Source organism: Trachinotus anak, unplaced genomic scaffold (assembly GCF_046630095.1).
Source record: "Trachinotus anak isolate AG129_WGS33_773 ecotype Australia unplaced genomic scaffold, CSIRO_AGI_Tana_v1 ptg000032l, whole genome shotgun sequence".
NCBI lineage: Eukaryota > Metazoa > Chordata > Actinopteri > Carangiformes > Carangidae > Trachinotus > Trachinotus anak.
Genome location: NW_027273883.1, coordinates 10,501,888 through 10,784,556, shown reverse-complemented (window position 1 = coordinate 10,784,556; position 282,669 = coordinate 10,501,888). Strand labels below are relative to the sequence as shown.

The 282,669-nt window shown below is 42.3% G+C and overlaps 18 protein-coding genes and 1 long non-coding RNA gene across 40 annotated transcripts in view; 13 read left to right on the top strand and 6 right to left on the bottom strand.

The window, feature by feature from the left end:
* cldc1 (C-type lectin domain containing 1) overlaps positions 1–2,442 on the top strand; it is a 6,557-nt gene extending 4,115 nt beyond the window's left edge. Inside the window, exons 5-6 of the mRNA XM_071470581.1 lie at positions 1,010–1,131; positions 1,523–2,442. Of these exons, the coding sequence (XP_071326682.1) occupies positions 1,010–1,131; positions 1,523–1,685 (285 nt within the window). The 3' untranslated portion in view covers positions 1,686–2,442. The remainder of the gene's footprint in view (positions 1–1,009; positions 1,132–1,522) is intronic.
* A 678-nt stretch (positions 2,443–3,120) lies between these two features.
* On the top strand, positions 3,121–14,371 carry cops7a (COP9 constitutive photomorphogenic homolog subunit 7A). 2 transcript variants are annotated; one of them, XM_071470579.1, is made up of 8 exons: positions 3,121–3,260; positions 7,322–7,444; positions 9,263–9,338; positions 10,091–10,179; positions 11,027–11,229; positions 11,415–11,520; positions 12,190–12,359; positions 13,800–14,371. In XM_071470579.1, exons 2-8 carry the CDS (start codon positions 7,322–7,324, stop codon positions 13,837–13,839), a joined length of 807 nt encoding a protein of 268 aa, XP_071326680.1. In that variant the 5' UTR covers positions 3,121–3,260; the 3' UTR covers positions 13,840–14,371. The 2 variants fall into 2 exon arrangements, with proteins under 2 accessions (XP_071326680.1, XP_071326681.1); XM_071470580.1 differs by having other exon boundaries at positions 12,190–12,368; positions 13,800–13,940.
* A 1,379-nt stretch (positions 14,372–15,750) lies between these two features.
* pianp (PILR alpha associated neural protein) lies at positions 15,751–23,361 on the bottom strand. The gene is made up of 6 exons (XM_071470582.1): positions 23,227–23,361; positions 22,644–22,700; positions 22,034–22,443; positions 21,550–21,628; positions 18,054–18,200; positions 15,751–17,316 (listed from the first exon to the last, which is right to left on the bottom strand). Exons 2-6 carry the CDS (start codon positions 22,652–22,654, stop codon positions 17,295–17,297), a joined length of 669 nt encoding a protein of 222 aa, XP_071326683.1. The 5' UTR covers positions 22,655–22,700; positions 23,227–23,361; the 3' UTR covers positions 15,751–17,294.
* Positions 23,362–23,834: 473 nt separating this feature from the next.
* LOC139613735 (F-box/WD repeat-containing protein 7) lies at positions 23,835–31,440 on the bottom strand. The gene is made up of 13 exons (XM_071470578.1): positions 31,159–31,440; positions 29,059–29,177; positions 28,362–28,603; positions 27,901–28,024; positions 27,507–27,628; positions 26,882–26,968; positions 26,614–26,703; positions 26,162–26,250; positions 25,266–25,488; positions 24,966–25,088; positions 24,645–24,810; positions 24,353–24,441; positions 23,835–24,191 (listed from the first exon to the last, which is right to left on the bottom strand). The coding sequence occupies exons 1-13, from the start codon at positions 31,246–31,248 to the stop codon at positions 24,094–24,096; spliced, it is 1,662 nt and encodes a 553-aa protein (XP_071326679.1). The 5' UTR covers positions 31,249–31,440; the 3' UTR covers positions 23,835–24,093.
* Positions 31,353–31,920, top strand: LOC139613740 (uncharacterized). The gene is made up of 3 exons (XR_011686817.1): positions 31,353–31,492; positions 31,629–31,699; positions 31,808–31,920. It is a non-coding gene; the product is annotated as an uncharacterized lncRNA (long non-coding RNA).
* A 186-nt stretch (positions 31,921–32,106) lies between these two features.
* znf384b (zinc finger protein 384 b) lies at positions 32,107–41,315 on the top strand. Of its 6 annotated transcripts, none has more exons than XM_071470574.1 (11): positions 32,116–32,328; positions 34,354–34,421; positions 34,688–34,916; positions 35,468–35,581; positions 36,747–36,901; positions 36,982–37,058; positions 37,817–38,041; positions 39,203–39,370; positions 39,499–39,577; positions 39,695–39,853; positions 39,998–41,315. In XM_071470574.1, exons 2-11 carry the CDS (start codon positions 34,356–34,358, stop codon positions 40,385–40,387), a joined length of 1,662 nt encoding a protein of 553 aa, XP_071326675.1. In that variant the 5' UTR covers positions 32,116–32,328; positions 34,354–34,355; the 3' UTR covers positions 40,388–41,315. The 6 variants fall into 6 exon arrangements, with proteins under 6 accessions (XP_071326678.1, XP_071326675.1, XP_071326677.1 ...); XM_071470571.1 differs by having other exon boundaries at positions 32,189–32,328; positions 34,354–34,445; XM_071470575.1 differs by lacking the exon at positions 32,116–32,328 and adding an exon at positions 32,517–32,835.
* Positions 41,316–42,373: 1,058 nt separating this feature from the next.
* Positions 42,374–52,829, top strand: gnl1 (guanine nucleotide binding protein-like 1). Its single transcript, XM_071469774.1, has 12 exons — positions 42,374–42,595; positions 44,205–44,352; positions 44,836–44,972; positions 45,095–45,246; positions 46,454–46,525; positions 47,482–47,674; positions 47,900–47,998; positions 48,119–48,301; positions 48,703–48,881; positions 49,246–49,432; positions 50,462–50,602; positions 50,713–52,829. The coding sequence occupies exons 1-12, from the start codon at positions 42,523–42,525 to the stop codon at positions 50,976–50,978; spliced, it is 1,830 nt and encodes a 609-aa protein (XP_071325875.1). The 5' UTR covers positions 42,374–42,522; the 3' UTR covers positions 50,979–52,829.
* Positions 52,830–63,069: 10,240 nt separating this feature from the next.
* Positions 63,070–101,584, top strand: ddr1 (discoidin domain receptor tyrosine kinase 1). 6 transcript variants are annotated; one of them, XM_071469516.1, is made up of 20 exons: positions 63,070–63,450; positions 75,865–76,022; positions 78,787–78,889; positions 81,767–81,842; positions 82,033–82,185; positions 82,891–83,038; positions 84,220–84,322; positions 85,243–85,429; positions 88,181–88,430; positions 89,815–89,967; positions 90,668–90,724; positions 91,830–91,996; positions 92,544–92,751; positions 93,728–93,847; positions 95,804–96,105; positions 96,194–96,321; positions 97,125–97,322; positions 97,425–97,692; positions 97,997–98,146; positions 99,143–101,584. In XM_071469516.1, the coding sequence occupies exons 2-20, from the start codon at positions 75,923–75,925 to the stop codon at positions 99,281–99,283; spliced, it is 3,012 nt and encodes a 1,003-aa protein (XP_071325617.1). In that variant the 5' UTR covers positions 63,070–63,450; positions 75,865–75,922; the 3' UTR covers positions 99,284–101,584. The 6 variants fall into 6 exon arrangements, with proteins under 6 accessions (XP_071325617.1, XP_071325619.1, XP_071325614.1 ...); XM_071469513.1 differs by lacking the exon at positions 63,070–63,450 and adding an exon at positions 65,054–65,218 and having other exon boundaries at positions 93,770–93,847; XM_071469512.1 differs by lacking the exon at positions 63,070–63,450 and adding an exon at positions 65,055–65,218.
* A 2,261-nt stretch (positions 101,585–103,845) lies between these two features.
* flot1b (flotillin 1b) lies at positions 103,846–112,892 on the bottom strand. The gene is made up of 13 exons (XM_071469578.1): positions 112,655–112,892; positions 111,755–111,805; positions 111,199–111,274; positions 110,904–110,994; positions 110,069–110,212; positions 108,395–108,514; positions 107,467–107,562; positions 107,168–107,320; positions 106,745–106,926; positions 106,581–106,626; positions 106,249–106,386; positions 105,546–105,710; positions 103,846–105,460 (listed from the first exon to the last, which is right to left on the bottom strand). The coding sequence occupies exons 1-13, from the start codon at positions 112,878–112,880 to the stop codon at positions 105,431–105,433; spliced, it is 1,518 nt and encodes a 505-aa protein (XP_071325679.1). The 5' UTR covers positions 112,881–112,892; the 3' UTR covers positions 103,846–105,430.
* A 4,073-nt stretch (positions 112,893–116,965) lies between these two features.
* Positions 116,966–121,623, top strand: tubb5 (tubulin, beta 5). Of its 2 annotated transcripts, none has more exons than XM_071469223.1 (5): positions 116,966–117,124; positions 119,742–119,850; positions 120,088–120,195; positions 120,296–120,540; positions 120,652–121,623. In XM_071469223.1, the coding sequence occupies exons 1-5, from the start codon at positions 117,068–117,070 to the stop codon at positions 121,462–121,464; spliced, it is 1,332 nt and encodes a 443-aa protein (XP_071325324.1). In that variant the 5' UTR covers positions 116,966–117,067; the 3' UTR covers positions 121,465–121,623. The 2 variants fall into 2 exon arrangements, with proteins under 2 accessions (XP_071325324.1, XP_071325323.1); XM_071469222.1 differs by having other exon boundaries at positions 120,085–120,195.
* Positions 121,624–123,067: 1,444 nt separating this feature from the next.
* mdc1 (mediator of DNA damage checkpoint 1) lies at positions 123,068–134,367 on the top strand. Of its 3 annotated transcripts, none has more exons than XM_071469221.1 (12): positions 123,068–123,180; positions 123,858–124,017; positions 124,103–124,690; positions 124,782–124,860; positions 124,990–126,251; positions 126,574–126,636; positions 126,749–130,359; positions 130,861–130,998; positions 131,723–131,905; positions 132,057–132,182; positions 132,682–132,792; positions 132,942–134,367. In XM_071469221.1, the coding sequence occupies exons 2-12, from the start codon at positions 123,882–123,884 to the stop codon at positions 133,143–133,145; spliced, it is 6,501 nt and encodes a 2,166-aa protein (XP_071325322.1). In that variant the 5' UTR covers positions 123,068–123,180; positions 123,858–123,881; the 3' UTR covers positions 133,146–134,367. The 3 variants fall into 3 exon arrangements, with proteins under 3 accessions (XP_071325322.1, XP_071325320.1, XP_071325321.1); XM_071469219.1 differs by having other exon boundaries at positions 126,746–130,359; XM_071469220.1 differs by having other exon boundaries at positions 123,108–123,180; positions 123,861–124,017; positions 126,746–130,359.
* Positions 134,368–135,128: 761 nt separating this feature from the next.
* LOC139613384 (uncharacterized) lies at positions 135,129–150,028 on the top strand. Of its 2 annotated transcripts, none has more exons than XM_071469991.1 (11): positions 135,129–135,431; positions 140,251–140,316; positions 140,532–140,552; positions 140,681–140,956; positions 142,611–142,731; positions 142,883–143,058; positions 143,321–143,463; positions 144,007–144,154; positions 144,402–144,583; positions 144,702–144,794; positions 145,603–150,028. In XM_071469991.1, the coding sequence occupies exons 2-11, from the start codon at positions 140,271–140,273 to the stop codon at positions 146,278–146,280; spliced, it is 1,884 nt and encodes a 627-aa protein (XP_071326092.1). In that variant the 5' UTR covers positions 135,129–135,431; positions 140,251–140,270; the 3' UTR covers positions 146,281–150,028. The 2 variants fall into 2 exon arrangements, with proteins under 2 accessions (XP_071326092.1, XP_071326091.1); XM_071469990.1 differs by lacking the exon at positions 135,129–135,431 and adding an exon at positions 135,473–135,715.
* A 336-nt stretch (positions 150,029–150,364) lies between these two features.
* Positions 150,365–153,625, bottom strand: LOC139613385 (zinc-binding protein A33). The gene is made up of 6 exons (XM_071469992.1): positions 153,182–153,625; positions 152,809–152,904; positions 152,370–152,603; positions 151,665–151,687; positions 151,329–151,444; positions 150,365–151,242 (listed from the first exon to the last, which is right to left on the bottom strand). Exons 1-6 carry the CDS (start codon positions 153,245–153,247, stop codon positions 150,689–150,691), a joined length of 1,089 nt encoding a protein of 362 aa, XP_071326093.1. The 5' UTR covers positions 153,248–153,625; the 3' UTR covers positions 150,365–150,688.
* Positions 153,626–154,684: 1,059 nt separating this feature from the next.
* On the top strand, positions 154,685–158,470 carry ino80e (INO80 complex subunit E). Of its 2 annotated transcripts, XM_071469932.1 has the most exons (8): positions 154,693–154,792; positions 155,126–155,208; positions 155,303–155,373; positions 155,459–155,511; positions 155,639–155,720; positions 156,287–156,404; positions 156,751–156,849; positions 157,292–158,470. In XM_071469932.1, exons 1-8 carry the CDS (start codon positions 154,765–154,767, stop codon positions 157,496–157,498), a joined length of 741 nt encoding a protein of 246 aa, XP_071326033.1. In that variant the 5' UTR covers positions 154,693–154,764; the 3' UTR covers positions 157,499–158,470. The 2 variants fall into 2 exon arrangements, with proteins under 2 accessions (XP_071326035.1, XP_071326033.1); XM_071469934.1 differs by lacking the exon at positions 156,751–156,849 and having other exon boundaries at positions 154,685–154,792.
* An 820-nt stretch (positions 158,471–159,290) lies between these two features.
* On the top strand, positions 159,291–163,133 carry LOC139613356 (uncharacterized). Its single transcript, XM_071469931.1, has 3 exons — positions 159,291–159,874; positions 161,137–161,973; positions 162,247–163,133. The coding sequence occupies exons 1-3, from the start codon at positions 159,563–159,565 to the stop codon at positions 162,760–162,762; spliced, it is 1,665 nt and encodes a 554-aa protein (XP_071326032.1). The 5' UTR covers positions 159,291–159,562; the 3' UTR covers positions 162,763–163,133.
* Positions 163,134–169,792: 6,659 nt separating this feature from the next.
* vars1 (valyl-tRNA synthetase 1) lies at positions 169,793–182,132 on the top strand. Its single transcript, XM_071469370.1, has 29 exons — positions 169,793–169,926; positions 170,451–170,806; positions 170,904–171,047; positions 171,174–171,381; positions 171,467–171,582; positions 171,697–171,772; positions 172,327–172,427; positions 172,520–172,647; positions 172,745–172,909; positions 172,999–173,080; positions 173,170–173,289; positions 175,718–175,826; positions 175,942–176,121; positions 176,285–176,409; positions 176,555–176,658; positions 176,765–176,923; positions 177,266–177,356; positions 177,503–177,608; positions 177,767–177,837; positions 178,062–178,187; positions 178,297–178,401; positions 178,851–178,998; positions 179,211–179,338; positions 179,610–179,765; positions 179,910–180,134; positions 180,310–180,421; positions 181,128–181,303; positions 181,692–181,841; positions 181,929–182,132. Exons 2-29 carry the CDS (start codon positions 170,453–170,455, stop codon positions 181,995–181,997), a joined length of 3,834 nt encoding a protein of 1,277 aa, XP_071325471.1. The 5' UTR covers positions 169,793–169,926; positions 170,451–170,452; the 3' UTR covers positions 181,998–182,132.
* Positions 182,133–182,225: 93 nt separating this feature from the next.
* abhd16a (abhydrolase domain containing 16A, phospholipase) lies at positions 182,226–190,377 on the bottom strand. The gene is made up of 20 exons (XM_071469371.1): positions 190,244–190,377; positions 189,119–189,175; positions 188,974–189,040; positions 187,701–187,787; positions 187,298–187,383; positions 187,034–187,107; positions 186,735–186,842; positions 186,382–186,496; positions 186,167–186,268; positions 185,984–186,047; positions 185,795–185,844; positions 185,419–185,542; positions 185,188–185,292; positions 185,011–185,074; positions 184,800–184,856; positions 184,130–184,192; positions 183,945–184,021; positions 183,669–183,767; positions 183,500–183,546; positions 182,226–182,859 (listed from the first exon to the last, which is right to left on the bottom strand). The coding sequence occupies exons 1-20, from the start codon at positions 190,343–190,345 to the stop codon at positions 182,776–182,778; spliced, it is 1,632 nt and encodes a 543-aa protein (XP_071325472.1). The 5' UTR covers positions 190,346–190,377; the 3' UTR covers positions 182,226–182,775.
* Positions 190,378–190,445: 68 nt separating this feature from the next.
* Positions 190,446–200,644, bottom strand: g6fl (g6f-like). Of its 4 annotated transcripts, XM_071470445.1 has the most exons (12): positions 200,476–200,641; positions 200,279–200,334; positions 199,424–199,756; positions 198,928–199,194; positions 198,575–198,610; positions 197,882–198,217; positions 195,401–195,661; positions 192,333–192,458; positions 192,043–192,116; positions 191,730–191,756; positions 191,322–191,368; positions 190,446–191,001 (listed from the first exon to the last, which is right to left on the bottom strand). In XM_071470445.1, exons 3-12 carry the CDS (start codon positions 199,722–199,724, stop codon positions 190,905–190,907), a joined length of 1,572 nt encoding a protein of 523 aa, XP_071326546.1. In that variant the 5' UTR covers positions 199,725–199,756; positions 200,279–200,334; positions 200,476–200,641; the 3' UTR covers positions 190,446–190,904. The 4 variants fall into 4 exon arrangements, with proteins under 4 accessions (XP_071326546.1, XP_071326543.1, XP_071326544.1 ...); XM_071470442.1 differs by lacking the exon at positions 200,279–200,334 and having other exon boundaries at positions 200,476–200,644; XM_071470443.1 differs by lacking the exon at positions 200,279–200,334 and having other exon boundaries at positions 195,413–195,661; positions 200,476–200,644.
* A 2,610-nt stretch (positions 200,645–203,254) lies between these two features.
* Positions 203,255–280,083, top strand: LOC139612718 (nectin-2-like). 3 transcript variants are annotated; one of them, XM_071468587.1, is made up of 10 exons: positions 203,255–203,685; positions 233,546–233,655; positions 234,540–234,789; positions 235,650–235,943; positions 236,149–236,266; positions 236,925–237,073; positions 277,233–277,368; positions 277,544–277,601; positions 277,748–277,840; positions 278,807–280,083. In XM_071468587.1, exons 1-10 carry the CDS (start codon positions 203,598–203,600, stop codon positions 278,996–278,998), a joined length of 1,488 nt encoding a protein of 495 aa, XP_071324688.1. In that variant the 5' UTR covers positions 203,255–203,597; the 3' UTR covers positions 278,999–280,083. The 3 variants fall into 3 exon arrangements, with proteins under 3 accessions (XP_071324688.1, XP_071324689.1, XP_071324687.1); XM_071468588.1 differs by having other exon boundaries at positions 203,259–203,685; positions 277,751–277,840; XM_071468586.1 differs by lacking the exons at positions 277,233–277,368; positions 277,544–277,601; positions 277,748–277,840; positions 278,807–280,083 and adding an exon at positions 244,733–246,508 and having other exon boundaries at positions 203,261–203,685.
* The last annotated feature ends 2,586 nt before the right edge of the window (positions 280,084–282,669 follow it).

The window sequence follows — 282,669 nt, the reverse complement described above, 5'->3', positions numbered from 1 at the left end:
CGTGTGTGTGTGTGTGTGCGAAGAGGGGAAGGGAACACAAAAACACCTTTGCAAGGCAAGGTCACTCTATCTGTTCTTCTTCTGCAAAGGCATTGTTTAAGATCAGAAGCTAGATTTAAGTTAGGCACAGGCCTTTCAAGTGTCCTAGTAATTCATGACAGTGTGACAATGAGCCAGCGTGCACGACACCAGGACCCTGACACTGAAGCAGCTAAATGGAATTCAGCCGTCATTCATTTTTATTGCTTGCAAACAATCAAGTCAATAATCAAAGCACAAAATTCTACGTAGTATGTAATCTGATCTTCTTAGAGATATGATCTTGTCATTTATGTCTGGAAACACCAGAATAACACAGTGGTCCACCCACACTTTATTCCCTCCACTCAGGACCGTGCTTGACCTATATACACTCTATGTGCTTGACTGACATCTGAGTGACTCCCCTTTTAGCTTTGTTGCGCTTTGTTAAACAAATAACACCTTTATCAGACTTTGTATAGATTGCGTTCACTCATGCAGCGGGCCTGTCTTCGCAGAAAACATCTTGACACGTCACAGAAGGAAAAGCACCAGGATAGATGATAAAATGGATGATGACTCAATTCCATTTAGCAGCTTCAGTTTCAGGGTCCTGGTATTGTGCGTGTTGGCTTACTGTCACACTGTCATGGCTTACTGAGACACTTGAACTGAGTCATCATTAATGTTGTTGGTAACACCTGCACGTTACCTACTACAAGAAGTCAAATGTTTGTAGTGAAAAAGACCTATAGAGCATGTAAATATACCTTCAATGTGTATTCTCATTTTTAATTTTGAGTCACACATTGAGTTTTTCGAGTGTGAAAGATGTGGGTGTAGTTTACCAATGCAGCTGAAGCTCCTTTGCGGTATAATAATAAATTACAATAACAAGAAAGTATGCGTTTTATGTGGTTTAGGATTAGAGGCTAAGGAATGCATTAAGATAATTTTGTACAGACATAAATGTGTGAGTGATTTCCAGGACGCTCTGGAGAAAGAAGCCAGGAGAATCGGTGGATTTGATTACCACTTCTGGATTGGCCTGTCTGATATAGAGAGCGAAGGAGACTGGAGATGGGTCGACAACACGACACTGCAACACAAGTAAACTATCTAAATTTAATATCTAATGCATAAAGTCATACCTTGCTATCCTTTATTCGCTTTGAATTTTTATGATACTGAGTAAACTGTCCAAGGAGAGCCTGAGAAATCCAAAGCATACCAACCAACCAGGCTTAAAGGTATGAAAATTACAAATATGATATATTTTATATATTCACAACATCAAAATGAGTGTATTCTTAATGCAGAAGGCACACACTGTCCATTGTTGTATCAAGACCTCAGATAAATCAGACATTTCAAATATTTCATCGTCAACAAATCCAGGAGTTGGGTGAGCTAGTTTTTCCCATTTGTTAGAGATGTTCACATCTGTTATTTATAGCTTATCCTATCTATCCCACTTTCCCGCCTTCTCCCTCTGTCACAGATATTGGGATCAGTTGAGCTCAGAGCCAGATAACCACCAGTCAGGAGGGGAACATGGAGAGGACTGTGCCACCTTGGATAGCCACTCAAAGACATGGTTTGATGTTCCTTGTGATCACATTTATAAACGAATCTGCCAGATGGTTGCCATTCAACTCAGCTGAGTCTTCACACCACTGACAGTACTACACAACCAGAAACTCTGAAGACTACACGGGGTTGTGAAAGAAAAAAGTAATAGTTACATATTTGGGATTACAGAAAATAAAACCCATTTTTACAAACCAAAAAACTACTTTTTGTCACATTCAACAGTCACACAGGAGATATTGTTCTTTTTTTCCTTTTTTTTCATGAAGTTGTAGTTGCTTAAAATCTGCAGATTGTGTTGAGATATACCATGAGGAGGAAATAAGCAGGGAGTCTCACAATGGTACTATTACATTCCTGCTTTAAAGTAAATTCAAAAGGAAAAAACATGACATAAAAGGAGAATGCACAGGCATTGCACAGATTTTAGACAAGGATGCCAATAATTGGCTTTGACTGACAGTGATATTAGGTGTCTCTTTACAATTCATTTGCGATTATAAATTGTAAATATTGCAAATGTAATTGTAATTATTACTGAATTTAATTGAGAGATTTCATTCAAATGACCATTGTCTAGATATTTGGGCATCGAAATCTGACATTAGAAAAAGAGTTTTTCAAGTTTTTCATATCTGCTTTTCTAGTTGAACTTGTGCAAATTAACAACTTAAACTGAGCTGCAAATGATTTAAGAAACTGTTTCCACTGTGGATTTTATTGTGGTTTGGTTGTTTTCCCTTTACGATGAACTGTGTTGCTTCTCTGCTGTACTCTAGACTTCTGTGACTAAATGTGTGTACTAAATGTCAATAAAATTGTCTTTTTATAGTCTGCCTTTTTGAATTCTACAGTATATGACATTCACACTTCCATACAGCCTGCTGACACGTTGACCAGCTGAAGTGTTGTCACTGATGTAAATATAGCCTACAATACTACTAAAAAATGGTTCATCAAGGATTTATAAGCTCTGGGCTTTTGTAACGGTTTATAAATCATTTACTTACGTTTAAAGATCAGTCATAAGCTAAAAAGACAAACTTTTGGGTTGGCTGTCTGAGGAAAATCCCTCTCCAGTACAACTCTATGCATGTCTTTTAAGAGCTCTCACACTCTTCATTGGGGAGACCTCTGGTCCATGTCTTGCAGTCCTTTTCCACTAGTCCATTGCAGGGATCAAAGTGCTGTGCAGGAGGAGGATTTCCGTCAATTTGCCAAGCCAAAAGTAGCTCTTACTGTCTATAACTGGTCTGTAAAGCGTTAGTAAAATATTTATTAACCATTAATGAATATAATGGTCCCATCCTTTTTGGCTTGTGATGACTTTAAATGACGTGGTGTCCACTTGTGACCACATGTTTTGGCTTGAGTGTGGTCATGAGTTGTGTACATTCAGCCAAAGAGTGATTTTGACCATCACAGGGTAAAGATCTCCCATCGTGATCTCGGTGGAGTATACCGGATCACCGCTAGATGACGCTGTTCTCTCTGATCGCAGGATACAGATGCTGATTGACGGCTACACTTGTCCCGCCCTCTTCCCTTTACTATCCAATCAGAGATTACGCTGCTTTGTTGTCGTACGTGTGCTGACGTGAGCTGAACAATCGGGAAGGAGGCTACCTGCTAGAAACCAACACAACAAGGTAAATTTGAATATACACCGCCTTATTTTAACACTTGTGCAAACATTTATGCTCATATCACATTCTCAGGTCATTTATTCAGTGTGTTGGTGTGATTAAAATCACCAGATCGTCTTAAAATAAACTGAGGCCCAGCATCAACGGTTATGTGAAGCCTTGCGGCTAGTTAGCGGTTAGCGACTGAGCTAGCATGACACATGGAGCTTCAATCCTAAATAACAAACACTTACATGAGAAGTGTCAGTGTAAAAGCAATCTCCCATCTGAAATCATAGGTATGTTTTGTATGTTTAGTACTTTATATGTCACTTGCATCAATGCCTCCTGTCAACTGAGGTCCATAGCTTTAATATTAGCCGGGTAATTTAGCGATGCAGATAACGTTAATACAGGATCAGGAGGTTTGGCTGAGTGAGCCTTTATTAAACTTATTTTTCATGAAATATTAAGTGAAATCCACTTTGAACTTATTTAATCTACATACATATTTTAATGGTGAACTCTCCCAGTAAATGGTGTCTTATCTGTCAGTGTCATTTACTACACACATATCCCAGTTTTTTACTCATAGAGACTAGTCTCATAACATGCACTGTTTAAACTGCGTGCACGCAAGAGTGGAAGTGGAGTAACAACATGGAAATTCATGTTATGTCTTTATGTTGCTGAATGTCTGTGCACCTGTAGTTTTGTTTTTGTTTTGTTTTTTTGTGTGCATTTTGTACGTTAACATTTCTCAAGCAGTATTTTCTGATGTGTGATTCCCTACATTTCCAGTCCCGGCCATTACAAAGTAGAAATGTTGTGCATCAGAAATCTGACAGTATCAGAGCCTTTGCTTCGTTTGCGGACCTCACTGTGTAGCATCTATTAATGCTGAAATAAAGGAAGTTGAACTAAATATGCAGTGGAGAAGTAAATCAGCAACAGTTCTGGTCATGAATTTATAGTGTAAATCATTTGTAATGCAAAGCTGGCTAATATTCTCTGGTCCCCTGAGCGAATGCCACTTTTTTCAGCTTTATAGCATTTTGATATGATTGTATTTTGGGTTGTACTCTGTTCATTGGACAAAACCAGCAATTTATTAACTTGGAAATTGATATGAGAATTTTCACCCTTTGCTGACTGACTATTTATGGAATTATCAAAAAAACAAAAAACAAAAAACAGATTCATAATAATGAATATAATTGTCCTAATGTTGATCAATTTTTTAAAATTTAATTTGAATTCAGAGCTTTTTGTGTTGTAATAAACATGTCATTCTGCCATGTTTTCTTTTCTCCAAAAAAAAGTTATGGTGATCTACACTCTTAGAACATTAACTTAATCCTTGCTCCAATACTTTACTTTAAGCTTCTGTATCTTTAAAATAACAATCAAGCTACTGGAACAAATGCAATAATCTCATCACTAATACCTGCATGCATTTAAAACCCCTTGAATTACAGTTCTCATTTTGTTCCCCTAAACAGCTGTACGGTTAATACATTCATATTATCCCAGACTGTTTGACATAAACATATATATCCTTTTTTTATTGAAGCCACAATATGTATTCCTTATATAGAGTGAAATATTCAAACTCAAGATTCAATGTATTTGTGGCTTCATCATTTCTTCCACTGGAAATATTTAGATATGTTGTGTATCATTTTCTACTCATTTTCTCAAGTTCAGTCTGACATATTTGTTATTTCTTGACATCTTGAGAACTTCACAAGAATTGTAATCATTTTTGTGAGTTTAAACAATGTTTGGTTGCACAGCACGAGTTTGTAGTGGCTGACTGCAGACTGCTGGTTGTATCAGTCTTTAGTCGACATCAGCAAGACTGCACATACAGATATTTGTCTGCAAACACTGCATAATTTAGCATTAAACATAGTCGGCATGCTGCACATTTCAGTAAAATCTCAAATCTTAGAAGTAGTTTGAAGAGATCTTCAGAGCCATTTAAAGTCCCCTTTGGCTGAAGAGGATTATGGCAAAAATGGATCATCCACTTCTTAATAGAGCTGAGAGTCTATGGAAGTGAGTGCTTTTTAGTGAGTTTAGAGTATGATATACAGCAGTGGAAGCTTACAGCTGCCAACTCCAATTTCACATTGTTTTTCTTCTAGTAGCTTTTTTTCTTTTTTTATTATTTTTATGACATTTTACTCTGTTAGAAAATCTAACTCCATTTTGAATCTAAAGCTGCTTGTAAAAATACAAAAAACAATAAAGTCATGATAGTAGAAAAACAAATGTAACATGTTTTTAATAGAGTTTGTGTTGCCTGTTGTACAATACAACAGAGAACAGGACGTACTGGGACAAGGGAATGGTTTTAATTCAAATTATTTTCCTTGACATTATGCTGACATGATACACGATTAAACATAATAGGCTACTTGAATTGAGAGGAGGGTAGTGGAAAAACCATGGTGTCATTATCTATGGTCATTACTGCATAGCAAAACAGTTTATCACAATGAGTTACTATGCAACCCTTTGTGCTTTGGGATCCCCTCGATAATTATTTGCTAATTTCAGTATTATTTTTATTAATGTTTGTATTTTTTTTAATATTTTGTGTTTATTTCTGTATCCCAGTGGTCACTAAGGCACACTGTATCTGAACAGCTGCATACTGCATATTGACTGAGTCCACATATTCCTCTAGCCATCTGTCACTGATGTGCAGCCAGTTTTGTCCTTCTTTTAGATTCAGTAGAAAAACACAGATGGATCCCATCCAGCCTCAGATTCAGAGCCTAATTTGACTTTTAAAAATACCTGAAATTAAACGAGGCACTGTTTCTGAAACAGAGTGTAGGTTAATTTGTTTGGCTTCAACACATGCCTGTTCATCTGTTTGGCTTACCTGGGAATATGCCCTGTGGACCTCCTTGAGGGTGGTCCAGTGGGACAAAATATACAAGATGTGTATGTGTGCTTCTAAATTAATCAGATTTAGGATGATACAATACATCAGCACTGGCTGAGATGAGTAAGAAACAGTTAGACTGCTCTTAGCACAGCAGTCGGTATCCAGACTGTGTTGCATTAATTTTAGGAAATGGCTTCAGGTAATGAAACTGATCTGATGCAACTGCAATAATTTTCATGCATCTGTAAGACTCAACTTCCCTTGTGTCCTAGAATGTATCTACTGGGATTAAGATCTTATAATATCCCATCAAAGTCAACAGGACATCTTGCATCGGGTTGTCAGTTAGGACTCTTTTGTATAGGAAGGAACACACAAGTAGAATCAAACTGACACCCAGCTACTGTTTTTTATATTGTGATTTTTACTATGACACTATAAAGCAGCTTGTTACAGAGCATTGACATGAGGTTTTACATCAAGGACCTGTGTGTGTGTGTGTGTGTGTGTGTGTGTGTGTGTGTGTGTGTGTGTGTGTGTGTGTGTGTGTGTGTGTGTGTGTGTGTGTGTGTTTTGGCATACACCATGTCAAGTGTAAACACAAAGTCAAAGTCACAGCTTAGGTAATTATTCTGCTGTTGTGCTCAGCCCAAAGTCAATTTGCATGTCTCCATACAGGAAATGGTTTTTGATGAATACACATGGTCTGCTTCACATTCACTACACTTGTTGACGGCACTGGTGCTGTCCGCTACTTGAGTAGCTCTCCAGGTAATCTGAGGGTGTTGTCAAGTGCTTTGGTCAAGAGTACTTGACTGTTAGAGGTTAAATGAGGATGGAGTGTTGTTCAGTCATATTGATGTCTTTTCAACAGGCAACAAGTGGTCGGACTGTGTTTTAAAGGGCATGACACGATCTCTAGATGCTGTGTCCTTGTGTGGAGTGTTGTGATTGTCACCAGAGCATTTATGGAAGATTATGACATGGTGTCCACCGACAGCATTTTTTTTTTACAACACCATAATAAAGTGAGAGCCAAGGCGATAACTGAGATTTTATTGCCTTGATTTTATTTGTAGCACACTTGTATTTTCTAGCGCTGCTCTCACAGTATTTGTGTCTCTGTAGTACCTTAGTCCCTCCTGCTAACCATGTCTTTATTACCTGTGTGTCCTGGCATCAGATGGAGGTGGAGCAGCTCCTGTCTCTGTCCGGCTCAGCACTGGCCCAGGCTGTCAGCTCTCTGCTGGAAACCCCGGGCCTCTACGTCTTCTCTGACATCCTGGAGCTGCCTAATGTCAGAGAGGTAAACGCTCTGTCACACTTTATCTTCCTCTCACTTGCTGTCTTTTCAGAACTTTTCAAACCTGGCACAAAAAGCCATCTCAATCACAGACAGTTAATCCCGCAAGTGTTAATGTGTCCAAGGCACATGGAGATTCTGATCAGCCAAACCACAAGCAGAAGGCTGGTTGATGCATGTGGCCATATTGTTAGAGTAGCATCAACACAAGCGTATTTCCTCACCACACCGTACCATGTTTATCATCAACACAAGTGGAAATGTGCATACATTTGTGCAACAATGATGCAATCAAAGTCACAACTTGCCCCCCAATTAACACATCTATACATAGAATTCCTGGATGTGACGCTGCTGTCAACTTCAAAACGCACATTACTGACAGATTGTGTATGATGTACGTTAAACATGCTTGAGAATATGCAGTTAACACCCTATTTTGGGAGTGAAATGCTCCTGGTACAGTAGAGAATGATTGTGCAGCACCATTGTTTTCCTTCGTTAAGAGAAGTCCCAGAAAGAATGTAGAAGAATCCAGACCAGTGGGAATATTTACTAGAGATTTGTGGCTCCTTCGGGGGCCCTAAAGAGTCAAATTGCATATGTCATTATTTACAAGGACCACACCAGGGCAGCAGCGGACATTGCATCTGACAAAGACAGGTGTAAAAATTTGCAGCGCTATTTTCTTGAATAAAGAGAGAGAGAGAGAGAGGTTGAGAAAATGTTTTAATGGTTCAAAGAAGTAAAATACTTCAGAAACTAAAGTCAATAATATTGCACCAAATTATAAAGATGCATTACAAAGCTACCACAGAAGAAGGAACAACAATGTAACAGTCTGCTATTATAACACAAAGCTTTACCCATCAGTTTCCCTCAGTGGTTGTCTGCCTGAATATGTATTTTTTCAACTTTTAATGACCCATAGCAGGTCAGTGCAGTGAAATATGATTGAAGCAGCCAGTTATTCTTATTAAGTACCTGTGTTATTTATTTATCCGTTCACAACAATAAATCTACTTAAAGGTTTAAAGTTTAAAAGCTTTATCAAAAATCTCCCACATTCATTTTCATAACTCATTCTGTTACTGATCTTGAGCTGATAACATTGGCTATTTATAATATTTCCTCACACACAGCCTTCCCCTTGCAGGATGAATAATCGCTTGCATTTCCAAAAGCGTCTTCTTTTCAAACATATGTGGTTCAGCAGCAGAGAACATTATCTTTTGCCAATCAGTGTTTTCCAGACATGCGCGGCACTCATCGTGGCATGCATAGAAATCAGATGAACTGCTCCTGGGCTCATTTACGTCTTTATTCTTAGTAAATACCCGGCTGAACTGACAAATTGCAGTGACTTATCCTAGTAGATTTCCCCCCAGGTGTTTATTGTAACAGGTGAAACAGTCGAATACAGAAAAGCCACCCTTACAGTAGAAGAGCTACATTACAATCTGAAGTCTTGGCCAATTTTGCAGCAAAGACAGACACCAGCCAATAGGGTTGAGTCAGCTATAGAATAATGAACAGGCATCTGAGGTCCAATGAGAAAGAATCACTGCGGACACATTTGGATGCTAGGTGTGAATGTAAACCTTCGATGAATCCAAAATATGTGTTAATATAGGCAGCCGGGTCTTCATGTGGCCTCTCTCTCCTTCACTCTCAGCGACTCTCAGCAGGACCGCTGCTCAGACCTGTTCAGTGTGCATGAATAAAATGCAGTTGCACAGTTCTTCTGTAGAGTCTCATTGCTCGTGTTTGTGTTCTGCCACATAATTTTCTCCTTCCCCTCATCTTTCCACTAAACCACAGCTGGAGAATGGCCCTCATGCACCAGTGTACCAGCTCCTGAACCTCTTTGCCTATGGAACCTACTGCGACTACAAAGGTATTGCAGTGACAGCACAATGTAAATAAGTAATAGGGCAGCCGGCGACTCTTTTATTATGAGCTGTATTTCTTTGCCACAAGGCAGGCACCTTGACACAGAGGCTTTAAACACCCTCACCTGAGACACTGCAGGCAGGTTATACGCAGGCAAAATGACTGGAGTACTTTTATCTGCAAGGACAACTTTTTGTCAAGCGTAATGATTGGCCAATGATTGTCTGTGTAGCAGCAGCGCTGGCACAAATGGACAACAAACTCATCTTCTCTGACTTCATTTGCTGTCTGTGTAATGTGTCGAGAAGCTTCAAGAAGAAGTGGAATGTTAATTATGTCTAATTTTATGCTGAATATCAACCAATAGCCTGGAAAAAGATTGTAGCCTACTTTATTGTTCGCTTCCCTTTCGAGTCACACCAACAGAGAGCACATTTGCTTTCACAGAGCTGTGTATTGGAGCCCTTAGAGGAGCTGTCAGAGCTGCAGTCTTAGGGGGTGTGAATCCTGTCATCAAGGGAGCAAGGCAGCAGGAGACACAGTCGCTGGAGACCAGCTTCCTCTCGACTTTGTTCTCAGACTGCTTAAACAGCTCCGCACTCACCTGCACGTCTCTGTGTGAAGTAATAAGTAGTGCCTCCATTACGTGTGACCGTTTGACCCAGAGCAAAGTGACACTCACACACCCCTCGCCCTGGTATACTTTTCCCCATTGTGCGCCTCTGTTTTATTATCTGTTCTTGTCTGCCGCTGTAGAGAGAGAAGCCTCTCTTCCCGAGCTGACCCCCGCACAGAGAAACAAACTCCGCCATCTGTCGATCATCAGCTTGGCTTCCAACCTCAAGGTCCGTTCTTCTCTCTTCCACTTTTTTTTTTTTTTTTTTTTACAGAAAAGTGCAAATGAACCATCGTGTTGTATTCGTCTCAAAAATGGAAAGTAAATTTAATTTCTGCTGCTGTCACATTGCTGTAGGCGTCATGCAGCAAGATACACAATGCTGCTTTTAAATATGGCTATGCTATTTTATTCAGACACATAATCCTTTTTTTTTTTTTCAAGTTCATGTGAGGTTGGCTGTAATTTTAAGCTTATTGCCGTAATAATGTCTGCCTAATTAGAACTAAAGCAACAGACAAGCCATAAGTTTGTCAAGAAAAAAGTTGCCAGCACAACTACCTCTGATCATGCCATTTCAGGTACCTTCCCCCTCTCTCCATCTGTGTGATAATGTATTAAATGTTCTTTTTTAAGGCATCTTTCATTTGCACCTTCCAACCATGCTGCACCTCCTCTAATGCCCTTTTCCTTCTCTGCTCCTGATAAATAATTGATTCATTATTCTCACCAGCACTGTCCTTTCTTTTTCTTTTAACATACCCTCAGTCTCCATTAGCATTACTTCTTTCACTCCTGCCCCTTGTTTTTCTCTGCAGTATGTCACTGCTTTCCCTACATGTAGACTTGAACTCTCTAATTGCCCAGTGAGGGATTGTTAAAGTCCAAACTTTCCCCTCATCCTCCTCTGGCAGTGACATTTAGACAAATAAGCAATTTCACGGTAACATTTTTTTTTTGTCATTTTCCGTCAAATCATTTAAGTGGAATGAAATTCCCTGCCTTATGCCCTCGGTTTAAAAAAGAGGAGAAAATGAGGATTAAAGTCACTTCATGTCTTCATTCCCCCCCCTCAGTGCCTGCCGTACTCGCTCCTCCTGCAGCAGCTGGAGCTGAAGAATGTGCGGGAGCTGGAGGACCTGCTGATCGAGGCCGTTTACTGTGACATCATCCAGGGTAAGCTGGACCAGAGGAACCAACAGGTGGAGGTAGACTGCAGCGTGGGTCGTGACCTTGGCCCCAACGAGCTCCCAAACATAATCAACACGCTGCAGGAGTGGTCAGTATGCTCGCCGCGTGTCTGTGCACACACACACTTCAGATTTATGTCTCAATTATCTGTTTTCCTAACTCACAATCCACCTCCCTTCATGCCTGTCGTCTTTCTCTCTCTTTCTCTCTCTTTCTCTCTCTCTCTCTCTCTCTCTCTCTCTCTCTCTTTCTCTTTCTCTTTCTCTCTCTCAGGTGTACAGGGTGTGAAGCGGTGCTGTGTGGTATTGAGGAGCAGGTCTCAAGGGCCAACCAATATAGAGAGAGCCAGCTTAAGGTCAAAGTCCAAGTGGAAACAGAGGTCAGTCCATCCCTCATCCCATCCAGCTACAGTTCTCTCACTCTTCCCCTCCCCAGATAATCCAGTTAATGTGACTCTCTGCATCTCTGTCTTTACGCTTCCAGCTACTGCTGGTATTTGAGTTTCCTCCCGACTGCATATTTCCTTTTTTTCATCTTGCTTAAGAGTAAACTCGTACAGCAATATGTTCATAGCTCTAATTTTAAAGGACAGGCTCACAGTTTTTTTTTAATTCAGTCTTAAAACAATAGCTGGGCATTTATATGAACATTAAGGACAGGCCTTTGCTTGCTGTAATAATTCTTCCTGTTCATTATTTCCTTAGAAGAGGACAAATTAAGCGGGTATCTCGCAAGGTTACAGTCGTCTTACTACATAATACCCTCTTTGTGTGACTGTCCTTCAGCTGCAGCTAAGTAAGGAAACACTGAAAACTCAAAGATTTTATACTAAAAGAACTTAGGAGATGCCCACTTTATTTCAATCACTCAGACTGCTAAAGCTCATAAACTTTTTTTCACACATACTGTGGATATTGTTCCTGTTTTACAGCTGGAAAAACTGTTTCGTTGTTCATAGGGCACCTGACTATTGTCTTAAGTGAATCTATCTTTTAACTCATTCCTCTTGCTTAACCTTGAATTCATAATCTCGTCCCTTTTCCCTCAGGTTTCAAATCTACAGAAAACGTTAAAGGCCAGCGCTGCCTCTCCATCGTCAGGCCCCGCCCCAGCCGGAGCGGCCTCCAATCAGGACGCAGACCAGCCTGCCGAGCCACGAGACCCTGCCTCCTCTCAGGAACCTCGACAACCGGGCAAAAAAAGTTCAAAGGTGAAAGGGTGAGTACTGTGAGTACTGCGTACTTTTGCATTTACAGCCGTTATGTAGAGCATGATGCATACAGCATACATACATAGAGGGCAGCCAAAAGCATCACTGACAGCATTTGGCTGTCAGTCATGCAGCCAGTATTTGTCTGCATGACTGACAGCATCTTTGACGTTATGGTGTTTGTATATAAAAGGAAACACCAAAAGAGTTTGCATAGAAATTGCATTTTTTTTTTTTTTCTAAAGAAAGACACGGGCACATAAAATATGTTTGGCCATGTAGAATAATTTTCTGAAATGATGTTTTATTCAGACTTGTTGGTTTACTCTTAAATCAGGTTTGTGTTGAGGTTTTTTCAAGCAAGAAATGCTATTTGTTCCTACAAGACATAAAATTGGAACAAAAAGCTGCTTGTGGAGGTTCTTTCCATTAAGTTTCTTTTATTGCTGCTGCTTTTGTTCTGTAAAGCACTTTGTAACTGTGGTTTTTGAGAGGTGCTTTATAAATACAAATTTACCTAGTTATAACCACAGTGCTATAAAGACTGTACTTCAAACACTAAATTAAAGCCATTAGTCCAATGTTCTTGTAGAGAGCAAAGTTAATTCAGCAGAGAACCACTGCTATGTTTCCATTTTTTCAATAAACATTAAAAAGCCAGCTGCCGGTGTAAGTGGTTGGTTCGTGTGTGTGTGTGTCTGCATGAAGTAGCTTTATTATCAGATGTACATCAGTATTTTGCAGCAGTACTCTAACCCTGCTATCAGGGACTCTCTTTCTGTTCTGCTTCCATCCGGCCCAATTACCGATGGCTAATTTCACATCTGTCCTGGATTGTAAAATGTCACTGGATATACAAACGCCCCGCGTGCTCGCCTCCTGAAAGAACCATTTCCCCCTCCAGTGATCAGATGAGATGCTTCGCTCGTCTGCTGTTTATGTTGTTGCTGCTGAACAGAAAGCAGTGATTATTTTCTGGCTGCCTGTCACATTTTGATGAAGCATAGAGCCCTATAATTTTCATCACTCAGCACTGCACTTCATTCAAATGAAGATCCACTTAATGTTTTGAAATCCAAATTAATGATAGCTTAACCTCAATCCTCGAATTAAAATGAGTTTTGACACCATTTCTTTGTAAAGCTATTTAAAGGATGGTACTGATAGTGCAGCAGTTATTATTAGTAATTCGTTCTTTTCAAAAAAAAAAAAAATCTTTTTAATTTGAAGAAATAGAAAATCCACTGAGATCAATTTTAATGCAGAAGTGCTAGTCATTAGATATTTTAACACAAAGGCACTTCTGCACCCAGGTTAAGATTAATGTGCTGGTTCAGTAGAGCCTCTGTATTTGAAGTTAGAAAGTAAACGTGAAAACCATTCATTCGTTTGATAAACAAGGCACAAATTCAGTGTTGGTTTTTTTTTTTTTGATTGTTTCCACTCAGGCTGCGCGGCAGTGGGAAAATCTGGTCCAAGTCCAACTGAAGACCAGAGACGGACAACTGCGCTGATGGACACTCTCACTGATGAATGGACACATGGACTTGTTAACAGACAAATGGATACATCAGACAATGTGACCGATGCTCACGGACACCACTTAAAAACCTGGACGCTTCATGGGAATTTTTCTTGACACCTAATCTCACCTTGACGGATTCAGAAACACACACTGGCTGATGGAAATGACAGGTGTGACATCCACTCTTGCAGTTGTTAATAGCCTATCAGGCGGACTTTAAGTGTATACACACACACACACACACACACACACACACACAGCACTTGTAACACAAAAATACAAAACAGTCTGCAGCAGGTGTCAGTTGCCTTTGACCAGAAACAGGATCAGTGTATTTTGACGCGTATGTGTGTGTATCTCTATTGGTTTGAAGAAATGTTCTTTTGGTTTAGATTAATTCTATGTTGCTTTGTATTTTCTTCTCTCTGCTGAGTTGAGACATGTATAAAAATCAGAATTTAAATTGTTGGGAAATAAAACAAAGCCCTGTACTTATCCTGACTGTCTCATTAATGTCACTGTCACTCCTTTTAATAAATGCACTTCAAAGTGCATCTCTGGAGGGTGCACTGCTAAATGTTAACTCACAGAAAGGGGGCTACCCGTTAGGAGGTCAAGACATTAATTAGGGCATGTCCCCAAAGAGACTAATGTATTATAGAGCTGAGGCTTCCCCTGTGCGCAACCAGCATGGCTACACACACATCCGCACGCACACACACCAAGTGCATTCATATTTCATATGAGTATGTTTTGCCCAGAGCTTCTATTTCAGTGTCAAAATTGCCTGTTGAAATTGCTTGCCGTCCTCCCTTGTACCTCCATCACGCAGTCAAAATTGCCTTCATCATGCCCGCCCTGTTTCTCACTCTTTTGATTCTGTTTTCTCTAAACTCTCCGCTTTTCATCCGACATGACATTAATGGCGGCAATTAGCTGACCAGCAGCCATAGTGAGCGGGAAATAGACAGGGAAATTATGATCCTGTTTCATTTACACCCTGCATCTTCCTCTGTCGCCCCCCCCTCTTTCAAACTCCTTCCCCACCTCTATAAATAGTGGTGTTAATTTCAGTCAGTGTGATAGAGCTGCATTAGTTCACAGTTTTTTACCCGACTGGAGCTGTGAATCCTAACAGCTGTACGCCTCTCAAAGTGCTTGTGAGGGACAGGGGTAGCTGTTGTGTGTGTAATTGGGAGAGAGCTGCGTGTGGTTATTCCACGTGTGAGCGTGCCAGTGATGACTCCACACCTAACTTCTGCGTCGGTGTTTGCCGTTTACAGATTGCTGCGCCGTCTGCTGTACGTGTCTCATAACTAGACGGTCATTAAAACTTCCGAGTGGAACCAAGCCAATCAATTACTCTGATTGATCAGTAAAATGCCCAGAGGAGATGGAAACACTGGCTGTGCAGCAGACTGGTGGAGAATCTCAATACATTCGAGTGGCATTTCTCCTCATGTGCCTGTCTTGATTTTATTGACATCTGTTTGAAAAACTGTACACAGAGGAAATTCTTCCTTAGCATCCGGTTAATCTCTCTCAAGCGAGAGAATCCATATGAGGTAAAGAGATAAGGGAAAATTTCACACACGCAAGCAGCCGCCTTCTTTTTCCATCCTTTTACAGCTGCTCCTAGCTGGTAAAAACATGATCGGCACATGCAGGACGCTTTAATGCCAAACCCATGGTTATAAAATCAATGCAAAGCAGTGGACTAAATGTTCACTTCATGGAGAAAAAGATTAGGATACAAAGGTAGCTATTAAAATGCACAGTGTAAGCTTTATCCTCCCCATAAAGCACCGCAGATCGCACAGCTTCCCCAGGGAATCCATTCAACATGTGCAGAAATAAACAGACAGACACAAAGCTAAAACGCCAGTGTTGAGTCTTTATTGAACTTCCATGGTACAGAAAAACCACATCTCTACAGGAATGCTACTAAAAATCACAAGACTGGATATCTGGAGGATTGCACGAACCACGCATGATGCCACCAGCACTATGTGTGTAGTGGAAATGTGTGTGAAGTCACGGGAGGGGAGGTGGGTTCATGTCTCAAAGCTGCTTAGAAAAGTTGCCAAACACAAACTGACATTTGGCTTTGAAAGGTTCTATAAGACATCTCTCACTGATAGATAAAATAGACATTTATAAATAATAGATGTGAAGCAACTCTCACATGTTTTCTTACTGTATACATGCAGATTCATTGGAGAGACAGAAATGACGCCCCTTGATGTACTACTTTCCTTTGGTGCACCCAAGACAGCTGATACGGAGGGACTCGAAAATGATATGAAGCGAAATGATGGTGGTTTTGTTTTCCAGATTTTGTGATACTTGGCTGTCAGGTGAAAAAAAAAAAAAATTCCTTGTGGTTGTAACATCAGTCCTTTTGATCACTTTGTACAGTTCTCATTTCCATGAAGACATAAATCTGTCTTTGTTGTGCATCATCGAAAAAACCTTTGGGAATCATTGATTTTCAACAGGAATGCCTCTTCTATCCATTCCCATTCTGAATATTTTATCTCCACCGGTGGAAGTACTCGATGCTTAAAACACCTCTACACAGTCCAGCAGGAACAAAGGGTGCTTCGCAAGGGCTCGACAAAGAGGTGAACCTCAGCCAGATAATTAAGAGAACAAATCATGAGGAAAAACGGAAACAAAACAGACTCTTCTACACACTGCAGAGGAAAAAGCCACACTATTTGCATTCCAGGCGCCCAAAGCGGGGAATAAACAGCAGTTTTTGGAGCGTGACATGTTAAACACATTGCCTGTTGGCTACAGCCGTGCCAAACAGCTTTGTGAAATACCCCATTCGGTGTTTGGAGATGCTGAGAATGGCTTTTTTTTAACCATTTACAAGCCACACACAAGCCTTCTAAACTGAGCTGAATTTGAGTGTCATCTCGTGAAAGAACGGTCTGCTGGATTAGAATTAATACTGAACAGCTGCAGATGTGCCGCTGAATCACTGGAAACAGTTGTGGAAGCACAGGTAGGGCTAATAGGATGTTGCATGGCTGTTGTGAATTAGTCATGGCAGGTCGAAGCGCAGCGTGTTTGGGTAGCTTTGCAGAGCTCAGGGCCATACAGAGGAAAGAAAACAGGGAGCTGGTTACAGTGACGCAGAGACACATTAAAGAAATTTACACCCGGCACAGAGGAAGGAAGGAAGAAGAGGAAGGAAGGAAGGAAGGAAGAAGGGAGCATCGGGGAGATGAGTTGGGGATTTTTAGACCTCAGGGAAGCCAAGGAGTTTTATGATGGCTGGATACCTGGGATCCCTGAATTCATTTCACAGTTTCAGAGAAGATAAAACAGCACTGCAGGCACATCCTCTGGTCATGTTGTTCCTCCTCAGGCCCCGTAGAAATGTTTACCATATGGAAAAACAGTCACCTCAGAGGTTCACAACTGGGATCCTGACACAGCAAGAGACACAGACACAGAAGAGTGAGAAAGTAAGAAAGAAGAGAAAAGGGGAGGGGGGGGGGGTTATGGGAAGCTTGGGAGCCCTGGTGATGGGAGGAAAGACAAGAAGAAGGGAGGAGAAGTGGAGCAGAGAGGCCTGAAGCTGGAAAAGTGGTGCACAAGCAAACGGAAAGCTGCATCACAGGGGACTGAGCGGGTGGCAGGGGGAAGAGATGGAAGAGAAGGAGGAAGAGGAGGAAGGTGGAGGAAAAGCTAATGGGGGGGGGAGGAGGAGGAGGAGGAGGAGGAGTGGAGGGGTGGGGGGGGTGGGGGGGGTGGGGGGGGGGGGGTGAAGGAGCACTGGAGTACAGCTCTATAATTATCCTGATTGAGATTAACTTTAAATACCCTCGAATAAAAGCATCATTTCACGGACGGGGGCTGGGCGCCTTTTCAGAGGCCCAAGATGACTCATCTAAAGAGAGAGTTTAAAACACTGATACATCTTTAGGCAGAAGCAACACTCCACAGAGAATAGCACTGCTGTCCAGTTACACCCCATGTACACCCTTACAATGCACGCAAAAGGGGTGATAAGGCTGCAACACACACACACACACACACACAGAGAGAGAGAGAAGGAAACTTGAATCCAGAGGTGCACAGCGACTCACACATGCACATCGGACTCATAGACTTAAACACACACACACTCAGACTGTGCAGAGCTGGTGAGGCGACTCATTACCTCTCCCTGTCGGTGAAGGAGGAGGAGGTGCTGTGCAACGTCTGCCGGCTGTCCTCCGAAGCGAGGGACCGGGGGAGTGCGAGGGAGAGGGGGGGTGCCACGCCACGGGAGAGCGGGGGCGGGTGCTGGGAACAGCTGCGATCGTAACTGGGAGTCAGACGGATAGATGGAGGAAGATAGAGAGAGAGAGAGAGAGAGAGAGAGAGAGCCAGAGGAGGGGGAGGAGGAGAGGGGATGGAAGGAGGCAAGAAATTGGGAAAAGAGAGGAAGAAAGAAATTATATAAAAGAAAAAAAAATGTAGGGGATAGAGAGAGGGATGGAGAGTGGAGAAAGGGGGGATTGGTGGAGGAGGAGACAGACAACAGGAAAAAGAAAGGGAGGAGAGAAGAAATGGGTGGGAATTAAGGGGGAAAAAAGGCAAAGAAGAAGAGGGACGGGAATAGAAATTGAGATCAGAGGACATAAAAAGAAAGTTTTGAGTGAGACAGATTACAGTAAAAGAAGGTTAGAGAGGGAGAGACAGGTAGTAGGAAATGATAGAGGGAGGGGTAGAAATGAAGGGAGACATACAGAGAAACAGATATGGGAAAAAAAAAACAAAAGAAGAAAAGACAAAAGACAGAGAGAGAGGGAGGGAGGGAGGGGGGGGGGCGACAGAGAAACATCAAGAACAGCAGAGCCATTTAGCATCAGCGAACACATTACACTGCCAGTGTGAGAGAGAATTAGTGCGCTCATCGGACTCATTAAAACGCTGTCAGGGGGGAGAGAGAGGCAGAGCGAGAAATGGGGAGGGAGACAGCCCCTGTGGGGTGGGGTCAGAAGGGGTGAGGTGCAGAGGATGCAACAAGGCGAAGAAATGGACAGAGGGGGTGACGCATCACTGAGGTGGCGTGACATGACTTCAGTTGAGGAGGGTGAGTTATGGGGAGGACGCGGTCGGGAGTCACAGTTTCGGGCTCTTAAGAACACTTGAGACGCGCAACAAAGCTGTCCTCACTGCCATAAAAGCCACCCTGCACCCTCATCTTCCCTCAGTAACACCTGTCCTCCTCTGGCTTCTGACGTCCTCTCGCCATATGCACACACACACTTGCACACACACACTTGCACACACTCGCACACACACACACTTGCACACGCAAACACAGTCACGCTTGACAACATTAGCCACAGTGACAATTTTAGGGCTGGGAAAATCACTGAGCACATATGCCGCTCTCCTATACTCATAATGAACTGGACGGTGGCCAATTTCCACTATAGGCTATAATTTCAGTCCATCTGTACCCCCCCCCCCCCCTCCCCAGTTCATTCCGCGGCGCCTTCTCCATCTAACACATGGCGTTATTTACACATTTATGACACTGAGGCATGAGCCAGTCTATAGAGAGGGGCCGCTGCCATGTCTCCAGTCTGAATCCCTGCAATTCTCACTTTTAAAAGGCCACTTTGGATCCACCAGCAGCGTGGGTTTTTTCCTCCACGGCTGGGGGGAGGGGGGGCGGTGAAGTAAGTTATCGAAAACAACAGCGAAGGCCAGTCTCAGGAACAGAGAGAAAGCGGGGCTTATCGTGTATCAGCTCACGGCAAGCTGGAGGATTATCTGTGGATCTGCAGCCGGACTGGCGGTGCTGGGGGAGATAGGAGACTGGTGACGGAGATAAGAGGAGTACAGGCTGTGCAAAGACAGGCTGCATTAGAGCAAAGCAATAATGATAACTGGAAGTAAGTGAAGAACCTGGAGGAAGAGAGGGAACACGGGCATTCAGAGAAAGAAAAGAAAGAAAAAATCCCTGTGAGGCAAAGGGGATGGAGGCCCAAGTGGGAGGAGGGAGTTTTAGAGAGAGAGAGAGAGTGAGGGAGGATAATGTAGGAGTGTGGGAGCAAAATTAAGATGAAGAGAGAGAATGAAAGAAGGATATGAAGTAGAACAAATTATACAGATTCGGGCAATGAAATGAAAAATTATGATACAATAGAGATGTGGGTAAGATGAGCAGATAAGAGAATTACAGTAGGGAGGAGGGGAGTAAAAGTATAAATGGGTGAGAAAGACAAGGAGATTGACCAAAAAAAAAAGGACGAGGAAGCCGAGTGTGAGATACGGGAGGAGAGGAGTCCCAGTGGTCAGATAAACTAGGTGTTATTGGTTTGATCAGCAAAGCGTGGAAGTGCTCCACTACATCACAGAGATGACTCCCCATTTCCTGCTAATGGCCATGTGTGCGGCAGGCACTTCCTACCAGACCTGAAAAAGTAACATATACAGAACCCCCCCGTCCCACCCCGCCTCTGTTTACATGCTCTGAGAGGTTTAATGGCCGGTGGGCTGTTAAAGCACATTGACACCAGTGAAGCCATGTTAATGCTCAAGCCTTTGAGTCAACAGATCTGTTTTTGCTTCCCCTCCCATCCTAATGGTTGAAGTGAATGTTTAATCATTGCAACTCTAATGGCACTAAATGACACATCTGTGCCAACTGTGACTTTCAGGAACACAAGTGTTGTTAATAAAGTCATTAGTAAGCAATTACTCAGCTCTCGCTGTGGGGGCGTGGGGGTGTACTGTGGACCCCTTGCGTAACCATGAATAACAGGTAATGACACAGACAGACACACAGACCAACATGCAAACACATCTGCAACTATACATTTTCATCTTGACCCATCACTGGGTAAAAAGAGGCAAGTCTCCACTTTTCAGTACAAAATAGCAAATTCTGAGTTGCGCTCCAAACTCTCAACACTAATGGACAGCCCTGATTAATCTCTGTGTCAGTGGTTTTTGACCAGTTAAAACTAATCTGTGTCTGTGTGCAAACCATCTTCACTGTTTTCATATGCCTACGAATAATAAGCAGGCCAACCAAAGGATGATTCATCCTTCTCATTTAGTCAAGCCAAGATAAAAACTAAATAAAACATAATTTTGTGTAGCAGAAATATATATATATATATTGCTTTCCAATCACTAATCACCTCATGATTCCTCAGGTTTACCTTGTGCTCCCCAAGTTGGGAACCCCTCCACTAAGTTCCTCTACAGATGACCTCAACACATCCCCTGCTTCTTTAATTAAAATTTCCATTATTATAAAAGCAATGGAACTAATGCAATTCATGAGGTATACAAAATGTTCTCAGATCAAGCACCTAATGCAACCCCGTAAGTCTTAAAGTGCCAGTTTAGAAACACAAAATGCCGTCGTATTAAGGCAAGCGTCTCTTACTGAAGCTCACGCTGATCTGCACCTTGCAGTGTGTGCATTTTCAAATTTAGAAATTGTTCTGTCCATAACTTTTACCATACCAAAACCCTGAGGTATTTTAATCAGAAGAATTAACATTGTCCTGCTGCTGTGGGACAAGTTTCCAGCTCATACAGGGAAAGTTTGCTGATCATTCACTCTTACTCAGTAATGCCCACTTTATGTTTTTGTGGCCATACACACAAACACACAAAAGAGTTTGGAGGAGAGATTTGGTTCCTACCAGAGTTTGGCTATGATGACGACTGCCATCAAGATGAGCAGCGAGGAGATGGTCACGGTGACGTAGAACTGAGGGTCCACTGTAAACACACACATACACACACACACACACACACACTCATGCTGTTACTAATCTCAGAGTGTGACTATTTATAATTGTATCCAGACAAAAGAGGAAATCAATGCAGCCAGCTGAAACATGAAATTGAATGTGCAAGACTCTGGCCTCCAACTATAACACCAATCCGATGACGTCTTCTCTGTATCTCGGAGTTTGACGGCCAATTCCTCCCTGTGAGTGATGAGAACTTTATTAGGCATTCCCCGCCACAGACTCAGCCGGCTGCACACAGCAGGGTGTCAGCCTTCACCCCGGTGACAGCTAATTCCCTGGAGGACTCCTGGCATGTGTGTGTGTTCACATGAACTGCAGCTCATGGCCACCTTTATTTAGAAATCCTTCATGTGCATCTCCTGATGCCCACCTTCCTCGGGCTCTGTCTCCTCCGCCTCCGTCCCTCCATCCTCCACTCCCTCCTGCTCCCTGGACTCCAGCGGCGTCTCCTCTCGGGGCTGCATGCTTGCATCAGGATAAGGCCAGTCCTCGGACGTGGCAGTGCTGGCCTCCTGCTGGTTCCCATGCTTGTGCAGGGGGTCAGTTTCCTGGCTGGAGAGGAAGTGGTAGGTCTCATCCTCCAGAGGCTGCGTGGGACCCCAGACCACCGCCCACAGAGGGGTGGGTGTGACCTGGGCTGTGACAGACAGCTGGACCGACAGGGCGTCCACCTGCTCCTCGCCCTCGGTGTCGTCACGGTTACAGGTGGAGGGCTGTGTCACCAGAGCAACCAGGAGGAGGGAGACAAGGGCAGTCGGTCGTGTGACAGGAGAGATGGAGCTGGAGGAGAGGTGGAGGAGAAAGAATGAGAGGTGGTGGAGTGACAGAGAAGTTATCTGAGAAGATTTACTGTCCGCAGGCGCCCCGCACGACCTCAACAGCTCGGACATTTATCCCTGTGCCAGCCATCAGTCAGAATGACATTTCATGCATCTGCACCCCATACATCCCTCCTTCACCTCAGAAACTATCCATCTTACCATCTCTCCATCGCTTCGCTCTGTTCACTGAGACTCCGCTCCTCCGATCATCTCTCTCTGTAAGATAAGACAGAGGAGCAAGAGAGGGATAGAGAGAGCGAGAAAAAGGGGGAGGGTCCTGTTTTTTTTTCCCTTCTTTTATGTTCTCAGATAAAAAAGCATGTAAACATAGAAACCTGCTATAGTATTGGCAGAAAGCCAACTCAGTCACATTTTCCAAAAAAAAAAAAAAACCTACACAGACTCCCATGGGCTTTTGAATTTAACGCACAATTATGCACCACATGTTTATACAATCCACATCTGCATGCAAAAACACCCAGAAGTGCACACTCATTGTCTGTTCTGCTCTCTCACACACACACTTACAGTGCACACACCTGAGCGCAGCACATTAATCATCATTAGCAGCGTCATGCACGGAGCCAATACTCTATATGGCACTTTGAGCAGAGAGAGGTAACTTCCTATCTTCAACTGCTGCCTAAATGCCACAGAAATGTCACTTAGAGACACAAAAGCGAGATCGGGAGACGGACACAGACACACACGCACTCCGACACATATCAGTTATCATGCCTACCTCTGGCAGTGGAGAGAGGGAATGAGAGAAGGAGACAGAGAGAAAGGGGGAGATACAGAGAGCAAGTGAGAAAAAAAAAAAGCATCGGTTGCCTTAGCGACTGAGACATGTCGAGTCTGCTAGAGTAAGAGAGGGGAGAGAGAGCGATGTGGGGAGGGCAAGAGACTGTAGGAAAGAGATTTAAATGCTAATTATGTGTGTGTTTTTTTCAAAATGGGTTCAATTAAATGGACGCAGAGGAAAAGAAATGAATTTGACGAGGCAAACAGAAATGATACTGAGGACAACATTAATAAGCTCATTTTGGAGGCGGGAGGTTAAAAAAAAAAAAACAAAAACAAAAAAAAAACAAAAGCAAGGAAAAAACAAAACTCTTCAATTATGTTTACAAAAACAGCAAGGGCACCCCAGAGAGAAAGAGACAGAAAAACAGACAGCAAGGAGGAGGAGGAGGCGGAAGGAAGGAACGAGGGGAATAAAGATGGAATAAAATTTAATTTACATTCATTTACACAGGTTGCAGCAGCAGAGCGGGGCGCTGAACTGGTGTTTCAAGAGGAGGCAGGGTCAGATTGAAAAAGAAAAAAAAAGACAACAAGAGATGCAAATTTGGAGGTGAGAGTCACAGTGTGACAGCTTTATTGTGTGGAAATAATATTTACATAGAAAACAATCTGCCTATCACTCACACATACCCACACACACACACACACACTTTCTCCATCCATATGCTCCCCCTCCGACACCGACACTCAGTCTGTCACACTTCCCTCCCCTCCACCCTCCTTCGCTGTCACTACACTCCCTCCCTCTCATTTCCTCTTCATGGCTGCAGGCCGTGGTGTCCTCAGCGTGAGAAACCAGCACTCACTGGAGAACGCAGCGCAGCCACGAGCCGGACCCTCCGTCCTCTGTACCGTCAGACGGGCTGTCTCCTCCTTCATCGTTGTCATCATCATCATCATCTTTGCAATATAAATTTCAAAAGGAGGTCAGAGGGATTCGTCCCAACATGCATCGTGTTAAATTAACACGTCAGTGTAATCTGCAATTCCACGGTTAGTCACTGAGCGTGTGAGTCAATAAATGAAGACATGAACGTGTGTGAAATTGTGCGCGTCTGTACCATCGGTCTCCTCGTCATCTTCTGTGTCCTCCTCTGATTCCAGAAAGCAGGCGTCCAATCGGCTGTCTCTCTTCACGGTGACGTCACCCCTGTAACATTTACACCCACAATTAATTAAACACCTGTTATCAATAGAAGTGTGTGTCACACTCAGGTAAATCTCGGTAAACCTCCAGGAGTAGTAATGCCATTGAGCTCAGAAGAAATTAGGAATATTTAAATCTGGGATATAATTGAGCAGTTTAGACTAAAGTCTCTTTTAGTGAGTTGTGCTGACAGGTGTTGCGCCCACCTCTGCTTTCCGGAGCTGGGGAGCTGCTCCCATACAATGAGACTGTGACCTCCGGTAACCCACCGGTGGTCTCCGCTCCCCGTGGTCCAAGCTGCAAAGCAGAGGATTCTGGGAGCTTCAGGCCAGGTCAGAGAGGCCAGGTACCGACACTGAGGCAGAGAGAATACTGGAGGCAGGAGAGGGAGCGGGAGATGAAGGCAATGGAGGTCAACAGAGGAAAACAAAGTGGTTTCGATTTCGTCTTAAGTCTTTATCGCGCTGTCACGCTCTCAGAGTGGAGTGAGTAACTTCTGGTTGCACATGGTTTACTCTGTGACTCACAATTTAGCGTGCTGTCTCCATTCGCCAGATCATAGCAGGAGCCAATTAGGAGGCCTCCTGTCTGGTGGACACAATCTGTTACCCCAGTGATGCTACTGTGATTGGTCAGTCTGGATGTCGTTCCTGTGATAATTGGACAGATGTTAGGTGGTAGGATTATGCAAATGTTCACACATTTACTTTCCCTTTTCCCTTTTTTTTCTCCCTATCAAACACACACACACACACACACACACACACACAAATACACACACACACACACACACAAATACACTTTACCCATCCCATTCCAGAGCTCACCGGTCCTCCAGTGCAGGATCTTGAGCCAGGCTTGACCGTAAGCCAGGAACACTCTGTCTCCCCGCGGGCTGAGGGTCAGACGCCCACCTGTCCCCCCACTGCAACCCGTCACCTGGCTGCTCCAGTGGTGCAGTAGCCTCAGGGGGTCTTGACTCGAACACCGATTCTCCCACACAGACACCCCTCCCTCGGCCGAGCCGCTGAACACCAGCGGACCCTGAGACTGTGGAGGGCACCAGAGACACGGTTGTCATGGTGATGTGAGTCTTTACCCAGAGTGTGTGTGTTTTTTGTGTGTGTGTGTGAGAGAGAGAGAGAGAGGAAAGGAGAGAGAGAACATGTATGTTTGTGTGAATGGAAACTAAGTGTACTAACACTTTCAAAATGTACGTTTCTGTGCCGCTGTCGGTTATAAATGGATTGTGTGCTTTGCATGACAAACAACAAAGAGGATGACAATGATGTGCTACGCTTTAATGCTTCAGGCATATTTTGATGACTGCAAATTGAAAAAAAAATGTGCATATGCAGCTGTGGATTTCAATATTCATAAAAAGCCTTTTCGCTCAAAATATGTACAGTATGCTCTCTAAATTTGGCCGAGCTTACCTCCCAACAAATATCTTTGATTTCCATTTGAAAGCAATAAACAAGGAAAGCTTGTGTGAGGAAAGGAGTGTAGAAATATAGCCGTTTGATTTCCTGAGAGGAGGCTTTTTCACAAATTAGTAATCAGGACTTCTAAAGCGACTTTGGACAGCTTTTACAGAGCGAGAAACATTAGCCCATTTTTGTGTCAGCCAATGCGTTCTTAAAAATAGGCTGGACATGAAAACAGCTTGAGCATCCTCAGGGTGGACAGAGTGTAATGGCCAGCAGGTGAGTGACCCACCCACCTGGATGGAGGTGACTGCTTCCTGGTGAGCATTGATTGACTGGCAGTTTTCGAAAGTGTGCCAGCTCCAGGCTTGAACTTTCCCTCCATCTGCGGGATGACGGAGTGTGAGGTTAACATGTGCTGACAGGCGGCTGGCAGTCATTATTGTTGGTCACGGTCGACCCACCTGAGCCTGACTGCCTAAACTGTTTGCCTCCGTCTCTCCGATTCACCCTGATAGCCCTCTGCTACACTCACTAACTCACTGGCAGATGATGCCACTGTGGCAGACTCTGCCTGCATTATTAGTAGGATACACACACACGCACTGGTATAAAATAATGCATTCATACAAGTTTGCAGCTACATGTCTGCTCTAAAGCACATACATGTACAGAAATAGATACAAGTGCAATGTGATACTCCATCTTAGTTTTTCCACATGCTCCTACTGCTCACACAAAAACACACCTGATCCAGTGATGATGTAGCCGTCTTCCTCTGGCACAAAGCAGAGAGCAGTCACAGCATTGAAGGTGTAGATAGACTTAACACATTGCCCTGAAGGTAACGGGAAAACACTAATTTAATTGACAAGACACAGACCACCCGTCAACCAGGCACACATTGATTACGATTCACTCGCACACACCTTTCTCAAATAGGGCCCTCAGGCGCCATCTACCTTAACATATATGTTTATATATCTGTGCGAGCACGTTTGTGTGGTTAAGCATACCAATGCTCAGGGCCCAGATCTTCACATAGCAGTCCGCCGAGCCACTCAAAATAAACCTCTCCTTGTTGGACAACGACAGGGACCAGGCTGACGAGGGGGAAAACACAGACAAAAGAGCCGGAGTGGACAGAGGAGGAGGAGGTGGGGGAAGGAGCAGGGATCAAAAAGAGAGAGAGAGAGGTGAGGACAAAAAAGATGAAGCTGAGAGGGAGCGGTAAATAGGTGATAATGCACAAAAAAGAAGCAGCTTGCAAGAAAGACACAAAGAGAGAACAGACAGGATTTTTAAAAAAAGGAGCGAATAATTAGTCAGTGAGCACAGTGTGGCTATAGTTCGACTGAGGTGCATCATTTCTGCACGGCCCTTCTAGACTTGGTATTTTAAGTTGGGAATCAGGTGTGGAGGGTGTAGGAGGAGAGCCAGAGAGGCTGTCAGAGTTCAAGTGATGGAAGGCTGCCTGCTTCAGACAGACAGTGAACTCTCTAAAGTGTCTAGTGAGGTTATCTCTCGCTGGGGTTGATCTGATGAACTGCTCCTATAATTACCAGACCGCAGGACACAGGCATTACTCAGCTGCACTCAGCTGTGGCTGCAGTGTGTGTGTGTGTGTGTGTGTGTCCTCACCCAGTCTCTTGCAATACTCAGGGGGAGGTGCAGACAGACAGGTAACCCCACCAGTGTGACCCCCCAGGTTCTTGTGCTCTGTTGCCGTGGGAACGTGCCACACCTTCACCGTCGTATCTCGGCTGGGAGGATGAAGTTGGACAGAGTGAGAAAGAGAGGATTCGGGAAGATGGAAGAGGGGTCAGAACAAGTGAAAGAAGGCGGCTGAAACACGCAAAGTTAAAAGGCGTTTGACGTGAACCGCGAGAGAATTGAGCTGAGCGTTCGGGGCGGGTGAAGAAAAACAAATACATGTCAGACAGCGAGGGAAAGAGCGGAAGCATATTAAGTGATAAATTAGGTGAAATGTTCACTTTATACATCCATTATGCAAATCAGAGCTTTGCTGCTTTACCTTCCAGAAACCACCAGGTTGTCAATGGCAACCACACAGGTGACTATGTCATTGTGACCCTCTAACAGCCTCAAGCGAAACTTTTGCTTCTCCCAAGACGCTTTGAGGGATGAAAATTCAGCTTCTGTGAAAGAAATGATTTGTGCAATTAGCAATGTTGACTCATCAGCACCCTGGCTTGTTAATCTACACAGTTCTTCAATATGGATTAGTCTGCCGCTGCGATGTGTGGGGCTAATTTAGCTCCAAGGATGCAAAACGTGGGCCCTGTCTTCAGGGAAGCAAATGCAGCCTGTTGGTTTTGTTAGGACTCCCCATGGGCTTGTTAGGATTCCTCAGGGCAAACATGTATAATCTGATTTTCAATGTTGTTAGCAAATTAAGGCATTGCATTGTGCTTTTACCAGCCCATGATTAGCTGTAATAACAACCTCTTTGGCCACTTTTCTTAATCATCGCACCTTCCTGTCGCAGTTGCTGCTCCTTGTCAAAGTCTGAACAGCCGCCTGACTCGTCTCGGCTGTGATCTGACACCTTGGCTGGCTCTGTCCTTCCCTGCTGTCTGCCCATCTCTGCCTCCCCTCCTGTCCCCCTCTGCCTGGCAGCCAGCGCTGGCGTTGCTTGAGCTTTGGACTCCTCTTCTCCCTTAAGGATCTTGGAGGCTGGAGGCGTTTGTGATGGAGGGGCCCCAGGAGCATCCTCCCTGTGCCAATGGAGAAAGCAAGAGCTGAATGAATAATCAAGATGCAAACTGCACACAGCATCCACTGTGACAGCGAGCGTACCTGTAGAGGATCTCCAAGTCCCATACAAACAAAAACAGTACTTCTTAATGAGCTCCTGGTCTGCGTGTTAGAAAGAATAAGTGTTTCATTCAGTTTGATGTTGATCTCCTCACTTGCTGATTTCAGTAATGTGCTCAAATGTCTTCAGGAGCTTTAACAGGGAGGATGACATCCCTGAGTGAAGTTTACATGACAGATTATGAACAGTAGAAAGTTCCCATTTTCTTAAAGCGTGACAGAATTTGACCCCCAGTGTGTTTGGATAGACATACAAAAAGATCAAAGGCTTCAAAGTGAATGTTGTTGCTTTTGAAGAATTATGTTTCCCTCCATCTGCCCCCCCTTTGCTGGTACCTCTCCCATACTTCCTTACACTTGTCTTTTCATCTTCTCCTTTTTTCCGTCTCCCACAATCCCCAGAGTTTGCTGCGGGCCAGAAAGCTGCAGCTGAAGCTCAGCCAATCTGGAACGCAGCTCCGCCTTCCTGGAGATCTGAGAGGGAAGAAGGCACGAGATTGGTTGTAAACCAAGCTACTAAATCCACAAGTTGTTTATATGCACAACCAACATGCTCAGTCTGTCTTGATTTATTAGGCTGCAACTGGCAACATACGCCGTACTCCTGACTGAGTTATGAAATATGCATGAACGAGTGAATTAAGCATATCAACTCCATATCAAGTGGTTGTTTCCTGTGTTAAAGGAACATTCCACCAATTAATCAATTGTTTTTTACTCACTTTACTTGTCCACAACCACTGTATATGTAATGTCTCTTTCTGGCAGAGCTTTCTGAAGTCTGAGAAAACAACTTGTGTGCTTGTGTTATCAGGTTTAACTCAGCTTGGGTTTAGAGAGTGAAACCTGGGTTGTGGAATTTGACAAGATGTGGACATTTACTAGGTAAGGAGTGTCTAAACAAAGAGTAACATTGTTTAAGGGGATTTATTCATACTGAACGCAAAAAGTTGGGGTATCAGTGGCTTTGTTTTTTAAGGTGGAGGTGATAGTATTTAGATATTTTACTTAAGTTAAAGTAGCAATACCTCAAATGGAAAATACTCCTTTGATAGTTTAAGCTCTGGAGTAAAAGTACAAAAGTATTTTGTAGAAGTATTGTAAGGAAATGTGTTTTAAAGTAATACTATGATAAGTAAAACTACTCTGTTAACCCCTGCCCATGTCTTATTATATTCTTGAATTATCATTATTGATGCATAACCGTGTCAACACCATTTTAATTTGGGCTGAGCTAATTATAGCTACTTCCTATACTGCTGGCTCAGTTATTTCATTTAATCCAAATTAACGCACCTTCATTTCATATTAAAGCAACAATATTTATGAAGTCATCATGTTTTGTATTTAAAATCTTACACTATGACACTATCTAACTATAGCTATCAAGTAAATGTAGTAAAAATGAGCGCAGAAAAAAAGTGCAGTGGTTCCCTCTAAAAAAGTATCATGATGGAAATACTCAAATTAAGTATAAGTACCACAAAACTGTACTAACGAACATAACTTGATGGTGAATGTATATATATATATATATATATATATATATATATATATATATATATATATAGTATGTTCCCCCACAATTTGTGAGTCTCCCAACTTTATGGAAGTACAAATATCTAAAGTCTAAATCCGTGAAATTTCTCCTAACATGTGAAATCCTATTTTACTTTAATAAAGGGATATTAAAGTGCATTCGTGACTTTATGGTGAAATTGTTATGTTTTAAACCATTTTCTGGTTAGATGTGGGCTACTACATGAGATACTGTAATTTCAGACAAAGCAACTTAACATTCCCAGTAACTCTAAGCACAACACCAGCAACCCTCATCACCACCGCCAAGTGATCTTCAGTTGTAAAAGTGTGGGACACTGTGCATTTATTTTTGTGTTTCCAATCAGGGATGTAAGGTTAGCTGAGTAAAGAAGTAGGGCATGGCCACAACCTAAAACATTCATATGCTGCCCTTTAACAAACTGAGGGTTTCCTGAAGTTTTTGATGATGCTTATGCACTTTTTTGGAAAGTATGAGCTTCTGAGCATCTGAATTCCTGGGGCAAAACTTTCAAGTCATTCACTCAATCGTTATTATTATTAAGTCTGGTTAATTGTTTTCTTATTCATTCTATCAACACTGTTATAGCAAGTTTTAAGAAGCTGTGTTTTATAGCTTATGTTAGTATCATTAAAACATCATCTTTATTTAACCATGTGTAAACCAATATGTAATACTTTCTGAAATGCTTGGTGTGTGAATATGAAACTATACAAACATGCCGAAGATGGATATCTAATCTTTTTTATTATTACTTAGACTACTATGCTGTAGTGAAGTCTGAGGTGCAGTCATTCATAACCTGTTGTTACACCTGAGGGAAATCTATTCAGGATTCGCCAAATTCACACAGATCACACGGGGAAAAAAAAGGCAGATGAAGTGTTTCTGTACCTTGAATCTCTCCTCAGGGGTAAGACTGATTTTTATTTCCAGATTCTCAATCTGCCTCAACTTCTTCTGCAGCTTCCTCACCTCCCCCATTTGCAACACTGGGCTCGCTTAAAGCTCCGCGGCTTAATTTCGCTTCAAACTGCCTGAATGACTCTCAAATGGTCGGAGAGAGTCAAACATACGGCATCGCCTCTTTAATGACAGGTCTGGAGAGGTTTCAAAGAATAAAGATGTTTCTCACAGCTCGGCGGTGCGCTGGGAAGACGTGTCGCCGGATGTTGACGATACTTTAGACATGTCGTATCCTTACAGCGTCACCACGTGAAGAGTCAAGGTATTGCCTCGAAAATGATTAAAAATAATTATAACCGTACACATTGTGGCGCAAATGCACCTTTTACCAACCATCTGTTTACAAGGGCATGATAGTGTTTTTGGAGGGTTAAATGTTTGATTGGGTTTTTTCACAGAGCCCAAAAGTGACCACTGGAGGACAGAACTAGTGAAGCCGTGCTGCCTTCAAATGCTGTTGTTTCGGCTGGTAATTTTGAGGTTCCAAGTGGTGATGAGATTAAATAATAATCATAATCATACTCATAATAACTAACGACTCTATATTTCCATTACACTTTGTGTTTTCACATTTTAGGGTACAATTAATAAGAAGTTTCCAACCCCTGACCCCGACACCAACTGCGCTCAGTTATACCGACAGCAAGTGAAGGCATCATTACTGGCCTTCTCCTCCTCCTCACAACTTGAAGCTTTAAGGTAAACACAAACACGCAATCATATACGTGCAAATTCACGTTTTCGCCACTGTTGTAAGGACAGCAACCAAGCAGCCGGCGGAGGGCATGTAACATTTCATAGGCCTGCATTTAAATATGATCTGTGTCTGTCCCTCAGTTAGAGGAAGTGACATCAAAACACAGACTCCTTTTGTCTGACGACCTTATCCGGAGGAAGTGAAGCTCAGACGAGGCAGCTGCTTAACCGGAGGGGGAAAAAAAAAAAATCTAAAAAAAAAAAAAAAAAAAAAAAAAAAAAAAAAAAAAACAGGGGAAAAAACTTAAGTGGTTTACAGGAATTTGGACAGATTTGGAAACTGTGTCCAAACCGTCCCGGCCCACGGGAGTTCCGGGGAGGGAGACCGAGTCGTCGGAACCGGTAAACGCCACTGTTCTCCATGCAGTCTGTAGTGTTTGTGGTAGATTTTGCATGACTCTGCTGCCGCCTCTCCACCCGTCTCCACAGCCGGAAGTCTGTGAGGATGGTCTATTGGTTTTTTTTTTCCTCTTCGCTTCAGTTTTTTCTATCCTTTTTTTTTTTTTTTTTTTTTTTTTTCTTCTTCTTTGCTTGTTATTTTCCCAAGCAGGAGGGCAAGCACAGGCACACTGTGCTGTCAGCTAACTGTGTGTTAATCAGCACGTCGGGCCTGATTAACCACAACATGCAAGGAGCCGAAATGGATTCCTGCTGTTGAGCTGTGTCTTGGTGTAAACATTACATATGTCTAATTTGTGGCGTTTCATTGAAGTTAGCGACATTAGCTGCTTTGTGTTGCCTCTGCTGAGCCAACTTATTGCTACGTAGCTGGATCTGCTGTGAATAGCACAAAATCCCAGGCAGCTACTGTATGTTCGCGCTCAAAACGGTGAACACTATACCTTACAGGTAAAGTCCAGTCAAGGAAGTTGACCATTACGTCACATAATCGATGTAATAAATAATCTAGCAGCACGATGTCTGATACTCATTTGCGAATTCGCGACTTGAGCCAAAGGGAACCTCAGCCTCAGAGACCAACATGTCATTCCTGTGTTGCAAACCCTACGGATGGTCCTTCTCTTTCTTTCCGCCATGACTCCTCCTATTAGTCAGTTACTTAATCTTTATAATTCGTCTTATAAAACAGTCTGCCTCTCTCAATGGCTTTATTTATTTATTTATTTATTTATTTATTTATTTACTGTGTTGTTACCAGTAGGATCGTGTAGGGCTGTTTGGGGCCCAAGGCTGCAATAACAATCAGGGCAAAGGGAGCAACTGCCTCAGGAGCCCCGCACCTTCAGGGGCCCTCAAAAACTTCAGCTGACTGTGGGGCATTTAGTTTGCGGTAGTTTGATCGACAGGACTCTTCACAGACATGTCACAATAGTAGGATCACAGATGTTAATGGCTGCTTCACTTTCAGTGTCCTGGTTCTGTCACACTGTCATGTCTTACTGGGACATTTGAGTAGTACAGAGCCATTGTTAATGTTATTGTGCCTTTCCTTCGGTGACAAGTCAAAATATCTGGTATAAAAGGTCTGTGATTGTGTCAAGGAATATGCACAAACAAAGCCCAATATCAGCTGAGGGTGACGAGGACCTGGAGGTGGGTCCAGCTTCAGTACCTGATCTTGAATCTATAAAGAATGGACTTGTGTTAAAATACAACTTTCATTATCAGCTGATATTTTGCTCACAAGGTGCCTATTGCTAAATTAATTAGTTTTTAATGCAGTTACCTCTCAGCAAACTTAGGGCCATGTCATATTTTAGGAATAAGCCTTTAAAAATAAGACATTGTTCCAATATTTATGAGACCGACTTCATCGATCTCCAGGAGGGAAATTTAATGTATTGTTGTAGGTGCAGGAAATCACTGATGTCATTCAGGTCTTATCCCGTTAGACTGCAAATTAATAGGCCACTTAAATATTTATTACTTATTTTTTAAATCATTCCAATAGTGATGTGATGCTCTGTTTTGTTGTGTTAATGTAGACCACATGTGCTCAGTTGCCAGTTCATCAGGAAGGCCTCGCCACAACTATTGCAGTCTAATACAGAAGCTGTGCAATAAAGCCAACCTTCATGAAGGTTGTAATGCTCGGTTTTTGTTGAAACTGTTTTAGAGACGTGCTGATTCAACTTTATGGGCATTTTGGCAGCTGTGGTTTGTGGTGCAGTTGATGTATATCGCCTTATACTAAAAGGTTTTTCTAATGTATTGTCCATGGCATCAGCACCATAAACTACACCATCTATAATGACCATAAAGTTAGACTCCAAGTCATATTACTCTTTTGGTAACAGTTGTAATGTGCCTTTAACCGCTCTGTCCTGTGTCCTGTTGGTTATGTATTTGTAGTATTGGCATTTCTGTCGAAAGTGTTTAATTCCTGCTGTTATTATGTCATTGCAGAAATGATGGAAGATTCTCATTTTAATTCATCATATTTCTGGTCTCCCGTCCCTACTGTGCCAGGACAGGTAAGACTGGACAACACATGGACAGTATGTATTTTCATTAAATTATAAAGTTTGTTTTAAAGCATGAATCCTTGTTCTTAGAATGTTTTTACCCCAGTACCTGTTCCTCTTGTTATGCACCAAAAATTGTCTGAAACAGTATTGCCAGATCTCACACTTCAGAGCTATATCACTTTGTGCGACCAGAGGAATTGGATTGGGGGGAGTCCAGTCTGGTCAAATCAATGTCTAATCAAAAAGTACCAAACTCCCCTCTCTCCCAACAGATTGAGAATGCCATGTTCCTGAACAAGATGAAAGAGCAACAGGAAAAGAGTGCTTCCTTCTCTTCTTCCTCTGCATCGCACTACCAAACAGCTCTTCTCACCATCCCCACTCCTGGGGCCAAGACAGATGGAGGAGGCCAGGCCGGGAGTGCGGCACACCTCCACCCTCCTCACAGCACCCAGAACATCACGGTGCTGCCTGTCCCCTCCACCGGCATCATGACAGCAGGTGAGTCTGTTCCTGCACGAGGGAAGCCACTGGGTCTTTCTCAGTTTGAGACTGTTTTTGTTTACTTCGGTATACATTTTACACGGCATCAAAGATTGAAGTATGATTTCAAAACAGAAAGAGACCAAAGGTTTAGACTGGACCCCATAAGTTTAGTTCTGAACAGTGAAATATCAGCGGTACATTAACTGATTTAGTTGATGAAGACAAATTGAAGTTGCAGAGAGCAAACTTTGCCCCTGTCTGTCTTAAACTTATGCTACAACCTCAAGGTTTTCCTCAAATAATGTAGCAGTAGTGCTGTACTTTCACACTCTTTGTAGCACCATCTTAACACTTGACATGCACATAACATGTTAGTAATACAAAACTGAATACCATCAAATTCTGAACTCCAAAGACGCTGTTCATCTCATACTGTAAACTTGTCCACAGTTATCACCTTTGAATTCTTGGATTTTGCACTTTCTGCAGCCTCTTCAGTGAAGTGTGATTATGTCTCTCTGTCTGCCTCTTACTGTTTCTGTCTCTGTTGGTCTCCTTCGGTGCAGCGGGTCTGGTCATCACGACTCCTCAGGGAACGCTAGTCTCTCCCACCTCCTCCCAGTCGTTTGTCTCTGGTCATCCAGCAACAACCATGATTGTCTCAGCACTCCATTCTCAAGGTGAAATACACATCATGACACATCTTAATGTATGTTTTCTAAAATATAAACAATCAATCACCCACATGCTGACTTCACAATTTATAATTTCAGTACATACTTATAGCTTTAAACAGGGCACCAGAAAAACAGAGCTGATAAAATCAACTTTGGATCATTTAATTCTGTTTTAGAGATTTTGAACATGATCAGACCTGCTGGCTTTTCTGAGCGTTGTTTTTCTGGGTGTCCTTTTCATTAGGCCCAGTCTGTGAGAGAGAAAATAAAATCAGATTTTCTTTAGCTTGCGCTCAGAGTTCAAAGCACATATTGATCTCAGGAGGTACAAAGCAAAAGATCCAGAGAACGAGGAGCAAATAATCTGATTTCTTATCCAAGCTGTGTTAGTAACTTACAATTGTACCCCTTAAATATAAACCAGAAACATCCTCCTCATGCAAGAAGTGCTGTCACAGCTTGCCCATAAAATATTGGTATGTTTTTTATTTTTAAACTTTTTCTAAGAAGCCACATTCACCGTTTTAAGATACTCTTTCACAGATTGTCACCTAGAAATAGGCTGATTTTTTTTTTTTTTTTCTAATTCACTTTTTATTGCTTTTCAAGAAACGGTAACATCCAAAGAAGAAAGAAAATAAAAATGAAAATGACAAAAATGAACATCACTCACATACCACCATAACCTTCGTAAAAGTGGTTAATATAATTATCACTCCTACATAAAAATGGCACTAACAGATAGTAACCAGCAAGTATAGCTAAGCACATGGCTGCTACTCCCATCTCCAATACTAACAACATATAGGGGAAAACATCACATTCACAATTTTATTCTGTTGAGAGAAGCTCTTTTGCCTGCCCACAGAAAGGAATCTTATTGTACCTCATTGTATCTTGTTAGTGGTGGTGAGGGGAAACTCAGGTAAGAGATATCTAATATAGTTAATCTGTGGAATCGTTATCATTTTGAGGATATTTATTTTACGCAATAAGGACAAGCCCAGTTTAATCCAGTTCTGTAAGTTTTTTTAAAAGGAGCGGATCAGGTGTAACTTTTCATCCAGATTTTCTGTTCTTACTCATTCAAAAGTCAAGAAGCACAATTAAAAAATGAGACTTCCTGCACCACATAACAGTATTTTCTCATCTTTTGATCTTGTTGTAGACAAAAAGGAAGGGGATGGGACATCCCACGTTGTCGTGATGCCAGCGCCCTCGAAACGAGGCAGAAAGAAGAAGACAGCACTTCCCAGGGTTGGCCCTGTGGGTGGACCAGGAAATGAAACTCTAATACTGGCTCATCTGACATCTGGCGGCCAGGTAGGAAAATAAATAAATCTGATATAAAAAGATGATCAGATAAGTTAGAATTTTATTTTTGATCGATGACATCTTTGCAGCATCACAGTGGAGACCCATATGACCTGTCAAATGAAGAGGAAGACCGTGGTCCAAAAGATAGCACTAAGACATACAGGTACAGTGCCAAAAAAAAAAAAAAGAAAACAACACCTGCTGTGTGTCCCCATTTCTCCTTGCTCTAGCTGTGGAATGCAAGCACACCTCTTCTTCTGTGTCCTGTCAAAATCAGCATAGAGATGTCGAGCTTTTATAGATGAACTAGCCGCTGCTGGATATAAGCATCTGACACACACTCAGACACCTCTTCTGCACACACTTCACTGCATGTTGAGGCAGAACATGCCTGCTTCGTAGTGGACAGTTGATTCCTTCTCTTTAATGTATTTGACATACAAATACATCAGCGCTTCATAGACGCTCTCTGCACACACTGGACATGAACCTGCCCTCTACTTTCCTCTTTGTCTTTATATAGCATGCTCTCAAGCTCTCAAGCACTCTTGTGTCCTGCTCTTTCACTTTTTATAGTATCTATGTATCTTTCCCCTTCAATTTTCATATCTGATATCTCCCTTGACATCTTTCCCTGTGTTTATGTCCCTTACATTTGACTGAACCAACTTCTGTCTTCACCGACCCCTCTTTCATTATTTAATTTTTCTTTTCTTTTTTTTGTCACATCTTATTTTTCTCTGTGCGTCATTGCTTCATTTTCTTTCCCTCCTTCCATCACCCTCTCCTAATTTCCCCCTATCTCATCTTCTCTGGTTTTCTTGTATCTCCTTTTCTGTACATGTATCCTTCTTCTTCCCTCGTGTTCTTCCATCCTGCCCCACCCCTCCCCCTCCCATTTCTGTGTCTCTCCGCCTGTAGGTGCCGGATGTGTGCGGCGACCTTCTTCAGTAAGTCTGATATGCAGATCCACTCCAAGTCGCACACAGAGGCCAAACCTCACAAGTGTCCTCACTGCGCCAAGTCATTCGCCAACTCCAGCTACCTGGCCCAGCACATCCGCATCCACAGTGGGGCCAAGCCTTACACCTGCTCCTACTGCCAGAAATCTTTCAGGCAGCTCAGTCATTTACAGCAGCACACACGGTACTGCAGACCCCCCCACCCCCATTCCCTGTTACCAACCCCCGTACCATATTCATATTCCCTGTCCTCTTAACTTGTCATGCCAAATTCCTACTTGAAGCCCAGACTCCTGTCTTCTCCTTCCTCCTGGGGAAGAGAGTGGAGTGGTGTGCAGATGCATATTACACTGCCATGTAAACGTTGGCTTGCATGCTACCAGTTCCATCCAGAAGTGACCTTTACAAAAAAATTTAAATTCAAATCGCACCTTTTAAGTTGGGCTTCGTCCATGAAAATATTTTCCATAATTTATACTCTAATCAAAATGGCCATTTAAAATGCATGGAGCTCTTGTTATACGAATTGACACAATGAGAATATTTGACCCTTTCTTTCCTTTTTTTCATTTGCCTGTGTGCACAATTCTTGCCTCCCTGTGTACTGTTTGCACTGCATCATATTTTTTTTTTCCTGCTTTACACCCCTTTACATGTTTCTTTTGTCTGCATGTTCTGTCATCTCCTTTGCCAGTGGTTCCTCTACAGAAACACACAAGTACACATTTAGGAAAACATGTTGAAATGAAAACTTAGGCAGGCTTTGTTCCATTGAGCTTCCCCATGTAACCCACTGTGTTATTGTCTCTTATTGATGCTTTGAATGGTGATGCTCAATGGAAATCCCTCCCTGTCATGCTCTGCTTTCATGCTGTTGCTGTTTTTTTTTTCTTTTCTTTCTGCCCTCAAATCAGTTTACAGTCATTTCTGGAGGCATGTTGATTTGCACTGATCAATTCCAATTATTTTTTATTCAATTCATATTTTATTAATTGTTAATATATTTTAATGGAACATCTTGTGTTTAAATCTCAAACATTGAATTCTTAAAACTGGTTCAGATGGATAGGAGCAAGATTTTCTCTAATGTTGGATGTTCATGTTATATGCAAATTATTTTGTTTGTTCAAAGTTTATATTTATAGTTTTATTTATTTATAAGTTATATTTTATTGCTCAATTTTCTTCACTTGTTTTAGATGTCCTCCTTCAAAGGATTTGATATGTTTAAGGATGCAGGATGTGTTAGCATACGCATAGTATCATCTACTCTTACAGTCCCATGTTCCTTTCTCATAAAATCCCATGTTCCTTTCTCTGTCACCCTCCTGTCTGCCCCCATCAGGAATCACACAGAGTCAAAGCCTCACAAGTGTCCCCATTGTACCAAGTCATTTGCCAACTCGAGCTACTTGGCCCAACATGTCCGCATCCACACCGGAGTGAAACCCTACACCTGCTCCTACTGCCAAAAGTGCTTCAGACAGCTCAGTCACCTTCAGCAACACAACAGGTAAGGGAGTCACCGGTGTTGGGTTTCTCATCTGCCTCTGTGTCTTTCTGCAGTCGGGTTAGATCACCATGAAAGTGATAGGAGTGCATGCATGTACATGTATATGTTTTTGTTGTGTTTTGATACAGGATTCACACCGGAGATCGGCCATACAAGTGCTCCCACCCAGGCTGTGAGAAATCCTTCACACAACTGTCAAATTTACAGGTGTGAAAAAATTTTGATCTCCTCCCAAATGGTGCATGTCACGTCTATGTTATTTCCTGTACTAAAGAACACTACACTGTACTGTGACCCTTTTTTTCACTAACCATTTTTTCTCAGTCCCACCGGCGTCAGCACAACAAGGACAAGCCCTACAAGTGCACCAACTGCAATAAAGGATACATAGATGCAGCGAGCCTGGAGGTGCACATGTCCACACACACAGTCAAACATGCCAGGATCTACTCCTGTGGTCTCTGCAACCGCACTTATACCTCAGTAAGACAAATGTCCATTTCTGAAGAGCATTTCTACATGAAACACTATGAATCGCCTCACTGGCAACAGACACCTGGCAGCTACTTTACACCGTGTAGTCATGTGTCCACTGTTTCCCCTCTGCCTATCCTCCCCTCATCTCAGGAGACGTATCTGGTGAAACACATGGAGAAACACAACCCAGACCAGTTGACTGCACCAGCAGTGGTGGCAGCACAGCCGACACACCAGAACCAAAGCCAGGCCCAGGGCCAGGCTGGAGCTCAGAGCCGGGTAGAGAGTGCAGATGGAGGATCGAGCCGCCCTGGGGGAACTGGAAGCGGACGCGCGGGCGGAGGCCAGCAGGGACAGAGCCAGAGCAACTACCCCCAGACAGAAAACATCCCCTGTCCATTTGACCTGCACCAGTATAAGACGGTGTCTGCCAGTGACATCCAGTACAAACCAGTCAGTGTGGCTGACATCACTTCCCACAAGGACCTCTGTCTCACTGTGTCAGCATCCACCATTCAAGTGGAACACCTTAACCCTTAGAGGTGATGAAAGGAGGGTGTGTGGGTGGGGAAATTAGAATTAATTCAAGAATACAAGAAATGGAGGATGGAGAGTCAAAGGATTAAAGCAATACTAAGATGAAACAAGAACTTTGAACATCTGACTGCCTAAACGATGGTTTGAGGCAGACAGGACAAATGATATGGTGACACAATATACTGAAGGCTATAATTTTGTTTTATTTTTTTATTTGTCTCTTATTTTCTTTCTGCCTTGCTTGATTTGTTTTCCCTTTGCTTAGCTGTCCTGTCGTAGTAGAAAGTGCATGTAAAGGCTGCAATAAAATATGTATCAGTCCATCACAGTGATGGTTTTAAAATGGGAAGAGAGTCAAAGAAACAGTGCTTCTGTTGTTTTATCACCTCCTGCTCTTTCCTACTAATTCAGCTTTGGCCATAGCAATTTATGGTCTCTCTGTTGACAAAATTGGTGGGTAACTGAAGGTAAATTTTTATACTTTATTACAGAGACTTTCAGTTTTTACTCAGTGTTATTACCTTTACTATGTTGTAAAATACATGACTGCAGTTAATTCTTTTTGACCTTAAAAGGGATGTAGAGGTTATTTCTTTTTCAGGAAAGAAAAAATATCAATCAAGTATATATAGATATATACTACCAGTTTATAAATAATGATTGTGTGTTTAAAGGATGTGGTAAACCATATAACCTATTTAGACCCATTTGCAGGCCTTGTCATGACCTTCGGGGGAGTGATGTGCCACTTCATGTTTCATGTAATCCTATTGTACTGCTTTGTGTGTATGTCCTTAAAGTAACGTTATCCAAATGTGTACTTGCTATGATACTTCCACAATAACATATACAATACTTCTTTATAGACATACTCACACATCTGAAATTTGTGTTTTTTCTGCTTATAATACAATAAATCCTGTGAAATTTTCTCATTGGCATTTTCTTTCTGTTTCAGTTTAATACCAAATTATTTTCTTAGTGCCATGCATAAACACATGTACACATTTGGCTTTATCTGTCCTCATGTTTTTATCCAGATTCTGATTCATCAACTTTTTTGTTCAGCTGTTTTATCTGAGATTTAAAAGCCTAACCAGGGATGGGGGCAACAAATTAGATGCAGCTATATACATCTGCCCTATATACATCACATCTGTTGCATTGTTTATCTGTATGTAACAATGTCTGTATGGTCCCTGTTAAATAAAGAAATCAATATAATTTCCTTATGTGCCATAGTGGCTTTATGAGGGGACATTAATTTAGAGCTGTGACTAACATTTGAATCTGCTAATTATTTGCTCAATTAATTGATTAATCAGTCTATAAAATATCAGAAAATAGTGACAATGCCCATAACAATTTCCCATAACTCAAGTTAACATATTAATATATAACAAGTGCTTGTTTTGTCTGTCAGTTCAAATCCAAAAACATTAAATAGCAAATATTCACATTTGAGAATCATTTTGACTTACGAAAATGCTTAAACATTTAATAAGTTATCAAAATAGTTGATTAACTTTCAGTCTATTAATGTATTTATCAATTAATATTTTTTTCAGCTGTATATTCATTACCTTTTATTTTTGTTAAAAACTATTAAGATGTTTGAGACATGTTAAACCTGAAAAACGAGAGGAGAACACAATGCTGATTGAATTATGCTTAAAGGTCTTAATGATGCTGGTCTGCGCTTTAGCATCAAGGCTTATTTATTGTTTCAAGCATGTCTGCTCTGCAGGAATGTGCAAATGTGTGAGGTGTTTACAAAAGTGGACAGTACCATTAAAGGGGGGGGGGGGTCATTGTCAGATAAACCACATTTTTCACACTCGATGTGTGTAATGATACTCGGACTGAGACTGCTTACTCCTCGGAAAGTTAAATCTAAATAGGACAATGTAATTCAAGCCGAACTGATATAAACTCAGGCGGTTTGTGAACACCTCAGCTTGGTTTCGCCCATCATTCTCTGCAGTCTGCAGTGGATATGGCGTCACTTAAAAGTGTAGGAGTCGAGAAACTTCATCCATGTAAATAACGTCAACAAGAAAGCTGTGTGATACGCTTTAGGTAGCAGTACACAGTTCACACACACACACATATATATATTAACAAGCTTGTTTTTAAGTATGCCCCGAAAAAAGCCATTTAGCAACAAACAGAAGAAGAAACAGCTGCAAGTCAAACGGGAGAGAAAGAGAGGTAACTATACTTGCCGTTAGCGTTACCATGCTAGCATTAGCAGTTAGCTAACGGTTCTTGCTCCACAGCTAACTAACCGTACTCCAGCAGCAAACTGTTTGCTTATCTTTGGGTCTGTATGTAGTGTTAAGTAAAATTTCAGGTAAAGCTCAAAGACAATTACTTAGCCTGTAAAATAAACCTCCATGTTTTGTGTAAGCTAGCTTTAATAGCAAGCAGTGTGACACAACTTGCCCTCGAACTTGACCAGTGTAAATTGCACTAAACAACAGCACAGACTTTATTTGTTATAGAAGCGACTAAAATGACAGTCGTTTGAATTTTGGTCCTTAACAAAGCCAAATACAGCGACAAATGATCAAAGGCTGGACTGTAGTGTACTGTCACCTATAGGTTAATGTCAGACAGCACTTAACAGTGATAATATGATGGTTAAATGACTTCATTGTGCTTGATGTGTGCATGTGTTTGTGCGATAGTTAAAGTAGTTCGGTTGAGTTTTGCATTGTAATGTACTTACGCTGTTGCTGCTTTTTGCTGCTCTTTCTTTTTAATATCTTTAAAGCAGTATGTAAAGCACTTTGAATTGCCCTTGTTTATGCAGTGTGCAATAATAATAATCCTCTCTTGCCTCAATTGCCACCAAATTTAGATAATTCATTTGAATATTCTTACTATGTTAAAACTGTAGACTGGGTAGACTGTAGACCTCACTAAGGAGTCACAAATATTTTGCAAAAATGTATTTTGGTCTTTCTGAGTCCAATTATACCATGACTTGAAAGACAATTATCCATTTTTAAACCAAGGCCTGTAATTTTGTTCAGACTCGGAAGAGAATACATCAAACGCTCAAACAAGCATCAAGCAAGTTACTCTCACACATTTTTAAGGCTTAAGTCTTAAGATACATGTATTTAAGATTATTTAGAATTATATTTAAATAAGTATAGAATTCTTACAGACTGTGGATTAAGTAAGTCAATTAATTGTTATAAGCAAGGTCAAATCATTTGCACATGGTGGTTAATTAATTTATCAGTGCAGGGGGCCACTGTAGAGTCGGTGTCTACTTGACATCAAGTCAGTAAGATGTCAGAATAATTTGAAACAAGTACCTCTTAGTTTGTTTATTAAAATCATTTTGCTGTTTATTTGATTTTTTGGCATTTATCCTTGTAAAGGTGCCACACTTACTCGATGGGGACGTGGTTGAGCACACCTGATTATAAACATTATATCACAAATCACAGCTGCAACTAACGATTATTTTTATTATAGATTAATCAATGAAATGTCAATGAAATAGAGGGAAATGCCTGTTAGAATCATCCAGAATTCAAATGTCTTGAATATTGTCTGTCCAAAACCTGTAGATATTCACATTACTATCCTGTGTAACAAAGAACACACTCACATCTGAGAGGCTGGAACCAGCAAATGTTGGCATTTTTGCTTAGAAAATGACTGAAACAATTCTTTGATGATCGAAGTAGTTGCAGATTAATCCAATCAATTAATTCACTACACAGCCAATGTGAGTGTAAAAGTAGCATTTATGTGTGGTGTATGCCTGTATTTGGCCCTGACTTTTGCCCCCGACTTCCAGGTGACACAGGTTCTGGGCCTAGTAGCCGCAATGCCAGTGTGGAGCGAGGAGGAGAGCGACAGTCAGATACCTCAGACAGTGAGACCACTGATATTAGAAGAATAAACCAGCAACCCTTCAGCAGAGAAGGTAGATATGACCCCAACAGGTGAGTTGTCAGTATCATTGCTAATGCTCACTTTGATTGACTTTACCTAAAAGAATGATATTGTCAATGATTTAAGATAAATGCAGATTTTATACTGTGTGTCTGTCATTTGTCAATTATAGAAACCTAAAATGCATTGCCTGGAGCACTAGCAGGGCTCCTTATGATACCTTATGATAATTAATTGGAGCAATATGTCAGAGCATGATAATAAAAGAAAATGAGGCCTGGTTTTCAACGCTGTATTTTAGTGACTTTATTTTGTTAGAAATGGCCTACATCTTGAATTTAATTTAAACTACATCTTAAATTTGGCTGTAGCAAAGTCCATACCATGTAATGTTGTAATCTTATAAGTATTTAGTTTTATCTAAATAAAAATAAATAAGTGAAGTTTATATTAAATAATCACTTTTAAGATATAGCGATGCACAGTCTGACAAAGTAACCTTATTAAGATCCCCTTCTTACTCCTCTCTTCAGATTCCGACTGCACTTTGAGAAAGAAAGTAAAGAGGAGGTGGAAAAGAGGAAGAAGCTGGCCAGAGAGAAGGTTTTGCAGGCAGTCTCAGACAAAGAACTCGAAGTTGACATCAACGACATCTATCCTACAGAGAAAGGTCCGGCTGTTTCTTTAAAGCTTTCCACATGACAGTCTCAAAATAAGCCAAACAGATGAGCAGGGTAAATTAATGGAGTGGGTCACTGCATGACATACTGAAACTTGATTATCAACTGCCAGGTCTTGGTTTCCCACGACGGCCGTCCTGGAATTATGAAATGACACGAGAGAACCTGCTGAGGAAAGAGGAGAAGTCGTACAGAGAGTACCTGGATGATCTGCACTCCAGAAATCCGCCTGGCTCCCTCAGCCACTTTGAACACAATCTAGAGGTAAGTGATTTGATACACCGTGATATATGCTCAAGGACTTTTTGACTATCAAAGTGCCAGTGCTGAGCTGGGAAACTACTTTTGAAAATGGAACAATTAGATGACCAGATGTGGGTCTTCTACTTTCTACAAATTTCACCCTTTCACAGCTTAATGTTTGTATTACAAGTTCCCACATTGTCTCAGCAACCTAAAATATTTAAAGTTGCTGGGACATTTAGGTTTACTACATTTTCATTCCTATTTGAGCCAATAAACACATCTGTTTTTTTTTTTAATATATTTTTTTCTTTCTGAAGATGAAGTTGCATATCCCCTTTTAACATGGTGATATATTACTGTCACCATAAACAGCATACCTTAACATACATTTTTGGATCATTTGCCGATCTTCAGTGTACACACTAGATTTTGGTGTTTTGATGTTCTCTGTTCTTAATAATAATTTATGTTTTTTGTTGTAATTTATGCTTCTATGTAGTCATAGAAGCATGTTTGTTATATAAGAACCAGATTTTTGGTGGCAAAAAATCTCACGCTGACTCAAAAGTTTAGTGCAGCAAACCACTTATTTGCAGGCACCTTTCCTGTGCATAATGGGTTGCCTGTAAACTGATAATTACCCTGCAAACTTGATGTGCCACTTTAATCTAAAATATATTACTGTGTAGGCTGTTATCCAGTGTATAATTCCAGGATGTATAACAAACTGAATATTTCATGCTGGTAAAGTTACATCATGTAGGGATCTGTACGAATTGTATGACCTGCATATTGTCTTGCATTTTCCACTGGCAACAAAGTAACATCACATATTACCTACAAGCTGTGTTATTGCTCAGGCTGTGAAAATGATAACACTGTTTTTCAAAATTAAAAACCCAGCAGATCATTTAATTTCAAAGCGTGGGCTTAGCTCAGGAGGCACATCACAGTGACTCTCATTAATCTAGAGATGATGTCTATTTAAGTTGTGCCGAGGATTAAAGCAGTAGAAAAAAATAACATATGAATAAGCTGCTTGTTTGAACAGGTTGTTTTGCCTCTGTGACTGGATATTAATTTTATAGCATCAAAACAGGGACTTGCATTAAATAGAATAATAAATATTAGCTTAAAGTAGTTTTGAAAAATCATAGACATAACTCTGTTTTGTTTACAACATGGAACATAATTATACTTTCCACTCTTTTTTCCTTTGTTTTAGACATGGAGGCAGTTATGGAGAGTATTGGAGATGTCCGATGTCATTCTGCTCATTGTGGACATCAGGCACCCGGTAGGTGATCTTGTAAGCAGATGCCTGCAGAATGGATCAAGCCACTAGATGGAGACACTTTCAAGATTCATCTCAATACCTGATGTTGCATTTAATATTCATCACATCATTTACCTGACACATTTTTAATTGTCATGTACTTTTGGTGACAGTTTGGTCATCAAAAACAATTGCTCACATTATAAGAGACTTTATTCTTATACTGAAAGGACACATGTATAACGCTGTATCCTGGAATGTGTCAAGACAACATAAAAGTAAAATTGACTTGAATAAAAAAGTTTAAGGACAATTAACTGGACATTGAAGTAGACTTGAGGGCAATGAAAATAAAAAAGGAGAATGTTATCCCATCAACTTCAAAGCCAAATGTTACCAGGTCTGAGCTTATAGAAGTAAAATTTAATTTTATGAGCAGTTGTCTGTATTTACAGGAAAATCTGGTCCTGAATGTTTGACAACAAATTGAAAGGGTTATTTTATATATTTTTATATTGTTATTTTTTTATATTTTTATCCCTAACACATTTTTGCATTGTCTCAAAGTATTTCAAACTGACCATTTGTTTCCCTTAATAAGGTTAATAAGTTAAAATCTTATGTATATTGTTGTGATTTTGCTGATGAACTCAGGGAAATTTGCTGTATTTAACTTACTACTCTGTTTATTGTGTCCCAGTGTGATTAACTGCTCATGATTTCAAGTTAAAATGAAACCCACTTCTTAGGATCTAAATATAAGATGTCTGCTTCTTTTTAACTTTCATTCCAGACATACTTAATGTGAATTCACTTCACTTTATTTAGGGTTTCTATTTTCAATGCTAAGTTAAAAACAGCACAACTTTTCTTGGGGCTTTTTAATAATGCTTTGATTTAGTGGTTTATTTGATGAATAGGCCATTATTATTATTATTATTTTGACAAGGTTTTTCTTCATTTAAACCACCTGCTAGGTGCTGCAGTTCCCTCCAGCCCTGTACCACTACATTACAGGAGAGCTACAGAAGCAGGCTATCCTGGTGTTGAACAAAGCTGACCTGTGTCCTCCTCCACTGGTGATTGCCTGGAAACACTACATGACCTCTCAGTTCCCCCACCTGCAAATAGTCTGCTTCACCTCCCACCCTGGACAGCCCTACAGCACAGGTGAGGAGAGGGAGAGTGGGGGAAGGGAAAAACCTGTGGATTGTGGTGGATAGTGACGCATAAAAAAATATGATATCAGGATGACAGGGAAATTGAAATAAACCTCACACTCATCAAACTTATTTCAGTATTTCATTTATTTTATCACCAGAATACCCTGCTTTGTGTCTGTCTGCAGCTCTTGTGGCAATAAGAATGACTGTCTCTCCCTCTGCTGGCTTATAGTGCTCCAGAAGAAGAGGATGAGAAAGAAGACTGGCTGGAGTCATGCTGGAGGTCCTATAGATATCTTGAAGGCCTGTCAGGAGATCACAACTGGAAGAGGTACGTGTCTGCTCTTCATGTAGCATACTTATAATAAAACTATTGTAATAGCACAGCCATGAAGTGTTCCACGTTACTATTTCCACCTGCACATTTGTGTTACCTCTTGTTTCTTCACAGTTGACTTATCTAGCTGGGAGCAGAAGATTCAGAGAGATGCTGTTGCAGAGAGATTCGATGGGGAACGTGCAGATGATGGAGCAGAGTCTGTGCTGATGGAGCATCAAAGTGATAGTGCGATGGAGATGAGCAGCCTATCACAGGAGCTCTACAAAGATGGGGTTCTCACATTGGGCTGTATAGGTATGATTCAGAGAACTGAAGCTGTGTAGCCAGATTGAAAAAGCTTCTCTGTTTGATTTCATTTAATGTGATGGAAAAACGACAGGGTCCACTCTGTCTCTTATTAGACTTGTTGGATGTCTAAAATCCACAGTGCTTCAATGGGATATTCTAAAAGTAAAAACTATTTTTGCTCGACTATTACAACCTAATGTTTTTGACAAATGTAAAACGTGTCTATATAATGAAAATAATACTACATCTTCTTGTCTAAAATACACTGGGGTTAAGGGCATCAGACTTAAAGTAAAATTCCTAAGGACAGGCACTAAATTTTACCAATTGATGACTTTAGCAAACTGAACTAATATCATAATTTGTAGATCCAAAAGACTGGTCATAAACGCATCCTGTTTTTCCAGGCTTTCCAAATGTTGGTAAGTCATCTGTTATAAACAGCCTGGTTGGGAGGAAGGTGGTGAGCGTGTCTAGAACCCCAGGCCACACCAAATACTTCCAGACCTACTACCTCACCCCAACAGTCAAACTCTGCGACTGCCCTGGATTGGTCTTTCCCTCGCGTGTCAACAAACAGTTACAGGTACAAACCCACTTTTGTGTACTACAAAGCAGATATGACTTTCAGTTTACTCGCTTGTTTAGGCTTAGTGGAAACTTAACTATGTTGAACAGTACATTCACACAGCTCTTGGAAAATGTATTATTGATTTTATACATTCCCACTTGATGACTTTCAAAGGCTCTTGATGGATTCCAGGGTCGTTTTGTGTGATGGCTGCTCAACTTTTCAAGCAGTTTTTTAATGCTATCTTGCCATTTTCGATCATGATTCTGGACTTCCCTTTGGTTTTTTTTTTGTTTGTTTTGTTTGTTTTTTTCATTGAGCTTCTTTACTTTCACATACTTGTTTTTTTAACCTTTGCCTTTGTGTTTATGTTCAATAGATTCTGGCAGGCATCTACCCAGTGTCTCAGCTGCAGGAGCCTTACAGCTCAGTTGGTTATCTGTGTGAGAGGACCCCGTTCCTCTCTGTGCTGAAGCTCAAACATCCCATTTTGCTGGAGAATGAACCCCATCATAGAAACCAGGGGTCTGACGAGCTTAGCTGGACTGCGTGGGATGTGTGCGAGGGTAAGACAATTCAAAGTGAAATCAAGCTGTTTTTGTTTTGTGAATTTTTTAAGGGTATGGGAATCATATGTGCACAGTAGCTGGCCCACTTTACTGCTACTTACCAGCCCATCGTCAATCGTAATACAGTATATCAACATCTAAGCCATTCACAATTAAAAGGCAGTCCCCACTTTGATCCAGTGAAGTACAAAGCTGTCTTTTTTTCTTTTTGTTAACTAATCCCATGGAAAAACGTCAATGGTTTCTGACATCCTTAGCCTTTCTGTAGCATTTAGCTTCAAGCTCATTCATTCCTACTAAGAGTGTAAATTTTCAGCAGTGAGTTACAAATATACTGTGCAAAAATATAATTGCAACACTTGTGTTATGAGTTGAAATAAAAGAGCTAAGTTTTTTTTCTACACATACAGGGGGTTTATTTGTCTTCTGTTTTCTTCTCAAATGTGTTTAAATCCATGTGAGCATTTCTCCTTTGCCAAGATAATCCATCCACCTGTAAGGTGTGGTATATCCAGATTGTGATTATTCTGATTACAGTGATTATTGCACAGATGGGCCTTGGGCTTGACACAATAAAAGGCCAGTCTAAAATCTTAGATCTTTTATTTCAACTCATGAAAAATGGGAGTGAAAACAGAAGTGTTACATTTATATTTTTGTTCAGTATTTATACTTTCATTATTTAATTCATAAAAGGGATAAATCACTTCCTAAAACAGCTGAGTAGTTGTTATAAAATGTTACTCAAACAGGAGTAAATACTGTATTTTTTGGGTGTGTTCACTTGGTGTGTTCATTTATGGCAGCAGGGTTGTGTAAGTGACTCAAAATACCCATGTTCATTTTTATGAAGAACATGTTATTGATGAGTTTTTCGAGAAGAGTGGATGTCCATGTCACAAAGGAACAAGCCAGACAATACATGTCTGTAGAATAGCCAGACTTTTCTTTTATTTATGGCTAATACCATGATATGTTATACTGTCATCAAAACCTCTCTCTTCCTTACCTCTTTGTGTTCTTTAGCTTGGGCAGAGAGGAGAGGATATAAGACTGCAAAAGCAGCTCGCAACGATGTTTATCGTGCTGCTAATAGTCTCCTGCGGTTGGCAATTGATGGCAGATTGTGCCTTTGCCTCAGACCACCTGGCTACAGCTGCCTGAGAGGTAAAAGAGGTTCCTCCACTACTAATAATTTTAGCTGCAAGTGTATTTAAAAAAATGAAACGGCAAGTGGTTAGAATTATTTCATTTTGCAAATTATTTATGGTCTACAGAGCATTGGGAAAATCACCCAGACTTGCCAGAGATTATGGCTCTACAAGGACGGACAACAGAGGAGGAAGGCACCGGAGAGAGGGACGATGAGGAGGATGGAGAGTCCAGCACTGAGCCAGAGGAAGAGAGAGACAGGGATGCAGATGATGATGAGGATGGGGATGATGAAGATGAGGGGTTTGGACATCCAAGACGGAAGGACGATAAGCCATCTGGCTTCACCGTTAACATGTACAATGTCCTGCGGGAAAATGAGTGTGAGTGATAACAGAGGGACAGACGAGCAGGAATAAGTTGTTTCTCTTCCCTGACTTTTCCCCAGTGCACTTTCATTCCTTTTATTTGCCAAAACCTGCATTCCTTCTCATTTCTTGCATATCCACTCCTCATATTACTTCCTACTCTGTACCTGAACATGATCTATTCTAATGAATTCACCCTGTCTCCTTCTCCCTATTATATACAGAGCATATTCATGTATTCCATGTTGTGCCTCTGCTCCGCTTGTTCATCCATCAAACTTGTTCTTTAATATTGTTTCTAGGAATGGGTTTGGTTTGGGTTGGTTTGGATTGATTTAATCTTTCTTTTTGCATGTAGTTCTTAAAGACAACTGAACAAGTAACTTCCCTAAGCCTGGAATAATCAATCAACTGGTTTTCAATCTCTTTATTGATAAGTGACCTCACAGCTGAGATGCCAAAGTTCAGGAAAGGTTGAAAAAACAAATCAGATGCACTGTTGATATGATGTCATTCACTGGAGCAGCCGTTTGGCTCTCAGAGCAGCTTGAGATTTAAGACCACAACTCTAAATCTTCCCCATAGACCATACTATGTCTCAACTTTGGTTAAAGGGTATGGGATGAGATATGAGAGATAAAACCAATATTTCTCAGACAGTTTTTCAGTTACCAGTATTACAATTCTTTTAGAGATTCATTTATCTGAACTTGGTTTTCATTTAGATTATACTGTATCCGAGAGTGGTATTTTATTAGGTGTGATTCTACACAGGCAATAGGACATTTCTGAACATTTCTTGGATAGGGGAGGGAAAAGGGGTGTTTAATCCTGTATTGCTGGATGAGGCTATTTCAAGAATTTAACCTGTAGTGTTTTAACTACTACAAAAATTATCCATAGATGCTGATAGAGATCTACAGTGTGTAGTGCAGGATTTGGCTACACTCATTCAAGTTTTACAGCAGCACAGTGGAATGATCCATTTGAGACTGCTTAAAAATCAGTTAAAGGTATAGTTTGACATATTTGGGCATATGTTTATCTTTCTTCCCAAGAATTAGATGAGAAGATTGATGCCACTGCATCTGTATGGCAAATATGAAGTTGGAGATGGAAGACAGTTAGTTTAGCTTAGCACAAAGATTGGAAAACAAGAGGAAACAGCTAGCCTGGCTCTACCAGCACCTCCAAAGATAATCACCATATTATATTTTGTTTGTTTAAGCTGTGCAAGTGTAAAAATTACACATTGTGGTTTTACAGATTATGTGTTGGACTACTTCTTTGTGCTAGGCTATCAGTGAAGAGCCTAGGTAGTTACTTGATGTAACTGAATTTTAGAGGTTCTGGTCGTCTGAGTTTGTTACCTTTGGACATAGCCAGGCCTGTTTCCAGTCTCTGTGCTAAGCTAAGCTAACCAGCTGCTGGCTGTGGCTTCATATTTGCGGTATCAATCTCCTCATCTAACTCTCGTCAAGAAGTTGAACAAGTATCTCTACCAAAATGACAAACTGTTTCTTTAACCACACAGAAAGAGAGACTGGTCTCTACAGCTCCCATCTGTCCTTCATTATAAATAACATTACACACTCCATCCTGCAATGTTGGTTTTATGAAATATAACTATGACAGTGTTCAAATTCAAGACCTGCTGCAGATGTTCCTCATTCTTTGTCCACCCGTTTTTTTTTTTTTAATTTAACTTTCTCTTAAAACTAGAAAACTGACAATTTTGCTGTTTGACCAGTCTCTCTCTCTCTCTCTCTCTCTCTCTCTCTCTCTCTCTCTCTCTCTCTCTCTCTCTCTCTCTCTCTCTCTCTCTCTCTCTCTCTCTCTCTCTCTCTCTCTCTCTCTCTCTCTCTCTCTCTCTCCATCTCTTTCTCTGTGTGATGGCCCCGCTACAATCCTGAGTGCTGTATTATTATTGTGTGCTGCTTCATGTTTTCACTGTGGAAACTCTACAGCACAGTGCTGTGTTACCATGTAATACATCACACTGCAGCCAAATGCAGTCATTTCTACCATTGGTACAATGTGAAGCAGTTACTCAACACTACCATGGTGTTAGAAACACAGCAGACTTTTGGCTGTGTTCATGTGGATTTTTGGTTTTTGGAAATATTCAAACTGTATTTGGAGAGTGTGGTGTGAAGGCTTGAGGTGTGTTCAGGCTATTTGCTGCATTCCCCATTTCATTCCTAGTATGCCTAATGACGAACTGGACTGCTTTCTGCAATAAAAAAATACTCCTCTAAACAATCTTGGTGTCTGTTAGTGTATTCTTATTTTTGGTTTATGTTATGACCTGTGAACAAGTTAGCACTTTTTGCAATCAACTCAGTTGAGCAGCATTTTTCGCAGGCATGTCACGTCTTTGTACCATATTTTGTTAGATTTTTGTATCACATGTATATTGTCAATTTCATCTTTTTACAAAGTACTTTGAACTACTTTTTCTAAGTAGCTTTAGTTAAATAGATTTCTTCCTATGGTAGCTTTACTGCAGTTCAACATCTTTCAATGTAAGGTAATTGGAAGCTTGCAAAGCAATGCTTTCAAAGTAGCTTCCCCATCATTGAATTCAAAGCAGAAAAGTTCTGAGAGCTCCAGAGGAACTAGTGTAAGAAGGAAGAGGACAGAGGTGCCATCAGAGCTGAAGTGGACCAAAAAGAGATCTGAGCCTCCTTTCAAATTAACTTAGTGCAATTAACTTTTTTTTTTGGTCCACTTTAACAGGAATTACTTTGGTTCATTTAAGAAGAACAGCACAGCTGCTCTTTTTACTTCTGTGAATACTGATTTTTTTCAGACATCGTGGGTTTAAAGTCAGGATTTTATCAGTGCAGAGCAGCAGCTTAAGCATCTTAATGCGCCATGTTTCAGTCATAATTTCTCATGTTCAGTTGTCTGACAAACATGTAAATGAGAACAGCTTTATTGGGAATTCGGCTGTATTATAATACTATATACATGAGCGCAGAGAGTAGGAGAGAAGCAAACAGATCAAGGGCTGAAACCAGCTGACACGGCTTTGCAGAATGCAAATAGCCTTCGACGTGGTGCAACCATGTGCTAGGTTTTGAACTAATCTTGTTTAAAAAAAAAAAAGTCACCCACACACCACTCAAGTCTCCCTAATTCCAAATATACATAATTAAACCAAGAACAGATGATGTGTAAACTCTTCTTTTAATTGATTTGACAAAACTTGATGGGAGTTTTGTGATCAAATGGACAGCTTGTGTCAGACTAATTACACTTGGAATACTGCCTGAATGCCGACTAGACACAGGCAGAAATGTATTCTCATGGAGATGTTAGAGCTGTATGGCTAAAGTTGTCTTGTAATTAGTTAGGGGACTTCCTTTTATTAGTACCAAAGACAGATAATTACAACGATGAGATTTACTGATTGCAACAATCAGCTACACTCTACACACATCTAATTAAAAGTCCTCCCAAACTACTTAATTGGTAAATTTACAGATGGGCGATATTTAAAGCAGATAGCATGAAATGAAGTAAAATGTACCCAACCACAAAATCATTAAGGAATAATTCAACTTATTAGCAAGCTTGAGCTTTCATGGTGTAATTATTTGTAAACAGGGCTCCTTAACATGACTTCTTTCAACTGAAACTAATTATTCTAAATATTTGTGCATATGGAGACAATACTATTAGCTCTGTAATAACCAAGTGATATGGTTAATGTATTATGGGATAGATTCCAACCTGTGTATGAGGTGTGGAAGATGAATAAATAAATAGTCCAGTTTTGAAAGCTATTGGCTTCTGCAATGCCACAAATCAGGCTGAGAGAAAATATTTGAAGAATCCCATATCTCATTTTAAGAAATACTTGGAACTTGTGCTGTGTGTGATTTATTTGTCCTCTTGTCCTCTGATCCCTTGAAGAGCGAAGATGAGAATCAACAGTCTTGAAAAGGTGCTGCAGAGGGATATGTTGTGAATCTGCTTCTGTTGTAATGGTGTTTGTTTATCAAAGCACCTCCAGTTTTCAATTTCATTCCACTGAGTGTCTTACACGGCTACATTTAATAAAACAGGATATGCTTGGGAGGAAGAGCGTGAGTCAAACAATAAAAGAATAACTCAGAGTATTGTCCGTTGCGTCGCTGCTTTTATTAACCGTGAAGCATATGGAATAAATTATCACCTGAACCAGCGTCTAATAAAATGATTTCCATAGTCATCTGTTAAACATTTGAAACACATCCCTGAGATTTATGTCCCATGTGAGTGCTCCATGTCAGTGTTAACGTGGGATGACGGTATTGACAGTGTTTGTCGAATTATTCACACTCGACGCCTATCCAATCCCCTCGCCAGAGTAAATCTGGCTGCTGCTATTATCTCATTATCTTTATTGTGACCCAGTGGGCACCATCCTTGAGTGAGCTGAGATGGTATGATAATCACTGAGGGCTGCCATAATCGTTATTTACAGGGTGGAAGTGGGTGGAAATCCCCTCATTTCGCATGATTTGGATGCAGTGCCAACTTGTATGGTACTCAGAGATGCTATTTGCTGACTAGATAAACTCAGAGGAGGGAAGAGTGGAATCATCTGGAACTGTTTCCGATTCACAGCCGGAGCCATGAGCTGCTTTATTTCCCCAGCTAGAGCTCTAACTATGTTGTGGCCCTCAAACCTGTGTGGTGATAATTACAGCCAGACAAAGACCCCAGATTTACTGGAGCATGAGACCATAAATTTCAAGACTGTTAATTAAATTCTGCTGTGTTATGCCCATGTGGTTTGAATTTGATCTTTTCTTTTTTTTCTCTTTCTTATTGAAAAGCTTTCTCATGACGCAATCAGGTTGTTGTGGGGACTCTTACCACCCTCCCACCCCCCTCTGCTGTTTGCCCCAGTCTTACTCCCTGTGTGACCCCCTGCTAACATGTGTGTGAGGCCAGGCAGTAATTAATTGGTTTCATATGAGAACCGGAGTATAAGCAGAGCTGAAAAATTCATTAGTCTGGTTTTATATGCTCCCCTGGGCTCTGTAGGCACACACACACACACACACACATACACACATGCACACACATACAGGTGAGACAGAGAGTGAGCGTGAAGTTGTAAAAAGCTTTCAGGATGAGGGAGAACAACAATAGGTGCGAGTGTGTTTGGGTTCCCTTTAATGACAAAAACTAAAATGAAATGTCCCAGCTGGCTTTATAGAAACAACTAAACTGGAATAAGTCTCATTAAAGTGAATTATAGTTCTGTATCTCAGCTGGCAGGTAAACCTCTGTGGTCACTAGAGGGCTATCAAAGCCAGCATTAGTATAAGTCTTAGCTGCAGTTGGTAGTCAGGTGCACTGAGCTGATTGTGCACAGGCTTCTCATTTGTGGTGTTTATAGTTTGTATGTGCAGTATGTGTTACACGATATCACAACCATGTTCAGCTTTATCACCTTTAGAAAAGTGTGTCACAAACTACTCTGCAGGCGCATGCAGTCACTTACAAACAGCTCTCCTATCTATGTATGTTATCAGAGTGTGAAGAGGTCAACAATCGCCGGCTTCACAATAAAGTAGTTGCTCATTTTACATGTATTGAGCTTTGACCTGTTCTTCTCCATGTTGTAGGTGAAGTTGTTCCAGAAATCCCTTCTGTGCTGCTCCTATGTTAGCAGAGTCGCACATTTTTCACTCATATACAGAGACCACACACACACACACACACACACACACACACACACACACACACACACACACACACTGATTTATAGCTCGGGCAGTTGCCCCCCCCCAGTTCCTTCCAGCAGCACTGTGGGGGGTGGCAAAGGCCTCGGCCCTGAAGACTGGATGTCCTCCTCAGCTTCTTCTCTGGTCTATTTCCACTCCCATAATCTGTTGTGATGGAAAGTAACAGAGTACATTAAGTGAAGCACTGTACTCTACTGTGCAGTTTTGTACTTGACTTGTGTATTTGTATTGTATTGTGTATTTTACTTTATTCTTCTTGTTCACTCAATTTCAGAGTAATATATTGTACTTTTTACTTCACTACATTTATCTGTTTATATTAAGAATTACATAGAACAACATACACGATAATATAGTTAAAAAAAAAATATATATATATATATAATTTTAAGTTTATTATTATTATTATTATTATTATTATAAAAGAGTGAAACCTCGAGAGGTGGTAAGTCAGCAACACTGCAGGTTGTAAATGCCCCCTAACCAACTCATTTTGAAAGAGCAACATCCAGTGGAAAACTCCAATTCAGTCACATGGCACTCAGCAGACCAATTGTGGAAATATGATCACTCAGTCAATCAGTCAGCAACATTCACAGAGCTGGCCCTGCTGTTGCAGTCCAGCCAAAAATGGGAGACAGGTCCCTTCAGGTCAAATCTTTCTGTCAGTTCAGATGTGTAGACAGTTGAGATAGACTCATTTCTGCAGGGTGGCAAACCCATCATTGCTACAGAATAACTCACCCAGGTGATCATACTCCCCACATATTTTGTAATGACTCTGAACACAAGGAAAAAAAAAACAGACTTTTAACATTGCCTTTCTTCAGGTGATCAACACTTGGCAAACTGTCCCAGCAGTATGTCAGTGTGGGGCAAACTCAGAAACAATATTTGCCACAGCGAGCATTCAACACGATGTGTACAGAGCAGCTTTCCCATATTCCTCCTGCAGAGGGTCACAATATGGCAGCTGGGTTTGTTTGCTCAGAGGACTTGTGCTTGAGTGTGGAAAGTGCCTGCTCTCTGTTTGACATAGCTCTTCAAAATACAAAGCAATGCCAATACAAACTCTAGGGGATTCAATATTTTATACTTCAGTTATACTGTAAATAGTAGTGGCTTTATGTATTTTAATTGATATATTTCAGTGTGTGTGTGTGTGTGTGTGTGTGTGTGTGCTTCTCTGCCTGGTGGCACATGAATGAGACCTCGTTGGTTCCCTGGCTTGTGTGTTTGTGTCTGACCCTGTTTGTGAGTTGGGGCCCATGTGTCAATAGGTATTTTTAGCACCACCTCTCACTGCATTGCAATGGCACTCATTTGCACCCCTCTGAGTCCTCCCCACACACCCTCCTCCTCACCCTTCCTCCCCCACCCACCCACCCCTGTCCCCAGCACCTTCCAGTCCACCACAACAATCACTTTCACTGGATGGAGCCAGCAAAAAGTCTGCTTGAAAGTTTTAAAGACGAGGATGGGGGGGGGGGGGGGGGGGGTGGAGACGGGAAGTAGATCAGACTTAGTTACCATGGTAATAAAGTCTTCAGGCAAGGCATCCAAAATGACTCCAGTAAATTAGCTCAGTTTTGTTTTTCCCTTGGGTCTTGGCCAATTTGAATATCAATTAAAATAATTAAAGTATAGCTATAATTATATGTCTCATGCACAGAGAGAGAGAGAGAGACCCTGGGAACATGACATGACTGTCTGAGGCAACTAGCCAAGTTTAACCACCGTTAAAGCCAAAGACCAGGGGTGTGGAAAGGCTAAACATGTAATTGATAAACACAGTAGGGTGGAGGGCCAGAGAAAGAAGATCAGAGCACATCCGCCGGTGGTTATGGTGAATAATTCTCAAAGCGCTATTGTTAGCAGAGCAGAGAGATGGGAGAAGAAAGGAAGGCCATTCATTCAGCAGCTGGCTCGGACAGGTGAGGAGAGGAGGGAGGGAAGGGGTGAGGAAAAGGGAAGTAAAATCCTGGAGCGGCTGGAGTGACAGTTTGAACAGAGGGTGACAGTTGTATAGGAGCCTCCCAAATGCCATACCAGGGGCAGTAGTCCACCACACTGTTAAGATTTCTGTGTGTGTGCCTGTGTGTGTGTGTGTGTGTGTGTGTGTGTACAGATGAATAGCAGGGGATTTCTGAGGGGGGTTAGAAACCTGACACCCAAAAAGAGTCTGAATCTCCCTCTCCCTCCCTCCTCCTTCAGCCATGAGGAAGAGGAGGCACAAGTGCGCTGCTACAGCTGACAGGGGTCTCCAGGGACTCCTGACTGTGTGAGGGGTCATGTGGAACGCTCTCCCCCACCAATGCCGGACGATCCCGCCTCACCCTCAACCTCAGCCTCCCGCCCGCCTCACCCTCTCTCCCCGCATTCCCCTGACAACACTGAGCTCATCATATACTTCACACACATCCAGCTGCATGATCACAAGGACACTCCAGGCAGGATAGGATTTGTCCAGCAGACACTTGAATGTCTTTGAGAGAAGCTGCATGGTGTGAGCCGGCAAAATTAATCTTTTCTGTGTATGTGAGAAATGTTTTGGTTTCAAAATGAGAGTCTAATGCTTGAAAAGGGTGATGTTTCCGCTTATAGAAGGACAAAATTTAAACATTAGAGGAAGGATTATAAGCAATGGGTCCTTATATGACATAATGATAAGACTTCAAAAGTCTCAGTCATCATTTTAAATTAAGTCAGATCATGGCTCTGGGGACAGCAGCGTTAATCATTCCACTGATTTGATCCAGACTGAAATATCTCAACAACTAAGGGGTGCATTACAGATATTCATGGTCCTGAGATGATGAGTCATAATGACTTATGATCAGCTGACTTCCCTCTAGCACCACCAGCAGGTCACAGTTTTTACTCATCCTGTGGAACATATGTGATGGTTTGACCCCAGACTTCACATCCTGATCCCCTGACTTGTATTCTCTCACACCCAAAGGTTAACAGTTAATGTTTTAAGTGACATCTCATCTAGTGCCGCCATCAGGTCAACATTTTGGTTTATACTACCTGCAAACTAAGACAAACTAAGAAATTCCCTTGAGCCTCAGCTCGGTTTGTGTTTAGTGCTAATGAGTAAATGTTAGTGTGCTCGATGTGTTATTATTATTTATGTCCAAACAACACTGCGCCTAAGTACAACCCTATAGAAGCTGTAGACTCTTTGACTCTTTGTTGAAAATACAACAATCTTGAATCCAAAAATAGAAAGACAACAGGAAACCAGTAGAGACAACAGAGAAGTCAGAGATCTCAGCTGAAAGTGAGAGGAGCTGACACAACCATTTTCCTCACCTAAAAAGAGAGCTTCAGGGGCTGTGATGCCCACCCTGCCCCCCTCCCCAAAACCACCCACCCACCCACCCAGGAACCTCTCCCTGGAGCAGGCGCTGACCCTGTGACCTCTGACACCTCCACCGATTCCAGATCCTCTCCACGGGCCAATCAAATACAACCTGCCTTGGGCCTGTGACACTGATATTGACAGAGCACAGACAAGTCACAGTAAACAGACATTAGGGGAGGAACACGGGGGTGCATGTGGGGTCTACACAGACATACATGTGCACACTCTCACACATGCGTACATGTGTGTTTACACCAAACATGGACTTGAAGTCACACATGCGTGCAAAGAATGAGAGTATTTTCTGGTAAATGGAGCTTCTGGGGAACTCCGGGGTTTTCCATTCACCATTGTAAATCAGAGCCATTTATTGGTTTTCGATATTCCCAGTAAAAAAGGCACTGGCAGAGATGTTTCAGTAGAATGTAGAATGCTTGGTATGTGGTTTTACGCCAGTTCCCAACATACTGCAAGTTTTGCATTCTGCAACTGATCTGTGTTGTCTGAATCCCACAGCCCTGCACAGCTGTCAGAGCATGACAGGGGGTGGACAGGCTGCCTGTGTGTGTGTGTGTATGAGTGTTTGTGTTGTCTAATGAAATGCCTTTGAGTCGAACACTTCCATTTTTTTAATTCAGATGTTTGTGCTTTTAGACTAAACTGATGTCTGAGAGGTGATAAATTCAAGCTGTGTATTCACAATGACAGGCAATAGATCATCTGTCATCCCTCCTGAAAAGAAGCTTTCGATGAAAATGGTAATTTTCTGCTGAATGCAATAACCTTTTTAAAAAGTAAAGCAATTCTTTAACTTTTCTCTTAACTTTTAACATACTTTTCCCTTGTTGAAAACCCCCTTTCTTTGCCTTGACAGACCATTGATGTTTCAGGCTACTCATTCTTTTCCCTTCTATTTATCTATCCTTACCTATTGCACCAAGTGCTTGCTTGCCCTTGCTGACTCATAAGTGCAATACAACTTTCTTTCTCTCTGTGTCTGTATCTCACCAAGTGAATTCCTCACAGGATCAGACCTGCTTTTTAGGCTTCACTGGTTTTCACTCAAAGCGAGAATGAGTGGGGAGAGAGAGGGGAGGGAGAAGGGGATGGGGGGGTGGGGGTGGGGATGGGTGTGGGGGGGGGGGGTTAGGGGGGTTGGTGACAACAAACCAAAACTCTGCAGGAACTCACCAGATTTTGTAAAAAACGGACAAGAAAAAAAATATATGAAAGAGGAATAGGGCAGAGAGGGAGTGAGACACAAAAAGAATACGAGAGAAGAGGTATGGGGAAGAAAGGAAATAATGCTGAAAAAGGTCATAATTTCATGCCAGGGGATTTGCAGTTGCCCAGACAACGAACAAACCAGAGCCAGCTGGACTATGTGCACAACAGAAAGGGCTGAAAAGAGACGGGAAAGGCTCTGGGGAGCGAGAGAACAAGAGCTGAGAATTAGTGTGCTCGTCAGCAGCATAATTTCTGAGAACCAGTTAACATTTTGTCGGTGTATGTAATGGATAATAACTGTCAAATATCCACAGCAATTTCTTTATTATCCTTTCAACTTGAAGTTACCTTTATCACTATCTTTCATTTCTTTAGTGTTTGTATTAGAAAGCAATGTTTTGAGAGAAAACAATATAAAACAGACTCCACAGAGGCAGAAAACATTCATAAATTGTTGCTAAAGAGTAAGCAGACTCACACAAATCACAAGGTTATGTTTTATGTAACGGAGAGAGGGAGGGAAGTTTAACCATTAGACATGGAGAGAGCGAGAGAGAGAGAGGAGTGTTTCGATTTGGTTTTAGCTCTGAATTGAAAAGTGGTGAGAGTGTTAATGATATGCAGAGCAAATGAGGCCAGTCCAGTTGAAAGTCCAGCAAAAGTCCTTATAAACACAAAGTAATGTGGAGGGAGTGAGAAGGATGAGGACGGGGGAGTGTGGTGGGTGGGTTGGGGTGAAGTTGGCCTGAGTGGAGCAGAAACAGAGGGAAAGCTCAAGATCAAGAGTAGAAATCCATAGAATCTCCAACATTATTTCAGCCAAAAACATTTGACTCGCTGGATTCATGAGGTGATATGTGCATAGGCAAGCTTAAACACTCACACAAGCACTCAGACACAAACAGACACACAAAAAGTGAACCGTAGGCAGCAGAGTGTATCAGCGTCCTCTTCCCTGTTTACCCAAGGTGGAGCTCAGTATGTGTTAAATGACCTTTATTGTCCCTCACTGCTGAATGAGCACCAGCTAAAGTTTCCCCCCTCTCAGCAGTCACACAGGCAAGAACCAACACATACAGTAACCGCTGCTCAGCCTGTTTGTTTCGGTCTGTGTCTGTCTGACTTGTTCAACTTCTGATGTAATTCAGCATAAACACAGGCACATGTGGGTCTTTTGAAACACGAATTCCCATCTCACTCCTGCCTTTCCTCGCAGGCCCATATCAACAACTCTCTTGTTTTACTGCAAACCTTTCAATCTGAGTCATTATAGCCCCGGGCCAGTAATGGTATACAGTTACACCACCACCACTCTGTAATAAAGTTTCCTTTAGAGGTAAATACCAAGGCACAGTGCTGTGGCTCTACATTAAATGGCCCAATCTAGGTGCTGAGAGGCAGGGCGGATAATTCAAGACGTTTACAAGTTTATATTATAAAGGAATGAGGTTTAAAACAACTTTAAAACAATTTCTTACATGCAAAGGGTTAAGAAGGTGAAACCACCTCTCTGCATGCTGCTGTATCATATGTCATATTTCCCAAATCTCAGCTTTGCTGTAACAAAGAAACTGCCCTCTCCCCCCTTCACATTGGATATCATTCTACAGTGTTGTTAAGGTCACAGGTCCCGCCCACAGCAGACTCTGATTGGATGTTGTCCCTGTTGGGATACTCAATCAGACACCTTGCTCGGAGCTGTGATTGGACACAGCCGGTGCAGTTATGCAAATGAGCACCTGGTGGCGCCTGCTGGCCGGGCTGCAGAGCCTGGACTGAGGTTGGAGCAGCGCAGCCAAGGTTTAGATTCAGTAGGGGGGCTGAGGCGCAGGGACCCTGGACGGTGCCTTAGCTGCTATTTTATATTTACCCTCTTTGTCGACAAGTTTTGAAAAACTATTCATTCCAAGAGTGTCAAGTGGAAGACTGGCTGCGGGTGTAATATCGACCAGCGAGTGCGGAGTATTTTGTTGTTTTCTGAGTTTTGACAGGAGTCGTCCCCAGAGCGCAACAGCAGCGCTCCGGGGCGCAGTTTGGACTATTCAGTGGACGCGTGTTGTTCAGGGCGAGAAGGCAGCTTTACCTTGTTTCACACAGACTTCCCCTGAAAGTCTGGGCTGCTGTCAAAGAGCTCTTCTCCGTGTCTGTTAGGTAAGTACTGACAAACTCCTTTAAATCCTCCGCGCGTCTCTTCCCCGGCGCACTTTACTCCATAATAAGCGACTGTAATAATACTGCAGCGGATATTTCCAGCTGTCTGTCTGTCTGTGTGTGTGTGTGTGTGTGTGTGTGTGTGTGTGTCTGCCTCTCACTCTGTGGTTTGGCGTCTGTAAGTCTCGGTGTGAGGCTGGCACGGCAGCCCTGGACGCTGGCCACGGGTTGTTGGGAAGCACATATGAGGTGTACCGTTGCGCCCCGGGGCTCTGCACGTTTGTGTCGCGGATACATTGCGGCGTTTACGTCGCTGAAATACTCCGACAGTGGACATCATGGTCGAGGCTTATTGCAAACTGTGCTGCTCAACATCTTGCTTAATGTGTGTCCTTGGCAGCAGAGAAAACATTATTCAGAGCACTTACTTGTGCCATGACTGTTGCTTTCAGAATGTTTATATTCACTCAGTATTTTCTAAAAGGACTTTTCTTTCTTCCATCCTGGCCTTCATCATTTCAAATCTTCACCCAGGCACATGGCGACTAACTCTCAGGCTGTGACATGGGTTTGGGTGAAGTTGTCACCAGTCACTCCCTCCTCCACAACCTGATAAAGTCATTCTTCAGCTGCTTTACATCGCACCTCATTCACAAAACCTCCCAAGTTAAACAAAAGTGACTCTTCTCGGCCTGTCCCAGGCTTTAAAACTGCAGCAGCCCTGATGAATGGCTCAGTAAAATGTGTAATGTTTAGGATGACCTCAGCACATCCAGGTGGTGGTCATCACACCGATCATTAACCCTGAGACCTCGCAGCACCACAGGTGACCTCCAGTGAGACCATGGGCTCCGGTTTCATTCACCTCTGGCCTTAACATGAGGTGATGGTTCTTTGGGGAGTGAGTCAGTCACCAGAACCAAACCTGAAATCAGCGCAGGGCGACCTGGCACCGTGGAGGAGAACATTTCCCTCTCTAGGGATGAGCTTGCCAGAGGGTTTGGACTTTGAACAGGATATAGATGTTTTGTTTTCGTGAGCCAGAAGAAAGAGGAGGAGAGAGCGACTCAATCACGTGGTAATTATAATAATTGGTTCCTCATCTTTTCCAGGAGCAGGAAAGTTATGCTCGAAGTCTGTTTATTTGACCTTCCTGCCTGTTTATTTGTGCGTGGCAGAAAGAGACAGCAGGAGAAAGGTGACAGTGTGGGTGTGATTTGCAGGTGTTTCTGTCGCCAGCTTGTACCTTTGTGTTTTTGCGTGCTTCCGTGCTTGCAGGGAGGTTGAGGTGGCCTGATGTAGGTATTAACAACGGCTTTCAGTGGGTGGGCAGTGCAGCGGGCAGTCACCTTTCCCACCACATGAAAATGGTACGTGTGGGTAGTTCGTTTGCCTGGGGACTGAGCAGGCACTCAAGAGGAGGTGTAGCAGAGTTAGAGCGCTGTGAGCAGGAGGTGGAGGGGTTGGTGAGGCTCAGTGTGCTATTTGCCAAAAGATAGAGAGGCAACAAAAGGCAATTTTTTTTCCCTTGCTGTCCCTCCCTCTTAGCTTTTGTAGCCAAGGTATAAAGGAAGGAGGAGCAGTGAGTGCTGGTATACAGTCCCTCGCGGCAAGCACTGGTCTGCTGGATCCCTGTCTAATGGGCATCTGGCTAATTCTCCCGGAGCATCCCTCGAGAGCCATTGGCCTTGCATAGCTGCTTTTTATCAGCTGTACAGTCCAGCAGTGGAGACGCAGAATATATTAAATGGTTGGATAGACCAGTTATGTGAGTATAATAGTGAATGCACACACTTGGTGAACAGTTTTTTTTTTTTTTTTGTGATTTGTCTTTATCACGACAGGTTTAGAAGAAAATGACACTGATTGCATAATATAATTTGTGGAGAAATATGCACAGAGCAAAGTAATTTGTCCGATAGCGTCAGTGAAATGGCTGCTATTTGTTTTGTTTCTGTCTTAAGAGATTTTAAGCATCAGCAACAAGACCTTTGGAAAGCTGTTTTTTGATGTACAAAACAAGATAAAAAATTAACTGAGGTTTTGTGGTATTGCTGTTGTTTTGTGATCGAAAACACACGGATGCCTGCCTGTGTGCAAACTTGCGCACACACAGACACACACAGACACACACACACACACACACACACACACACACACACACAGCAGCAGGATTTGGGAACAGTGGGAACACTGATTTGTGAAGTCTGGTTGATCATTGACCTCACTCTGTTGTCCTTTCTCTGGCTCATTGTTTTGGTGGCAGCCAGAGCTTTTTGACTTTGTCTCTGTGTTTCTGGTTGTTGACCATTCTGAAAAGACTTTTAGCAGGTGGATATGAATTCAATACCCGAAGGCAAATCCTGCACAATGCCTGAATTGCGTGTTTTGCACAGTTGCCTGGTCTTTATAGCAATGAGGCTAATATGGCCAGTCAACCACATGAAAGGGTACAATGATGATACTGGGGGTTTTCAATCCAAAGGAACTGTCTTTTCTGTGACCTCTCTCACAGCGATCGCGCAAGGCAGCAACTCCTCTAAATTCTGTGTTTGGTTGTAATTGGCTCCCGACAGACTGAGCGGGAACCTCAAGGCCAGTGGAAGAATTCATTTAAGTCCAAAGACATGGCACAGTTACTTGCCTCCCTTCTCTGCGGTTCCCTTCTAATCGGAAATGAAACCAATTGAAGTCAGGACTCCACTGTCCACCCTGTTTTCCTAAACCAATTTCTCCTCAAGTCTAGACAGCTGGACTTTTCAATTGCATTTGCTGTATGTGTGGTCACGTGCAGAGCGAGCCTGACGTGACTGTGGGAGAAACAAATTCATCGCGTAATGGGCAGTGACACTTCAAAGCAGGATCCAGGGTGTTCTTGGGCTTTAGTTGTCAGTGAGTTCTTGAATCTCTATTTGATTTCCTCTCTAAATCTCCAAAGTCCCACCTTCTTTCAGATCAGCCCTCCCCACCCCTCCAGCCGGCCTTCATCCCCTGTCTCTCCCTCCCACCCTGACATCCAGCGTACCTTTTGATCCCCTAATTGATCATTCTGGCAATCTGTCTCTCTCTCTCTACATCTAACATGGAGCGCAGATTCTCCTTCTTCATCTTCTATCTTCCCATTCCCTTTGAAGCGGCACTAGATATTCCACTTATTCTGCTCCCTCCTTCCTCTGCTCATCCATCTCAACCTCGGCCTCCCTTCTCCTATCGTCCCTGTGAGCGTCCTCATTTATCTGTTTGCTCTTCCCAGTCGTGGTCGCCCAGCTTAGATAGCAGTGTTGCTGTGTAGATGTAAGCAAACTGGGGTGCCTCAAAGAATTTGCCACAGTCTCTTATCAAGGTATCTCAGACCTTGGCTTCATGCTTTATTTTACCACAGGAACTGGCATAAATGCTTCTGCATATGTCCCAAAATTAAAGGCGGCCTATTTTTGAGGTGCTAATACATATATGATATAATTCATCAACTATCAGTATGTGGCAAAGGAGGTTTTTTTTTCTTTTTTTAAACAAGACAAAAGTACAAAAAATGTAGAAGTTGGCAAGTAATACCTCCCTGATCTTTAATTTTTCAACTGTAAGTAATGTTTTATGACTCAGAAATACTAACATATTTTAATTAAAAGGTGACTACTCTCATTTGTCATTGCGTTCCTACAGCACTGTCAGACTTTGAGTTATCACATTCAAGCAGCAGAACCTCAGATATCGTCTTTCTTTATTCCATGCATTCTTAATCCTTGTCAAAACCTGGTGCCTGCATTACCCACAATGCAACTCGGCCGCCAAGGGTTTTGTTGGAGATTATGGATGTTACGCCAGTAGTGGCAAATACAGCCTGGAGCGACTTGTGTCAGACAAAGGTGAGGAGCGGGCTAGAGAGGTCTAGTAAACTCACTTTTTTGTAAATCCACAACCCCCCGAGATTTTTTTCATTTTCAAACTCGTAGTCTTCAACCAAGACTGCCTCCAGTGACATCACTCAAGGCAATTTATCAGACTTTCTGCAGCTCCCCCTGGAGCCACAAAAGGCTTAACTTCTTCCACATATGCAGTCGAGCTCCCCAAGACCAGTAAACAGATTTTACTTTAAAATCTGTGAAATTCCCCTTTTAAATCTTGTGATTCTGAGTTATGGTAATGATATAATTAGAAAAAGACAATGCTTCAGTGCTAATACTGACGCCTGAGAACTGAAACCAACCGTGAATCATGTCACGTTCCTTCAAATGTCTCGCCAACGACTGGCAGTCAAAGTTATCACTTCTGGAAAAGAAGACAACCCCTATAAAAGATGGAAACTCACAAACCAAAAAGCCAGTGTGCGCTCTGTTCCCTCCCTCTTTCTTTCTTTTCTGTTTTTTTTTTCATCTCTGTTCAAGTCCTGACACTGTGGTGGTGTTTTGGCCCAAGTTTCCAGCACACACCGTGCCTCTGGTGGCTCAGTATACCCACTAATAATTACTAATAGCTTCTGGCAAAGTAAGTGCTTTTGAAACCTGGGAACATGGAGGAGAACTGTGCTCAACATCAAAGGTTACCTTCTTCTTCATTACGTGTTCTCTTCGTATGATGAATTTGAGTTGTAACGACATCCACACTGAATGGGGCGGATCTGTCTGTCTTTTCCTCAAAGGGGTTTAGAGGGGCACATTAGCATCAGGAAACAGTTGTGTGATGTGTAATTTAGCTCTTTTCAGGAGGCTCTTTTCTGCTGAGAGGGAGGAGGAGGACTGCAAATGTGATAGAGGTATCAGCCTCTGCCCGAGGCTTTTAGCAGGGATGAATTGTGTGTGTGTGTTTATGTGTGTGACTGGGGTTTTAGCAAAGCCCAGACTTTATATTCGTCAGGTTGCCACAAATTTTGGATCCTAATTTGCTTTTTTTGTGAAAGTTTTGTGAGTATATATATATATTTTTTTTGTTTGCCTGCTGCAGTAGCTAAACCTCAAACAGCTCAAAGACGTCTGAAAAGATTTTCTCTGTGCTCAGCTGTCATTCATTAGAAATGAGAAAAAGACATCTGTTGGAGGGTTGTGTTTGGCCAGACTTTTTTTCTCACTTTGACTCAAAATGCTGAGTCTTGCTGAACTCATTCCCGTTTGACCTGATCTCTCTGGTTTTTCTTTCTGCTGTGTTCTGTTTCTCTCCAGGCCATCCCTCCTTCCCTCCATCCCTCTCCTTTCCCCTTCTCTCTGTTTCAATAGCCGCTCACTGGATGAATAATTCTCACCCTCCTGCGGGCAAAGAGTTGCCTTTGTCCCACGCTTGCTCTGTCACTCTGCGTTGAAATACCGGAGGGAATTTTCCTCCACCATGGCATTCTCCTGTCTGTCGGTCTGTCTGTCCCTGTCTGCGGCCGTTTTCTCTCTGCCCATTGTGAGAGTAGCACCGCGCTGTCACATGCCTCTCCTTTCTCCTTTCACCTCATCCTCCCCTCGGCCTCTCACTTGTTCTCTGACAGGTGGCGAGTGAGACTGTGCAAATTGAATTTGGGGAATCGGCTGCCATCACACTGCCGCCCTAAAACAGCCTTGGTGTCAAACTAGGACCAGAGATCCACATAGTACACTCTGCTGCCATGCTGTCATATTAACATGCTAATGCTACCACATACCCACTAGATTCTCATTATGATTTTTACACCCACGCTTCAACTAAGGTCAAACTCAGAATTAATCTTCACTCACTGCAGCGGTGAAGCAGATAACTTGGCTTCACTTTTAGTAAAGGAGAGAAAGGTCTTTCAGAACTTGTTTTCGCTGGAAAGTGAAATGACACTCCTCTCATTCCTACCGAATTGTATCCAGAGGAGAGAAGAAAAACGCAGAGGACAGTCTCAAGACATGTGCTGACATGTATGAAGCTTCAAGCCCTGAGAACCAAAAAAGTGTTCCAGTTGCTGTCAGTCAAAACCAGTTTTGCCGAAAGAAATTATAACACAGTGTGTTTGTAGTGTTTTTCCTTTGCGTGCACAGAGAGAGGATTCAGTTGGTTCACGTGGCAGCCGACTCTGTTTAGATCATGTTGATTGGCAGAGGTGCCAACAAGGCCTTCACTTTTTGGTGTTCTTGTCATGCTCTCTGTTCTTTGTCACATTTCAGCTTTCACAGAACGTCTTCTTTTGTTTTATTTTAGTTCACTCTTCAGCTGTTGTGCTTACACATATGGGAAAGGCATGGGTGGTGTGTTGCTGTAGTTGTTATGTGTCTCTTCAGGCTTATTTCCCTTTGATTGCTTTTGCAGATGCCATAATATTGCAGCACAATGATGCAGCGGTAATTAAAAAAACAGTCCAGACTAAATGTTGTGTTTGTACTACAGGCCTGTAGCTACATAAACAAAATCTGGCTCTGTCTGGTTGCAGCTTTGTGTTTTTAATTTGTAGCTCACTAATTCTTGTGATGATTGACAGAAGACAAACCTGCAAACACCACCTTCTTGCAAACAATTCACAAGCTTTTAATTGGAACAAAGGTTGGACAAACCAGCTGTCAAACATTCACATTATCAGGAAGAATAACAACAACATTGCTCTCAGAGGACAGAGACATCGTGATGCTGTATTCTCCAGAAAACCAATTAGACAACTAGACCTAGTTTGTGAGGGTAAGACCAGGATGTATGCATTTATGATTGTGTATCATTTGTAACATCCACCTTGTTAAAAGCTGTTCATGAGGATGGACCAGGAAATTTGAAGGAGTTTGAATATATACTTAAATATATGCATTAATGATTTGTGACCACGATGCGTACAAAGCTGATCAATTTACGGTTGAAAAATAAACTTTGTCCGTGCTTGCTGCTGATCTACATATTGGAGACATTTATTTATTTTGTAAGTTGCCAGAACCCTCTTTTGCCTTAATGCACTGCAATTTCTTGTCAGAATTGGCCAGCACACAGTATATGCTGACGCTGATATGCCTGTGATAAGCTAATATCAGCTGATATTTTGTGCTGGCTTATTCTAAACTCTACTGGGAACCGCTGAGTAAACATGTACAATATGACCATTGTGTATAATACACAGATAAAATGGCTGTAAATGTTTACCACATCTACAAATCAAGCTCCTACCGCAAGAGTAAAATTCTTTGAATTGTGGCAGTGTTTCTCGACCACCCCACCACTCCAACACCCAACAAAAAAGTAAGAAAGCTAAAGAAATCGTGTGTCTGGCCACAAGCGTAAATCTTTGTCCCCACACTTACAAATAGGCTTGTGTGGCTGCTGTTGATGAGGGCATTCTTCACTTGCCAGACCAACCTGTGGTAATCAGTCACCATTTGTCTCTGTCCGCCATGCGGATATGCTGAGCAATGCTGCAACTGGTATGAACTGAGGGGCCGAGTGGACCTGCTTCCAAGTGGAAAGTAGGCAGCGCAAAGGGGAAAAGATGGAACTTTCACTCTTTAGTTATGATTGATTTCAGTCCTGTATAGCTGCATACTAATGAACCCACCTTTGTTACGTTACACTGATTTGTGCACTGCTCTGATGTGTCTGTGCCACCAGGAAATTGTGTTCTGAATTGGGTATTTTTGTGGAAGCTGAGCTGTCGTAATGAGTCATTCGATGTTAAGCGCAAGCAAAGTATTCCTGGAAACATGTTTTCATTTTACAATCCCCTTACCATGCTTTCTTTATCATGATTCACCACCTCCTATGGTCATCCTTCAGTCAGATGCTGCACTTTCTCTTGTTGCTGCTGTTTAATTTGTTTTTCTGACTTGGCCACTGTCGCTGTCTTCTGCGTCAACTCTCATTACCTTGTTTAAGTGACTCATCCATCCTTCCCTCCTGCTTCCTCAACCTGTGGTAAGAGTCAGCAGAATCAGATTCCACAGTCGTGACTAGCACTTCCTCGTATAGATGAATATTGTGACACACGGCTGTACAATTTGATGACCAGTGTATGACCAACACTGACCAACAGAGGGGCGCAATGCCAAACTTCACTCACTGTTACTGTAGGTATTATTAGAAGAGCTGTATGTTTTCAGTTTCAAGAGCAAATGTCTCTAGTCTGTCCCAAACCTCTTAGTTTACATCCTCACTAGCTGAGGGGGTGTTGTTTTGTTTCCTTGCTTAGAGTGAAGAAAATATTACACTGAGTGATATTTTAATATTTAACCAAAGCAAGCTGAGGGCAATTCTTTCAAGATGAGAAAAAAAGGAACCCTCTCAACAGATTTGTTCAGGCAGGAAACTTATGCCTTGCCCTTGGAGTAGGTCTTCAGTAAAAACAAGGAAACAGTGGCCTGCAGGGATGAGCACTTCACTCACACCATCTCTGAGTCACACACAAACAAGATTGTTTGTACAAAAGCCATCTTAGGACCTTGTTTCTCACCCTTCAAAGTGTTGTGAAGATTGAAGATTAATTCGCACTTCCTTCTCTCCAGGACACATAGGGTAGCAGTGTGTGCGACCTCACCAACTTCCTCACACTCTAATGGAAATCCAAAACAAAGAGCTCGCTACTCCCCATCTCCCCAGTGGCCATTAGTCACGTCTAACTGAGGCAGCGTGTTACTCTATCCGACCATGACTGGAGACTTCACACGTGGTCCATGCATGGAACAAGAACAATATTAAAGAACCAAGGCTCAGAGGTGTTGCATGCTGTAAATCATGTATGTTATTACATTATTGATGACCTTTTCTGAAAGCAAACTACACATGTTTAGATAAGTTACCAACATGTGGTAATGCAGATGAGAGCATGGGCTAAAAGTGGCGTAGCTCAATGTCCAGACTGAAATATCTCAACAACTACTGGATGGATTGCCATGAAATTTTATACAGATAATCCTTCTCCCCAGAGGATGAAGTGTAATGACTTTGGTGAGTCCCTGACTTTTCCTACAGTGCCACCATGAGGTTGACATTGATGGTTTTTCTAATGCCAATCATCAGGTCAAAATCTTAATTTGTGCAGTATTTCAGTTTTTGACAAAACTTTTGAGATTCCAACAGCCTACTTTGTGTTTTTTCCTAATTAGCAAATGTTAGCATGCTAACTAGGTTGGTGAACATGCTAAACATCAGCTAAACATCAGCATGTAATCGCTGTGAGCAAGTTAGCATGCATTTAGCTCAAAGCACAGCTGCACCTAAATGCCTCATAAAGTGGCTAATATGGCTGTAAACTCAGTTAATTTACTTTTAGCTAACAGTTGTTTTCCATACATAGTCTAGCAATACAGTTGAAATATGAAATTGCAGGTATATAAAACATGCTCATGACAGCTATCCATCACATAAACATGATAGAAGATAATCAGTGCACAAGAAGATGAGAGAAGGGGCTGTTTTCTCCCCCACCAAATCTCATTTAACAAGAATTCATTTGTAAATCGGCTGCTGAGAATCGCAGCACGGTTTGTTTTGCAAAGGTAAAACTGGCATAATAAGTAAATGTGGCCACTGTAAAATGCATTTATGTAATTTGCAATGGATGCTGCTCAGCAGCTCTGTTAAGTCTCGGATGTTGATAATGTAACTGTGACAGGAAAAGAAATGGCCTACGTATTGACTATGATTGATTGCCACTCTTAAGTCCTGAGACTCTGCAAGCTGATTTTAATACTGCACTGACACATTGAAACTAATGTCTGTCTGGAATGGAGGAAATCCCAAAAAAGCCTTTAAGTTGATATGCTTTGGAAAATAGTCAGCAGTGATGTAAAGCATACACAGTTTTCAGTGAAACACCTGAGCAATCCTTTAGGGCACTGTACTGACATTTGGACTAGCTTTATTATACAGCTGGAAAGAACCCCGAATGCTAACATTTGGTTCCAGCACGGACCTCTCTAGAAAAGATGTAACCAGCGCCAAGGCAGGCTTGCCATTTTTTTATTTTTTTTTTACTGAAGCAATCTAATTATAGAGACCCTGGCAAGCTATCTTTAATGATGCAATAGCTGCTAACTAAAAAAGTTCTCCTGTGAGTCTCTCTGCTCTCGACTCCGTCTCTCTTGTCGGTTGTGTTTCGTTCTGTGCAACAGAAACAGCAGCTGCTCATAAGTATTCATTAGTCCTGCTCATGGATTAGCTGAGACAAAATGTGAGAGAGAAGATTGAGCTCCACACTGTGCTGCCTCCTCCAGAACACAGCAGGCCCTTCTCCTTCTCTATGAGCACTAACCACAGCTGTTCAACCACACTTGACTTTTCCAACAACAACGTTCTCGGATGGCGGTGGGTTAGGGTTCGGGTTTGTTCCTGCTCGCCGAAACATTCGTCTGGTTTTCCTCCTGTGTTTATAATGTCTTTCTGTGGTGTGTTAGATTAAAGTTTGCTCCCCTTTTCCCCCCTCATTGAAAAACAGTGATGACACACTGTCGAGGTTAATGTTTGTTGACATCGTGGTGGTTGTTATGGTGATTGCCTTGGAATTGTTGCCCCAGTCATCAGATTCCCAGCTCTGATTTAGCACACGCAGCTCAGTCCAGTGTGCCCCATATTTCACCATTTTGTCATCTGGCATATGCGCACACATACTTACTCATTTGGAAGACTTGGGTTTAGTTTTTTTTTGCAAAGAAAATAAAAAGATGTCAGCCTGCCTTTCTCTCTCTGTTTCTCTCCCCTCCTGGAACACATGCACCATGGATCGGTTGCGTCTCCCACTCAGGACAGCTGCACTGGCTGGCTAGTCCTAAGATCTCCTCTATGCCCACATGCACCCATGCAAACACACACTGTGAGGCCATAAGTCACCCTCTCTACACCGCCTCCCTCCTCCCAAATACACACACCCATGTACCCATGTCATCGCTGCTCCTGTTCCACTGTCTCCACCATGTTGTGCCTGAACTAACTCTCTATTCACTCGGTTTCCATACAGTCTCCCTCCCCACCTCCCTGGTTGACCCCCCCCCCTTCCTCCGATCTTCTGTCACTACAGCTGTGTGTCAGCTGTCGGCCTGTCGCAGTCTAGTCAGAGATGAATCTGAAACACAGAGGGTCTACAGGGAAGACAGCCTGGCCCCTCTGTCTCTCCCAGCTGTCACTCCCACTTCAGACTTCCAGTTATCATGAGGTTTCTGTCCTTCGTCTTGCTCCACCACTGGAAGTCTTCCTCAGACATGTTCAAAAGTAAAATATGCACAAGGGACAGAGCTATGAAATTCTTTTATAATTCACATATTCATTTGGTGAAATTAAGCTGGTGTTGTCAGACAAAAAGCACAAACGATTTTTAGGAGGAAAGCACTGAGTACTATGCCACTTTGAAGATACTGCAGACTCTGTTGTCAGTTTATTATGTACAAGCTAAAACTAATGAGGTCTGTTGCAGACTTGCTGCAAATTCTATCTTCATTAAGGTTGTAATGTTCAGGTTTTGGTTGCTGTTTCACCTGTATGCTCAATTTAGAAGCTGTTATGGGTCAGAGACAGGTCTTGAAATATTTGATCCACCCCTTTTGTATTGATGAGGGTAAAGTAAATATTAGCAACACCTCTCTGTGTATCACAACACAATTCAACCACACCACAAACCACAGCCTCCAAAATTATCATAAATTTGTATGGATACCTCTCTAAAACAGCTTGAGTAATAGACTGCATTCGTTTTAGCTTGGTGTACAGAATAAACTGAATGTAGGTGTTCTGGCAAGCTTCAAGGATCCAAAGTCACTCAACAACACATACAAAACGTCTGTTGTGTCGTGTTAGAAGCAAGTCGTTGACTTTGTGCTACAGTAGCACAAACCATGTTTCCGTCCCCATTAACTCAAAATACTTTGACATCTGTCCTTCTGTTCTCTGGCACTGATTGGTTTTCATTTCTCCAATCTTACTGCTTCATCTGTTTGTTATTTATTCCAAAGAAGCATCTCCAACTGGGTGCTCCAAATATGCTTCACCCTATTAAGAGAAAGTAGGTTTGAAATCAGTAATTTGGAGAAATGATTGGTATTTCAAATACAGAAGGAATAAAATTATCTGGGAGTAAATGGCGGCGGCTAATTATACCATCTTCAATTACCAAGCTGTTTGTAGCCTTTCTGAAGGCAGCAAACTATTATTGTATCACGGCATTCGGCTGCCAGAGACAAAAACAAATTAGCTTGTGAACGTGGTCTTTGTTATGTGGCTTTGTGTTCGCTCCTCTGGGGTCCGGCCTGAGCTGGGTGTGCAAAACATTGAGAAACAAATGACTGAGACACGCTACGTGCCTTGGACTAAGAGGATTTGGTTGAGAGAGTTGAGTTATTGATGGAGATGTGGAGTGTGTGAGCTCTGCGGGCTCAGGCTACAGCTGCATGAGTAAATGTTTCATGTATATGTATGCGTGAAAATGAAATAATTTCTCTTTTGATAGTGATTGGTTCAATTTCAACAGACACACAGGCAAGAATCCTAAAGTAAATATCCCCCTTTCTGCGACAGGTATGCCTGTGGTCATCGGTGTGTCTCCGGACAGGTAACCAGGTGTGTTGCTGCCGTCATGGCCTCGCCTTCCCTGCGGCTGTTTCCTGTCACTGTGCTCACAATCCTGGTGGCACTGGTGTCGTCTTCAGAGGAACATGAGTGGCACTTTAACCCAGGTAAGACGTCTGTCAAGAGAACATCTAAATTGTGATCGTTAAATTGTGTTTAAAAAAACAAACAAAAAAAAAAACTGTCACATCTGAAACAGACATTTCCAAGTCGTTTTTTACTGTCACAAACTCAGACATGATTGCATTTTCAAACCTCTTACCTCCTTCCTCCTGTCCACGGGCGCAGCAATCGTGCGTCCCGTTGCTCCAACATTCTCCTCACATTCTCAGATCAGTAAGGCTCATTCTCCGTCTGCTATCAACAGGCTATCCTGTGTCCTCTCCCTGTCTGCCAGCCAGTCAGTCGTGTGTAATAGGAGAACGAGATAGCCCCCCCCCCCCCCCACGTCAACCCACCGGCTCGTCAAGATTGCTAATGCACAGGCAGCTCATGAAAGTGTCAGTCAAAATGTCGGGGAAAGGGAAAGCATGAGGGGTTAGTTAATGTGAGCCGACCAGGTATAACCAGAGGAGACTGTTTGCAGCGCAGTCAACCTCCTGACTGCAGCAGCTAGGCTGTGAAAGAGAGTAAGGCTGCTGTTTTTTTTTATTATATGCTGATTCTGTAGTGTATAAATGGCTCCTGTTGTCCATTAAACATCTCAAAAACCAAATATATTCCATTTTTGATGTTATAAAATTGAGCAAAAAAACAAATCCTCACATTTGATGAGCTGGAGCCAGTCAATGTTAAGTGTTTTTGGTTAACAAGTGTTTTGTTAAATTAGAGCAGGAACAACAGCTGATCAACTAATTGATTCGTTGAATGACAAAAAAAATGTATAGCAACTGTTGCGCTATCGTTCTATCTGCATCTGCATCTCCAGTGTCGGTCTGTTGGTGCACCACTTTGGTCCAGACTGAAATATCTCAATAAGCATTGGATGGATAGCTGTGAAATTTGGAGTTAGAACGAATTGTAATATCACTTTATCTAGAGCCGACATCAGGTCAACATTTCAGTTTGTCCAGTTGTGACAAATGTCTGTGAAAGTAACCACATGCTCATCCAGCTCAGCTGTACATTGTTATTGTGAGCTTGTTACCATGCTGAGATTAGCGTTTAGCTCAAAGTGCTGCTGTACGCAGCCTCACAGAGCCACTAGCACCGTTACAGACTCTGTGTTTAAGCAAAAGTGCCAAAAACTTTCAAGCAAAACAAAAACAGGTGATTTGAAGATGTCATCTTGGGTTCAAGGAAGTTAAGACTGTGAGAATTTTATTACCAAGTGTTCAAGTGCTTAATCAAAAAAAAACCAACAACAACAAAAAAAAAAACCTGTCAGATTATAATATAATAGACACAGTTGTTAGCTGCAGTCCTAATGCAAACTGTTGTGGAGTAATTGTCTGCTGGATGATCAGTTGATTTATGGACCGTTCGTACCTGCACTAAATGAAACTTGGATTAGCTGGATCGATGGAAAAAAAACAGCTGGAGATAGATGGACAGACTTTAGCACAACACACAGACAAACGCAGACACCCACACATTTTGTCTTGTCGAAAGAACTGAATCAAGTTTGATAGTGTGAGCAGAAATGTTTTAATACGTGGGCTAAAGTTTCATGAAAAATGACAAAAACAGAAGGTGAAAGCAGAGGACACTGAGAGGGAGGGAGCCAGAGAGAGATGCACAGATTGCAGGTGGCAGGGTGTTGACTGGCAATGTGTGTTGATGATGATGGTGTAATGAAATGGGCACCTGTCCGCGGTATGGATGAACTGTGTGTGTGTATGTGTGAAGTGAGTGTGTATGTGTGAACTTTGTGTGTATGTGTGTGTGTCTGTGTGTGCGTGTGTGTCTGCTGCACCCGCTGGGGTTTTTAGGGTTTGTCATCCAGCCCAACATTCCTGTCCGCTGACTCAATGACAGAAACTGAGTTAGACGCCCACCCCACCCCCGCCTCTTTCTGTCACCCTCAGCCTCCCGTCCATATCACTGTCAGTACCCCTTTCCACTTTATCACTACCCATTCCCTCCCTCAGCCTCTCACCTCCCCCTCCACCACCTCCCCCTCATGACTGACTCCAGAGTGGATAGCTGGGTCGTTGGGTAATCCCTGCCTGGGACCATGCTATCTGGATCATTTGATAATGCGGCCGCTGGAGCACAGTCAGCACAGATATTTGAGACCTGTCCGTGTTCTTGAGTTTGCCCTTCGTTTCTTTCTTTCTTTCTTTCTTTCTTTTGTTCTCTTCCTGCAAATCCCCAAGCAGAGGTAACTGGAGCAGGGGCTGCACAGGGTCACCGGAGTCCAGAGGAGGTGGTTTTGTGTGGGATGGAGAGCTAGAAGGAAAGACAAATAGACAAAAGGAACAGGGCTGGTGTAACCTCAGAGGAGGCAGGTCATAGTGTCTCACGGGGCCATTTTATAGAATATGAACATGTGATTAATGACTGTCTTTGATGTTGTCACTTTTGAGAGGTAAATTGGCACTTACTGGAATAAGTGATGCAAAACACTGCTATTTAGTTTCACGTGACAGACGCACCCTGAGAGATTGTGTCCCAGATAACAGCAAAGTGGAACAAATGATTGCAGAGTTTGGTATTTTTCTCCCTCTTCTCAGTGTCTCTGTGGTTTATGAAGCATGAAGTCCGGAAGTTTTCACAGAGATGACATAACAACATTATGCTCCGTGACCAATGATGGCTGCTGACACTCTAATGGAAATATTAAATTTCTCCTGGACATGTGCTCCATACAAATGAGAATGTTACTCATGTCTTTATCCCGCTCTCTTTCCCTCAATCCTTCCCCTACAGCTCAGTGTCGTTACGCCCTGGGCATGGAGGATGGCACCATCCCAGACTCTGACATCACTGCCTCCAGCGCCTGGTCAGACTCCACTGAGGCCAAACATGGAAGGTAGGAAAGTGTGTGTTTGTGTGTGTGTGTGTGTGTGTGTGTATGTGGGCTTGCATTACTTTCATACTGTAATGAAGTATTTTTTTCTGTATTCATACTCTGTGTGGTTACAGTCTAAAAACTGTATTACTACACTAAGGAGTAACTTATCACAAGGCTGTAGAACTGTTTACACTCAGCATCATTGATCACTCAGTTTCACCTGTAACCACACCCACTAGTGATGTCATAGTGCACTGACATACCCTGGAGTACAAGATTTTCAGCTGGTGATAAATTGCTGGATTTTTGTTAAAGTTTTGTTGTGTTACTTTGCAAAGTTAAGAATTGCAGAACCTACAGTTTTGCTACAATTAAGAAGATATTTAATTTAATGGACAGTAGCAGCGTTGTGTACTTTCTTGCTGACCATTTTTGGATGTGTGCCTTAAAGATAGATCGATTTTAGATATTATTTTCTCTTTAACATTATATTTTATCCTGGCAGTCATTGGTCTCTTGTTGTGAGACTGCACACATGACCATGTAATGACATTTTTCATATTTCTAAAACAGCAAAATGATTGTGATTGTGAATGATGATAGCTACAATGCAAAGTGTATATTATTGGTTGTAAATTTGTTAAAACCATAAGTGTAGCCCTTTCAATGTGGTCTGCCTTCTCTTTTCAAATCAATCTCACAAAGAAAACATAATCACCACTTTGAGCAGCTGCACTGAATGAGATGATTGGTTGCTGCTTGATAGGGCATATTTAATTACCTGTTCCCAGACCTCTGAATCACCGCCTGCATGTCCGATTTGTTGAGCAGTTCATGTAATGAATAAGGTATAATTTGGTCGGATTAATTTGGCTGTGTTATCAGTGTTTGCATAAAAATGGTGAGGGTCAGGATGTCACCTTGGCAATTTCACTTGTCTGGTAATTTAGTAACAGTTAGTCAGAGTGACCTTTGAAAGAGCTACTGTTGTACGTCAGCTTACTGTACTTCAGTGCGAGGGATTGAATCAAGTCACAGTACTTTTCCAGGAGTAAGATATTCTCGTGCTCATCCACATGTCACTGCCGACTGATGTGTTCGTCTGCATGCCTTTTTTTCCCCCAGCGTGTTGGCACCGCGCTAAAGTAATTTGTCAGAAGTCTATTAGATTATGATAGAAGATGATAGTGTGTGTCTTTCTAAAACCCACTGCGTAATTATATTACCACCTTGTCTGTCTAGCAGCGAGGTCAGAGTCACGAGAGGCAAAACATGCTACAGCCATGTGTACGGGCCTTTGCGGGATCACTTGTGTGTATGTGTGTGTGTTTGTGTTCATTTGTCTCCATTTGTCTGTTTGGCTGGGTCTCTTGGCTGAGTGTCTATCCATGTGGAAATGATTATTAGCCCTAGCTCTTTTTAAGATACACCGGGGAGATACTGAGAGAGAAAGAGAGAAAACAGAGAAAGCAGCAGACAGCGAGAGGTGAATCACGGTTATAGTGTGCTGACAGCTGGAGAGGAATTAATTTGAAAACAGGATTTGAGGGAGGGTGTTGTGTTAAGGGAGGGATACAGATCTGGTAGGTATTTTTTTTTATTTTTTTTATAGCTGTTATTACTCAGTGGACAGTGATATATCAGCATGTTGGTGTGAGGGAGTGGCAAAAAGATGGAGGGAATGAGAGAACAAGGAGAGAGGAATTAATTGTTGGCTGGTATTTATTTAGGAAGCAAAAGACAGACAGAGAGAGATAGGAGAAAAATGAGGTACTTGGCAGAGCGGTTTGCTGTAATGTTAATCCCGCTGGCTGGTGCACGTTGGACTGAACTGTGCCCAGCCACATTCCTCCTTTCTTCTTCCCTCATCCTCTTCTCCCACTGCCTCCCTCCATCACAGGACACCCTCTGCAGCTCTGATGTGTTGATATCATCTCGTGGTTTCCGGCTGCATGATCTCACCCATCAAGTGGAGAACAGGATGGATTGAAATATTAGCTCCACTGTCAGCGTGACCGAGTTGATATAGTGATTTGTTTTGGCGGTCTGAGCAGCAGCTTTCATTTTGAGAGAAGCGCCGCAGCGGTCAGAGCATGGTTGTGGCCTGGCGTCTGTTCCAAAGCTCCTCGAACGAGTCGATCCAGTGTCACACACACACACACACACACATACACTTAAGACAAACACACACACAGCCAAGGTTGCGGTCTTCATGTGGCCAATATGCGGTGGTAGTATGTACTTTTCTTCTCAGACCGGATTGGAGAAGGTCACACTGAGTGAAAATCTTTTTAGTTGTGCATGTGTGTGGTCGCAGCAGGTCTGAGGAGCTGCGAGTAAAGAGCCTGATGTTCTGCTTCAGACCTTGTTTGTGAGGTTTGAAGAATGTGAAAGAGCTAGTAATTCTCTCTCTGCTCCTTTCTTCTCTTTTTCTCTCTTCATGAGCCTAATGCGTTCTCTGCATTCTCCATCTGTCTGCAGTCTCTCTCTCTCTCTCTCTCTCTCTCTCTCTCTCTCTCTCTCTCTCTCTCTCTCTCTCTCTCTCTCTCTCTCTGCTACCTACAGCGTGTCTTTAGCCATAGCCAGGTTTTTGTGCCTCTGCATTTCTCTGTTTCAGACAACATTGCCTCATTTATGTGAATGTTTGGCCGCTGTGGAATCCAATATGTATGGTGGTAGAGGAGAGTTGGACTGTTTGTATTGAGTTCTCGCTTGTACCCCTGCATGCTGCCAGCCCTGTGGGTTTTGATGTAGTCAGTGTTGTTGTGGGTGTGTTTATGAAAGCTTGGGCGTGGGGCTGGGATTTTTCAGCGGGGTTTTTATTTGTAAAAAATATTTTTTCTCAATTTGTTATCTGACATCATGATCCTTCCTCCCTCTCTTTGTTTCTCTCAGGTTGAGTACTGGAGAGGGGGATGGAGCATGGTGCCCTGCAGGAGCTGTTTTCCCCAGTGGATCAGAATACCTTCAGGTGACATACTCAGTTTACTCTGCTCTGATTTATTGTTATAATTAGTGCTCAGTCCACCTGTGATAATTGTGTACCAACAACCGTAACTACTGTTTCCCAACTAACGTGTATTATCTCGTGTGTTTAATCTGTGCAAAAAGTGTAAAGAGGTCTTGTGCTGTTTGGATAATGTATTATCTTTCTCCCGTAGATTGACCTGCACAAACTCCACTTCCTGGCTCTGGTAGGCACCCAGGGTCGTCATGCTGACGGGCACGGCCAGGAGTTTGCTCGCAGTTATCGGCTCCGCTACTCTCGAGACGGAGTGAAATGGATCACCTGGAGGGACCGCTGGGGCCAGGAAGTAAGCAAGATTTTTTCACTTAGTTATTTATGGCACAGCTGGAGCCTGCTGTCTCTTCACACATGCACACAGATGAAGGAGAGAGACAGTTTGAATGTTATTCAGTGAGCCTTGAGGGAACTGACCCAAGGAAAATGCAGTCCCCATTACTGATAGGAAACAGCTCATTATCCTGTGGCTGAGTATAAATGTAGTGTTATTATTCATCTGCATTTGATTTATTATTTATTTCAAAGTGGAGCAATTTCTGTTCAATCAACAGAAGCAGGCTTCACTGCCGGATATTTCAACACCATGCAATGAAAAGCCTTAACCTTGTGCAATAGAAGCACCTGCTGTTGTGCTTCAGTTCTGCACTGTATTTTGTGCCACTACTGCATGATAGAAAGGGAATTCAGACCTCCATCAACCTGTGTTGGATTTATTAATTTAGAACATTGTCACGCAACAAATATTCAGAAATTGCAAGTCCCATGGAAAACTGCTCCTAAAGCTCTCACTCTAAGATCTGTCCATCTTGACACCTTTGTGTATTAAAGAAAAAGTTCAGTCAGTTAATTTGTGCTGTTCTTAGATTAACAGATTTTTGAAGACGCACTCTGAATAAAAAGTCAGAGCCTTCAGGCGAGATTGTTCAACCCTGCAGGTAACGAGAGAGACGAGCGGTGTACTATGTGATTGAATATTTGTATTTCTCTCCCCGAGGTGGTGTCAGGTAATGAGAACACCTATGATATCGTGCTGAAAGACCTGGGCCCTCCCATCGTGGCCCGCATGGTGCGTTTCTACCCCCTGGCTGACCGGGTAATGAGTGTTTGCCTTCGGGTGGAGCTCTATGGCTGCATATGGGACGGTAAGTGTCTGTTGCTGTTGCTGCTTTTGTGCCTACTTAGGTATTCATTTTGTTTGTGTATTCTGAGGCATGCCCTCCAGTTCTTGATAAATCAGAGAACATTTCCTATGGTGAAGGTAAATGAGTTCGCTATCATCCTAGATTTACTCCTCTATCAGGTGGGAAACGGGGGGATTTGTTCGACGGCAATGATTATGAGCCTGTGTGTGTGTGTTTTCACCATACATCTTATGCATCGATTTGAGGTATTGCATCACATTTACATCCTCACTGGGGGATAAAAAAAAAGCCACACAGTGATAAATGGCATTGGTCCGCATGTTTCCTGAAGCACAACACTGACTAACTGAGTATTTATGAGTGGCTCAACTTCTCTATTGCCCCATCCACCTCCCTCAGACAGCGACAGGCTGCCTATAAATCAGAGGTGTCACCAAGGCTAAAAGCCCCTGTTCCCTGGTCTGTGTCTTCAGTGAAGACCACCTGTAAAATATGCTCTCATTTGGATTCAGAGGGAGTGCAGCTCTGCAAGCCAGACATTATACGGAATCTACAAAATGTCAAGTCTGACATACATTCAGTCTCTCATCTCGCCTCGTATCAGATCATATGGCGGCACGGTGTCTTCCTCATGTTTATTGCTTTGCATTTGATATGGACCTGCATGACCCTCACATACCCCCACGCAGGTACACGAGATACACATCTGAGTGTATAACCACATCCAAAGACACTTATTGGTGTGCAAACAGAGCATACTGCACACATACTGTAAATCCTATGTCAAGTATTGTTTATTATGGGTAGCAGAGCGGCGGGGCTGTAGTCTGTGTTGCTGACGTCACCTCTGTTCTCAGGGACTGGGCTGATTAGCTGTATGTTGGCAGGTAAAGGCTTAAGTTTCACTGCCTAATGGTGGCTTGGACTGCACAGGCCTGAGCAGCGGACCTCTACGTTTGTTTTACTACTTAGAAAGCAGCTGGAGCCGTTTCCCCAGTGATTACTGTTAAATTTTGGCTCAGTCAACGTGTAGCTGCTCAAAATTAAAACAAAAAAGCTTTACAAATGGAAGAAGTCTCACATGCAGCTGATGCATGTGTGTCTCTTAAAGAGAAAACTACAAAAAGCATGTTTTACTTCAACAATCACATGACTAATATTGAATATTTTCTGTCACTCAGATGGGTTGAAGGCTTACACAGCTCCAGTGGGTCACGTCATGCAGCTGCCTGGCATGTCTGTCTACCTGAACGACTCCACCTACGATGGGAGCACTGAGCAAGGGTAAGATATTCAGCCGCTCAAGGCTTCTTTACTATTTTCATTTTTATGTATGAGTAAGCATCTCATTTCCATAGATTCCCATAAACTGCTCTTTTTTTGGATTTCGTTTTCACTGAAATGTACGTCCACCACAGCCTTGGCTGCAAATTGCAACACAGCTTTGGCAAATATGTTTGCGATGAAGAATCACAAGTGTGGAGTGAAATGTGCCGCGATCAATGGAATTCCAAAAGCATCTCCACGGCGCTCATCACGTTAGCACAGAAGAGGGGCCTCAGCCAAACCCTGTCTTGACAAAGTTTATTCTGGGGTCCGCCTAATCGAAAGGGAATGACATTCATTTTTTTCTTGTAGTTGCTCAGGGAATTGAGGCGTGTTTCCTGGCTGTAATGTTTTGGCAGCGAGCAAAGGAGAGTGAACTAGGAATTTGTGGGGAGGGCAGGGGGGTTTATGGGGGCTGTGGTTAATGGGGCTGAAATGTTTTGCTAGCAGGTGAGCTAACAATTTTGATGTAATCCAGATGTATTTGTAGCAGATGTGTGTGTGTGTGTGTGTGTGTGTGTGTGTGTGTGTGTGTGTGTGTGTGTGTGTGTGTATCTGAGGGAGAGACTCACAGGGCTGGGACCGAGGGGATCTATTAGGTGATCCTGTTGTGTTTCTTTGCTTGTACTGAGGTCTGTATTTGTATGCAGTGTAGTTAGTGTTTGTGTTTGTGTGTTTGTGTGTGTGTGGGTGTGTGTGTGTGCGCTTTTTTGAATGTGCATCTATGTATATATGCTTATTTATGCATCTTTGCATGCTGGCTCATGAATGTCTTTAGAAATAGAAAGTGACAGACAGTCTGCAGCGTCCAGCATTATTTCTGCCCAGAGCCTCGTGTTAATCCGTGCAGTGCTGTGTGTGTGTGTGTGTGTGTGCAGGATGCAGTTTGGAGGCCTTGGTCAGCTGTGTGACGGTGTCCTGGGAGGAGACGACTTCATACAAACTAAGGAGCTGAGGGTGTGGCCTGGGTACGACTACCTGGGCTGGAGCCGGGAAGCCCTTGGGCAAGGCAGCGTGGACATCGAGTTCCACTTTGAGAAACCACGTATCTTCCACAACATGCAGGTAGGCGGCGAGCGTTGGTGTTTGTGTGTGATGGTGCATGTGTTACTGAATGTGAGAAGGCTATGCAGGACGTTGTGATCCCTCTGGCATTGGGCTGCCTGTAAATCAGAGATGTCATCGTGCCTAAAAGCTCCGGTTCCTGGCCTGTGTCTTCAGTGAGACCATGTTTTGAAAATTTGGTATTTAGGCAGGAGATTATACTGGAGTTTTATGCTCATCCTATATCAGATCTTTTGCAGCGGCACAGTGTCTTCCCTGTGTTACTGTGTGTAAATGAATGTGAGAGAGTTATGCGGAACATCCTCATCCCACTGGACTCTCTTTTTTCACCACAGTAATTCAAGAACCGTACAAAGGGCCTCCCCGCAGTTTAGGATTTAAGACACTTACTGCACATTATAACTCAAGGTTCCACATTCAGTTTCAGCTGGGGGCCTCAGCTGCATGTCATACACTGTATCCTAAATCATCATGTTTCCTGTCTGTATCTTTACAGTCAAATATTTAGTAAAGACAAAAGGGCCAAAAACTGAAAAAGTACACAATGCAAACTTTCTTCACTTGTTCCCCCTTTAGCGTAAATGTTCTGATTAGATTTTGGAGCACCTTGATAATAACTATGTGTATTAAAACTGATTTCATTTACCTTTTTATAACTATTTTAAAATGAGGAGATCACATAACCTTGTGTTATGAAAAGACAATTAAGATGACAAAGAACTATTTATTAATACATTGATTTGGGTAATTAATTATCTCATTAGCACAAGACAAGCTTGTCATTGAGATTATAGCAGGACATTAGGCTGATTCGTTTCTTTTTGCATGCTGTAGCTCCAACCAGTGTAACTTATGTTTGTTTATTTCTTTTTGCTCTTATCTACAATGACTTTCTTAATCTGCCATTTCATCAGAAAGCAGCGTTTCAACTGGAATAGCTTTGCAGACATGTAATTAGTTTTAATGTGCCATTGTTTATCATGGGACAGCGCGTCTGCGCTCGGATCTCTGGGTGCCACCAAGTTGCATCACAGTCTGTTTGTACGTCCGTGTGGCTTTTGGGGTTAGCTTGTGGAACAGCGGAAGGAATGATGATATGAAGCAACTCAGTTTGAGTTATAACTGTGTTGTCTCGTTGGACGTCATTAGGAATGTTGGTTTGGGTGTGATTCACTTTATACATGAGTATACTGAACAGCACGAATCCCCAGTTAGTGTTATAAAATGACATCTTTTAGAGGTCTGGTTTTGACTGAGGTCCAAAATTTCTGTGTTCGCTTTCTGTTTTTTTTTTTTTTTTTTTTTCTTCCACATGTTCGTTATTATTATTTCAGTGTTTCTCAGTTACCTTTTTAAAATCTTTCCCAGCGGTATTCCAAGTGCTTTTCCTAGGCTTATCCTGTTGTTTTTCTTGCCTTTTCCCCAGTGGTTTTCCCACACTAACCTCAGCTGACATGCATTGTTATTCTGGCTTGGCACAGCGGATGTGTCAGACACACAGGTCAAATAAATAAAGAATGGGAACCTGAACCTCATTCTAGCTCGACTTGTCTCTGCGGGTCAGAGTTCCTTAACCTGCGTCTAATCACTTCCAAGGGGAAATCTGCTCTTTGACCCTTTTCAGTCTTAACCTGCACTTCCTACAGGGCTTTTAACAGACACTCTTGGGGAACACTATGATCTGCCTTCGTAAAGATCCAGTTCTGTCCTTTGGGAATTTATGCAGAACTTGACTTCGTAAGTGCATCTGCAAGACAAGGAAACTGAACAAAAAGATCAGAGGGAATTCATAATGTAGGTTAGATTTATGATGAAACAAGCGAAACATAATGAATGCAGTGTTATGCTCCCAAATTAAGCTTAGTGCGGGTCATTGAAGCTGTATTCCCTGAAGGAGGAGAGAATTACCTTGGTTCTGTTGACTTATTAGACCCCCACCACCAACAACAACACACTGGATTTTGTCCCTTTCCAGAATCAGTTACACATGAACTCAGCATCTGGGGCAGCTGTTCTTCCTGCATCTCGTGTGTGTGAGTGTGTGTGTGTGTGTGTGTGTGTGTGTGTGTGTGTGTGCGTGCATTAACATGTGGATTAGGTTAGAGTGGCTGTCCCTGCAATAAGTGTTAGGTTAAGTTAAACCTGTCAGAGCACCCTTTGCACCACCTCTTCTCTCTGAGGGGCAAAAAGTTCTCTCACCTTCTTCATTTTCTATCTCTCAGATCTATAGATTTGACCTTTCAGTTGCTCTTTTAAACACCCTCCATCTTCCTCCACCTCCTCTCCTCAAGCTCCTCTTCCTCCCTCCAGCCACAATGACGCCTCATATATTAGATCAGCTTTTATGGATTCCCTATTCTTTCCCTGCCTGTAAAAACAGGAGCGATGTATCCTCTGCTCTTCTCCTTTTCTCTTCTGTCAGACACTTTCAGTTTTTTCCATCCTTTCTCTTCTCTGCTGTATTCTAATTTTGTTAATTTGTAGTCCTGCTCAGCTAAACTCAAGTCGTGCCAAAGCAATTACGGCAGAACAGGATGAGAATGTGTCATCAATTTTGTGTGTTAATTGAATCTCCTCCATTTCCACAAATACTGAATGAATAAGGGTCCCACTGTTTCCCAGAGTTTCCAAGATGCTTGTACAGAGGTCAAGCTAATTCAGATGTGTAGATTGTTTTCTAATTGATTACACCCTCTTCCCTCCTTCATCTGCCCTCTTTGTTTTCTCTTGTCCCCTCTCTCCTTCCCCTAGGTGCACAGTAACAACCGCCACACACAGGGCGTCCGAGTCTTCAGCAAGGTAGAGTGTCTTTTTAAGCCGGGCATCCTCCAGCCCTGGTCGTCTCCCGCACTCACCCTGCCTGTGCCCCTGGAGGATCTGAAGGACCCCTCCTCACGACCCATCTCCCTCCCACTGGGTGGCCGACCGGCACAGATCCTCCGCTGCAAATTCTGCTTTGCTGACCGCTGGCTGCTCATCAGCGAGATATCTTTCCTCTCTGGTAGGAGGCTGAGCTGAAGTGATTGAAGTTGAAGTTGATTGAAGTTTTTCTCCTATAGAGGCTTTGCACTCATGTCACAGATATCTTAGCAACTGTGTCTGGCACAGTCTTGGAGGTCCAGTTGAGACTTGGGTTTTCCTAAACAATAACTAGATAGGTGTAAGAACAATCAGCACTCTTTAAATACTAGAAGTAAAAGTTAAGTCAAGTGAAGTGAAACTAAGAAATCTGATGAGCCAGATTTGTTTCCAGATGGTATCAGCATTTTTGGCACTCAAGAATCTTGTCTAGTCAGTGGCTGTATTTTACTGAACTTTCTGTGAAAACATCAAGACAAATTTTTTCTCAAATAAGTTGAAAGGTCTGAATAAATAGGCCGACCACAAACATAGATCTTGTGTCAGTCATTCTTTCTATCCTTCTAATTTATTTTAAAGTTTATCAGAGTCAGAAGCAGAAAGTGTTTACTGGAAAAATGCCCGTTACTCCTCCGTCTGCTGTCTTGTCTTCACTATCTTCCTGTTTACAGGCTGAAACACACGACTGAAGGCAAACAGAGATGGGGGTTCGATATCTCCTGTGAAGAGAGGATTTATGCCTATCTGATTGGAAGTCAGATAGAGGACTCCTCTCTTGCTCTCCAGCAGAGATTGCTGTGACTAATTAAACTGTCCTCTGTACTCAAAAACACTGTCAGTGGTCGCATGATAAGAATCAGCAAAGTGCTCAGTAATCCCACTGTTCTCAGGTAGCTGAAATGACTCGACCCAGCAGTGGTGTGGTTGCTGGACTGGAGCCAGACTGGTGATAAATCTCGCACCACTACACTCGTCTGGTTCATGGTCTCTCACCAAGAAAATGTCCAAATCATGCAGGTGTGTGGCCTCATGTTGGCCAGAGCTGAGTCACATTTAGTCATTAGTCAGGCATGAATTTAGTTTTTTAATATGGCTGCATTTCCATTAACTGTTGTGTGTCACAGGCTCTGCTCAGGGACTCTGTGTCAGCTGGCTCTGATGTTTTCCAGAGCATCACATGAGCAGAGCCACAACACCAAACTAAAATACTTGTTGCTGCAATAAATGGTTACGACCTTGATATGAGTGTAGATGTTTAAAACAATTCAGCAATGGTTAGTCAGCCACTTAACTGGTTAGGGAGCTAACACAATTATTCACATTAGTTAACAAGGAACGGATCAGTTCCCACTCAAAGCCAACATAATCGAGTCTCTAGAGTGAATAATCTTTGTCTGGAAACACAAAAAGCTGTGAGGACTACGAGACAGTGTGTTGTGCCATATGAAAACCCCTAAAACATGTATAACATGATTCATTTTCATTAAATTGTCTCCCTGATTCTTTCTCTTATCCTCCTTATCCAGAGCCGTTTGAGGACGATGTCACAGCGCCTGATTCATTTCCTCCTAATCCTCCCGAGACCCCTTCCATTAGTTCCTCCCCTCCTTCTGTGAACCACACCTCCTCCTCTCCCACATCAAGCCACAGCTCCATCAACACCACTGCCGGCCCTTCAGGTGAGTCCTGCTCTTCCTATCTTCCTCTTCACACCCCCCCCCCCCCCACACCCACACCCACACACACACACACACACACACCTTCTTTTCTTTACCATCCTTCATTCCACTGGTCATTCATTCTCCACTGTCCCCTTTCATCACCCACCATGCTGCTTCACCTACCCCTCCATACTTCTCTCCCGTGCCTCTCTAATTCCTTTGATCTCTTACTCATCACCTCTTGTCTCCGTGCCCATCTCTGTCTCTGCAGTTGTGATGAGTGTGAGCATGTCGGCAGTGTCTCCAAGCCATGTGTCTAATGCAGAGCCAAAGGCAGGCAGTGCCAAAGGAGCCCCATGTCTGACTAGCCTCCCTCTTTATCATGAGCGCTGAAATACGTTGGCTTCGAGCCAATATTAGCTGAACCTAAGTCAACGCCGGATGCTTATCTTTCAGATTTCATTATACTTAAAGGGCAGGAGAGATGTGGTTTGAAATTAAAGGTCAAATAATTGAACTTATAATTCTTCGTTTTTTTTCATTATCTTGGTCTGGCTTTTAAAACGTTGGTGAAAACTGGAATTTCATAATAATGGATGAAAAGCCAAATGAGCCCGAATTCTGCTATCCATGATTTCCTCTCCCCATCACTCTCTTCTGAGTCTTCACCACCTCTCTTCTCACGCATTCCTCCTTTGTCCATCCCTCGCTCCTCCAGAACCCCCCACCGCCACCACCTTCTTGACGGACACCACTGGTAACTGGACGCTGTCAGGTGAGAGAGAGCAAAAAAAACGGACAGATAGGATGAACTGAGGGAGGGGAGCTCGCTCCAACCACTCCGACCCTCCCTCAGCTTCTTAAAACTGTTCCACAGCTCAGCAGAGAGTATGAGGTATAATGGTGGAGGGATTACAGGGCAGGCTTTGGCATTGGGCTCTATCCCTTGGGCCTGGAGATATACAGCTGTAGGAAAAACACTAACACAGCTACAGTACATTATATTTATGTACAATAACAACTTGGCTTCCTGTGGTCTCACAAACGGCATGTTTTCTTTTCAGGGATCTGGCTCTGTTCTCCACTGCTAAACATTAACAGGCTTTTTAAAAAGCTGGAAATGGTTTTCTGTGGCGTGTATGCTGCTTTGTCCTTGTTACTGGCTGTGGTTGAATGGCTTTGTTTGGCTTTATTTATTACTTACATGCATGGTGTTGAACTGACAGGAGAGCGAGAGAGAGAGGGGATGGGTTGTCTTGTTGTAAGTGTATAAGTGTGTGCTTGCAGGGGTGTATTTATGTATGTGTTCTGTACATGCATGGACATAAAAGCACCATGTCTGCTTGGTTTTTGGTCTTTTTTACATGAGCCATTTTTTTCCCCACCACTTATTCTGTTAAAGTGGTTTGAGGAGTTGAGGAAACTCTTTCATCCTGCATTTAAATAACATTTCACGTGTCACTTGACCTTCAGAGGAGAAAAAATAACCGGATGATTCTGACTAATAGTTGACTACAAAGCTGTCGAGAAGCAAAGCGGTGTTCACATTCTGTTCTCATGCAGCAGGCTCTGAGAATCCCTTTGGTATGAGCGCGCATACTGGATGCATGCTCACACAGACAATCCCCATCAGATGTTTAGTAAGCCTGATGAAACTATGCTGGGGTGTGTGACCTCAGTGACTGCAGTGAAAAGGCTAATGCTCAGACCGAGCAGTGCATTAGCTCAATCCAAGTCCTTGTCATACCCACTGATAGAGACAGCATTGCACAGTGCTCTATATACATCACATCAGACCGATAAATACCTGCAGGTTCCAGGCAATCAAGCACATACACATGTAAGCACCTGACATTTCATCCTGAATTTTCCTCCTTCAGGGCCTGAATTTGCTGCTGTGACTCCCAGAGCGGGTCTTCCTGTAGCCAAAGATGACAGCAGTAATACAGCCATTCTGATTGGCTGCCTGGTGGGCATCATCCTTCTGCTGCTGGCTGTGATAGCTGTCATTCTGTGGAGACAGTACTGGAAAAAGATACTGGGCAAGGTGAGGGGACATGCAGTTGTTAATTCATCTGTAATTGTTCTTGAACTGCAGGATTATTTACCCCAAGTGGTATCTAGCCATGCAGTCTTGGATTTCTGTTACCACCCTAGTACAATGGAGGTAAATGAAATGTTGTTGATCAAAGCTTTGACAAAAATACAACTGAAAAAGACAACATCAACTTGCTTTTTCAAGAAACCATGCCCCAGTTGCTCCATAGATCTTGCTGTCAGCAGTCTCAGTTTCATTAATTACTTTCTAAAGAATAAATAGTCCTAAGTGAGAGATTGTTTTCTTGTGTGATTAGGCTGAGCTGCCCCCTTTAACTGAGTTTAAATGACTGATAGCAAGCTGAGATTACAACTGCCACGCTTTTGGCAGAGTGCCACTGGATCTCCATCTGGATGTGTTGCGGGAATCATTTCATATTTACCTCTAATTGTCCAAAGATTAGAGGCTGTTTCCGCAGTTTGATCATCACCTGCTTTAGGGATTTAAATGGTGCATTTATATTACCTGTGTTCAAGTGAATCCTCTGCCATCCCAGGCCCAGGGAAGCCTGTCAAGCGATGAGCTGCGGGTCCACCTGTCAGTGCCCTCGGACAATGTGGTCATCAACAACACACACAGCTACTCGAGTCGCTACCAGCGCATCCACACTTTCCCCGACGACCGTGACCATGACAGAGAGGGAGAAGGAGAGTACCAGGAACCCAGTGCTCTGCTCCGGCCAAGGGATCACAGAGACAGCACAGGTAAGTTATAAACACACACATATGACAGCACAGTTCTGGAGCGCATTTATAGATATGTTTGATAACTATAGCGTCTATAGATTTTGATGTAACTGAGTGGTTTAGTCCAAAGAAATCACATTTAGCATGACATTTAATGTGACAGAGAACATGTCAGCATGCTGACATACAGTAAAACATACCACACATGGTAACAGAGATTGATCAACAGTCAACCGCACGCATCTGGCATGGAGACATTGGAAATTGTGAGACATTGCAACTGTTCGTGTGCACAGAGTTTAAATTTCTACAAACATGTATGTGGTTTGTACAGATTGCTTCATCTGCGTGCCTGTGTCCATGCTTTTGCAACCTCTGTTGATCATATCAGTAAGCAAAATCATTTGGAAAGGGAAAACAGCGTATTTCAACACGCCAAACAAACGTAAATCATACCAAACACGCTGCGAGGAAGAGTGCCTCCAGGATCCACAGTGCAGAGGGGGCACAGAAGAGCTATTGTTCTGAGTTAAGGGAAGAAAAAGAAAAGAGGGAGGAGAAAAAGAGGAGTAAATAAAGAAAAGACATTCCTTCACTTGCATTGCACCACAGGAGTTCTGCATGCTGCCATTACAACGCGCCTGTGTGAGTTTGAAATAACATGAGTAACAGAAACATTATTTCATCCACTGGTTCATGTTATGTTTGGTTATGGCCTGTGTTATGTTAACTTTGCCTGTTCTTGCACTGCTCTTCTGTTCTCCATGTGTCAATGCAACCCCACCTCCTCTCCTCTCTCATATAATAATGGATATGCTAACAATGTCACGCTAATGGTGGTTATTGTGTTTTGTTGTGTGTATGTTTTGTGTCACGTGCCACTTTGTTTCATGTGTATGATCCATATCATGGTACCTGCGTGCACCCCACCTCGTCCCGTTTGTGTGTGTGTGTGTGTGTGCGTGTGTGTGTGTGTGTGTGTGTACCCTCCCAGCCTTGCTGTTAAACAACCCAGCATATCACCTGCTCCTGTCAGATCACAGAAAAGGCTCAAGACCCCTAGTCGTCCCCAGCACCACTCAGGCTCAGGAAAAGAGCCTCAATGTGCCCCAGGGTAAGACACCTTGGACCAGGGCAACACAGTCCAGAGGGGCCCCTACCTATACCCATGTACTATTAACTCCCCAGGGTTGGGGCATTAGAAGTGCTCTTACAGACAACTCTAGAGAAAAATACGTCCCAGATGTGATTAGTCCATTTTGCATGTGTCTGACCATTTCATTCATCCTGTTACTCACATGATTAGTCACTCACATTCACTCACCACTCAAACTGACTCATGCTTTGTTTGAGGAGATAGTTTGGTATTTGGGGAACTGTACAAATTTTCAGACATAGCCCGAGTCTGACAGACTCATGGATACCTTTGTTTAACTGTGCTTGTGTCATGGCTCTATTGATGGCAGTGTGCGTCTGTCAGTCCACCACGTTGTTGTAGACTGAAATGTCTCAACAACAGTTGGATGGATTGACATAAAATTTTTTATACAGACTTTTGTAAGTACCAGCAGCAGATCACAGTTATCATTTATCCAGTGAAATAGTTCAGCATCTACTGAACTGATTAGGTATAAGACAGTCATGGTTCTCAGCAGATGTATCCTAATGACTTTGGTGATCTCCTCACTTTTCCACTAGCGCCGCCATCCGGTCAAAACGTTTTCTTTGCTTTATGACAATGCACTCCCATCTTTCTCAGATGTTAGCATGTTAACACACTAAACTAACATGGGGAAATGCACCTGCTAAACAAAAGCATGTAAACATTGTCATGAGGATGTTAGCATGCTGGCGTTAGCGTTTAGCTCAGTGCAGCCTAACAGGCCCTCTTGCATGACTGTAGACTCGAAGTGTTGTTATCACTATTATAGTGAACTTAGCTTAGCTCAAGTCTGTCTGTTGAATCAGGAAGATGCTACTTAAAAAATCTGTCAAATACTGTACGTGTTAAGGGTTCAGTAGGACACTTGCAATGCAATATTGTTATTAATCCAGCATAAATGATAAGTTCTGTTAAAATACAGAATTCGTATTCATGGGCTGCAGTCTGTGTGCATTGAAGTGGACTGGGAAGGCTCCTATCACCTCCATTATCATTTTAACAAAAGTGGCCTATAACAGCTTGGTATTCAAACATCACACTCCCCACAAGTCTTTGACTTGTATGTGCTGTCAGAACCTCATGGGAGGTGTTCTTGTTGAATTATAAGTTATTATACCTTTGTTAAATTAAAACTGGTGTTTAAATTTCATCAGAAATTGCAACGACAGATTCTAATTTAGTTTCAAAATACATAGAATAGACTGACACATCGTCTCAGAAGCTTTAATTCTGGAGGCCATCGCCATCCATCAGAGTAAGAGTATTATTACTTATCGCTGATTTTGACAGGACCTGCTACTTGATGCCACAGAAATGAAATGAAATGAATCTAAACTAAGCTAGGATCACTGTTGAATAACTGTACAGTCACACTGTGCATTGAAAGCATCCATGAAGATGTCTGACTCATGTATCAGTGAAATGTTAAAAAGGCAGATCATTATACCTTACAATAGACAAATTTAGTGTGTGTATAGTCATCTGGCCAAGGTCTTTTAACATCCCCCACCATTACACTGAAAACTAAATGATTCAATGTACAAGGTCAGGGTAGCTCAATCTGCAGATGAATCTCTTCAGTTTTAAAAGTTGGCCTCAGAATTTTATCATGCTGTATTGCTTTGTTCTCTATCTCCGTAACTCAGAGCCTTTTTATCGTCCTGTTTTATTGTAGTCAGTTTATTTTTTCTGTTAAAGCTTTTTTTTAGTGGGTTATGTCAAATACATTTTCCCTAGTCCAAACTATCCCTTTAAAACAGGTTGTCTGAATTTGTAATATCATCAGATTCCTTCACTCACAGAACATCTTAAAGCAAAACAAAGCTGTTTTTAATCACACAGTTTCTCTTCTCTTAAAGTTATTTCTCCATTTCATACACCCTCTCTGTCTCTCACTCCTCCCTCCAGCCTGTGGTTTGGATATGGACATGGAGAAGGGTTTCCCACCAACTCACGAGGAGCCTCCTCCCTACCCTGGCTCCCCTCCTTACCCCTCCCTGTCTCCCCCTGTATCTCCCCCACTACCTCCCAGCGTCCCGCACTATGCTGAGGCAGACATTGTGAGCCTGCAGGGTGTCAGCGGTAACAACACCTACGCTGTGCCCGCGTTGGCCTCTTCGAGCCCTGGGGCTGACGCCGCCCCGCTGCCAGAGCTGCCGCGCCAGTTTCTCATCTTCAAGGAGAAACTGGGAGAGGGACAGTTTGGGGAGGTGAGAAATGACCTGAAAAAATGTGCAGGTGGGTGAAAGGGTGATTGTACTTTAACAACTGTGCTTTTTTCTTTGTTGTTGTTGAAAGGTGCACCTGTGTGAAATCGAGAACCCTCAGGACCTTCCCAACTTGGAGTTCCCCTTCAATGTGAGAAAAGGTCGCCCTCTTCTGGTAGCAGTGAAGATACTACGACCAGACGCTTCCAAGAATGCCAGGTCTGTAACCTTGCACACAGCTGAGTCTGCACTCTTTTCTTTCTGCTTTTACAGCTTATCTCCTCTCTCACACTTGCTCATGTGTTCACTGAACTGCAGCTTTCCCGCTGATGGTACTATTAGTATATTAGCATATTAGTTCCTCCACAATAAATCGAAAAATACAATCAACATTATTTTGCTGAATTGTTACTTCAAGCTGTTCAGAGGTTATATGTGACCTTGAGAGGGCAGAAGGTAGACTCCAAAACAAACACAGCAATGAGTCCTCACATACTATATAGCTACTTTGTTAGTAGTCAGTTACCTGATATAGCTTATCCATAACATATCCAGCAGAAGAAAAGCAGATTTTTTTTTTCACCTGTTAAATCCAGTCCAATATTTTATCATTCTTAACCCCAGGTTTGGTCCCTCAAAACCACAGAAAAATATGTGGCTCTTTTTGGTTTTCTAGATGTTTAATTCCCTTCACCGGCTTCTTGTTTACTTTGGCTCCCCACACATTAAGCACTTGGCAGGTAAAATCAGCTTGTGTTGGTTTCTGTGCTAGGAGCGGCTGTACACAGCTTTTATATGGAGGGTTAGCGAGAGCCGCAGCAACCTGGCCAGCAAAACAAATCAGTGAGGTGGAAGGCCACATAGAGCTGTAGGCTGGGGTGTTGCAAAAGTGTTGCTTCATGAAGCTTTTGTTGTCCGTCACTATTTATTCCTGATTTGCTCTATCACCTCAAAATTCAGCAGCTTCTTTTCTATCCCTCCATTTCACTGATGTGCCTCACTTTTCCTTTGCGTGCTGGTAGGAACGACTTCCTGAAAGAGGTGAAGATCCTGTCCCGCTTGAAGGACCCAAACATCATCCGGCTGCTGGGAGTGTGTGTGAGCAGTGACCCACTCTGTATGGTCACTGAGTACATGGAATGTGGAGACTTGAACCAGTATCTATCCCACCGAGTGCTTCTGGATAAGACGGGGCCCTCACACAACACCCCGACCATCAGGTAACACATAAGCACGCGCACAGACTCACATGTATACACTGATATAAATGCACACACTGACACAGTTTTGATTCATTTATTATCCCCTCTATCTATCATCAGTTACCCAGCCCTCATCTCCATGGCCAGCCAGATTGCATCTGGAATGAAGTTCCTCTCCTCCCTCAACTTTGTGCACCGGGATCTGGCCACACGTAACTGTCTGGTCGGAGGCGAGAGGGGTGAGAGCGGGGAGGATCGGGGCGGCGAGCGTCACATCAAGATAGCCGACTTTGGCATGAGCAGGAATCTGTATGCTGGAGACTACTACAGGATCCAGGGCAGAGCTGTGCTGCCAATACGCTGGATGGCCTGGGAGTGTATACTCATGGTGAGAGGACAGGAATCTGTGTGTTTGTGCATCTGATGGTGTGTGATGGTTGATGTTTGGTTTGATAAATTATTGATAACATTCAACTTGTATGGATAATGACTTTTTATTCATTTTTGTTTTTTTATTTAAAACAACAATCTAGGAACTTATCCTTAAGTAATAGAGAAGCAAGTGACATTTTGATCAAAAAATCCAGGTAGAACAATAGGAACTGAATGAAGAATTCATATCTTGATAATAGTTTTGATACTGAAGGAGAGTATGATGTTGAAAATGATGGAGTGTGGTTGTGTGTTCCCAGGGTAAGTTCACCACAGCCAGCGACGTGTGGGCATTCGGCGTCACTCTGTGGGAGATGCTGAGCGTTTGTCAGGAGCAGCCGTATTGCAATCTCACGGATGAACAAGTCATCGACAACGCTGGGGAGTTCTTCAGAGACCAGGGCAGACAGGTACATCACACAGAATCACGCACAAACACCACAGGTGGCGATGTCTCTTCTAGTAGCATGTTAGTTTATCAGTTAGCAGGTGTTAAGCAGAAGCAGAGCAGATATGTTTTCACCTGTCAAACACAAGTCTAATATTTACTCATATTTTAGCTCTTGTGTTTGGAAGAGTTTTGTCATTCATACATTTTATGTGAAATGAATATTCATTTGATACTCTATGTGTGTCAAACTTTACAGAAGCTCAAATTGTTAATGGACAGTAGGCATAGCCTAACATGATGACAATGGCCTGCTCTCTACATCACTGATTTGTTAAAGATCTGAACTGGTCTTCCTCAGTATCAGTTCCTTTCTTTCTTGAAATGTTCAAATAGGTCAAAACTCCAGCAACACTTGTATTCGGCAGAAGAATTTAAAAATTCTTCAAAACTCCAGCAACACTTGTAGTCAAGAGAAGAATTTTAAAATTCTTCTGCTGACTACAAGTGTTGCTGGAGTTTTGACCTTTTTGGACTCTTTCTTTTCTCTATGCACCTTGGAAGTAGATGAAGTTGTGCCAGGTTTTTTTTTGTTTTTGTTTCTTGAGAAGTTCTCACACTGGGCTTTTGTCGTTTCGCAGATAATAGATGCTACTGAAAGCTGTAACTAAAGTCCAGAGTGGCTGCTCTATTCACTTGTTGGAGTTATTAAAAGCTGGATGTTACATATTTATCCTCACAAATAGATGTTTAGTTTCACTTCAGTGACTTAATTCTAAGACATATTCACCCACAAATCACTAAACTAAAAGTAAATAACTATATATTTTTTGTGTTTTCATAATAATTAAATATAAGAAAAATGATAAGATTTTGTACTGGTGTCCTATATTTACATCCAGTATTTGGTCTTGGTGACCTTTGTCACGGCATGAAAAGATGCCAGAGTATGAAAAAGGTCCAACTACGCAACTCATCCTTATTTCCATACATCTCTCTCCCTGTCTCTCCCCTGCAGGTGTATCTGAGCAGGCCTGCTGTGTGTCCTCAGGGTCTCTATGAGCTCATGCTGAGCTGCTGGAACAGAGACTGCAAGCTCCGCCCATCCTTCGCCGACATCCACTCCTTCCTCACTGAGGACGCCATGAACATGGTTTAAAGAGAAAGTCAGAGAAACTTAAGAATGGCAGACATTAAAGAGGGGAAAATGTCTCGTGCTTTTATGCATCCTTGCTACAGTGGGAAGGTGTCTGAATCCGTGGTGGAGGTGCTGCACAGCAGAGGCAGACAGAAGGTTAAAGTGGGTTGCTCGCTTTTTTTTTTTTTGTACTTGTTGGGTGTATGGGGCTGAGACGCCGCTGGTTCGGTTTATTTCCACTTCAGACTCCAACCCCAAAGGCAAACTAACCCCAGCTTTAGGTAGGTAGCAGTCTGAGCTACATTTCAGTGGTTGGTGGTGGGTGCAGTCTGCATAGAAACTTTCTCTCTTCTCAGATACTTAACATACAAGGAGGGTTTAGGTGACTGGTGATTAAGTGCTGTAAAGATCAAAATACAGGAAGCTGCAGAAGCTACACAGCAGAAAATACTCCATACTATGACCATAGCAGGCTAGGAAATGAACAGTTATTAAGTTTCATGACTTTTCTTTATTCAACATCTCAAATGCTTCATGCAGGTAACTGGTGAAGGCGCACATGCACTGTGAACTCTGTGGCTGCACATCACACACACTGTTTCATCTCTGAACACAACACCTGTTGTTCAGAGATCAAACTGCACACACAGGGGTTGTCTTAGTATTTATAGTATGTATGGCCTACTCTACACATTGAAATCAGTCTAATTCTATAAGACACAAACAAGTCTAATAAAAATATCTTAACACTTAGACATGGTTGATGGCTAACTTGACTCTGTAGAACCTGGATGATAGGAGAATTTACCATGTACCATGTACTTACCATAACCCTCTATCTCAGCCCCAAAACCTTATATAATGACCCACATCCACAGCTGTAACTCTGAAGTTATTGTGGACTAATGTGAAATGATGTGGACCAGACAACAGCAACCCACTCTCTGCAATGTGATGAAGTCAAGTTTGCTCTCAACCACCAACACCCCATAGTAGTCAAAAAATCAAAGTATTTGAACCCTATCTTTAATCACAGAAAAAGCAAAACGTATCCCTGGTGCCAAACAGACTACTCAAACCTGAGGAAAAAGGCACAGAAGAGGCGAGTCTGCTGCTTTCGAGGAGATCTGACCCACAAACTGGAATGGCTTTTCCAAGCAAAGAGACAATGCTGCCAGCAGGGGCAGTGGACGGGACATCTTCAAATGTGCCTGCTCAGATGTTTTGGAGAATTTTTTTTGTATCTGGCTTTGACCCAGACACAAAGGATAGATGTAAAATTCCACAGCCAGCTGCACTTTAAATCCTACGTACATATCCCCCCAACCACGATGACACTTTTCTCTGTGAGGGGCCTGATATGATATGATTCCTGTTGACGTGGATTCTTACGCATTTTACCTGCAGTTATTTTAAGATATTTGCCTGAGGAGATCAAAATATATCACAGATGCATTTTATAAGGACATCCTCTCCAACAAGGCATTGCCAAACCATTGGATGTAAAATATTATTTAAAAAAATGGAATGGCACCATCAGTTCCTCTCATTTTAAACGAACGAAAACCTTTTGTTCTGAAACCTTTAGTGTGCTGAGATGTGTTAACTCATCACATAATCTTTCTACGCTCATCCAAATGCATTACTGTATTTTTAAAACACGGTTCTAGCATTGCTCAAAAACGCTGGGAGTACTGATTTTAGCGTGAATGTCAACATCAACCTCTGCATTATCCCATGTTTAGTACATTAAGCTGACAATGGTAGCATCGATGCATCTACCTTACTGATTGTATAGCACTGTAAATCAGTCCTGAGATGATCAAGATTATCAAGTACTACATGTTTACTGATTGTGAATGGTCGTGCCATTTGAGTCATTTTTGATACACTGTAGTTCAACTAAACCCATATTTTTATATATACTGTATGTACTTAGACAGTCCTTGATGTCTGATTTCATCCTTTTGTGTCTTTGAAGTTGAACATTATGGTATGTACATATTTTCAGGACAGAATTGTAATTTCCTTTACTAATATATGGAGAACTCTTTGTTACATTTGGGTCTTCTGTATCTCTGTAGAACGCTTGCTACCTTGATGCCATTGTAATTCATTGTGTTGTCTATTTTTGTAGATGTTTTCATAAAGTTAACCTTTTCAAATAAATCAAGATGTGCTCTAGGGCTGTAACTAACCATTATTTTCATATTTGATTAATCTGCCAAGTGTTTTATAGACTAATCGTTTAGTCAATAAAACATAAGTTGGTCTCAATGAAATCAGTCACCTCAATAAAGTAATTTGATGGTGAAACTAGAATTACTGCCTCGCGGTTATATGCCTCCAACCAGTCAAGTTGCAGTTTACATCCATGTCTGTTCAGACTCATGTGTAGTGTAGCCTTTGAAAGAATTTCATTTAAAATTGAAATTAAATTCACCAAATTAAATTACAGTAAGTTAAGTTGAATTCAATTCAATTCTCTGAATTAAATCAAATTGAGTGAAATGAATGTAACCTGATTGAAATTATTTAATAGTATAAGTTAAATTTATTTAATTGAATTAAATTAAGTTTAAGTCAAATAAATAAAATATTTAAATGTATTTAGATTTTATATATATATATATATATATATATACAGTTAAGGCCAAAATTATTCATACCCCTGGCAAATTTGAACTTAAAGTGATTTTTATTCAACCAAGAAGTTTTTTTCTGATTGGAAATGACACAGGCATGTCCCAAAAGATAATAAGACAATGCACAAGGGGTATAATTGGGGGAAAAAATAATTTCTCTTTTATTTACATTTGAATGAAAAATGGCATGTCCAGAATTATTCATACCCTATAGCCCATTGGCTGAAAAACACCCCCAAAGCATTATGTTCCCACCACAATGCTTGACCGAGGGGATGGTGTTCTTGGGGTGGAATGCTTCTCCTTTTTTATGCCAAATAAAGGCGACATCACTGTGGCCAAACAATTCTGTTTTTCATTCATCTGACCACAAAAGAGAAGACCAGATGAGTTTTTGCAAAGGTCTGCATCCGTGGAACCCAGCAGTGTGCAGTGTCCATTTCACTGTCTGCCTTGAGACGTTGGCACCAGCATGGCCCAGATTCTTCAGGATGGCCTTGGTGGTGATCCTCAGCTTCTTCTTCAGCTCTCGCACGATCAGCCTTGCCAGCGCAGGGGTCACTTTTGACTTCCTACCACATCCTCTGAGATTTTCCGAAGTGTGGAACCTCTTGTATTCTTTAATAATACGTTGTACTGTGGCCACTGGAACTCAAAGACATTTAGATATGGCCTTGTAGCCCTTTCCTGAGCTGTGAGCAGCCACAATGCGCAGCCGCAGGGCCTCACTGAGCTCTTTCATTTTAGCCATGACTTGCCACAGACCAACTGCAGAGAGCTGCTGTTTTTCACCTGTTGAGTTGATTAAAACAGCTGTTCCCAATTAATCAGGGTAATTAGAATGCTCCAGAACAGCGTGGACTATTTGGAACGGTATAGAACCTTGAATTTTCCCATAGATTGTGACAATTTGCAATCGGTATGAATAATTACAGACATGCTATTTTTCAAAAAAATGTAAATCAAACATAGAAATTGTTTCTTTTTTTCATTAAAATCTCTAGCACATTGTTGTATCTTATTTTGACACACATCTATGTCCTTTCCAGTCAGAAAAAACTCGTTGGTTAAATAAAAAAATCACTTTAAATCAAAATCTGCCAGGGTTATGAATATTTTTGGCTTTATGTGTGTATATATATATATATATATATATATATATATATATATATAATTCAGTCAGTTAAATTAAATTGAGTTAAAGTAGTTCAATTAAACTTACTCAAATAAAATTGAGTTAAATTAATTAAAGTGAATTAATTTTTTGCAGTTAAATTAGTAAAAAAAAAAAAGTTCAATTAAACTGAATTATAACAAATATTTTAAATAAAATCAAAATTGTACTATAAATTAATTTACTCAAATAAATTAAATTGAATAAAAATACTTGAATGAGAATCAAATGACAGTGAAACAGTGAAGGCAGACAGGAAATGTGGGGAAAGAGAGTAGGGGTGTGACACGGCAATGTTGGCCCAGTCAGTTGGGCCAGGGCTAGCTGATTAGCATGGTAACTTCAGTACATTGCTTTCCAATGCTGGAGACAGCTCTTTGGGTGTAAAGGAATGATGTTTAATGTTGAACTCACAATATTTCTTCTTCTAGACTGGTAAGTAGAAAGCTGTTGATGCTAAGGACTATGTAGCTATAGCAAAGCTTAATGCCTTAAAATTTATCTTATAAAACAATTAAATATTCTAAATTAATTACATTAAAATACAAAATATAAAATGTAATTAAAATAATTACATATTCAATTTACAAAAATTAAATTATGTTGAATACATTTTAATAAATATTTTTAGTTTAAATGTCCATGTCTGTCCAGACTCACATGTGGTGGAAACTGTCAAGGAATTTAATAAAAAGTATGAAGTGTATTGAACATAATGCCAACAGCCAAGACTGTCGCCAGAGGAGGCATAAAAATACAACAGGTTTCAGTAATTACGCCATACTTTATTGTCTACAATATCATAGAACATGTCACTACATATCTTTAATCTTTAATATTTGACACCAGTATACAACTTTCACACTATGTGACAACTACTTGCTATGTCAGTTTAAAAGATAGACATGCAACAAAACAGTGAAAGATTAGTCGAAAGTACATACAAAAGGAGCAGACCGATTTGGCTTTCATCTACACCTGTCAACAGTGACGGCTAATGGCTTACAATTAGTTATCAGATATAAGAAATTATTCCCTGACAGAAAAGTGAGATAGGCTTGACTAGAGAAGTCAACTTGACTTGGCTGTTGAGGAGTCTTGACCAGGCACTTGGCGGTCACAAAATGCATAAGGCTTTGTAGCTGAAAAACTTTGGAAATTTAGTGAGATGCCTGAAGAAAGAGAGAAATCAACCCATGAACTCCCAGTTCAGAGGCACTGGACTGTCATTAAAAACCTTCCTTAACTACAAGACCTAAAATCAGCCAACATCTGTAATACCCAATATCACATTGTAATGGAAAACCAGTAAAACAAATAAAAGAGGCAACAAAAATCATACTATCAACCATGTCAGTTTAAACTGCAGACAGCAAGCACATCAAAGCAGCAGGCTGGTTAGTTGCTTAGTTAGTGATGGTCCTTCTTTACACTTATCATATAAAGACTCAAGGAGACACTGCAGCTAAGACGAAAGTCAAATTTGTTTTTTTCCACCATAACATACTTTCGTTGCTTTTCACAGGAAACCTCAACCACTTGATTCCATGAAGCACTTCCTTTGCCCTCATTCTGAAGCACAGAGAATTTTCTTCCACTTGCAGCACAACTCATATGATTTTGGGCCCAGTAATGTAGTTACAACAAAGAGATATGTGGAGTACACTAGAACCATCCCAGCTTTGTGTGTCTTTTTTTTAATAAACACAAAGCTAGATTATATTAAGTTAATAGTATAAAACTACGCCCACTAACAAAAGTATGAGGTGTTGCTGTGATAAAAAAAAGTTCAGCAGCATTTAGTGAATTGAAAGGCACAGAACAAGAAATCATTTTCCACATTGAAAAGTTAGAAAATAACAACAGTTCATTGACCCAGATCCTATGCAGGGATAATGAGGCTGAGTGCACTAAGAAAGTAAAAACTTGCATACTGAGGGTGAAGAGTAAAAAGACAAAGACAGGATTTTTCTACTTCGACTATCACTGGTGGAGGTGGGCTGAGGCTTTCGTCCCCTTCAGGCAAAGAGAGAAAGTAGCTTCATCAATGATAGAATCCCAGCAGCTGCTTTCGCTGTCACCCACAGCAGAAAACACAGCACAGATCAGGGGCATGACAATAAAAAAAACATAAAGCCCCTCCTTCATCTAAGAGGGATGGGTTTTAAATGAGGAGGAGCCAAAAAAAGAGACACACAAGTGAAATGCACGCATGCACACAGATAATCAGACAGGACTACGGTAATGGTGGAGTCGATACAGTGATTATCGGCACAAGGAGAAGATGCGGAGCTCCAAGTCTGAATATTGGTGACACCTCTCCTGATTACTTCTACTCTCCCTGTGTTCTTAATGCACACGGGCGGTCTGTCCTGAAGTCTGTAAAGTCAATGAGAGAAACATTGAGATGATTACCACATACACCAATTATCCATCAGTTTCTGACACACGCACTCAAACATACCATGGAAATATCAACTCCGGTGAGTTTCTCCACAGTGACTGGCAGCCTGGTCATGATCTCTAGCACCTCTCCAGCCAGTTTGGCTGCTCCCACCTCTGACCCACCACTGGACACCATGGTGACCTTCTGGGCCGCCGACAATGGCTTGCTGATCTCCTCTGCCATCTGTAGGACAAACAAAATCATTGAAGTCAATAAACTGAAGAAGATGTTCGTTTTTCAGTGTGAAAAAATGTACTTAACAAGTGCTTTGAATTTCTAATGAAAGAAATTGGGAGCAAATTGCCAAAAAAATCCACTTGTGTTGAACAAAAAAAATTTCATCAAGAAACTGGATGTCAAATTACTTCATTAAAGTAAAATATGATTTGCTGTTGTTTAAATATCAAATGAAGCCATACACGAAGTTTAAAAACACACACAACAATTAATCTAAAAAATATTATATAAGATGACTTGAGCTGAATGAGCGTACTGTTGATTAATGACCTAAACCTAATTTAGAATAAAATCAATATAATTCAGAGAGTGCTCTATCATAAGGCCATGCTACAATGACAAGTCTGCTAAGTAATTAAAAAAAAATCCACCAACAACAATGCAACTAAGCAAAATAGTCCTGATAATAGCACGGTATTTAATCCTACACCTCTAACATTATTTATTCATCATCCCTTCATCCAGCCATGAAAGTCAGACTGACCAGTGGCAGTTTCTCCAGCAGCATGTCCACCATGGCTCCATCCTTGTACTGCTTGAAGGCCTCAGCCTTCTTGGACATCTGCTCTGCCTCGGCACGACCCTTAGCCTCCAGGGCAAAAGCCTCTGCCTCACCCTTCATCTACACACAAACACACAAATGACAGTTTAGTTTACAATAGAAGGGCCAAATACTGCCAGTTCTGACTGTGGTGATGCTTGATAAGAGGGAAAAGAATGGAAGATACAAATGACATATAATTAACAGTAGTTTCAATGTCATAAAGAAGCTATCAGACAAGAAAAGAAGAAAAAGAGAAACATGGCAGTACTCACTCTGATGGACTCAGCCTCGGCCTCAGCCTCCATGATGAGCTGCAGGCTGCAGGAGAGAAGAGAGACTGAGCTAAATTGTACATATGCACACTCTTTTGTGACTGCAAATGATTCAACTCTCTTCAGAATCAAATGAGACAACAGTATTATGCTCTAGTACTCACCGCTGTGCCTCAGCCAGCCTCTCCAGACGGTATTTCTCTGCCTCTGCAGGCTTCTTGACCTTGGCCTCCAGCTCCCTCTCCTTGCGGATGATTTCCTGATCCTGCAGAGTAATCTGCTGTGTCCGCTCCACCACCTGAATCTGCATCTTCTCCTCCTCAATGCGCTGCTTTGTCTTGGCCACCTGATGAAGGAAGCATAAGAAAAGAAAATTCAGATCAGATATTATCTACAATATAGACTGGTCTTAATACAAACTTGACCAGCCAGTCTAACAAAAAGCTGTCGATGAGATGTGTACAAGCTAAATCAGACTGACCAGGCCAGGCCGAAAATTCAACAAAAACATAGCAAACTTAAAGCATTTCATAAGAAATATTCAAAGCACGGACAGAGAAGATCAGATTATGAATAGATGACTGTACCTGAAGCTGATAGGCCATTTCTGATTCAGCCTTCTTGGTGTTGACCTCAACATCATAGGCTGCCTTCTTCAGCTCGTAGTCTCTCTGGGCTTTTGCCATCTCAATTTCATTCTTGTATTGAGCAGACACCTTCTCTTGCATAGCGTGGGCCTCCTGTAAAACAACAGTAGCAGGACAGTAACAGAGAAATTTTAGTAGTTTTGTTTTCAAATGATGTTTCATCCTCAATGTCAGGTTATCCATATGAGCAAAGAGGCAGAATGACAGGAATAAAGAAAGAACAAAAGGGGGGATTTTACCCTGATGACAGCGTCCCTTTTGTACTGAGCCTCACCAATCCTGGCATCCTTCTGCACCTGGGCTGTTCTGGCTTTACCCAGTGAATGAAGGTAGTCCTGCAAGAGACCGACAGATGGGGGAATAGTGAGTAACTGTGAGACAACAAAGTTCAAGCAATAACTGGAATTACCACCTTGCGGTTGCATGCCTCTGCCGATCAGCCAAGTTGCAGGAAATATGGTCACATCTCCCCTTCCTGAGTTACAAAGTTACAAAGCTTTTGCAGAACATCTTGCAGATGACACAGTGAAGTTGGCCTTGGACGATTTGGATATAAAATGTTATCACTTCATCACTTTATATCATCATAATCATCGTCATAATTATTGTATGAATTTGTGAGTTGTGGCCAAAAACTGTGTCTTGTGAGGTCACTGTGACCTTGACCTTTGACCACCAAAATCTTATCAGTTCATCCTCGAGTCCAAGTGAATGTTTTTGCCAAATCTGAAGAAATTCACTGAAGCCGTTGCCGAGATATTGTGTTCAGTAGAATGGGATGTACTGACAGATGGACATATGGACATCCCAAGAACATGATGCCTCCAGGCCTTGGCCGTCGCTGGCGCACAGGCATGAAAATGAATGTAGCGCATTAGATATACATAAAAAAAAGAGATGGTGTGTTTAAGCACTTAGGGCTTAGACCAATTTACCACTAATGCACAGATGAGTGGAGGGTCAGTTGAGTCAGAGACAGTGAGTCAATATCAATTAAGTGCTTTACTGTAACAGAGGAAATCATCCCAGACTAAAAGCTTTCATATAAACAGATGTGGGATTACAGTGACACTTTAGATTCCTGTTGCTCCAGTAATTAGTGTTTGGTGTGTTTTGATCATCAGATTTAGTATCTGCAGAAAACAGTCTCAAACAGACATAAAATACCTGATCATCATGAACATCTTTGAGTGTGTAGCTGACAACACCAATTCCCATATTGACCAAGTCGGAAGAGGCCACCTTAAAGACCTGCTCAGAGAACTTCTTACGGTCCTGGTAGATCTCCTGTGAACAGAAATAGATCATTACAGGCATTACATTAAGTATATGCAGTGCCTTTTTTCATGTTGTTGTGTTGCAGCCTTATGCTAAAATAGATGGATTGAGGATGGATGAAGGAATTCTATCTATCAGGATATGAATATCAAAATCTCTTCATCTCTTACCCCAACCAGGGTCGCGAGAAACCTAGCGACATATTTGTATGATCTGCTGGGGGTGGGCGATCTGATAATCTGATATCATGGACGATCTCACTTTGGCATATGATTTACTTTTCAGATGCCTCCCGATTGCCTCATTTAAAGAGGCTATATATAGATATTTATTTCTAAAAGTTCAATCGCCGTCAGCTGTTCAACAGCTAGCCCACTAACTGCAGCTAACAATGGCAGTCATTGTTCTGGTCTGCAGCCTTGGCAAGCTGGGCATGGTGACAAATGTACAAGTTGTCCACCTGTGCAGAGCAAGCACTAGCATCTCCAGCTGCAGTCCAAGACAGTGAAATTGCGAGTTTATCCATGGAATGAGAAACCCGCCTGCAGGCAGGGAAACTGGAGGCAGAAGAGCTGGGGCGAGCTAGTCAGCAGCAGCTCAAGTTTCTAACTAAAGTACTTACATAAATAAGCAGTGAGCACACAAACTTCAAAAAGAGGCATCAGAGCAGCATAAAGATACAAATCATGACTTTAAGTCCTGACTTTGGCAATAAAACCAAAATGGAAAACAGAATGCAGATTGTGATTCAGTTCGTGGATTGTTGTACCCAAAAAGATCTCTTCTGAGAGCACTCACCTCTAACACCTAACATGCCAAATTAGCACTTTTTCAGAGAACTTCTCACTTGATCTCCTTGCATTTATTAAACAGACGTAGCACTTAGTACTTATGCCAAGGTTTCCTGCTGCACTTAAGCTTTAGTGTTGTCCCTCACTTGTAAGTCTCTTTGGATAAAAGCATCTGCCAAATGAGCGAATGTAAATGTAAAAATAATTCATTTTTCCCCTCATCTGCACTAATCTGCACTGAATATCCATGAAAAAGTTTGAAATTTGTATTTATCATACACAAATTTTGTTTATATAAATACCACATTGATTTAAGTATGTAGGCACTTTGCTATGACACTTGAAATTTAGCTAAGGTGCCTACCAATACTCTTGAACCACCTGTAGTAAATTCACCTGATCGGATATGATTTGGAAAGGGACACACCTGCCTATTTAAGGTCTCACAGCTGACAATGCATATTACAGCAAAACCCATAAGCCATGAGGAGGAAGGAACTGTCTGCAGTGCTCAGAGCAGTGCTAATGTCAATTATGTCAATTAAGTCATTATGAGTTTTTGAGTGCAGCATGATGAGGAAATATTTTTTTTAGCAAAAGGCTGCAGCGTATCAAAATGTGAAAAAACGTGAAGGGGTCTGAATACTTTCTGAACGCACTGTGGGCTTGACTTAGTGGCGAAGTTAGTAATGACTCATAAACATAATGCCTCTGAATCTTTTATGGGTGGAAAATGTCAGGCTAATCTGTTTGAGAATGTCAGTATACCAACCTCCACAGTGAGATGGGCAATAATGGCTCTCTGGTGTCCCTCCAGCGTTTCCAGTGCAATCTGGGCGATCTCAGCCTCAGACTTGCCCATAAACATTTGGCAGGCTGTGGCCAACATCTCTTTGTTCTGGCCCTGGATCTTCACCTTTATAAAGACAGAAAAAGAAAATGTGAAACAGCAGCAGCTTTTAACAGGTGGCAGTGGCAAGGTTGGACTCTGATAGAACATAAAATAAATGGGTCTCAGCAGGAACATGATCTGGCTTTTCAGTTTATAACTTAATAAGCTAAGTCATTAGCACAAAATTTAAAAGACGCCACAACCAGATGTTCTCTATCTCTCTGTTCTCTTCTGTCAAAAACATGCAACTTCCATTTTCAAATAAACAATGACTCATTTTAATTCTTTCCCAGCGGTGGTGTCCCATTGACCCTATCCATCCAGCCTGGGACACTTTTCAAGTGTCAATTTCCTTTCCCATAGTTACGAACAGTCAATAACTTTCAAACTGAACTGCATTTGAATGTTGTTGTACATTGTATTGATGAGACTTTTCTTTGGTTAATTTACTTGAATTTTATCTATTTTGCTCATGATTCTGTATTTTGTATTTTTAAACTTAATCACAAAGTAGCTACTTGTTCCTATTCATTAATATGTCAGTCATACAGTGAGCCCCCAGGCCTGTATGAGCAACAGCCTATTTCTGTAGATGTGTGATGATTTTAAATAGCAACTAACCTCCTTCTCTGCCTTTTAAAATCTATGCAAAATATTTTCAATATATTTTTAATAACTTAGCATTATAGTCTTTTAGCCACTTTTCAGGGCATACCTGTGCAATGCCAGTAACAGAGATAGGGACACCATGGCGGGTGTAGACTTTGTCACTCTTCACATTCAGAGTCAGGGTGTTGAGCGTGATTCTGAGGAGAAGTGGCATAAAATACAAGGAAAGGTGGAATGCATCAGATATAATAACAGAGAGAAAGAATTAAAAAGTCAAAAAGAGGAAATTGTTAATGGTCTGTCAGCATTTATTTCCCTGATTTGTTAACTACTACATCAGTCAGTCAGCTATGCTGTACTTATATAAAACAAGGGGGAATTGAGAATGAGAAGAGGATCACCTCTGGATCTGCTGAATACATGGGAAGACAAACACTCTTCCTCCAGCAATCATTAGAGGAGGAGAACGGCCAAAGCCTGGAGAAAAAGGTCGGTGGGGGAAACATATATAACCATACACTACCACTCAGTAACACACAGCTAGTTATACTGTCAAGGACAGAGTTCAACTTGCAACCCTGTATTACAACAATGTGACTAATGCTTAGCATTCACAACCATTTGAGTCTACACATCACAGCAAGCTGGAAAATTCCTGGCTTACTTCAAACTGACTATAGGTGTTACTCAATCCCATCTCATCACAAGACATGCGATGATTAAATCATTCATGGGACACAGGCATACTGGTCCACAGTACACAAATCTGGTCTGCTTTTACTACATTGTTATAATGACATTTTACAATGACCTATAACAACAATACAGCATTGTGGAGGCTGGAGTGTTTTACTACCCAACAAGGAATATTCAGTTTTTTTAAGCATCCTGTCTTATTGTGAAAAATAATAATGCCATTGTGAAATAAAGGGAAGAGAAATCAAGCAAATGTTTTACCTGACACCACCATAGCTTCATTGGGTCCACATGTGTAGAACATCTTGATTCCTGATTTGAAGGGAAGTAAGTGAAATTATGAAAACTACAGTCAGATAGGGAAAAGACGACCTAATGCGCGTTTGTAAATTTCATTGTGATTTATAGTATAAGATATATTGGAAAACCAATGTAATGTTTACATGAAACTGACAGCAGGACACCAAAAAAAAAAAAAAAAGGTTGTTTTTTGCTTCATTGTAAACATGCACTTTTGTCTGCACAGCCCATTGTTTACCTACATTTAAGTTGAATTCAAAAATATATCTATGGCAATAACCCATTTTTCTTCAGGTTCAGGAGGCACTTCAAACGCATCAATAACTGATGTTTCCGCCATAACATAAGACTGACATTCACATTCACACACTGCATATTTCAGCATCGTAATCTTAAGAGTTTGTTATTGTATTGATTGTTGATGGGTGTAAAGTCGAGTGTGTGGTTGCAACTGACGGCCCACAATTAACATGTGTCGTTGTCAATCATTTAAGCCAAAGCCTCCCACATATTTAAAGTGTAAATATAAACACCCGCCCCCTCCTTCCTAACAATCACAACACAGGGCGATACGGCAAAAGGCAAAAACCCAACAAGCAATATGTTGTCGAACAGTAAGAGTTGCAAAAAACACCTCGATGCTCCGAGAATAACGCCAGACACACAGTATTTCACATGTGAAACCGAATAACGGTCTTCAGAGACAGCTAGTTCGCATGCTAACTTTAGCTAGCTAGCTGTTCAAATGCAGCAGAATCGGCTCTCGGTCGATAACGACATTACGCCTGTGGGAAAACACTGTAGCTGCTGACCAAAACTAAACGATGGAACAAGTGAAGCAGACCGTCCCGTTTAACTTACCGATGAGTAGTTGATATGCAAAATGCCTTTTCAGAATAAATCCCGAAAAATTTCCTGTCGTTACTGTCACGCAGGGCGACGTTAGGAGGAATGACAAAAATGTCTGTTTAGAGGGGGAAGCGTCCTCAGACCACACCCATCCCCACTGCAGCCCGGACTCCTGTCTAGCGCCGCCCGGTGGTCGATAGGGAGCACTGCACCTCCGCTGCTGCAGCCATGTAATCATGGCTGTTCACATTATCACACACAGGCGATCTATCTATCGACTCCCTCACCGTCGCAACACTGTTGTATATTCTTGTAAATATGTAATTTTGACCATCACATATTATTAAATTCTTATAATTTATCTATCTTAAATATTATTGCAGTTTCTTTGCAGCTTTCTTTTCCCTGCACTGCCACTTTGCTGCTGTAACACTGTGAATTTCCCCACTTATCTTATCCTATCTATCTATCTATCTATCTATCTATCTATCTATCTATCTATCTATCTATCTATCTATCTATCTATCTATCTAACTAACAGTTGAGGCATTTCTCATAATACTAAAACAATCAAAACCTTGTTCACATGTGTGGAGACATGCACAGTCAGTCAATCATTTCAACATTGTCACCAATGAATAAATTGTAACCAAAACCAGAAAGAGCAACGTGGTGACATGCAAATGTAAATGCAATAGATGTTTGAGTCTTAAGAAAATTTAATGTCAAACAACTTTTTAATTTTCAATTTAGTGTAGTCATAGGATGCCCACACAAATATGTGGAAATGAAACTGCTTATGGATTACAACATTTTCATTTCTACTTGAGGAATGCATGTAGGAAATAATACAATGCTATTTTTAATTACATTTTTTGAATAACGTCAAGTTTACATTATCATTTTAATAAAGTCCCTACAGGCCTCCATACTTAGAGAAATACTTTAATATTTCGAATTTTAGTCTGTTATTCATCTGCATCAGATGCTTTGAGGATGGAGCGCTGTATTATAAGCATTGAAATGATTGTGCCTTTAAAGGAGAACCACTCCCTTTTTAAGAGTTAATGTCTTATTCCTGTGCCCCAGATGTTTGGTCAGTGTTTCTGAACATGCAGCCCTCTCCCCTAAAGTTAGAGGTTCAAGGAAGAACTTGCGAAAATGTATAATGTCACTCCATTTGTTGTTTGCTCGATAACAATGAGTGGGGCCCTGGGACTAAGTCTGGGGCAGGTAGCTTACTAGCTGGGCACAAGGTCCTCTGTGAGCAGGCTGGCCACCTCCCCTGGCAGCTAGCATGCTAGCTCATACTGACAAAAGACTAAATGAAAATTGTGGCAACTTCCAAAAACATGCCTGCCATGTGAAGTTGATCAACTTTGAAGTTCACCATGCATTGTTGCATCCACTGACCATGTGACTAGCAGTAAAAAATAAATAAATAAATGAATAACTAGCTAAATAAACAATCTTTCCAAACATTTTAGCATTTCACATTTTCAACAGTATTAAGTACAAAATGTGGGATATTAAGGTAAAACTTGGATATGAATGTTATAAGGATATGAATGGTAACTTATTTTTATAGTAATTACAGAGGAGTTACACGGGCACAGAGGACTGAAACGTCATGTTTGAGCTGTGGGAGCTGGTGGATGATTCCCATTGACCTTGGTCTCTTTGAATTGCCCAAGGCATCTGTTGGCAGCTGCTTCAGCAAAGTACCCTGCCTGACCCTATAGTCTTACATAATAAGTTCTACTGCTTATTTGTGCATTGAATGATTCAAAACACAGGATATACAGCATGTAGCAGAAAAAAATACAACATACGAAACACATGGTAACAAGTGTGTTATAGTAATTTTTAGGTATGGTTTTGAAACCATACATTACATGTGTGTCTCAGCCTTCCGCTATCAGTGTTTACCTAGAAATATTACTGATGCATAAAAATGACTAATCACTAATGTATCTCAAGAGTAGGCTACTCCTCTTCATGAATGATAAATCTATGGGAATAAAGTAGATGCAAATCTACATGTGTTATGTATTTAGATATGACAGCAATAATGTGCACAATAGAAACTGAGTGTTGCATTACTATTAGACTCAGTGGTACAACTTAACTAATAAAAGTGCACCACATAAATGAAAAAATGTTAGGGTTTCCGAATGACAACCTCTATTAGCAAAGTAAACTAAGTAAAATATATATTGAGTTGAAGTAATTCTAGCAAAAGGTAATATCAAGAATTTTGAAATCCGACTAGACTATTTCATAAAAATAAAAATCCTCCAGCAGCAGAGGTTAGTTCTTAATCTATAATCTGCTGTTAAAACTCTAATCTGATCATTTTACAGACATGGTTGGCTCTGCGTTTGCTCCTGTTTTCCCTCACTGTCTGCTGCTAACCCTGACTCATGCTGTCCACTCTGAACAGACATCAACATTGACCCCAGGCTCTTTACCACATGTGTGTGGGTTCCTGGAGAACAGACGACTTTTCCTTTTTGTCCAGGTCATTTAGTCAAGGATGGGTGAGGTCGTTTCCTAAGGCCTGTTTCATCACTTTAGATGACCTCGTTAGCAGATGTCTGACTGGAATCAGCTGATTATATCCTGAAATTTGAAATAAATTCCTTTAATCAAATCTTTGATTTACTTTGCTCATACACTGTGCATAATACTGCTGATCAGGGTTATTGCTAATTGTCATTACTCAGTAACAATCCAACTCTTACAGGAGGTCATTGTTTCTGGGAGGCCTGGAACATTAAAGGGTAACTTTAATGATGCTTGATAAATACATGCATACTAGTATAATTCAAACAATGTTATTATAAGGCTGTGCTAGGTCACCTTTTCTGAGAATATCATGTACTTTTGTTTATGAGGTCAAGAGCTTATCAGCTTTTAAAAAACTGAAGATAGTCCTTGACATTACCAGAAAAAATAAAGCTAATTCTGGACATCTATGTTTCCATGACAACTCTTCAAACTCAGTCTGCAGATGAAGATTTGATTTGATTTCACTTTTTTAAAAATCAAATTTCCATTAAATGTGTTTTATATCACAAGATGCACTGTTTCACATAACAACAAACCATTTAGCCAGAAAACAAAACAAACACTGTCGACAAAGCTGAATCACCAACCATTACTTTGTTTTGTATGAGTGTATGAGAGTGAGTTTTATTTTCATAATCTATTTATTAGTCTGAATGTGAATTTATAATTAATTGTTTATTTATGTATAAAATAGTTTTTAAAAAAAATGCTTATCTGTATTCCCTAAACTCCAAATGTCTTTGAAATTCTTGTTTTGTCAGACCAACAGTCCAAGACCCAAAGATATTCAGTTTACTATAATAGATCATATCATAGATATTCAAAGTGAAGAAGTGGGAACTTGTGAATTTTTGCACTTTTGCTTAAAAAATGACTTAGATGATGAATAAATAATCAAAATTGCTGATCAATAATTTTAGCTCCAGTGCAGAGTGGTTTTTACAGTGCTTAAGGAAATATGAAACTGCCCTGTTCTGTATAATGGGAAGCATTTTTGCCCCAGAACTGGTCAAGTTAACATGGCCCCTGCCAACACACACATACAGTGCATCATGTCATTATGACTAAGCAGCTGCAGTGAAAACAGTTTCACCCCTTTCTTTCACTTTCAGTGCTTAGTCTACACAGCTACACGAGTCTTACAAGAAAAATGCACATCAGCTCAATGCAATGCACCAGAACCCAGAGTAACATGACTCCTGGTCTACTGATTTAACTGTTTGACAGACTAAGGAGCATCGAGGAATCACAGAGACAATGGAAATATGATTACAAAAAACAAAAGCTCCAGAATAGCTACTAAACTGACCTTGTAGTGAGACTACTTGCTCAACACATAACCTCATGTATTTCCAAACAATGCCAAAGGACCCTGAGGAATGGGGCTTGAGTTGACTGACCCCGTCTTGTCTCAGGCTTGAAACTGAAGTTTCTGCTATCTGTCCTCCCTGCAGGGGTAGTTACAGTAAGGGGAGTGAGGTATTAGTGCTGATTTATCACTCCCCTGTCATATCTGAAGCAAAAAAAAGAAGAAAAAAAAATGTATTATATCTTTCTGGGTGTTTCTGGACACCAACTGGTAAAATTCTGGTCAGTCTTCCTATCTAATTTCCCCTCCCTGATCCGCAGCAGTGCTCCTCCCCCCGGCTCTGGGTCAGTCCTCTTAGCCAATCCCCGCTTCCAGCAGCTGGGTCTGGGTCTGGCCACGCCCGCTCCCCGGCCCCAGCCTCGATCTGGAGACGCTCCAACATTATAAATCCATTGTCCGGTACTCTCTCACTCGTCTGCGGTGGGCTCCCCGTGTTCAAGAAGTGAAACGTCTCTCCTCTTCGTTGTTAAACTTTCGCTATCATAATGAGGGAAATCGTGCATATCCAGGCCGGCCAGTGCGGTAACCAGATTGGTGCCAAGGTAAAGAAATATATATATATATATTTTTTGATGATTTATTTATTCCTTTACAATATTGTATTTTTATGTCATTGTCACGCCCCAGACTCATTATGCAGGGCATAGACTACTCATCAGACTTATTTTAAAAAATCTTGATGAAGCTGATTTTTGATGTGTTTGAAGACAAAGGAGTCCTTTTGTCTATTTCTGCATTAAAAAAAATGACTATTCCTTTCATACATTATAGCACTGTGTATATAAATACATCACAAATAATGAAATCTCACTCGCAGATATCAAAAACCTACTGTTGGAGGTTTTTTTGTGCTTTTCTGTCTGAATCTTGTGCACTGCGGTAACTGGTAGGTGGGTGTGGAGCAGCGGACCGTGCCCCTCGCATTGAAATAACGGTATAACGGGGCTCTTGTGTCTCGACGGGTTTTGTTCAGACGGCACCGGGTGTGTCTGCGTCTCAGCACTGTGCATTCAGCTGACATCAAGACATTGTCTGTGGGGAAAGAAAGGAGGAAAAAAAAAAAGAAAAAGCAGTCTTTTCTTCCCTTGTCAGAGCCCTTCAGTCAGCGCAGACCGCACTCCTCTGGTTTCTTTGTCTTGCACAGGCAGATATGATTGGTATTCCAGACAATGAGTGGGAGCTGGGATGGGAGGCCTAGTTACTTTTTCCCTAAATGGCTGAAGGATCAATAGCCAATATTGATTATATTTTATTTCTGCAGGCTGTGGATGCAGACAGCTGTTTCAGCTGGTGAGAAAGCAGGGGAGCTGTGGAAAGGGTGTGGCATGGATAATTTGTAAAGACAGAATTTATCCCTATAAAAACAGCATTTATTGAGAGACATCATTAATGCATTTAAGATTTAAATGCACTAACTGACTTTTTTGTCAATTTATATGTAATTTTAATGTATATGATTCTATATTTTACCCAATAAGGCCCCACTGTCTCGCCTCACAAGTACATTACATCAATACATCACCCCCACAACCTTACAGTAATAATTGCAGTCTCCTACAATATGTGTCTTCCTGGTCCATTATTATCCCTGTCTTATTATCTCCTTTTGTTTTACAACTGATCATTTGCTACAGACAGCATATGTTTAAGAAGGATCGTTCAAATGCACGCAGGAATCTTGGCCTGGTATTCAAATATAGTTTGGAGATCTCATGAACAATGCCCCATATTTCACAGGATACATCATTATCGTGGTGATGCTCTGCTGACAGAGATTTTAATGTCCTGTAGAGCAGGGCCTGTCTTTGTAATCAATGTCTTTCCTTTCCTAACCAAATTAGGGGTAGGGTGGGGGAGGAATGGAGGAAACAGCTGATGCACAGTGGGTGAAGTCATTGGGTTCTCAATTGACTTAATGTGCAACTGCTGGCAATGTCTTTGCAGAAAAGCTATAGGAAATAAACACAACATGTAGCCTAACAATTTTATATATTTTTATGAAATTTCTTCACCAGTTGCATCACAGAAAGCCAAGCACCATATATGATGTATATGTACTGTATAGGTTTGTGGAACTGGATTTAATGCAGTAAATTTATATCCATCACTCTTTACAGATCATTGAATATCATTTGTCTTTTTCCCAATGTGATTTTAAAATAACTACTGGTAGCCTGGCATTGAGGATCCACATTTGTTTCCATTCCCCCAGGACTCATTGATTTCGATGTCCAGTGGATATGATTGACAGAGTTGCTGAAGGGCTACATTGTGGTGAATTGGGTCAGGGTGTGGCACTGCTTTCCTGCTTATTGTCCTCCTTCTTTCACTATGATTCCTTTCAGTCTTTACCGATTGCTATCTGTCGCGTCACTGTCAAATGTTCGTCATTTTCTCAGCCTCTTACAGCTGTTCCTTTTCGACTCTTTTTGCTTCTTTGTCCTGCTGCGCTGCGATCTCTCTCATATTAAGGTCACTTGGTCATTTTTGTTTTACATGGTTATTTATTTAAATGTCATGATACTTAGTCCACAGCTGACTCCCAATCTCTTAAGCACTGAGCTGCAATACAGCCTGCTTATCCAGATTATTCTAAATCCTCCTCTTGCTGCTGTTAGCAGAAAATCACAGGCTGTATGACCAAAAAAATTGTCTAAGTTGGAAGATGCAAATGGCTTCCTGCATGTGGAACAGCCACACCCACTTATGGGATTTAATACATACACACACTTAAAGATCTGAGTGTGGTCTTTAAAGTGTGAACAAGACATGAATACAGATCTGAAAACAATCAGTGTCTTCAGTGGCCTGTGACTGCCTGCAAATGGAATTTATTTTCAGTTTCGCCCGCAGAGTAATCTGTAGCCCCTTTGTGTTCTCTCCTTTGCATTTTACATCTGAAAGAACTACATTCTGCTAAGTCATCAGTTGGCGACTATGGAAACATTAACAGCTGCATTGTAGAAAATGGTTTCAGATATGGTTTGGTGAGAGGGGAAAAATCATGTCGTTTTCACCAGAGTCCAAAAATGCAAACCCACTGCTGTTTTTCTCGTTTAAAGTTCCCCGTTCCATAAACCGCATTGCTACTGGAGAGATGCACACTTTTTTTTTTTTGCAAGTAACTGCCATGTGATACCTTCCATTTTCTGTCTGCAGTTCTGGGAGGTGATCAGCGATGAGCATGGCATCGATCCCACAGGGACTTACCATGGAGACAGTGACCTGCAGCTTGACAGGATCAGCGTTTACTATAATGAGGCCACAGGTTAGCTGCCTTTCTATCAAGTAATTCATACATAAAGAGTATATTTTCAGGTTTACCATTTAATTCTGAAGATTAACATTAGACATGCTATTACTCTCTGTCATGCATGGATTTTCTCACATTATATCTGCAGTGTAACATCAAAGACTGTGGTTTCCTGCAGTATTGAGTTGGTATGCTTTCTCTCCTCTTCTCTCTCTCTTCCTGTTTTGTCTTGTTCTCTTTCTTGCGGAGGAGGTAAATATGTACCTCGGGCCATTCTGGTGGACTTGGAGCCTGGTACCATGGACTCAGTGAGGTCTGGACCCTTCGGACAGATCTTCAGACCTGACAATTTTGTTTTCGGTGGGTGGCATAAAGGCATTTCTTATGTTACTCGATGACTAAAGCCTTTTATGAACTGGGGAGAGGAAAGGCTCACCTATATGTCACTGCTCCATTCTAGGTCAGAGCGGTGCTGGAAACAACTGGGCCAAAGGTCACTACACAGAGGGAGCTGAGTTGGTGGACTCAGTCCTGGATGTGGTCCGCAAAGAGTCAGAAAGCTGTGATTGCCTGCAGGGCTTCCAGCTCACCCACTCTCTTGGTGGTGGAACAGGGTCCGGTATGGGAACCCTGCTCATCAGCAAGATCCGTGAGGAATACCCCGACCGTATCATGAATACCTTCAGTGTGGTGCCTTCCCCCAAGGTAACGTACCCTTGTGATAGAGCATGAGAATTTTTTTTTAGCCTCTCTTGCCTTAGATTTCCTTTCTAAGATCATGGGACTGATGAAAGTTTCTGTGTTTTCTGTCCTCAGGTGTCCGACACAGTGGTTGAACCTTACAATGCCACCCTCTCAGTCCACCAGCTTGTAGAAAACACAGATGAAACCTACTGCATTGACAATGAAGCTCTTTACGACATCTGCTTCCGCACTCTCAAACTGACCACACCCACCTACGGAGATCTTAACCACCTGGTGTCCGCTACCATGAGTGGGGTTACCACTTGCCTGCGCTTCCCTGGTCAGCTCAACGCAGATCTCCGCAAACTGGCTGTCAACATGGTGCCTTTCCCTCGTTTGCACTTCTTCATGCCTGGCTTTGCCCCCCTGACCAGCAGGGGCAGCCAGCAGTACCGCGCCCTCACAGTTCCCGAGCTCACCCAGCAGGTGTTTGATGCCAAGAATATGATGGCTGCCTGCGACCCACGTCATGGCCGCTATCTGACCGTTGCCGCCGTGTTCCGTGGCCGCATGTCCATGAAGGAGGTTGACGAGCAGATGCTGAACGTCCAGAACAAGAACAGCAGTTACTTCGTTGAATGGATCCCCAACAATGTCAAGACCGCTGTCTGTGACATTCCGCCCCGTGGCCTCAAGATGGCCGTCACTTTCATTGGCAACAGCACAGCCATTCAGGAGCTGTTCAAGCGCATCTCCGAGCAGTTCACAGCCATGTTCCGTCGTAAGGCCTTCTTGCACTGGTACACAGGTGAAGGTATGGATGAAATGGAGTTCACTGAAGCAGAGAGCAACATGAATGATCTGGTGTCTGAGTATCAGCAGTACCAGGATGCCACTGCTGAGGAAGAGGGTGAATTTGATGAGGAGGCTGAAGAGGATGCTTGAAGATGTGAAGGTCAAGACATCAATGCCAAAAAAAATATTCATAAAGAACAACCACAACAGTAACCAAGGAACCAACATAGTGTTAAGAGCTAGAATCAAACTTTAGCGTACATTAGATACCCCTTGTCATTCACTGCAAATAAAGTTGTAAAATGAAAAGTTGTTTTCCTTTCATTAATGATTGCATATGAACGATTCTCAGTTGTCTGTTAAAACATAAACTACAATTCAACCATTACATTTCACTCACATTTCAGAACAGTATAAATATAAAGGGTTTGATATCAAGGGGGATTTCCACAGATGAATGAATGTTAACTCAGCTGAAATCTATAGTTTCTGTGGTAGAGGGTTCTGATACATTCATTCACTGTTTCGTACAACTATGAAAACTACTTTTGTCATTCAATTTTGTTATTCATACATAAGTAGGTTTAAGGTCTGTTCTATGGGCATAAAGCTATGTAATTAGTGGAGTTAAATAAACTCCACAAATTCTTAGTGCAGTAGACATGCATAGATATGAAATAGGTAAGGCATGTTTACCAGTTTCTAGTGGAATAATGAATAAGGCATAATATCTGGAGATGTTTATTCTCCACTGCTGTGCAGGGATAACGATGGTTAAGGGCACATGACCAATTGCAACATGGTAGAGTCAGACAAATTTTTTTTCTCTGCGCCAAGCCACAATCCCACAACTATCCCAGTGCTGGGCATGAATTAGTCCTAAGAACATAGGCTCACTGCAACTTGGCAGCATTTAGATGATCTAAATATACTTAAGAAAGTAGCAGCACATTTGTTGGTTGACCAAAATACCATTCCACATATTTTAACCAGCAATATTGTACTTAATTTGAATGCTTAAATAGTTTTGGGACAAGTAAAACTATGTTACTCATTTATAGGTACTTGTAAACTTGTGTTTTTTTATTTTAATTTATTTATTTAAATTAGGACCTTTCCCATGTTGTTTCCCCTGACAGATAACATCACAAAATAATTACACACACTAAGATATACAGTATGTATGCAATGCAAATCCCTTGTGGTGGGAGTTGTGACCTAATGTCAGATACTGGTAACTATAACTTTGGCAGAATAGCTAATCTGTGTATACAGGTTGGGGCCACAAAGCAAAAATGCAGCTGCTGGGCACTAATCCCATGAGGTCCCACGGTTGTCATATGTGGTAAATTGATTACACACATTAGTTACACACTTTAGTGATATGCAAATTAAACACAAAACTGAAATAATAATGACTTAAAAGTGGCCTTGGTGAGAAGAACAGCTAGTTGCAGTGCTGCTTTATGATATGACATGTTAATGCTGATCTTTATTGTTATTCTTTTATTGAACTATCTATAATTGTTACAAACTTGTGCAAGTTACGGTTTAGACAAAGGTTTAGGCCAGTGTGAAAAGGTTCCGTTCAACTCAGTCCACCATTAATCAATGGTCTCTTGTCAGATATGGGGGCTGGGTCCGGCGCGAAAACGAATGTATGAACAATGACGCTTTTCAGATTTTGGTCCAATCAGAGACGTTTTAGATCTCAGTGTCCAATGGTAACAGAGTTCAGCGTGAGTGACGGTCAGAGTCATCCAATTGCTTGCGGCTGAAACGCCTCTTGTGGGCGTCGTAAAGGTTTTCCAGGATGTGCATGTACACTTTTGTTTATCTCCACTGAGCAAGGCCAGGCGTGTGAAGGTAGGTGTCAAAATACAACCTTTTCCTTCATTGAACATTTCAGCAGAAGACAACATGTAATGCATCCGCGCTGCAAATGAACATATGAGCTCATTTGAACCATTTTACCATGCAACTGGGTGAATTACGGTCAAGCTGCTTGATCAGTCGCGTAAACTTCCTCCGTAGTTTTCGTGGTAGTTACTTAGTTATTTTCTTGAAAGTAGTAACAAAATAATGTTTAAATTTAGCATAATTTTCAGTATCAACAAAGACTAAATTATACAAAGAGTAGTTAGGTTTCCATGACATTTTATTGACGTTTGCAGTACCCAAACTAACGGTTAAGTTTTTTCAGTTATTTTGTTTTTTATAGTGACCGGAAGTCGGATTGCCGTGAATTGATGTGATTTGGAGAGAAATTGTCATACATGTTGATAAAAGTTGTATCATCTAAACGCCGTTAACACCACTACTACATACTGTATGTTAGCAAGAAAGCAATAGAGGAGTATGACTGAACAGCCCAGGATCACCTTTTAAGATCACAGCTAAGAAAGAGCTCATCAGTTAGCTTGTCGGCTAACGTTAGCTTCATGGAGTTACCCGGTGATATCTACTGGTTAATCTGGAAACATTTCTAACGTCAACGTTGGTGCAATTACACGTTAACATTACAGACATTTATCTGTGCACAGCAGTCGTCCTGTCCTGCGTGAGGAATGGATGCTACTCAGATAGTCAGTGACTCAATCTGGGAGTCGGATGAAGAAGAAAACGAAGAGGAGAATGAAAATAAGAGAGAGCAACCGTTGGCTAAACTGTGCATCTTAAAAAATGAACACATCCCTGAGACAGGTGAGTGGCTTACTGCTGCTGTTATTGCACTTTTGGTTTGGTAATTTATTAACTGTTCTCACAATGGATGCTCTCTGTCACCCAGATTTACCCCTCTTTTTGGGTGATAATGTGCTGGGCCGTGACCCCAACAACTGCACCTTTCCCTTGTCAGCACCTTCAATATCCAAGCAGCATGCCACCATCTGCATCTCTGTCTACCGCAGAAGAGGTTGTCACAGTGAAGTGGATATAGAGGCTTTGGTTTGGGACCTTGGGAGCATGAATGGGACCCGCAAAGGCCACTTAAAGCTGACTCCTAATGTGCGCTATGCGCTCAGTGATGGTGACAGTTTGGTGTTGGCGGACATCCCATGTCAGTATGTCAGCTGTGCTGTAGGCACAGTCTCTTCACAAGGGGACCAGAAGACTCCTGTGAGCAAAAAATTGGAGGTAAAAGCCAGGTTGCCAGATGCCCTGGGAGAGAATCGAGGTGACAAAAGCACAGGCAGCAAGAAATGTGCTAACGGAGGCTCAAAAGCTAGGGTGTCTGTGCTGAAGACTCCTGTCAGGACCAGTTGCCTGTCCTTTGAGAAAACTCCAACCCAGCCACAGGGCACCCTGGTCCCAGAATCAGATTCAGACTCAGATGGAGAAAGAAGAGGAGGAGGAGACAGAAGGCACAAGGCTCTAGGTATGAAAATTGTGCAAATGTATATAGGAATGAAGCTCTGAAGTTTTTTGTATTGGATGTTTTCCAAGCTCATCTTTATTGTCTTTTACAGTGTCCGATTCTGACTCTCATAAATCTAGTCCCACTTGTTCTACATTTTTGAGTCCCACAAACAAAATCGTCCCTGAAAGGTAAATTAGCAACAGCTCTCCTGAGCTTTTTGAAATAAGTATATTTATAAGTATTGTTTCTATACAATTGATCCCTTCTTTCTTTTCTGAATTATAATGCTAGTCACCTTGTTTTCCTCTGTTTTACAGTGAGGACGAAAGTCCCATCACACCATCCTCCTCCACTAAAAATAGACCTCACAGACATGTCAGCTTTAGCAAGGAGGAGACAGAAGTAAATGTGGGGGGACAGCTGCTGGAGGAAAAAAAGGCACTCGCAATTGTGCATGACAGTGAAGAGGAGGGAGGAAGGGAGGAAGAAAGAGCAGCACCAGAAGCGGAAAAGTCTGAGAAAAGTGGACAACATGTGCCAGTGAAACAGAAAAGCAGTGCCAGTCTCATGGGAGACGATGAATTGCCTTTGTCTACAGCAGATGTGATCCCAGCATTTAACATGGACAGTGACACTGATGTGGAGGGAGAGGAAGAAGGGATGGCATCTGTGGGTCCTGCAACCTTGAACACAAACCAAGTCAATCAGCCACCAAACACAGGCCAGTTTCACATGGACAGTGATACAGATGTCGATGAGGATGAAGATAGCTTAGACAAAGCTCCTAAAACTGTGCCTTGCTCTGATGACACTACCAAACCTCCTCATGCTAATCCCGTTATTCAGCCTGAGGGAATCACTGTGGACAGTGACACTGATGTGGATGACGATGTCGCTGTGTCAGACGCTGCCACAGAAGCCAAACCCATGTCATTTCAGAGAGCACACACAGCTGACACTGCTTCTTTAACGCAGCCGAAAGATTTCCACTCTGACAGTGACACAGATGTTGATGAGGAGGAAGACAGGGGGTGTGGAACAAATAAACCAAGCTCTAAAATGGATGAAACTCCCACTAGATTAGATTCAAAGCCAACCGAGCCTGAATCTGCCCTTGCTGCTCCTCATAGCCTACATGTAGAAAGTGACACAGATGACGAAGCAGACCCTGCCCCTGCCCTCAGTAAACCTGTGGTGGTGTCTGCTGCCACAGAATCATGCACCACTGCAGATGGCCACGCTGGTATTCTGTCTGACAGTGACACAGATGTGGATGATGATTCTCCTCTGGTTATACCTGTTGCAGTCTCAACCTTGTCAGTCTCTCCAGGTTCTGCGTCAGAAGCCCCTGAGTCAGATTCTAATGCAGACAAAGATGTGGATGGATCCATCATGCCCCCTGCTGGGGATGGGGCCAATCCACCTGACCTTAGAGTGGATAGTGATACAGATGTGGAGGATAAGGAGACAGATGTTGAAGAGGCAGATGAGGGCCAGATCCCCAGCCTATGCAGGGAAAAAACACCTGGGTTGCTGGCTCCTCTTCTGCAGAACTGCTCTACCCCTGTACAGTTATCAGGTAGTTAATCTATCAATTTTCAAATGAGAACTTAATGGAATGAATGTATGCTGCAACTAATGAACATTTTCATCACTGATAAATCTCTTTCTCAATTAACAACAATATATATAAATCAAGAAAAATGTATACTGTTAGTACTCAAAATAGAGAGACGTTAGAAGGCCTCTTTGTGAATAATTGCATGGTGAAATGGTGGTGGAAGATGGTGGAAAGGAGATATTCTCCACATAATCTCCAAAGGGAAACCACAATCTATTTGCAGACACACTATGACCTGTTGTCTTCTAATTTTGTTATTTTAATTTTGGAATGGTTCCAGAAGGAGACGTGGAAGTTATGGAGACTCAGGCGTTCCTGAGTCCCTCTTCTGTTCCATTTAGATGTGAGTAAATAACTTTTAATACGTTCAAATAGGACATGACTTTGTTCTAAATCAGTGGGTATATTATTGAGTATCAGAAACATCTTTATTTTCTCTTATTTTTTTGCAGTAGCCCCTGTTGTGGGACCTGTAGCATTGTCTTCCTGCTCAGACAGCCAGGAGGATGAGGACTTTGTTGTGGCCGAGACGCAGTCCTTCATTCTTCAGACTCGAGATTGCCAGAGCAACCCTCCAGAAGACCATAAAATGGACCCCACCAAAGCTTTTGGCCTTGAACCCTCTGATGATGAAAATGATGAACAATCCAGCAGGGAAGGGTCTTTTCAGCTGGGGTTGTCTGACAGCAGCCACATGCAGAGTCAGGCCCAAGCTCTGGCCTTGGAGAGCACCCAGGCGTTTGTCTCTGCGGATCGGAGTGTGACTATGGAGGAAACCCAAGCATATGCAGCCTTCTCAACTGCAGACAGAACCACTGCAGAGAATGATCTAAATCTGGAGGCTACACAGCCCTATGGGAAGAACGAGGAGCCTGCCAGATGTTCAGTAATGTCTGAAAATGAAGGTCAGGTAGATTTGGCTCTAGAAGCGACACAGATATATACTTCAGAGCGCCACAGTGATTCAGAGAATGAAACAGATGATGAGAGAAAAAACATTACTGCTGCTGAGACTAAGCCTTTAGGCTTTCCCTCCTCCTGCACTCTTTCCATGGCTGAAACCCAACCAATGTCTGCCTTTGAGGGAGAAAAGGGTTTGGCAACAGACAAGCCTGTTTCCTGTGTACAACAAGCGAAGCCCATAACACAGAATGAAACAGAAGAGAGGGAGGATCATGAGGACGCAGCTCGACCTCAGTGGAGACCCTGTGGTGAACTTTTATGTACAGCTGAAACTCAGCCCATGAGTACATATGATGATGAGGAAAGTGATGATGGGGACTTGCTGCTGGGCCCACAAAAAAGAAAAGCAAAGCAATTGCGACTCAAAGAAGAGGAGACACCAATGTTCACAAACTCTGAGCTGTCTGCTGCTGAAACTCAGCCAGTGGACACAGGTGCAGATGGAGTAAGTGATGAAGAAGACTCCATTCCAGTTTTTCGAGGAAGAAGAAGAGCAAAGCCACTTCAACTTGAGGAGACACAGCCCCTGTCTAGTTCTGAAGTCTCTGACACTCAGCCCATGCACATTGGTGGTGCTGAAACTCAGCCCATGGGTCTATGTGAAGGTGAGCAAAGTGAGGAAGAGGACTCGATTCCAGGGCCACGAAAAAGAAGAGCAAAGGCTCTGCAACTTGAAGAAGAGCAGACACAGCCCCTCACTACTGAAACCCAGCCCATAGTTACAGGTGAAGATGAAGAAAGCGATGATGAGGACCTGATTCCAGGTCCACGTAAAAGGAAAGCAAAGGCATTGCATCATGAAGAGCAGACAAAATCGCTCAGAATTTCTGAGGTCGCTGCTGTTGAAACTCAGCCCTTGGAAATGCAAACTGGAGCGAGACGAAGGGGGAGACAGTCTGAAGCTGGAACCAGTGGAGTTGGTGTTGGAAATAAAAGAGGGACAAGGGCAAGAGTAAGAGAGGAGGAAGAGCAGGCAGAGTGTTCTGAACCTGCAAAGAGACAGACAAGAGGGAGGAATAAAGCTTTGACAACTACCAGTGGAAGGAGAGGAAAATCCAGGCCTGACGAGGATGAGAGTGAGGAAGAGGAGGAGGTAGAGCAGAGTAGGAGGGCTCGAAAAAAATCCACGATGCAGCAGAAAGATGATGAGGAAGAGGGAGAACCGAGTGAAACGGAAGGAAATGAATGTGCTGGAAATAGCAGCCTAATAAAGGAAAAACAAGAAGGGGGATTGAAGAGTGAGATAGAGAAGCAGCATAGAAGGGAAGAACAAGAGAGGTTGCAGGCTGAAAGTACAGAGAGGATAGCAGAGAAAGAGAGGAAGGAACAAGAAGAAAAGGAAAGATCAGATCAATTTCAGAAAGAAAAAGAACAATTGGTGAGGGAAGAAAAGGAGAGATTGGAGCGTGAAAAGGCAGAACAAGAAGAGAAGGAAAAATTGGAGAGAGAGGAGAAAGAGAGAATAGAAAAGGAAAGAAAGGAACAGGAAGAAAAGGAAAGACTGGAGAGAGAAAAGAGAGAGCTAGAAGAAAGACTTGAGAGGGAAAGGAAGGAACAAGAACACCAAGCAAGACTGCAGAGGGAAGAAAATGAGAGGAAAGAAAAAGAAAGACTTGAGAATGAAAAGAGGGAACTAGAAGAAAGACTTGAGAGGGAAAGGAAGGAACAAGAACTCCAAGCAAGACTGCAGAGGGAAGCAAATGAAAGGGAAGAAAGAGAAAGGCTTGAGAAAGAAAAGAGGGAACTAGAAGAAAGACTTGAGAGGGAAAGGAAGGAACAAGAACTCCAAGCAAGACTGCAGAGGGAAGCAAATGAAAGGGAAGAAAGAGAAAGATTGGAGAAAAAAAAAGAGACTAAAGAAAAACAAATAAAAGAACAACAAGGAAACCAGGAAGAAGTAAACAAGCCCGAAATGCCCACAAGAGGTCGGAGAGCAGCCAGACGAACAAATGCTGCCCCGTCTACAACAGAGCCACAACAAGATTCAACCATATCAACCAATGATGATGTCCCAGCAAGGAGAACCAGATCTCGCTCCAACTCCTCCAACTCGGTCGGCTCAGAGAGATCTACTTCAAGCGTCAACACCCAGGAGGGCAAGGGCAGAGGTCGAGGCAGAGCAGCAAAGAGGGCCAGTGAACCACCCCAGGCAACCATCGCCAGGCGCAGCAACAGTAGGAGGAGGGTGGTGGCTGCAGAGCCACCAGAGCAGGACAGTAATGACACATCTCCTCAGGGAGTCCTTTCAAGGTCTAACTCCTCCAATTCTCTCGAATGTGATATTTCTAGCTGCAGTGTGAGCTCTCAAAACAGAGGAAGAGGAGGCAGGCAACGAGGAAGACAGAGAAAAACCGAGCCTGTGCCAGACTCCATCCCTCCTGTCAATAGTCAGAATGATCAGAATTCAGCACCCAAACCTGCAGCCAGAGGCAGGAAGAGCAGGAAAACAGAGGGATCCACCAATGTGGTTCCTCAGGAAGATGATGCAGAGAAGGCAGACTCTCAGCAGGCCAGTACCACAGGGGGGCAGCGCAGAGTCAATGCAGATGTCTCTGAAACCACTGCTGCAGATGAGGAAGATCAGCCAAATCAAGAGGAAGCATTTGCCAGCAATGCATCACCTGTGCCTAAAAGGAATACCAGGGGCAGAGGCCAAAAAGCAGTGAAGAGTGAAACCGTAGATGCACCAGTTGCAGTCAGTGGGGGGGCTGAGAGTAAAGACAAAAGAAAAGGAAGGAAGAGAGAGTTGGAGGAAAATACAGAGGAGGATTCTAGCAGTAGCTCCAAAATCTCAAAAGGGAAAGAGGAAGCCCAAACAACAGAAACAACAGAGGACGAAGGGAAAGATGAAACAAAAGAAGAAAATCCCGTCCAAGCTAAGAGGAGAGGTAGAGCATCCAATGCTCAAGCAACAAAGAATGTCAAAGAATCTCCTCTTGAAGTGGAGGTGAAAGAAGAGAGTGAGAAAATAGAGAAGAATATTGTTGAGAAGAGAGCCAGAGGTCGGCCATCTGCGGTCCAGAAAAAAAAGAAAGAGGAGCAGGAAGAAACAGGAACATCTGTCAGGTCCATGAAACTGGATGCAAAAGTGGAGGCACCAGAGGTGACTAAATTACTTCACTTTTAAATAGGTTTTTGAGGCTTTAGAAGTGGTTCTTTGGATTTAAACAATATACATTGTGGCTGAAACATAAATCAGACAAAACAGACAGCTGAGTCTTGTATAATTAGTGTCCAAGAACATCTGTCCTTGAAAAGGAAGGCTTTTACCTTTGCCAAAGGCCCCAGTGCATTTCTCTCTCTGAGTCAGCCTTTCCAGCCATCATAATGTACTGCAATCAACATCAGGGACTGTCTAAGTCTTCCCACTCTCTTAGCAACAAGAGTAGTCTGACCAGCTCCGCATCACCATTAATACACTAATGAATTAAGTGGCTTAGTGGTCACGTCCTTCTCTTATATATTATCATCTTTGTTTTTTTTACTCCTCCTCTCCTGACCATTCTTGTGTGTTTCATGCTTTACCCTTGTCTGCCTTTTGTCTTGCACTATTCTGATGCCCTCACTCCCCCCAAACCCTCTCTCTCTCTCTTTCATTTAACAGCCTGAGACTCCGACCCCCAGTGTATCCCGGAAGCGACAGGCTCCTGCGCACTCCTCTCCTGTGGCAAAGACTTCTCGTTCCTCCTTTGCTTCCCCTGCAGCTACTGGTCGACAACAAGCTGCGAGCCAAGCCTTCAAGGTCTTGTTTGTTTATCTGTGTGTTTGTCTTTGCAAACCTCTGGGCATTTTTGAGGGATATTTGCCCATAATGATGAATAACATAAAGGAATAAAGTTTGGAAAATTAGATAAGAAGATTGATACAACTCTCACATCTGTTAAGTATGCAGCTAGAGCCAGGCTGCAATCAGCCTAGCATCGCATAGACATTGGAGGCGGAAGGAAGCTGGCTTTCTCTACGTTCAAAAACACGGAAATGTAAAAATGACCAGTCATGTTTCCCCTTGTTTCCAGTGTTTATGCTAGGCGAGGCTCATCGCCTCTTTGATCTAGATGCATATTTAATTAATCTGTATGGATTTGCTCAACTAAAGCTTGCTAAGAAAGGGACTATGGGTATTTAAGTAAGTAATCACATTCACACCAAGGATGTTTAGAACACTTTAATATCTCTTTTTTTTTGTATGTGTTGGAAGAGTGGTTGTTTTGAACCAAATAACTGCTGAGTTTTTCTCCAAGCAATCTGTCTTGTTGTATTTGTGAGGAGTGATTATGTAATTTGACTCAGCTACATGAAATGACAGAATAATTCATGGTGAAATGCACAACAAAGATGTGCTTTGCTAATGTTGCAGGGACTAGAATCTGATTTGTTTCAATCTTATCTCATTGGATGGCAGATGTCAGAAATCTGTCAAGGCAACTTAAAACAACCCAGTGTGTCTGTGTCTGTCTTTCCCTCAGGTGCTGTTCACAGGCGTGGTGGATGAAGCCGGGGAGAGAGTGCTGGCTCGTTTAGGAGGCAGCATGGCTAAAGGTGTAGCAGACATGAACTGCCTGGTGACTGATAAAGTGCGCAGGACTGTCAAGTTCCTGTGTGCGGTGGCCAAAGGAATCCCCATTGTCACCACACACTGGCTGGAAAAGGTTAGTTGCTATAATAGCAGTTGAAACTGGCCCCAGACTATTTTTTTTCTCTCTTTGATAAATTAATGTGGAAGTATACTGTATACACAAACAGTACACACACTTCTGGAGACATACTTAAGTAGACACCATCCTCTCACTGGTGTTTCAGAGTGGCAAAGCTGGGGGCTTCCTGTCTCCTAATGCTTATCTCGTGAAGGATTCAGAGCAGGAGAAGAAGTTTGGTTTCTGCCTGCAGGAGTCCCTGAGGATTGCCAGCAGTCAGCCTCTCTTACAGGTACCCTAACTCACTCACCCTATTCATTTCTGTGCTTATATATTGAGAACAAGAGGTTGACAGTGTGTCGGTGTGGCGTTTCACATGGCGGAGGGCACTGGGGAAATGGATAATACACTGAGCAATATTGAGTCATGGTGGGAATCCTGAAATGTTATTGTGAGAATCATCCTCAGCCTCACCCCAGTGTCGATTGTTTACCACTATACTGTGGCTTTGTGGCAAGTAATTTGACATTTACTGTTAATGTACTGGTTATGTTTTATGGGCTCACCACATAAGGAAGCACACAGTAATGTTTCCCTTTCTGTTACATGGTCTTCCAACCCTGCACTGTTTCATCAAAGCTGCAAAATTGATACCACATATTATGCTGATACCGGCTACAATTAGGGAACAGTATACATGTGTAATATTAAAATCCATCTCGTATTGATTGCCTGAGGCGTTCTTGCAGAGATGAAATAAAAACAGAAAGAAATCCTACCTCTTTTCTTAGGGATATCAGATCCACGTTACAAAATCAGTGAAGCCGGAGCCAGTTCAAATGAAAGACATTATCTCCTGCAGTGGAGCTACCTTTCTACCTAAGATGCCCTCTTCTTCCAAGGTACCAGTCAATCTTCTTCCTTCTCAGTCTTTCACATGAAGTAAATTAACATTAAATTATGGCACTCTTTGTTCACATCTATTCCACCTTAAATGTGAATCTAAATCATAATTACCGCTTTTATTTTCCATCACCTCGCTCTCTCTTAGCCTCAGACTGTAGTGATTTCCTGTGAAGAGGACTGGTTGCTGTGTGGCCCTGCTGTCTCTGCATCTCTCCCAGTCGTCACTGCTGAGTTCATTCTCACAGGAATCCTTCAGCAGAAAGTTGACTTTCAAACCCACACTCTCTCTGCCCCTGTAACTAATGTACAGCTCGCAGGAGGCAGAGGGAAGAGCAGGAAGAAGACATAGAATCCATATGGTGCACTTAAACTATACACGCAGTGATGCAGCTATATATCTGTGGGAAATCTGGACTAGTGTGTACACATTTATAATTTGTAGATAACTTTTCAATCCAGAGACTGATAGAATTACTAGTGAGTCAGCTGTTTATCTGTATGAAAGACTTGAGGAATGTATTTGCCAAATGTAGCAAAAGTTGAATGTTTACATAAATGTAAAGACATTTTGTATGTGCATCGTCAGCACTGTAAGTATGTGTTAGCTGTCAAATGTTCAAAAAAACTCATTTTATATGTACACCTTCCTGTTTTCAAGAGAATGATGTAAGGAAACAAAAATTAGGAACCTTACCAAAGGGACTCTAAGTGTCTCTAATTTTTATGTTTTCAAAATCTACTCATTTCTTACATTCTTACCTTTTGCCTTGTACATATTGGAAAAATTTAGTTTTTTAAATTATGAAAGCTAAAAACGATGTTGCTGCTACGCAGGGTGTTAAGTAATTACCCGTTAACCGTCCTTGTCATTCTCCCCTCTCCTCCTCTGTGCTCCTTTATTCAACAACAACAACAACAACAAGCTGCTGCCACTCTGTGCGTTAAGTGCTTAAACTCAATCAGCCTTTTTGACAGGTAACCAACCATGAAGAGGGAGTTGTATAAATCATGTGTGGTGGAACCTTGGAACCCACGGGGTCTGTTTAGAAATCCATCAGCTACGGTGGCCGGTAGATGGTAAAACATCTTTTTTCCTCTGCTTATAAGAAGTGCTTAGTGCCTTTAATACCAAGGTAATCATGAACCTACCAGTGTATCTGTTGTTCCTCTGTCTCCATTAACCACCACCACCTACTCCATTAAGGCTTCGTCCAATCCTATTATGTTCAGGGATGAGACACAATACAGGCACGTGAATGCTGATGCTGCTTGTACATCAATATCTTATGATGTTTCTCCTTGCCTGTCTCTTCACTTCTTAGAATATGGCCTTGAAGGCATGTTGTTGTTGTTGTTGTTGTTGTATGGTTAAAAAAAAACAAAGTACACAAAACTGACATATGATTTTTCTTCATGCAGTGTCATTGGTGTTTTAAAGACAGACTCATTAGCTTGTAATTTTTAGAACTGTTGACAAGCTAATATCTTAACACCAAGTTTGTATTTGCACCAAATCATGAAATCTGTTGGTACTGGAAGTGAAAACATTAAATATTTTCTATTCCTTTTAACCACTTGTTTAATTTCTTTTTGTGTCTCTATGCTTAATGTGGATATTATGTATCTGTATTGTTTAGGATTAAGGGTGAGCTACTTATGTTTCTCAACTGAACTTATCCGAATGAAAAAATGGAAAAAAAATTCACAAGATCCAATTAAATTAGTTTTCTTTAATCTGCCAAATCTCACTGCCTTTTTTTTACTGATAGAGTTGCACAGTTGAGTAAAGGCCACAAAATTTGGTATTGGAAAACATCAAGCAAGGGGACCTTGTGTTGACTTTTTTTTTTGTTTTTTAGAGGTAAGGAATGTAGCCTTAATCTCTGAACAGAAAAAAGTTATTTCACTGAGTGCAAAGTTCAGGACTCTGGTGTCACAGTCTGTCTTGAGACCTGTGGCTCATCAGTTACAACCCTTCCTTTGATCTCTTTAACTTATATATTTTTTAAAAGGTCTTAATAAGAGTTTGGACTTTTCAACAATCTCATTTGTATTTTCAGATTGAAGAGTGACAAAGTAGGATTTTGGGTTTGTTCCCCCCTGATTATAGAAGTTAAAGTTGGATTTTATTCTTGGTTAAATCAAATTAATTTGACAGTTTTTCTACATGTGAAACGACCAATAAAATGCTTTTATTTTATTGGAAATTTTGGGCAAAATGGTGTGATGTGAAGCAATGCATCAACGCATCTATGTAGTTTTAAAACCCCTTTAAAACCATCCACTTTAAATAACGCCTGAACATAATTCGTTTCTGGACGAACACCTTTGTGCTGCACCAGCATCCTCTGTTAAATAAACTCCCTCCTCGGAGCCAGATGACCATAGGTGTCTGTCGGGGGCGAAGGGCGGCCGGTGTTTCCCGACATGAGTCGAGCGGCTCCGAGTGTGAGCAGAGCCCGACATATTCTGAAGAGCTTCCAAATGTTGAGCCCGAGTCGTGAAGTGCTGCTCTTGAGGGGGGCGAGGTTGAGAGGGAGGGAGCAAACGGGCAACGTTCACACAGATTTTCTCCTCTGAAGGCATCTCGTCATCTCCGCGGACTGCACCGCAGCTCCAACCGGCCATCGGGAAGGTAGGTGAGGTGCTGAGCGGGGATTTTCTTCTCCTGACATGCATGTGCGGACGCGCGTCCTCAATTTGACTGGTGCGCTACGGGTTAAATTCTGCAGTTTTTTGCTTGATGCGCTTGCCGGCTATCCCGGCCCGCAGGTGACCGACCAGACTTAGATCTGTGAGATATATCATCAACTGCACATCATGCTGCCTGCGAGGAAAGGTGTGAAAATATGTGGGATGCAGCCGGCATCGCCTTGACTGGATATTTTAGCTTGGTGCCACTTATTCCCCAGCCTCCTGGTGAGATTCAAGTGGTCAGAAATATCATGCAGATTTATTTTGTTTGGATGCAAGATGATGTTGATCGTTGAATATAGCCTAATGTAGATTTAAACATCTTGAATGAACAAATAAGCTGTTCATTAAATGAAAAAAATGAAGTACTACTATTATTATCACTATAGGAAGATTATAATATATGATTGGTTTAACTCATCTTTCATAGGCTGCCTAAAGGCATTTGATATTGTCCAACAGGCTGTTTTTTCTCTACACTTAACACATAAAAGCTTAATAGCTTTCATCATCTGGGAGGATGCTCCAGCCTGAAGGTTTTCTGGCTGTCTCCTCTGCCTGCAGTGTGCTGCTCATAGACTGTGACCAGAGCTGCATGAAAGCCATAAACACAGAGGGCAATGGCGCTCCCATCAGCTGATCCAATCTTGTCTGCATCATTATCTTTACCATAAACCGAATCCATATCTTCTGCGCTCTTATCACCTTTTCTTGTGTCAATTGTGTCAATACTGCATGTAGCTCCTCAACCCCCCCCCACTCCTCCCTCATGTCCACTGATTTTAATGAATCTGACAGGTGCAAGCAATATGGTGGAAACCTGTCTGATCCATTATATCAGTGCCAGCCAGCCATCCTGCTCCAGGCTTCTTCTCTAGGACTTTAAACTTTAGAAATTATACATTTGGATTTTGTCTAGACAAGATTTTCCAGTTGTTCGAGTCCTTTCCCCTGCATCATCTCTCTCTGCTGCGCTGATTTGAAACATGGGATGAGTTGTAGTAATGCAGAGGCCTGTATGGTTGGGATCAACAGAGTGGAAAATATAGATTTTGAATGCACCTCCTTTTAGCGAAGGGAGACCTTGTTTGAAGGAGGTGCACCTTAAGTAAACATCCAGCCATTTTCACATATGTGTCTCTTGGTGCAGCAGTCCTTTCCCCCCCCTTTTTTGATGCCTCATAATTTATAAATGTCCGGCGCTGTTAGAAGAGGGTACAGTATGTGCATTTGTGTGTTTGTGCCTGTGAATAAACGTCTTAGCTCACATCCAGCAAGCCTCCTCATCACCAGGTGGACTTTCCCCAATGTAGTCATTTCTCCTCATCACTTGTGCAAAGAAAAAAGAGGAAAGTGAAAATGAAAGAGAAATGACGAGGGGTAAAGACTACAGAGGTAGCTTTGTAGGGTCCCCACATCTGCAGTCATTGAAGGCTTTTCCGCCTCTTTAAAGCCCGCGGACAAAGACCTGTCTGTCCTTCCAGTAAGCAGGGAGTTCGGAGTTTGAAGGAACACAGTCGCAGGCTTTGATTTCAGAGTGGGATGCACAGGCTTGGGTTATATAAGATAAGGAGGAGGAGAGGATGAAAGAGACATGATAAAAAGAGAGAGAGAGAGATCCAGAGAGAAAGGGAAGAGATATGCGAAATTCCCCGATATATGGAGCAGGGGGTTCGGGCTGAAGAGGAGTCATACTGAGAAGACAAAATGGGGGGAAAGAAAATGAGAGATGATGCGGAGCTGTTACAAACAGAAGCATGGAAAGTTAAGGAAGGCAGCCGAAGAGGACAGGGATGTGGTGATGGTAGAAAGTAACACTTGAAGAAGTGAGAATGCTGACAGAAGTGAGAGAATGGGAGAAAAAGCAAAGAGGGAAGAGACAGAGCGCAGAATCCAGTGAGGTAGAAGTAAGACTGAATGAAGCTAAGTGAAGGGAGAGGAAGTCAGGGAAGGATAGCAGATGGCACATTTGTCTGTGACCGGGGTTTACAGCCCAGAGGACAGTGTATGAATAAGCTTATATGGTAGCTCACTGCATGTGTTCTCATGGTTTGCCTGTTTGTGCTCAGTGGGAGAGACCATGTAGTGTTAATTTTGGCCTCAAATACTCAAAATCACACAGAAGAAAGGAGAAGACTTTGGATTTTTTTGCCTCTCAGATCCTTCGTAGAAACACCAGATCAGCCGTGGTGACTCCTGTGAGGCCTACTGCTGGGACAAACAGATGGACATGGTTCACTTCGCTCTTTCATCAGAGCCAACCAGTCTTACTCATCTGATTGCTGTATTAATTAAATGCTGACAGCCACTGGGGTCAACGGTCTTTTTGGAAGATGGTGGAAGGTGGAAGTCAGGATGCTGTGGCCTCAAAGAAGGGTTCAAACCCTGACAAGCATTCCCGAAGCAAAGATGGGGGCTACAGTAATAAAATTACAGTGTAATTTGAGTTATACAGATGACTGTAGCAAAGGACACTAAGCGTTTGTTTGCCAAGGGACACTGTTCTGTGTGACGCAGTTTTGTTCCATATTTTGTTTCAGATACAATAAAATCAGTGGGCTTTTAGGCTTTCTGCCCAGAGTGTGGTGCGAGGATGTGGCAGACACAGTGCAGAGGGCTGTATCGGGCCTTCTGTGAAACATGCAGCTCTGGCTGTCAGATTATGACAGACTGAAATGTTAATTATCCTCATTCAACAATAAGGAACAACACATACACAAAGACAGACAAGTGGCACGCATGTAGAGAGTTTATACACAGTGTGAAGATGGCTTAATGCTGCATCATTTGCAGCAGCATTTGGGATGTGTTATGTCTGCTGTGTTACAATGAGACACTTTAATCTTTACTGCATGTGACTGTGAGCACTGCAGGTGTTTCCTCCCAGGCCCCTCCTGGGCTTTGTAAATGGAAACCGCAGCAAAACCTCTTTTACACAAACTCTTGATGTGTTGCCTCAGATGCCTCAGTGTAGCAGAATGCAGTTCAAATCATAATCCCCTCGGTGTTGCTTTTAATTGTGATCCGTGTCAGAAAATCGCCACAGTGTCTTGAGGAAAATATATTTTCCCTGCAGCCCCTCTTACACTGGACACTTGCTGCTGCTGGAAACTCAGGAGCCAGGTCATTACTCAGATCACCATGATTTGAATTATTGAATTATTAAATTCAGGCACATAATCAATAGACAATCCTTGACAGTGAACCAAAGCCAAGTGGCCCTGGTAAACATGCACATACACTTAAAAGGGACGGGCCTCTTTACGACATCAATAGCTGTTGGTATGGCCTTTAAACAAGACTGACTTTGACCCATAAATCTACTCATGGCCCTCATTTTAAACTGAGCTCAGGTATGCTATTAAGTTATAATGGCATTGTCATTGGCTTTCTCAACAAAGCTTGCTCCACAGGCTGTTTTTTGAAGTCTGAAGTCCAATAATAACCTTTAGGTAATGGCAGATAAATTGAATTTACTGGGACTGCAAGATTGTCTGCAGGTGGTCTCTTCAGGGAGTTTTCTTTCTTTAGATTTTCAGTGTGATTAAATGGCCCAATTGAATTTGTAGTCTTAGTGCACCTTAAAGAATAAAAATGAACAAAAGACAGAAAGAAAGCCAGTGCCGACCACAAAGACGCTGTTTAGAGACACTGCTTGAATAATGAAACATTCATGCAATTATTATGAGGTCGATGTGCACACTTTCACTTTAGAAGGATCTTCTCTGGCATATAGGTAACCTTGGCCACAAAGATGCTGCTCTGTCTGACTGTGAGCACTGCAGGTGTTTCCTTCTGATCCCTCCTGGGCTTTTAAAATGAAAACCACAGGAAGGTGTCTTTTGCTCCAGCCCCTTGATGTGTTGCCTCTGATGTCTCAGCACAGAGGAAAACCATTCACATCATCAATATCTCTTCAGTGCTGCAATTAGTGAGGATTCTTCTCAGAAACCTCCACGAGGTCTTGTGGAAATTACGTTTGCCCTGTGCCTTTTCCCACTCAGGAAGTTTCCTGTTTGAATCTCACCTAAGCAAAGACTTTTTTTTTGAAGCAACAGTGTATTTTCCAGCTGAGAAGATCCATTACAGACCTGCATCATATTAGCATACTAGCTGCTCTCTTCATAGGATTCTCTATGGATTGTAGCAATGGAGAAATTATGTTACAGAGATTCATGTACGTTTTGAATCTTTGCAGCAGCAGGTTTATACCACGAGGGACATTTTACACTTTAGATTATTGACAGTAACATTACTGAATGGAGGAGCACTTGAGATTAATGTGTCACTTTATTGTCTAATGGCAACTGACACACTGAGTCTCCCGACAGCATGTTTGATATTCATGATATATAAAAGATAAACACTTCATTGTGTCTCTGCTTGGAAAGTGTATGTGTGTGTGTGTGTGTGTGTGTGTGTGTGTTAGTCTGTGCATATGTCAGCAGGAAATCAGCCAAATAATGAACAGAGTTTCATTAGATTTGGTGCATAGATCAGCCTTGACCCAAGGAACAATTTATTCAGTTTTGGGGGGGTGATCTGAATATAGGATTTGGGCCAAAACCTTGTTATTGCATTTCAGCCAATATTCCAACTAATAGCAGAAGTCACTTTATTCCAAATCTTAATGGGTTTGCATGATGTCCAAGTCATTACTAGAGACAAAATGTCCAAATGTAAATACATTTGTACAAATATCATTTTGCCTGTTATGTTTACTGTTGATGAACACGTGCAGCTTTCTTTTTTCTTTCTAGGCACAAAAGAATCTGCTAGGATGGGGACAGTCAGTGTGATCACACTCAGCTTCCTGGTCACCGTAGGTATGTCAAGAAATTGTCAGTATGACAGTATGTAGACAATATGTTAAATAATCCAGAAGAATGTGTAAGAAAAATAGCTGTAGATAGAAAACAACACAGATTTATTTGAATAGAGAAGAAAATGACTCAGACACTGCACTTTGGTTTAACTGATGACATGAAAGAGTCCAAATATCACTGTTGTCACTTTTAATTTGTATTTTCTTTGTTCACAGTTCTCTCTGCCCCTGTGAAAGGTAAGACTTTTGTGTGGCTCATCAGATATAACTCTGAGTTTATCACACAGTGATAAATTATGAGCTTTTCTTATCCTCTTATCTGTTTGTCAATGCTTTCTCCTTCCTCTTTCCATCCTATAATACAGTCGATGAGGACTCCATGACCTTGTTCCACGGGGAGGACTTTCACATCATGCTGCCATCCCTCGGGTGGGAGGTCACGTTTCAAAACAGGTCTACTCCAAGGGCGTCCGACGTGGTCCTGATGCGGGGCGGTATTGTGGTCAACAATCGGACCAAACTCAACCGCCACCTCAGCCACCTCATTATAGATGCTGTGGGTGAGGGAGACGAGGGCGTGTATACAGTGAAGAATCCTGAGATGCCAGAGGACGTCAGGCGCATCAACCTTATTGTCCGAGGTACTGGATGACACATTAGGAATCGTAATGAGGTGCCTCAGCTGACATATTCTCCCTCTCACAGGTAGAACCCACAATTTCAATTCAAAACTCTGTATGAAATCTAATAGACTTAAAGTCATAAAATTCTGATTCATCTCTGATACTAAATGATAATTTACTAGACTGAATTTACAACCACATTATAAACTATGACTCTAATAGTGATTTTATTCATTAATACAGCTATAAATTGTACATTCAATACAATTACAGAGAAGAACAACGCTTTTAGATCCCAAATAATTGTTTTTTTTTGTTTTTTTTCTTGGTCTATATATTTTAAATTATTCCATCAAATTTAATCTAAAACTTCAGCCAAGGTAGTCAGCGATAGGGCTGCAACTAACGTTTGTTTTTGTAACTGAATAATCAATTATTAATCAACCAATTATTTCCATGATTAATTGATTCATTGATTGGTTCATAAAACATCAATCATGAAAATCATGAAAAAAATGCCCATCACAATTTTGAAAGGTGACATCCCCACATCTCTTGTTTTGTCTGGGTCGTGGTCCAAAACCCAAAGGTCATAAAAGACTGAAAACTTTATCTATACTGGAGTCTGTGAATTTTGGGCGTTTTTATTTTTTAAAAATTATGAATAACAATCATCATAATTGTTGCTAATACATTTTCTGTTGATGGACTAATTGATTAATTGCCTAACCGTCTCATTGCCTGAAATTCATTAATTCCTTAATCCAATAACATATTTAATACTATACAACTCAGAGGGGCCAATTTCTGTACTGAATACTTTTTCACAGTGTGGTATTATTTTTACTTAAGTAAAGGATCTGAATACTTGACATCAGAGCTATAACCCCAGCCTGTTTTATCTGATCTGGAGTCAGAGTCACTGCAGTGTCATTTCTGCTGCCAGCAGCCAAATAAACCTCACAGTTACACATCTTGCCCTGTGAGTGTTACAAGTTGAAGCAGTGCTGACTCTGTCCTCTGACTAGCAAATTCTCATAAGATTAGACACACAAACACACAAAAACACATACACATATGTGAAAGAAGGAGGGAATGACTCAAACCCTGCCCAGTTTGAGTGGGCTCAAGCCCAGCATGGATAAAGGTGACTGTGGTGTACCAGTATGTGGAGGATGTGCCATATGGAAGGAGCAATGTGTTGTGATATAATGAAGATGAGTGTGTGTGTGTGTGTGTGCGTGTGTGCGTGTGCGTTCTCAGGCTGTGTGAACATGCCAGAGCTGCCAGGCAGTAATTAGGCAGCTCTTTAACCACCAACCCACTCCCCTTTCCTTCCCTCCCTGCTGCTTTCCTGTCTTTATCTAGTCTTTACTGTCGTCCCCTCTGTTTGGTTTGTACCTCTACCCTTTCATTGCAGCTACCCTGATATTTTTGGATCAATGCTCCTTTGTTTCCTTGCAGTCTGTCCCCTTTTTGCCACATCTGTCAAGCCATTCCCTCATCCCTCTTCCTTCTTCCATCTTTTCTTCCTTCACCTGAAGCGAATAAACTCTCTCTCTCTTCCTTCACCCATTTTTACTGTAAGACTATTTCCTGTTGACTGTAATTAACCTTGTTGTTTCCTCTTACTCAAGCACAAAATGTTTACCACCCTCCTTTTACCTTCTAGATTGTTCCAATGAGCAGATCATTAAATATGGAGACAACTACCATATTCCACTGTTGGGGGTGACTCCTCCCATCACCCTTGAGTACAGGCCCAGTGCTGTGGAGGCCAACCAGACGTCTAGGTAGAGTCAGCAAAATTACTATGATATTTGATTCCAAGAGAATCTGTAATGACATTTCCCACCACGATGTACATGCACTGAGACACCCTGTCTCTGAATCACCTGGAAAGGTTAAAAAAAAGTTCATCCTCTTTGACTTTCCCTCCTGCAGACCAGCTCTGGTGCTGCTGACCAGCACAGGGTTGTCCAGGGAGGGCTACCAGGGTCGTATCAGTGTCAACGAGCGCCACGTCACCCTCAGTGCTGTCACGGGTGCAGATGAGGGTAGCTACACTGTCAGGGATGCCGAAGGTGTTATCCAAAGGAAAGTGTGTCTCAACGTCAAAGGTGAGAGGACAAATGAAGACAGATGATACACTTTCGTCTCCGGTGCTTGACCTGTTTTAAATGACCCGCAACTCCCATCAAGGTGTTGTTGTTGTACCTCTGGTTATTATGCTCCTCTTTCCTGCAATAATGGCTTTTTAAAGACTCAAATGTTAATGGGCTCTAGCAGGCTAATGCATTTTAGATGATCTAATGGGACTGTAAACAGCTTGGATGTATTTATTCTCCATCCTCCCTTCCCCTCCATCTTTCTGTGTCTCAGAGCACCAAAACTTTGTGACCCTGCCGTATGGTAAAAGATTGAAGATCAACCTGATACTCGACAGCTCCTTGGTCCGCCTCTACTACACTCGTGACTCTGACTCCACAACCCATCTGCTGCTGGACAAGGGAGAATTCACAACTGTAACTGGAGCATCTCATTTATCTTTAGTCCCACCTCTGTGTTATTTGTGTTCTGGATTTTACCACAGAGAAAGAGAAAAATAGTGTAAAAAAGGGCTTTAACGTTAAACGAGTCACCATTACAACAAGGGTGGGTGATAATATTGTAGGTTGCATGTCCTCTTTGCTTCTTGCCTCATCCAAGAAGATTTATGTATATAAAAAATTAATACTGTATATATACTGGATATCATAAAAAATAGAATTATATGCTTTTGCGTAAGAACACATAGTTAATATTAACGCACAAACTACCATTTACGAATGAGAATGTTTAAGATAATTAAGTACATTTGCTGTTTTATAGCTGACAAAGGCTGCTAATGGACATTTAACCAGGCTTTGAGTATTACTTCAGAGTCAAAGCCTTTTAACAATTGTTCCGGGTAGTGTTTATGGTCTTTTCTCTTTTACCTCATTCAGTGATGCTATATTTATGGTGTCCTGTCATGATTTAGTGTTTTGAAGTTAAGGGTGTACATCTCGTCTGTCTTTGCATTCTAGGCTCAGGAGGAGTTGGATCTCAAGGACCGTCTCTCTATGGAGGGTTCATTTGTTTTTCTAGATCAGGTCAAGGGTGCAGATGCAGGCCAGTTCAAAATTACAGACATACTGGGATTCACTGTGTCCAGCATCCACCTGGGAGTACAACGTAAGGAGGAGAGGAATGGTTGTAAAATGAGATAAAGTGCAGGTTTATATTGCTGTGATAGTTGCTAAAAGCTGGTGTCAAAACATAGTGGAGCCAAAATGTTTGCTTTGTGACTAAATTGAGGGCATATTCCCTTTCTTTTGTCATCTGTATTCTTGCATTGGAATTTCAACACGTCAATGAAAGGTCAGTTGAATTATTTACTCTCCCACTCCTGTCCTTCTCACCCCTTTCCCACCATGCCCAGCCTACAAGCTGGAGTCGCTGTATGTGGCCATCATTGCCCTGTTGGGCCTGCTGGTGTTCCTTCTGCTGGTTTGCCTGCTGTCCTGCCTGATCAAAGTGAAGAAGAGGGCCAAGAGGGCTGCTGCCCTGGAGAAGATTGCCCAGAATGCTGGTAAAGAGGACGAGGGAGAGGCCTTCAGACAGGTTGGAGAGACAAATATACAAATGACTGTGATGATGATGATGATGATGATGATGATGATGATGGGTATTCTGATATAAAGAATGACTGTTGTTTATGTTTCTTTCTGCATCTTCACAGGTGGTGAAGAACATCACCAAACTCAGTGAGGAATCCAAGCATTCCCAGGCTGACACTACAGAGAAATCTCAGAGCACTGAGGTGGACATCAAAGTAAGGATATGTGATATATTTCTCTGAAAACTGCATCTTTGAGAGGTCTTAATAATGTCTCCGTTTGTATGCTGTTTTCTGCGTTCAGAGAGCTGCAGCTTTTTCAGAATGCTGCTGCTAGAGTCCTCACTAAGATCAAGAGAGAGGATCACATCAGTCCAGGTCTCAGATCTTTGCAGTGGTTGCCTGTGTGACAAACAGTTGATTTTATATTATTACTATTGATTTATAAAGTATTAAATGCTTTAGGGCCGAAATAAATCCCTGATCTGCTGCTATGTTACGAACCGCGCAGACATCTCAGATCTTCTGGGAAACGTCTGCGTACTGTCCGCAGAGTCAAAACTAAACACAGAGAAGCGGCATTCAGTTATTATGCACCACATATCTGGAGCTGCAGTGCTGTGGAGATAGGCCTGGCTATGCGAGACTAATCTGGAGCGAACTCCCAGAAAACCTGAGGTCTGCTCCAACTCTCAGTTCTTTTAAATCAGGGCTGAAAACTTTTCTGTTTGCCGCTGCCTTTTATCAAATTATATTTGGGTGTCTTCCTTCATACCTTGCACTGTTCTGTAGCTGCACTGTGACCTTTATTCCCCTGTTTTACCCAAGTTTAGCTTATTGTTATATTCTAGTTTATTTTACTCTTCTTAAAATCCTATTGATATGTTCCTTTTATATTGCCCTGTATGTTTCTTATATCTTATCCTCCTGTTTTATGTCTTCTGTAAAGCACTTTGGATTATCTTGTTCTACAAAGCTGCCGTACAAATGACTGTAATTTGCCTTGTTCTCTCTCTGAACTCAGGGTCTGGAGGTTTCCTCTAAAGAGGTTGGAATTGGTAACCTAGAGACAAGTGACTCTGGTGTTGGCTTTAACACCGCCCTCCCACTTGACACTGACACTGATGCCCCTGATCAAATCCCCGACTCTGAGGCTGTAAGCATCTCTGTTGCTTCTGAAATCAAACCAAGTCCACCATCTGCTGCCGAGTCCAAGCCAAGCGCTCCACCAGCTATGGAAATTAAGCCCAGTCCAGTAGTTGAAACTAAAGCCAGCCCAACACCTGAGACCAAGAAAACCCCTGATCAGCCCATGGAAGCAAAGTTGGATGTGCCCAAACCAGGAGAAATTAAGCTTAGCCCAGCCCCAAGTCCTGAGCCAAAGGCCAGGAGTCCAGCTGATCCAAAGCCTGCACCCAGCCCAAGCCCAGAGCCTAAACCAGCTTCTCCTAAAGCCCCAACACCTGAAAGTAAGAGTGCCCTAACTCCTACACCTGAGCCCCCAAAACTGACCACACCAGAACCTATCACCAACGGTACGCCTGAGCCAGGCCCAGATTCCAAACCAAGCCCAGATCACGCTGATGTCATTGGAGGCTCGGGTCCAAAAGCAGCCCCACCTAAAACCCCTGAAGTGGAGCTGAAATCTGGTGATGCCATATTAGAGGCCAGCACTGTGGCTGAGGATTCAACCACCACCTGAGAGCTGCCCCTGTAAAAAAACAAGGGAAGCCCCACAGATATTCTCCATGTCCCACCACAGTAGACAATCGAACACCCGCTACCAAATGATGAAGAAACCACCGAAACTGGGGCGAGGGCTTTGGTTCAACATGTCACAGTATTACCTTGATAATGGTATCTCACTTGTCTATACTAACACATAACCTTTGAGACTTTCTGATTCAGAAACACTTCACATAACAAATGCGGCTTGTTGATTGTTAAAGATTTTAGTTGCATACACCTTGCTGGTGTTTTTTTTTTTTTTTTTTTTTTTAACTTCACAGTAAAACTGCCAGACTTACAATGAAATCCTTTGCTGAGTTTACAACTAAACTATAAACTGTTAAGGTCTTTTCTAACATTATGAGGTACCCAGAAAGGTTTACAAGATTTTATTAAGGACAAACTAGAATTCCTTATTTGACCTTAACTAACCATCCTTCCCCATTAAGATGCTTGTTTCTCTATCAGCATGTGAATAAAACCGATAAAATGCATGCAATATTCAGCCACTGTCATCTCAAACCTACTAAAATGCGTGATGACATTCTTTTGATTGGTCATAATCAAAACAGAAATAAAAGCCCTTTTGATTACACAAACCACATCCTGTACATAGCTGGCATGTGGATGTTATATGCTTGGGTCAGTTCTCTGGCTTCAGAAACATCTGCAACACGCTGTCACACATCGTCATAGCAAAAAGATGAGTTTTGCGTAACTTTAGCCACACAAGAAAAACTAATAATACTAACCTGACTATTTATAGTCTTTGAGATTAACATTCAGACACCTAGTGATTAAAATGCATTTTGCAGACTGATCCCTCAAGTCTGGATCAACCGTTTTATTGTCTTTGATCTGGATCTTTTCCGGTGGCTCTACAAAATCCCATTACTCTTTACTCTCTTACAATTATAATAGGAAGCTCATGCCGGCAGAAAATCCAGGCACTTAACGGGACCACCATGTTCCCACTGTGCGTTGGGTTTTCCAATGGTGAAATACTGAATGAAAGTGTTTGGTAAGTTGAAACAGAGAGAAAGTGCTTCCTTGTTTCTTTGTTTTGCCTCTTTCATTATCCTTCCATCCTTGTCTTTGTCGAGGCTTTTTTCGTCCGTCATTCCTTCCTTGATCCTCCCCATTCTTTCTTTCCCTTATGCTCTCCTTCCCTGTCCGGGCATCATTTTGAACGATTTATTTCTTGACTTCATTCAAACTAGATACAAACTAGAATATGGGGTTTTGTTGACAATGACAGAGAGTAGTTCCCATGTCTTTGACCTGCTAAAATTAGGAAAAAGCTTAAACATTTCTGCCAAACATCTGTAATGTCACCAAAATAATCCTATGAGGCCTTTTTCATTACCACAACTTTGTCTGTCCAGAGCTGGTCTATGTGAGTTTGCAGGTATGTGGATGTTCAGTGAACACAACTGAATCTTAGTTGAAACTTGTATAGTAAGGAGGAGGTGTGCAGATACAGTTTTCATGTGACAAAATGCATGTCTCTACCTCATGTTTTAACTGACCACTGACAAAAAAAAACAAAACAGTGACAGTCCAGGTTTGATGCACTGAAATCAGCAAGAAGCATTTTTGACTTTTGAGAAAAGCACAATAAGACAGCCATGATAAATCAATCAATCAGTGAAATGTAGGAAAATTGGAAGAAGTAGATCTGTCAACAACCAACTGGCCTTTCTTGGTAGCTTTCCTGATTAATAGATTTTTCTTATGAGTAAATTAATAACATTAATATGTCAAGCCATAGGATTTGATACTATCATCAATATAATATATAAAGTAAAACTACAAAAAAAAAAAAAAAATCAAGGTGCCTCAATGTTAGATGGACAAACAGCATCAGACTTTCAGGTCATGTGTATTAAAAATGAACAAAGGCAATCTAAGGATTAGATAATTAAAAAACAGTGGATATGCCTAATTTCCAGCCTGGACCTGTGAAGGAACCTCACACTAAAAATGGTATTTATACAGACATACATCAGACATACAGACATACATCAGACACAGATAGACAAACCAGACACACACACTCCGGCCTTGTAAATATTGCATGTGTACGCCAGTTTAACCCCCGTAAGGCTGAATGTTTTTAGTGTATAGTACGGTTGTTGTATTATACTTAATAATAAAAAAGAAAACTAATTTAAATTTCTCACCAACCTTAAATCCAGAATATAAAATATATGCACATACTATATACTATTTACACTAATATTCACTAACGTCTTGAACTAATTTAAGAACAAAATATTGTAAAAATCCATCAAGACTATATTAGATCTTTTTAGATCAATTATCTGCTGTTGTTGCCATTCCAACCTGATGATACTCACATCTTACAGTATCTCTCACAGTATTTACATGTTGTATTAAAATGTTTAACATATGCCACTTAAAGCATTGACTGCAGCATGCCCACCACATGTCCTAAACAACAGGCTTTTATTGTCCTAAAGTTTTTGGAGGAGTGATGTTTTAATGTTGCCATCATTGTGCGCTAGGGATGTGTGTGTTTTAAGTGTGTATGCCCATGATGCATGTGTGTATGAGTGTGTGAATGATTTATGACTGTTTGTATAGAATGACACTACAGTTCCTTCATGTGAGCTTCTCCATCTGTTGTGAGTAAGGTATCCATGTGCCTGCTTAAACTGTGTTGCAATGTGAACAAAACAAGTGCTGTGTTGAAGTCATGAGTGTGAATGTGTTTAAAACCACAAAAAAAAAAAAAAAAAAAAAAAAATCGTAAACTATATCGTAACTTTGAGATATTTGAATGATTCTCGTCTTTGTTTTAGTGCCTAAAATGTGTATTGGATAGTCGGTCTGTACTCTGTCATTAGCCGACACTTCTAATGGCACCTTTTTCTTAATAAGTAGGGTATTCACAGATGTATAACGCTGTTTGCACACCTGACTGAACAAAGCATTATCACTGACTGGCCTATGATATGCTAATGTGTAGGAGATACGTGACGTATGAGAATGTTAAAAGTGACGATGAAAGTCTGACTTACAGGTTTCCCAGATGATTATGTGTAGCATAAGGAATGCTGAGTGTGCTTTATTTATGAGTGAGGGTGTTTTCCATTGCATTGATCAAGTCTGTTACACAGTTTAGAGTATGTGAGGGAATTCTTGAAGGCAGCAGATGAATGACAAAGCTGTGTGTGAGTAACTCTGAGGGTTATGTTGGGATAAGCACCTGATGAGAGACTGCCAAAACAGCATTTCCATGCACCACCACTACTGAATATTGTCAGTGATTGTAATACCAAGCCACCCAGAGTGAGTGGGGAAGTGAGAGAGGCGGAGAGTGCATTAGTGGGTAGAATGAGCCTTTGGTTTACACATTATGAGTATCTCAGAGAAGGCTCCGTCTAGTGGAATTGGAGTTATTATATCTAACAGATACCAGAGGGATTCTAGTTTCATATCCACCTCTGATAACCCACTAATGGAAACCACTACTGTTAATACCACTGGCACTACTTGCACTATGTGAGTTGTCTCTGCCCTGATCCTCTCTGTTTACTTCTGCTGTTCTGGCCTGGGTGTGGTGTGACGTTCCTCATGTTCTCTCTGTACTCCCCTTTTGCACAACACTTCACACAGATGTTTTGTAAAGAAAATGATTTTTTTTTTCTTTATTTCATGTCTAAAGGAATACTAAGAATAAACAAAAGATTATGACATTTGCTTTGCTGTCGCTTTTGTTTTCCCACTCTCTGGGCAACAATCTCGCAGAGGGACAGTGTTGTCACAGAGCTGTCCACGCCATTTAAGTCACTTATCTCACTCAGTGTCAGCCATCGCGGCATGCACCACTTTATCACTCCAGGTCCCACTAATGCCACGACCTCGCCAGGACATGTCACAGCAGAGCAGGCACAACAAAGATATTTATAAACAGGCCAAAGGTAACATCATAATGCTGCTTACACCTGCTATAGACTGTGAAGCTACAGGCTGGCTACAACTTACCTCCCCCATTCTTTTTCTTTTCTTAGACTCTCACAAATACAACTGCATGAATTCAAGATTTATTTGAAGAATCTCATTCAACCACATTTCATCTCAAACGTATTCAGTGAAATTAGATGAAGAATACACAGGAAATTGCATGTGGGTACAGTAACAATCACATTTTATGTGTTTTCATTAGAGTATTTAATTTGGAAATTCTCTATTTACAACACTCTCACAAGTTGTAAGTACATAATGTAATTAGGACTTCTCTATAAATTTCTGTATTCAAACGGCCTATTTTGTTGAAAAATGACTCTGACTACTAATGTAAAATTAACAATTTGTACTGGACCATCAGTGTTCAAGCTGGTGATAATAGTTTCTTATTACAGTGAGGGGTTAAACATCTTAAGTGGTGCTGTGTTCTTTCCATCATCTGTGTCACATGGGTTATAGAAGGGGAACAGAGGAACCATGACCGTTCCCATGGTGAAGGTGTAGATTGGTGCCATGGTAACAGCATTATAGAAAGACACCTCCTCCTTTTCACAGTCTAAGAACACACCGATGCGGACAAGTTGCATAGACACTTTGACTTTGATGGGTTTCGGGTCGGTGCAGGCCAGGATGGATCCGCCCTTCAGGGCCAGGGTCCAGAGGCCATTGGAAGTGCCTGTAGCAGTCATCTCCCCTCTCGGGACATCTTCTCGTGCCACACCCAACCTCCATGCTGTCTTACGACCCACCTCCACCTCCCAGTAGTGTCGCCCTGAGGTGAAGCCCTTTTGACCAAACACACAGTAATAGTAGTGGAACCGTCGGGGGTTGGCCTGGATAGCCTCCGTGTCTTTATCCTCCTCAAACCAAACTGAGGTGCAAGACTGGGACAGGGACAGATTAGGGTGGGCTGTCTCAGGGTCAAAGGTCAACGATGTAATATCTGTAGGCAAACAAAGATTAAGTAAGGTGAGCTCTGCTGTTGTTTTGTATGTGCTGTGTGAGATGAGATGACATATATACACATACTTGGGTAGAGGCAGCTTTTCATATGCTTCCATATCCTGTACTGGATAGGGCCGACAAACTGGCCAGAGCGCACCTCAGTGTCCACCTCCGCTGGAACAACAAAGCTGACCTGTGACCTGCTTGGACAAAATGGGAAAAGGGGAGGTCTGAATGATGGATGATGGAACATTAATCCTGGTAGACACACTACAGAGGGCATTATAGAGATCAATTGATCTGCAGGAGTAAGAGGAAATGCCAAGCACACATACACAAAGGATTAATGTGTTAGTGGAACGGTGGAGACAATAAAAGAAAAATTTGTTTTGTACAAAAAAATGCTTTGAGGAAACCTGCCTTTTTATAAGATCTTGAATGTCCTGAAATGAGAGAAACAGTTAAGAAAAAATGGTTGTAAACATTTATACAGCATTTCAAAAGAGCCACTTGTGAAACCACCAAGAGACTTTCCATTAAAACACAGCTGTCTTTGTTGTCAGCTGTGCCTTCAGCCAGACCGCCTTACGCTGTCCATTCCTATTTGCTGACGCATGCATTGACTGCATGATTGATTGATTTTGACTTGCAAAACCAGGCAAGTCAACTGTTCACCCAATCAATGTCTATAAGTAAGCAAATAAGTGCCAATGGAGTACAGCTAACAGGATCACTCCGCAGCCCTGTGACTTATTTGCACAAGTCACCAGTATCTCACTGGTGACTTGTGAAAATAAGTCACAATCACCAAATTTTGTAAAATTTTGTTTCAGGCCCAGGGAAATGCCAACAGTGACCCCAGATAAACCCATGTGTTGCTGCTCCGCTGTTGTGCTAAGACTTTTCCAGAATCTTTTATAGAGTCCAAACTATTCTCCACCTCCTCCTCTCTCCCCACCCACACCTCAGCTCACCCTGAGTCCAAATTTATATCGACCCCATCAACACAGACCAGTTCTGTATGATTACAGTATATTGAAGTCAGTAATGAGGCAAAATCTAATAATAATCAGATGTGATCTCTGGATCTTCATTTCTTCTTTTTCAGTGAAAATGCGTCCTCACTTTGAGCAGCTTAGGACTGTCCTCCTCAGCCAGTTTTCTGTTGAGCACTGTGATTGCTCTCTCCAGGTCTCTCCCTTGCTCTGCTATTTTCTTCTCTCTCTCCTTCAGCTGCTTCAGTTGTCTCTGTCTCTCCCTCCTCAGTCGCTCCAGGTCCTTACTCTCCTCCTCATCCAGGAAACGATGGAGGTTCTGAAACTCAGCTCTGATCTCCCGTTCCAGGTCATCAAAACTGTTCTGAAAGATGAAGGGAGAGGTGGTCAGTAATTTAAACAGCCAGTATCTGGTAAAAAAAACCAATATGTGGATATGACAATTTTTATATTTAGTTTGTGCTAAAGAGGAATTATATATATATAAATACACAGTTTTTACATACATATATATATATATATATATGTATTTTTGAAAAAGACAGAAATTTATAATGCAGCAACAATACCTCTACTTCCACTGACTCTATGTACGTCTCTCTCTCTGCTTCTCTGCACTCATCTACCTCATGCTTGATTCTTTTAATAGCCTGGACAAGCTTTTGCTGTAACACACACACACACACACACACACACACACACACACACACACACACACACACACACACACACACACACACACAAAGGAGAAAGAGAATTAGAGAAGAAAAATACACATGGGAACAGGAATACACAGGAATGTTACTGATTTAATTTCATGCATATTGAGTTTCTTTGTCTATCAAATATGAACTGTGAAATGAAAACAGCCACAGAAAATGTATCTCATGTCAGCTGTACTACACACAACAGCAGGTGAAAACCATAAAACCCGAAGCTTACCTTGTGATCACAGAGAAGACTTTTATTGTAGTTGTTGTTGGTGTCTTTGGTGTGGTTTTGGTACATTCCAGTTTTCTGCAAAAAGTAACGAAACAGAAGTCAAAAGGACTCTTGAGAAAGTGCCATAAAGGTGTTGGAGGGAGTCAGAGGGAGGGACAAAGTGAAGGACATGAAAGCATAACAATACACAGAGGGAGAGGGAGAAAGAGCGAGAAGGTGAAAGGAAAAAAAACACATGCCAGCACAACGAAAACAACAGCCAGACTATGGTCAGATTAATAGAGCAACAAGGACATACATCCAAGCAGAAAATTAACGAGAGAAAATGTATTGACAAGCACAGATCAGTAGCCACAGCCTGACTTGTAAATATATGAATCCATTAAAAGTAGATGAGAGAAAGGGAGGGGTGGGAAGGAGGCAGATGACTGTAGCTGCTGGGGTGGGGGTGGGGGGTGGGGGCTTGCTGACTGGCATGGCGGCTGGCCACAGTGATTTATGGCAGCAGACCTAGAAGAGTCTATTTCTGTCAGCTAGTGTCTTTGGAAAGAAGAATCTGGCAGTGGAGAGGCGGCCAGTCAGTCAGATATTGTGTTTCATATCAGCAGTTGTTTTGCCTGGAAGGGAGACAATGGATGTTTATTTTTGCAAGGTCACTCTCTAATGTCTGTGGGCGTGAGAGGATCCATTGCAGTAACTATAAGCTATTAAAATGCTTGGTTTGATAGTTGCTTTAAAGGATGCTGTTTAGCTATCTGTACCCTGCTGGGTTTGATATTATCTGAGAGGGGGCCACAGTCTCTGAATGGACAGTTATTTCAGGAATAGATCTGCATCCCACTGCCCAGCCAAAGCCTCTTCTCTCTTCTCCTATCTAAACTTTTTATATCTCTACCTCTTTCTTTGTCTCTGCCTGTCTCTTTCTCTCCCTCTGCAAACAGAGACACACACGGGGGTCTGGCTGTGGGTATGTGCACTGAAGCGGCATTACTCCTCTCTGCAAATGTTCCTCATCTATAATTCATTGTGCTAGGTCCTGGCAAGTGACTGTGCTGAGCTAAGGTTGAGCTGCAAACTCAGTGCACTACAGTATGCGGCAGGTGGAGGGGACACTGACAGGATGATTCAATAAAACACAAAGGACAGATGCATGAAGTCATGGAAGCATGCACAGCAACCCTGCAGCTGTGAATCAGCATTGGTTTCTAAATTTTAACTTTACTTTTTGTTTAATTTGGAATTGAAGTTATGGGATTAATTTATTGCCATCTTTCAATATCAACATCTAATAATGTTCACAACATGGGAAATTGCATTTATATTGGCATCTAGAAATACAAGACAGAACAGCACAAAATATATGGATAATAATGACATGTCTGATTGTCAGTCAGACTGAATGTTAGTATTTAATTAGACAAAAAAAAAAAAAAAGAAATAACCGAAATACGTCTGCAATTGAACATTTTTTGCTTTTTGTACATCTGTCCGCAATTAAATATTTATATATAGAAATAAATAATTAAAAAAAAGGTCCGCCCATCCCGACGCATGAAACTGACGTCACGACAGTAAACAAGAGCATGTCGCACAGACAGACTCAAGCAAGAGGTATCAGTGGTTTTTCATGGATAAAGTGGCATTATAATTCATCGAAATTATGTTTACACATTCGAGATAAATCTCGATGTATATTTCCAGAGCTTTGTGAGACCCGCAGCTGTGTTTCTTTAGCGCACTAGCTGTGTAAGCTAACGTTTACCTTTAGCATAGCTTAGTTTAGCTTACATCCAGTTTATCACAATGTAGTGTTGTTGAGGTTTTTTTTACATCAACAGACCATGTTATGTAATTTATCTTTAGTATGGATAACTACATCAGTTAGCTACATCTGTTAGCTTACGGTAGATTTCATTGTTTAGTCATTTGTGTGCCGTGTTTCAGAAATGAACGGTCAAGCGGACGTCGAAGTTGACTACAAGCGGAAATACAAAAATCTGAAGAGAAAGTTAAAATTTCTCGTTTATGTGAGTATATTAATTTAACTCATGAACAGTTGATATTTTACAAAAACATTCAGGTTCTGGCTCCTTATCTGCACTGTTTGGTTTCCTTTTCCAGGAACAGGAATGTTTTCAGGAGGAGCTGAGGAGAGCACAGAGAAAACTTCTCAAAGTTTCCAGGGACAAAAGGTGACTTTACGTTGTGTGAACATAAAAAGTATGAATGGAAAACAGTGTTTTGTGCAGTAAACAACAATCTCATTTACATTTCTAGCTTCCTTCTGGACAGACTGCTACAGTATGAGAGGGTAGATGAAGACTCCTCAGGTAGGTGTAAAACCTCTTTTGATCAGTGAACAGTTTTTCTTCTTATATACTCACTGTGGTATATGCTTTTCTTTATTATGTGTTGTATCCACTGTGCTGCTGGATTAAGTTTTCCTGTATGTTCTAGATTCAGATGCAACTGTGTCTTCAGAAAATAGTGAAGGAGAAGGTCCCAGGGAGAGAGAAAGAGAACGTGATGGAGCAAAGAAGTAAGTTGGGCATTTTTACATAAAATTTAGGGTGACTCTCAAGTAGCACTATGTAGGACATTCATGGATCGCTTCTACCATGAAACGTTGCATGAATATAAACATGTAATATACAATTGAATTACTCTCTAGACTTATATTTAATCATGCTGTGGTAAACATAATCCTGGTACAATGAACCACAGATTATCCAACAGAGTCCTTAAAAACATGGTGTCTTTAGGGGACTGGGTACAAGGGTTATAAGGCTTTAACAATAATCCATTATTTGTATTTAAGACATGAGTCAGTAAGTGAGAGGAGAATACAGTTATGTGGTACTAACAGAACTGAGACTTTAGTCATCACAAGTAATTTGTAGGTACCTGTAATTGTAAACAAAATAGTCTCCTTGTTTGATGCCAGGTGAATTTTCCAAGGGTCTCTTCTTTGTTCAGGACAACATTGAAACAGCTTTAGAAAACTACTGGATTAGTGGCCAAAACAGAGAGAAATAAATGCCTTGATTTCTCATGATGTTATACCCCATTCATCAGTTTTTTTTATTTCTCTCATACTCTTTTCAGGCGAAGAAGTAGCCCTGGAGCATGTCTTCCTTCATCATCGTCCCCTCATCTCTCCTTGCTGTCCCGTCCTGGTGTTAATCCCCTGCAGTCATCAGGCTCTGGACCCTACCTCAACACTGTGAGTTTCCATCTCCCTCTCTGATATTTTAGTGAGGCCAGCAACAGTAACATTGCTGCCATTGTCATCTCCTCATCAGCAAACATAATCCCTGTTTTAAACCCTGTTTTAATTTGACATTATTTATATAATTTGATCGTTTTTCATTTTATTCATACGTCTGTTTTATCTTTTCTTTGTTTTTCGTTTGACATTTGTAATGGCTTCAATGTCCTTGCATTGTTCATTCTTCTGTGTATGTTTTTTGTGTTTTTGTGTGTGTGTTTCTTGTAAATTGTCTATGCCTGTGTGCACATGTGTTCGTGTGGTCGTTTGGCAAATTGGGGGCTGTGTGCGTGTTGGGCAGATGCCCTTCCCACCAGAGTATTTGGCTCCCCCAGCTGAACGAATGAAGAAAGAGAGAAAAACAAAGACGCCAAAAAACAAGAAAGACACTTCGGGGAAGGTGAGAGAGGAAAACTGGAAAATGGGATGTAGATATAACTACAAGGAAGTGAAAAGTGTCTGTGCTTTTTTGTTCTCCTAGAGTCCAAAAACTCAATATTAGTTAATTTTACTTTGTTGCACAGTGACAGGTTTTAATATAACAGTTTGTAATCAGTGTTTCATTGATCTTTATTTGATTTAACCTGTAATCATGACATTTCAGAACACTGATGATGTAGAAAATAAAATTCAGTCCCCTAAGTATTTTTAAGTTTGGCACTCTGCTGAGAAGACCTTCTGGACAGTACATCTATAAGTTCATATACACGCTATATGCTTATCCTGATTTACTCTGTACATCTGTGATGCAGCCATCCATCCAGACCCCTCCTTCCTACATCATAATCTCTTTCTCTCTCTCTGTCATTCCTAACATTTTTGCTTCATTCTGATCTCTTCAGGTTGTTGCCCCAATGGCAGCTAATTACCCATCAGCCCCCGCAGCCCCTCCAACAGCCAGCGGCCACTTCAGCTGGGTTCCCAGACAGATGCTAAGTGGAGATGCAGCTGAGGAGGAGGGAGAGAGTGATGGAGACAGCGACAGAGGAGATGAGGACAGAGGGGAGGGAGATGAGGCTGAACTAGTCATTGACATCCCGAACGAGTGAACCTGAGCATGTTTAGATGTATATATAAGCAGGGAATGAAGGGGTTGTACATGTGTGTGTGCAGGAGAAAAAGACGAGAGAATGTGACTGACTGTACAGTTTCTGTGTTCAGCAGCCCATTCCAGATTTTCAAAAGGGAGCCAAGCTCCCTCTTGTGGACTTTTGCATAACAGCAGTATCGCTGTCAAAAATATCTCCCACCGAAATTAGGTTTTCATATATTATGTTAAGAATTTAATCTTTGACAAAAGTACAGTTTGTAAACTTTTAAGAAAAACCTACTGCCACTGGGATGATTATATGATATGATACTTTGTACTCCAGTGCAAGCTGGTCATTTATTGTCTAAACAGTCTGGCAATGCACAACTATGCGCTGCACAGCTATTTGTCTTGCATTGCCCAACCACCATTAAAGCTGAGTTTGTATAATAGATGTTTAAAACGTTGAGTCTTTTTTTTTGTTACAGATAGTTGTGACACCTGTGATTTCAATTTATACTACTAGATGATGTGTTTTTTAATCAAATCATAGATGTTCTTGTTAATTGAAATATATTATTTTACACCCATCAAAGTGTGTGTGTGTGTGTGTCAGAGAATCAAATGTAAAATGTTATCATGTTAGATGACTAAAGGTTTTTAAAGTTAAATGGTTTGTCAGGTTTCATTTACAGATTTTTCTGACAACATATTACAGAGGCCATTTTGCCTAAAACAGTTGGTTAGTGCTGTTGTGTGTTTGTCTAAAATTCTTCTAATTTCATCATTGTAGATATGTGAAAAGCTGTGAAGGTGTTAAACATTTTATTGAAAGGCTGGATGCCCCACCCAAGGCTTCACACCCTAAAACTGTCATTCCAGAGCTTCAGTCACTGAGGTATGCTGCAGTCTGTGTGAACTGTATGCAGGACGTGTGCACAGACAACATTCATTCTTATTCATATGAATAAAGAGAGCCAATATAAATTTGTTTTATTTTTCTTATTGCACATGATTTTCTTTGCTTGCTTGACATCTCTGCCAAGGAATCCCAATACCACTCTTGACAGAGGCCCAGGGGTACATTTGGCTCATGTTTGCCATGACTCTTAAGCAACATGAACACAGTCTGGCTGGATTCCACCTCTTCTAGATCTCAAAGGGAGTGCTAAATATTTTTTTATCCCCTCTTGCACGTACACAGGACTAGGTTATGGGATTACATACCAATTGCTGTTTTTGCTACATGAGGATTTTGTGAAGAAGAGTCAGCCAACATCATGTCTCAACAGGCGTGTTTCTTATATTAAGGAAGGCGAGCTTTAATGAGTGTCGTGTCTGGGAAGTGAGATTTCAAGAATCGCTGCACTCTGGGCGAGACAATGACCCGTGACTGTGACACTGTCAGGATTAAGCTTTAATGAGGATTTTATGGACAGACATTGTTTTAGACCTCAGATGTTCACTTTTTACATGGAGTTTCAAGTTCTGCTTGATCTGGAAACAATTCAAAGCAACTATTTGACTTGATACAGAGTCAGAACTTCACAGGTATGTGCTTTACCAACAATAATGTAGTGTGTTAATCAAGTGACCAAGCTTGTATAGAGACTATTGTTTGGGAATGCAGACCTACAGGTAATTGACAGCATTTAGTGGGTGTGGGCTTGGTTTGTGTACCTAACAGCAAAGGGAGTTAAAGGTGTAACCATAGAGAGTATAAGAGGGAGGGGTGGAGTGGAGGTACAGCCAGAGGGAGAGTCAGAGGGTGGAACTGACAGAGGGGGCGAGGTTGTCAGGGAAAGGGAAATGAAGTAGTAAGCAAGATTGTGCCTGCAACACAGACTCTCTCTCAGAGTACAGCTGACATTAAAAGAAGACAGACATGGCTGGAGACAAACTGGAGGAAAGAACAAGGAGCGAGTGAGAAAAACAACAAGAGATCAGCAGCCAACCTTGGCCACCTTATCTTCTCCCATCTATATACGGAAACCACTGGATAATTTATAAGCCTCTCCCTCTTGTTCTGTGCGAGTGTGTGTGTGTGAGACAGAGGGGGGGATTTGCTGAGCTCACCACCACCATGCTGTGTCCTGCTGCTGTCAGTGCAGCTGCTGCGGCTGTCTGGCTGCTGGCTGTGCTGGGCCCAGGCCTGTCTCTTCCAGCTGAGGACTCAGAGTCAGACTTCACCCTCTGCAGTCACTGCTTCTACAGACAGACACCTCCTCAGGGAGCCTCTGAAGGGCCGCTGCTGCGCCTACTCTGCCACAGACTGCCCAGGGGACAGGCGTTTGCCACTCTGACCAAACCAACCTGTGACACAGCTGTCTACTCCGCCTTCCATCTCAGCCATGGATGGGCACAGAGAGAGGGAGAGGAGGGGGACGAGCTTGTGGTAAGAACACATCATGATGTTTAAAGTGGTACTCTCTGTTTTTGAATGACGGAATTTGAGGAATGACGTACAGTATAAAATCACAGCTTGCTTTACTCAAGTACTGCATTTGAGTATAAATTTGAGGTACTTGTACTTTCCATATTATGTTACTTTATACTTATACTCAACTATATTTCAAAGGGAAATATTGTACTTTTTACTACATTTATCTGACAGCTATAGTTACTTGTTACTTATTACATTAAGAATCTGCATTAAAAACACATGAGCTAATAATTTAAATGTTTTGTGAAAGATTAAACTAGTGGTTTCCGGTCTGTTTGGATTGTGGCTCCTTACAAAAATGCAATGTCTGGTTAGGGCCTGTGATGACTGAGTGGTTATCAGTTCCATCAACGAGTCATTTCCCGTCTCGATCTCTCAGATAGTTTGATTTTGATAATTGTTCAAGGCTCTTTTTTTCACAAAAAAAAGCAAAAACTGATTGAAAAGTCCAAAATTAAATAGAAATTTGAGTAAGGCAACTTTGTTTTTCTTGTTCCTACATTATTAATCATCCCAGCTTTATCTTGTGACCCCTTGGGCTCCCTGCCCAACTCCTACGTTTGGAATCGCAGGACTAAACAACTACTACTAAATGTATATAAAGTATTTAAAATTTGTTCTTCCTCGACCAACTGCAACAGTAATCTCCATTATTTGCAGAACAGTACTTTTGGTTGATAATTAAAGTCATTCTTTGAATAAGACTACGGTGCTTTTACTTCAGGAGAATTTTGAATGCAGGGCTTTTACTTGTAATGAAGTATACAGTCATTTTGGTAAAAGCTCTGGTTATGTCTCTGACCACTGTACTAAACATTGTAAACAGTGAGCTTTGATCATTTCCTGCAAGATAAAAGCAATTTGAGGCCAACAAACCATCCAAGAAAAAACACCTTTTTCAAATTTAGACCTTTTGAATCCTTGCATAATTATCTGTAATCAATCAACTGTTGGTAAACATCAACTGTAGGAACAGGAACAATACATTTTATCACATATCCTGTTTTTCATGTTTCATTTCATTTAACATGACCAAAAAACTTCTGTGTATTTGAAAATTACAATTAACAAAATTAAACAATTAAACAAAATCTATGGATTTAATTTTGAAAATGCTAACTGTCGTATCTGTGAGGTAATACTATGGATTATAACTAATATAGGCTCTTTGCACTCACACCTTAACAATTGGTTGTGATTATTCTTTATCCCAGACAGAGGAAGAAAACAAAATTGAAGTAGCAGTACCAGCTCTCCTCAGGGGAGGTGGGGCTCCATCTCATCCTGTCTCGCCCACAGACTCCCCTCTTGAACAATGGGATTCAACAGTCACAACACTGGTTCAGTCAAGCATCAGTCCCCAGTGCAGCACTGTAGGGGGCGACCTCTACATCCTGACTGGGGCGGGAGGTCTCGGGGCTGCTGAGGATGGAGACGAGGAGTGTCAGATGAAGCCGCTGTGGTCTGCAGTCTGCTGCGCTGTCCCAGGGGGGAAGGGCAGCTTCAACATGGGGTTAATCAGAGAGACAGGAGGAGGGGAGAGGCAAGTGAGCATGAAGGAGCTGGAGGAGATTCTGGGAATGGCAGAAATGTTCTCTGAAGGTTGTGGAGGAGCAGACGTAGAGACCGTTGGAGTTGAAGTAGGTCTTCACAGTGAGGGGCTCCCTGAAAATGTAGAAAAGGCGGAATCAGAAGCTCCTGGCGAAGAGACGTATGATAAAGGTGAGGATTCAGACACTGCTGGTCAAGACAATGAGGGGGAGACTACTCTTGACGCTCAGCCAGAGGAAACTGATGAAGTCACACAGGATACCTCAGAAGATGCAGTAACATCAGCGAGCAGCAGTGAAGAGCAGGGTGACGTGAGGCGCTCAGGAGCTGTTGGATCAGAGTCTCCTGAGTCTTCAGCTGACTACGAGACTGTGGATGAAGAACAAGAGACAGACACAAATTCCAGCAGCACTCTGGTCTACATCCTCTCCACCACAATGTCCATTCTTAAAGCTCCACTCCGCCCTGTGGTCTCCACGGTTACACAGTTACCTGGACAGGTGATTGAATTTTTCAAGAGTTCATGACAGAAAATATCGAGATGTTAGTTTAGCATTGTCAGTAACAATTGCATCTTAACATTTTAAACACAATTTGGGAACCATTAAGAGTCTCCTCAGTTCAGTCTATGGGAGTAGCAGACTGGAATGAGGTGTGGTCAGTAAGAGGATTCAAAGCTAAATTCATTACATTCTCTTAGGTGTTTCTGTCATTTCATTATTCCCAACTTTTTATCTCACTTAAACAATGACACTTGTTTTATCTCGATTCAGGTGACCTATGTTCTTCAGGAAGACCTTGGAGTTCTCTGTGCTCTGCCTGGAGATACCTACTCCCTCCTCCACGTCTTGACCTCTGACCTCTTGTCGTGGTTGGGCTCAGCTGCAGAACTGCTGCTGGGTGTTGGGGAAACCTGCTTCTTCAGTGTCTACTACTGCACCTCGTCCATCCTGGGAGCCCTGATGAGCAGCTGCCACACTGGGGTCACTGGCATGGGGACCCTGGCCGGTGACACAGCAGGGGTATTTGGCGGCGTGTTGGATAATGCTTGGTGTGTGACCAAGTTCTTTGGAGGGCGGCTGTGGGAGCGAAGCGAGGATTATGCAGGAACGATGATGTCAGAGATGGGGGGTCAGGCCAAAGCTGTAGGTGGAGGGTTGGGGAAGCTGGTGTGGAGAAGTGGAAATTGTGTGGGTTCTGTGTTTAGGCTGGGAGTGGGTTTGATAATGGGGATGGTGGATATGCTCACTGGTGCGATGAGAGAGGGATACGGGCAGGAGTCAGAGTAAAGAAGGAAAGGACCAGACTCCAGATGAGGCCATCAGGAAGAAACTTTTTCAAATGTTTTCTTCAGTTTTGGTTTGTAAATTTCTTCAGCACCTGGGATTGTGTAAAAAAGCAAAAAACTGTTTGAAGCTGGTGTCATTTGATATGCCTTAGTTCTTATGGAAGGATTACCACAATTACATTTATCAAATAGGTCTTACACTTCACTGTGGAAAGCTGGCTGGTCAAATAATCTGCTGTATTTGAGAGCTGACCCAACTGTGACTCAAAATCACTGTGCACACTGTGCTTTCTGATGTACTTGTTAAAGACTACTGTTGTATGATACTTGTTGCTTATGTACATTTAAATAAAAGAGATTGCTGGCTTGCCATTATAAGGTCCATCATTTCCTTCTTTGTTTATTCTTGTCATTGTTATCTTTCTCTGATCCAGAAGTAGAAAGTTGTTTTACACAATTACTCTACTTTAGTGTAGTTCTGTACTTGTTCTTTTACTTTACTTGAGTCAGCGGGAAAAATGTCAGAAAAACATAGAATATTATCAAAGGTATGAAATTGAGTTGAGTTTCTATGTCAAAGTATCTAGAAGGAGATACAAATCAACAAGAAGGATTTTTGAACCCTGAGAAGAACATCGTGAGATTGCATTTACAGCAATCCCAGCTGATAAAATATTTTCATTTGGAGTCACTTGTGATTTTAAAATCAAACCTTTACAGGGCAGCTTGTTCAGGGCCTCTGTTCCTTTGATGACTATATTAATGTCTTCATCTACGGGTGGATGGAGAGGATCCTCTTCTCGAATGACAAAGATTGCCATAGGTGTTGGCTCCACTTTTCAGCCTCATTTTCTACTGCACCCCACAACAAAACCAAACAATACATGAGGACAACTCAAAGAAAGTACAGTAGAGAGCAGACCTCCACCAAGACCCAACAGTCTCAGCCCTTTGCTGCTAAATATATATTCAATATTTTACTGGACAGATGATAGAAACAAGAGTTCTCAGTTTAGCCTGATAGTGGTGCTAGAGGAAAGATCAAGGGTCATCAAAAATGACTAAGGCTGCACCCAAAAAGTCAAAATAATCTCATTTCTTAACCGCTTTTCCTAAAACGTCATGAGGTCCATGAAAGATGAGTTCATAAGGACTTAAGGAAAAGACAAATGAGAGACTCCAACTGCACTTTCACTAGACTTTTTCTTCACCAAAATTATGGATGGACACATGGATGACACATCTTTTCTAACAACAAAAACAAAACAAACAGGACTGAAGTGTTGACATAAGATAAAATGAAATGAATACACAAGTAGAGCCATTTAAATTGAATCAAAATAAGGATGAGGCCAGAATAAATTATATTTAGACACAAGTATGTAGAGTTTCCTGACATGGGCCCTTTTGGCATTTTTATACTTTAGTTAAGTGGAGAAAATTCATTTTTAGTGCTTTACATAGAGCAGTACCTCTTTCCTGTCACTAGAGGTCATCACAGACCTGCAGCTCAGAGAGGAGTCTTGCTCCTAAACTGATTTATCAGTCAAATAACTGTTACCATAGTGATTGTTGAGTGACTCTAAGTGTTGCAAAATGAGGACAACAAACATGTTTACAAGTTGTTTCACCTGCATTTAATTAGATTTGTTATTCTGAGTTTACTGTGTGTGCAGTCACCATTAGAAGTGATCAAATACACATCAACCTGATATCATTTTTACATGTTTTATATTTGAAATAGAGTCCGGATCTAAAGGCCCTGCTGACTGAGAAGAATAATGCATTTAGGTCAGGGGTCAAGAAGGAGCTGCAGAGGGAGCAGGCTGAGCTGAGGAGACTCATACCCACACCTGGTTGCATCTCTGCTGTGACCTGGGGTCAGAATAACTACCAGACTCCTGTCTCTTAACATCTTATCACTTATTGTGATACATTTGAGAATCATACTCATACTGTAAATTTCCTTTAAGTTGTATTGATATAAAACACAGTGTCATACAGTAAAACAAGCCACTGCCACTGCCCCCGACAGACAAAGAGACAGGTGACAAGGAGGTGACGTCCTCACTGATGATGGCCTGCCTTGATGAGAGGACTGACAGGCTGCATTTTCATTTTGACCCCTGAGGAGCGTAGTGAGATGTAAATGTAAATGAATGGACTGCGGGCGCTGTTTGCTTATTATATCTGAATATTCTCATAGAGCAGGCGAAGTCTTTGAAAATTAACTGTCAAACAGCTTCATTTTAATTTTAATAAGGTCATAGAACACCCACATGAGCATGTGAAAATGAAAATGCAAATTGGATTACTGCATTTCATTTTTAATTTTTACTTAAATAACGCATCCTGATGGAAGTGGAGTCACATGACTGCTGGTCTGCAGAGCACAGGTGTGCTGACTGGGCAGTGCACACAGGTGCCGTGAGTGAGCTCATTCTCTGTTTGCCCTTCAGTTGACCTGGTTCCCTCCATCATTTCACTTTTGTTCCTGAGTGTGTAATAGTTTATTTCATTATATTATATTGTAGTCATGTTTATTTTTTTTTAAAAGTAGTACAAGTAATCTCCATGGTTTGTTCTCACGTGATTATATATTTAAAATGAGAATGCATTGATATACTGATTTTGAGTTAGAATTGTTCATTGCTCTGTTCAAGATAATGATTGAATTTGACCTGTATGTAAACTTTCTTTCATTTGTAGAAATTGAACCACTCACCTTTATCCACTTGCGCCTTGGTCCATCAAACAAGATTAAATACTTTCAAATGAAACCGGCCGATTGCTTTCATTAAGTCATGTCCAGTGTAATCCTAGAACACATGCATGTGTGAAAAATTACATTTTCATTTTCAAGTTTACATGATCATTTGAATAAAGTCCCCTCTTTCTCCTATGCCCCAGAAGAGCTCGGTCAATATTTGTGAATCTCCTCTACAGTTAAAAACCAACGGGAGGAGAACCTTAAAATGTGCAATGTCATCTCAGTTTGCTCTATAAAAATGCAAAGGGCTCTGACACTGTGAGGCCATAAAATGTTTGTGTAATTTCTTACAAAAGAAAATGACTGTTTCTAATCTTAAGCTTTATCTCGTATTTCAATAGCTAATTTATTTCCCAGAGTGGCTCAAAATTTCAGCTATATAACTTCATCAGCCTGACTGATAAGAGCAAGCCTTTTTTAGACTTTTTTTTAATGACATTTGCAAGCAACTCTTTACTTCCAGAGTATCTTTTTATGTTTTTATTAGTTCTTTGTTTTTACTCAATAGCTCTTAATGTGGGAGTTTCATTTTCATTAGTCAGTTATGACATTGAATCAATATTTTATGGAAAATGCATCCACTGATACATTTAAGCCTTTTATTTAGTCAAAATTTATTTCAAATGAATGAACTGTATATTTATGATTGTTGTAGTTTATTAGTAATTTGAACTACATGCAGTTTATGGTTCTTGTTTCACTTGCAGCTGATGTTTTTTCTGGACTCTTCCTTCATGTTTACTGGTTTACCCTCTGTGGGTCCATGTGAATGTGTGTTTTTTCATGTTGTGTAAATGTGTCATTTTTAAAAAAAATAAAAACAATAATTTCTCCATGTAACCTGATTCTATTCTGCATCTAAGGGAAGGATTGGCATGGGGAAATTAATAAAAGCCATAAAGCTTCAGAGGAAATTAAACTGGGGAACAACATCGTTTGTACCTGCATTTATTTTACAGGTTTGCAAAGGTTGATTTACAACTACAAACATTACTTTACAAGCTCAAAATCATTTTGATCCTAATTTGAGCCTATATTGGATAAGGAGAGTGGCCTCGCGAGGCATCTGTCTTGATGGCTGGGCACAGGGCCGTGGTCAAGCCAGCTGCCTTGCGAGGCTTGCTAATACTAACTTTCCAGCTAACCCCTTTTGTTTCCTTTTTTTTTTTGTGCCTCCGCACTGGTGACAGCCGGAAACTCAGTCAGTGGCACAAACATCCACTTGGACTCAAGGATGAACTGATTAGATTTTGGTGATCAAAGGTCAAGGTCACCTCACAAAACTTGGTTTTGGCCTTGTGAATGCCTTAAGGAAATTTCTTCAAATAAAAAAAAAAAAAATCAAATTAGGCTCTGTGTAAAGACGACATCTATCTAGGGCTGGGTGTCTTTGCAAAGGGTTATGGGAAGTACAACGAGCCTTTCCCTGGTTCGGTCTAGACTTTCTGCATTGGCCTCGTGTTCATCCTCATTGGTGGGCGGCTGTACGCATCACTACTGCTCCATCTACATACAGAGTTTAAATTTTACAGTTAAAACTTCAGTTTACAGTCTTACCACTAAAGTTTCAACAACTCCTGAATAAGAAACAGAACAAACACCCGGTCTTTGATATTGAATACGTTTGTTGTTGTTGCCTGCTGGTGGAGTTGAACATCATTGCTCCCATCATCTCCAACTTCTTCCTGGCCTCCTACAGTCTCATCAACTTCTCTGTCTTCCACGCTTCCTTGGCCGACTCTCCAGGTAAACTCTGGGGTCATGGGTGGGGAGCTCCATGAGATAAACTCAGAGTTGCATTTATATTGACTAGAGATTGATTAGATTGGAGCTCAGTTTTCGCTCTGTGTACTTCAACTCACTTTCTCTGTTTCACCAACTCTGCCATCTTGTCCATGATTCTTGCCATAATAGCCTTGTGTGTCTGCTCCTGTATCCATGCGTTACATGATCTTGCACTCCTTGCACTGAACCAACAGAGGTGCACTCCTCCAGTTCTGAGTATAAAGCTGATCTGTGTTAGTTCAGATTACAACAGACTTTTCTGGATTGGTACATCCCTTAGAGTGGAGTGTGATTTTTTTTTTTTTTTCAATTTTATCATATGCTTTGTTTTCTGATCACTGAGGTGAAGAACGGATGATTGCTTTTGTCTCTGTCTGTTTATGCCCAGCTGACAGAAGAGAAGTGAAGCTTCTACTATTCATCTCACGCTCACGTCCGCCAGCTGTCATTTGTGGCCACTGATGTGGAATGACTCAACACTATGCTGCAGAAGAAGATTTGCCAGTCCATCTTTGGAAAGGTAAGAAAAGATAATAATCAGCTAACTGAGTTAATCTTAACTTGTTTTGTAAAATTCTGAGTTCATCCGTTGCTGCAGCACACTGGTTTTAAAGACAGTAGTTTAGTGTGTTGAATATATGCTGGATCTCCCTCCAGGTCGAACTGGTGATGAAGCAGGTCGATTCTGTAAGACAGATGAGCAGTGGGACTCGCCCATGTTCAACCTGGGGAGCACAGCCCTATGTGGGGAGCTGGAGGCTATTGTTGCCTTGGGACAGTTCTGTCTGAATCTGCCTCATCACATACTGCCAGACATGGAGCTCGAGGTACCATGCACTGTATATTTTGCATTTTATTCCTCAACTGCACCCTTACCTCATGTATTGTGACATTTTTCTGTTGTTCACAGGATAATGCAGGAAACAGGATGAAATGTTTCAAGTATCCTCTGCTGGCTGCCGAGGATGGTGACAGATCTTCTATGATTATAGTGGCCAGAGCCTTTGATATGGGAGTCAATCTGTCAGCTGACAGTTCAGAGGAGGTTGTTTTATGCAGACAAAGTGTTTGTGCTGAAAGATGACCAGGTCCTGGTCCAATAGTCATTATAACATTGCCCCCTGATGGTATTTTTAGGACAGGATACATTTGAAGCTGAAGCATTTTTAGTGTTTCTGTTTTTGTTTAATATAGATTTGTGAAATCTTGCTTTTTACCTTTAAATTATCCAGAAAGCAGGATGAGCCCCCGCCACCTGCTGATGGTCCGACAGGCAGAGATGTACCAAGTGGGAGGCTATAACTTCACCCCAAACCCACAGAGAGCAGGTTCGACTCCATGCTGCCTTAACATCATCAGACTTTGACTGGGAGTGCAGTATTACTTCTGCCTAAGTCCTCTCATATCCTCCTTCCTTCCCCGCAGATGATCTGTTTACACATTCAGGATACAACCTGAATGTGTAACAGTTTACTTTTTTTTTTTTTATCATCACAGAAGGTTAAAATAATTTTGTCTATTGGAATTTAGCAAATTAGACCATTTTGAGGTCCTTTTTTTTAGTATTTTCATTTAATTTAATTTTCTTGTCTTCCTTTTAGAGGGACTTTACATTGCTTACTACATTTCTTTGTCAGCTTTACATGCAAAACATGCGAGTTGTTGTATGAATTATGAGGCATTGTTATTGCTTTTAGATTACACTAACCATAAGAAGTAGTTAAAACTTGCAAAGGTACAGTGTTGTTGCTTATATGTAATTATAATCATAATAATAATGTAACATAGGCTATATAATAATGTACCACTGTTAAAGAGTAAATTTTTAATTTAATAATCTAAGTATATTTTCTTGATGATATTCCTGTACTTTTACTTCAGTAAATTGTTCAATGCAGGACTTTTACGGACATTGACACTCCTACTTGTCAGTGATGTGAGTACAAGTGCATAGTAACCAACCAAATTTAGTCCAGTACTGTACTTCAGTAAAGTTTAGTGGTAATTTTCTTCTTCAACTTCTTCTTCTTCAGTAATTTTCAGGGTGAAATGTTGTAGGCCTACTTTTTTTTACTTTTACTTTCAACATTACATTTATCTGACAGCTATAGTTACAACTTACTTCACAGATTACAGCTCTACACATACTGTTTATGATATAGTACATATTGCTGTCGATGAGATAAAAATTAGTTCAAACTGGGTCCACCTCAGCGACCCAGAGATTTCATAAACTGCCCTATATGTTAATGCAAAGATAATAATGCAACGATATGATTAATATTATGACACTCTGAATTGTGTAATTCTGCATAATGAATATTTCTACCTTAATTACAATTTGAAACATTCGCTTATCTTTTGATTACGACACAAAATAAAGGGCATGTTTACTTCCTCCATCACGTCGTTGTTGATGTTGTTTTATTATACCTCAAAAAAAAAAAAAAAAAACATTGAATGGACTTCCGGTTGGTGGCGGAAGCAGCGGATGAAACCCGGAACACGTTTCTAGCTTCATTGCATCAGACGCAGAGGAGCCGAGAGAACTCATGTGGCTCTGCTGTACATGCTAACTTAAGCTGACGTCTCTTTCTGGTTCATTCAAAGGTTTGGAGAACATCGTACACACGTTTTCAATAATAACCCGTAGACTAGACTACTAAATAATACATTTAGAACCAGTTTCAAACTATGACCGTCTGTGTAAAGACGCGTAAACCGGTTAGTTGCAAAACTCGGGTTGTAGTTTGTCTCATTAGCTTTTGCTAACTAGCCTGTTGGGCATGGGTTTTCGTCAGCCTTTGACAGGTGGCACAGACCAGCTTTACAAAAAGTGAGACACATAACCAGCTAGCCATCGTAGCTGTCGTCCGACACTGTGAAACGGTGATGTAGGCCAGTGAAATACATTTAAAATTGTTTTGTTCTAATCAGTTTCTTTATAAATCTGGCAACCCTTGAGTGCCATAAAGTTTGCAGTGTTTACCTACCGGCAAACACGGCCTTGTTTTTAATAGCAAACCAGGCAAACTTGTTTTGTCACACCGATAAAAAAAAAAAAAAAAGTGAAAGTAAAATGTGCATAAGTCAGAACCAGTTCACAATGTACAACATATCTGTTTCTCCACCAGAGATGGCCACTCTCTATGTGTCCCCTCACCCAGATGACTTCAGGAGCCTTTTGGCTCTCATAGCTGCAGAGTTTTGTCCGTCCTCTCGCCCACGGATCATCACTGAGGACCCCCCTGTGTCTCTGAATGCTCGGTCCAGACCAACCCTGGTGCTTGGCACTGGGGAAGGTGACTCTGTCCTGAGTGGGGCCAATGCTGTTGCCTGGTACCTGGCATTTCAGGGAAAGAGGGTTGGTGTGGATGCGAAACAACAGAGCCAGGTGTGGCAGTGGCTGAGCTTTGCGGATAATGAACTCACCCCTGTGTCCTGTGCTGTGGTCTTTCCACTGATGGGGGTAATGGGTGTGGATAAGAAGGTGAAAGGAATATCCAAATGCTTATTCAGACATTTGTTTGTGTATGTTTTTTTTTTTTCCTTTATGAGATGACTTTTTCATTTGTTGTGGTTCTCAGCTTCAGCAGAGCTCTCGTGCAGAGATTTTGCGTGTTCTAAAGGTCCTCAATCAAGCGCTGGAACCAAGAACCTTCCTGGTGGGAGAGGGCATCACCCTGGCTGATATGGCTGTAGCTACAGCTGTTCTTCTACCTTTCAAATATGTAAGTATGTCGTGCAAAACACTTTGTTGTCCTACAGGTTTTTCCATGCAGTTGTTGATTGTCTGTTGATTTCCTAGTTTGAACCAATCACAATTGAGCCAACCCTATTTTTTAAATTCTTTTTAGGCACTGGAGCCATCAGACAGGAAGGTCCTGACCAATGTTACTAGGTGGTTCACTACCTGCATTAATCAGCCACAGTTTCTAAAGGTGCTGGGAAAGATCACTCTGTGTGAGAAAATGGTTCCAGTTACACCAAAGACAAATGCTGCTACCGAAGTTAAAGCTGCTAATGGCAGTCCTGCTGCCAACTCTGCTGACGCCACAGCCAATGGTCAGGAAGATCTGTGCTACAGTTCATGAATATTTCTTTTTTGTGAAAACAGGATTCTGATTTTCTGAGATGTTTTGTGCCTTAGGTCCTCCAAAGACAGAGGCTCAGCTAAAGAAGGAAGCTAAGAAGAGAGAAAAGCTTGAAAAGTTTCAACAGAAGAAGGAAATGGAGGCAAAGAAAAAGACACAGCCACCGACAGAGGTATAGATACTCAACTTGCACAAACAAACACAGATGTCAACCAAACAGATTTTCAAATTGGTTGCTTGATATCAATGCAAATGTGGCCTGTTTTGTTTTTTTTTCTTCTCTCAGAAAAAGGCCAAACCAGAGAAGAAGGAGTTGGGAGTGATCACATATAACGTCGCTACTCCTGCTGGGGAGAAAAAAGGTGATTAATCACAATGGGAGGGTGGGAGTATATTTAATAGAGGGTATGGATTTAACATCACTGTGCAGGGAGGCTGCTATGGTCATTCTATCCTGACTGGAAAACAAATATTAAGCCTCTGCTATTGGTGTGTTCAGAGCTAAAAAAAAAAACACTCACTGTTAATGGAGCTGTTAGCTATCTTTTGTTAGATTTCTTACACACTACCACAGGCTAAAGAGGAGTGAAGCATTGTTTTCGGGGGCTGTGTCAAGTTAACTAACCACACAGTTTTCTCTATGTGATAAATAGTTCAGGCTTCTGGGTTTGTTCAGTAATTTATGATTATTGTCACTTTTGTTGACCTTTACCTTTTAAGTGTTGTAGCTCTACCCATTCATAGCAGTCACAGCAGCTTTGTTTCACCACCCTTTGTTTTTGTGAGGGGGATTATATTATGTGAAAAAGTGACTACAGAGCACACCCTCTATAATATGAATAGATTTATCATATTTTGCCATTATTAGCTTCAGAACCATAGATCAAACCTTTCTGTTTTTCTCTGTTGGTGTCAGATGTCGTTAGTCCCCTTCCTGACTCCTACAGTCCTCAGTATGTGGAGGCCGCCTGGTATCCATGGTGGGAGAAGCAGGGATTCTTCAAGCCTGAATATGGGGTGAGAAAGTCCTTCTCATACTGTATTAACACAGCATCACATTTTTAATTGATAATAATATGTTTCTCTCTCTCTCTCACTACGTTCTGCAGAGGAAGAGTATCAGTGAGCAGAACCCCCGTGGCATCTTCATGATGTGCATCCCTCCGCCTAATGTGACTGGATCACTTCACCTGGGTCACGCCCTCACCAACGCCATTCAGGACTGTCTGACCAGATGGTAACCACAGTTAGACTGTTCAGAATAGCCTGAAAATTCATAGTCCTGCGTTCATGCTTGTTGTGGCCTGTGTTTGAATTGGTGAACTTTCCTCCAGGCACAGGATGCGAGGTGAGACCACCCTGTGGAACCCGGGCTGTGACCACGCTGGCATTGCCACCCAGGTGGTGGTGGAAAAGAAGCTGATGAGGGAGAGGGGTATGAGCCGACATGACCTGGGCAGAGAAAACTTTATCCAGGAAGTCTGGAAGTGGAAGAATGAGTGAGTTGAGGAAAATGTGAAAAATGTAAAAGTATGGGAAATGCTACATTAAAAACACGATAAAAAACTTTGCTATTTTGCCTTATTAGGAAGGGAGATCGTATCTACCACCAACTGAAGAAACTTGGCTCCTCTCTAGACTGGGACAGAGCCTGCTTCACCATGGACCCTGTGAGTTTAATGAAATCCCTGAATTAATTTGAATAAAAATGTAAGGAAATATTCCTCATTCTCATGTCTGTACTGTTTTCTTTCTTCAGAAACTTTCCTATGCAGTCCAAGAGGCCTTTATCCGCATGCATGAGGAGGGAGTGATCTACAGGAGCAAGAGGCTGGTCAACTGGTCCTGCTCACTAAACTCTGCCATCTCTGACATAGAGGCAAGTTACTATTTACTTAAGCATTTTGGTTTGACCTTAACGATCTCGGCCATTTTTATTTAATTTTAGGGTTTTACACTCATGCATGGGTTGAGATTAGGGATGCACCGATTGATTAGCAGGTGACCGGAACTGGCCAGTCAATCTAAGATATTCTGACTTTATGCCGGTTAGATGCACTTGTGCGCCGCATGTTAACTAACATCATGCAACATCAGTAGCACACATGCACACACATGTAGGTTAACCCACGAGCTCTACAACATGTCAGCTGCTTTGAAATTCTTCAGCGTTTGTGAAGAAGACAACAACATTGCAGTTTGCAATACCTGCAAGGCCAAAGTAGGGCGTGGAGGGACAACACCGAAAACTTTTGGCACGACGAATCTGATAAGACAACACCATCACCCAGCTTAGTATGCTAAGTTTGCAGAAGCTAGCAATGGCCAAAAGGATACCAGTAAACAGGAAGCTAAAACTAGCACTGACCCATCCACAAGTCAGCAACCTCTGATAGCTTTTTTCAGCAATGAAAAGAATAAAGCCATTACCAGAAAAATAATGGAATTAATTGCTCTGGATGACCAGCCGTTTTCAGTGGTTGAAAGTCTAGGTTTCTTAGGTTTCTAATATCTGAGCCCAAGATATGTAATACCAAGTACATGGTATTTCTCAGATGTTGCATTAAAAGAATTGTTAGATCTCGTGTCAAACCACACACACGCAGCATTTTACATGCCAATTTCCAAAACGGCGATCAGTTTTACAACTGACATCTGGACTGTCGTTGTCTTTGTGTGTACTGTAAAGTAGTTAGAAAAAATTAAATCGGAATCGGCCAAAATCAGTATTGGCAGGTCAAACACTATGAAAAATCGTGAAAATCGGAATTGGCCCAGAAAATTGCAATCAGTGCATTTCTAGTTGAGATGGGACCCCAAAGCTAAGATTATGTGTTTAGGAAACCTTTAACTGACACAGATGAGTCAAAACATTGTGACCACTCACAGATGAAGCAAATAATGTTGATTATGTTGTAACAATGGCACATGTCAAGGTATGGGACAGTTGTGAAGGATGTAGGAGAAATGGTGTAAAGTGTAAAGCAGTGGGCCACTTTGACAAGTGGCAAATCGTTACATTCAGACAACTGGGTCTGAGCTTTTTTTGAAATGGCAAGTCTTGAGGGGTGCTCCTGGTGAGCAGTGGTGAGTAGCTAATGACAGTGGTCCGAGAAGGGACAAACCACAAACTGGTGACATGGAGTTGGGGGGTGTGCTGCTTATGTCTTGGTGCCAGATCCCACAGGGAACTATTGGTCTTTTAGAGTCTAAGCCTTGGCATTGTCCAACAGCATATTAGGCAGAGGTGGTCAGAATGTTTTGGCTTGTCAGTGTATGCATATGAACATGTAACCCACTGATTACTAGGCTGGGTTTCAAACACTGAAACCTTGAAAACTGTCAAATAAAGAAAATGTCTTTGTTAGATCATTAGTCTGTTATGGAAATTTCTCTGCCTGTAGAGAGTCAAGAAACAAGACTGGAAGGGTAGCATGCACCAAAATGTTTATTCTCTATAGAGAGGAAGCAACACACAGAACCACACGGCAGTAAGCAGTTCAGAGTTGTGCTCTGCTGACTGAAGGCTTCACCTCATTTTTGTACTTTCTGATATACCTCTGGCCCTGTGTTTGAAGCTTCACAGATATTCCTGTACAGATGGTGGAAGTAAACATTTGGGGTACAATAAAAGCAGGCCGTGACCTATCTCAGGAATTTACAACTGAGTGTAATCCCCTGTGGGGATCAAGATATCATCCTGCCATCTTCCCTATATCCAGAAAGTTTATTCCAGTGGGGCCATAAAAGTAGGGTTCACCAGGTCATCCTAACAGTACACAACTAAGGCTATGGACTAATTACAACAAGTATAAGATTATCTCATTGTTACTACAAAAGCATACAAAAATTCCATCACAAGTCATATTTACTGCTTCTTTAATCAGATATTTCCAGCTTTAAATGCTCATTTCGTTGATTGTTTACTATATTTTATCTAGGTATTTTTTTGCTGCTGTTTTAAGACGAAATTACACACAGATGCATTTTAGAAGTCAGTTTTATTTGCTTACTGAACAAACTAGAAATCATCATCTATTTCACAAATTTCTTGTTTGACCTTTTACTGCATGAAGTCCAACAAGGCAAAACAGATTTTGTTGAATAAATGTGATAATACTCAGAAAATGAAGGTTCTAAATGAAGCATAATTTTGGTATTCACAACAAATGATACTACATGTATAGAACAGTCTGCAGCCCTACTTTGTTAACCCTGTCATTGTGCTGTAACAGACAGATTCAAACAGTTTTGTTAATGCTGTCTATGTTGTAGTCTTTTGATGAAATCCTCTGGTTGGTTTCCAGGTGGATAAGAAGGAGCTCACCGGCAGGACTCTGTTGCCTGTACCTGGTTACAAAGAGAAAGTGGAGTTTGGCGTCTTGGTGTCGTTCGCCTACAAGGTCGATGGATCAGGTGTGTGAGCTCATTGAGACAGAAAATCATTGAGAGAGAAAATGTTTTGATCAAAGACAGCTTGTGCTGCTTAAATAATTCTGTTACCCTTTTTTTGTCTCCTCTTCTTCCTTAGATGAGGAGGTGATTGTGGCCACGACTCGTATTGAGACAATGCTCGGAGACACTGCTGTTGCTGTCCACCCTGCTGACCCCAGGTATCAGCACCTGAAGGGAAAAGTGGTGCTACATCCCTTCTGTGACCGCAAGATGCCGATCGTCTTTGACGACTTTGTGGACATGAGCTTTGGAACAGGTAGGCGATGTCAGGAAAACGCAAGCTGTCGTTTGGTCTGCAGTGTGCTGTGAATAAGTAATCATAACAAGTTGTTAGGCCAGGCAGCTTTTCCTCATTATGGCTGTTGTCTTTTTTTCCTCCTCTCTTCCTCTCGTGTCCCTCTGCACCATTTTCTGTTCAGGTGCTGTCAAAATTACCCCAGCCCATGACCATAATGACTACGAGGTTGGAGAGAGACACAATCTGGCCTTCATCAACATCTTGGACGAGAATGGCCTGCTCATTAACGTGCCTCCTCCCTTCCTGGTATAGTGTCTCATTATTGTCCTTCCCCCTGCAGTGTGTGCGCATTTCCACTGTGACAGTAAAAGTCAGCTCTCTTCATAGTTTGCCTGGTGTTAAAGTTTTATTTCTTAATTTAAAATTTTTAACTATTCCTTCCATCCCCCAGGATATGAAGCGTTTTGAGGCCAGGAAGGCCGTGCTACAGGCTCTCAAGGACAGAGGCCAGTTTAAAGAGATCAAAGACAACCCTATGGTTGTTCCAGTCTGCAGGTAAGGTTGAGTTCATGTGTGCATAGATATTAGTGTTGTAGGACTGTAGGATTTTTATCCTTTACAGCATCATCTTTTAAGCCACGTTGTGTATCTACCCCATCAGTCGTTCCAAGGACATCGTGGAGCCGCTGCTCAAGCCGCAGTGGTATGTGAACTGTACAGACATGGGGAAGCAGGCTGCAGACGCCGTCAGAGAGGGACGGCTCAAAATCATCCCTGATCACCACCTCAAGACATGGTTCAACTGGATGGACAACATCAGGTAATTATTGCTTTTTTATTTTAAATGCATATTCTCTGTTATATGCTTATAGTAAGTGTGAACAGTTAAGACCTTTCAGTGGCAGAAGTACAGCTGAGCTTTTTAAATTGAATGTTGAATTATGGGGAATATGCCTATATTATACATAAAACAAAGAAAAAGGTGCAAATCCTGACTACAATTTACATTAATGATTTATTGATAATCAAAATTGTTGCAGATTAATTTTCTGTTCATAGACTCATCAAGTTAATTGACTAATTGTTTCAGCTCTAGACAACAGGTTATTAGTGTGTAATGACCTCCTTATTCAGAGCTTATCCATCCATCTCTCCCTCTCAGGGACTGGTGTATCTCTCGGCAGCTGTGGTGGGGTCACCGTATCCCTGCTTACTTCGTCACTGTCAACGATCCCTCTGTGAAACCAGGAGAGGTAAGCTGATGCCTGTCACTATTGTCAAGGTCTGAAGGTTTTCAGATGATAGATAAAAGCTATTTGGTTCTTATGCTCTATTATTTGTTTGTTTCCTTCATTTATTTCCTCTCATTCTGTTTTTTATTTTAATTTTTTCCGTGCAGGACATGGACGGTCATTACTGGGTGAGTGGGAGATCGGAGGAGGAGGCCAGAGAGAAGGCAGCAAAACGCTTCAATGTGTCTGCTGACAAAATTAGCCTCAGACAGGGTAAGATTGAACAGTTTTTAATTTAGCAATCTCATTTCTAAAATTATTGTAAAGGTTATCTAATGGGTTCATGTTATGCCAGTGCAAAGATTCACCTAATTTAATTAATTCTACTCCATATTCATGCAGATTAGATAACTTTTGTTCCTGTGTTTCAGACGAGGATGTTCTGGACACTTGGTTCTCATCTGGCATTTTCCCCTTCTCTATCTTCGGATGGCCCAATGAGGTAAAATACTGAGGTTAACCAACCATCTATTGACACAAAAGGTGTGTATCTGCAGTAGGTATTATAGATATCTTCTGCAGTAGAAACACTGCCATAAAACTGCAAGTCATAAAATAAAGGTGTCACTGAGGCTCTCAAAGTATTAATATAAAATATTACTCTTAGACAGTGTTCATCAATGGGCTTCTGTATTACCGTCATAAATGTGTGCGGTCTTCCGTTAGACACAGGACCTGAATGTGTTCTACCCTGGCACCCTGCTGGAGACAGGCCACGACATCTTGTTCTTCTGGGTTGCTCGTATGGTGATGATGGGCCTCAAACTGACCGGCAAGCTGCCCTTCAAAGAGGTAAGACCAATCATAACTGCCAAAACTGCGGTAGAGCGCAACAGGATATGATAATAGTGTTATTAACCAGACATGAGTCAGTAATGATGCTTTTTTTTTTTTTCTCCAGGTTTATCTGCATGCGGTGGTGAGGGATGCCCACGGAAGGAAGATGAGCAAATCTCTGGGCAACGTCATTGATCCTCTGGACGTCATTACAGGGATCTCTCTAGAGGTAAAGCCTAATCACAATTTGATGCATGTTCAGATACAGAAACACACATACACACACAGTCTCCTGTCTCCCTTTTGGGCTGTCTTTTACATGGCCGCCACATGCTCATTGCTCCCCCAGGGCCCATATTCTTATGTAAGCTTTATTAAGCACCTCTTTCTGCTTTCAACAAGCTTTTATTGAGGCCATCAATCTCTTCACCAGCTGGGGGGGAAACAGCTCAGCCCAGGCTATGTAAAACTGTCCTCTAGAGGGCACCGAAGGACTTGTGGTGAACTGCATTTCACCCTTAATGTTTTACTATAAAGGTCCTTTCCTGTCTGTCCAAGTAAGACTTCAAGAAGCAGCTAAAAGCGGCTTCTCATTCCTAAGAAGAGAAAGGAAAATTGTTGAACACATGGTTTTATTTTCCAGTGGTGACATTTATCTTTATTCTCCCTACCCTCTAGGGTCTTCATGCCCAGTTGACGGACAGCAACTTGGATCCTTTGGAGGTGGAGAAGGCAAAGCAGGGCCAGAAGTCAGACTACCCAAATGGCATCCCAGAGTGTGGCACAGATGCTCTCCGGTTTGCCCTGTGTGCCTACACTAGCCAAGGTGAACTCATTCGTCTTTTTTGTTTTTCTTACTTTCTCCCTTGTTCTGACTTCATTGGCTAACAACCTGCACCTCAACCTTGAAATTATAAAATATATCAAAACACTGGAAAAACAGCATTAGACTCCTGTCAATACAAGGTTGGTTGTTAGAAAATCTATCTATTTTAATATATAATGAAGTAATCATTTATTCCTGTTTGTGTCCCCCAGGTAGGGATATCAACCTGGATGTCAACCGCATCCTGGGATACCGTCACTTCTGCAACAAACTGTGGAACGCTGTGAAGTTTGCCATGAAGACTCTGGGAGAAAACTTTGTACCATCAGAGAAAGCCCAGGTGAGATCAGGAGAAAAGATGAAGTAAACACAGAACAAAAACAAAGACATGCTCCATACTTATTTATATTTATCCAGTGACATACATACCATATTTTGATCAAGTAAATCCTTAAAAAATCCTTGTTAGCGTTGTTTGTCAGGAGTTATAGTTTGTTCATATGCTTCCCTGCTTTGTATTTACAGTCTTGTACATATTGACATCTGGGAACAGTCATGTTAACCAAATCTGAACATTTCCTCTTTGTCGCTGTCACGGTTTTGATCCTCAGCTGTGTGGAGAGGAGAGTGTGACAGACAGGTGGATTCTGTCTAGACTGAGTGCTGCTGTAGGTCTCTGTGACGCTGGCTTTAAGGCCTACGACTTCCCCGGCATCACCACCGCCATCTACAACTTCTGGCTGTATGAGCTCTGTGATGTCTACCTGGTAAGAAACTGTAAGACCATTTTAAATGGATTATGTGAGGTCATGTAAAATGTTCTGGAGACGACTACGGCGTCTTTATATGGAGCATAACAAATTCCAATATTTTTCTCTCATCCCTTTCCTCCCACTCCTCTCGTTCTCCAGGAAAGTGTGAAACCAGTGTTCAGTAAAGCAGAGGAAGACAGTGCCAGCCAGAAACAGGCTCTGGTGTGCAGACAGACCCTTTACACTTGTCTAGAGGTCGGTCTCCGCCTCCTGTCTCCCCTGATGCCCTTCGTCACTGAGGAGCTATACCAGAGGTTATCACGAAGACGACCTCAGAGTGACCCCTCCAGCATCTGCGTCACATCCTACCCCAACACTGAGGAGGTGAGCTAGGGAGAGGGGAAAAAGTTAAAAGTCACTGATGTACAAATGACCGATAGTATCCAGTCAAAACATCATTTATTTTAAATAATATTCTCTGAAGTTGTATGCGATTAGTCTGGTGATGTTTTCTCCTTCTGTTTTTTGTGAGAATTTAATTTTATGTGATTTATTGTAGTTCTGCTGGCACAGTGAGGAAGTCGACCGCAACATGGAGTTTGCAATGACAGTGGTCAAGACGATCAGGTCACTCAGGGCCGACTACAACCTGACCAAGACCCGAGCTGACTGTAAGATGAAAGAAATTATGAAAGTTACTGTAAAACTGATTTTGTGTTTTTGTACATTATTACCATGGTCCATTAGAAAATTTAACTCACCACTTATTTTGTTGAATATTTTTGAAACACTGTAGGATGGTCTCACTCCTCGCCCTGATGAATATAATCAGTGGTGTCATGTAACTAATTATATTTACTCAAGTGCTGCATATAAGTACAGGTTTAAGGTACTGGTACTGTACGTTATTATTTTAATTGTATGCAACCATATACTTCTACTCCTCTCCATTTTCTACACTTGATGATAAGGATTTGATATACCAAACATCCTGTATGTTGACCTTATAAAGTGCTGTTTACAAAATAATGTATCAGTACTGATGATCTAGTGATAAAATATGTAACACTGACTACCTAAGACGGACTTTTCAGACATACATGTTTCTGATATTGTTTATTTCTAAGTTAGGTTTATATAAGTAAGGTTTGAATGCTTTTACCTGTAATAGTGTTTTTACATTTTCATGCTGCTACTTCTACTATGTGCCTGAATACGTCTGCATTTAATGGCCAAAAGAATGAGAATAATCTATTTCTGTTCTCTTCACATTAATATTCTTTACAGAACAATCAGATTGTATTGAATCCTTACAGTATGTTGACAATATGGTACTTTTCTGATGCCTAACCCTCAGTTTGCACCTGTCTCTCCCAGGCTACCTCCAGTGTATAGACTCTGCAACTGTGTCCCTGGTGCAGAAGTACACTCTGCAGATCCAGACCTTGTCATATTCTCAGGCTATCATCCCTCTGACAGCCAACCAGCCTGTCCCAGAAGGCTGTGCTGTTGCTATCGCCTCTGACAGATGTACTGTCAACCTTATGCTCAAGGTGAGGGCCAGTAATCTGTTCAATTGTCTTTGGTCCCTCCCATCCCTGATGTGCCAATACATTAGACTTGGTTTTATTTTAGCTTCCTTAGACACGAGATGGGGCGACCCTTGCTATGTATGACTTGTTTTTTAGGGGTCCACATCAGTTAAATTTAATTGTTCTGTTTTGACAAGTTACATGACTACCTGAATGGTGTAATATGGTGAATGCACATCACCTACTTGGTAATCAAGGCAGGTAGATAAGCCACGGATACCATTAATCTAGGTCTAGGTCTGCTTCACTTGAGTTTGTGTGTTAGGTTTCCTCGGTCACTGACCTGATATAACGAGATCATAATTTTCAACCGTCGTCCTTGACTTCACTTCACCTTTTGTTCCCCTAGGGTCTCATTGATGTGGAGAAGGAAGTGGCCAAGCTGATGACAAAGAAAGGTGACTTGGAGAAACAGATGGAGAAACTGAGAGAGAAAATGGCGAAGAATGACTACAAAGAGAAGGTGCCAGTGAAGGTGCAGGAGCAGGATGCTGAGAAGGTGGGAAAAATAAATTGACTCACAGGGTTTCTCTGGGTGTAAGACGATATGAATTCCTGGTAAATAATGACTTCCTTTTCTCCGCAGCTACGGCAGAGCCAAACTGAACTTGAGAAAGTGAAAGAAGCCGTGGACAACTTCAGGAAAATGATGTAACTTTCCCCTCAGATTTATGTAAATCAAGATTTATTTCAATTTTTCCCATGTCAGTGTGTTAATTTTCATATTCATTTAGCAAATTGATCGTAGAATGAAGGGAGTTCAATAAAGCTCTAATGACATTTGTCTTCAGCGGTGTATTGTTGTGAAGTAATTCATTAATCTTGGTGTCTATTGCAATTGTTTAACCTTTGTATCAAGTAGTGAACAAATGAATTCAGTCCCTTATGTCAAACATTTTATTCAGCATATTTAATAGAACATTTAAGAGCGTCATTTTAGAATACAGCTTTATTCAGATAGTGGCTGCAGAAAAGAAAAAAAAAACAAAACAGAAAAGCCTCAACACTTTGGCTGCATTTTTAAAGATAAACCATCAATATCATTTATATTAATTAAATTTTAGCAGTGTGTTTTTATACTTAAAGGTGCTTCCTTACAAATACAGCCAAAGCAGGGACAATGGAAGGAGTGAGTGATGGCTTGTGCATTTACTTAAAATGCATCCTTTTTTCCTTTTTTAAAATGTACAAACACTGAAAAGTGACTAAACGCTAACCTTAAAAGACCAAATTTTACATGTTTTTGGCTGTCGGGCAGGGCGATGGTACAGCAGATGCCACCACAGCAGCACTATACATAACAAATCAGTCTTGGGGAGGAAAAAAAAGAAAAAAAACAGAAATACATCCACACCATGCCAGGAACACACTCTGACCACAGGCCATCCAAATCCTCTGCTGCTCATTTCCTCTCATCCATCCGTCCTCTTTCTCTACAGTCTCCAGGGTGAGTGGAACTCGGAGGCGGGGAGAGGAGTGCAGTGTGTGTTTTCAAAGTTCCGCATGTACTTCCGTGCCTTGGAGAGAGAAAAGACAGCGGGGATGGAGGAGGAATGGAGAATGAGAGGTGTGGGAGGGCAGTGAACAAGAAGTGCAGAACTTGATTATATTAGGCTCGGTCTGCCTGGCTCAGTGCCTTACAAATCTCTCCCATCTCTTAAGGGTTTACACGGCAGGTGAATAAAGCCTAATTCAGAACGCATTACCAAGGGAGGAAAAGCATAGCATTAGCTGTAATTGATGGCACTCCTCTTGTTTGATGTTAAATGACTTCAATAAGCTGAGCGCGGTGAAATATATTACACCAGTCAACCTGAGAGCACAGGTGAGCTGGTTACTATGGCGACAAGAAACGTGTTCCTCGGCGGTAATGATGTCTGTGAGTAGCTGTGATGTGTTTTTTTTGGAGTGAGAGATAAAGGGGAAGCTAAACCAAAATCCCAAGCAAAAGAAAAGGTGGAGGGGCGGCAGGGGGTTTACTGGGAAAAAGGAAATTAGACTTCATATGTGTGAAGGGAAGAACCAGAATATGTGAAAACCTGATTTGAAAAGATGAAATAAAGACAATAGGTGTCTGCCCTTTAAACAAGACAGGAAAAAAACAACTGTACACACTGAGACTAAGAGTGCATGGTTAACAATAAATCATTTCCTTACCAAGAAAAGAGCCAGATGCTGCCTTCCTTGCAGAGCCATGTCCTCACCTGGTAAAATTAAGAGTGTGTCAGACCAAGTACAAGCACTGTGAGGTGACCGGTGAAGCTATGAGGGCAGTGCCATGTGCAGTTTCATTTGCCTAGTAAATGTGAAAGGAGTCGTGGCTTACCAACACTCCATGGAAACGAAACATCTCTGTCGGCCTGATAGGACTGCAGCACAGAGATGCACCAGTCATCGTCCACTTGATAGCCATTGTACACAAGCGCTGCAGGGCAAGAGTGAGCTGGCATTACACACAACTGTCATCATAACAATTACACAGGTGTAAAAGCTCAAAATGTACTTTTTTTCCCTCATCATTTATCAGGTTTTAATTATATTTTACATAATTTGGACAAAGTTTATGCAGAGTTTAAAAGTGTGAACGCACTGACACACTTACCTTCTTCTATGTGACTGGAGGCCCCAAGCCAATGTCTGACGACACTGATCCCTTCATCTGTCATTATTTTGGGATACCTGGGCAGGAAAATGACACCACCACTTAAACATGTGTCACTCAACAAAGCCAAATTAACTGAGCATGTGCAGACGTGAGAACATTGAGACTAGATATTGATGAGACACCTGAATTGCAGAAGTTTGAGCAGGAGGTCGTTGCCTCTGTTGGACATGACATCCTCTGGACCCCTGTAACACAGTATACAACTTACTGTTAATGTGTTGGAGTACATATGAGATTTCTTCCTTCTCTTCAACACAATGGGAGTGAATGGAATTTAATTTGTGTTGCACAGAGAAGTAAAAAATTTCATTAAAAAAAAAAATCCAGTGTTATATTTTATGTCTTACTGGAAACAGTGTTCATAGACCCTGCTGTGAACTGAGTACTGAGTACTGAGTACTTCAACCTAGGACAGATGCTATGGAAATTTTTAAATGTAAAATATTCCAAACAATGACAGTCACTTTTTGAACAATCTGTCATTTAGAATTTACATAAAAGAAAATGCTTTAATTGTTTCTTTAAACAGTAATGTGTTTTTTTTCCCCTGTGGTTTATCATTTTATCACAGTTTTATTTGGGTCAGTTGATAACTTAGTTTTTCAAGCTTTTGGTAACACTTCAAACTAATCCTACTGACTCTTTGTAATGCCCTCATACAACCTCACATTTCATCCAAAGAGACTATGAATATTTCTGTACACATTACACAGGTTGGTCCAAAGGGAATAAAACATACTATGCTTCTGTTTATACTGAAAGATTATTTTAGGATGGACTGTGGGGAATTACGTTGTGGTGATGATCTCATCTCTGGTTCTCCTGATCAGCAGGACTGGTCCCTGGTATCTGGAGGAGGAGAAGGAATTGAATTAATCATCAGCCATGTCACTGTGAAAAAAAACATTCTAGTTTCACTTTTACATACCAACATATTGTATAATGTTTAATGATGCATGCTTTGACTTTTTGGTTTCACTACAACCAGATGCGTTTCACTCACTTGAGAAGCTGCTCTGCATTGTTGAGATTCATGTACTGCCTAACTGTGTGCTGTACTAATGGTCCTGAGGGAGAACAAAGATATTTCAGTTGTTGAAATAAAACTGCCTGCCACAAAAAAACCAAAGAACCCCGAAAACAAACAAACAATGAATACAATATGATCTTTATGACTCACTCCAGCTGTCGGGCATGACCTTGAGGGCCAGAGGCAGGAGGTCATCAAAGGAGGCGTCCAACACTACTGCTTGGATCTCTGGGTATGACATCACTGCCCAACTGGCTGAGAAAGGAAACGGGAGAAAGAGGGACAGAGAATGAAGAGTGAGGATGAACAGAATCAGAACTAAATAACATGATTCACATTTCTAATATTAAAAGTTGCTGATCATGCATTGTTCTTGTGTACCTGTGAATCCTCCTATGGACCAGGCATATATCATAATGCTGCTGAGCTGGAAGCCGAGTTTATGTATTGCAAACTGGATCACTACATCCATGGCGTTGGCCTCATTCTGGGGGAAAGGTACTCCCTGACAGAAAGATCCAGATCATTATTAAATTACCAGCGACACTTGGGCCACCAATGAAACCATGCACTTTAAAAAATGGTTAACAGATTTACAATCTTTTAGTCCACCTCATTGATACCATCAACCATGGGAGTGTACTTGCCCTCTTGTGCAATATTGCCCAACTGAAACCAGACTTTCAGCATACTGTTGTTTTCCACTGCACTGTTTGTTCAGACTAAGTGAGACACAGGTATACACAGCACTGCTTACCGTACTGCCTCCAAAACCAGGGTGGTTCCAGCCCAGTACAGAGTAGCCACCTACAAAACACATCAACAAAAGCTTTAACTCTAATTTGAATACAGCAATTTCAGACTAATAAAGATTCTGTGCTATTTCACAAAAATTGAAATAGAATTAGGAAACATCTTGACCCTTGTGAAGAAGAGATTTTCTCACCCTCCAGTGGTGTGTTCATGCAGCCCACCTCATAGAAGCCTGCGTTCCCCTCACAGCAGATGACCTGTGGCAGAATTCATTTATTTCAACAACAATCTGGAATGTGACTGATGTGACAGGAGTTTTGTTGGACCCTGGAGCGAGCCCAAGTCACAAAAACAACAAATCACTGCAGACATTTACCAGAGTCTGGCCATTCTGTCCTCCGTCTCTCCTTCGATCCACGAACATAGTGTCAATCTCATTACCATCACAGGCAACAAGCTTGTTCCTTTGGCCGTCAAACTGACAGGAAATTGACAGAGAATGATGATCGGTATTTATTGAAATGTGTATAGACTGTCAGAGAGTTACTCTGTGTGTGTGTGTGTGTGTGTGTGTGTGTGTGTGTGTTTTACCTCTTCTATTAACCTAGCCTGTCCTTGCTGGAGCATAGGCCTCATGGCTTTCTGCAGTAAACCTACAGAGCCAGGGTACAGCATCCTCCTCCCAAATGAGTGAGCAATGAGAAAACTAGAGAGGAAGAAAACAGACATGATGACACTGCAGCACCACTGAACAAATACTTTGTATTTTCAAGAAGAAATGAGACAATAAGAGTGAAATGAGATGCGAACATAATATAAAGCTTAATACCACAGTATACACCGTCTCTATCCGCTTACTGTGATACTAATGACAAATCTGCAGTGTCATTCTGGAGTCACTCAGAACCTGCATTTTTGCTTCACACTGCATAAACAGCCTGTACCTGATGATGTGGCATGGTAGAGTGCGCACAGAGTTGAGGTAACTGTCTGCTGCTCCTCTTAATCTGGGGTCTGGCTTCAGCAGAGAAACACCAGCCTTGGACAGTTTTCTGTCACACACAGAGTCAAACGCTTACAATGAAACAGATGAGCCACAAGCATTTGATATTCAGGGGATTTATTCAGTGTACTTCACAATAGATTGAATGCATTTTTCTATAATGAACTGACCGTTTGGATTATAATTGTATTGAACACACAGCCATTTCAAATGGCAATGAAAGCAAGAGCAAAAACTTACGGATTGCTGACTTCTGACCAGCTGAAATCTGAAGGCCAGTGCAAGAAGTCAAAGTCATAGCACCTCAGTTTTTTCTTTAAGAAAAGACATAAACACAAAAAAAGTAGTTGGGTCTTGAGTTAAGTTCATATTTTTTAGTACATACACTTGCAAATTTGTAATTATTCACTCATCTTGTTAATCTTCAAAATAAGGCAGTACTAATATAAAATAGCAAAAGCAGTCTTAAGACTTAGTACATGCTTGATGTTGCAGTGATCTCACCTTGTTTGCTGGTGTGTGATCATTCTTGGTTTCTTCAAGAATGGAGATAAACTGAACATACTCTGAGTTCTTCCATCTTCCCCACCCTGGGGGAAAAATGGAAAGAGGAAACATGGGGTGGAGGAAAAGCAAAGACAGAGAGAGAGAGAGAGAGAGAGATAAATGGAATGCACGAGACACACATACACACACACACACCAAAAAAAAAAAGTTTGCTATGAAGCCTCAAGGGTGTGTTTAATATGCTTTGTGGTAATAGACCTTGTGCAACTGTCACTGTGTTACTGAAATCTTATCGGCATATACAGGTATATGCAGCGTATGTTGATATGGTGATATATAAAGATGAATTAACCGACTTAGTTATAGCCCGTTGTCAGTCAGTTGAAACCTGTAACCTCACCTCTTAGACAGGCCACTCCTAAGAGACACACCAGCACGGTTCCCACATATTGACTCACTGGAACCAACTTACTACTGCAGATGTAACCTAAAAATACAGAAAACAACAGTGACACAGACATCAACATGACACCCCCCCCCCAACCCCCCCAATCCCAATCTCTCTGCCAGGCTTGAGCCTCATTATCCAGCACCAATACAAAGATTTGCAGTTGCAACTATCCTATAACCATGTGCACAGATCAATATCAGAGGCACAATTATACGCTAAGGAGTTGCACACAACTTCAAGCAATTAATTTTTATTGATGTGCAGTCTTCCTGAATAATACACTTGATTAACTTTATAATTATTCCACTTGTTGGACATCAGCAACTCCCAAGAATAACCCCCAGTAGTTTTTTGTCTTCTATAATAGCGGGAGAAGTGTCATCCACATTATTATTGCATTTCATATTGTACATATTTTGACATATATCACAGCCAGACCTACTAAGGAAGATTACTACTGAAGCATGTAAAGCTCATGTCTTAAAACTAAAAAGGCACTATACACAATGAGAAAAAAAATGGCTTCAGTGTGTTATTTGTGATTTGCTAATCTCCCAAAAGAATAACACTGGGAAATGAGATTGACGTTATTATCATGATATTATTCAGAATATTTTCCAATATGAAAAAAATCACACACACACAATATAATGAACTGATATTCAAAGCTATTTCCTGAGTTCCATTGTTGAGCACAATATGAAACCAAATTCTTTATACAGCTCAAACAAAAACATTTTCATTACAATTTGCCTTCAATCTTTGACTATAGAATTTTGGAGAAAGATAACATTATATCATCACAATATTACTGTGTTTGCAGTCAGTCACGTGTGAATGTCAATAATTGATAATATCACCCAGCTCTTGTTGAGATTGTCTCTTTTTGGTCAACCAAGTCCATCCTCTTTTGGAACATCTCTTGTGATTAAATGTCTCAACGAAGGCTTCAATTAAAAAATTATTTCATTTATAAAAATCTGACAATTGTTTTCTAAATGATTTGATTAACTGATGCCATGTTTTGTCTGACCAACAGTCCAAAAGCGAAGCATATTCAATTTACAGAGCTATAAAATAGAGAAAAGCAGCAAATCCTCAAACTGGAGGAGCTGGAACCAGTGAATTTTTGCTGGTTTTGCTTGATTGTTTCAACTCTAGTCATAACAGCAGTAAATAATATAGAAATGACATGGCATCAAGTATAATTCATGCAACTTACCTTTCCTGTACAGATAGCAGAGGAGAAGAGGAGAGCTGTAGTAGGACAGAGACCACAGAGCTGAAGCCTAGAGGGGAAAACATGCACATTACTTGACAGAACATCTTATTTCTATCCAAATTATCAATCATACAGAGATACTGACCCAGCCAAGGATGCTGTCAGTGTGTTTCTCCAGACTTCTGGGTTGGTAGCTCCATCCCTGGAAACACGGAGAGAAATTGTTCCCACCATGAGTTATAATCAGAATCAGATTTATTGGCCAAGTATTTTAGCACACACAAGGGATTTGATGCTGGCAGTTGGTGACTCTCAAGCAATACACTGTACAGACAATGTACATACGATTTACAGACAATATGCAGATTATATAAAAGGCAAACAATATATGTAAAGTGCAAGTGTGTGTGAGTGTGCATCAAGTATGGGGATGAAACTGTGATGTCTGAGTATTTGTACAATACAGTATTACAGATGTCAAGCTGGGTGTAAGAACTATCTGAAGAACCGAGTAGTTCTGTCATAACAGATGATACTAGTCAGCTATTTATGACGGTAATGGCATGGAAATTGATCCTGTGTCTGTTAGTTTTTATTATACAGGGTTCCCTTGACCCTGCCGGAGCGGAGGAGTTGAAAAAAAGTTGCGTTCAAGGTGGGAGAATTAGTAATGCTATCCTGGTTCTTGAAGAATATAAGTCCTGGAGGGTGGGCAGGAGAGCACCAATGACTTTATGTGATGTCCTTACTTTTCGCTGCAGTATGTTCCTATCCTGTTGTGAGCACTGCTGCTAAAGTTAGCTTAGCTTTTAGCAGTGGCTGTAGCCGTTTGATAAGTCAGGGGGATAGATACTCCAACTACACATCCTCTGTTAGAGTTAACACATGTTTCTTCTTATTATTCGTTGTCTGTCTTTCCTTTTCCCGTCTTGGCAAAGTTTCCTCTCACCGGTACTCCAGCTAGCGTTAGCACAACCGGGTAAATGTCATTGAAGCATACCGTTTACCGAGCTACAGTTAGGCTGGCCTTTACGGTGACGGTGAAATAGAAAGGAGCTGCACATGAAAAGACAGGGGGATTGATCTACGCCTATCGCTTCATTCATTTACCGATTGTCACAGCGGGTTTGACAGCAGCAGGGTTTCAGTTACAAACACCTGACACTTCCGGGCCGCAGCCGCAGTCACTTCGTTGCCATGGCATTAAATAGCACTCAGTTTTCGCACTCAGTGACATTAAACACATGTAAAACATTGAAGATATTCCTACCCTTCTTCCCGCTCGGCCCTCGGGTCGAGACTGGTCTGGTGAAAGGTGAATTCGTTGCAGATGAGGCCCTAAAACACAGCGGAGCCACATCCAGCCTGCCATTGTTCCACTACGACAACTACGGAAGCCTGTACTAACCATTAATCTCAAACGCGAAAGCGCTCAGAAATGTGTTAAAAATAATAATTGGAGACAAGCGACATTAAGACATCAGTGTTTATTTAAATTAGAAATTAGATCACACACCCCCATTTAATAAATTTTGTCCCAGGGTCCCCCAGCGTTTGAAACCCATGACCAAACAGTCATACATTTTCCACCACTGCTTAAACACAAATGTTAGACAATAATACAGTTGTTAATATACCAAATGCTTAACAAAATAAAAGCGTCAATGAAACCATTGAATGAGACAATATAACATATTAAATTATTAAATTTCACATATTTAGAAGTTTTAGAGCCTTATGAGAAAATCTTTCCCATTTCTTTTTCCCATGTAGCGCAACAACATTAAAGCAAATCAGTATCGAAGAACAACAGCTTAGAATACATAAAAAAACAAACCAAAAAAAACCCCCCAAAAAAAACCCAACAACATTTAAACAATTGAGTAGCATTTCCCAAAGTCCCAACTCTGACATTCAGTTGTTACTTTTGTTTATAAAGCCCTTCTGCTGCAGATGGGAACTGAGCAGATGTGACAGCTGTATGAGGATGAGATGTGGGTAGGTGATAAGCTCTGACACTGCTCGTATCTGAAAACAGAGCACAAAGACAAACTCGCACAAAAATCTCCCGTCCTCCGGTCTCTTTTATTCTTCCTTAAACACAAACACAGACAGCCCACGCAACAAAAACACATGGGCAAAGGAGCGCTGCCTGTCAGCACATGGCGTGATATTATGCCACAGTGTCAGAGTGATGTTCAGGCCAGCGTGATTGGTGAGTGTGAGAAGAATGTGCAGGGCAGTTGAGTGACAACAAACACACACACACACACACACACACACACACACACACACTTATGGTTCAACATTCAAAGGCACACACAGGTGATGCAAGGCTTTTTGCTCACCGCTCCAGTTCCTTATAGACATCATCCTCTCCTCTTGGCTTCAAATCCTGGCATAAAGATAAAAAGGGGGAAGAGAAGCAGGCAGGAAAAGAGTGGGACAGTGAAGAGGAGGATAAAGAGAGATGCATGGTACTGAGGCCAGATTTATGTCCCTCTATTGTGTAATGAGATTGATTTGTTAATACCACTAACGTAAGGGTGACAGTTGATAGGCAATGTGTTTATCTGAGGGAGGGCTGACAGAATGCAAGTGTGAGGGAAAACATATCTGCTGACAGCTTAGGGAGGGCACAATAGAATAGAATAGAGTCTGTATGCATTGGTGGATGTGTGTACAAAATGCTGCACGTCTCTCTCTGTGTGTCTGTATGTGTGTGTTTGTGTGCAGAGGACTGCACAATAACTCACCATGTAGACTGAGCCCTGGGGAGGAGCCTGTTGGGAAGGGAGGAGAGCAGAGAAAACAGGTTTAATGAACAAGTGACAGAGAAGGAGTGATAATGGAATGGAAATCAGAAGAAAAACAGAAACAGGGGAAGAAAAGCAAAAATTAAAAAGTGTAAAATACAGACAAGACAGAACAGGTGAGAGGAGGGGAAGAGAAACAAAAAGAGAAGACAAAGAGTGCTAAATAGCAGAGGGGAGGCGTAAGAAAGAAGAGAATTGGGGCTAAATGGGAAGGGAAATTCAACGGAGGATATTTAGTTATTGAATTCATTACCTGTCTGATATCCTCAGGATTCTCATAGATGTTCTCTGTTTCACCCGAGTGGACAGACAGAGACTGCTCAATACCTACAGAGTACAGAGAGATAGTCACTAATGCAGTCTCACACACACACACACACACACACACACTCAACTGCACAGGGAGGGAGGAGGTGGGGGGCAGATTCATTACAACAACCCCAGAGGATGTCACGGCCCACATCACTCTGTGGCAGCCGACAGGGGTCGAAGATAGACGGAGCACGGAAAACTGTCAAAAAAAGAAAACGCCGGAAGACTCACCGCGATCAGAAATGTGTTTCTGTCTCCATAGCAACACACCAACAGCCGCAGCAACCAGGGGCACCAGGAGTAATAAAACACAGAGAGAAACGGGCAGGGAGGGGGTGGTGATAGGGGCTGGTGACACTGACAAGCAAACAAAAAAAAAAAAGCATGAATGTTTCCAAGAACAGTGCTAATGTAAAACTTGTAGGGCTATGGGTGTGTGTGCTTGAATGACATGAAGGCTGTCCACAGAAGTTATTGCTGTTTGTTCTCCAGTTTGCTCTTTTGTTCATGTCAGGAGGGGGTAAGCTTTTCTTTACATGAACTACTTCGAGCTATATTTCAAGACATGTTGCAGTTAAGATTTCCTCAACATGTTACATGCATTTGCATCATACTGCTGTCAGTCACAGGTTGGAAAGAAGGCGATGAAATCCAGGCTTTGTCAGACAGAGTGAATAGTCTGTATGACAGCTCAGTAGACATCGATCTGACAGACCCTCGGTCTGGACAGTAAACGCTGTCAATTGGAAACGTGGATGAGAGGAAGAAAAGCAACAGTATCAAAGAGACCAGAGTCTTTCAGACCAGTACACAAAGCCACAGCTAATGTCACTGCCATACACAGTAGTTTGCTCTAAGTTTTTGCATATTCTGATTATTCTCTGTTCCATTATATAAATATGTATGCACTGTGTGAACAATCAGGAGAGACTTTTCCTTGCATACCCCCTTGACATAATCTAAGCCTCTAGGGAAACTGACAAAAAATTTAAATAGCAGTCTTTCAGCAAAACCCCTGTCAACGCAGCTATGGACAACAAATGGATAGAGACTGCAGGCATAATCATCACAAACATTACATAAGCAAACCATTAGCTCACTGTAGTACTAGTCAAATTTTGTGGAAAGAGCACACGCTTGTGATCGGACTCGTCAGGTTTGTTTGCATAATGAGGATGACATCAGGCTCGCAAAACACAGCCACAGGGCGAGATGGGAAACAGGAAGGAGGTGCTTGTTTCCACAGAGACTGCTGTAATTTAGTGTACCTGAATAAGTGTTCTGTTGCTGCCTGCTCAATGCTCATGGAGCACAAAGCTATCACATCTGTCAGACAGCTTTGGGTTACAAAAGAGAAGCCCAACAAGCAAAAACAAGTATAGAACTATCAAAACAGACTTTTTATGCAGTTATCTTCATTTTTAAAGAATTCATGCAGTGTGTTCCTGTGGTTATCTGATGGACAGAAATGTGGCAGAAGTAAAGTTCACTCACATATCTCATCAACTTTCCTCAATTTTTTATTTGTAAAAGCACTGGCCCTTGGACTTCACCTTAGCCCTGGTGTCACAGCTTTCAGCCGGCTTCAAAATAATCAATCATTATGTGCTGTGTGAGGTATAATTGATTGGTGAGTATGTGTAGAGGTTGCTAATGGAATACTGTTGTAAGTGTTGACCCCAAGATTGACCTGCACTGTTCTCCATGCCAGCTTTAACGCATGAATTATGGTAATTGAGTGCAGTGAAGGGAGGCAAAAAATGCCCCCAGTTTCTCACCATCACATTTCGTCTGTCTCTCTCTCTCTCTCTCTCTCTCTCTCTCTCTCTCTCCATCTTTCTCTCCTCTTCATCTACCTCACCTTTTCTGCTTGTCTTCTGGCACTTCCTCCCCACCTCATCTATTTCATCTTAAATGAGGTAGGGGGTGATTTGTATCAGTGTGATTGTGGAGGAGGGTGGATGATAAGAGGCAGACCAAAGAACTGCTAAAATGCTTTGCAAATGATGGGCCGACTCAGGATAGTGAATGATTGCAGAACATCTCTGACATTTGAAGTATTTGTGTGCTGCAGAACACAACGCTTGCTTCAATTTTGCATTCTCTGAACTGTGCCACCCACGAAAGGAATTCTATTATGCAGTGTTGTTTTAACTTCTTCTACTGGAACTATAATTTTAGATTTGGCTTACAGCACATTATTTATCCCAAAATTATATATTTGGCTTGTTGTCTCACTCATTTGATTATTTTAAGTGAACTAAAAAGTTGTGTCAATTCTATGTAGAGCTACCCCTATGCAAAATCCCGCTGTCTCTGGATGCCTCCTTGCCACCCTGAAAAACTATTTATAAACCTTTAACTGTCACCCCTTATCGTCAAACTCTTCATTATTAAACCAAATTTTTTTAAGGACTATCTTGCACTAGCCACATAACACTCACATCATTTGGACCTATCACTCTGCTCACTCTAAATTCCCCACGACACACTGGCCACATGCAACACTTGTCACTCGTTATAGATTTTCAAATCCAAACCTCTCCAATCAGACAAAATCTTGCTGCCTCTTGCCCCCCTCTCCGTCTTTATCACCCTCTTTCTCTTTCCTCCGAGCCCATCACTCTTATAGCCATACCATCAGCGTGTATCATGATGAGCTCTGAGCCCCTCAGCCTAAGTGATGCATTGGGGTACAGGGAGTGAACTAATCTCTGCTAAGGGATCCATTCAACTGTCACAGCCTCCTGTGCTCCCCCACAGCCACCAATACAATAAGCCTGAATAATTTAGTTTTCGTGGGGAGAGATGTCCTAAGGTCCTGTCTACTTATATTCGCATAGCAGCTGGGTGAGTGTGATGAGAAAAACAATAACGTTTATGTTTTATATTTCATAAAGGAAGGAGCTAAGCAGAGTATTAGAACTGCTGGTGGATTTTTATTAAAAAAATGGGCATATAAATCGACTGAGTTATTCCGCCGGATGTGATTTGAAAACGTTTTGATACGCAGATGTCTTGACCTGTGACCTCTCTAATTACACTAAGGAAGCATAACATTTGGTATCTGTCAGGAGCTTTCTCCTCTGCAAACCATGGGCTTTCTAGCAGATGAATTGACCTGCGGTTGGCTTGAATGCACCCTAGAATGCTTCACAGAGTGCATATCTGAGAATTATCCACATTCGCGGTTCATTATCTCCACTGAGTTGACAGGAGGTCTGTCAGGATTCCTGTGTTGGTGATATAATATACTGTTGATGAAGAAAATCTGAAAAAAAGTCTTTGTGATGCCATACCATCCCTCCCACTTTTAGGGGGCAGTGTGACGGCTTGCGTTTCCCAGATGGTCTGACCATTTTTCAGCTTCAGGGTACAGGTGTAGTTCCCAGCTGTGTCAGGGGTGATGGGTAAGGGCACATCCGTGGTGATGGTTCCGAGGGTGGTGCTTGACATGTCCAATAGGCGACTCTGGAGTTTCCAGTTGGCACTTTGGACTTGGGACCGCTCTGAGTACTGGCAACTCAACACCAACTTTGAGGATAAACGCTTGGTTTTAACTGTGGATGTGATGCAGAGTAGAGAGGGTGAGAGAGAGAGAGAGAGAGAGAGAGAGAGAGATCGTCAGAGAGGGAAAATGTTAAAGGTGAAGAAATGAGGGAAGGATGAGTGTGTGAAAAAGACAAGAGGGAAGAGAGATGAGTGAGACAGGATGAGAAAGTGAGTTAAAGGGTAGTGTGTGAATATAGAAAAGGCCAAGGACAGATGGAGAGTAATGGGGTAAAGGGAAAGTGCTATGAAAAACAAAGAACAATTCAGAGAGGGGTCAAAATAATATATATTCATTAAAGTGATTTGCTGCTAATGCATTGGTTGACTGTGACTGATGTTTAGTGTCTCATCAAACTGAAATGAGAATCCATCTGGGTGTAATCAAGCTCCACAGACTCAAACGCACACGCACATAAAATCGCACACATTTCAGCCTTGATTAGTGTGATCAGTGTGGGCCACCTACAGCCTTGGTGGGAGGGCAGCAGGTATAATCATACATAATGATACTTATAATGAGGTGGGGTAAAAATATATGCATCACATGACTGGTGTGTGGGTGGATATGTGTGTGTGTGTGTGTGTGTGTGTGTGTGTGTGTGTGTGTGTGTGCGTATGTGTGTGTGTGTGTGTGTCAGGGATGCAGATGTGTGAAGCTGGGTGACAGTGACAGTGACAGTGACAGATCGTCTGGTTATGTCTGGGCAGCTGTGATGGATGCCAGTGGGACTGTGATTAGTAAAGCCTTCCAAGGCTGCCATGACAGGGCATTGTATATGTATACGTGTGTTGGGTTTCGTGTATGTGTTTGTGAGAGTGCATGTGCGTGTGGGTGCAAATGTATTCTGTATGTTTTCTGCAAAGGGTGAAACCTCCCCAAGGCTCACTCATAAAAATCAACAGGTGCTCTGCTCATTTTTTTATGAATTGAGCAAATGTTCCTTTTCATGAGCAATATTATAAATGTATTCATTTAATAATATGACATTTTACCAATGGCTGTAGGAAATTCTCCTCTATCCTGCATAAAACAGAGTGAATGATCTTTGAGAACAATGCACTGCCAGCTGGTACGAATTCAGTGTCTTGCTCGAGGACACATTGGCAGGGCGAATAATTGCCAAAATGCCTCTATAAACATGGGTCCTCTGGTTACTGTTTTTTTTTTTTTTTTTTTTCTAAGATGAGAAGATCAAAAACACTCTAATGTCTGTGTACTTTGTATTGACCTGGAGTCAGATGGCAATTAGCTTAGCTTAGCATTACATATGAGGTATTCAGGGGAAACAGCTTGTCTGGCTTTCTCTAATATAAAAGCTTACTAATTAACGTGTTATATCTAATTTGCTTTATTAAAAATGTTAAGCTGTAGTTTTAAGGGAAGTTATGTGCAGTAACTATTTCTTGGCAAACAAGCAGCAAAGTTACTGCACAGAACAGTAACATTCAAACATTACTCCCCCTATAGACACAAGGGTTTCTGTTTGTGCACAGATTTAAGAGAGCTTTACAGGTGCTGCTGTGTGTATTTTTTGAACTTTTAAGAAAGCTAGGTTAGCTTTTTCCCCTGCTTCCAATCTTTCAGCTATGCTAATCACTTCCTGGCTCTTGCAGTGAATAAGCTTATGTTCCTAAATATCAAAGTATTACTTCAAATATACCAGAAGAATGACAAATTATAGGAAAAACCAGGATAAATGGCTTTAGGAACATAACATATGCAGCTGCCTCCATCCAGTTCATGGGGGGGGGGGGGGGGGGGGGGGTTACTGAATGATTTGATGATGATTTGAGTATGAAAATGATGTGAATGAGTCATACGTTTGGCATTTGCAGTCACCAGATCTCAACCCAACTAAACACAGGTCTATGGAATATTTTATGATAAAAACACCAGTTGAGGGAACATGTTTTGGAAGAATGATGTTCAATCCATGAGAGGAGTTTAAAATACTTGGATTAATCGATGCCAAAATCATGGGGGGGTCCAGATGGCCCAACACCTTACTAAGACTTTTTCCTTTAATTTGTCATCCATCTGTTTATTTACCCTTTCATCACAGGTGGTTTGCATAACACAATCCACATCCACATGTTATATGATACCAACACACAGTGTTACGGTAAAACTGACACCACTTGTCTCATAAATCCATCCACGCCCCTTGTTTTATTCCTCCTATCCACCTCCTACTCCCTTTCTGTCTCCTCCTAACCCTGTTTTCTACCTTTCATCACGCTGAGCATGGTCCAGTGGCTGAAGATGTTGTCGTTGAAGTACACATTACAGACGTAGAGGCCGCCATCTCTGATCCAAGGCGTGAGTACAAAGGAGAAACTCCCAGCCTCTGCGTTGTAGGGTGGACCAGCAAGCTGGAGTCTCTTGCTTTGCTCAGTCAACATGGTGGAACCCCTCCAGCGATCATACTGGTGCACAAACTTCATACTAGTCTCTCTCTTGGTGTCTGGGGGTTTCCAGTACAGCATGACATAGTCCCCATTGACACTAGGACAGGTCAGGGGGAAGGACGTCTGAGCTTGTGTGGCGGTGGAGATCATAGGGCCTGCAGCCAAGTAGGGAAGAGGGAAGATAAACCAGAATGACAGAATAGATGAGACAGAGCATAAGTGAGGAAGACAGCGTGCAGAGACTGATATAAAGATACAACAGCGCAAGGAGACATAATGACAGGGAATTCAGAATAAGAAGAAGGTGAATGAAAAGTGAGGTGAAGGCAGAGCGTAAACAGAATAATAATCGAGTGGGGAAACGGAGATAGGGGAAAAATTCCTACAACAATAGGGATTACGTCCTTATATGCTGAGAGTCACTTCTTCACTTGGTCTTGGATTCTGCTCTGCCTGATTAGCAAGCTGCTGACGCAGGACTTTGAGTCTACTAGAGTTACAAAGTCACTCACCGTTTGTTATATTGGTGAATGAGGCCACTTCGTTAGCTGCAGAGAGAAGGGAAGCAAGATAAATGTGAAAAAAAGCAAAAAGCAAATAATGAATAATACATAAATATAGCAACTATAATATTCACAGGAGGACTGGCTGAATTTTAGCACAGATCTACAGTAGACTTTTGAGTCCTGAAACTGGTATATAAAAGTAAATACTTTGAAGAACTGTAGCTACAGGACGCTTAAATAAATAATGCTGCTACTGAAGTTTCTGGCACTGATGCCCATTCACACCATCAACAAAAGCAACATCCAATGAATTCTTTTCTTCAGCACTTCTACATCTGTCCTCTTCTAGTCAATCTCACCAACATTCACATTCACATCGAATGTGAAAGGACTGCTGTTCCTGCTGTTAACCCAATAGTGAACCCTACAGCCATAGATCCCACTGTCAGTGGGCTGGACCTGCGGCAGTTTAGCCACTGTGCCGATCTTTGGCATTTTCTCGCTCTTCAAGGAAATTCCATCAGGTGACACCCAGGTGATGTTGGTGTCGGCAATGTCAGTGTTAACTCTGGCAATCAGCTGCAGGGTGCTCTGCTGAGGAATGGTTGGAGCAGGGAGAACGGTGACTGAAGATGAAGGAGAACACACAAAATCAGTTGCTGGCGAAGTATTTAAAGCTTTTAATACCAGGATATAAAACAGAAAAAAGCAGCAAATTCTCACATTGAAGAAGCCAGATCCAGAGAATGATTGAAATTTTGCTTAAAAATGACTTAAACGATTAAGTGATAACCAAGATATATAGCTAGAGAATAATTAGTACAAATCTCTCATATAATCTGCTGACTTTTCTACCTGTAAGGATGACTAAGAGGATGATCCTCTCCTTCCATTTCCTCTCTTGTTGCTTTATCGTGCATAAGTACAGACCACTGTCCTCCATTTTGGGAGAAAAAACCAGAGAGAAAACCCCAGTGTCTTGAAAGTTTGAGTCTTTCAATTGCATGGATGCCTTTGAGGCAGCACCGGAGAACCTAGTCCCTTCGCTAGCTGAGAGAACCAGTTTCCATTCGTCCGCACCAACTGACTTTCCCATCCAGTTAAGGGCCACAGCGCCCTTCACTGTTGTATCAATACAGGTCAAGGTGGTGGACATACCCTCTCTAGCCACCACAACATCATCCCAGTCTGAGGGAAAGAGGACAAAAAATTAAGAATTAGAAATAGTGAATTAATCAGGTTTAAGAATACCTTGAAATACTTTAGTTTTACTGCAGCGCTGATGTGTTCCTTCCACCGTGTTCAACACCTGGGTTACTTATAGCTTCATGTTTTAAAAAAATACTCCCATGCCCATATGTATGTGGAAAGACTTTTCAGTCATTGTAATTGTTTGGATCACTTCTTTAAGCAAGTGCAATGTAAATGTTGTGGGACAAAATCCACAGTCCTATTTAGATGCAAGAAATGTCTACATTTCAGCTGAAGTTAATATGTGGCTTTAGCATTCTGAGTCAGTTTCTTGAGTCTTTTTAGAGCCAAATTTCTTCTCTGAACAGCATTTCCTTGCTGAGTTGCACCTGATGATTAGTCACAAGTGGAAGGACATTTGTACAAAAAAAGCCTGTAACTTTGGATTTATATAACATAGACTACATATTTCCTTTAAACGCATTTGAAATGCCAGAAGCACTGTGGATTCTATCTTACACTGAAATCACTTCAGGAATGGAATCTCTTAGCAGCCAGTATGGACAGGGGGAACACTACAGACACAAGAGAAAAACAAACCTTCTGCTTACCTTGAGGCAACATAACTAAACTTTTTCATAAAGAACTCTGTACTACTGTACATGTATGAGTCATCATCGGTTTGTAGTCTAAAAATCACAGAAAGCAATTCATACCTTTCATGCCACTGTGTGAGGAATATACCGCAAATAAAGACAGAAGAATAAAGGTGAGAAAACCACACTCCATCACACGTTTAAATCAAAGAGGCAAAACACTGTCACTGCACCAGCTGTCTCTCCAACACTGTGACCTTTCGATGTATGCTCCAGAACACCAAGTGTTGTTCTCTTTCCTGTAATATTACTGTTATCCCTGACTGACATGTTGACAAGTTAGCTGCACATCCCCCCCCCCAACAGGATGTGGCATGACCAACACTGGGATAATCAACAGGAAAAGACTGTCTGTTTTGTTGTCATGTGTGTGTGAATGAAGCCGATAAACTACATATACTGGCATTACCGCAAGCCTCTCACAATAATGTTGACCCACAATGTTTTACAGCTTAACTTCTGAGCAATTAGTTACAGAACTTCTGACCCTAACATTCATTTTGACAAAAGGATTGAGCGTGTAGTCGTGTGTGTATCACAATGTGTGTGTGAAATAGAGAAAATGATAAGAATAGCAGAGAGCCAGGGATTGGGGAAGATGAAAAAGCGAGAAATAAAGAGTTTGGGTTAGTGTGGGTGCACAGTAACCCCTAGGCTACTTGTCTTTACATCCCATAAATGTCTTTAATTAAGCTAAAGGTATTATCAGCTCCTCTGAGCACTATTACAGATTTTTCCATAATTACCATTGGGTGAATGGGGGCGGTGAAGAGAGACAGTGAAAGAGCAAGAGAGAGAGAGAGAGAGGGAGAGAAAGCAGATATGTATTGTGGGTGTCTAATGACAAGGAAGGAGGAAAAAAAACAGAGAGCAGCAAGATGGAGAAATGTGGAAAAAGAGGTGCTCAGAGAGAATGTGAAAACCCGGGGAAGTGAAGGGGAAGTGTGAGAGAGTGTTGCAGGGGAAGAGAGACAGTGTGACTTCAAAGAAGCCTGTGGCTGGTGACACAGAGCATGGTCCTGATCCTGTGGCCCCTCCTCTATGGGTAAATAATCACCATAAGCCTTGGCTCTGTCTAATGAATCCACTGCCAATGAGCTAATATCTGTTAACTATGTGCTTCATTATCGCTGCCACAGACCCCCGGAGAGCACGAGGATGGAGGACGGGATGAATAGCAGCAAGGAGTGAAGGACGAGTGGACAAAGAAAATCGAATGACACGGGAAGAGGCAGAAAGGGAGGGAGGGAGGGAGAGAGAGAGAGAGAGAAATGAGGAAAGGGAGGAAAGTGAAGTGTAAATGAAAGGAAGGTGTAAGGGGTGTGAGATGGTGAGAAAAAAAAAGAGGCGAGGTACTGTATAAGTAAAGTGGGTGGTAGCTAGAAAGTGGAAAATGTGAAGGTCGATTTAGTGTAGTCATGAAAAATGGATGCGAGTATGTGGAGGAAAAGGAATGAAATCCTTTATGGGGGGGGGGGCCCTCTTTTAAAGCTCCACATTTACCCCTCGAATGTGTATGATTTAGCATTATAGCTGTGTTCATATGGGTGGTCCCTGCACGCTTTCTCTGACACTAACGTTCAGCTACAGGGCCACAAAATGACTGCCAATTAAAATATGGCAATGCAAAGTACTGATGGCATTTAAAACCCACAGCTGCCTTGTTTGCACAGCAGATGCTTTCAAATTCTCTGGATTCACAGTGGGCAAGGAGTGACAAGACAATGAAATTCCCGCTGTCTCTTTGAAGACACATTTCCATTGTTAATTTTTTTTCTTTTCTTTTTTTTTCTGGTGTGCAGAACATTGTTTGACCTCTGATCATTATTGGTGTCTTCAGGAATTTGCACCTCAGAAATACAATCTAAAAATAAGGGGGTGACACTGGAGGAGAATTTGAAAATGGAACAGAACGGAAGGAACCGAGCAGCACAGTTTAAACTGTGGGACTCACGGAGATGTAATTACATTGGCTGTAAAACACTTGGGTATAGGGATTAGACCTAAACCAGATAATGCCTTTGCTATGCTAGTATGCACCCAGCTTCAGAGGAAAATAGGGCAAAATGAATTGGAAGTTGTGCTGTGCAAAGAAAAAAAAAAATCTCATCAAGAGAGAGTCTGCTGGAATCTGCAAATAGATACACAAGAAGCTGTTTCCTCTTGATTTGATTTTGCTGACTGCCACAGGATTTGTGTTTTGCCGTTCATTAATGAATGTTTATTGATTTTGGCATCTGCTGTGCTGGAGTTTATATGAGCTAATCTCAGGCCTGTGTGCAGAAACAAACAGCAGAGGGCGTAAGAATCATCTGGATCCGCGTACCCTCCCCACTACATCGAAACTGTCTGGAGTTGGATAAATTGTGTTGTAAGTTTTATGTTGTTTTACAGGCTGAATTCAGTTTCCCGATTGCTGTCCCTGTAATGTTAGACATGGCAGCAAATTGATCAAGATGACATCAGGTAATTTGAGTGCTGATTAAACGGGGATCACACTTCTCAGCTGTTGAGAAATATAACTAGGTTATACATGTGGGCTTTTTTTTTTTTTTTCCAGGATATGAATCATGCTCTCAGATCATTTGTGTTTTCTATTCAAGACAGACATCCTCCGTCAAAGTGGACCTGCTGCGCACTTCAGACGCTATCCAGGTGCCGGCTTGTATTACCCAAAGCAAAACGCTTTCAACAAGTTGTTCCCAGAAGCTCCTCCCACTGTAGCTGGTCCTAATTGTTTTTTTTGTTTTTTTTTTTTTTGGGGGGGGGGGGGGGCTGTGACGCCTCTCGGTGATGACATCACCCAGTCAGTCACACACAGTCGGACCGCCGTGCGTTCAGATTCACAGGAACTAGTTGTTGGAGCAGAGGGAGCGCAGCAGCACCTCATCACACGCAGAGCACCAGCTGGGGGGGAAATATTCACCTGTGCGCTGCCAGGACAAATTCTCAAGGATTTTCATTCATTTGAACAAGACTCCGTCTTAAAGGCGCAGTGAGGGACACAACAAGAGCCTCTGTCGGACCCCTGTTTGTCCTGTAGCCAAACAAGTTTTTTCCCTGCCTTGTATTAGTGAGGTTTTACGCAGAAACTGACCCGCCTCTGAATCTGTCGTTTCGATCTTATCATTGATATCGGAGAGACTGCGCGCCTGGTTCCACACAGAGGACCGTGATCAACCATGGCGAGACATGACGCCCGAAATTGGCATAACTGCATAAATATGATCGGACTGCTCTGCTTGGTCGCGTCGATACTTACAGAACAAGGTAAGAAACTGATTATCACTGATTTAAAAAAAAAAAAAGAAAAAAAAAAAGAAAAAGAAAACAGCTCATTGCCAGCAGCACGTTTTCCTTTAATTTCTTTTCAGAGTTTTTTTTTTTTTTTTAATTAATACAGAGACAAATTAAAATGTGCCTGCCACCTGTCTGGGCGGTGACAGGAGCAGAAAATCCGGCAGGTGGTTCCCTCGCTCGCTTTAAGCTATAACCCTGAACATTTCTGAAGAGTTTCGCTCACACTTAACGTGAAACGGGGTTGTTTCATCCAGGCTGCCACTCTTTTCTCATTCCCTTGTTTTCTCGAAGCAGCTGTATCGCTCTTTGACCCGAGTTTCGGTCTGTGAGTCACACGCTGTGTTTAGTTTTCCTAAGGTGTGGCTCAGTGTGGAGCAAGGTGTTTTCCGCAGGTGCCTGACACAGGCCTTGGTGCCTTCGTCTCTTTAAACTGAGTCACTGTTCCCAGTCAGTCCCAGTCCTCGCCGCTCTGTCCCCTAAAGCCACCCGTCTCCTCCTCAACGCCCCCCCCCCCCCCCCCGCTCCTTTTCTTCCCTCTGTCCGCGCATCATCTTGTATTAGTTACAGTTCAGTAGAGAAAAATGGGTCTGGACAATGTACACACACACAGAACTGAGGGGAAATAACTGAAACTGAAACATTTGCAGTGAAGACAAATCGTTCAAACCTGTTCTGGCTCTCACATTTAGTAAGTTTTACTCCAGTGAACCACTCCCAGCAAGGCAGGCACTGTAAATTTGTAGCTATTGCTTTAAACAAGGTAACTGGCCCCTCCTGCCTCCTTGGCAACTGGTTTAAACAGGTTAATTATTCAAGTATTTTCCAGTCCACTTGAGACCAGGTTGCCTACAGGTACTCCGGCCACAGTGAGCAGGCCCGGATATGACAGAAAACATTCCTGGCACGCAGTTAACCTAATAACATATGAATGTGTGTGGTGTGAAACCAGTTCAACATTTTCTCTGCTGCTCCCGTGCAAGAGCCGCTATTTGTTTTGTGCTGTAACTGGGGCAAGAATGTAGGGCTGGATGTAAGGCCCCGGCACAGCTACAGTATACATTTTCAGTAGTGTACTGTAATGTAGTCATTTTGTGGTGTTGTTTTAATCACCACTCATAAGCACAGTCAGTCTTTTGACTTATTCATGCAGTGGACCTTTTTTGTCCAATTTCATTTCACAGAGCATGAAGTGCTCTTAGGGGAGGGAGAAAAGTGTGTGTGTGTGGGGGGGGGGGCGCAAAACAAAAGGTTTTACATATTTATGAGTGAGGAAAAACGCAAGGCTTAACCAGTACAAGCAAAAACACTGCTTTTAGTTTTCTTTCATTTAAATCTTTTTTTTTTTTCAAACTGAACCTCTGGCCTTCTTTTTGGTAACAGACAGTTAAGCCAGCAACTTAAGCTGCAACTGCTGCAGAAACGAAACTTTTCTCTTGTGTCCTTAAAATTTTTAGTTTTTCAATTTCCGTTCAAGCGTTGAAGTGATTTGTGAGGAAGTGATTTAATTCTCTGCAAAGTTTTAAGTTTAATATACCCTAGCTTTAATGTAAAAAAAAAAAAAAAGGAGTCAATATTGAGTTTTATGGGTTTTTAATCAAGGTTGGTTTCCGTGGTTACCCATATGTATATCTTAATGGAAGATGGCAGGTGGGGGTCTAGTTTAAGCTCTGAAATTACACTATAATACCAACCCCCCACTCCCCAAGTCAAGGTTGTGAAGGACCATGGCTGTGGGTTGGGAAGGCTTGGCCCATTACCATGGAGATATTTTTATTGGAAGAAGGGTGGGCTTATGTGAGGGGGAGTTTTGGGCGGGGGGGGGGGGTGTTAAGGCTATGGCAGCATTGTTTTTATGGCTGAGTAAGCCGTGTGCGTGTGGGGGGTGACTGGCTGGCTGGCTGCCTGAGAAACTGGTGGGCATGCAGGGTCAGGGCCAGGGGGAGGAGGGCCGCTTCCTTTGCTGCTCACAAATAAACCAATGTTTTTCTTTGTATACCTGAAAGCATCGAGCAAAGCTACTTCAGATGCAAAGCTACTCTCGATGGCTCTCGTCAGTTTGGAGGAAACAGGTGGCTTTCCGGCAGCCTGTTGTATTACCCCTGGTTGTGGCCGAGTTTCGGGATTGGCTGGAAAACTACAGGAGCAGCAACTGATTAAGACGGGCGACGCCCCACCTCCCCTCTTTCCCAGCCACTACTTGAATCCTCCCTCTCTCCCGCCAACCCTCACTCCCTCCCCCACCTCTGCTGTCGAATACATACAGGGGCCTTGTTCTGGTCTTTTTTATTTTCAGCTATCTTTCGTTCTCTCCTGTCCAGTGCTTTTGTTTGGATGATGGTTGTCATTGTCTTATTCAAATGGCCACCCTCCCCCTGTCTCTCAGCCTCTGTTTGGACTCAAGGCCATGCTGCTTATGACAGGAACAACACGCAGGCAGACAGGAAAATAAACCAACTCATGAACTCATGGTCTGTACCCATGGCTGCAGGATTTCTTGTCAGTCACAGCTGTATGTGCACTGCTGAAATGGTGTGTTTTGCATCCTAGCTTATGTTGTAATTACCTGCTAAATACGGGAACGTTTCCAATGTTTTCAGAACTCCCTACCGTTGCACACACGCACGCACACGCACGCACACACGCACACACCCACCCAAAGTATTAGCTCTCACTATTTCCCTACACATAGAGATATCCTGTGAGAACAGGGTAGTTCTGCCAAGCCTGGGACCATTCATCATTACAACAGAGAAAGAACATTACACTCTATTCGTCTATTAAGAAGAGTATAACTGATGGATCATGAGAGGCATTTATTTTTTTTTCTTCCCTAATGAAAGGAGGAAAAAGTAAGTCCTTAGTATCTCATTAGTCCCTGTGGAGCGGGGGGCTTCGGTCTGGGTTTGGTTTTAGTGTTAATGGCTGTCGCGGTTAGGTCCCATCATTATGTAAATGAGCTGTCCTCGCCCCTTTGCAAATGTCAGTAGGATTTTGAAAAGGTCAGGTATGTGTGTCTATGTGTGTAAGAAAGTCTCATTCTGTGTTTGATATGCACCAGTACTTACTTACACATACTTACTAAGGGGCCTTGGTGTTTAATTGACACATCAATAACCTCCTCCTCCCCCTTATGATCACCGTTAAGAGTTTGTTGATTCAGACATAAAAGTATCCTTGAATTTATGGCTTGATGGAGATGTGAGAGGGATACTAAACAAGTGTGTGTGTGTGTGTGTGCGTGTGTCTGCCTTGACATTGTGTGGCAAGTGTGGCTCCATTAATTTTGAATAACTATGTTAAAGACTGACTGAAGCAAATATTTGGCATTTCACCAAATGAGCCTAATAATTTAGACAGCTTTCTATTATTACTTGTTATTTCAGCAGGTAGGCAATTGAAAAAAGTGATTTCAGCTCAGTGCCAATATTTAATGGGCGCCTAGAAATGAAGTACCTCTTATCCAACAATAAAGTAGCAAAGGATGGAAAGCATTTTAATAGATGTATTGAAAACATTTCAGGAGGAGGCACTTTTCATTTTTAAAAACCTTTTATATGGAAGCCATATTGATTAAAATAATGTTGATCCTCATCATCTTACAGGGTTTTGGATACACAGATATTTAGATAAATGAGTTTCAGTGAAATTACTTTGCTCTGTAGGCTTTTCATTACCAATGACCAGAAACACAAAAGATCCATCAAGTTTATTGTTTGACTTGGCAAATATTATTAGACAGGGCGGATGAGTCTGAAGAGAGGAGGTCGATGAGCACGAGTCACTGCTTCTTGTTGCGTTTTAGGCTGTGGTATTGTACACCCACCCACACACACATACACATACAACTGGTGATGAATCAGGGAAGTGACCTGAGGCTGTGCCGGAAGTCAGATGACATTCCAATAATAGGGAGGAGCCGTCATGTCACTGGATGACAGTGCATGTGTGCGTTGCTGTTTCCTTCAGGAAGTTGTGTGTATCATCCTCATCAGCAACCCTGTTATCTTCCACAGACATCAGATCAGAGTACACCCTTTTTTTAATCACTCCCTGCTAATTTAACTGACTCTCTTTCAGGACTCTATTCCTGCAACTCTTGAGTAATGATAGTGGCTTTCCTGTTATGAGAGAGCCAAAGCCAGTAGCTCTGTGATGGATCCATCCCCATGTCGGATGTCTCCCCTACTGCCCTCCGCCTACATGTACATGCCGGGTGGATGGCGGCCCGTGTTGAGGCCACACTGAGAGCCCCCCACAGGGATGTTTGTGTTTAGCTCCCAGGGTTACCAGATTGCTGGAGCCGGTCCCATCTGATCCAAAGGAAAATGAGCTGAAATCCTCCTCTTAGAAGGAATGCCAAATGCAATTAATATGAATAGGGCCGTCGAGGGGTTTCCAAAAACACAACAGCGCTGGGGTCGATGATATTCTTGGCAGAATTGTTGGGTTAAACTGTTATCTACATCAAATCTGTGTGCATTAGCTCACTCACTGACAGGAGTTCACTGCTAGAGACCATGCTATAACGTTGTCTAACCACCCACATGTTTCGAGATAATGGAGTGTTTTAAGACTGTACTATTTGCTGGAATAGCATGCCAGCAGCTTATCTCGTACAAAATGCTGAAAGGCATGTGGTTTACTTTTTTTTTTTTTTTCAGTCACACACACATTTCCCCACCATTAGTCAAGATACATTTTGCCAAATCAGCATTTCCCTATGTCTAACAAACTCCAGATGGAATTCAGGGAGATGCAGGTCAGACCCATTCCAGCTCAACCGATGTGGAGAATGAGCGGTAATTCCAACTGAAGATCCAATTGAAAGGCAGCCAAACTCTTTAAAATAAAAAAATCCCCTTAATTAACTAGACTTGGAAGATGGGTGTCTCTGCGACCCCGGCTGCAGTAAAATCACTGGCGAGGAGCAGGGAAAGAGGAGTAGAGGTGGTGAGTTGGGATGGAGGGTGGGGGGGTCGAGGATGTCGACATTTTCAAATTCCACACCGCAGCATCTTGGCAGCGGGGATGAAGGAGGATGTTTCGAAAAACTGTGAGGGAGTCAACCGGGGAGGCCAAGAATTATCAGCTCATTTGTAATTTGGTCGCACCTCCCTCCCCTCTTCTTCTCTCCCTCTCTTCAAGCGGGAGACACACATTTAACAGCCAAAGAGCCGTCCATTGTGGACAGTAAAAGACTGCTTGCACTAACCTTTCTCTTTTTATTATAGTTACCTGACCCGTAGCCTCTCTCTGTCATCTTTCTCCTCTTTCTTCTGTCTTTGTCACATTCTTTTATTTCTGAAATCCTCCCCATCGTGCACTCAGCAGATCTTTGTGCAACTAAGCATTGAGGCCCTTGACTGTGTCCTCCTCAGCGTGTCCCTACACATACACACACACATGCACACAGCTCATTAGCAGTCACCTTAATGTGTCTAAATGTAGTTTGCGAGGTGGAAGGTGGTTTGCGTTATTGATCTGGTATTGAATGGTGGATGATGCAGTGCCCTTATGTGATATTGAAAACATTTAGGGCTCGCTCTGTCGGCATGACAGCACCGTGAAACATCGCTCTGTCCCCTCCTCCTCTGCTAATCCCTCCCTGTGCCCTCTCGTGAAATGTCGAGTCGGTTTCGCCGACACTGGAGCCTCTTTTCCCTCCTCTCGCATTTTGTTTCTTTTATCAACATGTGTTCCTTGCAACATTACAGCCTTTTTGTTGCTGCATCTTCTTCACATTTGACTTTGACAAGGTCATGTCAAATTCACACTTATCAGAGCCGGTGGACAGGCTGGCTACAGGAGGAAATTGAATTTGCTGTGACAGGGTCCTGACAGGACTCTGGAGTCATGCTCCTCAAAAACCTTCCGCACACCAACTGCTTTCATTTCAGCCAGCTTTCCTCATGGTTCCAGGAGATTTATCTGAGGAGCGGGGTGAAATTACACACTGTAAGAAAGAAAATCTAGTATTTTTACACAGAGATCATCTCAGAAATATGAGATTGCAGAGATAGTGCACAACAGGCTTATTTATCACGGAGGCATGCAGAGAGTGTTCTTGTGTTTCGTAAGCTGCGTTGTTATGATCCTACAACTCTATCTTGCAGCTGATATCGGCGCTATCTATTGTTTCACTTGTTGGTTTAAAAATGTGCTGCCACGTTACGCTGATAAACAAGCAGCGCAGTCGTCATTAGTCCCCAGAGCCTTGAAATGGCAGGAGCATATAAATCCTCTCCTGAAGCAAACAGCACATTAAGGTCAAATGGAGGCAGCAGGTTTATTCAGTTATCAGCCCGGTGTTTTGTCAACAGGGTGTGCCAGAGTTTGTTTGGTGTGGCTCCTCAGGGAGAGCCGGTCCTCCTTCGTTGGAGCATTTTGTTTCATTCGTCTGCTGAACTGATTGCCTGCTCTCTAATCGGCCACTCACCCCCACCCCCTCTGCCCTGTCACATTTGGGCTTTTACTTCCACTTCTCCTTCTTGATTCACTCTTCCTCTGCCCTCCCCGTCTTTCTCTGTTTACGTCCATTTTCTAATGCTCCAACTTCCTCTTCTCAGTAATTGTGTCAGCATAATTGATCCATCTGTTCCGTAAACTGCTGTTCCTTACTGTATCTCTTTTCTTCCTCCTATCCTGCTCTTTGTTTGCCTTCTCTCTGTTCTTACTCATCAATCCCTCGTTTCTGCTTCTGTAATTGGAATGTCTGTTGCTTTCCTCTATCCTCTTACTCCCTCTTTCCCCTTAATCTCCCACCCTCTCTTCTTTTCTCCCTCAGCTTTCTGCTTCTCCCTGTCCCACCGTCCAATTCCCCAGATGTCTCTTCCACCTATGTCAGCCCCGGAGTTCCTCTTTAAGCCAATCCAAACTGCCTTTGCTGCTTCCCCTCTCCTACTCTCATTTGCTCCCTCTGTCTTTCGCCCCGTCCTTAACAGCCCCTGCTCTCCCTACAGACATTTGTATTACAGACATCTGTACCTTCCTACCTCCCCTGATGAGGTCTTCTGTTTTTTTTTCTTCTACACATCAATCATTCTCTCTCTCTCTCTTCCTCGTACACACGTCCTCCTCTCCCTCTTTCTCTTCTAATGGCCAAGAACACCTCCCACTCCAGCCTGGTGGGCATTTTTTGAAGGTTAAGTTGCTATGACACTTTTACAGTGTTTCACCCCATCCCACCCCCTCCCCTCCCTCGATTATCTCACCCGCCTCTCCCTCGCCCGGGCTGCAGAACGACACACATCACTGCCACCTCCCTCGCACGCAACCACGAAACACATGTGCGGAGCCCAAATATATGCTGCAGACACATGCACACAGTTCTCAGGGATATTGGGCTGATTTGATGGTTGAATCACTTGATTACTGCACAGAGGACAGGAAAGGGGAAGTGACAGAACAAAGTCAAGCAAGCAAGCAAGTGAGCTGAGGTAAGGGAGGGAGGTGGGGTGGGGGTGGGGGTGGGGGTGGGGGGGAGTTGTGGTGGATGGAAACAGATGCAGGATTTTATTTCATTTCAGCAGAGCTAACCTGTCGTGCAGTGCTGGGATCAGGCTGACAATGTCCACTCCCCTGCTGTTAGATGCTGTCACACGCTCATCTCCCCCGCAGGCAGTGACTAGGCCAGTAATACAGCTTGACTCATCTAACAAGAATCTCACACTGAAGTTGAAATGGGATTACATTTGAAGAGTTAATTCCCAGTGTAGAGTTTAATACAATCCAATACCGAAGCCCTAACTGAAAGCTTGCTCCGAGAAGCTTACTGTTCAGTTTTTGGTGAGATTGTATTTGAGAAATGCTATGTTATGTTTATGGTTTCTAGATAAATGTATGTAAAACTATAAATCAACATTCATGTTTCTGGTCCATCCTGCTTCTTAATCACATGACTGAGAAGTCGTCTGTGGCTTTGTTGTTAAAAATGCCACCACGCATGTAACAGTTGTCCTCTACAGTCCAGACTGAAAGAGCCTGTAAATGTCGACAGCATCTTACAGCAGTATTTTTGTACTTTAACCTTTTTCAAATAAAGTAGAGCTACAGCTATTTTGATAATGGGGTAATGTTTTGAGTTACTTTCCAAGCAGAAATGCCAAGCAATCTTTGCTGCCAGGTACTGGTGTTGGTCATGTTTTGCTTTCGTCTGTTTTACATCATTGGGAGATGAATATCTTTGGACTGTCGATCAGACAAAACAAGCAACATCACCGTGTTATGTCTCATTTTTTCTAAATGAAGACAAAACGGTTAATTAGCAAATAACTGGCAAAATCAATTGATGATGAAAGTAACTGTGATGTGTAGCCCCATAGCATAACTTTGTTTGTATTTAGCTTTGTGTTATCATAAAATTTAGTTTAGTACAGTATGTGTTTCATGTTTTCAAAGAATGCACATAAGTTACTTTGGGTTGAAAGTCTGGGTTCACTAACATTTTCATATTTAATGTACATTAACACAAGAAGAACTTGGCATTCAACAGCGGCAGCCTTGCGATGTTGTTTTTAGTCCAGGCAGTCAACTGGCTGCTGCTAGACAGAATGATACACTCGGTGTTACTGAAAACAGAGACACTATTGTTCTCAGCCCAAGCTTAAACACCCTCCTCCTTCCTTCCCCCAGAATCATCCCCCTCCCTTCCCCCTAATCCAGGTGAGCCGAGGGAGACCATTGAAAAGGCCACCTATTGTCCTCCCTCCCTCTTCCCTTTGCTCCCTCTGTACCACACCTGTATCAATGGACAGACCTGTCTTTTGAGTAGAGGCCCTAGAGGGAAAATGGCTCTATAACAAGAGATGATTGGGTAGTTTCTCTTGAAATGGAAGCTGATGGAGAGGCTTTTTTTATGTTCCGTGGATGGACCACTATGGTGCCTTTTTTAACGGGTTTTCTTGGTACACAGGGCCTTGATACACTTCTCAAAAAAACATTTGTGTACAGAAGTAGGTATTTGTCAGTTCCTATGTGATACACATGTTTATGCTGAGCATGTATCATACGATTGCTTGTTCCTTGGCTGCTCGTGCTGTTTTGGCTTTCTATCTTGGCCTCTTTAGGAGGAGCCAGGAGGGAGGGGCAGGGATGAGAGAGGAGAGGGAAAGAGACAGAAAGAGCAAGGCAGAGTATCTTCTCTGCTGACTAGTGCTTGTCACTGAAGCCCTCCGGGAGTTTGCACACTGCCTCAGGTTGCTGGGAGCCATCTCCTCAATCCACCTTCTTTTTTAAAAGCTTTTAAAGGAAACACTTTAACCACTTACTTCTGTCCTTTTTTCCCCTTTCCTTCCCACTTTCCTCCTCTTGCAACAAGCTGGCGGCCGATTCGTGCACCAGTGATTCATGAATTTATCTCTGCCACGGCACAGTCATGCAGGGTGCACGTATGAGTGTGTGTTTGTGTGTGCGCATGGGGTCTGAGCGACAGAAGACGGCGGCGTGCTGGGGGGGAAAGGTAGAGAGGGAGAAGGAGAGAGGGAATGTGCTGTGATGCCAGCCTTGATTAGAGCAGTGGCACTCGCTGTTTAAACATACATTTAAATAGACACAGCCTCAGGAAGATTTTGAGGAGTGGGGGTGTGAGGAAGAGGATGTGGGTCCTCTGCTTGTGTAAACTAACACAAGTGCTCTCAATTGTTCTGGTTTTAAATAGAAGTCCCTCAGGCTCCACCTTCTAACTTTCTCTTGTTCATTTGTTTACCTCTTCTTCTCTCTCCGTTTCCTCCACTGTCTCACTCTCTATTTCTTCCTTTACTTTTGACACAGAATTGCTTTATCTGGCATAGATTATTGATGTCCTCCATAGATGTTTTTTCCTCTCTGTCCTTCTCCTCTGCATTCTTTTACACGACTCCCTCTCGTGTGTCCGCTCATTTGGCTGTCGTCCCTGTGCCAGTCAGTTCCCTTCCTCTCTTCCAATTTATCTCTCCTACTCATTCCTTCCAGATGACTCTCTTTCTCCTGCCCCCCCCATCACCTCAGCCCATTGTGAGTTTGCTCTCTGCCTGTCTACCCCTTACTACCCCCCCCCGGCACCACACATCACTCTCTTTTTTTTTCCTCTCAGAACCTGACTTGGCCTGCTCGTGCACAGGTTTGAGTGGCCTACTTTGATTTCCTCTCCCTCCTCCTCCTGCTCTTTGCTCCTCCTCCTCTCCTCTCTTTTGTTTATTTACACAGAGAGAGATGGCTGTAGGGCTGTCGGGATAGATTTGATGGATGGCGGGAGGCCATGGTTGAGGGAGATCTGGGCGTTTGATGGACGCTCTTGTCAGTCAGGATACTACTTAAAGAATTGGCTGGTTCGTTATTGTAAAAAGGTCCCTCTGTGGAAGACCTGCTGGCAATATTAAGATACTCACCTTGGAGCGCTAATTCTTCTCACCGCTGCTGTCCTTTTGGTATTCATAGATCTAACGTTATTTCCATAATGCAGTCTTAAAGGTCCTAACAAGCAGTAAACCAAATCTCTCCATCGACAGAGACATTCTGCCACGCCACATGTCTGCCCTTTTTAAAAAAGCTCCTCCCTTGTAGATGACATAATTAAGCAGTGTCAACATGTGACAAGCGGAGCTTAGCTGCATTAGAAGAATTAATATGCACAGCGTAGGAGGGAGCCTGTCCATGATCTTCTAATGCTTATAGCCACTCAATCCCCTCCGCTCATCTTAGGAAGCCATCACACTCTGAGCAAGTTATCTCAGAAGCCATCAAGGCTAATGTTGGACTGTCTTTTTCTTTCCCCAGTAGTTGGTTTTAACTCGTATAATCTCCACTGGTATTGGATTCATTTGTCAAGTATAATGAATGCACTTGAGTTTTTACTTGGTCATTTAACGCTGACACTGGGGTTAATTGGCCTTGAAAGAATCAGATACTGGCAATGATATCATAGTTAGACCAGTCTGATTGCATATTTAATGCATAATTCAATAATGTGCTGGATTTTGATGGAATCATTTTAAACCTAAAATTTACTGTGACACTTTGATAGGATTCTAGCTAAATATACATGATATACATGAGTAATTATTACTCTCTGATGCAATCTGTTGTATTGTATAGAATCTGTTGATTTAAATGCCATTTTAGAGCCTTGTTTGCCCTCTTAAGAGCTGTTGATGGCAAATGAATACGTTGGGAAACTTTGACATGGGAAGAGAAAACAGATATTGATGTAAAAGATCTGATACGCAATGCATTTTCCTGGTTGCACTATGACTGTATATGAGTTATAGTTACTGGGAAGAGAGTGGAGTTGGAGTCCACCAGTGCAGCTGCCTACTGCGATATATATCAAACATGTACAGGTTAACACACTGAGTCTGTAGCATGAGATGTTACAGAACTTACAGACTGAAATATTACAGCAGTACCCTGGCTCAGGTGATAAATTGTTAAAAGAGGTGAACTTTAACTTAAGTGCTGTTTGACTTTGCCTCTGCTTTTTTCACCTCTCAGTTTGAGCCGGTAAACACTAGATACATTTTTCCTGAGTTTATTGCTGTAGCCACATAAGGGAGGTAACAAGACCAGCCACCCACTAAGCTGTGCAATATTATTTTATTTATTATATTACGTATGATTATGGTATGTCAGAGCTGAAGTGATTAGTTGATTTCAAGCATAAGTGCCAAACATTTCCTACTTCCAGCCTCTCATTTGTGTTGATTTGTTGCTTTTCTGTGTCTTGTGTGATTGTAAATTGAATGTCTTTGGGTTTTGGACTGTTTATACTACACAACAGGAAATCTGAGGACAACTTTTTAGGCTTTAGGGGTGGCCCAGTAGTCGAGTGGTTAGGGCGCATACCATTTGGGCGTATACCGGTGCCCGGCAGGCGGGCACCGGTTCGACTCCCGATCGGTCCGACTCTTTCCTGCATGTCATTCCCCTCTCTACCCCCTTTCCTGTCAGTCTCCACTTAACTATAATAATAAAGGCATAAAAACCCAAAAAATAATAACTTTTTAGGCTTTAGGAAAATCTGTTGGGCATTTTTCACATTTTTGACAGTTTTGTAAAAATGTAAAAGTCAAATTGAGTGATTATGAAAATAACTGTTAATTGCAGTCCTAAAAATATAATTGTTTTCATAATGAAAGTATGGGAGTTGTCTTAATGCCCAATGATGTGATAGAGACACATGTACTAAAAAGTGCAGCTGTCCTGTTGAGGCTGCTCGGAAGACTTCCTGATAAATTGGAGTCATTGGTCAGTCTAGCACAAAATCATTAGGTCACCGAACAGTTGACAAACCCCATTTGTGCTGAGTCTGTAATGGCAGGGGAGAGACTAGAAAAGGGGGCTGCAGACGTCATGTGAATGGCATGCGGTGTGATGAGCAGGAGGAAGAGGCGAGTGCAGGCCATGCTGTTAGAGGTAAATGCATGTTGGCAGTAGCTAAGGGCTGGAAAAGAGTGAGAGCGCGATGGCGAGAGGAGAGAGAAGCCTGTTACTGAACCATCAGTGGCAGTAATGAGACACAGGTGCAGCCCATGGAAGCACATCCCTTATCAGAGAGGAGGATGGGAAGGCTGGAAAGTAGTCAAAGCTACTGTAGAGCTACAAGACGGAGGACTAGATGCAACATTTCACTTCGATAGAACATTATTACTTATTAGCATGCCCACCCCCATAGGAGTTCTTGAACAATCACCCGAAAACAGTGGCCACCCTGGGGAGGTGTCATTACTCTGGGCGCCCAGGCTTTTTCTGACTCTACATTCATTTGCATCTATTTTGAGCGCTTGGTTAACAAAAAAAAAAACAAAAAAAAAAAAACATTAAACACAAGCTTGACATGCAGCCACATCATAGGAATAATTCTGGTGTTTTGTTTGTAGTTCATCATCTGTGATCATTTCATTTAGACTTGATTTTCAAACATATGCTAATGAATGAGGAGCCAGGAAAAGCCAGAGCTTTGCAACAGATTTCAGCACTTGATTGTTAATGAACTTATATTTGGGTTTGCTTGCTAAAAACAGAAAGTGTTGGATTCGTTAGAAAAGCGGCTTCAAAAAAATTGGTGAGTAGGAAAAGATTCAATGAGGGAGAAGATTAAAGAGGGCTGAGGGGAGAATGTAAGGTGACAGATTGAGATAGGAGCGAGAGAGGGGAGCAGAGAGGCAAAAGAGGAAAGAAGAGCACGAGCTGCAAAAAAAAAAAAAGGTGTTAAGACAGTGTCAGGGGTATTGAATCAGAGGGGTGTGCACGAGGATGTGAGCAGCAGATACACACTCCCTGCCGCAGGCAAGGAAGGGCGACTACTGTTGCTGCTGTACTTGTTTTTCTTCAACAACTTCAAGATCGGTGAAAAGGCACAAAGCAGATGGAAGATTCAGGAAGGGAGGAATCCCCTCAGCAAAAAAAAATGTGTGCGGGCGTGCCCGGCGTTGAGAGAGGATAGTGTGATCCAGAGCAGGTGCAGGCAGCATGTGCGTGTGGGTGCAAGGTTTGTTTGAATGTTGGACATCAGAGAGAGTAAGAGAATGGCCTTTGTATTCAGCCAATACTGAGTGAGTAAATATTTTGGAAGGGCATGCTGCGTCGGTAGATTGTTCTTTTAGGCAGGGGGGGTGACAGTGGAGGAGGGAGAGATGAGAGGGAAGGAGATGGCAAGCTAAAGGAAACTGTGAAGCAGCGGCTATGTTTACTCCACCACGCCGAGATGTGAACACAAACTGAGCTTTGTCCTGCGCCTAGGCTAACTAATGTTAGAGCTAGCTGTGAGACCACGGAGAGACGCTAGCAGAAACTGCTTTGCTCTTTCCCCTTCATTTGCTGCCAAATGACATCGCTTACTCTGCTACGGGGTTGCCCTCGCTGCCAGTGGCTGCTATCATGAATGAACAATGTGCACTTCTCAGGGTCCCTACCTCTCCTCAGGGGGCCTCTCCACAGGCCGAAGGTGTACACTACAGGACGTGAAGCTGGGCATACGATGATATTCAAGCTGAGGCAGGCATGTTAGAGCGATGTTTGACGCGTCTCATCTTCTACCGTGGGAACAGACTCTGAGTAAGGGTGAGCACGTGATGCACACGTACACACATGCCACAGTGTGACCTTCACGCCACCCCTGTGGTGTTGTATGTGTGTTTTTTTTTTTTTTAAACTGCTATTGTGTTAGGGAGGCACGACGGGGGAGAGGGGGGGCGAGGGATAAGAGGGGTCATTCATTCATCTCTCGCACACCCTCGACACACGCACACACCTCCCTCGCAGGCCTTTCATCTTTACTCTCACAGGCTTCTCTTGTTCTGTCAGTCTCGCTGAAGAGAGGGAAGGCGAGAGAAGGGGAGAGGCATGGAGGAAGGATGTCAGGGAAGGGCTGAGAAGGGGACGGGGGGAAGGGGCTGGAAGGAAAAGGGCAACAAGTGATCTATCAACCTGCCCCCCCACCCAACCCCATCACCTCAATTTGGGGAAAACAGTCACAGGTTGCAGAAGCAGATTCCTTTTCCACCCTCCATCTCTTTAATTGTATCCTACTCATTTCATCCTCTCGTTGCCTCGCTGTAACCCCCCCCCCCCCCCCCCCCACCCCCCCACACCCCACCCCACCCCACTCTTCCTCTGTCCATCCCTCGCTCTCCCTGGGGCTTGCCTCAGTGGGTCGGTTCTAGTCTGTCTGTTTGCTGATGACTCCACTTGGAGCAGATGTGATGCTCAGCAGCTGTTGCTCGGCTCTGCTGCACCCCACACACACACACACACACACACACACACACACACACACACCCCACACCCCCCACACCCCCTACACCCCCCTTCATATCTCTCTCAGCTCTCTCTTTCCACCGTCTCTTATGTTCTTATTTATCTACATGTCTTTTTGTTCCCTGCTACACAGTTGCTCAACTGTAAATTGGTGAATTTAATTGTGTTCTCAGATCTCTTTCGCCTTCTCTGACCACTCTCGCCAATTTGTTTCACTTTTCCAGACTCCCTGATGCAGCTGTTAATGTTCAAAGCACATTAAGATTTTTGTCAGAACAATAAGTTTGGAATCTGTGCGTTTGTCTGCCGCATGAATGCCAACTGTCACACTGTAATCATGTGCAACAAATGCTGGCCCTTGATGGCAGTTTTTTTTTTTTCAGAGGGCAAAGCGAGGGTATTGTTCCTCCATAAATCTGGCAAAATGACAGAAATGTGAATGATTGTGTGTTTGTCAATGCGAATGTGTGTTTGTGGTGTTGTTGTTTATCCTCCCAGTCGCACAATGCTGTTCAAAGCCAGGCCCAGAGCTTGAATTAGAATATCTATGTTTAGCTTGATGTTATGATGTATGGAGACGAAATGGGACTTGGACACTAGAAGAATGATGAAGTGCGTTTTATTTAGGCTAACTTCCATCAGTGGCCTGAGCTTCTTCAGATAGACTTATTAGAATCTTTATTGGCTGTGTCTGTGTTCATTTGCGCTCTCTCTGTCTCTCTGCCTCCATCTCTGCGAGGGTTGGCTGGTAAACTGAGCATCCTCTGACAGGTGCCCTCTCGTCTGAGATTAGAGGAGAAGAGGGAAGAGGAGTTAGAGAAGGAGGGGGAGGGTTCACGTCACTTTGATGACTTCAGCCTGGAGAAATCTGTTTCTGGACAGGCGTGTGGTTGCATCTGTGTGGCAGGGCGCAAGTGTGAGCGTGTGCATAAGCGTGCGTGCGTGCGCGTGCCATATCTGTAATTGGTTGCCGCAGCCGTTGCCGCCGCAATGCTCACAGCTCGGCCTCTGATCTTGTGGAAATCTGGGATCAGTGTGGCAGATCCGCCTGCTAATCAGCACTCAGGGCCCGTGCACAGGAACGTCAACCTGTGCTCCACTCCGAAGGCTGGAATATCACCGCGCTCCGGATTTAATCGCTCCAGAAATCCCTTAATGGGAAACGTTAGGTGCAGTCTAATTTGAGGATGTTGAGATAAAACTTTGTTGTGAGTGTGTGTGTGTGTGAGGTTGTGACAATTATGGGGTTTGAGTGTGTCCTGTGAAAATGACTGAAACACTGATAAGAGATATCGAGCGCTACTTTGCCCCCGCGCTCTCAGATGATAAGATTACAACAAGGCCAGCTCACCGGCGGCTCTCTTTGCACTTTACCCTCTCTGGTCTCGCTCTCTGTGACCAGTGAGTGCTCATGGTGGCATACGGCACAACATCACTGGGAAATTCATAAGGGGGAATCATCACTCATTCCTGGTTCCCCTTTGAGGACTGCACTAATTAGCCGGCGTCTGTGATTAGTTGGCTTGTGTTTGATCTGCTTCACTCCTCTCCCGTTCTGTTGAAAAGGCTGCCTGCCTGTGCCGCGATTTGGCTGAGGTGCACCCAACACACTCAGGCAGACACACAAAGACTCAAAAACAGACACACAAAGACACACACAGCGACAGATTTTTCCCTGCCTTTTGGAGACACTGCAGGTGGCCTCAGAGACACAGTATCATACACCAGCAGACAGCCACACACACACACACACACACACACACACACACCAGACACACACACACATGAGCTGTAGTGTGCCTAACCGAAGCATGAAGCCTTTCAGTAGAAAGAGTACAGCTGTTAATATTTCACAACTGCATCCCAAGAACTATGTTTACTTTCACTTAGAGAGGTTCAGTCTGTCAGTGAAATTCCCCTGAAAAACCAGACGTTACACTGCTTACTAAAGCAACACAGGGTGTGGGTGGCTAACCGAGAAGTGGATTTACTTAACTTAACCCCGAGTGATTACAGCTAAAGATGGGCGAATTATGAATGTAATTAAATTTGTACAAATCCCCCCTTTGCTCCCCTTTTGCATTAGGTCTCGATGGCAAAGCACAGTAGGGGATATCCATGCTGCATTTAATATGACACAAATAAGAGCAATTCTTTGGTGCGTGACAGAGCACTGTCTAATTACACAGAGGCTGCGATATTGAAGGGCCCGTCTGTCCTTGAAGCTGGCCACTGGAGCATGGCAGGGCCATCTCTGTCTGTTCATACCCCCATCTATCTATCCCTCACTTTCCAATCCTCTGTGTGTCACTCTGCCTTAAGGGGCTGGATGGTAAACAAAGGCGGCTCCAACCCAATGTAATGACGACCTGACAAGGGACAGCTCCAGCCTCCTGTGTGTTAGTGTGTGTGCGTGTGTGCGTGCGTGCGTGTGTGTGTGTGTGCTTGTGTTTGTTTGTTGTGCTCCTCCTTATGATCTCTTGGAAGTGGCTTCAATCTTCTGAGAGTCAGTTCAATTGTAGCATCATTGTGATTGCTGAGCCATTACAGACTAAAACCAGGGTTCAGTCTGCCATTGAGGAGAAACCTGATCCACCGGTGTTGGTTTTTCAGACAGGTAAAGGCGTTTAGAACAGCAACTAGTTTATCCACAATACAAACATCTAGAGAAGCCGTGTGCTCGGTTACTGATCGCAGACTTTCTCCTGCTCTTAATATGCAATTGTATCTTTAAATAGAAAGATTGGTTTCTGATTGGTTTTTGATTTTCATTAACCTCATTAATTAACCTCATTGTTTCATAGATGTATCCTATTTATTTTTCTTGACTGACAGAGAGTAGAGCTTCCCTTCGAATGGTTGACCTCCTTTACTTTACTTACTTACTTACTCATCATGTATACTGACACCTGAGGATGCTGTGATGTATGTAAAAAAAAAAAAAATTTAATTTAATCAATACTGCATTGTTGCTTCACCTTCAGGGTACAGAACACAACCAAGTTTGTTCTTTTTTGTCCATTGTTGTTGTTACAATCCATAGAGCTGGAACAAACCATTATTTTTATTATTGACTAAACTGTTTATTATTTATTTCAGTAGTGAAAATAGCCCAAAGCCAATGATAATGTCTTCAAATTGATTTTTTTTTCTCAGAATAACAGTCCAAACCACAAAGACATCCAGTTTATAAAAATATGAATCAGATAAATTCAGCAAATCCTCACAGAAATGGTTAGTAGATTATGAAATTGGTTTACGATTACTTTCTGTCAATTGACTGTTTCAGCCCTTCTGATCTGTCCAAAGCTTAAGAACTGATTTTTTTTAGATGCAACAAACATAACATTATAGAGGGTGAGATAATGTAAGTTGTCAGGCTTATTAGTCCACTGAAGTGTCACAATTAATGAAAGTGGGGTGTGATCACAGTAACGGTTAAATGTTGACAGCAAAGAGTGAAATGCGTCAGCACAGCTATTCTAAGTCACTTTAAACAATCTTTAATTGAGTCGTTTGACCTTCTCCTTTATCTGCAGGTTTCATAGCTTATCACTTCAAAGGAGAGAACCAACCTTTACAATGTTGTTCACACCTTTTTTTTGTTGTGCAATGAAATTAAACACAGGGACGTGGATTCCTGCGTGACCAGTAAGTTGTAAGAAAAATGATTTCCACACTGAGTCTCTGAAAGCAAGAGGATTTCATGCTACTGTCATAAGGGTGTTAATGCTTTATCTTCCTTTTATAATGTTTTTCTCTACGTCCTTCCTTTCCCTTCTGGCTATTTAATGATATATTTTTTGTTTTACTTATTAATTGTTGATTTAGTTAGTTTAGTTTATATGTTATTTGAGCTTTTGTGCACAGTTACCTTTTTAGAGATAATTCAAGTTTTTGTTATACTGTATAGATGTAGATCTCCTTGGAGATGTCTTCTTTTATTGCTTTACCTTGGCTGTGCAGCCAGTCACATTTTTTTTTTTCAGTACATTTTGTTTCATTTTACTTCACAGATTGAAGTGAGAGGAAATTTCAGGTTGTGCGCCTCTCCTCCTTTGATCTGTCTGCTTGAGCTTTACGTCTGTCTGATTGTTAAATATCTATCCATCGGTCAGCATCAAAACAATACACCCGCGTACCCAAGGCAAGTTGTCATAGTGACTGTCCTTCAGAGAATAATCAGAGTTGATCCTAACATTCAGTGCAAAGGGAGGGAATATCAGGAGAGCCAGAGAACAACCCTGAACACTCAGAGAGAGCTCGTATGTTCCAACTGTTTGTTACTCTTCTGTTGCCTTGTACCCTATAGAGACTACAGTCTTCACCTTCCTTCTCTTCTCTGTTTCATCCCCTCCCTCCTCGGTTTCACCTTTCCCCTCATCCTTTATGGCAGAGCTGATGGGAGGCATGTGTTGAAGAGTAGAGTTTCATCTTACCTGCCTCCTACTGAGGCTTGAAGACAATGGGCCGTTCACCTCCGCCCTCACAGCTCACTGCAGACCTGCGGGAAAGAAACTCCAGCGCATACAATGCAGCTGTTCTAATATACAAAGCATGATTTCTTTCTGCTTTTAATTGCTTCCCTTATCTATTGTCTTCCACTCCTATCTTTTTTGTTCTTTTTTGCCACGTCCTACCTGTCTGATGTTTACTAATTGTCGCTATCTTCCCCCTCACTGTAGCGCTCATTTATCTTTATGTAAAAAAGGTTGAATTCAAAAGCTGCATGTCCTCATTATTTGTTTGAAAATGCGAGTAGACTAATAAGTTTATCTCTGATATTTGAGCCGTACACCACAGTGTTGTAGTAAATATGAGTCCTTATCATAATTAATCATAACTTTTGCTCCTATGCTAGTAATACTTTTGTAAGAGTACACACACTTAACTTCTCTTTTTTTATTTTTTTTTCCCAATCGTGGGCGTTGCTTTTTGGAACATAACTCGCCTGTCCTCCCAAATCGCTCCCTGCAGACTTCTTTTCAAAGCTCCTACACAGAGTTGCCATCAGTAATTCAATCCAGCTGGTTGTTGCTGTGAGTTGTGACGGACACACTCATCAGTTTATCATAATATTGGTCCCCTCCTCCTTGTTTGTTTGCTTGCAGTGCCTGACCTTCTGTCTTCCATATGGCCGGCATTGATTTGGTAACATGCTGTCTGATCCTCCTGACAGACTGACTGCGTTAATAACCATCTCCCTCATATCACAGCACTGCATTTTAATCCTTTAATGTGCGGTATAAATTGGATTGGTCTCTCACCTCCTCGGCTATGAATGAGGTGTGTGTGTTGGCAGCGTTGTTGACCAATGGGCTTGTCAGCAGTGAGCTGAGTGACACCGTGAGACGAGCAGCTGGGAAATGAACCCCCGCCTTCAAGGTGAAGTAAAGGTGAACATTGGCGAGAAAAACCTGGAAACACAGCTGTGTTTGGGTCCGGAGGCGGGGTTGTCATGGGATTCCTCTCACTTTAACAGGCAGCTCCGTTTTTAATTCGGGGAAAGGATCACACCCAGCCTGAAATATCCTCTCTGACACCTCGGTAGACTCTCACATCCAAGTGTTGTTAGGGAGGCGAAAATAGGACGCGTAATCACATTATGTTAACAACTGACATACCGAGAGTCGACTGTATACACACAAAATGACTGATGAAGAGACGGGCACACATGCGCAGCCTGCCTTGGACATTTGCAGAAGTATCTGGCACTTTTCTCCAGCTGTGCACTTCTGACTTAACTTGAGCCTTTAATTCATGGCTATTTCCGAAGTGAAACGCTGCCAGACTGTGGATGTGCACACACACACACACACACACACACACACACACACACACACACACACACACACACACACACACACACACACACACACACACACACACACTAACAGACACACTTCCAAAGTCATTCAGAGAGTGATGTCTGAAGGATTTTTTTGGGCAAGCTTGCTGCTAGACCAGATAAAGAGGTGCAAGGCCTCAGCATGCATAATGGGGAATATATCAAGATATTTCGTAGACACTGACCCTAGACCTGTCTGGAAAATGTTTTCCCAAAGACTCAGATTTGCATTTTACGCCTGCACACCGGCTGCAGATCTGTCACTATGGTCACCCGACAGTAAAACCCAATATTACATGCAGGGCTAAAATAACATGCCCGGTACAATTACCATGAGGAGCGATGGCACACGGGGCTAGAATGAAGAAGTCAGACAGAAAAAGAACTAGCAGAGGAAAAAAAAAAAAGTAGTCAAGGAACAGCAGAATGAGCTAGGGGGATGAAAAGGATTTATTCCGAAATGAAAAGACAGGACAGGGCTATGTCACAGAGGGGGGAAAAAAAAAAAGGAAAAGTGAGCGATGCCGAGAGAAGGCGAGAGCAGTGTGGAGGTAGAATGATGTGCAGGGCCCGAGCAGACAAAGCAGAGCCAGGAAGCCGCAGGGGAGCTGGGTGTCTGTCAGTAATCCAGCCAGCAAGTTATTCAGTCACTTATTCAGTGGGTTGGAGTGATAGTAGCAAGGCGGTATGGAAGCAGTAATATTTGTTTGGCTTAGAACAGCTGTGTCCTTCCTGTCCACAGTAAACTGCTTGTTACAAGCCAGACTTTACTGACCCTAACGGGCCCAGCGCCAGATTAAAACATGCAATTCTATAAAACCGTGCTGCCGCCTGATGGCCTTGGTCGCTTTCTTTTCGCGTTCTATGCTTTATATACCTCTACTTCACACACTTGCGGTATTCCTTTATTTGCCAGTGTCCTTCTTTATTGCTCTCTTTCCTCCTTGACCATCTCTCCCTCATTCGCTCTCTTTCCTCCCTCTCTCCTGGGTCAGGTACAGTGTAGATGTTGGTGTCTATCAATAATGAAGAGATGAGAGGAGGAGGAGGAGGAGGAGGAGGAGAGCACACTGCTTTCGTTCTTACCCGGGGATGAATTATTTACCCAGTGGAGAAGAGTGCCTCTCCACCCAGTGTGTGTACAATCTTGTGTGCTTTTGTGACTGCCTGTCTAAATGTGGTTATGCTTTACCTAGCATTTGTAACGTGTGGAAATGTGTTTTGTCTCATCACGACCACACACACACACACACACACACACCCCCCCCCCCACACACACACCCACCCACCATTTTGACTACTTTGCAAGTCATTTTTATCTCTTATGCATGGTTTTCCCTTAGCTTGGCAGATGCTAAATGATTAAGCATGGTGTGTATGTTGCTTGGTTATAAGGTTCATCCTGTTGTGAGGTGTGATACGCTGCAGTAAAACAAAAGAAGCCACCACGCATGTCTGATGGATCTCTCCCTGGATCACTTTCCAATTCCAGTCAAACAAACATGAATAAGACCTTTTCCAGACCTGTTTGACCGGTGTAGGCTTGCAAGGCTTGGTATACACGGCTTGTGGAATGTACATAACTAAGACTGGAAGATGGAGGATGAGAATTGAGAGAGGGTCCACATAGAGCTGTGTGCATATCTATTGTGTATATAATTTTGTGTCAGCGCCCCTGCAGTTAAATGGCTTGGAGATCCCATTGTGAATTTTTCTTTACCAGTTTCCTCTTATTCTCAAATTCATGAACAGTGCAAAGACTAAGCCTCACAACAAGACTAAGGTCAGGCACAGGGTGGGGTGCAGGAGGTTGTGGCATTTCAAGCTGTAAGGTATGGAACATTAAATTTGAATTTTATTTTATTATTATTTTTTTTAACATCCCTGCTGGGTCTTTTTCATTAAGATGATACACTTAATTGAATTGGCAAATGCTTATTTTTGCAAATGATATTCGCTGGAGTCCTAGGGCATGTTTGTTTTAAACGGGCAACTAAATAGGAATATGCATCAGTATACAGATGCTCGTGTATACACACCCACACACGCACATGCACTAAACACACACACCTCCCTGTGCAGATTTCTCCTCCAGCTGTTCATTTCTCCTTGCCACTTTGAAGCCTGTTCTTGTCTCCCTGCGTCCCTCCCTCCAAACCTCCTTTTTTTTTTTCACCTTCGCTCCCCTTCTGCTACATTTCATGCATTTCTGCCTTCCCTCTTCATTTCTGCTCGTGTGTCTGATTCCCCTTCTCTTTCCACACTGTGTTCAGAGTCAGTTATCATGTATTTCATCATGTCACTGCGAACAAAGTGAAATGTAGCACTCCTTTCTTCTCACACCTTTTTTTCCCCTCCCTGCTCCTCTTGCATCACTGCAGTTGGTTTTTACCTCCTGTCTCCTGCATGCAACCTCGCTGTAACACCAACCACTGTTTTTCTTTCTTACATTTTGCAGTTGAACTTCTGTGGTGATTTTTGCGAGTAGATATCATGCGATAGCCTTGCCGGTCTTTGAGGTGTGCTTCCTTATCAAACCTAGGTGCATCTGACTCAATTGCTCCCGCTAGTAAAGCTTACAGCATGAATGGATGATGATGGGAGGTCATCGGAGAAGTCCGTAATGCACAGAGGCTACGTCTAAATGTAGCTTTCCTATGTGCTATCGATTGGGCCCCTTATAGAGAGCCCAGTGGAAAGGTCAACGAGAAGACGAGACACATCTCAAGTCTTCATTTCCTAGTTTTATTCTTGGCTTGTCAAACTGCCTCGCCTGTCAAAGCTAAGCTGCATTCCCACTCCGCTCCCTGCATACCAAAGTATCCACATCTAAATGTGTGTGTGTGCATGCACTGTGTATGCACATTCATTGCAGGAGTGTGCAGCTCTATGTGTGCCTGCATTCGTGTGTGTGTGTGTGTGTGTGTGTGTGTGTGTGTGTGTGTGTGTGTGTGTGTGTGTGTGAAGGTCAGAGCAACCAGTGCTGCAACAGTGTCGGGTAGCAGCAGTGGCAGACAGCAGGTTCAGGTTGGTGCTGTTCCAGACTCCAGCTGATAACGGCTATTAGTACAGACCAGCAGCAGTTTGGACATGACACACAGCCACAGCAGTGTCACTGTTTTGGTTCAGATGTAATAATGGAAACATCACACATAAATCACACTTATAAGGGCAGGAGCGCAGGCAGGTCATTTTGAGTAGAATGTCAGATGGCACATGTCGGCTTTAATACGCATTTGAGCATCACTGCTTATGAGTTTTCAAAGCTGCACAAAGGAGCTAACAGAGCGCCAAAGAAAATGAACAGTCGGTGCCCAAATTACAGGTACATCAGGCACAAAAACTGCAATATAACGGTATTTATAATGATAAAAGGAACAGTATTGAAGATTTAGTGAGAAAGAACAAGCTGTTGCTCTCCAAGAGGGATAAACAGGTCAGCTGTGAAAGATTTGGATGTTCAATTTTTTTTGTTATGTTGGCTCTGTAACTAGCACAATGGATTTAAAATGATTATGATGAAGCAGCTTCCTCAATATGCATATTAGTTGAACAATACAGGAATTGTAGCCTTGTCATTGTCCGGCTTCACTGTTTAAAAAATTGGAGGACAGGTGTTTGAGTTCCACCCCTGAGGTGAGCATTATCGAAGTAAATGGCCTCAAAACACCCTTAAAGCTTAGAGACAGCACTTTAACCTCAGTTATTGTTTCATTTCAATTGCATTTCGCTGAGGACAGAGCCACAACAAAACAAAATGCGTCACTCCCCAAATACTTACAAGCTGCATTGTGCAGAACTACAACTCCAACAATAATTTTGGAATTGAATTGGTGCCTCTGTGCCAACATCTCAGAAAAAAAAGAGAAAAAATTACACACCGGGAGCCTCTCAAAGCTGTTTTTTTTGGGGGGGGCTTTCATTTAAAAAACACTTGTATCCAAGGCCAGTACACAAACATGCAGACGCTGTTGTACTACTGAGAATAAAACCCCAGACCATTGAACAATGGAAAAAGAAACATGACCCGATAGATCATTCATCCACTGCCATCTTTTTCAACGCTCAGATTCTTGTTTGGCAGAAGTTCAAGGATACTGATATGAATGTGTAATAACGTGGACCCTCATGGCGTCCGGCAGTCCAGGCCTCTCCCTGATTTGCAGACTGCAGGATGACGAGCTCTCCATATGAACAACTGAAGAGTTTTGAGGGATTTCCTACATAAGTGACATAAGAGCAGCCCTCTGAAAACTCTCGATCTCAACATCTCTTTAATGGACATTACTTGAATCAAGTTCAAAGATCATTTCTGCCTGTGCATAAACCCAAAGAGGATTTGAGCTGTTTGTAAATGGAAGTGGTGGACCTGTGATTTGCTGATTGAAGCTGTGCATTGCATTATTTTGATCACTGGCCAGCAGTAATTAAGCAACCAAGACTGCTGCAGTGTTTATATAGAGACTTTCACTTGTTTGTATTGTGAAAGCTGACCAAGATTTACCTCTCAGTATCACAAAAACTCATTTCATGACATCACAAGCGCTAACCCTTTGGTCCAAAACTCATGCGTGTCAGGTCATCAAGTTTGAAAGGTGGGCTGGGAATCCCTCCATTCCCCCTCTAAGAAAAAGACGTTTGAGGAAGAGAAGTCAGGGAGGGAGCAGGCAGAGACGGATTCCATCAGGACAGAACCGTGATGCTCCATCCTGCACTCCATACAGCCTATATCAAAGCTATTATTCTTCAGGCGTGGAGAGGGTGGGCACAACAATAACAACAACAACGAGACAATAATGGAAATCGAGAAATTCACACAGACCTGGAAGAATAATGAAGGTGCTTATTGAGACAGCAGTGCACTAGAAAGGCCAAAGGAAAACACACCCACATGTTTTCTCTCTCTCACCCACTCAGACATACACATACATAAAGGAAGCAATCTTCAAGAATGTGAGGAATGGGGAAGCGTCGTTCTGGCCCGCCTGACAGTGCATAGCCTCTAGCTTGATGAAACGGTAGAGTCAGTGAGCTCTGAAGGCCATTAGATATTTTAGGTGATGGCCTGCACTCCCTGTCCCCCTGACGTTGTGCTTTGCTCCACTATAGTGGGGATCAGGCAGAGGACATGAATGCCATTAGGCGTCGGAGTCAGTCAGCCAGGCAGCGAGGCAGGCGGACACAGCCTGATAAGCGTATGCTCGTTTTATAAGCCACGGCTGGTTCAAATGGGCTTGCAGAGAAAATTAGGATTTTGAGTATTTTTTTTTCTTTTCTTTTTTTCTTTTTTTTTTTGAGTTGCTCTCTTGCTTCCCCTGGCTCATTCACACTGTTTCACTGTCTGTTTTTTTTTCTCTCTCTCTCTCTCTCTCTATTCACAGCCACAGTGTTTCTCACAAGGTCAGGTGTGGAGTCTACCCTGCCTCCCGCTGCTCCACACCTCCCGCTCTTCTCCCTCTCATCTGCTTCTCCTCGCTCTGTTTCTCTCTACCTGTACCACCCCCACCTCTCCATTTTTAGTTTCTCCCATCACATCGCGCTTGGTCTCTTTTCTTTTCCCACCTACTTCTTCTCTCACTCTTATTTGCCTCTTCTAAATGTCTCTCTCCTTTGTCCCTCAGCTGTCTTCTATTAACCTTGTTTATAGCTCACACCGTCTCCCCTTCGAGATCCTCCTCCTCCTCCTCTCCTCTTCTTCTCTCACTACTTCCTCTTCTTCGCTTCCTCTTTCATTCTCTATTCCTGGCACTGCGTTCTCTTCACACCCTTTCATCCCCACTTTCCTTACACTTCAGCCTTCTCCGCACTCATGCTCCATCACTTTGGCATTCCCAGGCTGTCTCTCCTCTCCTCCTTTCATCCTTCCATCCTCCCAGCACACTTCCTCTCCTCCTTCCTTCCTGATTCATTTTCCCTCTTCACAGACGAATGGTGGGAAATATGGAAATGTCAGCATGACCAGGCAGGGGATCAGAGAGGACTGTGTTAATATGGCAGGGCTGTCGTTGTGCCATCAACATAGTGTGTGTGCGTGTGCGCGCGCGCATCATGTGGGTGTTCAAGACATAATCATAGGTGACAGTATTTAGGATTTAGCATCTGACTATTTGAGGATGATGAAGAGGGCGGCTCATTTGTTGTTTCACGTGTGTTTGGCTTGGTGGGTGTTTCTTGTATGTCACCTGCAGGCAGCGGAGCTACTGTAAAGTAGAGCAGCAGTGACACAAGGCTTCTGTTCTCACTCTCCTCCCCTCCAACCCTCTCTTTCTCTCCCTCCGTCGCTCCTCCTTTCTTCTCACTCTTACCCTTGAACCGTCTTCTATCTCTAATTCCCTTTAGTTTCTCTCTCTCTCTCCACCTCCCGTCTCGCTCTCTTCTGTTTAATGTGAACAATGCTCTCTAAATATTTATACTGACAATTACTATTTTAAATGCCGCCCTTCGCTCAGCATTGCCAGACGTCTGTTGTGTCCATGTACGTGCACACAAACGAACACGCTGACTTTTTCTTCTGTCTGCCATTGTACTGACACTGAGTCTCTGAGTCTACAGTGCTGGGGTTTGGGGACTATCATGGAGGATGAGTGCGTGCAAGTCTTTGTGTGTCTTGTGTGTAACATTCATTTCCCTGGGGCTGTAAAGAGTCTCATAAGGCCAGCCTGTCTCTCATCTAAGCTCTGGCAGGAGTTGACCTGTGTTGGCTCTCCTCTTATTGCCTCAAAATGACAGACGACAGGTCCAGCCCAACCTGGCCTGGTCTACTCTCACATTATTACAGCTCTGCATTTGCATTTGTCTGTATGTGAATTTGCAAATGTGCACACAAGTGAAATCTGAAGTGGAGCAGTGTAGGGATTAACTTTGTCAAATAAAGCAATGCAATCATAATCACTGGAGTTTAAATGGGCTTCTTGCTTGTTACTTTTGTCTTCTGTGAAATGGACGACTGCAACTGATGCAGGAGTCACCCAACTTTACAGCGTTGCAAATGAGCACATCAAACAATCGGCATTAGCCGACAGTCGGAGCAATGCCAGCTTTCCTCCTTGAAATATGCACATTATTTTTCCCTCCTCAAGGTCATGGACAAAAATACACTGAGTTGTAGTCTATGTGCTGGTGTGAGCACTTTGTCCATATCAATGAGAATAGAATAGTAATTCTGTATTTCTGAAGCACCTGGTAAAATAACATGCTTCTACAAAGCTAACAAATGACCCCAGTACCAGCACCGCTGCCCAAGGAGCCACTCCAGCTAAACAGCTAAGGCTTGAATTTAAAACCCAAGAATTAATTTGCACACTCTGTAACCCAGGCAGAACTAAATCAACTGATTGTCAGGTATGTTGCTAAACACATGCAAACTCCGTCAACAGCACAATAAATAGGTCTATCAAAACATGATAATTACGTTTTATCGCTCAACTACCTCTTTCACCATAGTGATAATGGCTCCTGTGTCACAGGCTCAGAAGCACTAAATAACATGGCTGTTTGTGCATTAATAAGAGAATTGAAGCAGACATGTAAAAATAACTCAATATAATTTCCCTGGTAACTTTTTTATGCAGTAGTCAGTAAAGTAACTCACTTACTTTTGAAATAAGTAAGTAGTAACTATAACTAATTACTAATTTTCAGTAACTTGCCTAACACTAAGGAGAGTAACTCACCTTCAGTGCCTCACTGTGTAATAACCTCTGACATGTTGAGCTGACTCTGTCCATACACCCTAATCAAGACAAGTAATTGAGGGGTTCAGTAACCTTTTATCCTCATTTGTCTTTCTCTGTCCAGCTCCCATTCCCGAAGCTACTTTATAATCAGTCAGACTCGTGCAGGTGGACAGACCACCGCAGAGCGCTGTAACTTGAGCTTCCCTAAATACTCATTTGAAAGATATATATTTGAAAGATAACAAGCCAGGAGCTTGTCAATAAAATTGTCATGAGACACATATGTGTAAGGCTCATGTCTGTGCGTCCAAAAGAGAGGAAAAAGAGCGAGCTGCTCCCCTCTCCAGCCTTATAAGGCTCTCTGCTGCTCCCACGGGCCGCTTAGTGGTTATCCAGAGGTTCCTTTGTGGTTACAAGGGGGTTGTTTTGTGGTTGTAAATTGGGCTGGTCCTGGGAGAACTGGTGTTATTCTAGGAAAGGCTTGTTTTCTTCCACTTTCCCACTCATTCTTTCACTCATTCCTCTCTCTTCTCTTCCTCTGTATTGATATCTCAGATCTCCCCAGAGAACAGACGGTGTAGTGTTTATTGCTCGTCAAAAGAGAAAGACAGCGCTGCCCTTTCCTCTTATCTTGCAGCCTATGGGTTTCGTGTGTGTGTGTGTGTGTGTGTGTGTGTGTGTGTGTGTGTGTGTGTGTGTGTGTGTGTTCCATCAGCCCTCCAGATCATATTAGTTTCAACACAACAGCTTTGGCTCAGCACAAACTGGTGGAACTAGTTCCGCAAGTAATTGTTTGTCTTTAGGGGAAATTGTGTTTCGTCAGTACTGTTCTGTGTGTGTGTGTGTGCGTAGGCTGTTGGTAAACACATTGTGAGCACACACACATTTGCACATGTAGCCCCGGCTGCAGACATTTGAAGTTATGTATCTGCAGGTAATCCATTCTTACTTAAAACAGGTACCATCTTGCTGACATACACTAATGCGCGCTTACTCATACAAGTAATTACATTTTCACAGAGACCTGGATTACACATACACACACACACACACACACACACACACACACACACACACACACACACACACACACACACACACGGGCAGATTGTGATTCTAAAGCTCCCTCACTCTTGCTGTTTCTCACACACCCACTGACACAACACACCAAGAAAAGCATATTTATTTTGACTCTTAGTTGTTGCACAGGAATGTGTCGGCACAGCAAATGGCAGGTTATAGAAAAGCATAACCCATCCTGATGATTTATGACCTATGTGCAAAAGAGAACTGGCCTTCCTCTTTTTCTTCCCAGCACACATCCCTTTCTTTTTTCGTCCTCTTCATCCACACACGCACAGTCATGGAGAGATACCAGACTCTTGGCCTACTTGCCTGGGTTCACTAGTGTTGTCCTCTGTTGTACCAGACACGTCCACAATGTCCTCATTTATCATCAGCAGGTTTTCTACTGATACTATTTCTCTGCTTCCTCCCTTTGTCTCCTCTCCTAGTTTGGAAATGAAAGAAACAACAGACATTAATGTTCCTCTTTCTTTTTCTTTGTTTTCTCTAGGAGTGGCAGGTCAGCGAGTGAAGGTGGAGCCAGAGGTGTTGTCATATCCTGGTCAGACAGTCAACCTACGCTGTGCCTTCACTGATTCTACTGGAATTCAGCTCACAATGGTCAGATACACATAGACATGATGCAATTGTGTTTTTCTTTTTTCAGTTAGGATTTGATTACGTCTTTATACCACCACACTCCACATAACTCTAAACCGGGTTTGTGGTATGAAATTCAAATAAAATGTCTGTTTCATCCTGATATTGCAGCTCATTGTGCTGACTTGACACAATATAATTTGTGACAATTGCTTGGGACTACAAATTGCTTTCAAGATTGAAGTGAACAGACATTGGCCATTAAGTAAATATACAGTTTAATATTTGACTCAACAAATGGGCATTTTTCTGCAAAATAAAGTATTTGTCAATTATGCATCAACCTGACTCTGCAGGTGTGTCAAACCTGTGAAACAGCTGGATACAAGTAATTCACTGCAATCAAAATAAATAAAATGATAACACAGGTCCATGTACCTTGTTTATTTGGCACATTAAACCATGATCTAACAAATCAGAGCCCACAGAAATAACCCTGAGGGTAGTAATAGGTTTTTATCACATTTAGGTTTAATGTGTTATTACTCCAAACAAACAATACTAGGCTTCATTTTGCTTTAGGGGATTGAATATGGTAATGGGCACACTTCTTGGTTGCATCTCAATGAAGTAGGAAGTGCACAACTGTACTTGGTTCCATGAAGAGCAGCAGAGAGAGAGAGGGAGAGAAAAATACTGCTCACATCCATATTCATACCTGCTCCACTCATTTGATTATAATGCTTTATACACTGCCCTGTGGACTTAACAGCAAAATGTGGATGTCTCAAAACGCTCTCCAGTGTCACTTATCAACACCATGATAAATGAGGCCTGTTGTTTTGTTGTTTTTCTCAGTCACTGTTTGCATCCTAACCACTGACCCTGTGTCTGCTCCACCACAGGTCACATGGCTCTACGAGCCAAAGGAAGGGGACAGGATCAACATCGCTGTGTTTCACCCCAGGTTTGATCCCAACTACCCCGAATCACCTGTGAAGGGCAGGGTCAGCTTCTCACCCAGTCCTCCAAACCTGGACAGCCCTTCCATCCAGATCAGAGATGTTAGGATGACCGATGAGGGGAAATACATCTGTGAATATGCTACCTACCCAATTGGCAACGAGCAGGGTGTCACCTATTTAGTCATGCTGGGTAGGTCATTTACATAATCTACAGACTGTGCATATTTACCTTGCTTATTACATTTATACGTATGTATAATTTAAGTACTACACGCCATCCTATCTCTTTCTGTCTCTCTAACTCTCTCCCTCCCCCAAAGGTAGTATGCAGGTTAAAAGCTTGTCCAGCTGGATTTAATTGCTGTTTTAAGTGGTATTGTCAGATCAATTGTGTTCTTGTTAATGCAATGGAACCATTGGTCTAACCTTGGCCCAGCACCAGTGCCTCTTCTCCGCTTCTCTCTGCAACGCATCATGCCTCCCTGCCTCCCCTCAGGCTCAGTATTGATCTGGCTGCTTGTCATGCCTGCTGTCAACTTCTGTCCTGCCTGCTCTCCTCTGATCCAGCACTAGTATCACAGAGGGCAATTGAGGAAGTATGAGGAGTGACAGGGAGTAGAGGGGGTGGCTGCTCACAAGTATCACGTGTGAATTTGTGTATGGAAATGCACTGGACCAGTCAGGGAAATAGGTTATCAATGGTGGGTGATGGGGATAGAGAGCGGGTAGATTAAAGAAATGGAAGGAGAGTGAAAGAAGATTTAGAGTTCGGGTGTGTTTGCACTGCTGCTAGTAATTGTTTATCAATGTATGCTGTTGAGAGAGAAAAGACAGAGTAGATAGGGAGAGGGGGTGAGTGGGGTACAAAGGATGTGTGGAGATTGAGGTTTTGGATTTGCTTTTGCCAGACTGGTGACTCAAATTGTTTATCAATAATGGTGCACATTATCTTTTCCCTCAGCTGTCTTATTTCCATTTTATCTCGCTCTACATCCTTTAATCTTCTCTCTCCTCCTTCCTCTCTCCATCTGACCTCCATCCATCCATCAGCTAAGCCTCAGAACTCGGCCTCCATCATAACAGTGGAAGCAGGCACTAAGCCGGTCGCTGTGGCGAGCTGCGAGTCTGTAGATGGCCGCCCCGCTGCCCAGATCTCCTGGGTGACCACAGCCAATGGCAATGGGACAACAGTGTCCAAGCCTGGTGCCGACAACACTGTGACAGTGACCAGCGAGTACGTCATGGTTCCCACAGCAGCAGACAACGGGAAAGACATCAGCTGTGTGGTGGTGCACAGGACTCAAACCAAACCAGACAGCTTCCCGTTGAAGCTAGCTGTTCAATGTAAGAATACACACACACACACACACACACACACACACACACACACACACACACACACACACACACACACACACACACACAACCCAGCACTAATTAATCCCTCTACTGTTCATACTCTAACATGATTTCAAACCTTGGAGTGACTAATTGAACTCATTGCTATTTTTTTCTCCTCCCTTCCATCATTCATCTGTCCTTCCCTCAGACGCCCCTCAGGTGACAATAGTGGGTTATGACAATAACTGGTACGTGGGTCGCAAAAATGTGATGCTCACCTGCCAAGCTACAGCGAACCCCGTTCCTCTCTCCGTCCAGTGGAAGACGTGAGTATCAGCACATCCTGAAATCTCTATTGTCTCGTCCTCTCTTGCTCCCTCTCTTTTTCCAAAGGTGTCTTGCTTTCTCTTTCTCTTGTTTCTTTTTCTCTCATTTTCTGTTTTCGCCCTTCGTTCCTGGGTCCAGAGTTTTCACAGAGCTGTAATCAGCGCTTTTATTATTGCCACTACAGCCGTGTGCTCTGATTATGGAGATAGCCGTGTAATTTCTCATAATGGACTCTGTGACTTGAGATTTAACCCTCGCATAATGAGAGACGCAATATGAGTTCCTTTCTCCCTTTTTCTGGCATTATCAGCTATTAACATAAGTGTGACAAAATTAAACAAAAAAAGTCTGGAACTTTAAAATGGGAGAGATGAGATTTTTGGGCCCAGATCCAGCAGTTTTGATTTTCCTCTGTCCGCACCATATTCTCCTCCAATGACTTTTGAGGAAGGGAAAAACTGATTGGTTTTTCCCTGCCGATCAAGATTAGTCGAATTTGATGACTTTGCACAATACAGCACATTTCTGTAAATGTATATCTGTCTAAATGCTCTAAGTGCTAAAAAATCAAACCACGATCCTATTCTCATTTTATTGTCCTTTTTTGCCTCCTCACTTTTCTTCTCTCTCATGATAAATGTTCTCATGTCCCTGCAGAATGTCGGGAGAGATGCCGGACACAGTGCGGATCAAAGACAACAAGCTGGAGGTGCTGAAGGTGGACGATGCTGTCAACACCACTTTTGTCTGTGAGGTCAAGAACCGCATTGGGACCAGCAGGGATCAGGTCGCAGTCTTCGTCAGAGGTGAGTTGAAGGGCATAAAGAAAGCACACACCACAAAACATGCAGACAATAAGGTAAATAAACAAATTGTTCTCAAGATGTAGGTCAGATAACATTTAAAATTTACTTCCACACACTCAGAGTGCGACAAAACGGTAACAGTTTTGTCCTGTTCCTGCACTTCTCTGATATATTATTTAGCTGAAGCATTCAAATCGTTGCTGTCATCACAAATGCATTAAAACCAAGACTAAGAGTATTTTGCACAAGCTGCAAATGTCCTAACACACAGATAAATCGTACACAGTAAATGCATCAGCAAAGAAGTGAACATTTCAGAAGTGAAATAAAAAACACACTCGGGGCTCAGTTGGCTCTTGTTCATCATCTGAACTGTCCCCTGCCTCGTATGTGAAAACATTTATTTCCTCTGAACTGATGAACTGGAACCAAGCGCACTTTCATTACACATGCTACACATTTCCTGGTGTGCTATGCTCTTGTGTCTTTCTCCAGGATTGTACCTGGTTCTGGCTCATATGTCACATGAACACACACAAACACAAAAACATTCTCTGTGCTGGGGACTGTCTTGGGTCTTGGGACTTGTTGTGTTTAGTGTAGGGCTAAAGGGTCCAGCTGCTCTGTCCGTGATGTGTATGTGTGAATGCCTGAGCGTGTGTGTGTGTGTGTGCACTTGCGCACCTTTGGGTTCTCCCCTTCACCCTTTCATCTATCTTTCTCTGAATGCATGTCACTTTCTCTGTGTGTCTTTGCATGCACTCTATAACACTGCATTATCAAAATTTTCTCTGCCTCGGCAGCACCCAGGGTTCCTCCATCCTCTTTTGAACATCAGATGGCATTTACAAAGCGGAGGTTTTCACAAGACTTAGTGTTAGTTCACACTGAGAGCGTTGCACAAAGAATTGGATGGCCCTTCTCATTCAAATTTTCGATTTTCTTCTCCTTTCCTTAAATGAGAGAGAGCACTTTGCCCTCCGAAAGTCATGATCAAAAAAAGCAACTGAGTAGCTTCTCAGCAGTACCCTTGGCCATCAGTAATGGCAGGAGAGGCTAAAGCAAAGCAAATTAGCAGTTTTCATTGGAGTCACTGTCTCGAAGATACGTCTGCAATCAGTAAAAGTGATAGATTTCGCTCACAATGACACTGTTGACTTTGAAATGAAGTGGATTTCAGCGTCGCCTTGGGTTTAGCTGAGACCAGACTTGTGTTGCGACACTGTGTCTTTTTGTGTGTGCGTTTGCAGGTTCCTATTTGTGATGTGTATGTATGTATTCAGGTGTATACATCGGTCTCTTTGCTGTTAAGCTTGTTGTGTCACCTCAAGTCTCGGCGGTCAAACCATCCAGAGTGGAGCCTGTTAAGATGGAGGAAAAAAAAACAAAAACAGCCCATACTTCCTTTCCCGTCTGTGCCTCAATAGTTTTTGCTGCACCCTCAACAGGGTTCACTCCTGCATTTCACCTCATACAAAATACATCCCCTTCCACTCTTTTGACTCATGCCTGCACTTAACCGGAAGTTATTTTCTGCTGACATAGGGGTAAACCTTGCACCTAATGGGGGGAAAAAGTGCATTTCTCTGGTGGCTACATCTTAAGAGCCACCCAGGTCCTTCATGCCCTCATTTTCTTTTCTTTTTTTTCTTTTTTTTTTCTTTTATTTTTTTTTACTCTTTCTATCTTTCCCTCTCACCCCCCATCTTTCTTCAAGTCCCTGGTGGTGCCATGGCATGCGTCATCACTCCTCTGGGGCCACTCTTTGCTGCTGCATAGTAGTGTTGCTGGCTGCTGTAGCACAAAGGATGCCACCATCTCCTGCTGTGTATTACAAGCAACAACCAGGGAGGATACAAAGATCCAGGCAGCACAGGGGGGAAGACGGAGGCAGACTAAAAAGTGGGGGAACCAGGATAAATCAGTGCCAGCATGCAGTCCTCACACTCAGAGAAGGGAGAGAGCAAAGGCATGAGGGATGGAGAGAGAGAGTGAGAGAGAGGATGCTCACGGCATTTAAAATTCCCATGGGAATCTTGTGCCACTGCATCCTATCTCCACTGCTACTGGCCTCCACTATCTCTCAGCATAGCGTGTGTGTCTGTCTGTCTCCAAGCCTCTCAGAGCGGATCAGTCACCCTTTGCTGCTTCAGCTCCTGGCTGCTTCGCTTCTCACTCCACCACCGCTCTTGTTTTTTTTTTTTTTTTTTTGCTCTGTCTTTTTTTATCCTGCCTTTCCACTCCTCTCTCATTCTTCATCCCACTTTCTCCTTCTTTTTTCTCCTCATCCTTTCTCTTTCTGTTCGCTGTGGTCTCTTCCCGTGTTGAACGTCCCACAGTTTCCTTGTCCTGTCATCTCCCTCCTCCATCTGGTCTTGTTCTCTCACAGCCGACCACCTCCTCCCTCCTTCCCACTCCTCTCTTACTCACTGGCAGAGGAGGGGGAGGATAAGATGTGAGCTAAATTCGCTGGCAGTTAAGGGGCAACCAGTGAGAGTCAGAGTGAAGGTTTGAAGAAGGCAGATGGAGAGGAGCGTTCAGAAAGAAAGAGGCTGAGTGAGCGAAATGAAAGAGTGCATAATAGTTGGAACGGAGAGAGAGAAAGATGTGGACTGACTCCAGATGGAGGTGCGATGGAGGCTAATGTGAATGCGTGTAGACAAACAGGGCTAAGAGGGGCCGACAGGCGTGAAATGGCCAGCACCTGCTACATAGCAGGTCCCCCTCTCCCTTATACCCCACAGCTGCATGACACACGCACACATACATGTACACACCAGTGTGTGTCTGTGTGGGTGTCTGCCAGTGTCCTCTGCCCTCAGTCTTGTCCTGTGCACCTGGAGGCAGAGAGAGGGATGGGTGTCCTCTCCTCTCCTTGCCTCTCCTCCTCTCATCTTCGATCCTGCTGCTTAGTCACACACAAATGTATCCTACCCGGCTCTCCCCTCCTCTTTTCTTTTCGATTTATCTCTCCCTCACTATCTGTTTTGCTGCAGTTTGCTCTTTTCATTGCATCTCTCATCCTCTCAGTTAGCATATGCTCTCTCCTCATCCCTCCTTATCTCTCTCAGGTTGTCTTTCAGCCTCCACAAGTCTGCTGCTGATCTCCCTGCTCAGAGAAGAGACTCCTGCCCCCAGCAGTCTCTCTCGCTCTCTCTTTCTTTCCCTCTCCTGTCCATGCTATCTCCCTCTCTCTCTCCAAGCTTAACTCTTAAATACCAGTAGCTCTTCCTTAATCACAGCTTAGTAGTCTCCATCCCTCCATCCATCCCTCCATTCTGGTGGGGTGGGGTGTTTCTTGTGTGGCTAAACCAGCTTCCCTCCATCTTCTGTTGTGTTTTCTTCCCCATCGTTCCTTACAGGGGCGGCTCATCTGAACCTCAAAACATTAAATTGCCCTGATTGAATCCCCCACATGGTCTGAGGGGTTCTTCAGTTCAGCAGAAAAGAGTTTGTCTCTCAATTTGATGCATTTTCTCCCATTTTAAGACTCATCTAAGGAGACAGTTCAAGGGCAAGGGGCTCTGCCCCTTTCCTCCACCGGGTTTGGATATATATATGTCTGTGTGTGTCTGGCTGCATCTGTGTCTGTCAGTGTGTGTCTCCGGCCATGCGAAAACAGCCAGAGAACAGGTCTGATGGAGCCAAGTCTCCCTCCAGCCTGCAACTGGCCCTCTGCCCACCCCTCATTAACACACACATAAACACACACACACACTTGTGCACACACATACATGCTCTGGTCAATAAGTTAACATGCTGACACAGAATACTACTAAGCTATGCTCTAGGTGCAGCCCAACCCAGAATTTAGAGCACTGATCACCATAATATTGTGTGTGTGTGTGTGTGTGTGTGTGTGTGTGTGAGAGCATGTGTGTGTATTTTGACCATGCATGTTTTTTTTGGGAGGCTGCATTAGCTGTTACTTTCGCTCCATCTCCCTCATTACTTGCGGTCACTTGGAGCTTACGGTCATGCGGGATGTGACTTCATAAGAAACATGCTGTTTTTTGGCTTCTGAAGTATTTTGTGTGTGTGTGTGTGTGTGTGTGTGTGTGTGTGTGTGTGTGTTGGTTTGGGTTGGGGGGGTTATCCACACAGCATGCATATTGCAGCTCTTCTGCTGGCTCATCCAACAGCATGTGTTTATGAGATGTCCTTTTCTCACCCACTTAAATAGATTCCACTGGTGCTTTGTTAGGATGTGTGTGGGTCTGCAGTGGGTCTGCACTGGGAGCCAGGGGTGGCTCCTTTACATCTCTCTCTTGAATCTTTTAAGTGTTCTCCAGAAGGGTAGAATAAAACATGAATTATCATTCACAAACGGATTTACCAGCACAGACTTTGAGAGAGACTCTTAAGAACTGACTTGAGCGACGCATTAAAAATAATTGGGTGGAATTTAGGGAGAATTTGCATTTAAATTTTAGCGTAATACCCTTTGATGAGACAGCGAAGTGTAGCAGCATCCGGCCCCAAGTTTGCCATCATCGTTGCCACGTTGCATGTGCTGGAGCTCCACGGAGCCCGAGGTGATAATGCATTTCTTGTGTTCCTGTTACAAGTGGACACAGAGGGCTAGCTCTCACTCTCGTGTGTGTGAACAGGGATGTTTAGCACTGCTTGGTGGAGAACAGGAGGGGAGAAGGGAGACTGTGTGCTTTGGGAGGCTGTTGGGAGAAATTGAAAGAAAGGAAGAGAAAATATAACCACATGAAATTATTAATTTTTTCCCCCGGCATATGTTGAAAGTGAAGCACAGAGGAGGAGAGCAGCGAGAAGTAACTTTTGACAGAAATACAAACGCAAATTGGAGAGATGGCAAGGAAAATGGATTTAGAGGAGAGGGAAAGTGTGTGCAGCAGACAGCTGGTAAAGTGGCGTCAGAGATGGAGAAAAGGGTAGTGGATGAAAAGAAAGGCAGAAATAAAGAAGAGTGCACCACAGGTGTAGACGGCAGTCGACTGCCATTTTCTGTCTTGACAAGAATCAGTGTTACAAGAGTAATTCTGTCAGCTCTCTGTACACTTAACAAGAGGGGCCGGCCTTTGCTGGATTTCAAACGGGAATGACAATAAAATCTGAGCTGATTCAGTATTGTCAAACTTAGGCAGGGATTTCAACAACAGCGTCTACTGGTTAACCCTCTGCAGTGGCTCGTGAAAGTGCAGAGAGTGGAGGGGAAAGCAAGAGCAACAGAGAGGATGTTCAGTGCGGCTAGGCGTTCTCAGACTCTTTCACCCAGGGGCTGAAATTAAAAATTAATTTGCTCGCCACAGCTTATTTAGTTTTATTGGTTAGCCCATGTGCTCAAACCTGAAGCGAGCGTTGAATTGAATCGGCTGTTGTTCTGAGAGGGACGATGCAGTTTGACATGGTTCCAATATAGAGAATGAAACTGATGAGCTGCACAGAGAGTTTATAGCTATTGCTAATTTTGTTCATCTCAACTCTTGTCCTTAGTTAGGCTTTTACACAGCTCTCATAAAACCACAATACACAATGAATATGGAAATAACAATAACATACAAAAAGAAGAATGACACATACTAAAGAGACTTTATTGCATAAGATTATGTTTCTACTACAGTGTTCCTTCTACAGGGATTTAGAGCATTTTATTTGTTGCTCCTGAACAGAGTAAACAATCACATGGAATAAAAATCAAAAATACAGAATCGACCCCAAACTTGAATGTTTTTAGAAACATCCAGTAATATAGGCTTACTCTTTAGATCTCTGAAGAAGACGTGTTGCAGAAATGGCATAAGTGCTCCCTCCCTCCTATTAAAGTCACTATACTTAAACGTCCTTGAATTTCCTATGAGGAAATGTTTATTCAAAGTGCATCAGTGAATGCAAACAACATGGGTGGAGTCGACCCTTAACTCCGGCAGTGTTATTGCTGGACTTCCTGCCCGCTGAGTTATAGATGATGAAAACAGGGGGGACATGGTCACAGGGTCTCTCTGTGGGGAGTTGTCAGAGTCCTGGAAAGCACTTAGAGCCCTGAACTCCCGGCCCCAAAAAGCCTGTGCAAAGCAGTAACGCTGTGCTCGTGTTTCAGTGGCTTTACTGACGAGTACTGTTGTAACTGGGCTGACTGAGATGTGCCCGTGGCACCAAGCACAGACAGCTGATTTGCATTGAACGCTTGGTCAGATTCTTATTTTGGTTGCTGTGTTTTGATCAGATATGTGTTTATTTAAACCATAAGCCTACTGATTTCAGACTGTATTAGGCTGCAAACTTGGCTTATGCACTTGTGAAGGCTTATTTTGCCAAACAGAAGAAAATGCTTTTGTTGAAAAACACGATTATATTCCTCACAGGAAGAAAAGGCACGATTTTGGTTTGGGGATTGGTGCTGAAACTCTGGCATTATTGCCACCATGAATTTAAAAATTTCAAACAATACCAAGCCTCAATCTTAAGTGTTGGTTGCCTTTTTTTTTTTTTTTTTTGCAAAAGCACTTGTATCTTTTGCTGTTCAAATAACTGCTTTTAAAATACTGCTCTAATATCACTGCAGAGGGTTGTCAAGGGAGAGGGTAGTGTGAGTTCAGAGGAAGAGCACTATATGGCTGACAAGTCATATGGGATATCTTCACAACCTTGATTTGCACACCACTACTTCTCCCTGGAGTTTATTACACACAGACACACAAACAGAAATACCGTGTATTGGATGGTGGAGCTCTAGTTGTACTAATACTCTCCTCAGCCAGTATGCACTGTAACAAAGCCTCTGTCTAATTTAAAATGAACTGAAAATGGCTTCTTTTAACGTGAGTTCAGAAGTGCTGGAGTAAAAGTGGTCACACATGTAGGACTGACATGCACTCAAGCGGTGCCTGTGGTTTCCAGAAGCGAAGAGGAGTGCCAATCTGTCCCCCTGCTCTTTGTTCATGGCTTCCAGGAGGAGTTGTCATTCCGATGTGTCACTTTGTCACTCACTCAACCCGCCGCCTCCTCCTCTTCCTCCGCCTCCTCCGCCTCCTCCCCCTGTTCTTCATCGAATTTCCACCCTCCCTTCCTCCATCCATCATTATCCTCCTCCTCTGCATGGCCTCCACCTGTTCCGCCCTGCACACGCCGTATTACGCTCCTTCAGACAGTGCTTGTGTGTGTGTCTGTGTGTGTGTGGCCTGCACCCACCACCGTGCTTTGTGATTTGCGGTGAGCCTTGGACAGACCCTCGCCATTCAAAGGCAACACATGGGGCTGGGGGGGGGGGGGGGGGGGCTGGTACGTAGTTGTGGCGTGGCTGTGGGATGGGGGACAGGAGCAGCTCTGAGGGAAGAGGAGGAAGTGTCAGTATAGCAGGAAGCTCAGCACACACAGACACACACACACACACACACACACACACACACACACACTTGACTGTACTGACACCTCAGCACTCTTACACACTTGACTGAATACAGTTCAGACCATTACCACTGACATCATCCAACCCCTACCTTCTCTGTGTTCTTCCCCTCTCTGTCGTTTTTCCCTGACATTACCCTTTCCTGTGTCTCCTTTTTATGCTGTCTCTATTTCCCTCCTTGCCCTCTCTCCATGTTTCACACTGATCTCTTTTTTTCCCCTTTCTCAACCATATTCCTTTTCTTCCTTTTTCTCCCTCCCTGCCTTTCCTCCCTCCTACAGAGCCCTCAGTGAACCCATCAAATGCTGGGGTGGTGGCAGCAGCTGTGATTGTCTCCCTGCTGGTCATCCTTTTGGTCGTCGCTCTCATCTCCGTGCTCGTCACCCGTAACCGCAGGCAACAGCAGGGTTACCGCGCCAATGGTGGCAGTGATATGAAGACACGCATATTTGGCGGCGGCAAGAAGGCCAGCAAGAATGGCACAGGTGGAGGTGCAGGCAGCGGCGGGGTCGGAGGCAGTAACAACAACGGCCCCATCTACGTTTACAACGAGAGCCCGTCCCACCAGGGCCTCGGGGAGAAAAACAACCACCACCAGCCACTCACCATGGGGGGGCGGCCCGAAGTTGTGGCCACCACACCCACCGCCCAAGACATCCTGCTAAGCAATGAATTAGACGACGCAGAGAGGAGGAAGTTTGATGAGCTTGAGGAGGAGGAGAGGTATGACCACTTCACTGGAGGGGCCCCCATCCTTCAGCTTCGCCCACACAATGACCAGGACGATATTATTGGAGATTACCTGGATGACGACATGGAGTCCCAGCGGGATGGCTCTGTCATCTCACGGACTGCAGTTTACGTATAGAAGAGGAGGAGGAGAGGAAAGGCGGAGGAGCAAAAGGGAGGGATGGAGGATCCCTCCCGAGGATTTTTTGGCTTCAGGGTCTCGTCCCTGTCTGATAGAGAAGAGAAGATGATACCACTTTTATTTTTTTGAAAATTGATTCTAATTATAGCCTATTATTAATCACAGTGCAGCCCCAAAATGAACTGAATGAACAGGAGGAGGTGCGATGGGATATTCTGAAAGGAGTGTTGCTGTTATCGGGTCCCTAAGAGCTGAAAATCAAACAGAAAAGAAACAACACGTCTCCCACCACTTCTGCTCATGCTATCACTATCACTGGGACCTTGACAAGGACTCTTGACAGACAGACTAAAAGAGAGAAACTATGTAGTGTGGGAGTAGGATAATGGAATCATGATACAAGCTTGGCTATAGAGGAGGCATTGCACTTGCATATTCACTCTTATCTTCACCAAAACAAGTAGAAGTGGAAGGGGTTGTCGAGCAGTTACATTTTGCCTGCTATTCTCAGTCGTCCTGTGGGAAACCTTATGTTTTGGTAATGTGTTGTGCTGTGACAGCTGGTGGGAAGTTAGTAGGTAGTGATCGGTTGCGAGGAAAACATTTAAGGTATAGGCAGGAACCATCAGGTGATTTAGAGAAGAGAACAATGTATTTGCTCATGTCTGCTGGCGAGTTCTGCTTTCCACTCTCTCTGCCTTCTTCTCAGACTTAAAAAAAAAAAAAAAAAAAAAACATCTCTGCAAACTATCAGCCACAGTAGACACTCTTGAATTTACAAAATTTAAAAAGAACATTAGGTCCTTATGTGCTGCACAAATACAAGAGCGGCTGAATTTAACAAAGTAAGTTTGCCGAGTTTGAACCAAGTTCTTAACAAGGTTTTCTCATGCAAACTTTTGTACTGTGCCTGGAGGTAAGAGACGGTAAACAAGAGATGAGGGAATGAGGTGTAGCCAATCTGACAGGGATTGAGAGGGATGCAGGAGACAGGAGGACTAGAGAGGAGCACGTCTCTTCTTTTCTCTTCCTCCTCATCCCCGTCTCTTCAGAGCGCTCCTGACAGGAGGAGCTTGATTGGTAATGAGCCGTGAAGTCGCTCGCTTAGCTGGGACCAACAGATTGCCACCACTTATCGTGTATGACGTGGCGATTCCTCCCCAACCCCCACCCCCTCCCTCCCACCTCTATCTCTCTATCATCCCTCCATCTCTCGCTCTCTCTCCCTCTCTCTCTCTTCGCCCTCTCTCCCAGTGTTTATGGGGAGTTTATGATTTATCCAGGGCAGTGTCGAGGTCAGGGCCAAAGAGAGCAGGGGAGTATTTTACTGCTCCTGATGTGTCAAACGCCCCACTTACTCTATTCCGGCCCAGCCTGCCCTGACATGCCAGGACTGACTAATCCACCTGGAGTGGCCGTGTTCACTCCTCTGCACAGACCTCCACCTCCCATAGTTAAGTAAATGGCCGGATGTAACAGGACCCTACCTCCAAAGGGCGGCTGTGTAAGGTTAGATAGATTTTCAATGAGATCATTTAATTTTTCTTTCCATTAGCGGATGTTGTTAAATGCAGTGAATTGATCGGGAGACATAAATGTTGCGTGCTGTGGGAGTCGTATTGACTAACGGGCAACAAGCAGTGGAATGGCCCTTTATGATGCAGCTTCAGGGCTGATTGTCTCCTGACTGTTAATTTATCCCTGTAACAAGCCACCGGAGGCCCACTCAAACAAACACTGCTCCATGGCTACTGTACACTACTGTCTTTGAGGCTCAGTGTGCATGCGTCACTGTATCTACGTAGCCACTGGATGACTGTGACGGACAATCTTGCAGAGAAGCCACTACTATAGCTTCTCTAATCATGCTTTTCCTGGCCTTCTAATCAACTCCCCTTTGACCCACCGGGAATCTGGTGAGTGTGGTCCAGATGACTGTACTGACCTCTCGTAAGGCCCAGCCAAGATCTGGGTTGCAGTTTGCTGCAGGTCATGAGGTCAAATGCAGGGTGACCCATTGCCAAGAGCTCAAATGACTGCACTTGCCCGCATTTCTTGCCGTGGCTGTTTTTAACCTTGAACTAAAGATACAAGACAGATTCAAGTATCTATATAGAGTTAGACAGTTCTTGTTTGCCATAGCAATGCTGTTAACCTTCAGAGAGGCGGAGAGAGAACAGGAGAGAGACAGGAGGCAGATGACAAAAATAGAGTGTTTAGCATTTGAGCACTGTCTGGTATACTGTAAGCCAGCATGTTCAATTATTGTCTAATGGCCTTAGCGTATACATAAATGCAACTTCTGTCAAACAGAGGTTAAGTACATTTACTGATCACAGCTGATTTTACCACAAACACTCAAAATAAAAATGCATTACTTATTTTTGCACTTGTGTGTTTCACCGCTGCAAAGAGAAATATGAGTGTAATACTTTCTTTTCGGGGTTAAAAAAAAAACAAAAAACTAGCAACAAAGGATAAAACTGTTGTATGTACATTTTGGTGTGAGGTATCTGTGTACTATATATGTAAGCATTTTTATTTTTCTCGTGAAAATGTGGATATTTATGAAATTGTAAATACCAGATCAATGCAGCCAGTGTTGCCAGTGTTGTGGAAGTAATGATGAAGGAATCGTGCGTTGGCTAACCCTACAGTTCAAATGTCTCAGAGAGCTTTGAGAATGTAATTTTTAATCTAATGAATACCTCAGTAGTTTGGGTGTTTCAACATACTGAACTGACTGAGCTTAGTTGATCTAAAGCCGAAAGTCAATTTAGTTTTTTTGGGGGGGTCCTACCTGCTCGTATAGTTTTTTTGTTCAAGTTAGCATTGACTGCATTTCCACATAATAAGCACACACTTTTTTTGCACAATTGGCTTCTCCTTTTTGACAGACACCTTGCACAATGCAAAAATACACACAATACTCATAATTTATCAGGTAGACCGTAACCACACAAGCGATGGTCTGTGTTGTTGTGTCTGAGTCAGCTGTGTGTGTGTGTGTGTGTGTGTGTATTGTTGTCAGTGTGTGTTTTGTGATGCTCAGGGGCTTTGGGACATCTCTCGCCATCACGGGGGCTCTAACCTGCATAGCCACCCTTTGTCACCATTGAAAACTGGCAAACTGAAGATATTATTGTGCATTTCAAGGACACACACACACACATACACACACACACACTGTACATATACATACACAGAATGCAGAGAAACATTCGCCCACACACAAACACCCCTCAGTCACTCTCATTATGCTCACTCCCACAGCCAAACTGTGCAGAAGACACCTCATACCTGACAACTCTGCCATCTCCTGACATAAGCCCACACAAATGTGCTTGCATAGCTGCAAACGAAGACACGCACACAAACACACACACACACACACACACACACACACACACACACACAAAAACACCTCTACTTTCCTCTTCTTTCTCAGTGACTCTGTCAGGACATACACCATGTCCTGTTCAAGTGGAAAGAACCACAGCATGATGTGTCCCCTGCTCCACTGCTCTCTATCCCCCAAATAGTCCAACCGCAAATCAATGACCATGCAGAGCGGAGACAGACTACACATCCAGGAACACACACAAACTCGCACCTTTTCACCTAGTGTCAAAGAAACGGGCATTTTAAGGAACCAGTTTGTCTGTCCTGCTTTTGTTCTTCACGGGAAATATAGCTTTCATAAAAATGCCACTGCGCTGACCTCCTCCCTCTCCCCCTCCCCGGATTCCCTTTGAATGTTTTTAGAGAGTCACAACTTCCTACTCGTCTCCAAAATGTTGTTTTTTTTTACTTCAGCCACCTCCTTGCCGCGGCCGCCTCCACAGACGCACACACATACACACCATTGCCACCCACCTCAGCACCTAAGTAAAGCTTTCAGAGAAATCCATGATCCTCGCCTGGGTCTAGCACAAGGTTAGATAGTGAAAATACCCAATGTTTTTCTTTTCCCAGAAAGCCACATACTGTTGCTATTTCTTCAGCTACAAACATCTGATGACTAATCAAAGCCTTAACATCTCCCATCTCACTCACATAAAAGAAAAAAAAAAGAGAAAACCTTCCTGTGTACATAGTATAAATATATAAATATGTAGCAGAGAAAAAAAATTACTAATTTATGGTGTCACGTTTGTGTATTTCTCAGTGACAGCAAGCATGAAGGATTTATTTTCTCCTCTTACGGTTTCTCCTCTTTTCTGTTATTTGCAGTGCTTTATAATTTATGTTTTCTGAGTGCTTTATTCTTGACTGCTGCGCTGTGATTGCTGCCAAATCTGGCAAATGTGCTTCTTCTATACAAATGAACTGTACACACAACAAAACAGTCTTACCCCCAAAATGTGCTTTTTATTATTGACTGCTCTGTGTAAAAGTTGTTTGGTTTTTTTTTCTTTTTTGTATTTTTTAATTTTCAAATTTATTTTGAAAAAAAGACAGAATTTGAATTGTTGTCACCATTTTGTCGAGTCTTTCTATATTTTTTCGTATTTGGTTGCTATTAAAGATCTCTCGGTTTTTGAAATGTTCCAGTGTTGCAGTGTGTGGTATCTGTTTCTCCTTTTCTTCCCTCTGTCTCTTTAACACTTGAGGTGAGCTAGGATGACAGAGGAGCCAGATTGAACTGAAGCGCCAGTCATTGATTCTCACTGATTAGATTTATAGATTAATTGATCGGGATATGAAGTGGCCTTTCTGTCTCTTGTCACCCATCAGTCTCACTCCAGACACCAACCCCCTGTGTTTTTTTTTTCACTCTCATTTCCTGGTCTGGCTGTTTGTCTCATTTCAGGTTTGATGAATCTGTGTGTGTGTGTGTGTGGTTGTGTGTGGATGTGTGTGTCAATAGAGGTGTGATAACAGGCTTATAGGAAATTGAGCACAGGAATAGGAGAAGGCATTTTGTGGATTACATTTGTCCTGTATTGTAGCTCCACCTCCTCTCAGTCTCCTCTGATTCGTATATGTGTCCTGGTTGGCTGAAGTAAACTTGCTGCCTTGGTAACAGGTATGTAGACTGCTGGAGTTGTATAAAGGGCATATTTTACAGGCTTTTCACCTGAGTATGCTGATGATGAAGAGCATGTGCACCCTCTTATTTCAACATGCATGAATATAATCATTAGATTCACTGGGGTCCCAACACCTCACAGGCAAATGCTGTACACACACTGAGAAAAGGATAGAGTTGAGGAATGTGGTGCTGCAGCTTCAGTGGTTTTCCTGCAGGGAGGCAGTTTGTGTTTTCAGTTGGGGAATGTGCAGGCCAAGCTGAAACTCGGTGAATGGAGCCCCTCTCAAAGGCTGCATTGTTTGAACTCTGACGAAACCAAACTGGTTTGGTCAAATTTTAACAGGACATGCAGAGGGTTGTCTGTGTCTGTGTCTGTGTGTGTACAGGTTTATGTCTGAATGTGCTGGCATGTGAGTGTGGTCAGGCGTGCATGTGCACCTGCCTCATTTGGTTTACATACAAAAACCCTCTCTGTGTCCCCACCAAACCATATAATCAAGTTCTGCTGTCAACATCCCCACAATGGTGACAGGCCGTTTATGGCGGTGTGTCCTCGATGATGCCATCATGTATCTGTGTGCCATCCTGGCTACTTGTCACAGTTCATTTTTGTTGCAAGCTTCTTCTGTCAATGCACAGCTATTTACTGCGAGTCCAGCCCACCATCTGGCCTCTCTAATTGCTTTGGATTTGAGGCTGGCGAGATAGAGAGTACTTACACACACACACACACACACACACACACACACACACACACACACACACACACACAGACACTGACTCCTTTGGTTTTCTAGCTGAATGTAAAAGACTCGAGCACAGCAGAAAGCTTTTAAGCCGCAGACAGGAACAAATGCTAGTGCAACACTTGCATTTTCATCTGCATTTGTCACAGAAAAAGGTACGCGCCTCGTGAAAGCAGTGACCCCGTAACGCGGAACCTGGCCTATTTGAGCTCCCAGCAAATAACCTGGATCTGAAGCCAAAGTGACAGCAGCTACGCCAAGCACTACCACTGTGTTCAACATTAGCTTACAGTGATGAGACATGGTACAGTACCCCTGGGCAATCCGGCTAGCTGGTTGTGGCCCTGTTTATTCCAAGTCGTGTGTGTGTGTGTGTGTGTGCGTACGCATGTATTTGACAGAGGGAGAGCATGTGAGTGTGTTCTTCGGTCGTACAGCGTGCTGAAGAACGTTCATGTGCTCAGGCACCTGCTCAGAGCTTTGCTGGGCTGCAGACAGATCAGGTTTCCACAGAGTGTTTACAAAGTGTAAACGCGTGTATGGATTTGGGTCTCATCAGATTGTTTGATGTGTGTATGAGCAACCATGTGATGAGCATGTGTGTGTATTTATACTGTTTCACACATGCATGTTTGTGCATAGCTTTATGTTTCACTTCAGCTCTGGCGGCTACAGCCTCAGTGTTGATTTAACATCTGATGGGGTGTGTGTGTGTGTGTGTGTGTGTGTGTGTGTGTGTGTGTGTGTGTGTGTGTGTGTTTGTGGATTAGCACACAGACCCACTTTGGGCTCTCTATGCTGATAACTGCTAACACAATGCTCCTCATTTAACCTCTCACCCTCTGGTTCCAGACCTGACTAATAAATCCCAGAGTGAGTGATGAATGGCCAGGCCTGTTGCATGGACGTCTGAGTGATGGATGTGGGGACCTGGGTGAACACAGGGATTAAACCTTGTGTCTGCCTCTGCCCTCAATTATGAAAGTAGGCTCCTGCATAATTTTATTGGCTTTAAAGCAACTATCTTTTCTGTCTTGCCTGTGGTGAATCATTAAATCTCCAGCTGTGTGCATCTTACTGTATTTTAACTAGCTCATTCTTTATCTGACAGTGACATGCTTCTCATTGTTTTGGTTCTGTACTCCGGCAGATTGAATTTGACCGATAGCTCTTAGTGTAGTACATAGTCTTCCAGTTAAAGGACAATTACTCTCAGAATGGAGACAAGTTAATTCAGGAGTTTTTATTGTTAAAAAGTGGAATGTTCTCCGCTGGCCAAGTCAGCCCATCTGACCTCAATCCAAGCTCATATTTCACTTGCTGAAGACTGAACTGAAGGAGGAAAGCTCGAGAGGAAAGCAAGATGACAGCGATGGCTGCATGTATAATAATAATAATAATAATAAGAAGAAGAATAATCAGCAATAATAATAAGCAAATGCAAAATAATGCTAATAAAGCAATGCTAGCAACTCTGTATGGTTTTTTTTTTGACAAAGTGGTTCTTTTTTGCTAAATGCTAATGTCACTATGCTAATATGCTCACAGTGATGATGCTGACATGCTGATGTTCAGCAGGTAGGCTATTTTTAACTTGGTCACTATCTTAGTTTACATTTGCTAATTCCTACTAGCTGAGGCTGATGGGAATATCGTTAACTGGTTATGAACCAGTTGGACAAATGAAAACTTTGACCTGATGACGGCACTGGATTAAAAAAGTAGGGGCCACTAGAATTATTACAATCCATCCCGAGGGACGCATGAATGTTTGTAGAGACATTTCGCTGAAAACCAAATGTCAGACACACTGTGCTCCTAATACTGTCTGACTGTGCTGTATTTCCCACACACAGTTATTACTTTCAGCGATGATATTGCTCACTTTCACACTCCCTTGTTTTATTGAAATGAAATTTGAATCAATATTTTTTAAAAATCTCTCATGTGGAGTCCTTAATTTCACACTGTCTGAGCCAGTTTGTGACAAATTGGAGAGTCAGTATGTAAGAGACCAAATTGTTTTCTGACCGTGGTGCTTTGTGGATGTTAAATTGGTTTAAGGTACTTTTCAGCGGAACAGGTTACAGTGCAGTTGGTGTCTTTGTTTTGTGGAAAGGACTGGGATTATGCTATCTGTTCTAATCTACTATCTTGTCCTAGCTTAGGCACTTTAGTGGAGTTTGTTTTGGGTGAATATTGGGAAGGCAGTAGCTTCAGACAGCAACCGCTCATCCACTATTTACTCTGGAAACAAGCACTGACTTATTATCTAAGATGTTGAAGTGCAGATGAAAATAACAGTTCTTCAGCTATTTGTAGGTTTTGCTATTGCTACATAGCTAACATTAGCATTAACAGCTGTTTACTTACTAGTCAAGAAGAAAAGTTGCAAGTTCAGCGTCAAACTTCATTCCTCTACTCACCAAGAGGTGTTGGCGGAAAGCAACTCTTGTCTCTATTACATCTTTTCCTCTGCTGAAGTTAGCATGCTAGGCAGCTAGCCCCAGCTCATCTCATCACTCTCTAACAGCGACCCACTGTAGACTTCAATCTGCCCTGAAGATGTGGCGCTGCTCAGAGGGTGTATTATAACCTCTTGTATTATGAAGACAGCTGACAATTGTCAAGCGACAATCACCACCACCTGCTGCCAGCAAGAAACCGGCACATAAAATTTACAAATAGCCCCTTTAATATATTGGGTACAAAACATTCAATGTCAAAGAGTGGTGAGCTCTCAGTCAATCAGTTTCAACAAAAATGTCCCAAGGTGTAACCTTCCTGTCGAAGCAATGAAGTCTTTTTTTTTTTTTTTTTTTTAACAAGAGGCACTTTAAAGTACCTGAATGGTAGCTGTATTTCCTCTAACAGACTGTTGTTATCATGTCGAGCAAGGTGAATTCAGAATGCAGAGGAAGTTACATTTGTAAATAATCACAGGAAATTGGAAATCATATCATTCCTCTTCCTCTTGCGGTAAACGATAACATCCGATCTTCTGGCTTCTGGTCATTCAGATGTGTGTCTTACACATACACACACACACACACACACACACATACACCCATATAAATACACACCCTGGCAGACAGACAGGGGGAAGTGGATGCTCCTGTTTCCCCTGGAGGCACCATGGCGTTTACTCTTCCTGTCCCGTGCTGACAGGGCTAGAGGTAACAGGGTGGTTGCAGTGCATTGTTGGGCGGATGAGGCACATCTCCCCCGGGGTAGCACATGCTCGGCCAACTGCTGGGAGGGCAGAGAAGGGCAGGGAGAGGAATAGAGTGAGGGCAGGAATATGGAGGGAGGGCAAAGAGGGCATGATGGTGTGTGGAATGTGAAGAGGAGTCGGAGGGCTGAGATCTGAGGCCTTGTGTGTTGGCAGAAGCTACAGAGAGCTAGCTGGTATATAAATCTAAGAGTGACTAATGCAAGATTGAATATACGAGAAAGAGAGAAGAAAGAGGGAGAGGAGGAGTCGGGGTGGATGGAGAGAGCAAAAGGGTAAAAAGCAGAACAGAGAGAGGGAGGAGAAGCCTGATTAAAGATGGAGTGGAGACGGCTGAGTGAAGGGAGGAGGATGACGAGGACTGAGTTGTTGCAGCTGTGTTGATTTAGCTTCTCGTAGATCAGATTTTGTGTGTGTGTGTGTGTGTGTGTGTGTGTGTGTGTGTGTGAGAGAGAGAGATGGAGAGAGGGAAAGAAGCTTTGACATCCTCAGAGTGCTGCTGACCTCGACACACCTGCACAAACACCAACCACCACCAGATGAAAGATGCAGCGGGTGTGCTCGCGTGTTTGTGAGTTACCTGGAACAAATCCTGTTGTAGAAAATAAAAAACAAAGAACATTATGTGAATGCAGTATGACCACCAGGGAGTGTAGCTTTGAGCGAAGAGTGCACATGTCTGGCTGTGTGTGTGTGTGTGTGCGCGCGTGACTGTGTGGGTATGAATAAAAGAGATTTATATCAGGGAAAGAATGGTTTGTTGCTGCTCCTAAGAATAGATTCTGTGACGGAAATGATTTTGATGCTGTATGCAAGCCTGTGTGTGTCTGTGTGTGTGTGTGTGTGTGTGTGCGCGTGCGTGTCTCATTTTGTGTGTCTTTGCCCTGGAGTGCTTTGCAGATCAAATGCACTTGCTGTTTAATTCACCGTCTCAACAGGCAGCTCTTACAAAGTACATGCACGCACTGGCACATGCACGTCTGCATACACTCAGATATAAACATACAGAATGAGAGATGAATATGAAGATAAAAACAAAATAAGTCTGCAAATATTTGGTCTCAGGGACTCAAGATAGACTTTTGGGGCCTGCCAAGTCCACAGCAAATGGTGGATGATTGTGTTCGTGTTCATTAGTGTATGTAACTGCTGTGCAGATGTTTGTCTGCCTGATATTACAGATTTTGCATGCAAATGTATGCTTTTTTCTGCGTGGGAGTTTAGCAGAATTTTTTCCTATTTGCTGTTGAACAACTAATATTTGTTCTGTTATGTTTCGTGCATTAGAATTGAATTATATGAAGACTTGCACTATTATCACGAAATGAGCATGTGTGGTCATCACCATTGTGTATGTATCATGATGCCAGTGCGATATATTTTCTGATGTTGATATTGTATGTGTCAACATGGGAGACATGTAGGTAAAATCGCATAGAATTTAAACAGATGGATGTAAATGGACTGTTATGCATTGCATCAGACAAAACTAAGCGATAACTAATTTTGTCAGTAAAATTTTAATAAAACAAGACAGAGCAACATTCATCATGTCAACATTGCAGAATATACATAGACAAATAAATAACATATACTAGCACCACAAGACTAGCTTTGTGAATAGTAAATATTATAGCATTAGAAGCAGCATATCTAACACTGTTATTTTACATAACATTATTTATATCACTAAATCATAATACTATATCACTATTATTAATATTGTATTTGCATATTATAAGCTATATCATGCTATATTCCATTTCTGTTACACATATTTCAGGTGTATTTCACATATTATGTACACATGTATAACACTAAATACTTTAATATAGTTTATTGTATTTATTATTAATTCTCATATCTATATAACCACATAAAGTGCTGGTTAGAATGAATAAACTTTACTCAAAGGGTGTCTATATTACCATGTTAGAAACACATTATAATTTCCCTTCTTGACAGTACAATAATTATTTTGGTATTGTAAATTTGGAAAAGAAATATCACAACACAACCACCAAATGTTGATCAGCAGTCACACTGAATCATCACCCAGCTGTGTATTTATTTACTGTATGGGTTTCCTGTGTGATGTCTGCTGATACATACTGGGCTTTCTCACACATACGGTGTGGTGAGTGATGGCGGAGACTGGACTGGATTTTCTCTGCACTGGCCAAATAACAGCCAAAGTGCAGAGAGGACTGTAAGAACTTCATAAAATTGTATTTGTGTGTGTGTGTGTGTGTGTGTGTGTGTCTTTGTCTGTTCATATGCATATGTCAGCTCTTTGTATCCACAGACTGCCTCCCCATTCATCTGTCTGTCATCTTATCTAGACATCTCTTTTCCTGTAATCACTTCTCCTGCCCCGTCCTCCTCTCTGTCGCTCCTGTCTTCTTATCGTCTGCTGCTGACTGAATGTTAGAGCATTGTAAATCTGTTAGAAAGCGGTGTGTGCGGGCGTTTAGCTCTGTATGTGCGTCTTTGAATTGCTGCATCCAACACTGTCCAACCAATCCTGGGGTGTAAAATCCTCTCTAATCATTCCACTTCCTCTTTTCTCGTTTCCAACACATCTCCAATCTCGTGCTATTGAACCCAGAGGCATCATTTTAAAAGGGTAATACACTCATTGATTGATTTTAACCCATTAATTATTGCTTCTGGAGACAGAAATCTTTATGCACGAAATGAAACTGCTCCAAGCTGTGAAATCTTTAGCGGCCATGGTTGTCAGAGACTGTCCTTTACGCTAGTGTCTGTGTGTGTTTACATGTGTTTGTATGTGTGTGTGTGTGTCTCTCATGTGGAGCCCCTGTGGAGGTCCATGACCACGGTACAACACCTGCTGGGGGTCTCCTGCGTTTCTGTGGCCCCTTGTTAACCCCTCCTCTCCCCTTGGCTCCTCTGTGATTTCAACTATGTCACCTGTCACTCAACCCCCGCAGCCAAGGCATCATGGGTAACAGCCCGGATTCACTGCATAGTTGAAGTGCACTTCAGTGTATAATGTGAGAAAAAGGGAGAGAGTTGAGTTTGGAAAAATAGCTCAGCATTGCCATGCGAAGCACAGCAACACTGCACCATCTCCCGTCCGTTTAACTGTGGGCTCAGGACAGTGATAGAGTAAAATAGTCCTGAATGGACAAAAGGTCTTATCTTAGAAGAGGAAATGAAATGTTATTAAAATTTTGCCTTTGGCATCCCAGGGGCTCTACATGAAATGTTTATAAACAGGAGTCGATTATCACTCTCACAAACGTGGATGTGATCTTTGCCACCTTGACAGTAATGACTGGTTCAACCCACCCTAACTTCTCGGATCTGACCAGCCTGCCCTCAACAGGAGCAGTGAGTGGAAACATCGACGGAGAATTATGCTCTGTTCACTGCGTGTAATAGCTGGAACTGTCTTTGTTGTGCACTTGCAATAGGGTATGATCTGCAAAAATAGACAGTACAGAGCACTCACGGGGTGCATGAATGCAGGGCCCAGATTTTGATTAATTTATGTTCCAGTACATTTCAGTTTTCCTAAGTCATTACCCTCCCAAACAACCGTCATTCCCGGGGGATTCAGGCAAACAAAACTCATACAAACAAGTGTGTGCTTTGGTCCAATCCTTCTATTTCTGGTCTGTTTATCATCGTGTGCTAGTGCGGTGCTTTACATGCTCTCTCCAGGAGTCTGTGTGTCACCATATGGCTCCCAGTTCCCAGTTATTTATCTATGTATTACACACACTGTCCAGGTACTGCTCGCAGGTCGTTCATCCTCCATAGGGTCCCACCATCCTGATATATGGAGCTGTTACATTTCTATATCACAACACTTATGCCTGCAGAGAAAACATACTTGTGTACTGTAGTGTTTAGCACCTGGTTTGCCATGATGTGTGTCTGGTTGTGTTAAAGGGCAAGTGTGTGCGCTGACTTTAGTTTTTCCTAGTCATTTATCCTATTTTAAGGCCGTTTACTCTGCTGTCCTCCTCTTAATACCACTTTTACTCTAGTGCTTCAGGGTTTTCTGTCGCCCAATTGCTATTCATTAGTGTGGAGAGGTGGGAGAGGTAGAAAGACACTGCGGCAGAGTGTGTTTAAATGTGGCGTCTTCCCGGTTTTAACACTGTAGCATTTATAGCAGTATCAATATGTAGAAGTGCAACCAATGATTATTTTCCTTTTAGATTAATCTGCAGATTATCAGCACAATTTCCAGAAGCCGAGGGCGATGTCTCCAGAATGATTGTTGTTTTTTTTTTTTGTCTTCTGAGTAGCTGTTTAAAACGCAAAGATATTCAGTTTAATATCTCATAAGAAAGAGAAGCTGTAAATCCTCAGAATTTAGAAGCTTCTGCTGGGAAATGTTTGGGATCTTCGCTTGCTGACGGTTGCAGGTTATTTTTCTGTCAATCAAATGATCGTTCTAGCTCAATGATTTTCTTTTTGAGTAAAAACAAATTGGATAAAAAAGGTAAATATTGCTGTATAGCTAGATGACTTTTGGTGTTGATTGGTGGGAGGTGGTTTGCATGTAGATATGCAAAATTTTAAAGCATTTTCTGAGTTGATATCCAATGTGTGGTGGTGTTTTGCCCTCCATGTGTGTTCGAGTCCCCCTCTCTGTGAGGAGGCAGCGTATTACTTGTCTTGGTGCAATGAGCCAGGCCTTGTATTAGGCAGGTTGAGCTGCAGGGGGAATTTTGTAACACTTGACCTGTTTCACTGAGTCATTTGTGTGGATGGAGAAAGAGAGGGAGAGAGGAGGAGGAGGAGGAGGAGGGAGAGAGAGAGAGCAAGCGAGGGGAGGCAGGGCAGTGGAGGGGGGAGGGCAGCACAAGTGGTTAGGGGTGATTGGAGGGATGAGTGACAATGAAAAGTGATCGAGAGAAGGAGAGAGAACAACAGCTGGGGCAGCCGGAGGGAAGAGAAATGAGATGACAGTGCCTTCATATTTCTTCTTCTTTACTTTCTCTCTCTCTCTCTCTCTCCTTCTTTCACCCATCCCTCCATCTCTGTCCTTCATTCAGCAGCCTCTTAGGCAGGCCTGGCTGAGTCGCCCCGCTTCACATTACTCACCCCTTCAACCTTAAAGGTCATAAGCACAAACTTAGCACTTCAAAATGCAAGCATATCAAACTTGTTTATGTGACTGTTGCTGGCCGTTATTGGTGGAGTGTTAGTGTGTGTGTATGCACATGCACGATCATTCTTTTTTTTGTGTGTATTGTGCATGAGTTGTTGGAAAATACTTGATGCCAGTTCTCCACATACATATTAATAGCGTAGTTTTTCATTTGGGGAGCTCAGCTGGTGGGCTCCTGCCTTGGAGGAGGAATTTAAGCCGTATATCTGCATCACTGGCTACTTATACGCTCTCTCTATCTTCTCTTCATTCTGTCCTCACATTCCCTGTGTGTGTGTGTTTGTGTCTGTGTATGTGTGTTTGTATTTTTTCTCTTTTCCCTTTGGGTGTAATAAGTATAAAGGAGAAGTATGGACAATGAAAGACTTAATAGAAGATGTTAAAGGGTTGGTTCACCCCAAAGACAAAAAAAGCATCCTGTTGTGTGGTTTTATTTGTCCAGGTGTAGAGAGATCTGGGTGTGTAACTAGCCTGCCTTCCATTAAATAAATGTCCTCATTCCTATCTACACCTTTATAAGGCAATTGGTTCATTGCAGACCACATCTGGAGATGGTGATCAGACCTCAGCCAAATGGAAAAGCAATGAGTGCGCAATCCACTGAACAAGTTCAGTGGTCACCGAGCTCCACCTCTTCCTGCTAGCTGAACCAAGCCTGGCAAAAGCTACAAACAGCAGCTGTAGCTATAAAGTCTTCCCTCTGAAAAAAATCAAATGATCTGCCCCCTGCTTAACCCACTGCGGGAAGAATGTTAGTGCCAGAATGTTTATTAAAGAGCAGGTGTGAATGCAAGAGGATAACTTTGCATGTCATTTCCCAGATACACATCACATGTGACTACCAGGTGTAAATGTCGTCATGGTAGAAATCGGATATCACAGAATTTGGCCAAGTAAAACCACCACACTAGATATGGCCATACCTAAGAGAAAGAAAATGTGGTTTGTCACCATTTGTGTGACTCAGGCAGCCAAACATTGTTCAAAACTCTCAGTCCTTTATTTTGAATTCTTTCAAGGACACCAAATGTATCTGTAGTATATATAATCAGAATTTTTCATTCTGTGGAATTATATCCTAGCTTCAGTAAAGAAATGGGAGAAGATGTTATATATAGTTCAAGATTACTGTCAGACAGAGTGGAATAAGAGGTTTCTTTCAGCCTTCAAGCTACTTACGGGGAAATAAAAGGGTAGAATAGTTTGTTAAGGTGTTAAATCATGCGTTAGGTTGTGATATTGTTTCTCTTGTTCTGCCTCTTTCGCAAATGCATCTGTGCAGTGTGCACAGAATCCTCATGTCTCACTCCCTTCTCCTTCAACTCTGCTTTCATTACCCTCCTTGTCCCCCAATCTCTCTTGTCGCCTACTCTGCCGCTCCTGCCACAACTGTGTACTGTGCAGTTGTGGCCTTTCAGTTCTGGTGTGACGGCTGGCGTGGCGACTGCTGGCTGCCAGCACGTCCTCTGGTGATACACGCGTCGCCGTCATTCGAAACGGAGCCTGGTGTTTGGTGACATTTAGCATTTTACCGCAAAAATTATGCATCAGTGTTGACATTCAGCCTTATGCATAAAATTCATGATGTATGTGGCACTTCCTGTAGGCGCTGCAGCAGAGAGAGGCGAGCAGTATGTCACAGCTGAGGCACGGACACACACAACATCCCCACTCACACACACTCACACACACACACACACACACATACACACACACACACACACAGACCATATATACAGTAGCTATACTGTGTAGACACGCTCACCAATAAAAACCGCACACATCCTCATGACCCTAGATCATCAAGCTTCATGAATGCATTTGAAAGTTGTGTTTCATATTTCTTTCCATTGTTGTGTCTTCATTATGGATTCAAGAACAACCCACTACTCATCTAAATACACACACATACACACGCCTCCCTGTGGTACTTCACTTTATTCATTCTTCGCAGATTAATTCTGCAACGACACCTTTTATGATCCCCAATTTATGTCAGCAGTCAGGCAGGCCTCCCCTCTTCGCTGCCTCTCTTATCTCCTCTGCCTCATGTGTCTGTCTTCCTCTACATGTGCGCTCAATGAAACAATGGTACTTTCTAGTAACGAGCAATGAGTTTGTCAGGTTTAAAAAAAGGAGAGGAAGACAAATGGAGGGAGGGAACGAGAGGATGTGGAGATAATGGGCTTGTGCTGTGATTAACATTCCAGAGTGGCGCGTCAAAGAAAGTGTGACTGTCCTATTGTGTCTTCACTGACAGCCAAATGAACGGAGGTCTCGGGACCGGTTTCGTCTGTGGCACAGAGGGTAATAAACACACCGTGTCTAATCTGCATCTCAGGTGCCAGGCCGTCTGTGTGTGTGTGTGTGTTTGAGCATCTCTACATGTGTCTCTGTGTAAAATGAGAGTGACACATTCACCCTTTTCTTCTTTTGAGAATAGACCCACATTTACACGATGCAGCCGGCGTGGCGGTGAGTGAGCTTTCACCGTCTCAGTCAGTGAATCAGCTGGCTAGCTGACTAACCAGTCATTCAGGCTGTCGGGTGGGATCACCAGGTTCCCGCCAGGCTGCTGTGACACACCTGTCACCTGGAGCAAGAGGAACCGGGCCTGCATACGTGTGTGTGTGCGTGTCCGAAAACAGGAAATGGTGTTATGCAAGCTCCTGCTCCATTATACCGAGAGTGACATCATTCCTGCTGAGTGAACACTGTTGACATATAGGCTTTACTGAAGTGGTGTTAAGTTGTTTGGCACACAGCTGCAGCTTGCACCCGTGGTTTCCACCATTAAGTCAGTAGACTGTGAGCAAACATCAAGTTTATGAGCGTGGATGAAAGACAGATTTAAGTATAGTTCCATCTATTTCTTCAGCTAGAGCTGAAACAATTTGTTGATTGAGCAATTAGTTGATCAACAGAAAATTTAAATTAATCGTGAACTTTTTTTGAATCAATTAATTAAGTCGAGCAAGAATGCCGACCTCTCTATTTCCAGTCTCTCAGTTGTGAGGATTTGCTTTTGTTCATTTTTTTTTATGTTAATAAACAGTCTTTGGTTTGCGGCTGTTGACAAAACCAGCAATTTTAAGGCTTCAGGAAAATTTGATTGCCATTTTTAATAATTTTTCTGACATTTTACAGACTGAAGATCAGTTGATTGAGAAAATAATGGCAATTCTGATTAGAAATTAAAAAGTAAAAGAAATTAAAATAACAGTATAAATTAAAATAATAATAGTTGGACCCTAATTTCAACTGTGTACCATTTTTAAAAAAAACACAATATTAAACAGGTAAATTTATCTGTTTTACGTTCAAGCAGATTTAGATCACTTGTTTTCAGTATTAACCAGTCACAAGCAGTAGCTCGCAGTGACGATTCATTCATACAAAAATATTCTGCAGTGGAAATATAGACCTTCCTCTTATTAACGAAATGAATAATACAAAATATCACTTACTTGCATCAAAAGGTCTAACGTGTAATGCGATCTCAGTGCAGTAGTGCAGGTGACCCCAACGGGTCTCCAACCCTTAAATTTGACATCAGTCGGTGCCATTTTGATCAACATGAGGACCTAGATACAATTCTGCCTCAGGCTTTATCATCAATATTCCTTTCATTTTTCATGCTGGATATAGGCCACAAATGCCTAGCTAATCAGGTAGTCTGTCTGGAGGACGCTCATGGATTCAGAGCTAAGATCAGTTGATTCTCCCCAGTCCCCGACTTTGATCCTAATGTCTCATCCGCCCTCAGATCAAAATGTACGTCCGACTTCTCGCTGCTCTTCCGCTGGGCTGTGCATGCACCCGCACACAGTCAGGTGTTCTTTGAAAGCCGAGCAGAGCAGACAGGTTTTTGAGCTAAGTTAAGCCAGGGATTAAGGAGAAATTTACTGCCCATCTAGGTGTGTGTAATGGTGTCTATTTTTGGTTCTGCCTTCAGAGAGAAATGCTTGGTTTTTCTCAGAAAGGCATCAAAACCCCTTGCATCATCCCCGGCTTTCACTTGCTCCCTTCGCACAGGTACTTTTGTAATCCACACAAACTCGCCAACAGTTTGAGTGCACACCGTGTTTTCCCTACATTTATGAGCATTTCCGTGTGTGTGTGTGTGTGTGTGTGTGTTGTCTGTACATGTGCTATGTGTGTGTACATGCATGTGACTGAGTTCGGTGTGTATGCTTGCCCCCTCTCTTCTTGCGTGCCTAACTGACTCTGACACATCTGTGGCTTTTCCAGGCGAATCAGGGCCGGTGCCAAACTGCCAAGAAATCAATGCAACAGACTCTGCTCTCCTCCTTTCCCCTCATATTCCTCCCTCTCCCTACTCCTCCGTCTGCCCCCCTCTTTCTCTCCCTCTTCCTCTCCTTCTTTCTTTCTGTCTCTTCTCTTTTTTCTCCCTCTGTCTTGCTCAGAGCCCTTATTAAAAATGGAGTGAGTGTGTGCTGCATATTTAAAATGGTCATGGATGGATTTAAACGGCTGATGGTATTTAGTGTCTCCTCAGGGAGCTGCTATGAGCCCTTAAGCTGACTCCTCTGACTGGAGCCTGACTGACTGGTGAGCACACACTAAACCTCTAATAATGACTTGTGTACACACAGTCATCCCCAGTGCATGCATGCACGCACACACAGACACGTGCACACACACACACACACACACACACACACACAGGCATGCACACGTACACACACTCTCATTATACCACACTCTGCTTAGTTGTGACAAGGACTCTGGTCACGTCTGTTATGTGTGGAATGGATGCATTGCAATGTGTAGTAGATGGTGTGTGTGTGTGTGTGTGTGTGTGTGTGTGTGTGTGTATGTAGGCTCATCGGTCAATAACTCATTAGTTTCCCTGCTTTGATGTAGCAGTGTGTAAATGTTTTTAACTGTATTTGAAGACACTCTTCTGGGTTCACAGGCGTGTCTAAGTGTGTGTGTAAGGGAGTGTGTGCGTGTGTGTGTGTTCACGACAACATTTAGGGTAGATGTCACACTGAGCCCCTTCAGGTCGAGCAGCAAGTGTTTCTGTCATGTTGTCTTTCATGCTGGCTTGGATTTAGGCTCCAATCTGCTCCTGAGTGTCCTTCAGTGAAACACTATTGATTACCCCACACACTCTCCAACACTGGACATAAATACTGCTGTTGTGAAATGCACACAAACACACATGCTGATAAACAGACGCCCCTGCACAGAGTGGAGGGCAGGGGGGTCTGAACTGAATATGTGTGTGTGTGTCTGTGTGTGTCTGTTTGTGTGTGTGTGTTTATTGAGGAGTTCGGTAACATCTAAATATCCAGATGAATAGATCTTTGTGAGCATTTCCAATGACTAACCTGCGCCTGTAATCACTTTTGCTTTGGCAACAATCAGATCAGTGGCATTGTCTGCAGTGCTTTACGTACACGGCAGAGGATGAGAATGTAGATTTATTCATTATTGATGCCGTGAGGCTTTTTAACGGCGGCTACTCGGCGTAATGTGGTTTGATGTATGTGCCGCAGTTTGATATCTTTCATCTGGGACACGTGAGGGTTAAAGCGTGTCCGTATATGTGAATATTTGCATCTGAAAAACATGCTTGAGCAAACGCATCGGTTTGGATGTTGACGTCTGTGTGCACTTGTGCTTTTCAGGCTCGAGCGTCGCCTTGGCGTGTGTGTGTGCGCACGTGTTTATGTGTTTGTCTTTGCGTGTTAAAGATGTTTGGCAGTGAGTTAGTGATGTGGTGTGTGATGTATTGTTGAAAGAGCCTCACATCTGATACAGTTATGACCTTTGAGAATTCTGACATGTACAGATGCAGAAATCAAGCAAGGTACACATTTCTGGCTTCCAACTACAGTTCTCTTTTTTCCCTACAGATTTATATACAGAAGATTTGTGTGTGTTGTGAGTGTGTGTGTGTGTGTGTGTGTGTGTGTGCGTGTGTGTGTGTGTGTGTGTACAGCTTGTGCCTAGAATATATGTTGCATCCTTTTTCCCAATGCATAAATCACCAGCACTCCATCTCAAGCATCCAATCAACTGCATTTAAACACTAATGAAACCATTCTTTATTCCCATACAGATAAATTGTACTTTGTATGCTTTCTTCTCCACCTTCCTATCCCTTCTGTATTCTATTGTCTCTGTCCACCGGCTCCCAGTGGCAATGCATAACTGAATGGCAATGGAGGAAACGTCTTTCTTAATGAGCATTTGAATTTGAGTTCAGCGAGAGCGCAGTTTTTGGGTGTCTCGACAGTGCACATTGTTGTGGTTCCTCTCCAGGGGCACTGGATGAAGAGGGAAGTGAATGAATGTGGAGAACGTGCAGGGCCATTATGGCTATGTGTGTCATCAATCAGTAACTGATGAGAGGCAGTTTGAGGGAGAAATGGGGCCTATTACAGCAATGGCACTCTCAGGACCCTGTGCGAGGCTGCCTACTTTGCGGTCAACAATACAGCAGATACAACCACAGTAAACAACACTCGAAAGGAAATCATTATCCCAACAAAAAACCCACAACAAAGTCTGTGCGAGGATCATTAGTTTTATGTTATCAGGCTGATCGAGTGGGATCTTTTCATGTGCCGCTCATACTTTTCCTGCATTTCATGGATTCCTTTCCCCTCCTGCACCTCTCCACCCTCTAGCTTGAATCTTATGTTCACTCAGGTTTCTGTGTTCTTTCCTATATGTTCTACACTCGCTTCCCTCCCCCTCCATTCTGTCTCTTTTTCTGTGCGTTGTTTCCTTTCCGACAGTCTGTGTGAGGAACTTGGTAGGAGGGCGGCATGAAGAGCACTCTCATGTGAGTCGGCGAGAGTTGAGAGAAATGAGCAAACTGACTCTCCTCGCTTTAGAGAGGGAGGGAGGAAAAGGAGCAGTAGCCAAGTCCTAGATGTTATTTTTCCTCCCTCCTTCTCATTATATCTAACATTTTTGCACAGCAGGCAGCTGAAAAGATTGCAGTACACGGAGGCTATTACAGTGCAGCATCCTGGCTGTGGGGGAGAAATCTAAGAGGATAGCAGAGTTTGAGGTTGTATGTGTGCCTGAGTGGTGGGTAATGAGGTGAGAGTCCCTTCTAGCCAGAGGTTAGCAGTGGTTAGGAGGTCAGGTAAACATACCAGCTGCTCCTGACTGCCTGGCCTCAAGGCCGCAGTGACACTAGTAGAGGGGAAGAGAGAGGTGTGCTGGGGGTGGGGTGAGGAGAGCGGAAAAAGGAGGCCGAGAAGATGGATAGGAAGCTTGAAGGCATTGTGAGGTAAAAGAAACAGATTGCAACCTTTCTTGTAAGTTACAGTATTAAGACATGGTTGTTAGATTACCTTCTCAAAGTCACTTCCCATTACAGCTGCTAGTTACCTCTGTAATCTGTAAATGTGATCTAACAGATTACAATAATAACCCGATTACTTTCAGGTGTATACAAACTCATTTTCTCACTGAAAATGTAGCGCACCTGCTGATATTAGAAAGACCTTTGCATATCTCACTTTCACTCTTCCAGATATAAAGCTTATACACTTTCTTGCAGAGACAAGATGAAACGGAAGTCTGGAGCTATAGAGCAAAGATGTGATGAGCATCGAGAAGCACGGGGAAATAGCCAGGCTGGCTCTGTTCAAACCTCAAAAATTCATCCAAATCTAAATAATTAACATGTTATATCTTGTCTGACTTTGTCTTTAAAGTTAAAAATTACTGTTTGGGCTTTAATAGCGAGTTACATGCTATAGCTATTTCTTGTCATGTCTGTTTTTGCACAGATTAAACAAATGAGACGCGGCTTGTTAATAAGTAGGAGTTTTAGAGCAGATTCTGTTTTAGTTTTCAGGCAGAGCCAGACTAGTTGTTTCCACGCTGCTTCCAGTCTTTATGCTAAACTATGCTAATACAAACATGACACTTGCATTGATTTTTTTCCTTCTAACTCTCAGCATGAAAGCAAATAAGCGTATTTTTGAGAATGTCTAAGTATTTCTGTAAATGTCGAATCCTTAAACGTTTCAGGACGTGGGAGGAAAAAATAATTTTATGATTTTATTAACTTTCAGTGGGGCAGTATTGTGAATATAGGATGATTTTGTGTGATTGTTTTATGAAATTCTCTTGTGAAAATTCAAGTGAATTGTGATAACAAGTGAGCAAACATTTTTTTCCTGATCTGAGGAAATATTATATAAGGATATATTTAATCTTTATAATAAAACTGCTGTAATAAATCTCTAAAATGTTGTCGTATATTTATCAGTGTTACTGTTAAATATACAACATGCAGCATTTTAATATCACCACTCAGACAGTGGTGTAATGTATCATAATTAGTTTAATGTGTTTGATATTTGAAAGTGCTAAAATTGGTCGAGAACTTTCATGTGCTCTTATAGATGTGATGACAAGCTGACCTGTGCTTTTTGAGCACTTGTACCGCTTCTGTTAAGTATCTGCTTGCTTTTTCCAGCTCTACCTGTTACCTCCTACCCTTCTGTGTGTGTGTGTGTGTGTGTGTGTGAGAGAGAGAGAGAGAGAGAGAGAGAGAGGAAGAAGGCGAAACGGAGTGCTTGTAGAACAACAGATTATTCATGTCCTGAGTGGACAGCTACATTTGGCTAATGCAACCCTGCTTTCTCTGCTGGCTGCAGCCAACCACCTCAGTGCCAGTGTAAAGTGGACTGTAAATATTGACAGGGAGACAGCAAGAGGCGAACAGCGACCTTGTCAGAAAGAGAAAGAAAGAGAGGGAGATGGAGGAGAGGGGATGATAGAGGCATGGAGAGAGAGAGAGAGAGAGAGAGAGAGAGGAGGGAAGAGATGGAAGGAAAGAGAGAGGGAGAGAGAGTTCCTGCCTTCTCCCAAGGCAACTGAGTGTGCTTTGATGCACTGTGGCAGGGAACACACTGTCTCCCCAGAGAGGGAGAGGGAGAGCAGCGTCTCAGACACACACAGACATACACAGACACACACACACACACACACACACACACACACACACACACACACATACAGAGTTTTCACATTACCACCACACAGCTTTTTAAAATGTCAAAATGCACGCACGCACACACACACACACACACACACTTGCATACACTCTCGCATGTGCACACTTCAAAATCAAGGTGCAGAAATGGACCTAAAAGGGTGCAAATGCTTTGTTGCTGCAGCTGAGCCGTAGTAGGGTACGAGTACTGCACCTTTGAACATTGGTACATTTCCTTCTTGTCTGTACCTCTAAAAGAATATTTCTGCACCCTGAGAGACAAAAATGAACTTTTTTGTCCTGGTAGAAAAATGTACCCACTGGAAATTTAATTGGTACCATCAGCTCCTGGACCGACATTTTGTTTTATGCTGCAAAATATGCCCTTAATTTCAGGGACAAAAACATTCACAATTATTCATCAAAAAATGTGAGGAACTAACATTATGTTTACATCTATTAACAAAATCAACATTTTAAATGCAAACCAATCCCTTTTCAGTGCATTGCAAACAAACATTATGTTTTATCCAATGCATTCAAAACATGCATTGAAAAAACAATAAATAAATAATTTAATAGGAAGAGGACAAAGACAGGAAAATAAGAGGAAAATAGTAGTAATAATAATAATAATAATAATAATAATTTGATAATCAATGTATTGTTCTGCTAGAACAAATTTGCCCTTAACTAGTTCCAGCACATGACAAAAAGCAGTGCTTTTCAACATGACGCTGAAACATAAGGGCGAAGGGGCCATTCACTAATCACTGAGTGCAACAGATTAAATTCCTGCAGTGTTTTAACAACAGGCTTTGTGCTGTTGATTAACCAGTTTTAAATGCAAGACACTCATGCAGTTTAACACATCCAGCTATCTTGACACTTTCTGCATACTTATTTTTGTCTGTCTTTACAGCCCCCATTAATAGCCATACCTAGTGTGTCAGCCTGTATTTTTCACTCTATGTTTAAGCCACATATCTGGCAAGAATCTTGGGTAAATGCAGGTGGAAACTGGGGGCAAAAATCTTTTAGTAATACATGCAGAACACGAAGTGTTTCATTCGTCTTTTCATGGGTTGCACTATCCAGCTCCTCAGGGGCTCCATGAGAGAGCAATGCAAACAATAAAAAAACACAGAAAAACAAGTCCCAACAAATGGATCAACAATAAAACTGTGAAAACATGTTAAAAATGAAATGAAATAAAATGGGGAGTAATAATAACGTCAAGTTTTCTCTGCTACACTGGCAGTTACTTAAAGATTAAAAGACCAAAATCACTTTGAAATAGCTAATAAGAGTGTAGCCTAGTTTGATGTAGTTAGCTAGCTAACGTTAAGTTACTGTAGCCTGAGTTAGGCTTGTTAAAGATAGCCAGCTAGCCGACAGTAGCATGAGCATAAGACCCAGTTATTTAGCTCTGTATTTCCTTGCCTTTCCTTCATTAATTTGTAATCCAGCTTCAATTATTTTCTTAATGAGTTCATCTGTAGACAAGCTCGACAAAGCAGGAAACCTAACTGACATTTTCACTCTCTCAGGTGCCATTTCATGTGCGGGAACGCAGTGGGGGATGAGCCCCGCTGGTTTTCAAAGTAATGACCTGAGGTTGATATCCTCTTGGCATAGAAGAGAACAACCATATCATGGTCCTACAACATTATTAAAACTATTCAGTCATCATTTGCATAATAACAATCCAATGTAAAGATTAGCTGAAATCACTTAAATGCACCCCCAGCTAAATTATTAATGAAGCTCATAAAATTACCCCCAGGCCTCACAGACAAAGAATTGAATGGAAATTTACGTTGTAGCCTATTCAATTTCAATAAACCCACCTCTCTATTTAAATGAAGATCCTGTGATTCACTGATTTGCACTATCATTTGCCTGTACCTTCAGCTTGTTAAAAGTACAATTATGTACCCTTCGCTGTCAGCAATAAATTTTAAAAATTAAACAGAAGTCCACAGTTATCACCTGAAGGACCATTTTCCAGACCTTACAGGGTACTTTTCTGGCAAATGGGTTATGAAAATATACCTCTATTTCTGTATGTGTGCACACGAACTTGCAGTGTCAGTGACATGAATTTAATCCTCACACAGTTGAAATGTATGAGGCTGAGCTCTGGAATCACAGTAGATTAGAAATGACCAGCATCACTGATCTGCCCAAACCAAAAACCCTGGCAACAGCATCCCATACAGAGACCCACACAAACATTTCAGTCAGCTTTTCCTTCAGTCAGGTTGGTGGAGTCTGTCCTCTTGGAGCCGTTGAGCTGGTTGTGTTGTCCAAACAAGCACATTCAATTTGGATCTGATTTGTTTTCTGCTGAAATGAATTGTAATGGCATCATGAATGCAGTGAATAGTAAATGACAATGATGGCGACAGTGATTGTGGTAGTGGGAGTAGCAGGTCTTCAACTGCCATAAAATTAATGTCAGAGGTAGCTGCAGCACTCAGCACTGTGGCACTTGCATTGATTGTGAATAATTTAAGTGAGTGTGCGTAGGTGTAGGTGTGTGTGTGTGTGTGTGTGTGTGTGTGTGTTTGTGTGTGTGTGTGTGTGTGTGTGTGTGTGTGTGTGTGTGTGTATGTATGTATGTATTCAGGCCTTCATCTCATGTATGTTCTGTGTCAGTGTAGCCACAAGCTTGACTTTGCTCTATTTTTGCTTTTCCTGGTTTCTCTCACTCACTCTCTCTTCCTGTCGTCCCTTCACTAAATTCTGAGCAGTTATCTATGCTGCTGATTATTGGGTTGCTGCATTACCAGGTGTACACACAACTCAGCCTGAATGAATGCGTCAATAGATAGATTGTGTGTTATACCAAGTTAACCTCAGAATCTAAAGACTAGGATTTCTCTTTTCTCTTAGAGAGCAATGAGATTACATGTACTGTTCTTTATCTTAATCTCTCTCAGAGGCCATCAATTCATTCGGTCGTAATCTCATCTCCAGGCACTCTGCTGTGACTGTGGTAACCTTGTGTTTTTCTATGCTGGGCGGTACCACATCCTGTATCTCAGCAGAGTTCAAAAGGATCAGATTTCCGCTGGAACCAGTTTCTCTCGTTACATTCAAAGTTTGCATTAATGGCAAACCTTTGCTGAAACTTAAGTTTTCACTGACATCTTAAAAACAACAAAGAAAATCTTGCTGATATTAAAAGGGAATTCTAAATCAAAAAATGTTTGCTCCTTCAAAGACATTAATGTTGGTGGTGTGATCAAACGCTGTGGTTTTATATAATTAAATAGACATTTCTCACTTTACTCAAAAGCATACTGGAGAGTGACTTGGAAAATGTGAGGGAGAAAATGAGGGGAAGACTACACACAGTGAAAATTCACAAGCAGGACAATCCCAAAACGTCACCGCCACATGGCCAAGGTTATGGCCTGCTGAGCCAACAGCACTTCTCAGGCTTGGGATATTTTGGTCAACTGTCCCTTTTAAAAAGTCAAGCTAACCCATTAGGAATGAATTTGATCATCAGCTACAGTAGGATTGTTTTTCTGGTGACCAGTGGCCTGCTAATCTCTTAAGCAACATGTATATCTGAACCTTTTCTCCAGTGGAAAGATGAGAATTTCTGATTTTATTGATTAATAGGCTTTCAGTGCAATAAAGACTTGTGTAGGTGTGTGCAAATGCTGTGTGTGCCTGTGTGTGCATGGTTTTGCCAAAGAGGTCAGAGAGGGTAATAAAAACAGGCTTATCTCTACTCATTAGGCACAGGAGATAAGAGATGCAGAGGGAGACGCTGCAGATTTGTGCTGTTGTATTACCGGGCCAAACAAGCAAATCCCAAATTACACTAGAGATGGAGCAGGATGACAGGAAAGAGGGATGATGGGAGTGAAGGAGGGATGGATGGAAGTGGAGGGGAGGGGAGGAGGCAGAGATAAATGCAGCAAAAGCCTGGCCTGTGCAGGGAAGCTGAGGATAGGCCAGCATGTTAACCTTAATCCCTTCAGGGATAGGAGTAAACACACAGGAATAGAGAACAAGGGATTGAGTGGAAAAAGAAAGGGATGTGAGATCTTTGTCTTCCCACTCTCTCCTTCATCCTCTCAGTGTGTGATCAGCCAGTTGCAGGCAGCAGCCGGGAAATCCCTCTGTACTTATCTGAAGCCAGCCTCTTAATCACAGCCTTCATCTAACTTGTCTCTTCCTGCTGCCTCTCCTTGGCATCCTGTTTTTTTTTGTTTTTGTTTTTTTTCTCTTATTCCTCTCCTCTCACCTCATCGCCTCTCAATATTGTTCTCCGCGACTCCACTGTTTGGACCCCATCGCCTCTCCTTGACTCATTTCCTTTTTCGCTGAGTACTCTTTCCTCATTTCAGCTTTCCCATCAGTGAGTCATATGCACTGTGTTTTTTAAAGAGTGTTGCTGATATGTCTCCTGAACATTTTTCCCCCCTCTAAAAGTATTTTGAGGCAGAAATAAAGAGAATAGAGGTGGAACTAAAAAAACTCTAGCCACTGGCTGCAGATCTGCGGCCAGGATTCAGCCATGCATCCTAAAGCTCAAGAGATTCCAGTGGTATTTTCAACTTGCTGAAGTGGTTCTGCGGTAATTTCAGACAGTTTCAGCCAACCATCCAGCCTCATCTCCTCTTCCCTCACTCCCACTCCATCCTCCCCTTCCTCTCCTGTGCCCCTTGGGAGAACGGTGGTCTATGGTTGAGTGGCTGGCCAGGCAGGCAAGGGTGAGTGATGGAGGGCTCCCATATAGGAAGGCATACATGTGTATCTGACTGGATGGTCCCTGCATTGATCTGCTCACAGAAAATGGAGCTGACCTTTAACTGAGTTTGAACTGTGGAGCGTCTTATTCACAGTAAAGGATAAACATGACACGGTTGGGTTGGAGATAGAGAACTGCTTCCTGTCTCAGGGCGGTGTAATTTGGTGTTATTTAGTGTGTGTGCTTGTTTTTTTCTCATATTTAAATATTTGTGTAGCTATGTCGGTGTGCATGCATGTGATGTATGTCTGCAAAGGAAAGGCAGCGGGGCAAAGGGCACGCTGCAGACCAGCGTGTTTGTGTAAATATGTCAGACTGAGTGACGAGGATACACCACAGGAAGCCAGCTGCTTCTAAATACAATGTCTTTTTCTTGTGGTTGCAGACAGGGGTGTGTATTCTGGGTTTGCATGGCTGTATGTAGGGTTTTAATGTGCTGTGTATATGGGAATAAGTGTGTGACTAGTTGTATGTCCTTGGAAAAGAGATTTAAACAGGCCCAGCAGATGTATAGTACACATACACATACACATACACGTACACATACACACACAGACACGCACACTCCCTCTCTCCGTCTGGGATATTTCATTAGCGCAATACATGGCTGGTGTCCAGGGCCAACACAGAGGGCATGCTCTCGAGTCAAGTCATTCACACAAGCACCACACCTCAATCCTTAAAATTGGCCTTTTTCCCTGCAGCTCTCTCTTCTCTATCAGAGGTTATCTGGGAGGAAAGAACAGCTTTCTACCTGAAACCTGCTGAGTGAAAATGGCATTGGTTGGATAATGACGCCAGTGAGATAAGGGGAGGGGGTGGTGGGGGCCCCATAGCGCCTCACAAAAAATCCCAGGAGCCAAAATGGAGGAGGGCAGTGTGATGATAAACAGACACAGCACTGGAATGAGGAAGCAGTAACACAAAACACTCGAAAGACAAGGCAGGTATCAGGTTGAGAATTGAAGTGCCCTGGGGCTGAGCAGCGCTGTATTATTAAAGTGACACAGCACCACCACGTGGCAATCGGCTCCTATTGCATTGATGTGATTTTACTGCATGCGAGTCGCTGTGATATGTCTTCTTCCTCATTTCAGTTTCAACAGTTGGAAATCTAATAAAGCCTGAATGCCAGCTCCTAAGTCACATCCAGACTGTCTCTACAGTTTGAGATTTTATGAAGGCACCCTGGCCTTTTATTCATCTGTGTTTTTTCTGTGCAAATCATCTCTTCATTCCCATTACATTACTTAATGGAAAATGAAAAACACTCACACTGTTGAACCAGTGTGCCTTTGCAAATGCCACAGTAAAATGTTTTTCACTCCCCCCCATGACAGCCCTTGTAAAGAATCTGACTAATTATTTAGCAGAACTCATTTTAAAGTTCATCTTTTTTGTACTTTTAGAGCCCAAAGACTCTGTTTTATGACTGAGCTGAAACAAAACCATGTTTTACAAGCTCCTGGTTAGACACTTTTAAGATTCAGACTGTTTCATGAATAATTATTTTTAATTTCCTGCAGCTCAGCCTGACTTTCCTCTGCAGCATAATAGCTGCTTTTAATACAGACATTTTAGAAACCATTAATGCATTTTATGCTGTAAATCTAATGTTGGATGACATTGACAAAATAAATACATTATAGAAATCATTGGAATTTTATATTTTGGATATTATTGTTGATTACAATTAAAACAGACTCAGAAAATTGTCTCACTTTACTCAGCTGTGACATGCAAACTCATGTCACAGCTTTTAATATAATATTAAATAATATCAATTCAAATATTAAATCAAAATTAAATATTAATAAAATGTATTTGATCGTATTTTTATGCTGCTACTACTAAATCAGAAAATATTCTACTTAGAGTCAAAATGATTTTTGTTCCTTTATCAGTTTATGCAGCTTGTGTCTTACTAACAAAGTAAAAGTAGTTCTAAAAGTACTACAAAGGCGCTAAGAAATCCTGTTTGATTTGAATCACACTTAATAAATAAATGGAACACATATTGTGAATGAGTGCCATGGCGGTTTGTGTCCCTACAGAAGCATAAAACTACTTTAGATGCAATGAGGGCACCACATGTTGGTTTTGTTCCCAAGATAAGAGGAATATAACTTTTGCACAAAGGATAAAAAACAATAGAAAACTTATTTGTACCCCACAGACTAAATCCAAGCAACATAATTAACTCAGTTCACCCTATCAAACAAAGATTTTCTCTTCATTATATCCGGGGAACCATTTTGTTTCATCTTTAAAGAGTGGCAAGGCTTAGTGATTATTGTTGTGACAGATTAAGGTGCATATTGTGCTTTTTTTTAATCTTTCATTTTCTCATTCCCATGTTTTATTTCTCTTCCAATTATTAAGTGAACTTCAACAAAAACCCCAAATTGGAACTATAACATAATAAAAAAAAAAAACTAATGTTCAGAAAGTCCATTGTGCAGACGGCACACAGACAACTCCAAATACAGGCGTTATTAAATGAATTAGCACAATGAAAAACATAAAAGAGAGAGCACAACTAAAGCAGGTGTAAAGGGGGGAACGTGGGGTCAGCAGTAAGAGATAATGTGCTGGGTGGTGATGTCTGGTAGGGAATAGAGATGATCATTAGGACACTTTTGTATGTGCGAAAGAATGAAAATTATTTTAGGAGATATTCAAAGCAGTCTATTGTTAGAGGAGAATTGTAATTAGGGGACTAACAACATCCAATCATGACCCTTCCAATTACTAGGACCAGGGTTTGTTCTCATCAAATGAGCTTCAGATCCCCTCTGCCCTTTACCACCCCCTCATTAGCATAATCCCCTGGGAATACAGGGGGATAATGAGCCTGGTTGCACCTTCAGTAAACACACGGTGTGTGTGTGTGTGTGTGTGTGTGTGTGTGCGCGCGCACGTTGCATGTGCGCGTGTGTGTGCGCTCAGTTCACTTTCAGTGTGGTCATGGTTCATTAGTGGAACCTCTGCATGATTCCTCTGGTTCATCTTAATCACCCATGTGACTCGACACTCTAATCAAGACCTTTTCTGTACTTCAGCACACACACACACACACACACACACACACACACACACACACACACACACACACTCACACTCACACACACTTACTTCTCATGCAGAGCCTCTTCTTTTTTTCATCATAAAGCCACTCTTAGTCATGGGTCTTACAGTGTGGAGCAACTTCAATTATGTGACCTACACTGTTGTACTATGTGACTTCTGCTAATTTTTGTGAAATCAGTGGACTTCTTAATGTGGCCACAAACTAAATCTAAACTAAGGATGATTAACAAAATGGGAAGATGACAAAGCATCATCATCATCAGCTTCATAAAAAAAGTTTATCCTCCAGATATTAATTTAGTTTGATTGTGCAGGTTCATTCTAAACCAAGGGCATACACCAGCGTGATAAACATTCTGAACTCAAGGTTCACTTACTCTTCTGTCCTCAAAGGTTTCAGCCGCCTCCCACTTTCTTCTTCTTAGTTTGAAGAAATAATCTGTGAAGATCAATACCGCTCTTAAATCTGTTTAATTGGGTCTGAGCAGGAGGTTATTGGTCCCAGCCAAGAAGTAGTCTGGCACAAAACGGCTAATTGTTGCTTATTCACTTTGGTTTATCTATGAATCAAAGAAATGAGAAATAACATGTTAAGTACTGAGCTTTAGATGTAATATAAAATACTGGGTAGTTTTACCTCCTGTAGCTTCTAAAAGTCATTTAAATGTTACAATCTCAATTACTGCTCGCAGCTCACTGACACACATAGTGAGTGACCCAAGACTCCAAGCACACATGGCTTTATTTGGGGGGCTCATAAGGCAAAAAGGTCAGGAGCTGTTGAGTTAAATAACATTTAAAAAGCAAAGCTGTAGTATGGAATTTACTTTAGAAGAAAAGAAATCATGTCGTGTCCCCCCCCCCCCCCCCCCCCCCCTTTGACCAGGTACTCGTCTTCCAGAGAAGGGTCCTACTACAGGCAGCATCATAGGAGCCATCATTGGAGTCATTGTACTGTTAGCCATCATTGGAACGGCCATCGCCATGTACCGCAAACACCGCAACAACAAACTCAATGGAGAGTGAGTATCTGTTTTGAGTGTGGATGACTAAAGTTTAGTTCACTGAATTGTATTATGCTTAGATGTTTGTTCTATGTTTTATTTGCAAAACGCTCCATTAGATGAAATGCCACGCAGCATGTCCCGTCTTTCTGTGACTCACTAAACATGACAGCTTTGTGTTTTTGTGTTTCAGTGGTCCACCCAAGTACAAGCCCCCTCCTCCTAAGAAGACCAACAGCTCCGCTAACGGGGTGAGTCATCATCGACAAATGCCTGTAATAAGGACAACAATATCATTGACTAAATGGTCGTGTCAGAATGTGGAGAACTGTGAGCAGAGCCATCAGGTTGGATTTTATCCCCTGAAATAAACTGACTGATATGTGTGTGTCCTCAGCAGGGGAACACAAGCTATGCCCCAGTGGTTGAGGACAGATCGAGGGCTCAGCAGACCGAGTACTACAGTACCCAGAGTGCTGAGCCAGTCACGGTAAGAAGACTAGAATGTGATAATATGAAAATATTATGAATATGCAAAGCTGATAAAAATTTGCATCACTGCAACTGAAATGTACATTCTCTTTTTTTTCCTAACTTTGAGAGCACAAACAGAGCAGGGCGTAGACTGGTATGAGCTTTTATCAAAAAGAAAACACATCACACCTATTTTCCAGTGCACCTGGCTTCATTTATCTTACCTCCATCAGGGCGGTGTCTGAGGTTGTTTCTAGTTTTTATTCATTCATTACAACCTCTTACCTGCTCCTGGATCCATTAGTGGGTCTGTTATTACATGCTGTGTGCAGCCATTCCTTCCAGCTGCAGAAAGTTCGGTCTACTGGGAGTGAGAACGCCCTAGAATATAATATAACACATCATATTTACACGGTTTCAGACCTCAGTGTAATGCCCTTTGCTTGTTGCAAATTGTGGGAAGAAAGTAATTCTATTTTAAGATTTTTGTAAGGTAACTCTGGGATTAAGGGTTGAAAAAGTTAATGAAAAAACTCAATCTTTCAGTTATTTTGACTGTAGTCAATTTGTGAATTCACAGATGAATTACGATGCGTGTCATTTATTTATTTTATTCTACTTTTTTATCATCCCATTTCCGAGAATGAAATCAGGAGGACTGCGGATGAGCTGCAATCATAATTCACTGAGGGATATCTAAGATGAGCCTGATATGCAGTCATTTTTTTCACCACTCTATTTTTGGCCAGTGATTCAGAGGTCTGGAACCAGGCTGATCTCATGACTGGATTTTCATAAAACTTTGGTTAATGGTGGCGTGCGTGTCACTGCGCCATTTCAGCACAGCTAAAAATACACTGAGCACACAGTAAAAGTTTACTCTCCTGGTACTGCTGAAAACAAGCTGATTTATATTTGTTACTGACTGACATTTCACCATACATGAGTGATGACGTGTTTACTGTTTACTATTTCTTGGCAGGACCTGGACGCCTACCATGATGATGAGGAGAGGGACCATTATTACTCCGCTGCCCCCTCTGGCTGGGATGATCCCGGAAACAACGAGGTCCCGCCTCCCTATGTGCGCACAGACAGTGACCCCCAGGATGATCACCGGGGCCCCTTTGTCAACCGCGGGGACAGCTTTGTGTCTCCTGCCATGTTTGTTTGATAGGAGGAGCACTGAGAAACCACAGAAGACGTGTGTGAATATGTGTGCATGTGAGACTGAGTGAGTGTTCATTGCAGCTCATGGATTGAGCTCCGTCACGGAAGAGTGATAACTTGTGAATGTGAACATTTGATGCTTAGCTGTAAAACTTTTCAAGGTCATCTACTGCAGAGCTGGCGAGTTCTGTTTTGCTTTTTTTGTGTAAGAATATTTACCTATGGTCAGGTTACTGATAATCTTTGCTATGAAATAACCAGGGTCAATTGTGTGTTGTCCTTTTGAGAAATCAACCATTTTTAAAAGCCTGATTCCAGCTTGAGCCAGGAAGATACAAAATGTTGCTAATGTACTGTATGCTCAACCGCACCCTACAGCTATAGGGATATAACGACATATTTTTCTTAAACTGGATGTAAATCAAAGACAGTGTAGTTTTAAATACCATAATCTGAATATAACATCGCAGTCAGGACATGAACATGTTTTGTGTGCACTGTTGCGTGGCAAGAGCATGAAACAGTTGTATGTTTGGTAATCACTAAACTGCCTTGCTTTATTGAATGTGGAGCTGTCACACACATTATGGGTTGGTTAGCAGAAGCACAATATGTGGGTATTACATGTTTAACTCTGTCTGGTCTTATCTGTCTTCCGCTGTTGGGTTTCCAAACCCAGGTGGCGTGATGTTGGTGTAAAACAGGCGCCCTGTGAAGAAGCTATTAGCTGCAGTTAATCAGGCAGCACCAACGCGGGACTCACAGAGTGTAATGACATCAGGATGTAAACTGCAGTGGGTGGGTGGGTGGGGGGGGGGGGGGGGGTTTAAACTGCTGGAGCAATACTTTAGTTGTGTTAATGTTTGTGTTTGATTTGAATAATTTTTTTTAACTCTTATTTGTTCTACTGTTTTCTGTGTCTGGATTTTTTGTCTTCCTTGTGCAATTTCAGTGACATTCAGTTCAGCTCAGGAGGAAGCAAATAAAACAAGGAGCTGGTGACTGATTGAACTTGATGGCACTGGCCTATAACCTTCTAGCTGTAACATTAGTTTTTTTTTTACTTGCAACTGTCCTTTCTTAAAGCCATAGTAAAACAACATTCAGTTGCTCAAACAGTGAGTATTACAGTGCTGTATTTTTGGGTCAAAAAAAAAAAAAGAAAAAGAAAAAAAAACTATGAACTTTTGTTACATATTTTTATATTCACTCTGTCTGACAGCGTGCTCAGATGGATTAGGATAAATCTGGATTATATCCATTAATTCTGTTGCAATTCATCTCTCTTTTGGAGGATTAAATAGTTCAAACAAGGGTTGACACAGAGCTTGCTAGTGTACTGAAATGTCTTTCAATTATCCAGGTCAGTCGGGTTAAACAGGTTAGTAATTTTAGAATTTTATTCTAGTCCATCATGAACCCAAAGGAGTCTTAATGTGTGTTAGTGCCAAGCGGGTGTTTATTTTATCAAATTGCCTTGTGAGAAAAGTGGTTTTAATCTGTATTAATCTTAAATATATTTTCATAGTTATCATGACAGTTGTTTGCTCAATAAACATGTACATTTTGATCCTTATTAAATCAATTAACCTGAGTTTGTCACTTTTTTTGTTCATTGCAACACGACTGTTATTTTTCAAGTCAGTTGTAATTCCAGCATTTCACCATGTGGTAGCAGTATGGACTGAAAGTATAGGAGGGTTTAGCACAACGAAGAGCCCTGACCAGCATCTTCTACTGTCTAATGCAGAAAATACTGAATATTTGGGGGAAGTGAATGCTTTGGTTGTGAATATTGTCGCTTTGTAACATTTATCATTAATTAAAAGGGAGCATGGAGGTGCAGAATTGCAGTCAGACTGCAGCTGCAGTACCCACACATGTCCAGGTGAGGGCTCTAGATTTTAAAGGCTGAAACAGCAAGAGGCTCTGGCACACCTGATCCAGAGGCAGGCTCTTGTTCTCTGCTTCCTCTCCTTGCGCCTGACTCATCTCTTTCTATCTTAAGCTGCATTTCCTCCAATCCTGTACGCACAGTCCATGAAAAGTGTACTGGCACATGCGGAGGAGCTTTTTTAGATCATTGTGATTCATTTCCTGTGCTGGCAAGACTGCACCAGAAGAGGCAAAATGTGCAGCCGCGCAGATGCAGAATATAAGGATTACATATATCACCTTCCTGCACCACTGACTCACATGTATAAACCACTCGTGTCTTGCAGCTTATCCATATTAATTGGTGTGTGTGGTGCAGCAGTGTCCTGATTGAGCCGGGCCTGGTGCAGACCAGCCTGTGGTACTGCAGATGAAGGTGAGGCTCGACTAGCAGCACACCATGACTCTGCAGTCTGTTCCCTGCCTGTATTCTGGTCACACAGGTACATGGGGATTTCTAAAAAGTACTGAATGTGTATGGGGCCTTATTTGCTGACATAAAGTATATTGCAGCTGTGAGGCCATTCAAGACTTAACACAAAGGTCAGCTCACTCTGCAGAAACACTGAAAACTCTCACTGCCCTAACCTATATGCTGACTGACTTCCATCCTGTGTTTTAAGTACAGTTAAAGATGGCTTCTGTGAACATGATTCTATATTAATGTAGTCTTTCTATTTTTAGTTGAGCTGTAATACCCCTTGCTGACTTTGCAATGTACATTAAGGGGCCTACTATATAAACATCTGGATCAATAAATATGATCTGGGAACTGAGCTGGAGTTGTAACTCTCTCAAATGGCTCTGTGTGTATTGATTGAAGGAGTGTTACATTGGCATGGTGGGAATGCACAGTCTGTCTGGTGCACTCGTTGTAGGAGACGTCAAGATTCAATAAGTAAATTCAAAGCATTTTTGAAGAATCAAATAGAGTTGAATATGACACAAAGGCACAAATTCTTGAAGGGAAACTGTTCCCATGGTTCGCTGTGTTACTTTTCTGTAAACTAGCAGTGATCTGTGCAGCTGAAGCATTATAGGATTAACAGACTTTGTGAATCGGCAGCCAGGTAATGAGTGAGGGAGAAGGCAGAGAATAAACCTCTCATGCCTTCAATGCTGCTAAGCTGGTTAAAAATAGAGGCAGAAGAGAGGGATTGAGAGAATCGGGGTGGACAGAAAAGATGGGGGATGGAGGAAACGAGTGATTTGACTCCAAGCAAAGTAGGCGAGGAGGTATTTACTAGGTGACCTTGACTGCCAGTAGAACAAATGTGTAGCAACATGCTAAAGGTGCACAAAGAAACACTCATCATGCATCCACAGGGATTCTGAGTGTTTTCTGAGCAGCCTGACCTGATGGACAATCTCTGCCTAGGCTCATCATGTGCATGACAATGATGAGCATGTTTGGCTGTATGCTGTTGGCTTGGTTGGTGAGTAGATGCACACACACATTTATAAATGCAGGCCTGTGTGAGCCTGACAAGGCTGAGGAAACCTTGAATGACCTTGAATATCTATTTTAAGAGCTGGGGATAAATACAGATTAAAGCAAACTGTTAAATTTAAGATGCAGTTTGACAAAGTTGAATCATATTCTCTCAAAAGAGAACAAAGACATTTATTTCAGTACTGCAGCAGTCTTTACTGTACATGTAGATCTGAAACCTTCAACAGTCTACAAGAGGATGAAGTGAACACATGACTGGATGGAGTGAGTGTTTATAAGTAAAAAAT

Bases quoted from the DNA above. Each gene is read 5' to 3' on its own strand.
- LOC139613385 (XM_071469992.1), bottom strand. From the start codon at position 153,247: ATGTACCAAAACCACACCAAAGACACCAACAACAACTACAATAAAAGT. The intron at 152,905-153,181 runs GTAAGCTTCGGG...TGTGTGTTACAG, and splicing joins GTCTTCTCTGTGATCACAAG to CAAAAGCTTGTCCAGGCTAT. The intron at 151,243-151,328 runs GTATGTGTATAT...GTTTGCCTACAG, and splicing joins GAAAAGCTGCCTCTACCCAA to ATATTACATCGTTGACCTTT.
- ino80e (XM_071469932.1), top strand. From the start codon at position 154,765: ATGTCGCACAGACAGACTCAAGCAAGAG. The intron at 154,793-155,125 runs GTATCAGTGGTT...GCCGTGTTTCAG, and splicing joins CAGACAGACTCAAGCAAGAG to AAATGAACGGTCAAGCGGAC. The intron at 155,512-155,638 runs GTAGGTGTAAAA...TGTATGTTCTAG, and splicing joins GGTAGATGAAGACTCCTCAG to ATTCAGATGCAACTGTGTCT.
- tubb5 (XM_071469222.1), top strand. From the start codon at position 117,068: ATGAGGGAAATCGTGCATATCCAGGCCGGCCAGTGCGGTAACCAGATT. The intron at 117,125-119,741 runs GTAAAGAAATAT...TTCTGTCTGCAG, and splicing joins GTAACCAGATTGGTGCCAAG to TTCTGGGAGGTGATCAGCGA. The intron at 119,851-120,084 runs GTTAGCTGCCTT...TTTCTTGCGGAG, and splicing joins TTACTATAATGAGGCCACAG to GAGGTAAATATGTACCTCGG.
- mdc1 (XM_071469219.1), top strand. From the start codon at position 123,882: ATGGATGCTACTCAGATAGTCAGTGACTCAATCTGGGAGTCGGATGAA. The intron at 124,861-124,989 runs GTAAATTAGCAA...TCTGTTTTACAG, and splicing joins AACAAAATCGTCCCTGAAAG to TGAGGACGAAAGTCCCATCA. The intron at 126,252-126,573 runs GTAGTTAATCTA...GAATGGTTCCAG, and splicing joins TACCCCTGTACAGTTATCAG to AAGGAGACGTGGAAGTTATG.
- gnl1 (XM_071469774.1), top strand. From the start codon at position 42,523: ATGCCCCGAAAAAAGCCATTTAGCAACAAACAGAAGAAGAAACAGCTG. The intron at 46,526-47,481 runs GTAGGTGATCTT...ACCACCTGCTAG, and splicing joins TTGTGGACATCAGGCACCCG to GTGCTGCAGTTCCCTCCAGC. The intron at 49,433-50,461 runs GTAAGACAATTC...TGTGTTCTTTAG, and splicing joins TGCGTGGGATGTGTGCGAGG to CTTGGGCAGAGAGGAGAGGA.
- ddr1 (XM_071469512.1), top strand. The intron at 83,039-84,219 runs GTAAGTGTCTGT...TCTGTCACTCAG, and splicing joins CTATGGCTGCATATGGGACG to ATGGGTTGAAGGCTTACACA. The intron at 98,147-99,142 runs GTACATCACACA...TCTCCCCTGCAG, and splicing joins TCAGAGACCAGGGCAGACAG to GTGTATCTGAGCAGGCCTGC.
- pianp (XM_071470582.1), bottom strand. The intron at 21,629-22,033 runs GTGGGCATCAGG...GTGTGTTTACAG, and splicing joins GGAGACAGAGCCCGAGGAAG to TGGACCCTCAGTTCTACGTC. The intron at 18,201-21,549 runs GTAGGAACCAAA...TCTGACTCCCAG, and splicing joins GTCATCATAGCCAAACTCTG to TTACGATCGCAGCTGTTCCC.
- LOC139613356 (XM_071469931.1), top strand. From the start codon at position 159,563: ATGCTGTGTCCTGCTGCTGTCAGTGCAGCTGCTGCGGCTGTCTGGCTG. The intron at 159,875-161,136 runs GTAAGAACACAT...TCTTTATCCCAG, and splicing joins AGGAGGGGGACGAGCTTGTG to ACAGAGGAAGAAAACAAAAT. The intron at 161,974-162,246 runs GTGATTGAATTT...ATCTCGATTCAG, and splicing joins TTACACAGTTACCTGGACAG to GTGACCTATGTTCTTCAGGA.
- LOC139613384 (XM_071469990.1), top strand. From the start codon at position 135,646: ATGTGGGATGCAGCCGGCATCGCCTTGACTGGATATTTTAGCTTGGTG. The intron at 144,155-144,401 runs GTAAGGAGGAGA...CACCATGCCCAG, and splicing joins CATCCACCTGGGAGTACAAC to CCTACAAGCTGGAGTCGCTG. The intron at 144,795-145,602 runs GTAAGGATATGT...CTCTGAACTCAG, and splicing joins GCACTGAGGTGGACATCAAA to GGTCTGGAGGTTTCCTCTAA.
- znf384b (XM_071470571.1), top strand. From the start codon at position 34,356: ATGATGGAAGATTCTCATTTTAATTCATCATATTTCTGGTCTCCCGTC. The intron at 37,059-37,816 runs GTACAGTGCCAA...CTCCGCCTGTAG, and splicing joins GATAGCACTAAGACATACAG to GTGCCGGATGTGTGCGGCGA. The intron at 38,042-39,202 runs GTACTGCAGACC...TGCCCCCATCAG, and splicing joins CATTTACAGCAGCACACACG to GAATCACACAGAGTCAAAGC.
- g6fl (XM_071470442.1), bottom strand. From the start codon at position 200,548: ATGGAGTGTGGTTTTCTCACCTTTATTCTTCTGTCTTTATTTGCGGTA. The intron at 192,459-195,400 runs GTATGGCATCAC...TTTGCTTGTCAG, and splicing joins CCCTAAAAGTGGGAGGGATG to TGTCACCAGCCCCTATCACC. The intron at 191,757-192,042 runs GTAATGAATTCA...CCTTCCCAACAG, and splicing joins ATCCTGAGGATATCAGACAG to GCTCCTCCCCAGGGCTCAGT.
- abhd16a (XM_071469371.1), bottom strand. From the start codon at position 190,345: ATGGCAGGCTGGATGTGGCTCCGCTGTGTTTTAGGGCCTCATCTGCAA. The intron at 186,843-187,033 runs GTAAGTTTTTGC...TGTGTGTGACAG, and splicing joins TGGTCAGAAGTCAGCAATCC to AAAACTGTCCAAGGCTGGTG. The intron at 184,022-184,129 runs GTGTCTCATCAA...TTTCCTGCCCAG, and splicing joins CTCAAACTTCTGCAATTCAG to GTATCCCAAAATAATGACAG.
- vars1 (XM_071469370.1), top strand. From the start codon at position 170,453: ATGGCCACTCTCTATGTGTCCCCTCACCCAGATGACTTCAGGAGCCTT. The intron at 171,583-171,696 runs GTATAGATACTC...TTCTTCTCTCAG, and splicing joins AGACACAGCCACCGACAGAG to AAAAAGGCCAAACCAGAGAA. The intron at 176,122-176,284 runs GTAGGCGATGTC...TTTTCTGTTCAG, and splicing joins GGACATGAGCTTTGGAACAG to GTGCTGTCAAAATTACCCCA.
- LOC139613735 (XM_071470578.1), bottom strand. From the start codon at position 31,248: ATGGGGGAGGTGAGGAAGCTGCAGAAGAAGTTGAGGCAGATTGAGAAT. The intron at 25,489-26,161 runs GTGGGTGGGTCA...TGCCCTCCACAG, and splicing joins AAGCAGTCACCTCCATCCAG to TCTCAGGGTCCGCTGGTGTT. The intron at 24,192-24,352 runs GTACAGACGCGC...TATATTGCAAAG, and splicing joins AGATGACGAGGAGACCGATG to ATGATGATGATGATGACAAC.
- flot1b (XM_071469578.1), bottom strand. From the start codon at position 112,880: ATGATTACATGGCTGCAGCAGCGGAGGTGCAGTGCTCCCTATCGACCA. The intron at 111,806-112,654 runs GTAAGTTAAACG...CCTTCAAATCAG, and splicing joins TGCATATCAACTACTCATCG to GAATCAAGATGTTCTACACA. The intron at 108,515-110,068 runs GTTGGTATACTG...TTCTGTTCACAG, and splicing joins TTGCCCATCTCACTGTGGAG to GAGATCTACCAGGACCGTAA.
- LOC139612718 (XM_071468586.1), top strand. From the start codon at position 203,598: ATGGCGAGACATGACGCCCGAAATTGGCATAACTGCATAAATATGATC. The intron at 234,790-235,649 runs GTAGGTCATTTA...TCCATCCATCAG, and splicing joins CACCTATTTAGTCATGCTGG to CTAAGCCTCAGAACTCGGCC. The intron at 237,074-244,732 runs GTGAGTTGAAGG...TCCCTCCTACAG, and splicing joins GGTCGCAGTCTTCGTCAGAG to AGCCCTCAGTGAACCCATCA.
- cops7a (XM_071470579.1), top strand. From the start codon at position 7,322: ATGGAGGTGGAGCAGCTCCTGTCTCTGTCCGGCTCAGCACTGGCCCAG. The intron at 9,339-10,090 runs GTATTGCAGTGA...CTGCCGCTGTAG, and splicing joins AACCTACTGCGACTACAAAG to AGAGAGAAGCCTCTCTTCCC. The intron at 12,360-13,799 runs GTGAGTACTGTG...GTTTCCACTCAG, and splicing joins AAAAGTTCAAAGGTGAAAGG to GCTGCGCGGCAGTGGGAAAA.